The 271,879-nt window shown below is 47.3% G+C and overlaps 13 protein-coding genes, 1 long non-coding RNA gene and 1 pseudogene across 28 annotated transcripts; 10 read left to right on the top strand and 5 right to left on the bottom strand.

Annotated features, from left to right (window-relative positions):
- The first annotated feature begins 6,155 nt into the window (after positions 1–6,155).
- Positions 6,156–7,597, top strand: MRPL17 (mitochondrial ribosomal protein L17). Its single transcript, XM_036889789.2, has 3 exons — positions 6,156–6,378; positions 6,688–6,756; positions 7,077–7,597. The coding sequence occupies exons 1-3, from the start codon at positions 6,205–6,207 to the stop codon at positions 7,350–7,352; spliced, it is 519 nt and encodes a 172-aa protein (XP_036745684.1). The 5' UTR covers positions 6,156–6,204; the 3' UTR covers positions 7,353–7,597.
- Positions 7,598–29,405: 21,808 nt separating this feature from the next.
- On the top strand, positions 29,406–63,295 carry DCHS1 (dachsous cadherin-related 1). Of its 3 annotated transcripts, none has more exons than XM_057507293.1 (21): positions 29,406–30,016; positions 42,861–44,762; positions 50,284–50,472; positions 50,569–50,800; positions 50,939–51,175; positions 51,517–52,542; positions 52,768–52,961; positions 53,170–53,266; positions 53,364–53,521; positions 53,730–54,594; positions 54,701–54,940; positions 55,032–55,157; positions 55,802–56,011; positions 57,010–57,888; positions 58,010–58,123; positions 58,253–58,464; positions 58,552–58,706; positions 58,868–58,998; positions 59,118–59,401; positions 59,757–59,895; positions 60,221–63,295. In XM_057507293.1, the coding sequence occupies exons 2-21, from the start codon at positions 42,981–42,983 to the stop codon at positions 62,830–62,832; spliced, it is 9,882 nt and encodes a 3,293-aa protein (XP_057363276.1). In that variant the 5' UTR covers positions 29,406–30,016; positions 42,861–42,980; the 3' UTR covers positions 62,833–63,295. The 3 variants fall into 3 exon arrangements, with proteins under 3 accessions (XP_057363276.1, XP_057363275.1, XP_057363277.1); XM_057507292.1 differs by lacking the exon at positions 29,406–30,016 and adding an exon at positions 40,026–40,166; XM_057507294.1 differs by lacking the exons at positions 29,406–30,016; positions 42,861–44,762 and adding an exon at positions 44,823–44,974.
- Positions 63,296–64,089: 794 nt separating this feature from the next.
- On the top strand, positions 64,090–69,167 carry TPP1 (tripeptidyl peptidase 1). The gene is made up of 13 exons (XM_036889822.2): positions 64,090–64,149; positions 64,266–64,337; positions 64,613–64,752; positions 65,901–66,051; positions 66,260–66,387; positions 66,535–66,713; positions 66,901–67,099; positions 67,247–67,435; positions 67,667–67,736; positions 68,163–68,283; positions 68,372–68,530; positions 68,707–68,832; positions 69,010–69,167. The coding sequence occupies exons 1-13, from the start codon at positions 64,106–64,108 to the stop codon at positions 69,148–69,150; spliced, it is 1,719 nt and encodes a 572-aa protein (XP_036745717.2). The 5' UTR covers positions 64,090–64,105; the 3' UTR covers positions 69,151–69,167.
- A 1,973-nt stretch (positions 69,168–71,140) lies between these two features.
- Positions 71,141–72,558, top strand: TAF10 (TATA-box binding protein associated factor 10). Its single transcript, XM_036889858.2, has 5 exons — positions 71,141–71,422; positions 71,558–71,712; positions 71,945–72,009; positions 72,092–72,206; positions 72,393–72,558. The coding sequence occupies exons 1-5, from the start codon at positions 71,194–71,196 to the stop codon at positions 72,480–72,482; spliced, it is 654 nt and encodes a 217-aa protein (XP_036745753.1). The 5' UTR covers positions 71,141–71,193; the 3' UTR covers positions 72,483–72,558.
- ILK (integrin linked kinase) lies at positions 72,526–79,017 on the bottom strand. The gene is made up of 13 exons (XM_036889851.2): positions 78,886–79,017; positions 78,322–78,505; positions 75,131–75,296; positions 74,890–74,985; positions 74,594–74,690; positions 74,412–74,495; positions 74,226–74,311; positions 73,984–74,093; positions 73,749–73,876; positions 73,544–73,665; positions 73,345–73,444; positions 73,107–73,237; positions 72,526–72,940 (listed from the first exon to the last, which is right to left on the bottom strand). The coding sequence occupies exons 2-13, from the start codon at positions 78,408–78,410 to the stop codon at positions 72,791–72,793; spliced, it is 1,359 nt and encodes a 452-aa protein (XP_036745746.1). The 5' UTR covers positions 78,411–78,505; positions 78,886–79,017; the 3' UTR covers positions 72,526–72,790.
- A 46-nt stretch (positions 79,018–79,063) lies between these two features.
- Positions 79,064–83,250, top strand: RRP8 (ribosomal RNA processing 8). The gene is made up of 7 exons (XM_036889842.2): positions 79,064–79,293; positions 80,443–80,812; positions 81,048–81,501; positions 81,592–81,721; positions 81,885–81,991; positions 82,076–82,172; positions 82,370–83,250. Exons 1-7 carry the CDS (start codon positions 79,195–79,197, stop codon positions 82,487–82,489), a joined length of 1,377 nt encoding a protein of 458 aa, XP_036745737.2. The 5' UTR covers positions 79,064–79,194; the 3' UTR covers positions 82,490–83,250.
- Positions 83,251–83,390: 140 nt separating this feature from the next.
- LOC118914720 (FGFR1 oncogene partner 2 homolog) lies at positions 83,391–87,164 on the top strand (annotated as a pseudogene).
- A 23,949-nt stretch (positions 87,165–111,113) lies between these two features.
- DNHD1 (dynein heavy chain domain 1) lies at positions 111,114–183,991 on the bottom strand. Its single transcript, XM_057508203.1, is given in 45 exon segments — positions 111,114–111,864; positions 112,045–112,850; positions 113,073–113,222; positions 113,388–113,479; positions 114,271–114,472; positions 114,568–114,690; positions 114,896–115,082; positions 115,282–116,241; positions 116,373–116,551; positions 116,698–116,850; positions 117,092–117,397; positions 124,115–124,586; positions 124,802–125,233; positions 125,362–125,544; positions 125,740–125,889; positions 128,171–128,273; positions 128,353–128,557; positions 128,758–128,963; positions 129,153–130,746; positions 139,779–140,067; positions 140,309–140,501; positions 140,665–140,842; positions 141,034–143,920; positions 144,034–144,131; positions 144,450–144,575; positions 145,967–146,174; positions 146,691–146,785; positions 147,209–147,407; positions 147,508–147,635; positions 151,976–152,313; positions 152,315–152,466; positions 152,961–153,118; positions 156,882–157,125; positions 157,214–157,479; positions 163,887–163,938; positions 164,071–164,208; positions 164,318–164,572; positions 171,387–171,543; positions 173,085–173,195; positions 173,275–173,478; positions 178,022–178,195; positions 181,489–182,350; positions 182,778–182,853; positions 183,137–183,286; positions 183,983–183,991. Coding segments are annotated over 45 exon segments (14,607 nt in total). The 3' UTR covers positions 111,114–111,507.
- Positions 178,069–192,790, bottom strand: TIMM10B (translocase of inner mitochondrial membrane 10B). Of its 2 annotated transcripts, XR_005025746.2 has the most exons (4): positions 192,637–192,790; positions 192,346–192,441; positions 191,893–192,157; positions 178,069–178,195 (listed from the first exon to the last, which is right to left on the bottom strand). XR_005025746.2 is itself a non-coding variant. In XM_036889961.2 (3 exons), exons 1-3 carry the CDS (start codon positions 192,670–192,672, stop codon positions 191,981–191,983), a joined length of 309 nt encoding a protein of 102 aa, XP_036745856.1. In that variant the 5' UTR covers positions 192,673–192,790; the 3' UTR covers positions 188,945–191,980. The 2 variants fall into 2 exon arrangements, 1 of the variants encoding a protein (XP_036745856.1); XM_036889961.2 differs by lacking the exon at positions 178,069–178,195 and having other exon boundaries at positions 188,945–192,157.
- A 36-nt stretch (positions 192,791–192,826) lies between these two features.
- ARFIP2 (ADP ribosylation factor interacting protein 2) lies at positions 192,827–197,685 on the top strand. 7 transcript variants are annotated; one of them, XM_057507289.1, is made up of 8 exons: positions 192,827–192,966; positions 193,789–193,889; positions 194,144–194,240; positions 194,950–195,068; positions 195,246–195,467; positions 196,000–196,157; positions 196,307–196,481; positions 196,923–197,685. In XM_057507289.1, exons 2-8 carry the CDS (start codon positions 193,791–193,793, stop codon positions 197,076–197,078), a joined length of 1,026 nt encoding a protein of 341 aa, XP_057363272.1. In that variant the 5' UTR covers positions 192,827–192,966; positions 193,789–193,790; the 3' UTR covers positions 197,079–197,685. The 7 variants fall into 7 exon arrangements, with proteins under 7 accessions (XP_057363272.1, XP_057363269.1, XP_057363273.1 ...); XM_057507286.1 differs by having other exon boundaries at positions 193,749–193,889; XM_057507290.1 differs by having other exon boundaries at positions 192,837–192,966; positions 193,810–193,889.
- A 2,261-nt stretch (positions 197,686–199,946) lies between these two features.
- On the top strand, positions 199,947–223,638 carry TRIM3 (tripartite motif containing 3). 2 transcript variants are annotated; one of them, XM_036889976.2, is made up of 12 exons: positions 199,948–200,132; positions 207,699–207,862; positions 213,503–213,734; positions 213,958–214,109; positions 214,350–214,530; positions 214,798–215,530; positions 215,629–215,732; positions 220,909–221,076; positions 221,257–221,425; positions 221,699–221,769; positions 222,799–222,939; positions 223,070–223,638. In XM_036889976.2, exons 2-12 carry the CDS (start codon positions 207,732–207,734, stop codon positions 223,220–223,222), a joined length of 2,235 nt encoding a protein of 744 aa, XP_036745871.1. In that variant the 5' UTR covers positions 199,948–200,132; positions 207,699–207,731; the 3' UTR covers positions 223,223–223,638. The 2 variants fall into 2 exon arrangements, with proteins under 2 accessions (XP_036745880.1, XP_036745871.1); XM_036889985.2 differs by lacking the exon at positions 207,699–207,862 and having other exon boundaries at positions 199,947–200,132.
- Positions 223,639–230,420: 6,782 nt separating this feature from the next.
- On the top strand, positions 230,421–238,789 carry HPX (hemopexin). Its single transcript, XM_036890009.2, has 10 exons — positions 230,421–230,574; positions 230,725–230,789; positions 230,891–230,962; positions 231,141–231,262; positions 232,838–232,991; positions 233,670–233,882; positions 234,139–234,270; positions 237,939–238,069; positions 238,150–238,312; positions 238,450–238,789. The coding sequence occupies exons 1-10, from the start codon at positions 230,492–230,494 to the stop codon at positions 238,707–238,709; spliced, it is 1,395 nt and encodes a 464-aa protein (XP_036745904.2). The 5' UTR covers positions 230,421–230,491; the 3' UTR covers positions 238,710–238,789.
- A 7,249-nt stretch (positions 238,790–246,038) lies between these two features.
- Positions 246,039–266,601, top strand: APBB1 (amyloid beta precursor protein binding family B member 1). Of its 4 annotated transcripts, XM_036890023.2 has the most exons (14): positions 246,039–246,179; positions 252,939–253,670; positions 258,787–258,962; positions 259,063–259,119; positions 259,206–259,291; positions 259,395–259,458; positions 259,909–260,058; positions 260,429–260,556; positions 260,947–261,061; positions 261,205–261,289; positions 261,574–261,657; positions 265,541–265,656; positions 265,785–265,961; positions 266,044–266,601. In XM_036890023.2, the coding sequence occupies exons 2-14, from the start codon at positions 252,953–252,955 to the stop codon at positions 266,209–266,211; spliced, it is 2,124 nt and encodes a 707-aa protein (XP_036745918.2). In that variant the 5' UTR covers positions 246,039–246,179; positions 252,939–252,952; the 3' UTR covers positions 266,212–266,601. The 4 variants fall into 4 exon arrangements, with proteins under 4 accessions (XP_036745918.2, XP_057363267.1, XP_057363268.1 ...); XM_057507284.1 differs by lacking the exon at positions 252,939–253,670 and having other exon boundaries at positions 246,058–246,179; XM_057507285.1 differs by lacking the exons at positions 246,039–246,179; positions 252,939–253,670 and adding an exon at positions 257,278–257,299.
- Positions 262,180–265,803, bottom strand: LOC118914825 (uncharacterized). The gene is made up of 2 exons (XR_005025776.2): positions 265,505–265,803; positions 262,180–263,993 (listed from the first exon to the last, which is right to left on the bottom strand). It is a non-coding gene; the product is annotated as an uncharacterized LOC118914825 (long non-coding RNA).
- A 134-nt stretch (positions 266,602–266,735) lies between the features above and the next one.
- Positions 266,736–271,522, bottom strand: SMPD1 (sphingomyelin phosphodiesterase 1). Of its 2 annotated transcripts, none has more exons than XM_036890055.2 (6): positions 270,714–271,517; positions 269,047–269,819; positions 268,330–268,501; positions 267,986–268,062; positions 267,652–267,797; positions 266,736–267,524 (listed from the first exon to the last, which is right to left on the bottom strand). In XM_036890055.2, the coding sequence occupies exons 1-6, from the start codon at positions 271,014–271,016 to the stop codon at positions 267,115–267,117; spliced, it is 1,881 nt and encodes a 626-aa protein (XP_036745950.2). In that variant the 5' UTR covers positions 271,017–271,517; the 3' UTR covers positions 266,736–267,114. The 2 variants fall into 2 exon arrangements, with proteins under 2 accessions (XP_036745950.2, XP_036745954.2); XM_036890059.2 differs by having other exon boundaries at positions 267,285–267,544; positions 270,714–271,522.
- Between the last annotated feature and the right edge of the window lie 357 nt (positions 271,523–271,879).

Genomic DNA, 271,879 nt, shown 5'->3' with positions numbered 1-271,879 from the left:
TGAACTTGGATTGGAAAAAAATAGGCTTTTATTTTCACTGACCTATTACTTAAATGTACCATTTTCTTCAATTTGTATGTAGGCAGCAAACCATCATAGTACTAGTAGACATCACAGATATTTTTGTATCACATTACAATTGTAAATACCTCAAAATATCATTTATGTTCACTGCTCCTTTGAAAAATTACAGTACTTATTAAACTTATCACCATATCTTGTTCTTTAATATATTAGTTAAAAAGCACAGATTACCATGTCACCAATTTGGAGCATTTAAAAAATATTTTTGTGTGTTTCAGTATAATTGGTTTCTTTTGTAATCCTTTGTAATTTATTTTGCACATTTAAAAACATTATTTCAGAAGGATAGGATCTGTCAGTCTTGATCAAAAAGGCACATAGAAGGTTAAGAACCCTTGGACTTGATAATCAGCAAGGTTCCTTTCAAATGGATCATGTTTACAGCTGATGTGTCTATTGTCCAACTTTTATCTGGTTCAAGGGTTTCTAATATAGGTAGGTAGAAAATAAAAGGAAGAACCAATTCCTAGTAGTAAAGAAAGATGTCAACTAGGGTGGGAGAAAAGGCTCAAAACAAAAGCAAGTCAGATGCTCTGCAAACAGTAGTCAGTGGCGTATCTGAGCTTAGGTTCACAAGAAGTGAGCTGGAGAAATCTTTTTAGTTATTTAGACTTGGTAGTGAAAAATCACAGAGAAAGGAACATATTGTGCAGAGGTACAATGAGTGACATATTTGGTGTTGAGGTGTGATGAAAGATAGCTAACAAGTGTTAAAAACAAACAAGAGGGCCAAAACGGAGTCATTTGCGATAAAGCCCTGTGATTGCCTCTCCTCCAAAACCAAATGCAATGGGTTGTTTTTTTTCCCTACATATAATAATAATAATGTTATACACAGCAGTAATAGTCATATAACTCCTTTCAGGTTCCCAGACCCAATTTCAATGTGTGTAAGTATGTGGGAGGGCGTCTTCCCACACATACTACCACCAAGCTTATTCTCAAATAGCAGGGTATCTGAGAACTCAGCTCAGTTCTGATGCTATCTGCCCAGGGATAGCATCAGATTCCTCAGACTAAGGGCTCCATCCTAGAAGACTGGCTTCCACCCCCCCACTCCAGATACTGGTCGTGAGCCCCAGGCAGTTCCCTGTGCTTCAGACCTACTGGCTACAGATTGGAGGTTCCTTCAACTTCCCCCTTAGGTTCAATTGATTTACTAAAGCAGCTTGCAGAACTCAGGAAAACACAGTTATCAGTTTAATAAAGGATACAAGTTAACAGCCAGAGGAAGAGAGAGGGCAAGGTCCCAAATAAAGGAGCTTCTACCCTCGTGAAGCTTGGGGCCTGTCTCCGTGGAACGTGGAGGCATTCTGGCTCGCCAAGCACAGAAACTCTCTCCCACAGAAACACAGAATCCAACCAAGCAGAGCAGAGAGAGAACTAAGTTCTTCTCAGGGGGTTTTGTGAGGGCTTCACTGATAGTCATGATTGACTAAATTATTGGCCATTGGCTGATAGAGCCTCCAGCCCCTGCCCTTGGGTGCGGGGGTCCAAAAGTCTCTCATTAACATGGCAAAACACCCATTTCATCTTTAAGACTCTGTAGTGTTTTCATGAACTGTGGATGAAGACCAAATATACCTGGGAAATAAATATTTGGTCATACAAATAAAAACTCCATGGAGAGGAAATTTCAGGGCAAAATACCTCTGAAACTAAAATCAGTCAAAGGGAGAAATTAAGTTTAAAACCCATTTATTGCTTACAAACTGCAGTTTGGGGCCAGCTCTTTCCTGCTCCAGCAGAAGCAAACAAGACCTCCCCTAACCTCTCTGGTTCAGATAAACCCTAGCTCACCCAGGTAATTACCCATTGATATGGAGATGAACTTGTCTCCACCCCTGAGGAATGCCTGTTGATATGCAGATGCCCTAAAGCCAGGCAAGATATTCTGGAAATATTACAATTTTACTCTCATATATATTTCATTATATCACAAGCCCCAACAAGAGTTAATAATACTAACCTAAGTGTCAGCCTCTCCCAGGAGTGGCATTTTAAACCAATTAATCTGGAAATTTCCTGGTCAGCACTAGTAAGGTAATCTACCTGAAAGACCCCCTGCCTTCACTTAAGGGAGGGTAAACCTGAAATAATCCACTCTTTTTGACTTTCTTGTCCAACCCTCTTCTGCCTATACAAACCTTCCATTTTGTACAACTCCTTGGGCGCAACTCTCTCTTTTCTAGGTGAGATGCTGCCCAATTCATGAATTACTGAATAGTAAATTCTCAAGTATCTATCAAACGAAAGAGGAGAAGAAGGATAAACAATTGTTCTAAGAAAAGGTGAAATCATCAAGGAACACAAAAAATAAGTTCTCTTTTCTACAGATTTAATTGCAAGCTTTTAGGGGGAAAAAAACATTAGTAAGTTGAAGGTGGAAGAGAAAGAAAGGAGGTGGGATGCATGAGTCAGAGTTCTTCTCTGACCTTGAAGGACCTAACAATCTCAACAGCAGGCATCTCACCAATAATACAAGGAAACGAAGCAGGGAGGGGAAGGAATGCCACAAGAAAAGAGTAAGCCAAATTGGAAACAGCTAGTCATTTCCAAAGGGAAACATCACCATAGAGGGTTAGCTGATTTCTATGCAAACTCCATATCCTTCTATAGCTATGAACCATTTTAACTTTAGTTGTAAATGTATCAGGAATTTATTTCCTAAATTCAACTGCTTATAAGGTGTCTTGACAATGGGTTTCAGCCCTGGGCAAGTTCATTATGAATTCAGTGAGCGGGAGGAATGACAGTGGAACATTCTTGGGGTAAAAGGGTTTATTACCCAACTTGTTCTCCTGGCATTCGGTGAAGCACTAGAATTACATCTGCAGCCGGCAGTCTGCAGTACTGTAATCCTCCTCCATCTCTGTCTCCACCCAGAGCACTGGGCAGAGCTCTTTGTATAGTGAGTCAGCCAGTAATAGCTTATTGCCTAGGGTGTGGAAGCAGTAGCCTAGCAGCAGGCCAGTTACATCAAGTAGTTTAGGTTCAGGTGAGGATCCTGACCATATGAACTTCAGTTTTCCCCACATAAGGTTTCTTGTTTCCATTTGGGATGCCTTTGATTTCTTGTTACCTTCAATATTCTAATGATTTTAATTGTGGCAAACTCATTTTAACTGAGCCTTACATGATCACAATTCCATATAATACCAGAGACAGGCTCTTTGGCCCATCCTCCTGTGGATAAAGTGAAGGTTCCTATGGCCAGGATTCTCACCTGGCCCTGGTTGGCTGGCTCACTACACAGGTGTGGGCAATACATCATTACTTTCTCTATATAAAGAACTCTGCCCAGCGGTCTGGGCATCACTGTACCATGGCTTCAAGGCTGTAGGAGAGCAGAGACAAGACTGGAGTGGTGGCAGTGCTGAGCACAGAGACTGAGATGGCTGCAGGGGTAGAGAGGCCCAGAGGCAGAGACTGGCTTACTGCATGTAGACTTGCTCTGAGTGTGCAGGATTCTAGTGACTCACATGCCACCTAGGGAATAAAGTTGGATAAAAACCCTTTCACCCCAAGAATATTCCATTGTCATTCCTCAGTCTCACTGAATCCATAGTGAATTTGCCGGGGGCTGAAACCCATTGGCAAGACACCTCCCCACAAGACTGGATCTGGAGAGGAGTTAAGATCCTGACCTGACAGTAAAAAAAAAAAAAGTTCCTCTGACACAAAAGTATCTGCAAACAGCCATAATATGCCTTTAACAACATAACAGTGAAACACCAAGGTTAAAAGTATTCTTTGACCTGGTAACAGCACACAGAAATCATGGGGAAAGTCATTATGCAACAACAAAAAAAAGTAAAGAAACTGACAGAGAAAAAAATAATCACATTTTGAAAACTGCCAGAAGAGAGAATATATGATGATCTTATGTGGCCAAAAAAGGAGGGGAAGGACAATGTTTGACGCTGCACATCTTCACCAAGTGTACATTCCTTCTAAAGCAATGGACCAAATAATGTCAGTATCAGCGTTCATTTTCTCTGACTTTGCAGAAGAAAATCCTCATAAATTTTTACCAATAGAAATTTATAATGAATTTTCAATTGTAGAGATCATTTAAAGTGTTAGGTAGAAAGATAAATGTGAGCAGCCAGGAAAGGGGAAGACAGGTTCAAGGGATAAAAACAGCCAGTTAGGGGATCCGACTTGAAGACAACACAGGCTTTGCAAGGAGATAACTTCGTTGCCTATCACAACACAGGCACAATGGAACAAACTAAGAGCCACTCAAACCACACCTCATCCTAATCTCATTAAAATAAAATTGTGGTTTTGCCCTCCCCCCCTCATCCGCCCCCCTGCTTTTCCGTGTGCATTTTGGAAAGACAAGCGCTCCAAGAGGAATGGGTGTATAACTAGAGCTGTCAATCAAATGATCTCAAAGGAATCCTGTCAATCAAAGGAAGTCCCTCCCGGCTAGGACAGGATAAATAGACCCTTCCCTAAAAGAACAGGACCTTTGTCTACCTTGAAGCTGGCCGACTCCTACCCTGGAGCGTATTCAAATAAAACATTTTCTCTGCTTTGCCCTTGTGTCCCTTTGCTGTTGTGTCCCTGCCTTTCAATTCTTTGTTTCGGTGGGGATGAGAACAGGAGAACAAACTCAACCCATAACAAAAGCTGTAAAAATTGATCCCAAAGAAACAAGACACAGACAGTATCATAATTTCAGGAATTTAATGTGAAATGTGATTTGTATAAATCTCTGCCAACGTATCCGTACATATCCTTATATTTAAGACTTTTCCTAACTATACATCTATTGCTCCTAATACAACTTTTCAAAATTAAAATTAACAAGAAGTGTTCTCTGGCCACTTAGAGTGAAGACAGAATGACAAATCTAAGTATGCTATTTATTAAATATGAGTATGTGAAGACAAGTGTATTAGTTTCCTGGGGCTTCCACAAGAAAGTGTCACAAACTGAGCAACTTACAAAAAGAAGTTTATTGTCTCACAGTTCCAAAATCAACGTGTCTACTGGGTCATGAATTCTTTGAAGGATCTATAGAAGAATCTGGTCCACACCTTTCTCTTAGTTTCTGGTGTTTCACAAATCCTTGGCAATCTTGGCTTGCAAATGCATAACTCCAATCTCTCTTCTTGGTCACCGGGTTTCTTCTGCGTATCTTTTGTCTTCACGTGGTTATCCACTCCAAGTGTCTTTCTCTCCGGTGTGTTATTTTTATAAGGACACCAGGCATTTGGATTGGATGCCCACCGTATTCCAGTATGACCTTATCCTAATTAATTGCATCTACAATGACTCTATTTCCAAATAAGGTCGTATTTTAAGGTACAGTGGAAGAGGTTGGGAGGGGTTAGGACTACATATATTTTGGCAGGAGGATGGAATTCAACCCAAAACAAGGAGTTTTGACAAAAGTCGTTGCAGACTTGCAGATATTAAGGCTCAAAAACAGAAACTATAATGTTATTCACATTACTTTAACTTAAATGCGCTGGTATGTTTTTTCCCTTCTTAAAAAATACATTATGTAATTACAAAGTATTAATCCATTGAATGCTGTAATTTTTCTTCAACTGGGATGATTATATATACTTCAACAAAAGAAAACTTTATCTGGGGGTCTTTTCTGAGCATCACTGTTACTCGTTCATTTCACCGTTACTACGATAAATGATACTGGTGAAAAGTGAGGCGCCCAGGCTGGCAGATACCCCGGCTCGCCACCGCTCAGGGCAGCCCAGGGCCTGCAGTACGCGACCCCTCCAGGCGCCTTTCCCCTCAGATACTCACTTGCCCAGCAGGCTCCGCGGCGGAGATTCCCATCGTCCTACAGGACACAAGACAACTGACGCAGCACCAGAGAAACCGGAAGGGCGGCTCGTCGCACACTAGGGGGCGCCTAGTTCCCTGGACCGATGGGCAAGCGCTCGCATTCCTCCTCTGGTGGAGGTCAACATCCCCTCTCCGCCCTCCCCCGGGGTGCCAACGAGGCAGGCTCCCACGCTCATGCGCAAACACGTTCACCACGCACCTTGGTACAGCGCATGCGTCCTCTCGAACCCGCCTCTCCGCCGGGTCTCCCCTAAAGCTTCCGGTTCCGGCCCCACAGTGGTGGGGAGAAGCGTGAAAATGCGGGTTTCCGTCGCTGTCGCCATCTCCCATGGCCGCATATTCCGCCGCCTGGGCCTCGGTCCAGAGTCCCGCATCCACCTGTTGCGGAACTTGCTTACGGGACTAGTGCGACACGAACGCATCGAGGCCTCATGGGCACGCGTGGATGAGATGAGGGGCTACGCCGAGAAGGTGAGGGCGGGACCCTCTGGTCCACCACGCAGGCCTGGCCTGAGCGGGAGGGATGCTGCTGGACGTGGGGAAGAAGTGGGCCCTCCCTGGTCACTCGGAATGCCCAAAGTTGAACTTCCCATAACCTGAGCTGAGCTCATTATTTCCTCTCCTCAAATTAAGACTGGTTAGGGCTGCGAAATTAGGGGTGGCCTTCCAGGAGGAAGATGCTTTGCTAGTGGAATGAATGGATTGCAGTACGGCATTGGAGAAATATGATTGAAGCCTCCTTTCTTGCTCGGATTTATCAGTGATTTTATGCCCTCACAGCTCATTGACTATGGGAAGATGGGAGACACCAATGAACGAGCCATGCGCATGGCCGACTTCTGGCTCACGGTGAGTGCATACATTCTGCCTCCCAAATCTCATACCTGGGGAATAGGACCTTAAAGGAAAGCGGCCTGGGCAGAATTAAGCCAAGATACTCACTTATGGACAAAAGTTATGAACTAAGAAACGTGTGTCTTAAGTTAGATGAATTTAGTGTGAATCTGAATTTGCACAACCACTTGTAACTGACTCCTGTGTAACTCTGGCTCTACCACATCAGTGGCTGTGTGTATTTGGACTTTACCTTTGTGAGTGCTGAAAGAAAGTTAAATGTCTCTGCAGTGGTGCCTGACTCTGCTCTCTCCTGGATAACTCTCTCCCTCTAGGAGAAAGACTTGATCCCAAAGCTGTTTCAAGTTCTGGCCCCTCGGTACCAAGGTCAGAATGGGGGCTACACGAGAATGCTGCAGATACCAAATCGGAATAAGCAGGATCGGGCCAAGATGGCAGTGATCGAGTATAAAGGGAACTGCCTACCACCCCTGCCCCTGCCTCGCAGAGACAGCAACCTTACACTCCTAAACCAGCTGCTTCAGGGGCTGCAGCAGGACCAGGAAGCAAACATCCACAGCTCCCACACAGCTCAAACACCAAAGATTTAACTGGAGCTCAAGGGTGTATGGCCCTCATCAGTGCCCATGATCCCAGGCCTTTGGAGCTCTTTTAATCTCTAGGAAGAACTGGAGCTAGAGTTGTAAAATGGACAAGCTTACTGGAGTACAGAACTTTCTGGGGAGCCAGATAACCATTTCTTTGCACTATAGATAAAATTCCTTGTATGAATACATGTAAATTGATTTTTTTTCCCCTCTGCTTGTTATTTCTGAACAATGAGAATTATCCAAGTGCTCAGTCTCCTTGGGATGGTAAATTCATGGTGTATGTTTCTGTTTATAGATGTGAGCTGTTTGGTTAGCACTGTTTTGTTTCTTTTAATGCCAGTTTATATGGGGCATGTATCCTATAATTCCAGACTGACCCCAGAGTTTTGATATCTAGCATAGAGACTGAACTCCTGGGATTTCTTAGAGAAAGAGTACTTCCTGGAACGGTGGGAGAGTGAACATCTAGAAATGAACCTTTGGTAATAATCTGGTACCCTAACAACCTTCAAGGAACACTACAGCCATTCCTCTGCTTCTAGACAGGATCATACATTACTCTCCTGTGCTCCCCTCAAGCCCTGAAAGGGCCTCCAAGGAGAGGACCTGAACACACAGATGTGCCGCCATCCTGGCCAAGGGGCTGAAATCATTCAGCAGAGGATGTTGGACTCCAGGATAAGCTCCTTCCTCTTGGGGTGGGGGTGAGTGGTTGTGAAGGAGAGGGTTGAAGTGGGAGGAGGATTAGGAAGTTAAATCTGCTGGGAATTTCCTGGAAATTTTTATTGTCAAATCTGGGTCATTGTGGGAACTAAGAGAAGGGAAATCCGGCTTCAGAGTGGCCAGGGCGTATGAGAAGTAGGAGCTCCTTTATATGCACTCATTACTATGAAGCCAGACTTGGCCTAGCCAGGCTGCCCATCCCTCAGCCTCAGAGGCTTGACTAGGGAGGACTTGGAGCTGTCGTCCTGCCTGAACACTTGATAGCAGGTCCTGACAGTTCCCATATCCCTAGTACAGTGGGAAAAGGCGATTATATCTTAGGCTGGCTTTCAGAGGGTATTTGGTCCACTGAATTAACCCATCCATTACCTGAGATAGTAACGGGGAAAGTGGAGGGGTCGCTGGTCTAGCAGATAGACACTAGCCTCTGTGACAGAGCTACTTTGATGCTGTTTGACTACAGCTGCTCTAGTCTGAAACTCACCTGCTCCCGACAGGGTTCTCCATCTCTTTACCTTTATTCCAACTTGTCCTTCACATTATTGTCAGAAAGCTCTTTCTGATACATTTTGAGTGACATAGTAGACATTCAAAGCATTTATGAGTAAATGTACAATTATGCATGATTCTCCCCCCAGATTCAACCCTTTTCTATCCTCTTGGCATGAACATTCACTTGAGATATTTTGGAATCATCCCAAGAGAAAGCACTACTCCTTAAAATACATCTTTAAGTATTGATAATAGGTGGGTTATGGCTGAACTTCTACAGCTTTTCCTCTTAGCCCCCAGAAATATACCTTCCTTTGGGGCTTTCAGCAGTTGGTAAGTGCTTATTAAGCATCTGCTAGTACCAGCATAATTCTGGGTACTAGGGATACAATCCTTAGCAAGTGTCTGCCATATGTCGGGCCCTAGGCTAGGTACTCGGGGTATAGAGATGAGAAGAAACAGCTTGTGCCATCAAGGAGCCCACAATCTAATGGGCCACTCCCCCTGCCACAGTGGTGTCAAGGGATGCTGCATCTGGTTTAATATTTTAGCCCACAGAGTACAAGACTCCTAGAACACTTAACTAAAGGCTCAGGGATAACACAAGGGAAATAATAATGTATTCGTTTTTGTAATCTGGTTATAAGTGATAACTTTTTTCCTCAGTGGAATATGCCTTCGAGTCCATCTAGGCAGCTCATTAATAAATTCCAAACCCCCAAGGGATGGGCCCAGATACACTGGAATTCCCTGTCTTTCAAAGGTTCTCTGTCTCAGGCTCCAGTTCTTAACTGCAAGGTTGACAGTTATGCCCACTCGCTTCAAAAATGAACCTACTCTAGCCTTAGCAGATCAATGACATAGAAGCCTGATATCCAGAAAAGACAACTACAAAAGCCAGGGACTGTTCCCTTATAAAAGTCTTTACATGTAGTCAATAAGTCATGTTTTTATTTCCATGTTTCTCAAATCTGCAGTCACCTCTCCTCAGTCTGAAATTCAAGACATCTGTATCCTGGATTACTGCAACAGCCTCCTCGTTTGCCTCCCTCCGTACTGCAGACAGTGATAGAAATCTTGTATCTTTAATTCTCTGATACAATCAGTGGTTCCTCCTTTCCTATGGGGAAGGATTCTAGGTTCCTTACTACAACTGCTTGGTGACTAGCCATCTGCTTAGTACTCTAGCTACTTACCTTCCCTCTCATTTCACACTCCAGAAGCATGAGAGTCCTTATTTTGAATGATTCCCTATGCACAACTCCCTTCACCACCTTTTGTTTATACAGTCTCTACCACCCAGAGAAACCTCCCCCTTTTATGTACCTAACTTGAACACAAACTTTTGGCATCTCCTGGGCGGCTCCTCTGACCATCCCCACACCTAAGTTCATTTCTTTGTGAACCTAGGTGCCAATACAGTATTTCCATTACGCAGTGAATGACCACCTTGCGTTACCATTCCCTGCACTGGGTTGGTTCCTAAACATCCACCCCAGAGTTGTCTAAGGCAGTTATACTATTTCCATCCCCTTGCTACCAATGGGTTCAGGGATGGACAGGCCTACTCTAATTTGCATTAAGAATCTAGTCTGCTCTGCTGGATAAGAGTAAGGTAGCATGTTAGTCTTAGTGCACAGGGGGCTGGCTTTAGACTAAAGATAACACCAGGAACGGCAGGCCAGACAACTAAAACTATATAGTAATAATTTTCTTAAGTGATTATTCCTATTTGAGCTGGGTGTTTGGTTTTTTGTTAATTGCTACTAAAAGTAATCAGATATATTAATTTGTAATGAATAAGTTTCTCAAAATTTTTTTTACTATGGCTCAGCTCAAAAAAATCTACATCAGAAAACAGTATTTATATATATAATTGAACCAAAACATCACAAAAGATTATTTACCTTTAGAAATATGCACACTAATACTGTCTACTCTTCTAGTTCACTTTTTTAAAAAAGCTGGTCCCAATTCAATATACCTGTTTTAAAACTCACTAATGGATTATAACCTATTATTTGAAATATACTGATCTTAACCAGCATTACAGTGACTCACCATTGCCTTTGCTGGATAAAATCCAGATTTGTATCATGACACAAAGGCTTATGGCCTGGCTCAGCCACCTCTCAGCCTCTTTTCCTGCCATTATTTGCTGCCACCCTTCATAGGAAACTACTTATTTTTCTCTAATACATCATTCCTTTGTGTATGATGTTGCCTCTACTATAATGCTTTGCCCTGTTTCAAGTTACCTCCTACCTGTCATTTAAATCTGCTCAGAGGTCACGTTTTTTAGGCCCTCTGCAAACTCCACATCCCCCTCCAAACACAGCTATGTCCCTTCCTGGTGTGCAGTACAGTGCTCTGGGCATACACCTATCAAAGCATTCATCACACTTAATACAATAACTTGTCTACTTGACTGACTCCTTCACTCAGTAGATCTCCCAAAGCCAAGCGCTAGAACTCATTCTCCTGGATAACTTCCTACCATAGGACCTGACAGATGCTCAACATACGTTTATTAAAGAATGAGTAAGCTACATGTTGTCCATGAAATTCAACTCTCCAGCTGAGCTTTACAAAACAAGGTACTACTGTGTTCAGGTTTAGTGATGAGCTACACTGCTGAGTATACTAAGGCTAAAGAAATGGGCTCCTTCCTCTCCAGGGATTTACATACTCACAGTGACTGTCAAGAATGTGTGTTTAATGCATTTCCCACACATTTCATATTCCAATTTCCTGAAATATTTCTAAGCAGTCTACAGACACAAAACACCTATGTATTTCCCAAGACAGCCAAAAGCTGAAATGATGCCTCTTTTGCAAAGTATTCACTGAATTCCTCAAGCAAAGCTAGGCACTTTTCTGGTGGTCATTTTCACACTGTATATCCATTGTGGCACAGTTACACTGTTCAGCACCCATTACTTGACAGTGAACTCCTTCAGAGTAGGGGACATACCTAATTCAATCTTGGGCCACCCAGTAGAGAACATGGGACAAAATGGGCATCTGTAAGTGTCTATTGGCTGAATCAATGTGTTCTACTAAGTTCTGCCTAGTTCTGCATTTTGGGCTCACTAACTCCTCCCTTCCTGGGTTTCCTCCTACTTCATCAGAAAAAGAACTTCCTGCATAGCTAACTACCCATTGTTCACTATTGGGTAATGTCTGTACCTTTAAGGCTTTCCTCTCTGTGCTCTGAAATGAATGAGCATATTCTAGCTCTCTGATTCTAGGACATGAATTTGGTAAAGTGGAGATTCCCAAAAACAGAACTGGTCTGTGTGCTTGTATTCTTTTTTTTTGGTATCATTAATCTACAATTACATGAAGGACATTATGTTTACTAGGCTCCCCCCTTCACCAGGTCCCCCCCACATCCCCGTTCATAGTCACTGTCCATCAACATAGTAAGATGCTGTAAAATCACTACTTGTCACCAAGTTCTGTGTGCTTGTATTCTGAGGAAAGAAATTTAGTTTTCTGACAGTTTTGCAATCTGTTCCACAATATATCTATTTTGTTGTTGTTATCATTAATCTACAATTACATGAAGAACATTATGTTTTCTAGGCTCCCCCCTTCACCAAGTCACCCCCCAAACCCCTTTACAGTCACTGTCCATCAGCGTAGTAAGATGCTATAGAATCACTGCTTTTCTTCTCTGTATTGCACAGCCCTCCCTGTGCCCCCACACACATTGTACATGCTAATCATAATGCCCCCTTTTTCCCTGCCCTTATCCCTTCTTTCCCACCCATCCTCCCCAGTCCCTTTCCCTTTGGTAACTGTTAGTCCATTCTTGGATTCTGTGATTCTGCTGATGTTTTGTTCCTTCAGTTTTTCTTTGTTCTTATACTCCACAGATGACGCAAATCATTTGGTACTTGTTTTTCTCCACCTGGCTTACTTCACTGAGCATAATACCCTCTAGCTCCATCCATGTTGTTGCAAATGGTAGGATTTGTTTTCTTCTTATGGCTGAGTAATATTCCATTGTGTATATGTACCACATCTTCTTTATCCATTCATCTACTGATGGACACTTAGGTTGCTTCCATTTCTTGGCTATTGTAAATAGTGCTGTAATAAACATAGGGGTGCATCTGTCTTTTTCAAACTGGGCTGCTGCATTCTTAGGGTAAATTCCTAAAAGTGAAATTCCTGGGTCAAATGGTATTTCTATTTTGAGCTTTTTGAGGAACCTCCATACTGCTTTCCACAATGGTTTAACTGTCTAACCCCATACACAAAAGTAAGTTCGAAATGGATCAAAGACCTGAATGTAATTCATGAAACCATAAAACTCTTAGAAAAAAACATAGGCAAAAATCTCATGGACATAAACATGAGCGACTTCTTCATGAACATATCTCCCCGGGCAAGGGAAACAAAAGCAAAAATGAACAAGTGGGACTATATCAAGCTGAAAAGCTTCTGTACAGCAAAGGACACCATCAATAGAACAAAAAGGTACCCTACAGTATGGGAGAATATATTCATAAATGACAGATCTGATAAAGGGTTGACATCCAAAATATATAAAGAGCTCACACACCTCAACAAACAAAAAGCAAATAACCCAATGAAAAAATGGGCAGAGGAGCTGAACAGACAGTTCTCCAAAGAAGAAATTCAGATGGCCAACAGACACATGAAAAGATGCTCCACATCGCTAATCATCAGAGAAAAGCAAATTAAAAACACAATGAGATATCACCTCACACCAATAAGGATGGCCACCATCCAAAAGACAAACAACAACAAATGTTGGCGAGGTTGTGGAGAAAGGGGAACCCTCCTACACTGCTGGTGGGAATGTAAATTTGCACAATATATCTATTTGATATAAAAATGTTTTTAGTTCTTACAAGTTAAATATTGTGCATTATACACACAAGCTTCTATCAAAATTGATGCTTTAACATGAGCCTTGTTTACATTGTAGCTTCACATACACCTTGACACACCACTGTGTAGCCAAGCATTAAAGGAGTTTTGCTGCTATTCACTTCAAGAAGATGAAAATACAAAAGCTTTTCCTAGGGATGTCACTGAAAACTTAATGCCATTGTCCTGATTTAATTTCAGACTACTTTTCCTTAAAACAGTATCCAAATCTTTCCTATATTTATCTTTTCCTTTTATCCCAGGAGGAAAAATAGTTCAGTTTTGTATATGCTGAGTTTGAAATGCCTGGGAGCATTTGGAGCTTGGAAAGGAGTTCTTCCTTGGGAGAAAAGATTTGGGAGTTGTGGACAATTAAAGATAAGGAAATGGATGGGGTGACTCAAGAGCATTTATGTAGAGGAAAAGGAGGTGAGGTCAGACATTAGGGGACAGACAGGATACAGAACCTATGAAGAAGGCTGAGAAATTGCCTTTAAGAAAAGAAAGATAACCTGCAAAATTCATCACAGTACTTAGTACAGTGTCTCCTGAGCAAGAGGTGCTCAAAAAATACATATCAAGTGAATCTAGCAATCATATTCCTTCTCCAGTGCTAATAGAGAGAACAGAGATACCAAACAAGTATAATTTAGCAAGATAGTGTTAAAGAGAGATACAGGCCCAGTGTGGTGTCACTGCTGCAAGGCCAAGTCACCAAACCGGATCTTAACACCTAACCTAATTGAAGTTTCAACCTCTCCCAGAAATGTAGTCAGTCCAGGAAATATCTGATCAACACTGATAAGATAATGTCACATATGTCCTTTCCATCCCCAATCCAATATGAGATAATCCACCTAATGAGACCCTTATCCTTGCCTCCTCTTCCACACATAGATAGCATCCAGCTGTATACAGCATCCTTTAGAACACTAACTAGATGTTCCATGCCACACTACTTGATGTACTGGTAAATTCCATCACCTCCTGCAGAGAAAGTATTGAATGTGTCTGCAAATGAAGAGGCTTTACAGCAGTTTATCAACAGACTGATGGACTGCTCTCAGGCCATTGTCCTCAGTAAGACTGAATGAACTCTGTCTTAAATATAACAGTTGTGTTGATTTCAGTTGACAAGTACTATGGAAGTGGTTTGCACAAGGCATCCTGGAGAAGCAAGAAAGGAGGAGGTCACTGTGTAACTAACTTTTCAGAGGAAACAATGCTAGGGCTGAATTTGAATAATTAGTAGAAATGCATCAAGCATGAGGGATAACTAAATATGTGTAATGGGAATGCCAGAAGAGAAGAAAGAAAAGCATAGGAAAAATATTTGAAGGAATAATAGCTGAGAATTTTCTCAAATTAATAACAGACAGCAAATCACAGATACAGAAAGCTCAGAGAACATGAAACAACAAATGCTGACAAAATATACACCTATGTAGATAACTGCAACTATTCAAATTACAGAGAATACTCAAGCCACAAAAAAATCAGACAAAGAGAAAACCTTGAAAGAAGCCAGAGAAAAAAATACACAAATGGCCAATAAGCATATAAAAAGATGCTGCACATTGTTAATCATTAGAGAAATGCAAATGAAAACCACAAGGATATACCACTCCACACCCACTAGGATGATTATAATAAAAAGATGAGCAATAATAACAAGGTGAGAATATAGAGAAACTGGAACCCTTTAACATTACTGGTAAAAATATATGGTGCAGTGACTATAGGTAACATTTCCTCAAGTATTTTCTCAAAATGTTAAACATAATTTATAATATGTAATTACAATATGTAAAATTTCAGCAATTCCATGCCTATGTATAACCAAGAGAACTGCAATGATATGTTTACATAAAAACTTGTATACAAATGTTCACAGAAGTATTATCATAATTCCTAATAGCCAAAAAGTGGGAAAAATTCAAATGCCCATCAACTGATGAATGAATAAACAAAATGTGAATATATCCATCAACAGAATAGTATTCACCCATAAAAAAGAATGAAGTATTGATTTATGCTACAACACAGATGAACCTCAAAAATATGCTAAATGAAACAAAGCCCATCACAAAAGGCTACATACTGTATGCTGCCATTTACATGAAATACCCAGAATAGGCAAATCCACAGAGACAGAAAATAGATTGGTTGCAAGATGCTCAGGAGAGAGGGAATGGGGAGTAACTGCTAGTGGGTATGGAGTTGCTTTTGGTGCCATTAAAATATTCTGGAATTTAAATATACTAAACTTTGAATATACTAAAACCACTGTGAACTGTACACTTTAAAAAGATGAATTTTATGGAATATAGATTGTATCTCAATAAAACTTATTTAAACAAATAAAAATGAAATCAAAGCAAAATCTTAACTATTTAGAAGTAGTAACAACTACAAAATCAAGGATAAGAATAAGCAGAAATCTTCCTAAAGTACAGTCTTTCTATTGTGATATGAATGGAACTGGTAGAAAGTCTACAAATGGTTCTTAGAGGTCACTGTGGAAGGAGGTCCATTTATCAGAGGTCATCATGATAGCTTAAAACAATTATCTTGAACTAATGATTTATAATAGGATCTATATAATTAATTTTATCACTTACTGTAATAATATTAATACTATTTACTAATGAGTATGGCATTTGAAATGCATAACAAATGCAGAAAAATAGTTTTTAAAAAGGCAAATAACTGGATTGAAAAATGTTCTGGAAAAGAACCTCCCCCGCCATGATGTTTATAAAATCTTTCACATTTGAGTCATTGCACAACACTTGTAGAGCAAAATACACAAGAAATTCTCATTCCCAAAAGTCATAGATTCAAAGTAAGGAAAAACTTAGAATACACTGAACTTTGGCCAGCCATGGCAAAATGACTTCATTGAAACAGCTGCAAATAAATTAAAAATAAAACTAAAGCTAAACTTAAAATTAGTCAACTGATACTTTGTAGAAATCTTCAAAAGTAGTTAAAATCTGCCCAGTCATGCAAATCGTTGTAAACTTTACACATAATTAAAAGAAACTAAATTTTGGTAAACTGACAAAATTGGTAAATTTCAGCAAATTGATCACTGTGATTTGAAATTCAGAGAACTGGCATTCTTTACTTCCCGTCCCAGAGGATAAGAGTCCTTCCTCTTCTCCACATTTAATCCCTCCACCTGTGTTCTAGATCCCATCCCCTGCTGCTTTCTCTGGCTCTTGCTCTGTGGGAGAGAACCAGGAGTTTCCTTTTCTCTTAGAGTTTCTACAGGGAATTGAGTCTTTCAGAGCCTGGAAAACATACTTGCTCTTGGAAGATCTCAACTCATCCAGTGCTGGATGCTGGCCATTTTTAACACTCCTGCTCATTTTCTCCAGGGCTGGGCTCTACCCCAATAGCTTTAATGACTGTGACTGAGCATTTGAGCAGGGGACTAAGGCTCACAGCAGCCTGACACCAAGCACTCGTGCTATCCCAATGCCTCTCTTCCTGAACTAAGAAGGAACAAATCAGTAACAGAACCAGTGAGAACTGTCAGCATCTCATCCTGTCATTCAGGATCATTGCTTGCAAGGTAAGCCTCTGGGTCATCTCTCTCTTCCCATTTAGTCATTCCCACACTGAGCTTCCTTGCCTTGCCTCTGCTTAATTTGCCCTTTCACTGCTTCCCTGCCTTTAGCCCTTCCCTTTGTGGACCCATCTCTAAGTCTTTCTTGTTCAGACCCTCCATTTCATAGTGACTAACCCCTAAATTTTCAGTCCCTTTATATACTTGGAGCTTCCAATTCCTGTGTAAGAGGCTGGCTTTGCTTAAGTACTTTTGCACATTCTCCCACACATCTGGGCAGGAGAGAGAAGGGGTCTCCACTCTAGGGGCTCCCCAAGGCCCAAATGCAGACTACTACTACTACACACACACCCTGACCTTTGAGAATCATACCATCTTGAACTACAAGCCTCTACCCTCCTCACTGTTGTCATGAAATTACTTCCCCTCCTTCCCATCAAGAACTTTCATCAAGAACACAAGCCTAGATCCTTTGTTCCCTTACCAGCATCCTCAACTCCTCTGTCCTTTAGGCCTATAAGGCCACCAGCCATCATTCCTCTTGTCTCCAATCCTTTAACACTTTCCTCAGGATCCTTAACATATCACCTCCTTCCTGCCCCATTTTTCACAAAATTTCAACTCTTCTCCAGAGAGAATGAGATCACCAAGTATGATGGCCTCAGATTCCTGCCCTTCCTCCCTATTGCCATCATACCCTCCCACATGCACTTCTCTGCATCCTCACCCATCTTCCCTTTCCATCGAGGAGGTACCTCTTTTCTGTTAAAGACCAGTTCCTTCTTGCAGTCATGGTTAATTATTCAGCCCCTCCTCTCTCCACTGGGACCTGGCCCCACTAGCCATTGCTTCTCCATTAGCTCTTTACCTACTTTGTTAACCATGGTCCTGCTGCTTTCTTCCAAGCAACTGTCCCTCAACCTTTCCCACCCCTACTCCTCCTCCCAGCCTCCCATTACCTATCCTCTCTTTCCTCACTGCACTCTCTGAGGAGTGGTCCTAGAATATGCTTTATTGGTAACTTCTCTTAACTCTGGAATGGCAGCCCATTCATGTCAGTCATTCACTTAACAAATATTGATTGAACATCATCTATATGCAAGCACAGCATGTATATACTACAATGGCAAACAAACCAGATTTACACAGTACATAGACATTTAATCAAATATTCACATACCAGAAACTTCCAACTGTGGTAACTACCACAAATGAGAAGTACCAGGCACTAATGAGAGCCCATCATATGGGGATTTAACCTAGTCAGAGAGGTCGGGGAAGATATCTATGATGAAGTGATACTTCAGCTGAGATCTGAAGATTAAATGAGAAGGTTCCTTAACAAAGGGAAAGACCAATGCATGCCCTGGACAAAAGGACAAGTTTATGGCAAAGCATTTTATTTTTTATTTTATTTTATTTTTGCTATCATTAATCTACAATTACATGAAGAACACTATGTTTACCAGGCTTCCCCACACACACCCCACTACAGTCACTGTCCATCAGCGTAGCAAGATGCTGTATAATCACCACCTATCTTCTCTTTGTTGTACAGCCCTCCCCGTCCCCCCCTCAACACTATACATGCTAATTGTAAGGCCCCCTTTCTTTTTCCCCCGACCTTATCCCTCCCTTCCCACCCATCATCCCCAGTCCCTTTCCTTTGGTAACTGTTAGTCCATTCTTGGATTCTGTGATTCTGCTGATGTTTTGTTCCTTCAGTTTTTCTTTGTTCTTATACTCCACATATGAGTGAAATCATTTGGTACTTGTCTGTCTCCCCCTGGCTTATTTCACTGAGCATAATGCCCTCTAGCTCCATCCATGTTGTTGCAAATGGTAGGATTTGTTTTCTTCTTATGGCTGAATAATATTCCATTGTGTATATGTACCACATCTTCTTTATCCATTCATCTACTGATGGACATTTAGGTTGCTTCCATTTCTTGACTATTGTAAATAGTGCTGTGATAAACATAGGGGTGCATCTGTCTTTTTCAAACTGGGCTGCTGCATTCTTAGGGTAAATTCCTAGAAGTGGAATTCCTGGGTCAAATGGTATTTCTATTTTGAGCATTTTGAGGAACCTCCATACTGCTTTCCACTATGGTTGAACTAATTTACATTCCCACCAGCAGTGAAGGAGGGTTCCCCTTTCTCCGCAACCTCGCCAACATTTGTTGTTGTTTGTCTTTTGGATGGTAGCCATCCTTACTGGTGTGAGGTGATATCTCATTGTGGTTTTAATTTGCATTTCTCTGATGACAAGTGATGTGGAGCATCTTTTCATGTGTCTGTTGGCCATCTGAATTTCTTCTTTAGAGAACTGTCTATTCAGCTCCTCTGCCCATTTTTTAATTGGATTATTTGCTTTTTGTTTGTTGAGGTGTGTGAGCTCTTTATATATTTTAGATGTCAACTCTTTATTGGATCTGTCATTTATGAATATATTCTCCCATACTGTAGGATACCTTTTTGTTCTATTGATGGTGTCCTTTGCTGTACAGAAGCTTTTCAGCTTGATATAGTCCCACTTGTTCATTTTTGCTTTTGTTTCCCTTGCCCAGGGAGATATGTTCAAGAAAAGGTCACTCAAGTTTATGTCTAAGAGATTTTTACCTATGTTTTTTTCTAAGAGTTTTATGGTTTCATGACTTCCATCCAAGTCTTTGATACATTTCGAATTTACTTTTGTGTATGGGGTTAGACAGTGATCCAGTTTTGGCAAAGCATTTTTAACTGTCAGTCTGAAAGGGCTCCCCTCCTTTTAAGTGATCTTGCCCTCAGCTCCTAAAGTTGATCTGGTTGGGCACAGGGATCAACCCAGGACATCTGGAGTCTTTCCTCAGGATATCTTTGTTGAATCTGGTTTTGTTATAAAGCTTATAGAGCTATTTTTTTAAACTAAGTATTTATATAATATTAAGTTTTAAATTAGTTTAAAACATCAGGAGGGAGAAAAAACCAAATCTTCCAAAAAGGAAAAATTCAAATAATATGCTACATATTATATATTACCCCCTCCAGGAAGCAGAGCTTAATTTTCCCCTCCCTGAGCTTGGGACTTAGTAATTTATGTCCAAAGAACAGAATATGAAAAGAGAAAAAAAAAGTAGCTTTGCAGTGGAAAGACCTTGAAGATATAACCTTAACCAAGTGACCAAAGCTAACATCACTGGTGGTGATTCATGTCATCATCACGCCCCCGCTGAGCCGATGCATTGGGAAGGGCACGCCACCTCTGAGGCACTCCCCATTCCCAGTCCAATCACAAGGAAAGCATCAGAGAGATCCAAATGGAGGGACATTCTACAAAACACCTGGCCCATCATCTTTCAAAGTTCCAAGGTCCTGAAACAACAAGAAACGACTGTAACTGTCACAGGCCCAAGGAGACAAGGAAACATGAAGACAATGTCATGTGGTATCCTGGGATGGATCCTGAAATAGGAAAAGGGCTTCAGTGAAAAGCTTGTGAAATCAGAACAAAGTCTGGAGTTTATTTAATAGTGATGTACCAATGTTAACCTCTTATTTTTGACCAATGTATTATAATTACTTAAGATGTTATCATTACAGGAAACTAGGTAAAGGATATATGCGAACTCTTAGTAGTATCTTTGCACCTTTTCTACAAATCAAAAATTACTCCAAAAAGATGTTTTTTAGGACAAAATAAAGCAAAATAAAATAAGATAAAAACAGACACTAGAGGCACAGAGAAAGTCTTAATGGTATTTGGGTTTCTGGTTCCATTTGCAAGGTATCTCCCAGGTTTGGTAACCGGGGCCAGTATATCTACCCTTCTTTCCTTAGCTAATCCAGTTGGGCTTTTTTCACATGCCACTAAATTTTCACTCTTTACACACTGTCACTACTGTTTTAGCTCCACTCCCTTATCTCCTTGTGGCTTGGTTTCTTTCCCCTCTCCTCTCTATTTCTCTTAGCAAATTTCATTTATACAATACAATATTATCAAATATAATCACCATGATACATGTTAGGTCATCAGACCTTATTCATCTTATAACTGAAAGTTTGTACCCTTTTACCAACCTCTCCCCATTTCTCCCATTCCTTACCTTCTGGCCATCACTCCTAAGAGTCTGACTTTTTTTTTTTAAGATTGTGTAAGTGATACAGTGCAGTACTTGTCTTTCTCCGTCTGCCTTATTTCAACTTAGCACAATGTTCTCCAAATTCATCCATGTTATCCTAAATGTCAGGGTTTCTTTCATTTTTAAAGCCAAATAATATTCTGGTGTGTGTGTGTGTGTGTGTGTGTGTGTGACATTTTCTTTACCCATTCATCTGTTGATGAGCACCTTGTTGTTTCCATGTCTTGTCTGTTGTGAACAATGCTATAATGAACATGGGGGAGCAGATATCTCTTCAAGATAATGATGTCATTTCCTCCGGATATATACCCAGAAGTAGGATTCTGGATGATGTGGTAGTTCTATTTTTAATTTCTTGAGGAACCTGCATGCTGTTTTCCATAGTGGCTGCACCAGTTTATATTCCCACCAGGAGTGTACAAGGTCTCACTGTTCCTCCACATCCTAACCATCTTTTTTATCTCGTGTTTGTTTTGATAATAGACATCAGGTATGAGAAAATATCTCATTCTGCTTTTGATTTACATTTCTGTGATGATTAATAATATTGAGCACCTTTTCATGAACCTATTGGTCATTTGCAGATCTCCTTCAGAAAAATTTCTCTTAGGGTCTTTTGCCCATATTTTAATTAGGTTATTGGTTTGTTTGTTTTTGCTATTGAGTTTTATGAGTTTCCTATGTATCCCTTATCAGATACGTGGTTTGCAAATATTTTCTCCCATTCTGTAGGCTGTCCTTTCATTTTGTTGATGGTTTCCTTTGCTGTGCAGCAGCTTTTTAGTTTGATATAGTCCCACTTATTTATTTATGCTATTATTGCCCTAGCTTTTGGTGTCAAATCCAGAAGATCATTACCAAGATGTCAAGGAGATTAACCCCCGTGTTGAAGTTCTTCTCCGAGTTTATGGTTTCAGGTCTTATATTCAAATCTTGAATCCATTTCAAGTTGATGTTTGTGTATGGTGTAATATAGGGGCCAGTTGCATTCTTTTGCATGTGGATATCCAGTTTTCCCAATCTTGAAGATACTATCCTTTCTCCATTGTGTATTCTTTTTTTTTTTTTTTTTTTTTTTTATTAGATAATTATTTTTTATTGAAGGGTAGTTGACACACAGTATTACATTACATTAGTTTCAGGTGTACAACACAGTGATTCAACATTTATATACATGATAATTCTAAGTACCAGCTATCACCATACCAAGTTGTTACAATATTTTGACTATATTCCTTATGCTATACATTACATCCCGGTTGCTTATTTATTTTACAATTGGAAGTGTGTACTTTTTCTTGGTTGTTGTTGTTAGGGCATCTCTCATATTTATTGATCAAATGGTTGTTAACAACAATAAAATTCTGTATAGGGGAGTCAATGCTCAATGCACAATCATTAATCCACCCCAAGCCTAATTTTCGTCAGTCTCCAATCTTCTGAAGCATAACGAACAAGTTCTTACATGGAGAACAAATTCTTACATAGTGAATAAGTTACATGGTGAACAGTACAAGGGCAGTCATCACAGAAACTTTTGGTTTTGCTCATGCATTATGAACTATAAACAGTCAGTTCAAATATGGATACACATTTGATTTTTATACTTGATTTATATGTGGATACCACATTTCTCTCTTTATTATTTTTAATAAGATGCTGAAGTGGTAGGTAGATACAACATAAAGGTAGAAAACATAGTTTAGTGTTGTAAGAGAGCAAATGTAGATGATCAGGTGTGTGCCTGTAGACTATGTGTTAATCCAAGCTAGACAAGGGCAATAAAACATCCACATATGCAGAAGATTTCTCTCAGAACAGGGGGGGTGAGGTTCTAAGCCTCACCTCTGTTGATCCCCAATTTCTCACCTGATGACCCCCCTGCGACTGTGCCTGTCTTAGGTTGTTCCTCCCTTGAGGAATCTTACCCGTCTCTGGCTAACCAGTCATCTTCCGGGGCCATACAGGGAAATGTTAAGTTGGTAAGTGAGAGAGAAGCCTTATTGTTTGAAATGGTTAGCTTTTTATTTCTTTGCATATTTATGCCCTGTGGCTTCTATGTCCAGCATTTGTCTTGAGGTATCTTTACCACTTGGAGGAGTTATGATACTCGGTAAATTTGATATGAGGCACGAATTCTATTTAAGAATTCGTTGTAATTAGGAAGAAAGAAGAAAAGCTATAGAAGTAGCAGGCGGGAGAAAACATGGGAAGATTGATTATTTCTTTGACATATCTTCTTGTAGAGTAACTTCAGCATGTATAGATTTTAAGCTACTACTTAAATTGCGCACACACATTAACGTAATAGGAGTATAGTTACATAACCAAAGCATACCTGTAATTACCAGCCATCTCCAGTGAAACCAAGAAAACCAGTTAGGCACCCTAGGCATTTGTGAAAACTTATCAATGATATGATGGTTATTATCTAACTGAATTTGAGTAGTTTGAGAAAAATCAGACAAATTAAAACAACCCATTCCTGGGCACTGTTCACATCCCATATGTTCTTTTAACAGTAAATAGTCTGTAGTTGTAAGATTTTGGAGCGCTACAATTTGCACTTCTCCTAATTCTTGGTTGAGTTCCAACAGTATTGATCCAGTCAAATTTGTTGTTTTACTGTATGCACAGGCCAGCTTAGATATCTCCTTCATTCCCATGGCAAGTCCAGGAGCTGGTGGGATGAGTGCATCTACAGCTGTAGCAGTGCGTGGATCTTTGTTGGGGTTTTTTGATGATCATCTTCTGGCATGAGTCTTCCCGAGAGTGCTGATGTTGGAAGTTCTCTTTCATATCGTTTCTTAGTTCATTTTCGGGGTAGCCAAATTAGGCTTTGATCCTCTGTATAAACACAAACAGACCCTTTGCCTACCCTTTTATATGTCCTTTATATCATTGTGTAGAACTCATTAGAGGTCACCACATAGGAACTGCATTTTTTTTTTTTAATCATTAATCTACACTTACATGACGAATACTTTGTTTACTAGGCTCTCCCCTATACCAGGTCCCCCCTATATACTCCTTTACAGTCACTGTCCATCAGCGTAGCAACCTGTTGTAGAATCACTACTTGTCTTCTCTGTGTTGTACAGCCCTCCCCTTTCTCCCACCCCGCTATGGATGCTAATCTTAATACCCCCCTACTTCTCCCCCCCTTATCCCTCCCTACCCACCCATCCTCCCCAGTCCCTTTCCCTTTGGTACCTGTTAGTCCATTCTTGAGTTCTGTGATTCTGCTGCTGTTTTGTTCCTTCAGTTTTTCCTTTGTTCTTATATTCCACAGATGAGTGAAATCATTTGGTATTTCTCTTTCTCTGCTTGGCTTGTTTCACTGAGCAAAATACCCTCCAGCTCCATCCATGTTGCTGCAAATGGTTGGATTTGCCCTTTTCTTATGGCTGAGTAGTATTCCATTGTGTATATGTACCACATCTTCTTTATCCATTCATCTATCGATGGACATTTAGGTTGCTTCCAATTCTTGGCTATTGTAAATAGTGCTGCGATAAACATAGGGGTGCACTGATCTTTCTCATACTTGATTGCTGCATTCTTAGGGTAAATTCCTAGGAGTGCAATTCCTGGGTCAAATGGTAAGTCTGTTTTGAGCATTTTGATGTACCTCCATACTGCTTTCCACAATGGTTGAACAAGTTTACATTCCCACCAGCAGTGTAGGAGGGTTCCCCTTTCTCCACAGCCTCGCCAACATTTGTTGTTGTTTGTCTTTTGGATGGCAGCCATCCTTACTGGTGTGAGGTGATACCTCATTGTAGTTTTAATTTGCATTTCTCTGATAATTAGTGATGTGGAGCATCTTTTCATGTGTCTGTTGGCCATCTGTATTTCTTTTTTGGAGAACGGTCTGTTCAGTTCCTTTGCCCATTTTTTAATTGGGTTATTTGTTTTTTGTTTGTTGAGGCATTGTGTATTCTTGATAGCTTTGTTGAAAATTAATTGACCATATACACATGGGGTTATTTCTGGGCTCTCTATTCTGTTCCACTGATCTGTGTGTCTGTTTTATGCCATTACTATACTATTTTAATTGCTATAACTTTATAATATAGTTCAAAATCAGGAAGCATGATGCCTCCAGCTTTGTTGTTCTTCCGCTCCTTTTTTTTTTGACCACTGAGATGTTCAGCTATCTCCTAATCCCAAAATATAATGGAGACCTGTCAGACCTCCTCTTATTGTGGCACTTTTACCCTGTTAACACTCTTCTTCTTGTAGCTCTCTCCTTGCTTGGCTTCTGTGATACACATTGAACACTACTCTCTCTGCAGTTCTTACCTTGTTGGCTGCTTCTTCCCAATCTTCTTTACAGCTCTTCTTTTGTTATCTACTCCTTAAATGCTTCCCAGATCCTCTTCTGATTACATGTTCTCCATAGGTGACAGCATCCATTCTCATAGTTCCACTTAGCCACTTATAGACTGATGGGTCTGTAATATCTATCCTCTACTCAAGTATCTCTTCTGAGTCCCAAATTTTACACTCAAATCAACTACTAGGTATCATCATTTGGATATCTCACATACATCTCAAACTTGTCATGTCCAAAACCAAATTCAATATTTTATCACTCTCCTTACAAACCTGCTCTTTATTTCCCAACTTCATGAGCAATAATACCACATGGAAGACATCTTAGAATCCTTCTGTGCTACCACTCTTCACTCCTAGTCAGCCACTGAATATTGTTCCTCTAAGTATAATTCTTCTCATATCTTACTCCTCTTTTCTAATCCTATTACCAACTTAGTTTAGACCCTCATTATAAGCCAGGTGATTAAAATTAGTCTCCTTTGATTCCCGGTATTACAGCCAAAATGATGTGGATTTCACATAACCTGATCACTTTATTTCCCTTTTAAAATAAATCTTTCAATGGCTCCTCAGAGCCTAGACCCTTTGCATGACATTTATCCTCCATGATTTGGCCCCATTTATCTTTCCTGCTTTCTCCTTTCACATTAGCGTATATATCCTACACTTCCAGGCAAGTCAATTTACTTAGGACCACCACCACTACCGCCTATACACCAACCTCCATGTCCAGAAGCTTTTCTTCATATCCTTGTGATTCTGAACCTAGTGCTGCTCTTTATTCTGTCTGAAAGTCCTTTCTTCAACTTCCCCCTCTGCTATGCTTCTACTCATCCCTCAAGATCCAGTTCAGGCAGCATCTTTGTGACACCATTTGCTACCACCCCAGCCCTGCACTGGATTAGGAAATTCCTCTATGCCCCAAATCCCCTGCTTTCCTCTATCATTTTACTTCTCAGTGCTAATTTGCAGATCTGTCTTCACAGCTTACTGTGACCCCCTTAGTCATATCTTAACTGTATATTGTAAGTATAAAGCTGGCACATAGTGGGCTCTTGTGTTTTCAGTAAATAAAACAAAAAAATATATTTAGGTTGTGCTATTTGAAAAACTCTATGGCCCCCTAAAATAGCTGTCCCCTCTCACCCTGCCATAGATCTCTAGGTCCTTCCCTGCAGTTAAGCCTCTTTAAAGAACAGGTCTACCCCAGGTCCACATTCCCCACCCTTCACTCCTTTCCTGAGTGCTGATTAGTTTCCATGCCTGCCACTCCACCCACCCATTGTCCCCAAGGTCACAGTAGCCTCCCTTTGGTCAAATCCAGTGGACACTTTTCAGTACTTACCTCCCTGGCCTCCTCTGTGTCATTCAACACTGACGACCACTCCCTGTTTTGTCCCTTCTTTCTTGGCCTTTTCTTTAGCTTCAGCTGCACTTGTTCTCCTCTCTCTCTGGCCACTCCTTTTCACTTTTCTTGGGAAGCCTCCTCCTCTTTTCCTCAACCTTTAAATGCTGGAGCTTCTCAGGGTCTGTTCCAGACCTCCTTATCTTTCCAATGTACATGCTTTCCCTGAGCAATCTTACTCTTAACTTCACTTACCATTTGTCACATTTACTATATAAGGCAACCCAAACCGAAGGTGATTCCCCATTTTCCCAATGAGAAAATCCAAAAGCTTTTTGACCAACCTGAAAATTTATACCTTTACAGATAAGGATGAAACAGTCAAAAGTCTACTTCTATTAGTTAACAGACTTTTTAATGCATATGTTTAAATTCATTATTTAAAATAATATATTGATTTGTAAATACTGCTTTTTTTCCATTCTCATAATTCAGTAAACAATTTTATGTATATCCTTAACATGTATCTGCAAAGTAGTATCTTTCTCATTATTAGGGTCACTTTTTCAGCTGTCTTACCCATTTTCCAAGAACAAATGACCTTCTCTTCAGTCTAAAAGTTGGGACAGGACACAGCACAATTTGAATCCACATATGGTGCAGTCACTGGAAACTGTATCCCAAGTCACAAGTCCCATTGCATCACACTAGAGCAGTTGGCTTTTGGCATTCATCCTGCAAGAGTATATTCATGACCTCTAAAAATCACTTAATGTATCATCCTTTTTAAATACTTCTCAATTTTTTTTACTTAAGTCTAACTGTCATACATAAAAGAGCATAAACCATAAGTGTTCAGCTCAATGAATTGTCACAAAGTGAAACACCCATATAACCTCACTCTGGTCAAGAAATAGAATGTTTCCAGCATCCCAGAAGCCCCTCCTAAGTACTACTGTATGACTTTTAAAGCAGTCTTTGAAAAGCATAGTTAGAGACATCCAACACATGTAGTTGTGAGGTCATACTACCAGGAATAGTTACCAAAGCTGTGTTAAATTTCTCTATGGATTCTGTGGCAAATGACCTATACAAGCATCCAGAACAGCATTGTTGAGGACATGTCAGGTCTCTTGCCCAAACAGTAAAAATAGTTAGCATTTATTGAGCACTTACTATGTGCCAGGTACATACTACTTTACAATATATTAAATAATTTAATCCTTACCCCCTCTTTAGAGATGAGAAAACTGAGGCAGAGAGACAAGTTAAATGATTTTCCAAAAGCCACACAGCTTGTAAATGGCAGTTTGGACCCCAAGCCAGGCAGTCAGGCTCTGAAGTCCACAAGCTTAGTCACCATATCATAGTACCCTATCCAGTGGTTTGCTGCTCAAAATAAAGAGGCAAACCCTGTAATATGAGAGACTTTGTAAGGGCTCAAATATAAGGTCACTCCCTTTTTCCTGAGGGATGATTTTGGAAAAACAAGAAAGCAAAAACCTCACCTTATATTCAAGCTTTTACAGTATTTGCAAATGACTCCCAAATACTTACGTCCATCCCCCATCGCTTTTCTAAGCTACAGACCTACCTACCCAGCAGGCACTTCAGTCAGCAGCCCAAATCAAAAGCCATGATTTTCTACTAACCCCCTACAAGGTACTGCTGCGCCTTTTGTCCAGTACAGTGAATGTCACGTTCATCCACCCAGCTGCCCAAGCCAGAAATGTGAATGTTATCAAGGACTCCAGCCTCTCCTCCACTCCTCTTTCAAAATGATGCTCCCTTTTCTGCTCTAACCAAAACTTTGTTTTCTCTTCCCAGAAGTCCCTGGTTTCTTTGTACCACTTATACACACCTCAAGTCCAGAATACCTTTGGATTCACAACCTACCCATGGTCATAAGCAAGGACAGAAGGCGAGGGTGGCCCAAAACATTTCTAGTTCATTAATACTCTCCACCTCTGTCTGATTCCACTTCTTCCCATTCTCTCTCTCAAGTTGGCCCCTCAAGCCCTTTCCCACCTGCGTGCCCAGTCTCCGTCTCACTTTCCTTTTCTGGGAACTACACCACCATCCCCAAATCTGTCCATTCCAGTACCCTCCAACCTCTAACCTCAAATTTAGGATCGAAGAGGTAGGGAGGGAAAGAGAGCTAGGTGATGAAGAAAAGGAATAAAGAGCATGAAGAAAAAGGGATGAGCAGAAGTGACTACGAGGAAGAATGAAGAGATTAACATGGAAGAAGAGAATGGGGAAGGAGGTTAGGGAAAAGAGGGATGACAGGGAATGGGAGGAAGGGAGGAAAATGGGGGTAAAGAGGAGGATACAGAGAGAAGGGGACGTGGAGAAGAGGTTGGGTAAAAGAAGAGATGGGAGAAGGGGATGGGGAGGCCGGGAAGGAAGAAGGGCAGGGAAAGGAGATGGGGAGAACCCGATGTGCAGAAGAGGCCAGGGGGAGAGAACCGAGGGGACGGGATGGGGAGAAGCGGGTGAAGAGAACAGAATGGGGAGAAGGGGGTAGAGGAAGGCGTGGAGAGAAAGGGAGAGGAGAACGGGAGAGAAAGGGGTGGGAGGGAGAAGAGGGGACGGCGGGGGAAGAGCGGGTCGGGAGGACGATGGAAGAGGAGGGCGAGGAGGGGACGCGGAGAGAGGGCGCAGCGAACGGGATGGGAGGAGGGCACCGGGCGAAGCGGCCGGGAGACGGGAGGAGCACGGGGACGGGGCCGGACCCGGCGCCGGGGCTGGAGCCGGGAAGTGGAGGAGCGGAGGGAGGGCGGCTGCGCCGGGGGGCGCGGCGTGGAGCGCGGGTGGGGGCGGGGCGGGGGCTCCGCGGGCGGAGGGGCGGGGGCTCGGGTTACCGCGCGGAGGGCGGGGGAGGGGAGGGGAGGGGGCGCGGGGCCGCCGCGACGAATCTCGCATCCTCCTCGGGTTGCTGTGGAGGCGGCGCCCCGGCGGCGGCGGCGGCGGCGGACGGACGGACCGACGGCCAGGGGTGCGCGGACCGACGGCTGGCTGTCCGAAGCTGACCGCGGGCCCGGAGACAGCGGCGGCAGACGATGCGCGGCCCCAGGCCCCGCGCGGGCGGGCGCTGCCCGGGGGGCTGACCGCGGCCGGACGGCGCCCCAGGACCGGGCGAAGGAGCCCGCGCCGCGCCGAGGTCAGTGCCGCGGTGCCCGGCCCGTCCGGCCGCGCCCGCCCGGCCCGCCGGCCTCTCATGAGCGGCGGCGGCGGCGGCGGCGGCGCCGGGGGCTTTGTTCTGAGCCGGAGACAATGGGGGAGGGGGGGCCGGGGCCTGCGAGATGAGGGCGAGCGTGAACGTGAGCGTGGGGGCAGGGCCTGGGGGTCTTTGTATGCGTGTGTCATCGAGTTGGGTGTGTGGCAGCGTGAAGTGTGCAGGGGGTGCGGGGTGCGGGCAGGGTATGTGTGTGCTACTCCGAGAATGAGTGCACCGCTGAGTGTGAGTCAGTGCGTGTCACTGCGAGGTTGTGGATCTGTGTGGATCTGTCTGGCCGTGTGTGTGTTCGTGTCACTGCAGGGGTGTGTGGGTCAGAAGGAGTGTGTGTCATAGGGAGCCAGTCCCTGTGAGAGAGAGACGTGTGTGTGTGTTGTGGGAGCCATGTGTCAGAATGTTGAGCATGGGTGTGTGACAGAGACAAACTGAGACAGAGACAAAGAAACTGAAGAGGGAGAAGTAAAGAGAGACAGGAGAGACAAGCAAAGCCTAAAGTGGAGGTGGATCATGCCAAATGGCGTTGAGTCTGTGTCTAGGATGCCTAGATCAGAATCCTGTGCAGGGGACGGAGGAAGGTCACTACAGGCCTGAACCCACGTGGAGCGGGTGGGGAGAGGGAGGTCTAGAAGCACAATGAACTCAGTGTGGCGTGGACTGGGCCGGCAGCCATGGGGTCAGAGGCCAGAAAAACATTGTTGCTTATGTCAACTCCTTGAATACCCACAGGGGACACAGTCATAGCCCTACTCAACCCACAGGGGACACAGTCCACGAGATACGTCTTCACAACCATTATATACCCCCAGGAAGCACAGTGAGAGCCAGCACACACGGCTACAAAAGATGCTTTCAGGACAACTCACACACACGACAGAAATGGTACAGCCAACACATTCCCACAGGATCTTTGTCAAGGCCAACACACATGGGAGGCACTATTACCACTGGAACCTCTCTGGAGACACTGTCACAGCCAACCCATCATCTAGGTTATGTTTCATCAGAGCTGCCCCTACATAGCAGGTGTCCCAGAGACCGGACATGAAAACAGGAAGCTGTGTTTCAGTCACCCTTAGGAGACAGGTGACATCCACATACACCACAGAGTAAGTCGTCCCAACTGATAAAGATGTTCCCATTAACTTGTATCCTTCTTGTTCCCTGAAAACTTGGGGACCTGGATCAGTCTCCATTTCCCTATATCCTGCTCATGGTACTAAGTGTCCCTCCAACACTCCAGCCTCAGAATTTCTTGAGCTCCTTAGCTCCAAAGACCACTCTGTAGAACTGGTCCATCTCTAAAATTCTAAACTCCTACATTCCACTCTCTGCCCAGAGCCTTCTACATCCTTCCATCTCTTGGATGCTCTCACTCTCATTACACCTACTTTTCAACCTCATAATGACCTCTTGCCCTTGACCTCTTTGCTTTCTCCTACTCTGCCCTCTCTTTGCTTTATGCTCTCCTTCCATTTTTATGCTCAAGACCATCACTTCAATCACTCCTTGACTGCTCTGTTCCATTGTCCTTGAGCCCACCTGACCCACAGTTTCAACCCTAGCTGGAATGATTTCTCAACTACACCAATTGATGCTTCTATAAATTCAACCTCAGCTGAGCCCTCCATAAATGAGTAAACAGACGAAGATTTTTCTATTTTCTGAATACCCCTTAATCTCACATCCCTCACCTCATTGTTTTCAGCAGATATTAGTCAATCCACTGGTTCATTTATTTATTCAGCAAACATGTATTAAGCACATATTCTGTGCCAGGCAGTGTGGTAGCTGCTAGCATTATAAGGGTGAACAAAATGAATATGGTCCTTGCCCTTCTGGAGTTTACAGGCTGTGGACTGAGTGCTATAACTTGGCAGCCCATAGTATGGAAACCTAGGCCAGTGTAGGGAGGTCAGAAGAGGCTTTCTGGAGGAAGTGACATTTAAGCTTAAGCTTGATGGATAAAAAGGGAGTCAAAGAAAGGAGAGGTGGAGGTGAGGTGGTGTGTGAGGAATATTCCAAGCCAAGGAAGCAAGCAGCACGGCAAAGCCCACGTGCAAGAAAGTATTTGTTTGAAGGACAAAGCTATCCAGTGAACTTGGCACTAATAGTATGACCTGAGGAGAGGTGAGAGAGTCTGGGTGAGGTAGATGGAGGGTTAGTTAGTTACATCATACAGTTCTTGTAGGTCGTGTGAACAGTAATGAAAAGTCACCAAATAATTTGAAGCTGTGGTGTAATATGATCAGACCTGTTTTTAGAAATACCACTCCAACACTTGGAGACTGGAGGGAGGAGTCTGAACAGAAGGAGGGCGCTTGGCTGTTGCAGGACCCAGGAAGGGATAATGCTGGCCCGAACTTGGGTAGCGGCAGTAGAAAGGGGGGAAGTAGGTGGTTTCAAGAGTTCTTTAGGCAGTGGTCAGCAGGGCTCAGTCTCAGAATGAATGTGGAGGTTGAAGGTGAGGGAGGCAGTAAAAGTAGACAACCTGGTCTGTTTGCTCACTGAGAAAACTGAGACCATCCAGTTTGAATTCTCTCAGCTTTCTGCCTCCTCCCTCAAATTTTATCTGGATCCTCCTTAACCTTTTCTCCTTTCCTAGAATAATACAGAAGTGTCTCTTCTGCGTAAGACCACTCCTCCCCCCCATCCCATCCGCCTCCAGGGGAACCTCTCTCGAATGATTATTCTATGTCTTATCCACATCTCCACTTCTCCCTCTGTACCGCTTCCTCCTGGGAGCACAGGCAGAACTTTTGGGTTCCCCTGCCTCCCTTAACCCTGTGATACCTGATGAGCTAAGAGGCTCTCACTCTGTTCACTGACTCATTTTGTGAAATGGTCTTCTGCACAGACGGTTCCCATCTCCTCACATCCCATTTACTCCTGCCCCTCCAGTGTGACTGCTGTCCCACAGAAAAAGTAACCTCTCACCTGCCAAATCTAAGGGCTCTTTTCAAAAGTCCCTCAACTGCTTTGACCTCTGGGCAGGGTCTGACATTGTTGACCATTCTATTCTCTGAATCATTCTTGTCTTATGGCTTCTGAGCTACTATTTTATTCTGTCAACATTTAACAAGCTCTCATATGCCAGCCACACTGCTAGGTGATGGGACTAATAAGATAGACACTATTCCTGCCCTTGGGAAGTTTAAATCTCAGGGGAGACAGGCAAAGAAACAGATGACTGCAGTGTGGTGGGGTCTGTGCATCTCTTTCAGAGCTCCTCCTCGCTCTTCCTTTGTCTGCTTTGGGGGCTTCTTTGGGTAGCCCCTAAATGTTACTGTAACTTAGGGTTCTGGCTTGAACCTTCTTGTCACCTCCCTGTATACACCCCTCTAGGGCCATAGCTGATGCCTGGGAGACCTGGGCAGGGCAGGGTGAGGGCGCTGGGTGGTGGTGATGGGCAGCAAGGGCCTGGTCCTAAGTCTAACCCTGACTCTGAGAGTCCAAGCTGCAGAGGAGGCCAGGGAGGCAGGAGCTGCCAGTGAAGCTGGAGCCACACCAACCCAGAAGTGTTGAGAGGGAAGAACTAGTTTGGGGCAGTGGGAGGTTGAGGGGTGGAAGAGCGCAGAAGAGGGACTGAGTTGTTGCAGTAAATTAATTAAGTTAAAACTTAACTAAGTTAAGAGTTGAACACGTAAGAGTTGTTTTCTCTCTTGATCCTCAAAACAACTCTCCTAATGTTACCTCCATTTTCACCGGAGGAAAGGGAAACTCAGAGAGGCTACGGTCACCCAGGTGGCAATGGTGCCCAGACAGTCTGGGAGGTCTGAGGTATAGCTCCCCGCTCCTTCCTCCTCCTCCGCCTTCCCTTCCTCACCAGCCCCACAGCACATGCATACTAGGCTCTAACAGATAACAACTCCATCCATCAAGCCACTTAGAGAGAGAAACAAAAAAGGGCATTCTCGTGTGCTAAGCAAACATGGAAGGGCGTCCTGACTCAGCCCTGAGGGTTCCAGAAGCACCCCTGGGAGGAGGTGCCCTCTTACCAGGGGGCACAGGAACTGAGTATCCCTCCCAAGTGGCAGTGGTTGAAAATGCCTGGGAATCAGAGGGTTACCCAGGAAACATGGACACTGGAGCTGAGGGAAGAAGCAGGCAGCAGGAAGCCAGGAAAACGATGGGGTCCAACAGCATGAACCCAGGGAGGGGCTTTGCTTGCAGGTACCCGGGCATCAGAGAGTCCAGTGTTGTTCCTGTTACCACTGATGGGCAGGAGAAGGAAGAAGAGGAGGACACAAGTATAGGGAGGACACAAGCAGAGGCCACGGTGCCAGGAGATAGAAGGCTCAGAGCTGGGTTTGTGAGGGAGGCATCAGCCTATGGCACCCCAGGCAAGGGGGCCTGGAGGAGTAGAGCGATGGCAAGGCACTGCAGTGCCTGTGACCTGGCGGTGGGTCACAGCTGCCTCACCTTCCACTCTCTCCAAGAACCACAATAGTCACTTTGCCCAACAGGTTTGGATCTGCACATTTCTGGGGCTCCTTAAATGTTTGCTAGCTGAATGAAAGAGGAATAAAGTACAGAAAGGAGAGAGGAAGAGGATCTGGGAAAAGAGAAGTCCAGGTAAAAGGGAAAGAAGAGGAGAAAGCATAGGGTGGGGAGGATGAGTTGTAGGGAGGGAAGTGGAAATGTCCCCAGTGGGATCAGTGGGTATGGGTGAGCAGCTGAAAACAGTATGAGTCTTCTGAATGAGAGATGTTTTGTGTAGTGCCTCATTTTTTCATTTGTTTATTGCCAAGCATCTATAGAGGGACCCTGGGGCCATGAAGATGAAAAATATGCAACCTTTCCATCAAGGAGACTCCAGCCCAGTCAGAGAGACAGAACAGGGAAGAAGAAATGACAACAGTGAGACAAGCGGATCCCAAGCCTGCCTGGTGGAGTCAGAAAGGCAGGGTTTGAGATTAGATCTGAGGATGGGAATGGGTTCGCCAAGAGAAGAAGGGAGTGAAGGGCTTCTGGGGTCAAGGGCCAGAAGCACGGTAGAATGCAGTGTCTTCGGGAACTACAAAGAATTCAATATGGCTGGAACTCACAAGGTGAGGGAGCCAGGGAAAGGGGACAGGTGATGAGGCTGGGAGGCTGCAGGGAGTCACTCGATCTGTCCAAGTCACTGCTTTACTTACTGCTTAGTATGACTTGGACACATGATAGGTCTTCAAGAGAATAAACCTATTAATGAATCATTTTACACACCCTGGGCATTACTCACCCCATTTTTTTCCTTTGCCTCCTGGAGACCTCCAGGCATCCTCTGGTCCTTTCCCTTGTCTCACCACCTGACTCTATTACATGCCCACTTGACCCTCTACCTGGAGTGGCCATTGCCCCATCACTTATCTCTTCCTTTAACCCACCTGTGCACCCCGCCAGAGATACTCTCCTACAGCAGAACTTTGCTCATTCTCCCTCCCTGTTCAGTTGCCCGGCCAGTTACAATGATCCCTTACAGGACATTCTAAGTCCTCCAGCAGAGAAGCAATATGGGCTAACAGAAACCACCAACTTTGGAGACTGTCAGAGCTGCATTCCAGCTCTGCTGTCTTCTGTGAGCCTCAGTTTCCTCATCTGTGAAATAACCCTTACGCTAGGGTTATTCTGTGTGTCTGGCACACAGCACTAACAGCTGATATTTATTGAGCCTTTCTTGTGTGCCAGACATTGTGCTAAATTTTTTGTAGCATTCTTTTATTTAACTCTTATATCAACTATAAAAAGTAGATGTTTTAATCCTCATATGACAGAAGAAGAAAGTAAGGCTTAGAAAGTTTGAACAACTTGCCCACGGTTATGCCATAAATAACAGGGCAGAACTTGAACTCATGTCTCTCTTATAGCAGAACCCATGTTCTTAACTGTGCTTGATGCATACTGTGTGCCAGACACTGTTCGAACTGCAAAGTGTGGAAAGTAGTATTGTTGTCCCTATTTTATATGAGGAAATGGAGACACTGTGAAATTAAGTGGTTTGCCCAGGGTCACACAGCTAGCAAGGATGCAGCTGGGCGAAATTCCCATAGGTTTGGCCCCAGGGTCCGTGTCTTCACCATTGTCCTGTCCTGCCCACTGTGACGTATTGCCTCCCTATTCCAGGAGTACAGTTGGTGTATGCTGAGGAAGGAGTCTGTGCTGGCCTTGGGCCTAAGGCTATTTGTTAGTCGATTCATTCTCTATCATTTCCCACCACAGGCGGTTTCTACCCTTAGGAATCTCCTGAAACTATTCTCACTAAGATCACTAGTGAACAACTTACTGCTGAAAGCAGTGGCCACTTCTCAGCCCTCACCTTACTCGAACTCTCAGCAGCATTGGACACTGTCGACTCCTCCCTCCTTGTTGAAGTGTTTCCTCCCTTAACATCTATGATGCTGCCTCCTTCCTTTTCCCCTCCAAGAGGAATAAAGCTCTTCTCAGTCTGCCCCTTAACTGTGACCGTTCCTCAGAATTCCAACCTAGACTCTTTTCTCGGTATGTCCTGTCTGAGGGGTCTCCACACCCCTGGCTTTCAGTTGCCCCTTGCTCTAATTCCATATTTCCATCCCAGCTCTCTTTCCTAAGCTCCAGACCTGCAAATCTCACTGTGCTAGGACATCTCCACGTGAGGATCCCAACGGGCCCCTGAAAATGTCTCCTCTATGGAATCATAATGATACCACTTTACCAGAGTAACCGGAGCAGACCCCTGGGAGTCAGTCTAGAGCCCTTTCATTCCCTCACCCTTCCTGAAGAGTCTTGTCAACTTGACCTCCTCACATCTTAGCTGTGTCCTTTCAGTCCCACTGCTACTGGCCTGGGCCATTACTGACACCTCATACCCAGTCTCCCTCTTCCCACAGTTTCTCTTCTTCAGGCCTCCACGGGCTTGCTAGGACTTCTCTCCCTGCAGCTCCCCTGTAATTTCTTCCTCTCTCCATCTTTCTCTTCTCCCAGGAGCCCAGGCAGCATGGAGTGCATAGTCCTGGGATCAAATAGAGGCTGTGTTAACTCTGGAAAGTTGTTTCACTCTGAGCCTCAGTGGAAGGTGGGACACCTTTCTCACAGGTTGTTTTGATGATTAAATGAGATACTGTCTGTGAATTGCCTGGTAGAGGACACACCATAAAATCTCAGAAAATAGACTTTCCCTCTGCCTGCTCTGCTGACATCCATCCCCAGCCTCTCCCTGAGGTGCCTTCTGGGAACGAATGTTTGGAAGGGATAGAGCCAGGCCCCTGGCACTGCCTTGGCCACTGACTATGAGGTTGTCCCAGTAATATCCAGGGAAGCCAGCTTGTTGTCCTCCACCTCTCTCCTCCCCTCCTCATGCCCCCTCTCCTCTCTGCCTGCTGCCTCTGTTTACCTCCCCCCACCTCCCATCTGGCTCTTCCTGTCTCTGACTTGCCTCCCCTCCCTCTGTTAACAGCACTGGCTCTTGCCTTTGCCACACACACTCATGCCCCTTCAGCCTTGCTCCCAGGTGTCCCCTCCACCAGCATTTTGGCCTTTCTTCCTCTCTCCTCTATGCCTGGCCCTCCCTTTGCTCAGTGAGGCTACCCTCATCTTCTTCCACTTCTGTGCCAATCTGCCTTTACCCCCCTCCTCACCCTGTTGTCTTTCTGGTCCCTGCCCCTCCCTGGCCCTGGGACAGGAAGTTAAGGGAGGAGGCCTGGGTGGTGCCAGCGCCCCAGCCTGCTTCCCCTTCTGTACCTCGGGCCACTCATTTACTTCCTCCTGGAGCAGCCCCTTCCCTCTGGTCCCCCTGCTCCTCCCCCCAACCCACCTCTCTTTCCTCTCCCATGTTCCCCCTACTCCCAGGTCCTATAGACAACACAGGCTGCGGGTGGGGGGAGGATTGACATCACATTGCAGGCCCCAATGAACAGTCTCGCCCCTCCCCCTCTTAATGAGAACCAGCTGTGGTTCCAGAGGCCCAGATGTGGGGCTGGGCGGGGGGAGCAGTATGGAGCCAGAGGACAGAGTAGCAGGACCCGGACAGAGAAAGGGCATGCAGCAAGGCAGAACTGGGTGGGAGAGGAGTTGGGACAGATGTGGGGGAGGAAAGAAGACAGACCTGGGCAGAAGGCAGGACAGACTGGAAAATGGGGCAAGATGGATGGTGTGGGCCAGACCTGGGGAAAGGGATGGGAAAGACCTAGAGAGGGAAAGAGACAGGAACTGGGAGGAGGAGCAAGCCTTGGGGAAGAAGCAGTGAGAAACACTGGACAGATGGGGGAGATGGTGCTGAGAAGAGAGCTGGAGAGAGGATGAGACGGTCTCGGGAGAGAGTCTGGAGTTCGAGTTTGGAACTGGAAGCTCTGGAGCAGGAAGTGATGAGGCACAGTCCAGACAGAGGCCCCAGGGACCTAGAGGTCACAGCTGCAGCCGCAGAGCTGACCACGAGTGCCCCGGCAGCATGTGTGAGAGCAGGCCTACGTGTGGGTGGGTCTGCTATGTGCACACATGAGCCTGCCTGAGTGAGTCCATGCACACATTAAAGTGGGCCTGTCTGTGCATGTGGGAGGGAGGGTGTGTGTTTATGTATGTGTGTAGGGGGACAGTATCTGAATGTGCCTGTCCATGTGAGCCCGGTGAGAGAGGGTCTTTCTGTGTGTGTCTGTGTATATAGAAGCATGTCTGTATTTCTATATGTGTGCCTGCGTGTGTGTGTATGTCGGGGGGGCAAGTTCCATTTGAATGAATATGCCCATCTTTTTGTGTGAAAACATGCTTCTCTGTATCTGTGTATGTACTCTGGCTGTGTGTATGTTCAAGTAGCCCTGTCCAGATGTGTATGAGCATGTGGAGTGTGCCTGTCTGCCTGTGAGGCCATGTGTCTGTGTGCCTGGCTGTGTGTGGGTCTGTGACTTTGTGAGCATACACCTTTGTGTGTCTGCTGTGAGAGTATACTGGGAGTCTGCCCTGGACAAGGCCCCAGGTTGGGTAATGAGGAGGGTACTGGGATCTGTGCAGGCTTGGAGAGGGACATCTGCCTGGGTCTGAATCCCTCCTCATCAAGGCTGATCATTCACCTGAGCTTTTATCACATACCATGCATGCATCCTTTCATTCAGAAAATGTGTTTAATTGTGTACTGTGTGCCATGCTCTGTGCTCCACACAGAGGGGAGTAAGATACAGTCTGGCCTTCAAATAGCTCACATTTTGTCTCTGGATGGGAAGACAGAATTGTAGTACAGAATGTAATAACTGCATTGACCTCACTGTCCATTATCTTCTCTCCCCACCTACCAGGATGCTTTCTCTCCACTGACTGATTAAAGGAATACAAACAACTATTAACCCTTGGCATCTAACCCAGTCTCTAGGCCTGTATCCCTAACCTGGGCCCCTGGGCCATCTCTGTACACTCAGCCTCTCCCTTCTTTGAGTCATGCCTGTGCTCACTCTGACCTCCTTGTTCCAAACTTCTCTGACCTGTTACTCCATGTGGCAGCTCATGGGCTCCTTAGACTTAAGCCCCAGGGAGACAAATCTTGGTGCACACATAGAACTCTGAAGCCAGGATGAAGGGCCCCATCAGGGATGGTGTTGGGAACTTATGAGAGAGCATCTACCAAGTGCCCAAGCTCTTGCACTCCTTGCTTCCATTACCTCTAATTCTCACAAAGCCCCACAGGGTAAGCATTACCATGACCATTAGAGTGATTAGGAAATAAGCACTCAAACTCCAGAACCCCTGCTCTTTTAACTGCCTTATACAGATGGGAGAAATGGGGTTTGGGAGTATAAATGGGGGAGAGGGGGTCAGAAACTCTCCTCCCTTAGGAAGACAGGAAGTCCTAGAGCAGAGCAAATCTATAAAGACCCAAGGACATACTTCTGTAACCACAGGACTGACCGTGGTGCCTCGGGGGTACAGACTCACATGTATTTGCATATGTCATCTGAGTTGGCACGTGTATGGGTGTTTCTCTCTTGTGTCAGTGCATGACTGTGGTGGTGTGGAATTATGAGGCTCTGACTGTTCATTCAGCACTGATAGCCTGCTCAAGCTATAACTGTCCTAAATGCTGGAGAATCAGAGACAAATTGAGACCCTCAAGTTGCTGCCCTTGAGGAACCTTCAGGTCAGTGCAACAATGCAGGGAGAGCAGACACGTGAACAAATCAGGGCTGCTGTGCACTTCATTGTCAGTGTGCACCAAGAGCAGCAGGAGCCCGGGAGAGGGTATAAGTAGGCTCTGCAGATGGGTGAGGGAGATGTAGAATATTCTACAGAAGACAGGACATTTGAGCCGGAGTTTGAGTAGGAAATAACCACTTGGAGAGGATCTGTAGTGGACATCTCAGGATGAGAGAATAGTGTCCACAAGGCAAGGAGTTGGGTAGCAGAAGCTAGTGGGTTTAGTGTTGGAATGCAGGGTGTGGTGGGGGACAGCAAAGTTGGGGCACACGAGAGAGGTTGGCAGGGCTCATCAGGAAGGTCTGTTAAGGAGGCTGGACTTTATCTTGTGGGTCACCAGTTCTACACCTAGTGTCCATGAACCCCTTGAAACTAGACACACGTGTGTTTATGTGTATGCATTTTTTTCCATAGAGGGGAAGTGTATTTCTGCCAGTAGTAATGGGGAACCAGTGGAAGGCTTTTGTCAGGAATGTTTTGGTGAGAGCTGCATGTATACCTGTGGTCAGGCAGAGGTGAATCAGAGCATTCAAGCTGAGAGGCAGGGGAACCAGTGAGGAACTGTTGCAGGAGTGAAAAGGAGAGATGACAGTACTCTTACTGGGGCAGCAGCAGTGTGAAAAAAGAGGAAAGGGCAGACATGTCTAGGTGAGATGATCAAGTTTGGAAGACTAATTGGAAATCAGACTGAAGCAAAAGAAGGAAGCATGGAGAGCTTCTGGATTTCTGGCTTGAACACCTGGATGAGTGTTCACAGGAAAAGGAATAGAGGAAGAAAATATGCTTGAGGTGAAGTTTGGGATATGTTGTGAAGGAAGTCCAGTGTATGGCTGGACTTGTGTCTCCAGAGAGCTCCAGAACTGGAGGTGAAAACTGGAAAGTCACCAGCACATAGATGGTACATAGGGATGATTGATTCATTTGAGTTGAAGGCATGGGAATGGATGAGGTCACCCCAGGACAGTGTGGAGAGTGGGAAAAGATGTGGCCTAGGATTGAGTCTTGAAGAGTACCCATTTTTCAAGGATGGGCAGAGGAAGAAGGCCTTGCAAAGGAGGAGCATACCAAGAAGTGCAGTGGAAGCAAGCCATGGGGTGTCACTGTGTGAAGCCAAGAGTATGCTTTAAGAAGCCAATGATCAGTGATCCAGCATTCTAGAATAATCTAATACAAGGGGGATAAAAAAAGTCCATTAGATGTAGAGCATAGAGGTAACTGGAATCTCCATGAGCAATGTTATGGAGAAGCCTCACTACGTAGAGGAAGGAGGGTGTAAGAAGTGAGAAGTGGGGGTAATGAACCAACCTTTCACAGAGCGCAGCCTCTCCACTGATTCTGTTCTCACTCAATCGCTAAAGGCCTTCATGGGGGTTAGGCCTCCTCCTTCTTGAGCTTTTCTCTCTCTCTCTCTCTCTCTCTCTCTGGCTAGTTAAGGATGCTTTGTACACCTGATGGTTCTGACTAGACATTTGCCCATTATCCTTGATCTCTCCCATACCTGCCTTCTCTGCCTTCAAGGAGTCATCAAGCCCTGCCTCTTTTACCTCCTAAACCTCTTGCAGACCTACCCAGTTCTCCCCGTTTTCATTGCTAACATTCATCTAAGTCACCATCAAAGCACTGCACTTTCTGGGACTCCCAAAAGTCTAGGGGCTCTTCTGATCCAAAGCCTGGGATCAAGCTGGATTCAGAGCCTGGCCTGGAGCTGGAGCCCCAGCTCTTCTAAAATAACTGTCCTTTCTGTATGCCCCTTGTTTTCCAAAGGGCGGTGGTAGTGATTGTCACAAAATTTAAGTCATATTGTGGCTTCCGTTTGCCCTTAGGTTAAATTCAAATCATCAGTATGACTTAGGAGTCCCTGCCCCATTTCAAACCTTCTGTCCCGGGCACTCTACACCTCACACACATTATTCTACGCCCACCCCTAAACACCCTCAGCAAGCTCTCCCTGACTCCCTGACCTTGGTAAAGCCCCTCTTATGTGTCCCCATAGCTTCCTGTATTTCTCACAGCCCTTATCACACTTGTAATTACTTGTCCAATTTCTGAACTGTCAGCCCCACGTAGCCAGGGCCTATTTCCTTTATTCACTGATGTGTCATCAATGCCTCTACATAGTGGATGCTCAGTCTCTCATTGAATGGAGAGGAAAGTGGGGCTAAGGGAATACATATATAAAATAGGAGAAAGGGGTTTGGGAATAGGTGAAAAAAATCAAATAAAATAGGTGAGCCTTCAGCATTTGAATGCTGACAGAAGGCTCCAAGAGAAAGGAAAAGGCTGATGAGGTGAGGTTACCAAAAGCACATTAGTCCCAGATGAGAAAGAATCAGCCATATTTTTAAGTTTGGAGATCGAAGGGAGTCCAAGGGCATTCAGACCTGAACAATAGGAACAAAACAATCTGCTGAGAGAGTAGGGTGAGGATGAGCTGGGGACCTACCAAGGAGAGGCTGGATGGGTCCTGAGGAGTCTGAAGCAGGAGCTTCCTGGGCCTGAGATGGTTGTGAGGCAGCACAGGACCCTGCTATTGGCTGGGCATACCTGAGTGTTAGTGTGGCCAAGATCTTAGTCCCCAGGATCTGCTGATCGCCTCCCTGCCCACTGCCTCATGACCTTTCTCCTGCTTTTCTTCCAGGTCAGGGATCCTGAGCTGGAGCCAAGGCCTGAGTTGGACCTGATCCAAAGCCTGGGATCAAGCTGGATTCAGAGCCTGGCCTGGAGCTGGAGCCCCAGCCACAACCGGACGTGTCCTGTCATGCGGGAGTCAGGCATTGTGCCTTCCTGCTCTGCCAGGCCGAGCACCAGTCCCTGTCCCCTGCTACCACTGCTGCTGCTGCTGGGGACCTGGGGGCCTGGTGCCTGGGGTCAGGCTGGGAGCTTGGACCTGCAGATTGATGAGGAGCAGCCGGCGGGCACACTGATTGGGGACATCAGTGCAGGGCTTCCAGCAGGCACAGCAGCGCCTCCCATGTACTTCATCTCCGCCCAGGAGGGCAGTGGCGTTGGCACAGACCTGGCCATCGACGAACGTAGCGGGGTGGTCCGTACAGCCCGTGTCTTGGACCGTGAGCGGCGAGACCGCTATCGTTTCACTGCTGTCACTCCTGATGGTGCCACCGTGGAAGTTACTGTGCGAGTGGCTGACATCAATGACCATGCTCCAGCTTTCCCACAGGCTCAGGCTGCCCTGCAGATACCTGAGCATACAGCTCTTGGCACCCGCTACCCACTGGAGCCTGCTCGTGATGCAGACGCTGGCCGCTTAGGAACCCAGGGCTATGCATTGTCTGGTGATGGGGCTGGAGAGACCTTCCAGCTGGAGACACGCCCTGGTCCAGATGGAGCCCCAGTGCCAGAGCTGGTAATTACTGGGGAGCTGGACCGAGAGAACCGCTCACACTACATGCTGCAATTAGAGGCCTATGATGGTGGCTCACCCCCCCGGAGGGCTCAGGCCCTGCTGGACATGACACTGCTGGACATCAATGACCATGCTCCAGTTTTCAATCAGAGCCGATATCACTCTGTGGTATCTGAGAGCCTCACCCCCAGCAGTCCTGTCTTGCAGGTGTATGCATCTGATGCCGATGCTGGTGCCAACGGGGCTGTGACTTATGAGATCAACCGGAGGCAGAGCGAGGGTGATGAACCCTTCTCCATAGATGCACACACAGGGCTGCTGCGGTTGGAGCGGCCACTGGACTTTGAGCAGCGGCGGGTCCATGAACTGGTGGTGCAGGCACGGGATGGTGGGGCACACCCTGAGCTGGGCTCAGCTTTTGTGACTGTGCATGTGCGAGATGCCAATGACAATCAGCCCTCCATGACTGTCATCTTCCTCAGTGCAGATGGCTCCCCCCGAGTCTCTGAGGCTGCCCCACCTGGCCAGCTTGTTGCTCGCATCTCTGTGTCAGACCCAGATGATGGTGACTTTGCTCATGTCAATGTATCCCTGGAGGGTGGAGAGGGCCACTTTGCCCTAAGCACCCAGGATAGTGTCATCTACCTGGTGTGCGTGGCTCGGCAGCTAGATCGGGAGGAGCGGGACGCCTACAACTTGCGAGTTACTGCCACCGACTCAGGCTCACCCCCACTGCGAGCTGAGGCTGCCTTTGTGCTGCATGTCACCGATGTCAATGACAATGCTCCTGCTTTTGACCGCCAGCTCTACCGACCTGAGCCCCTGCCTGAGGTTGCACTGCCTGGCAGCTTTGTGGTGCGGGTGATGGCCCAGGATCCTGACCAGGGCACCAATGGTCAGGTCACCTATAGCCTGGCCCCTGGCGCCCACACCCACTCGTTCTCCATTGACTCCACCTCTGGCATCATCACAACAGCTGCTTCGCTGGACTATGAGCTGGAACCTCAGCCACAGGTGATTGTGGTAGCTACAGATGGGGGCTTGCCGCCTCTCATCTCCTCTGCCACAGTTAGCGTGGCCCTGCAAGATGTGAATGACAATGAGCCCCAGTTCCAGAGGACTTTCTACAATGCCTCATTGCCTGAAGGCACCCAGCCTGGAACCTGCTTCCTGCAGGTGGGTAAGCCCTGCACACAGGGTTGCTGCTGTGGGCAGGAGAGGATCAGAGGGTGTCAGGGGACTTCAGAACAGGAACCAAGCCTCACAGGTGCATCTGTTTATGGTGACTTATGTCAAAGGGTTTGGTCCTACTTGGTGAGCTCCAAAGTCTCTGAAGAGGGTGAGGATTAATGAGAAGACGAGAAAGCAGAGTGCAAGAGCTGGGCCAGGTAATCTTGGCAGTTGAAGGAATTAAGATTGGATCTAGAGAAAAAGTGTCTTGCAGTGTCAGGAAGTGAGAGAGACTGTAAAATCTCAAGCTGTTCTGCAGGGCAGATATGGAGATTCTGTACATCCGTGTGCCTCCTGTTCCCCAAGGAGGATGCCAGCATTTACAAAACCCTCCAAGCCTTGTCCAGGGCTGGTCTGTGCTGGCAGAAACCCCCATCCCTTCCCTGGGATCTGAGCCTTGATGGGACACGTGGGCTCAGGCACAAGAATGAGAGATTATAAGAACTACCCAGTGAGATCCTGATATCCAGAGAAGGAACACCCCTCAGAGGAAGAGGCAGCAATTCTGGACAGGTTCTGGGAACCACAGAGTGCCTGCAAGTCAGGCCTGGAGGAGATGGAGGGGGCATCAAACTGGAGTGGCAGGCAAGGCCAGATTGCAGAAGTCCTTGGACACCAAGCCTTGAGGGGTTAGGACTTTACTTGGAAGGCAAAGGAGGCCACTGAACTTCATTGAACCAGCGAAGAGCATGATCAGATTGTTTTGCTTTTTGTTTTTGTTTTCTTAAAGACTACATGTGTTGGAGCAGTTTTAGATTCACAGCAAAATTGAGTGGAAGGTAGAGATTTCCTATATACCCGCCTGACCCCATCATGCACAGCCTCCCTCATCATCAATATCCCACACCAGCATGGTACATTTGTTACAATTAATGAACCTACATTGATACCTCATTATCACCCAAAGTCCATAGTTTACATTAGGGTTCACATGCAGCATCGTACATTTGATGGGTTTGGACAAATATGTAATGTCACGTATAATGGACATAGATGACACACATTATAATATACAGAGTAGTCTCACCATCATAAAAATCCTCTGTGCTCCACCTATTTTTGCCCCCTCCCTAAAGACTGACTTTTTAGGAAGGTGACTTGCTATAAGGGTGAAGGTGGGATTAGATCATCAGGTAAGCAATATATTCAAGAATTAACTAAAAAGCCTGGAACTGAAAACACTGAAAAGCACTAAAAACATGGAAAGCCTGGCACTGTGTTGGCCCTGGGAACAAGAAAGACGAGTCTTGTCTAGACAGATCCCAGTCTAGACGGGGAGACACACCAGTGGCGTGTGCTGTGATAGGCAGCAGGTAAGGTGCTGTGGAAGCCCAGACACAGCCCCAGCCTACAGAACACCGGGATGTGTCCATGCAGCTACACGGTGCAGGTTGGCCTCAGCTGTGTTGGTGAGGAAGACCTGGGCAGAGATGAGACAAAATAATAGACAGGCACCAGATTATAAGCTTTGACTTTATTTTAAAACTCATAGGAAACCACAGAGAGGCTCTAGGCAAAGCTGATAAGTCTTTTGGCAAGATTGCTTTGGTTACACCATGGGGGATGGATGCAGGAGAGGAGACTGGAGGCAGAGAGGCCTCTTAGGAGACTAGTGCTTGAGGTCTTTAGGTCTCAGAAGTCCATCAGACCCTTGAGCATCTTCTCAGGGACTACCTGTGGGCCTAGACTTCCAGGCCAGTGCTTGGGCCTGGCTGATCCCTGTCTTCAGGCCACACTTCGGGAATTTGCTTGCCTGCTGCTGTCCAGCTCCTGCCCCCTCTCGCATGTGTTTATTCTCCCTCTTGGCCCAGTTCCACTGGGCTACAGCTTCCAAACTTCTTCCTCCTTATCAATGCCTGAAGCAACAGGGTAACTTTCCAGGTGGTTTCCTGGAGTGTTTACTATTAGTAACCATAGGGAAGCAACGGTAAAAATAACCATTGGGTATTCATAACTGTTACAAGCAGTCTTAATATTTGATTCATTCAGGATACATTTTCAAGTTATCTACCATGTGCCAATCATTGTATTAGGGACACAGAATATACAGTAATGAGTCATCCTCCCTACTTCAGGGAGTTTCTAGTCTAAAAGGGAGATTCATGTGCAAAGAAACAATTTTACTTCAAATAAGGAAACTTCCATGATGAGGATATATGTGAGGTATGGAGAAGCAGTACAAATGTTTTCCCAAAGGAAGGGAACCTTGAGCTGAGACTTAAAGGATGAGCAAGAATTTTTGAGGGGACCAGACAGAGGAGGGGTTTCAAGCACCAGTGACATGCACAGAGCACTGGGAGGAGCCTAACGTGTTCAAAGCCTACAGGTGGCTCACTATCTTTGGAGTTTTTAAGATGTCAGATGGACAAGTGGGACATGAGACTGTGCAGGTAGGCCGGAGAGTGAGGACTCAAGCCAAGCCAAGGAGTTTAGCATTTTTCTTTAGGAAAGATTGAAGATTTTTGAGTGGACGATTAATACAATCCTATTTGTTTTCTCAACAGATGCCTTGGTAGTCAGTGTAGAGCAGCAGTTCACAACTGTTGTGTGCCCTCTGGAGGGGACATTTGGCAATGTCTGGAGACATTTTGTATTCTCACAACTTGTGGGATGCTGCTGCTATCCAGTGGGTAGGGGCTAGGGATGCGGTCAAACATCCTATCATGCACATGACAGCACCACAGCAAAGAATTATCTGGTCTAAAATGTCAATAGGGCCAAGGTTGAGAAATCCTGATGGAGAGGATGGATTGGAAGGTCAGACATCTGTGAAAAGGGAATACAACAATCCAGCAGAGAGATGACAGTGATAAGTCAGGACAGAAATAATGGTGATGGAGAGGAGTAGACAAATAGGAGAGATAATGAGGATTTATTTAGTCCCTGGTTGATTGATATACCAGGAGAGGAAAAGGAAAGAACAGATTTCTGGCTTGAGCAGCTGTGTGGACGGAAGAGTCATTAGAGAGGGGTTTGGAATGATCATGAGTTTAGTTTTGGACAGGTTGGACTTAAGGTGCCTGTGGGACATCCAAGTGGGGATGTTTTGCAGGCATCTGAATGTACAAGTTTGGAGCTCAAAGGGGTGGTCTGGGTCAAAGTAAAGGCGAATGTCAAAGCCAGGGACATGGAAAAGAAGGGCCTGTGGGAGTGTGTACAGTGAGAAGAGGCCAAGGAGAGATTCCAGAGAACAACAATGTGTTAAGAACAGGCAAAGTACGGGGAGATGGAAAGAGGCTGTGGGGTGGGGAAGCAGTGGAAAGAGAAGCAGGAGAGCATAGTGTCAAGAAGTTAAAGTAGGAGAGACACCCGGAAGGAGGTCAGGATGTGGCGGATGCAGTAAGTTTGTGGTCTGGTAGGAGTTTTAGAGAGTTCACAGATAAAGACCTTTATTTTTACCTTGAAAAAGTGCATTCGATGTAACCTAGGGGTGGGGTGAGGACAAAAGGAAAGAGAGAAGGTTAGTTAGTGCCTTTGGGCAGAGTGGGAGAGGGAGCCGACCAAGGTTGGACTGTGAAGCAGGGCAGAGTGCCTGCGGAAAATGGAGGCTGCATTTGCAGTGAAACCTCTAAGCAGGGGCTGCACAGGCCAGGAAATTCACTTCTGCCTTGGTCATTTCCAGTCAACAGCCCCTGTGCCTTTTGGGGTCACTTCCTGACAACTTCCCCTGACCACTATTTATTGCTTTCTTCCTGAAGTAAGTCAGAGGGCAAAGGTCTTTAACAGCTTCTGGAGATGGTGCTGCAGCTGTGCTGCAGCCCGTCTGGATTGCTGCAGGAGGAAGTTTGTCTCCTGGGATATCCAGGCCTACAGCCACAGTAAAGAGTTGGAGCAGGAGCTGTTTCCAGGGCTCAGCAGTGGCAGGGCCTTAGTGTCTCTCAGGAGGGTAAACAACGCCACAAATCACTTCTGCCAAGGGCTTGGGCAATAATCAGAAGTCCTTGGCTAGCCTTCTCTCTGAGCAACACTTTTTAATCTTAAGAAAGAGGAGCTCTCCAGCTTCTTCCTACAGCATAGCAAGGCACTGAGGCCTGTATCCACAGAGCGCTCTGTCACAGGCTACCACAGAGGCACCAGCCAACACACTATTGAGGGCCTCATGTGCACCCAATATATAAAACTTAGTTTGAAAGAAGTTTTTGTTGTAAGGCAGGACAAGCAGAATGTCTGTTCACTCAATGAACAAATATACATAGAGTACCTACTGTGTGCCTGACCCCATCCTGGGCTCTGAAGCTTTCAGAATGGTGTCCCCTGCTGATCTGGCTCTGAAATGTTCAGTGGCTCCTGCCATTGGTGTCCAATCATTCACCTTTTCCTGAGCCAGTCTGGGAGATGCATGAGAACTAACCAGGAAAGCCTTCCCCTACAGCTTAGTTTTGGGGCACCCCCAGGACTTAATGACCTCAGTATTGTCCCATAGACTTGCAATTCTCCCCCTCTAGCTTCCAAAGAGGTTGGCTGGAGAGACGAAGGGCTGCTATAGATATATTATACATCAATAAGTCCATAGAGCAGACCCTCATCACGGCAGTGATCAGATCCCAGTGTCAATCAGATCCCGCTCTATAATGATCAAACTAAATACAAAGCAGGACTATGATATCACTCTCAATAATTCTGTTGATCAGCCAGTCCTCTGCTTGGAGTGATTATGGGACTTGGTGATGGTTATTAACTCCCTGTGATCTAACTGGAATTTTCAGTCACAGCCATTAGCACTCTTCTTTGTTAGCACAGGTGGTCCTCATCATTTGCAGATTATATATTTGTGAGTTTGCCAACTCTCTAAAATTTATTTGTAACCCCAAAATCAGTACTCATGGAGCTTTTGCAGTCATTCCCAGACATGTACAGAATGGTAAAGAATTCAAGTTGTCCATTACTCACATTCCCAGATGAGGCAATGCTGTGCCTTCACGTTTCAGCTCTTATACTATAAACAAGGGTGCTTTTTGTGGTGTATTTAGTGTCACGTTTTTTGCATTTTTGTGCTTTTTGTTTGGTGGTTTGCTGTTTAAAATGGTCCCCAAGCATAGTGCTGAGGGGCTGTCTAGTGTTCCCAAGCAGAGGAAGGCTGTGATGTGCCTTATGGAGAAAATACGTGTATTAGATAAGCTTCATTCAGATATGAATTATGGTGCTGTGGCCCATGAGTGCAATGTTAATGAATCAACTATATATATTAAATAAGGTGTCTTTAAAAAGAAACACACATAACACATGATTATGTATTGAGTTGACAAAAATGTTGGGATCGGAGGCTCACAGGAACTTAACCCAGGTGATGAGATCTGGGCTGGTGTTGGGTTTTGGCCCATGTCCTACTAGTCAGTCCCCTGTGTGTGTCCACCATCCAGAGGCTCTGGGCACCAGCTGGCCCAGGGCCTGCTCCCTCTAACTGCCACTTGGCTCTGACTTTTCTGGCTGAAAAGATGGGGCATCACTCACCCCAGCCTCTCTCTAGGTGACAGCCACAGATGCAGACAGTGGCCCATTTGGCCTTCTCTCCTATTCCTTGGGTGCTGGACTTGGGGCCTCAGGGTCCCCCCCATTCCGCATCGATGTGCACAGTGGTGATGTGTGTACAACTCGGACCCTGGACCGTGACCAGGGGCCCTCAAGCTTCGACTTCACAGTGACAGCTGTGGATGGGGTGAGTGGGAAGATGGGGGCAGGTTGGGGGGCTGTGGTAGGGCGTTTGGCCAGACCAAACAAGGCACACCTGACTGACAGCTGCATGTCTCACCAGGGAGGCCTCAAGTCCATGGTGTATGTGAAGGTGTTTGTGTCGGATGAGAATGACAACCCACCTCAGTTTTATCCACGGGAGTATGCTGCCAGTCTGAGTGCCCAGAGCACACCAGGCACAGCCGTGCTGGGGGTGCATGCCCATGACCCTGACCAGGGGCCTCATGGGCGACTCTCCTACCACATCCTGGCTGGCAACAGCCCTCCGCTCTTTGCCTTGGATGAGCACTCAGGTGAGGGTTCTCCCATTCCCGCAGCTTGCCCCCAGACCCTTGCTCCCCACTTGCCTAAATGAAGTACTCTCCCCCTTTCCATAACCCTTCAGCTCCATTCTGTTTCCTTATACCTCTCTGCTTCTATTCGTCCTCTAGGGCTGTTGACAGTAGCCTGGCCCTTGGCCAGACGGGCCAACTCTGTGGTGCAGCTGGAGATTGGGGCTCAGGATGGAGGGGGCCTGCAGGCAGAGCCCAGTGCCCGAGTCAATGTCAGCATTGTGCCCGGAACCCCCATACCACCTATATTTCAGCAACTGCAATATGTCTTCTCTGTGCCAGAGGATGTGGCACCAGGCACCAGTGTGGGCATAGTCCAGGCACACAACCCACCAGGTATCATTTATCATCATACACCCTTGGTGCCTGATATACCCAGGCACCCCAACACAGCCCTCAGACGTCAACTCAAGATACCCTAGAGTATCACACTGCAGATAGCCCCAGCACAGAACACTCTGGTTCCAATCCCTAATACTTCTTGGATATGCTACAGGCACTCTGCTTCATCCCCAGGCATATGAATACCACCCTAGTGCCACCAGCTTCTCTGCCAACACCTGCACCTTCCCCCTAATATTTTGAAAGGCACAGATATGGGCACTGTCTAGCCCTTTTTGGGATCAGAGTCTGGGCCCCACCTCAGTAGGTGCCTAACCCCTCTCTCCTCTCCCTAGGTCGCTTGGGGCCTGTGACCCTTGCCCTATCAGGTGGGGATCCCCAAGGACTCTTCTCTCTAGATGGGACCTCAGGGCTGTTACAAACACTTCGCCCCCTGGACCGGGAGCTGCTGGGACCAATGCTGGAGCTGGAGGTGCGGGCGGGCAGTGGAGTACCCCCAGCTTTTGCTGTGGCTCGGGTGCGTGTGCTGCTGGGTGATGTGAATGACAACTCCCCTGCCTTCCCTGCACATGAAGACACAGTGTTGCTGCCACCAAGCACTGCCCCAGGAACCTCTATCTATACACTGCGGGCTCTGGACCCTGACTCGGGCATTAACAGTCAAGTCACCTTTACCCTGCTTGCTGGGGGTGGTGGGGCTTTCACCGTAGACCCCACCACGGGCCACATACGGCTCATGGGACCTCTGGGGCCCCCTGGGGGACCAGCCCATGAGCTGGAGCTGGAGGCCCGGGATGGGGGCTCCCCACCCCGCACCAGCCACTTTCGACTAAGGGTGGTGGTACAGGACTTGGGGACCCGTGGGCTGGCTCCCCACTTCAACAGCCCTACCTACCGTGTGGACCTGCCCTCAGGCACCACTCCTGGAACTCAGGTCCTGCAAGTGCAGGCTCGAGCACCGGATGGGGGCCCTGTGACCTACCACCTTGCAGCAGATGGGTCAAGTAGCGCATTTGGCCTGGAACCACAGAGTGGGTGGCTATGGGTGCGGGCAGCCCTAGACCGTGAGGCCCAGCAGTTGTACACACTGAAGGTAATGGCAGTGTCTGGGTCCAAAACTGAGTTGGGGCAGCAGACAGGCACAGCTACTGTGAGGGTCACCATCCTCAACCAAAATGACCACAGTCCCCGCTTGTCTGAGGAGCCCACCTTCCTGGCTGTGGCTGAGAACCAGCCCCCAGGGACCAGCGTGGGCCGGGTCTTTGCCACTGACCGAGACTCGGGACCAAATGGACGTCTGACCTACAGCCTGCGACAGCTGTCAGAAGACAGCAAGGCCTTCCACATCCACCCCCAGACAGGTGAGCACTGGGACCCAAATTATGAGACCTTATAGCCAGCCTCATCCTCAGACTGGTGAACACCCGGACAGGATCCCCATACCCAAGCCATGAGGACCAGGACTCCGCCTGCAGTTTCACCTGAGCATTCCCTCCCAGAGTCCCTAAATCCCAGCTTCTTAGTCACAGGCCGCAGGCTCTACATTCCTAACTATCTAATACATCATGTCTATCCTGCACTCCCAGGAGAAGTGACCACACTCCAAACCCTGGACCGTGAGCGGCAGAGCAGCTTCCAGCTCCTGGTGCAAGTGCAGGATGGGGGAAGCCCTCCCCGCAGTACCACAGGCACCGTGCACATCGCAGTTCTCGACCTTAATGACAACAGCCCCACCTTCCTACAGGCTTCAGGGGCTGCTGGTGGGGGCCTCCCTGTACAGGTATGTGAAGTGGCAGTATGCTGCCCTGAAGAAGTGTGAGAGGGAATGGGGTCTCCCCACAGAGCTGTAGGTGTAGGTAAGAGACTTTCTCTTGGGAGAAGTGTAAGAGCAGATAAGGGGCTCTGCCTGAATACAGGTGAGGGTAACTTGATCCTAAGTTTCTCAAGAACAAGAAGGAGACAACTGTAGGTGAGTTGTGTCCCCACAGGTACCAGATCGTGTGCCTCCAGGAACACTGGTGACAACTCTGCAGGCCAAGGATCCAGATGAGGGGGAGAATGGGACCATCCTGTACACATTAACAGGTATAGGGCTGGAGAGAAGGATGCTGGTGGGTCATGCCCTCATGGACCTGCTCAGCTCTGGGACCCAAGACCTCACCCTTGCTCTGCCTGTCCCCAGGTCCTGGCTCAGAGCTCTTCTCTCTGCACCCTCACTCAGGGGAGCTGCTCACTGCAGCACCCCTAATCCGAGCAGAGCGGCCCCACTATGTGCTGACTCTGAGTGCTCACGACCAAGGCAGCCCCCCTCGGAGCTCCAGCCTCCAGCTGCTGCTGCAGGTATGGCTACCCGCCCTTCAGTCTGTCCACTTACTGTGGACACCTGCTGTGGGCCCCCCTCCAAGAGGTCCACCTACATTAATGGGGTCCTTGAGCCCTTTTGTCAGGCTGCTGTGACCACCGTTCCTGCTACCCAGTTGGCCAGTCCAATCGCCCCCCCTTTACACGGGTCTCACTGATTCCATACCCCCTCCTTGACCCACAACAGGTGCTTCCCTCAGCTCAGTCAGCTGAGCCTCCACCGGACCCCTCAGAGCCAGACCCGGCCACACCCGTGCCTGTGGTGCTGACCGTGACAGCAGGAGAGGGGATGCAGCCCGGCTCCCTATTGGGCTCGGTGGCGCCTCCAGAGCCGACGGCGGTGGGCACACTCACCTACACACTCGTTGGCGGGGTGGACCCGGACGGCACCTTCGCGCTGGACGCGGCCTCAGGGCGCTTGTACCTGGCGCGGCCCCTGGACTTCGAGGCGGGCCCAGCGTGGCGCGCGCTCACAGTGCGCGCCGAGGGGCCGGGAGGTGCAGGGGCGCGGCTGCTGCGGGTGCAGGTCCTCGTGCAGGACGAGAACGAGCATGCGCCGGCCTTCGCGCGCGACCCCCTAGCTCTGGCGCTGCCCGAGAATCCGGAGCCCGGCGCGGCGCTGTACACTTTTCGCGCGTCAGACGCCGACGGCCCGGGCCCCAACAGCGACGTGCGCTACCGTCTGCTGCGCCAGGAACCGCCCGTGCCGGCGCTTCGCCTGGACGCGCGCACTGGGGCGCTCAGCGCACCGCGAGGCCTGGACCGGGAGACCACACCAGCTCTGCTGCTGCTCGTGGAGGCCACCGACCGGCCCGCCAACGCCAGCCACCGCCGCACAGCGCGCGTTTCCGCGCGGGTCTTTGTCACGGATGACAATGACAACGCTCCCGTCTTCACCTCACCTTCACGTGTGCGTCTTCCAGAGGATCAGCCGCCTGGGCCCGTGGCGCTGCACGTGGTAGCCCGAGACCCAGATCTGGGCGAGGCCGCACGCGTGTCCTATCGCCTGGCGGCTGGCGGGGACGGCTGCTTCCGGCTACACGCCAGCACCGGTGAGCTGGGCCCCGCGCGGCAGGAGGCGGGCAGTGGAGGTGCGGAGGGTGCTGATACGGAGGGAGTGTTGAGGTTTCCTTCCAACCGGTCCTGCCGCTGACCTAGGAGCGCTGTCTGTGGTGCGGGCACTGGACCGTGAACAGCGAGCTGAACATGTACTGACTGTGGTGGCCTCGGACCACGGCTCGCCACCCCGCTCAGCCACGCAGCTCCTGACTGTCAGCGTGGCTGACATCAACGACGAGGCACCCACTTTCCAGCAGCAGGAATACAGCGTCCTTTTGCGTGAAAACAGCCCACCTGGCACATCTCTGCTCACGCTGTGGGCAACCGACCCGGACCTGGGTATGTTGGAGGATGAGTTGAGAAAGGGGTGGATTGGGGCAAGAAAAGGTTTATTTACCCTCCGATCTCCCTCCGTGCTACCCCTCCTCAGGGGCCAATGGGCAAGTGACTTATGGAGGCATCTCTGGTGAAAGCTTCTCCCTGGACCCAGACACTGGAGTTCTCTCAACTCTTCGGACCCTGGATCGGGAGGAGCAGGAGGAGATCAACCTGACAGGTACACTGGCAGAACATCAAAATCTTAAAGTGTTGTAAACACCAGTGTAACACGGGCAGAACCCTGACATGCCTTCCAGAAACTTCCATCTATTACAGCACAGCTTCTGTTGTATTTTTGGATCCCTGTGGGGAGTGAGGAGTTTGGCAGAGTGCAAGATGAACTGACTTCTAGGCTGTCACCACTGTGATCACACAGACTCATGCATGTCACAGCTATGCCCTTTAGGATTTTCTCAGATTATACTGCAGCAATTTACTGCAGAGGAGCATATTGATACTGAATACCAGAGAAGCTAAATGACTTACTCACTCAAGCTAAAACAGCTTGGGAGTGGCAGAGCTGGGACTGGAACCCACATCTTTTGATAACTTATTTAGTGCCTTTCCTATTGCACCACCACTAACCCAAGATACATCTTGCATGCACCAAGCATGGGAGGTGGGCAAAAGAAAATATCTTCTGATACATGGATATTTATGTGTACGTGTACACAGGTAGGCATCTGTGTGGTTTTGAGGTGTGAAGAGATAGACATTTTCTGGTTTGTGTGTACACCTGGTGAAAGTGTGTGAACAGTACATGGTGTGGTTTTCTCCATGGATGGGAGCAAGCTAGATCTCACTGATTTTGTTTCCCCACAGTGTATGCCCGGGACAGGGGTTCACCCCCACTACTGACGTATGTCACAGTGCGAGTGGCTGTGGAGGATGAGAATGACCATGCCCCAACCTTTGGGAGTGCCCATCTCTCCCTGGAGGTGCCAGAGGCCCAGGAACCCCAAACTCTTACCTTGCTGCGGGCCTCTGACCCAGATGAGGGAGCCAATGGGCAGCTGCAGTACCGAATCCTGGGTGAGAACTGTCCCACACCCACTAACCCATCACCCCCTTGCCCAGTTCTACTCCTTGTTGGCCTGTGTCAGACTCAGTGGGTTTGGGTCTCCTTTCCCTTCTTTTTACGTCTTCCACTTTTTCTTTCATGCATACATCTGTATCTCTGTGTGTCTCTCTGCCTCTCCAGCTTTTCATCTCCCTTTATGTCTCTGTTTTTATCTTCTTGTTTCTTTTCTCTTTCTTTCTTATCTCTCCCTCTGGACTAGTTCTTCTCAAACTTTGTTTCAGAACCCTTAACATTCGTAATTTTTTAAAACCCTAACAAGTTTTTGTTTATGACATCAATACTTATTGACGTAATAATATGATATTACATTATAATAAATATGTAATGTATACAATATATAGTTTGCTATGTCAGATATTAAAGCTGAGGAAATTTTAAAATATCATTGCAAAACAAGCCAAGGAAGTATACTGCTTGCTGAATTTCTGCACAGACACAAGGAAATTATTAGGGTTTCAATAACAATTTGTTGGACAATAATGAGACCATGAAAATTATAGCAGGTATAACTGAAGGTAAGCCAGCAAAAACTGAATGAACCTCTGAAAACACACATATGTGTGCTCTAAACTTCCCACCTAGAGTATTCTAGAAAATAAAAGAATACATAAGCACAGATTCCATTAACTATCCAAGTGATGATGTCATCACATGTCCTGTAGCATCTGGACCCCACTCTACATTTGTAAGATAATGAAAATGAAAAAGTCATACAGTGTCTTACATTGCTATGAAAGTAGTGTTGATCTTATGTACTGGAAGGGTCTCAGGAGACTCCCAGGAGATCCAGACTGCACCCTGAGAATAGCTGCTTTACACTACCTTTTTTGATTTCTCTGCCTTCCTCCCAGTTTCTCTTTCTTTCTCATTCTTTGCTATGGCCTGTAAACTACCCCCACTCTGATGGGCTGACACATGTACATTTGTGTATGCACACCCTTCTCTGTAGATGGAGACCCATCAGGAGCCTTTGTCCTAGACCTAGCTTCTGGGGAGTTTGGCACCATGAGGCCACTGGACCGGGAAGTGGAACCAGCATTTCAGCTGCGAATAGAGGCCCAGGATAGAGGCCAGCCAGCTCTCAGTGCCATTCTGCTTGTGACAGTGACAGTTCTGGATGCCAACGACCATGCCCCAGCCTTCCCTTTGCCTGCCTACTCTGTGGAGGTGCCTGAAGATGTGCCTGCAGGAACCCTGCTGCTGCAGCTACAGGCTCATGACCCTGATGCAGGGGCCAATGGCCGTGTGACCTACTACCTGGGTGCAGGTGCAGCAGGCGCCTTCCTGCTAGAGCCCGGCTCCGGGGAATTGCGCACAGCTGCAGCCCTAGACAGAGAGCAGTGTTCCAGCTATGCCTTTTCTGTGAGTGCAGTGGATGGTGCAGCTGCCGGGCACCTGAGCACCACAGTACCTGTCACCATCTCGGTGCGTGACGTCAATGACCACGCACCCACCTTCCCTACCAGTCCCCTGAGGCTGCGCCTGCCCCGCCCAAGCCCCAGCCTCAGCACCCCGACCCTAGCTCTGGCCACTCTGCGAGCTGAAGACCGTGATGCTGGTGCCAATGCCTCCATCCTATACCGGCTGGCAGGCGCACCACCTCCTGGCACCACTGTGGACTCTTACACTGGTGAAATCCGTGTGGCCCGCTCCCCTGTAGCCCTGGGCCCCCGGGATCGTGTCCTCTTCATCGTGGCTACTGACCTTGGCCGTCCGGCTCGCTCTGCCACCGGTGTGGTCATTGTTGGGCTGCAGGGGGAGTCTGAGCGTGGACCCCGCTTTCCCCGGGCTAGTAGCGAAGCTACGCTCCGTGAGAATGCGCCCCCAGGTGGGTCCTCAACCATGTCTCCTAGGTTTGTATCCTTGGATGGGCTGGGGTTACTCACTAGAAATGTCCCCATAACTTCCTTAGTCTTATATTTACAGACCAAATACCATCCACTTTGCAGGGACTCTCATTGTCTCCCCCAAGGCTGTTCATGCAGGGGGCTCAAATGGACCAATCACCTACAGCATCCTCAGTGGGAATGAGAGGGGGACATTTGCCATCCAGCCTAGTACAGGTAAAGGGCAGGGGCCTCTGTGAGCTGACAGGCTCCTGGGGGAGCTCGGGTTGGGGAGGGGCTGCCTTGAGTAAGGGGTCTCCAGGGCAAGCGAGAAGGCTGTCAGTGGTGCATTCTGTGTCTCCCCAGGAGCCATCACAGTTCGCTCAGCAGAGGGCCTGGACTTTGAGGCAAGCCCACGGCTGCGACTGGTGCTGCAGGCAGAGAGTGGAGGAGCCTTTGCCTTCTCTGTGCTGACCCTCACCCTGCAGGATGCCAATGACAATGCTCCCCGCTTCCTGCGGCCCCATTACGTGGCCTTCCTGCCCGAGTCCAGGCCCTTGGAGGGACCTCTACTACAGGTGTGGGGTGTGATAGGAAGTGGGGGACAGGGCTAGTTGGATTTGTCTGTGGCCAGCCAGGTGCCGGCAACCTTCTGCTCCCACCAGGTGGAGGCAGATGACCTGGACCAAGGCTCCAGTGGGCAGATCTCCTATAGTCTGGCTGCATCCCAGCCAGCCCGGGGATTGTTTCACGTAGACCCAGTCACAGGCATTATCACCACCACAGCCATCCTGGACCGTGAGATCTGGGCTGAGACTCGGTGAGGCCTGCCTCCCTAGACCCTGAAACCCCATCTTAGGTCCATCCAGTTTCAACCCCTGCCTTGAATTTTCCTCAATCCCTAGTCCCCCAACCTCCTAGTCCTGCCTGGGGTTCTCCTTTATCCCCAGGCCCCACGCCCTGACTGTGCTCTATGTCCAGGCTGGTACTGATGGCTACAGACAGAGGAAGCCCATCCCTGGTGGGCTCAGCTACCCTGACGGTGATGGTCATCGACACTAATGACAATCGCCCCACCATCCCCCAGCCCTGGGAGCTCCGAGTGTCAGAAGGTGAGAAGAAGCTGGGTAAAGTGAGATGTACCAAGGGTGATATAGTTGCACTATTCCCTGCTCTGGGTCTCCAGGGGCATTTGAGACCATGCCAAACACACTTGTCCTGTGTATTTCAGATGCACTATTGGGCTCAGAGATTGCACAGGTAACAGGGAATGACGTGGACTCAGGACCGGTGTTGTGGTATGTGCTGAGCCCATCTGGGCCCCAGGATCCCTTCAGCATAGGCCGCTATGGAGGCCGCCTCTCTCTCACGGGTCCCCTGGACTTTGAGCAGCATGACTGCTACCACCTGCAGCTGCTGGCACATGACGGGCCTCATGAGGGCCATGCCAACCTCACAGTGCTTGTGGAGGATGTCAATGACAATGCACCTGCCTTCTCGCAAAGCCTCTACCAGGTACCAGTGCCCCTACGTCCCCAAATTTGGGCCTGGGTTGTTCACTCTGGAGGGAAGTGGTGAGGCTAGAATTGTCTGGGGTGGGCTGGGTGTTAGAACTGACCTGTGGATGGAGCTCTGGGGATGGGAGGGTCCCATCTCAAACCAACCCTCTAATTCCTGGGAACTGTGTCTGGGTTCTTCATCCTGTGCCTGGAAATAGGGGAAGGCAGGCAATTCAAATACTAAGTAGTATGGGCTGCAAGCTGTAATGGATGCCAAGCAGGTCCCATGGGGCCAAGTTCCAGAACATAGCCTGAATGTACAGCAGGGCAGCTGGGAAGCTCTGCCATAAACACTTGTCCTCACACCTCAGGTGATGCTGCTTGAGCACACGCCCCCAGGCAGGGCCATTCTCTCCGTCTCTGCCACTGACCAGGACTCAGGTGCCAATGGTCACATCTCCTACCATCTGACTTCTCCTGCTGAGGGCTTCAGTGTTGACCCCAACAATGGTATGTCCTTCCCAGGATCTGACCCCTTATCTTTGACTATATTGGGCCATACTTTAACCTCATTCCTAGAATTTCTTGCCTGAACTCTAAAACTCCTGGATCTCTGATCCAGGGAGGACATTTTTCCCCCTTTGTCTCCATTTTAAGCCCTGTCCTGACTGCATGTCTGGAAGCTGCTCCCTGAATCCTGCAGGCTATTCCATAATGTCCTAGCACACAGGACTCTGATGATGAGAGCCATTTCCTAGGCACTGAAGGGTCACTCCTCTGCTCACCCATAGCCTCTGCTGATTGCATGTTTCTCTCCATTCTCTTCTCCTTTCAGGGACTTTGTTCACAACAGTGGGAACAATGACCTTGGGCCATGACGGGCCAGAAGTGGTAGATGTGGTGCTAGAAGCACGAGATCATGGGATGCCAGGCCGGGCAGCACAAGCCACAGTGCATGTGCAGCTACAGGACCAGAATGACCACCCCCCGAGCTTCACGTTGCCACACTACCGTGTGGCTGTGACTGAGGATCTGCCCCCTGGCTCCACCCTTCTCACCCTGGAGGCCACAGATGCTGACAGAAGCCGCGCCCATGCCACCGTGGACTACAGTATCGTTAGTGGCAACAGGGGCCGAGTCTTCCAGCTGGAACCCCGGCTGGCGGAGGCTGGGGAAGGTGGTGGACTAGGACCCCGGGTGCTTGGCTGCCTGGTGTTGCTTGAACCTCTAGACTTTGAAAGCCTAACCCAGTATAATCTAACTGTGGCTGCAGCTGACCGGGGCCAGCCACCTCGCAGCTCAGCTGTGCCAGTCACCGTCACTGTGCTGGATGTCAATGATAACCCACCTGTCTTCACCCAAGCATCCTACCGCATGGCAGTCCCCGAGGACACACCTATTGGAGCTGAGCTGCTGCACATGGAGGCCTCTGACGCTGACCCGGGCCCTCATGGTCTTGTGCATTTCACCCTCCGCTCGGGCGACCCTTCAGGGCTCTTTGAGCTAGATGAGAGCTCAGGAGCCTTGCGACTGGCCCACCCATTGGACTGTGAGACCCAGGCTCGACATCAGCTTGTAGTGCAGGCTGCGGACCCGACTGGGGCACACTTTGCTCTGGCACCAGTGACCATCGAGGTCCAAGATGTGAATGATCATGGCCCAGCCTTCCCCCTGAGCTTGCTCAGCACCAGTCTGGCAGAGAACCAGCCTCCAGGCACTCTTGTGACCACTCTGCATGCAATTGATGGGGATGCTGGGGCTTTCGGGAGGCTCCACTACAGCCTGTTGGAGGCTGGTCCAGGGCCTGAGGGCCGTGAGGCATTTGCACTGAACAGCTCCACAGGGGAGTTGCGGGCTCGGATGGCCTTTGACTATGAGCACGCAGGAAGCTTCCAGCTGCTGGTGGGTGCTGCAGATGCTGGGAATCTGTCCGCCTCTGTCACTGTGTCGGTGCTGGTGACTGGCGAGGATGAATATGACCCGGTGTTCCTGGCACCAGCTTTCCACTTCCAAGTGCCAGAAGGTGCCCGGCGTGGCCACAGCCTGGGTCACGTGCAGGCCACAGATGAGGATGGCGGTGCCGATGGCCTGGTACTCTATTCCCTTGCCACCTCTTCTCCCTATTTTGGTATCAACCAGACTACAGGTGCCCTGTACCTGCGGGTGGACAGCCAGGCCCCAGGTAGTGGAACAGGCACCTCTGGGGGTGGGGGCCGTACCCGACGTGAGGCACCACGGGAGCTGAGGCTGGAGGTGGTGGCACGGGGGCCTCTGCCTGGTTCCCGAAGTGCCACAGTGCCTGTGACTGTGGATATCACCCACACTGCACTGGGCCTGGCACCTGACCTCAACTTGCTATTGGTGGGGGCTGTGGCTGCCTCCCTGGGAGTTGTGGTGGTGCTTGCACTAGCAGCCCTGGTCCTTGGGTTGGTGCGGGCCCGGAGCCATAAGGCTGAGGCAGCACCTGGCCCAATGTCGCAGACAGCACCTCTGGCCAGTGGCTCCCTGCAGAAGCTGGGCCGAGAGCCACCCAGCCCACCACCCTCAGAGCACCTGTATCACCAGACTCTCCCCAGCTATGGTGGACCAGGAGCTGGAGGACCCTACCCCCGTGGTGGCTCCCTGGACCCTTCACACTCAAGCGGCCGGGGATCAGCAGAAGCTGCAGAGGATGATGAGATCCGCATGATCAACGAGTTCCCCCGTGTGGCCAGTGTGGCTTCCTCCCTGGCTGCCCGTGGTCCTGACTCAGGCATCCAGCAGGATGCAGATGGACTGAGTGACACATCCTGCGAGCCACCTGCCCCTGACACCTGGTATAAGGGCCGCAAGGCAGGGCTGCTGCTACCGGGTGCAGGAGCCACTCTGTATCGAGAAGAGGGCCCCCCAGCCACTGCCACGGCCTTCCTGGGGGGCTGTGGCCTGAGCCCCGCACCCACTGGAGACTATGGCTTCCCAGCAGATGGCAAGCCATGTGTGGCAGGTGCTCTGACGGCCATTGTGGCTGGCGAAGAGGAGCTCCGTGGCAGCTATAACTGGGACTACCTGCTGAGCTGGTGCCCTCAGTTCCAGCCACTGGCCAGTGTCTTCACAGAGATCGCCCGGCTCAAGGATGAAGCTCGGCCATGTCTCCCAGCTCCCCGTATTGACCCACCACCCCTCATCACTGCCGTGGCCCACCCAGGAGCCAAATCAGTGCCCCCCAAACCAGCCAGCACAGCTGCAACCCGGGCCATCTTCCCACCAGCCTCTCACCGCTCCCCCATCAGCCATGAAGGTTCCCTGTCCTCAGCTGCCATGTCCCCCAGCTTCTCACCCTCACTGTCTCCTCTGGCTGCTCGCTCACCTGTTGTCTCGCCATTTGGGGTGGCCCAGGGCCCCTCCGCCTCAGCACTCAGCGCAGAGTCTGGCCTGGAGCCACCTGATGACACAGAGCTGCACATCTAGCTGTGGCCCAGGCTGGGCCCCGACCTGGGATGCGCACAGTGTCCCCAATGCAGGCCCCCTCTGAGCCTGCCCTGGGCAGCCTCAGACCATGATTGGCCATAGGGGAGGCCAGCTCCCCATCCCAAACTCCTCCAGTGGGGGCACGTCCCACAACTCCCCCTTCCCTGTCAGAGCACCAGCACCACAGAGGCCCTACTGGGCACAGCCCTGCAGCCAGGTCCAATGTGGGGTGAAATACCAAGGAGGCAGCAGCCCTGGGCTCTCTTCAGTGAGGGCTTCCTGCCCTGCACCAGCACCCTGATGGAGCTGAGACTTTATTTATTGGGGGGTAGGGGGAATGGGGAAGGTCCCTCCAACCTGTTTGGGCCCTGCTCCTTTGGGTTCCATTGACACCCCTGCCCCTGCCCAGAACCAAGTGCCAATTCTCACTCTGGAGCCTTAATAAACTGCAGTTTGTATCCAGTGTCTGGCTCTGTTCTGTGGGGGCCACAGGAGTGAGGAGATGATTGGAAGTCACCTGAGGCGGCAACCTCAGGAGGCACAGAGGATGGGGGACTTTGGTGTGTCTAGGGTGGGGATGGTACTGGGAGCCCAGGCCTGGCCTGAGGCTGACATCACATCTCTCTGCAGATGACCTTTCCCTCTAACATGGGCTAGAGACCAGGGAGAGGGCAGACAGCAAGGGCTTGCTTGCGGCAGTGGCCTAGAAAAGGATTGACTGGGTGGGGAGAGATCTTAGGGATGACCAGCTCTGGGCCTAAGGGTCTTCAAGGAGGTGGGGATGGATACAGGAGCAGCCAAATGGTTTTATTTGGTTTTGGGGTATATATATATTACATGTGCGTATATATATATATATATATATATACGCACATGTAATAAAAGCTCACGTTTGTTGAGCCTTTGCCATGTCAGGCTCTGTGCTGAGCAATCTGCCCATATTATCTCTAAGTTTTCAGTGCAACCATATGAGGCTGAGTACTTTTAATATAATACTCTACATATTTTAAATGAAGAAACCTAGGCTCCAAGAGTTAGGTAACTTTCCTGATACGATACATTTAGAAAGAACCGAATCTGTAGGTCTGTGGACCTCCAGAGGCCCTTTCTCAAGAAGTGCCTATACACCCACACCCTGTGGTGAGTGGCAGCCCAACCGGTCCCCAGCATTCAGGACCACCCCTTCAAGGGAGGAGCCAGCACGGCACTAATTCACGGGCAGAGGGGTGGGGGCTGGGGGGAAATGGAATAAAAGGCTCATGTGATCTGTCACATGACAGCGGATCTGCAAAAAGGCCGAATGGAGCTCCGACACTGGTGAGAAATTAGGGGGCCCTGGAAGAAAAGGATCACGTTGGAGGGAGTACGTGTTGGAGGGCTGGGAACACAATAGCAGTCCAACTCCCACTGAAACCCACCTGCTGCCCCTGCAGCCTCCTAGGGCTCCTTGCCCTCTTCGTCACCGGCAAATGCAGTTACAGCCCGGAGCCTGATCAGCGGACGACGTGAGTAGACTTAGCACTGACTACCCCCTTCTCCGTATCCTGTCCTGCACCCATTGTCCTAGTCCTAGCCTCCCTCACGCCTTACCAGCCCTTCGTACCCACTCCATATTCTCATCCCCAGGTGTTCAGGTTCAGTCCCCAAACACCCATCCACCTCCTGTGGGCCACATCTGCTTCTGGGATACTACCCGAAGTCTCAGTCTCCCTAATCCTGAGCCCAATATTTCCCATCCCCACTCTAACGAAGCTCATGTTCCTGACCCCCGACCCTGCAGGTTTCCCCCAGGCTGGGTGTCCTTGGGTCGTGTGGACTCTGAGGAAGAATTGAGTCTGACCTTTGCCTTGAGGCAGCAGAACCTGGAAAGACTGCTGGAGCTGGTGCAGGCTGTGTCGGATCCCAGTTCTCCTCGATATGGTGCCTGTGGGGACTGGGGGCCTGTGGGATGCAGTGGAGGGACACAGGGCTGGGCTGAGCCTGGGATGGTACAGATCACAACAGGGTCATGCACTTGGTACCTGTCTAGGGGGTGATACAGGGCAGATGAATGTCAGTGACTCTCACTGAACTTTTTGAATGAAAAAGTGACCTGGAACCAAACAATCCAAAACTAACTCACATTCTTTCCCCCAATACTTTTCACCTGTCTTCATCAGGCTGTAAACCTGAAAGTAGATAAGATTAATTTGGATTCAAATTCTGATTCTACTGCTACAGCTACCAAGACAAATGGGGAACTAGCATCTGGTACAGATAGGTGCTCATCAACTCAAATCCCCTCCCCTAAATCCACTCCCATTTCCTCCTCCATTCAGACACTAGGGCTGCCAGTTCCAACTCTGAAAGAGCCTTTGATGATGTCCACATCTCACCATCTCTGGCTGCTACCAACCCAGCTGTTTATTCTTTCACTCAAACCACTGCCTGGCCCCACTGACTGGTCTGCAATCTCTTCACCTTTACCCACTCCCCCCTCTGCTCCCAAACAGTCAATGTTTTGCTCCAGTGGTCAAGCTGGATTGTATCCTTGCCCTGCTTGAAGCCCCACATGGGTAGGGTGGATGGGAGGGACCATCTTAGACAAACCCAGGAGGTGTGTGCATGGCTCCCTGCAGGAAAACAGTGACTCACCATGGTAAGCGTAAAATCAAGTATGAAGGTTCCAGTTAAATTAGATGTTATCTAATTTAACTGGCTCTGAATGTTTTGAAAACTTTTATTGGATATAAACTTAAATTTTAATGTATTACTCATTTGCTTTTCACGATCATGGCATTGTATGCTTTGGTGCAGTATGTGCTGACCTTCAGGATAAATAACCTACTGACCTTTAGGATAGATGCATATTGCTGGCCATGACACTCCAGGTCCCCCCAGCCTTTTCTTCCTGTGGCCCCAAATATATCCTGTACCTGCATATAACCCGTTTTGCTAAAAAATTCCCACTCATCCCTCAAGCCCCTGCTCCAGGTTGCCTGGAAAGTACCAATATCTTTTTGAGGCCCCAAAAGGGCAACTTGGAAAAGCAATGAATGGAGGCAAGAGCCTCTACTGAATCCCTGCAGGAAAATACCTGACCCTAGAGGATGTGGCTGAGCTGGTCCAGCCATCACCACTGACCCTCCTCATGGTCCAGAAATGGCTCTCGGCAACTGGAGTCCAGAACTGCCACACAGTGACCACACAGGACTTTCTGACTTGCTGGCTGAGTGTCCGGTGAGAGGGAATGATTGCCCCATGGGGGTACCAATCATCCATCAGGGAGACTAGCCACCCCAGTGGGAGAGAGCCAACAGCTTGCTGGGGGCTTGTGGGTGAAAGCTAACACATGGGGAGACAACAACTACCTGCCCAAGGATGCTCAGGCAGTCTCCTCTGCTCTGGTTTGTGCTCTCACCTCTGTTCTCTTATCTCTGATTTCCAGCCAGGCAGAACTGCTGCTACCTGGGTCTGAGTTTCATCGCTATGTAGGGGGACCTTCAGAGATCCATGTTATAAGATCCCCACGTTCCTACCGGCTCCCAAGGGTCTTGGCCCCCCACGTGGACTTTGGTAATACCGAGTAGGGTTGCTGGTTATTGGAGCAGGCAGACTGGGAGTTGGAGAAGTTAGATGCTGTGGGGGACTTGGGGTGGGATCAGTAGTAAAATGAGGGTGAAGTGTAAAAGACTTCTACTTAAGCCTGACCTCTCCCCACAGTGGGGGGGCTGCACCGCTTCCCCCCCACATCATCCCTGAGGCAACGCCCAGAGCCACAGGTGGCAGGAACTGTTGGCCTGCACCTGGGGGTGACCCCATCCGTGATCCGGGAGCGATACAACTTGACAGCACAAGATGTGGGCTCTGGCACAACCAACAACAGCCAAGCCTGTGCCCAGGTGAGTCACGCAGAGAGCCCCAGGGTCCTCGCAGCCTCCCCAAGGTGCCTGCCCAGCCTGGGGTCTGCTCTCTGACTTAACTGCTGAGCTTTCACTACTTATCCTGTAATCTGAAACAGTATCCTCTGCCCTTACCTTTGGGGGTGCAAACTCTAAATCATGATATCTTCTCTGACTTCCTCCATAGTTCCTGGAGCAGTATTTCCATGACTCAGACCTGGCTGAGTTCATGCGCCTTTTTGGTGGGAAATTTGCACACCAGGCATCAGTAGCCCATGTGGTGGGACAACAGGGCCGGGGCCGGGCTGGGATCGAGGCGAGTCTAGATGTGGAGTACCTGATGAGCGCTGGTGCCAACATCTCCACCTGGGTCTACAGTAGCCCTGGTACTGCCAAGGGGACTGGTTGGTGGGGAGAGGGATGAGGGTGAGTGTTGACCCCTGTTCCCACAAGGGAATCCCGTGAGCTAGAAGGAGATCTTGACAGCCTCCCAAATAACTACCCTTGTTCGCCTTATCACCCCAAAACTCCAGGCCGGCATGAGTCACAGGAGCCCTTCCTGCAATGGCTTCTGCTGCTCAGTAATGAGTCAGCCCTGCCACATGTGCATACTGTGAGCTACGGAGACGATGAGGATTCCCTCAGCAGCGTCTACATCCAGCGGGTCAATACTGAGCTCATGAAGGCTGCTGCTCGGGGTCTTACCCTGCTCTTTGCCTCAGGTGACCTCCTGTTCTAAACTTAGACCCCCCTACCTCACCCAACCTGGGAGTTTTGACCCATAGTGATCCTGAATCTTATCTCCGATTCATAATCTGAACTCAACAGGGACTGCTGACCTGACCTATGACCTCTTGCAGTAATGCCTAACACTTGAATTTCCTCTCTGACATCTGAACCAAATACCAAGCTCTGACCAATTAATCTGAGTGCTAAACTTGTCTATCTCCCAGGTGACAGTGGGGCTGGGTGCTGGTCTGTCTCTGGAAGACATAAGTTCCGTCCCAGCTTCCCTGCCTCCAGGTAAGCTCACTACGTACTTGTGACCAGCCTTTCATCTGTGATCTCATGATCTGGAACCTCTGCCTTGACCGCGCCAGGTGCTCCTGTGGCTCAGCCCTCAGCTTTACTTGTTCTGGTTGCAGCATTCCCCTCCTCTTCCTTAGGGCCAGGCCCCACATCTCCTGAATAGGACATAGCTCCCAGGATTCCTTCTCCTCAGTCCCCAGGCATTTTAATGGAAAATTTAATGAATGTTCTGTAGAGAAGAGTGTGCACAGTCATCTCAGTCATGGCTTGAGGGCTCAAAACCTCTTAGTCATCCCCATGTACATGCTTCCCCACAGAGTCCAGCCCCTCTGGCAAGACCCAGGCCATACTCACCCATCCCCACACATTTTGGAGGCCCCTCTGGGACCCTACAGTCTCAGTGCTGTCTTCTCCTTTCAGCCCCTACGTTACCACCGTGGGAGGCACAGCCTTCCAGAATCCTTTCCGAGTCACAGATGAGATCGTTGACTATATCAGTGGTGGTGGCTTCAGCAATGTGTTCCCGCGGCCTTCATACCAAGTACGTGTATGTTTGTGAGAATGAATGGGTGGTTTGGGGTTGGGGTGGGGTGTCCAGTAGACAATTCTAACTCCAAAATGCCTTTCAGGAGGAAGCTGTAGCCCAGTTCCTGAGCTCCAGCCCCCACTTACCACCATCCAGTTACTTCAATGCCAGTGGTCGTGCCTATCCAGATGTGGCTGCACTCTCTGATGGCTACTGGGTGGTCAGCAACAGCATGCCCATTCCATGGGTGTCTGGAACCTCGGTGAGAATCAGCCTGGCTCCAAGCCCGCACTCAGGAACTACCCTTACCCTCTACCCTCAAGGCCTTGTACCCAAAATCCCTGACTTCCCAGAAACCTCTGATCCTTCCATATATCCCTCCCCCAAAGTCCCATCACTCTGGACCCCTAACCTCTACTTGCACCCTCATCCTTGCAGGCCTCTACTCCAGTGTTTGGGGGGCTTGTATCCTTGATAAATGAACACAGAATACTCAGCGGCCGCCACCCTCTTGGCTTTCTCAACCCAAGACTCTACCAGCAGCATGGGGCAGGACTCTTTGATGTGAGTGTGGAAGGGGAGAATGTGGACATTTTCGTGAGTATTGGGAGTGCTAAGATGAACCTGTGGGCAGTTCTGATTTGGTAGGATAGCCTCTGGGATGTGAACACAGGATAACAGGGTGTGATCTGTTAGTGCTGGTACCAGTAGGCCCAGATCTGATGCTCCGCTTCTCCCTAGGTAACCCGTGGCTGCCATGCGTCCTGCCTGAATGAAGAGGTGCAGGGTCAGGGTTTCTGCTCTGGCCCTGGCTGGGATCCTGTAACAGGCTGGGGGACACCCAACTTCCCAGCTCTGCTGAAGACACTGATTAACCCCTGACCCTTTCCTGCCAGGAGAGTGGGTCTATCTCCTGCCCCACAGTTGGTGGCTTGGTCCCTTTTTCTGCACTGATGAAAGACCTACTGGACCTTCAACTATTGGCTACCGCAGAGAGCTTATCTCCCTAATTCTGAAATGCTTTGAGCTTGACTTGACTCCTAACCCTACCCTGCTCCATCATTCTCAGGGCTCTCTACTCCTGCCTCAGGATCCTCTACAGATGCTATAACCAGTACCGTTTGGGAGCCTCCACCCCGCCCCCTCCCCACACACACCTCCCTCTCATTCTCTCTCTTTTCAACTAGGCTTTTCCATTTCATATTCACTCTTCAGTTCATTGCAATTAGATCTCTGCTCTTCCTTTTTGACTCTTTCCTCCCCTGATCCTGAGAAACAGTGGCCTCCCTGTTATTTCAGCCAGTGCATACTTCCCAATCCTTGCTTTATGAGCCCTCCATCATAGTTGCCCACCCACTCCTTCCTAGTTTCCAGGGCTTCTCTGACCATTCCTTCTTCCTCATTCTCTTTCTCTGCTTCCTCATTGAGTGTTGGTGTGCTCCATTGCTCCATCCTTAGTCTTTTGTTCTTTTCACTCTACTCATTGTCCACTGGAACAAATCAGTCACTGGTATCCACAACCATTACTGTCTCACTAAATCAGATTTTCTGTCCAGTAATGATTGCTACCTCACATGCAAGATGTATGTTACTTGATAGTTCATTATCTTCCTTCCCAATCCCAGACTGTTCTTTTGTTTCTTCTTGGTAAATGATACCATACTCTTCTAACCAAGCCAGAAAACTAAATGTTATCCTACACACCCGTCTTCACCTATGTCCAGCACCACCTTCAATCAACAAGTCCTACTGACTTAACATCTTAAATATATCTTTGTTGGTCCACAAGTACTGACAATTATATTTCCTGAGTATGTCTAGAACTCATCTGCTTCTCTCCATCTCTAATGCTACTACATTAGCTTAGAGCCATATTCCCTTTCCTCTGAATTGTAGGAGGCCCTTGACAAGTGTCCTTACTTCCTGCGCTTCCCTAAACCATCTTCCTGAGTGAAATGCAAATCCCATCTGCTCATTTACTTAAGACCCTTCAGAGATTGAAGTTCAGGCTTTTTATCATTTTGATTTTTGATTCTGATACATACTAGGAGAGAACCTTAGGCAAGAAAGTTCATCTGCCTTAGTTTTTTCATTTAAGGGGGGTATTAATACCTGTCTCTCACAATAAGCAGGGAATAGTTAAATGGAAAAAAGTTGATGGCGTGTTGACACAAAGTAGGCAGCAACTGTTCCCTTCCTTGCACTGCACACTAGTGACTATCTCTAGTACTTTAACTCCCACATAGTATTGAAAGTGCCAGTTTACCTGTTTGCCTCCTTTTCCAAGATCATTGGTGCTTGGAGGACTAGAATCTTGCCCTACTTGACTGTGTATTCCCAGGCCCTAGTTCAAGATTGGCAAACAGGAATTAAATGATTGCTACATTGAAATCCCAAGCTTTCACTTGCTGTGATTTTGCGTATGTTCTTTATTCAGGCTATAATACCTCTGTCCCTAGTTACAGAAGCACTGTGTGCGCTCTCCTGCTGCCCTGATTTGTCCGGGCAGCTGGGCGAGATGGGGCTTTCCAATTTACATTATAAACCCTTAAAAGGCTGAATAAGGGAACTAGAAAGGATGCATTCTGGCAGGCAATCTGTGGTCGACGGATGTCGGGCCAATGAATCCCAAAGCAAGGTCTTCAGGCGTCAGGCTGAATGAAGGGGTCCCCAAGCCGCAGAAGAGAGTCCCCAACACCGAAGGGGTGGAACGTCCGCAGCCGGCGCTCTTCTCCAAGTCCAGGTCTCCACCCTTCGGTTATTGTCATCTATCGGGTCCACAGGGAACGAGGAGGCGGGAGGCCTACGGAAAACGGAACAGAGCATGGGAGGGGCGAGTCGCGAGGCGTGTGACGCAAACCTGGCGTGTGCGTAACGCGAGCGGAAGCGGAAGCGGCTCTGTTCGCCAACTCTCCCACCGGCCGGATGAGCTGCAGCGGCTCCGGCGCGGACCCCGAGGCGGCGCCGGGCTCCGCCACCTCGGCCCCGGGCCCGGCGCCCGCGGTGTCGGCTCCTGCCGCGCTACCAGCCGGCACCCCTGCGGAGAACAAGGCCAGCCCCGCGGGGACAACAGGGGGGCCTGGGACTGGAGCCGCGGCAGGGGGCACAGGACCCGTGGCGGCGCGGGCCGGGGAACCTGAGCGGCGCGGCGCAGGTGAGGGCCGGGCCGGCTGAGGGCAGCAGCTCCTTGGGCCGGGCCAAGTGCCGCGTGAGAGCAGGGGATCTAAAGCAGATCTAGCTGGGGCTCTGCGCCTCCCACCTCCCCGTCTGTTTGCCAATTTTCCTGCAGCTCCGGTGTCGGCGGGCGGCGCGGCGCCCCCGGAGGGGGCCATGTCTAACGGGGTTTACGTGCTGCCGAGCGCGGCCAACGGAGATGTGAAGCCGGTGGTCTCCAGCACACCTCTGGTGGACTTTCTGATGCAGCTGGAGGATTACACGCCTACGGTGCGCAGCCTGCCTGAACTAGGCTATTGGCGTGCCGTTACACCACCTTTAGGCCCCACCGCCTGGATTTCCAGCGCCTTGTATTTGCTTCCCTATTAGTCCTTGTGATTTACCTCTCTGCTTGCCCAAACCGAGCTTCCTGACAGCCAGGCCTGCCCTCCGTTTCTCTCCCCTAACATACTGTTAGTGGTACACGCCGCCAACACTGACAGTCCTCTAATTGATTTCTCAGATCCCAGATGCAGTGACTGGTTACTACCTGAACCGTGCTGGCTTTGAGGCCTCTGACCCACGCATGTGAGTAAACTGTGCAGATTAGAGTCTTGGGGGTTTGTGTGGAATTTGTTCTCCATCTCCTTATACCAGTTTTTCTCTCTAGAATTCGGCTCATCTCCCTAGCTGCCCAGAAGTTCATCTCAGATATTGCCAACGATGCCCTACAGCACTGCAAAATGAAGGGTACAGCCTCTGGCAGCTCCCGAAGCAAGAGCAAGGTGTGAGGGGAAGCCCAATGAATCAGTAATTATCTCCTACAGCAGCAGAGGCTTAATTTACCTTGAAGCCCCTTTGGGGAAACTAAGCCCTAGGGGAGGTGAAAGACCTACTCAGGGTCACCCACCTGGGATTGAAACCTGGGATTCCTCTGCTCACTCAGCTGGTGCTCTTCCCTCTTCCCCCAGGACCGCAAGTATACTCTAACCATGGAGGACTTGACCCCTGCCCTCAGCGAGTATGGCATCAATGTGAAGAAGCCGCACTACTTCACCTAAGCCAACCAACCTAATGTACTTGTCTCCTTGTCCCCACACCAGCCTGTTTCCATAATAAACTTTATTGTGACAGGCAGGGCTGGTCCCTCCCATGCTGGGAGACACCGTGTGGCAAGTGACAAAGCTCTGAGCCTGGCCCCTTTTGGGGCCACAGTGGTAGGGATTGGGGCAGGGAATGGGCCCCATGGCTGGGGTAGTACCATGACTGGAGGCAGGGGAGGCAACACCAGAGGCCTGGTGCTTTGGGGAAGCACACTCCCCTAACCGTGTCCTGACATCTCTAGAGTTCAGACCAGGACTTCTCAGCCCTACTTGTCCTGCATCTTCTCCAGGATAGGCACAATCATATCAAACTTAGGGCGCTTAGCAGGGTCTTCATTCATGCAGATCTTCATGAGCTTACACACATGAGGGGAAATGCCTGGTGGGATAGTAGGCCGAAGGCCTTCCAGGGCCACCTGCAAATACAGGGAAGAATAAGGTGGGTCTCAGAACTTAAGTCTCATGGGGGGAGAGGCCAAATGCCCACAGGAGAGGATTACTATATATTTTTGGCAAACGTGGGAAGAGCCCAGCCTCACGCCAACCATCCCCCAACACAAGTGTATACAGTTGTGTTCTCACCTTCATTCCAATCTCCATGTTGGAGAGGTCAGCAAAGGGTACCTCCCGTGTCACTAGTTCCCACAGAAGCACTGCAAAACTCCACATGTCTGCTGAGCGTCTGTTTGTGTCTTCAGGCTTCTTCTGCAGAGCTGGAGGGACAGGACTTAACCTGTTCAGTGTCCTGTCCTCTGTCTGCCCCCTTCTATGACTACTGAGCTGGCCCTTCTCTACCTCCTAACACGATGCCATCACTCACCTTCAGGGGCCACCCAGGCAGGGGCATACATGCGCCCAGGGCATTGGAAAGAGAACTTGACATCAGCCATGCTGATCCGGGCAGTCATGTCCTCATCAATCTGAGGAGGAGAAAATAGATGTGTGGAAGGAGGTAAATCCTATTATAGTTGGGAAAGAGCTTCTGGGGTCCTGGGCCAGGACTGAAGTTGAGACCTCACCATTACGCTACGGCTATTGAGTGCATGTCGTGGGATGAGGGGTTCTAGGGTGTGTAGGAAGGCCATGCCCCTTGCCATGTCCAGTGCAAATTTCACAGCCTGGCTTTGGTCCACGACAAAATCTAGAAGAGGCAAGATTCAAGTAGTTTAAAGAGGCTTGTGCACCCTCTCCCACCTCCAGTGAGATTTGGCATCCCCTACTCACTGGTGCCTTCGTGTAGTACATTATACAGGGATCCATATGGCATCCAGTGTGTGATGAGGGTGGGGTGAGGAGCAGGTGGAGACTGACAGGCACCTAGCACTGGGAGCACATTCGGATGCGAGAAAATCCTGGGAGAGAATGAGAGCATCCCCGGCTGAGCACCACATAAAAGACCTCCCTGGGGTGCCCTTCAGGGTTCCTTGGAACCAGCAGCTTCCAGGTTAGACTGCCCCACCTGAGCCGGGGACACTCCTCATTGAAGTCCCTGCTCTTTCTCGTACTCCAGTCTCGAACCTTCAGCACCTTCACAACGATGTCATTGCCCTGCCAGCGGCCCTTCCATAGCTAAGGGACAGGTAAGAGGATGCTTTAACTGAGGCCATCACATTGTTGCCCACTAACTGGAGAAAAGACTTAAAACACAGCAGGTAATTTATGAGGGGTTGGGAAGGGAGGGGCAAGAAGGGCAGGGGTCACCTCTCCAGAGTGATTCTCGTTGAGCTTCGCCAGGAGGTTGAGCTGGTTGAAGTCAATACCGGAGTGTTTATTCAGAGTCCCATTTCCTGAGAGTGTGGACAGGTCAGGTACCCAGCTTCCCCCTAACCCAGCCCCAGGAGCCCAGGATTATTTCCTGTTACCACCCTCCCCTCACAACTGACTCACGGGGCCGAGTGCGGGTGGTCCCCTTCCAGAATGTGTCTTTGTATGGAATACGGTTAAGATTCTGGCCCATCTTCTCTGCCCGCTCTGGATAAGGAAGAGAGACAATCTTGGCCTTGGCTATAGTGGAGGGATGTGGTAGACAGGGACAAGACGAGCATACAAACTGGGGGCTGGGGGCAGACCTCGGAGAAGCTCTCTCAGGGGTGCCTTGGCTTTGTCTACAGGCATCTCTCCGTACTTGTTACAGATGCTAACAAGGGCTCCATTAGCCACTAGGTCCTGGAATGAGAAAGTGGTTGTGATGAGGGCCCTTGCTGTCACCACTGGGACTCCCTGGCAGTCACGACCGCCATGAACAAACAGTACAAACCCTGTGCCACAGACTCAGCAGTACTCAGGATTGCTTGAGGGTTCCAGAATCTCCCACTCAGGCTGACTGCTACTCACCCATCCCAGGGCTCAGGACCAGACTACTCACCTCTGCCACCTGATCTTGGCCCCAAAAACAGGCATAGTGCAGGGGGACATTCCCATGCTCATTCACTGCATTGATGTCAGCTTTGTACTGCAGCAACTGGTCCCCACAGTCAGAGGCAGAAGGGAAAATCAGTCCCAAATGAGAGACAGGTGTTGAAACATGCAAACAGGGAGAGGAGTACATGTTAGAGTGTCTGTGACTGACTTTTAGGCAGGTATGTGATGGAGGGGTTCATACGTACCTTCTGTACAATATCTCGGTGTCCGTGACTGGCTGCCAGGTGCAAGGGGGTGTCATCACCACGGTTCATTACATTGATTCGTGCCCCCCGCATGATCAGCATCTCAACCACAGCGGACCGGCCCTCTCGGCAGGCCCAGTGCAAGGGGGAGAAGCCATGATCATCCCTTTGAGGAAGGGGCAATGGTCATTGATCGGGAGGTAGGATGGGGGCAAAGGCTTTGATACAGGGAAAATTGATAATCTCTCTGCATACTCTCAGAGAAAACCTTATCTCTCCGGGGCTTTGATTCTCATTCATGCCAGCAACTCCCAAAACTGTCTAACTCAGACCTTCCTCTGAGCTTTCAACCCAACCACCCACCTGCCTAAAATCCCAATACGTGCCATTGTCTTCACCACCATCTCACCTAAGCTGTTCTTTCCTGGCATGCCGTATCTCATTAAATGGTACCATTCTTCACCTCATTTCCTCTGCACCCCTTTGCAACATCTGTTGGTCCTTTGCATTTCCACTGCATCTCCTACATCTGCCAACTATACTGCTTTTCACACTAGGTTGTAAAAATCTGTTAATTGGCTCTCTTGTCTATTAGACTGTAAGCTGTTTGAGAGAATGGATTGACAGTATGTGTTCAGTGCATGTTAAGGGAAGGGTGAGGTGTCTTGGAAGGAGACAATTTGGGAGAGGGAGAAGCTCAGTGATTGGCTCTGGTACTGAAACTAAAATCTAAAAATGGGATGCAATTAATGTTTTGGAAGGGTTTTTAATAAAAAGCAGAAATGCTTTTGATCAGTCATTATTGATGAGGCAGACATCAAACCACTGGTAAAACAATCCTCTACTCAAGCAATCCTGGGCACAGAAAACAAGAAAAGAAGAATGGCTTCTTTAGAAGAGAACTGGACCTGACTTAATTTTTTCCCAAGGACGTGTGTTTTATAAAGTAAAAGAAGTGTACAAAAAAACCCCAAAACCACTGGGTGGGAGCTCTGCCTGCCTGATAGTCTGGGGCCATAAAAGGAAATTCCCTCTAGTCCCGGGCTGCGGATCCAAGGGGCGGGGCAGGGGGCAGTCTGTAGTCTGGGCCGGCAGCCTCCGGATGCCTTAGTGCTGTGGTCATTTCCCGTGTAGGGGCTCTAGGCGGAGCCTGGATCTGAACAAGGGTCTGGCCACTGCAGGCCAGATACCCCCAGGGCTGTTGCGGGAGGAGCAGGAGAGGCGTGGCTTTTAAGGAGGATTTCCTTCCACAGCTGCCTTCATCTGTACACTCAGAGATAGCCAAAAGCTTTCCTAGGAGTTGGGTATCCCCCTCTCCTTCCCCATCTCCATAGCAATTACCACCCCCTGCTTATCAGTCAGTTTTGCTCCCCAGTTCTTTAATTGGGGCCCGCTTATCAGCTTCCCACTGCCTGTGGCCCCAGAGCAGGCCAGAGCCTGAGAGCAAAAGTATGCGCCCTGGGGTTCTGCTCACTCTCAGGCTGCCTGTCAAGCCTATCCCCACAAACCAGCACCAAAGCCTTCCAGTTTCACCTTCACCTTGGGCAGGAAAGTCTGCCTGGAAGCCAGGCCCGCTGGACAACTTCACCTAAGCCCTTATAACCCGACTAACAAAATAGTAACAGAGCTCACTGTCTGTCAGAGCATGCTTTAAAGAATTTTACAAAAAATGGAACAAGTGACTGCAAATTATGGAGAAATAGTGTAGAGCCTAATGGGAACTCAGTGAAGCCTGGGTGGAGATGACAGGTGATCCTTACCTCTCAAACCTAAAAGCTAAACTCTCCCAACCTTAAAAAATAAAAATTTTAAATAAAAAAATTAAAATCTACCATTCCGAATCAACATCACTATATCTTTTCTGGCCTTCCTGTCTCAGCCACAAGAACTTGTCTACATTCATTTTCTCTTCTCATCTTCCATTCAACCTGCCACAAGGCCATTGCCTAGAAGGCACACATGTCTGATTCAGGGCCTCTGGCACAAGAGGTGCTCAGTACAATTCCTTAAATGAGGGAATCCAGCGTAATCTGGTTTCTTCATCTGTTTTCCTCTCAAGACAGGCCCTCACAGCAGCCATCAAATACAACCACCATTAGTATAACCTTTAAGTGTAATTGACCACATTAAAGTGGTTACTTTAAAGTGCTTAAGTTCTTTGACCTCTCAGCAGCATATACTACTGTCCACTGCGTCCCCTTGGTTGAAACATTCACTTCTCTAAGCTTTACTAACATATTTTCCTGTTTCTCCTTCAGCCTCCAGTTGGTCCTTTTTGGTCTTGGAGGCTTCTCATCCTCTCCCGTACAACCATCTTCAGTTATCATCTATATGGTAATATCCACCAGATCTGTGTCTCCAAGTCAAATCTCTCCTCAAATCCAAATCTGCATAACCAACAGCCTACTCAACATTTCCACTTCAGTGTACTGTTAACATGTCCAGAGTGGAACTCATCATCATTCAGTCTTACCCAGCCCAGTGAAAGAACCGCCATCTACCCAAGTGTCCAATCCAGAGCCCTGGTCATCAATGACTCTCCTCACTTCCCGTGCCAAGTCTCAACCAATTTCTTATTCTAAAGATTTCAGGAATCTGCTCACTTCTTTCTTTTTCACCTGCTCCCATTCTAGTCCAAGCCATCACCACTTCGGGGATGAACTAGGCAATTACCTCTCTTCACATAGCACCCAAGACAACACTTAACAAAGGGACAATGTCATCATATCACTACACACCTTGTTCTTAGAATAAAAACCTTATTATATACTAAATATTCTTACATGTTCTGGCTGGTGCAGACCTTCCCAATCTTTATCTCCTGTCATTCTCCACTTGCAGCCAGTGCTTCAGCCCACAAAAGCCCAGAAGTCTTTTATCCTCCAGCCATATGGAACTCTAGACAATTTCCAGGCACACTCTGATCCCTGTCTTGCCTCCTAGCTCTTGTCCATGTAGTTCACTGAGGCTGGAAAGGTCTCTGCAGCCTCCGCCTGTGAAACTCACTCATCAGTCAAGATTCAGCTCAAACACGGCTTCCTCTGTGGAGGAGGCCCTCTGCCCCCCACAGGCTGTGCTTAGCACTCATCACACGGGATAGGAAAGTCAGCCGCCCCCACCAGACGTGAACACACACATCCTGCAGAGGAGCATGTCTTTACCCTTCTCACCCACCAGCCACCTCAGCTCACCCCTGATTTAGGTCGTTCTCGGTGTTGTCCAGCCACAGGCGAACGGCAACCGCGTTACCCTCCCGGCACTGAGTGAAAATGTCGTCCATAGCAGCGCCCCAGCGCAAAGACCCCTAGATTGAAGAAGCCTGGGGACGGGCCGTGGAGGGCTCCAGGGAAAGGGTGAGAGCCCAAGCTTTGTTTCCTGCAGGAGATAAGTGTTTGTGTTGGGGATGAGGGTCAAGGCGCTGCGTCCCGGGCCGGTGGAGGTCTGAGGAGTTCGGGGCAGCGGGATGATCCCCAACTGTATCCCCCGGGAGCGAGGGAAAGGCGGATCCAAGCGAGCTGGTGATTAGGAGACAGTACCTCCCGAAGGGATGTCAGCGAGCAGGCTCAGAGACCCTACCCGCGAACAGAGCCGGGGGGGAGGAGGAAGTCAGGCGCCCTAAACCCTGGGGGAGGCCTGGGGGGTGGTCCTTTCCGGGGGTGGCCCACGTTCCCTACTCGGAACTCGGGCAGGGTGAGGGGCGAAGCGTTGGCAGGCCTCAAGCCCTGGGGAGGGGGCACGGGTGCTCCCGCACTCACCGGGACTCGGGCTGGCGCAGCCTTCTCGGGGGATCTCCCGTCCGGCCGCGCCCGCCGCCCGGCCCCGCCCCTGACCCTCTCCGGCCAGCGCGGGCCGCCTTCCCTCCCTCCCTTCCTCCGCCTCCCTTCTCCACCTTGCCCTTCTAGCCTAGCACTGTCTAAACTCGATAGTGTTCAGCGCCGCGCCGGCCACTCTAGCCACTCTGGCAGTTACTCGTTGGTTCCCGGCTCCGCTGTCTGTTGTTCCTGGAGACACGCTCTGCACGTGGAGAGACTCGTGGACCCCGCGACTTCGCCCTCCCCACCCACATGTTCGAGGAGCCAGAGTGGGCCGCGGAGGCCACAGAAGCCGCGGGCCTCGGGCCTGTAGCCTCACGGCCTCGGCCCGCAGCCACCTCGCAAGTCAAGGTGAGTGGCCCCGCAGGGGTACCGAGAGCTTTCTGGCCACGAAGCTGACAGCCTCTGTTGGTTCCCAGCGCTCGGGCAAGGCCGTGTGTCTGGCGGGGGTAGGGGGGCGCCTGCAGCCGAGGGAAGATCTGGGAGCTTCCAAAGGAAAATGATGTTGGAACTTAAGAGTTGATGAGTAGAAGTTAGTAAAGTGAAGAGGGTTTCTTAGGGAAAGCACGTGCAAAGGCCCTGGGGCCAGAGATATGTTCTGTCAGGGTCACATGCATATGAAATAATCCGTGTGGCTGGAGCACCGAGAATGGGAGGGGTTGCCATTTAAGTGGGCGAGGTAGATTTGAAGTTTTACATATTTGAAGGACAGAAAGAAGACTTTTTAGTGGAGTGATTTCTTCAGATTTGCATTTTCAAAGGTCACTGGTTTCTGTGTGGATAGAGCTAGAGTGAATGACAGTGAAGGGCCGTCACTACTACCATTCAAAAGGAGGTGGAATGGAGGCGGTACTGAGAATCTCCAAGTTCAGTCCCTGAGCTAGGGCCACCCAGAGGACAACACAGAAGGACTCCCAGACAACAGATCCTCTCCTCTAAGCCTTTGCAGATAAGTACATCTGCTGTACTTCCTTAAACTTTTCCTATCTTTCAGTCAGCTTCCAACATGGAATGTCTGCTTTATCCCTCAACCCATTGCTCTAATCCAGGCACTGGCCTCTGTCTGCAGCTAGTCCCCTTCAGTTTGTTCTGTACACTGCAACTGGAGTGTTTAAATACAGACGTGTGATCTTGTCACTCTTTGTTCTCAGAAACCTCTGTGCCTCTTGCAGAAAGATGTCACCTGGAGTAGAGAACTGGAGGTTGGGAGTTGGAGCTCCTGATCTCGGCCTTGGCCATGTTGTTTGTGGCCTTACCTTCCTCTGGGGACTCCCATTAAGTGGGGTGGGTGCTTTCTATGTCCTCCAGCCTCCCATAGGTCGGGATGGCAACTTGAAGGTTCATCAGAGTCTGGCAGTCTTCATGACAATCTAGTTAAAGTTGACTGGGAGTATTCCATATGCCTCTGCCAGCGTCTGAATCAGGTCCCAATCTTCCTTCTAATTCTCCAGACCCCAAACATTCTCCTCGCCCCAGCACTCACATCTTGTTTTCTCCCAGGGCTCCAAGCGCCGCCAGCTCTTGGCCACATTACGGGCCCTGGAGGCAGCATCTCTTCCCCAGCAACCCCCCAGCCTGCCAGGCAGTGACTCTGAGGAGGAGGAGGAGGTGGTGAAAAGGAAGAAAAAACGCCCGAAAAAGGCCTCATCTGCTAGTGTTTCTACTGAAGTAGAGGTGATAAGGAAGAAGAAATGTCAAAAACAGGGCCCACATGGCAGGGACTCTGAGGAAAGGGAAGAAGAAAGCGAGAATTACTGGAAAGGGGATCTTGTTGGCAATGAGGCAGTTACAGAAGAGAAAAGAAAGAGGAAATGGCAGCAACAGGCCTCTTCAAAACCTGCCCAGCACCCAGGCAGTGTTGACTACAAAGGTACCATTGGATGTGTGTGGCAGAGGCTGGGGGTGGGGGGCTTGGGAGGGGCACCAGCTGATCCTGCATCAGGCAGAAGTTACCTGCCACCATTAGGTTTGGGGCTAGGCAATGAGAAGTACCTCCACTGAGGCCAGTCTATCTCAAGGACAGGGGTACAGCCAGGGTGATTTGTCAAGGCTCTGAATTCAGGGGATCTTGCCCCAAATATGCCTTCCCATCTGCCTCCCTGCAGGTCCCAAAGCTTCAAAGAGTAGTCCTATAAATGACCCACCCAAGCCAAACCCTGAGACCACTTCCCCTAACCTGTCTCATACCCTGAGTCGAAAGCAGTGGCGGAACCGGCAGAAGAACAAACGGAGACACAAGAACAAGTTTCGGCCGCCTCAGCCTCCAGACCAGGCTCCAGCCACAGCCCCCATAGAGGAGACAGAGATGCCTCCTGCCCCCAGTCCAGACAGCCTTGAGGCTCGGGCAGAGGCTCTGCGAGCCCGCATGGCACAGCGGCTAGATGGCGCCCGCTTTCGCTACCTCAATGAACAGCTGTATTCAGGGCCCAGCAGTGCTGCACAACTCCTCTTCCAGGAAGACCCTGAGGCCTTTCTCCTCTACCACCGTGGCTTCCAGAGCCAAGTCAAGAAGTGGCCACTGCAGCCTGTGGACCGCATTGCCAGGGATCTCCGCCAACAGTGAGTGGCGGGTGGGCACTCTGAGAAGCCATGTGGGTCAGTCATGGGCTCAAACTAGACCAGTGAGTGATCTCTCCCCTCCACCCCCAGGCCCGCATCCCTGGTGGTAGCTGACTTTGGCTGCGGGGACTGCCGCCTGGCTTCAAGTATCCGGAACCCTGTGCACTGTTTTGACTTGGCCTCCCTGGACCCCAGGGTCACTGTATGTGACATGGCCCAGGTAAAGCCCTCTCTCCCTCTCTGAATCTGGCCTGTGCTGTTGGCCCAACCTCCGTTGCTAATCTCAACACCCCCGCCCCATCCTAGTGTCCAGCCCTGGCACTTGGTGTTGTCTTTCTCTTCTCTCTATTGTGGGCTTCATACAACACTCCCATTTCCCACAGGTGCCTCTGGAGGATGAGTCTGTGGATGTGGCTGTGTTCTGCCTTTCACTGATGGGAACGAACATCAGGGACTTTCTACAGGAGGCAAATCGCGTGCTGAAGCCAGGGTAGGAGCCCCTAGGACACAGACGTGTGTATATGTGCATGTGTTTGTGGCTGTGCATTTACACAGAGCTTTGCATCCTTCTCAGGGGTCTCCTGAAAGTAGCTGAGGTCAGCAGCCGCTTTGAAGATGTACGGACTTTTCTGGGGGCTGTGACCAAACTGGGTTTCAAGGTCATCTGCAAGGTAAGGGCCTGCATTTTTGTCTCATGTGGCCCTTTCAGGGTAATGGTATTCAAGAAGGAGGCCATAGGCACTGGCAGACATTTGCTTCTTAAAGGCATGACTTACAGGAAGCTTTCTGAGCAGGGGTGAGACAGATGGAGGGGTTTTGAGGAGCCAGAATGAGGATTTGTAACTTACTCGGTCTTTTCTGCCCCTAGGACCTGACCAACAGCCACTTCTTCTTGTTTGACTTTCAAAAGACTGGCCCCCCTCAAGTAGGGCCCAAGGCTCAGCTCTCAGGCCTAAAGCTTCAGCCATGTCTCTACAAGCGCAGGTGACCTCGAAAGAGGAGGCAAGTTTCAAATTCCAGGCTCAGAACTCTGAGGACTGTCTCCAGCCAGGCTGTGATGCAAGACCTGGTACCCCTCTCCCTCTGTCCCAAGAACAAAGAGTGATGAAACCCCTGGCTTAACCCTGCTCTGATGAAGCCTTCTTGGTTGCAAGAAGCAAGAAGTCATTTGGGTTAGCTAAGAATAAGCAGTTTATTATGAGAACACAGGTGTCTGGGAATTACTGCTTCCCTAGAAGTCATGGAAGTTCAAGGCCTCTCTGGGTTCGGCTCCTCTTTCCATATCTCTGTCCCAGCATCTCCACTCTTTTCTCTTGATGTGTCTGCAGACCAGCTCCGCCTGCTCACCCTTAGCTTCTCTTTCAGTTTCAGTCTACTCAGGCCTTCAAGGCCTCAGACAGGCAGGTATTCCTTCTTGGCTCAGGGACAACCAACATCCTGACTGAACACATGAATCTGGGCTTCTGGGTCAAGACTATTTGATTGTCCCTGTTGTTTCCCTTCTGTCCTCATCTCCATTTTTGGAGCCATGTGGCCCAAACGATTCCCAGCACCTATTGTCTTCTGGGGCCCTGGTGTGTGTGTGACTGAGAACACAGATTTGGGAATCAGTGTAATCTCTAAATGTCACATCCCTCTTTTGGAACATGGTAGGATTCCAGTCTCACATGATTGTTGTGTGGGTTCATTGAGGAAACCTTGTTGCCAAGGCTGGGTACATAAGAGGTGCTCAATAAAGTGTAGCTATGACTATTATGTGTTATAAATCTTATGTTCCCTAAGGACCTTCCCTAGATTGGGTTGGCGGTTTGAAAGGCAAACAGTGGATTTGTTGCCTGAGGGAGAGCTCAAGATAGGCCTTTCGGCAACCACATTTCATAGGATATTTAGAGATTCTTAACATATTCTGAGATGTCTTTGGAGAAAGTTGTGAGGAATCCAGATCTCTGCATAAATAACAACTGTTCAATGCCATGTTGGGGGGGATTGGGCTGTTCACTGGCAAAAGGGTCTGTCCGTTTCTCCTTCACAGGGGGCCCAGATCAGCACATCCTAGGAAAGCTATGGGCAAGGAAAGCTCATGCTGGGACAAGATGTACTGGAATGAGTTCCTTGGCCTCTCCCAGAAGGCATCTGCCATGGGCTCACACATAAACATATAGACTCTTCTGTCTATTTCCAAGAACAAGAACTGAGAATAACCACCAGAGTACAGGTTCCAGGGCTGTGAGCCAGTTGGATGCTTCCAGTGAGGGGATGGAGGTTTTGAGGCAGGCTGTCAGTCAGAGGCCACGTGTGAAGGCTAGGCCATGAACCCTTCAGTAGGTGTCACGCAATGCCTCTGCATGTGCTATGTGGTCTGCTAACTACTCATCTGACTCACAAAGTCCTACTAAGCCTTCCAAACAGTCTGCTGGTTTCCTACTTCACCACTCGCGAAGCAGAATTAATTCTTCATCTGTACCCCGTAAGTGTTATGTGAAGAGTGCAATGTCAGCTCAAATACTGCATTGTGAGTGCTCTGTGCATTAGGCTGCAATCTTCTTGTTACATTTATCTCGGTATTTCTAGAGCTTAGTCTCTTGAGATTCACCTAAGGAGGTACTAAGGAATGACAGGGTCCAGTTGAGTGGGACTGAGAGCAGGGGTGTTCAGGAACGCAGGTTCAGGGACAAGATGAGAGCACTGTGGACTAGTGAAGGTGGCAGACAGGAGAACTTCAGTAGGTAGGACTTGGGGAATGTTGAGTGTTGGTAAGAGAAAGGAATCTCAAGTAAGTTTCTGGTTTCTGGCTTGAGAAACTGGTTGGGCTGGTGATGCCATTCAGAAAGTTGAGTTTTAGGTGTCTGTTAGATGTTCATTTGGAGGGGGATATAAAAGTCTCAGGAGAGGTCTGTGCTAGGGATTTGGGAATCACAGCCTAGAGGTGGTAATGAAAGTCATAGAAATCAAAAAGAGATCCATAGTAAGATAATGAGAAGAGACACTGGCTCAGAACAGAAGTGAGGAGCATTTATTAGGTGGGTTAAGGAAAATGAACCAGTAAAAGTAACAAGATGAGGCATGGCCATAGATGGAAGAGTAAAACCAGGAAAGTAGATATTTTAATGTGGAAGGATTAGGGAGTTGTCAGCTCTCAAATGCTGCTGAATGGTCTGTTAAAATGAAAGAAGTCAGAGGGCTGGCAGGAGGCCATCCGGGCAGATTACCCCGGGCAAGGGACGGGGCTGATCCCCGTTGACCCGCAGCCATCACTACGCTGACTATCCCTGCTGGCTTCTGCGTCTGCTCACTGAAGAAGCTGAACAGGCAAGAGGAGTCTTTTCTCTTGGGTGCATAGGTCCCCATTGGCAGAGACTTTGAGTCCTAGTCGCCACAGCCGTTGGCTGCGCGGATTGAGACCAGAGTATTCCTTTAGGAATGAGTTGTACAAATGACAAGGCACTTGCTGATGCTAAAGCTCTTGTTGAGAGATCACGATGATGCCGCAGAGTCTCTCATCGAGCAAACCACAGCTCTCAACAAGCGAGTAGAAGCAATGAAGCAGTATCAGGAAGAAATTCAAGAACTTAATGAAGTTGCAAGACATCGGCCACAGTCCACGTTAGTTATGGGAATCCAGCAAGAAAACAGACAAATCAGAGAACTGCAACAAGAGAACTAAGAGTTATGTACCTCCCTGGAAGAACATCAGTCTGCCTTGGAACTTATAATGAGCAAGTATCGAGAGCAAATGTTCAGATTGCTAATGGCTAGCAAAAAAGATGATCCGGGGATGATAATGAAGTTAAAAGAGCAGCACTCTAAGGAATTATAGGCATATGATGACCAGGTAACAGAAATGGCAGCAGTAATGAGGAAAGCCATTGAAATTGATGACCAACAGGGTTGTGAAGAACAGGAACGAATACTTCAACTTGAACAAGAAAACAAGGGCTTGAGAGAGATCCTTCAGATTACTCGAGAATCATTTTTGAACCTTAGGAAAGATGATGTGTCCAAAAGTTCATCTTTGTCAGCTTTAGTGACCAACAGTGACCTGAGTCTGAGGAAGAGCTAAAGAGCTTCTCGGTCTCAGAGCTTCTTACAAGGCTCCAGACTTTGGTCACTGGGACTGGCCTACTGCAGTGAATGAGTGAACGGGAAAATCAGTCTCAAGCTACCTTTTGTTTTATTTTTTTTCTATGATATGTACAGTGCACTGGCAATGTCATTTTTAAGAGATAGCAACAAAAAAATGAATGGTTAATGGTCAATAAACTTTATTCCATGATAAAATTGAAAAGCAGAAACTCAGCCTTTGTTAAGTGGTAAAGATTCTCACGGTGACTGCTGAGTGTATCAAGAGGTTTCAGCAGTGCTGTCAGCCTTCTGGATGCCGGTGGGATCAACAAGGATATTCCCATAAATGTTTGAGAATTCATAAAATGATCCAGTTGGTCACGGTTTTGTGAATGGAGAATTGTCATACTGTTGTCCTCCCTGTTTGGTGTCCAAGTTAGCAAATAGCTTATATACCATGAGACTTCAGTTTTTAATGATTGTCTGTCTACCTCCCCATTAATTTTTAATTTTTTTCCAAGAAAATTCAGTTCGAAAGGTTGCAGGAATGTTGACATGAACCATAAACAATGGAAGAAATTTAATTTTAGCTAATTTACCATAATTAATACTCACTAACAATTGTCAACAACTTGCTTAAGGATATATGAAATACCATTTCAGGAATGAAGGAGAAGGAATACTACTTTCTAAGAAAGAAGATCTTATAAGAGACTTATTAGTAGGTTAAACTATTCCTTTGAAAGAATAAGTTTGGGTTTAAATCAACAATAAAGATGAGATTTTTCTCTTCTCTGGTTGATCTTTAAGGATATTATGTAGCTCATTTAGCTAGCGAAGGTGAAACGTTGATAGAGCAAGCTAGGTATGGTAACTTCAAAGTAAATTGGGAATTCTTCTGCCTCATACAACCCTTTTTAAAAAGTAAATACTCTTAAATTAAAAAAAAATTTTTTTGATCTTTTCTTAAGCTCCATCCAGTCCATATAACCTGTAAGATTTTTCTTATAATCCTTCAGTTAATGGGGATAAAAATCTATGGGTTTAGAAGTATTTGTTTTGTTTTTTACAGAAAATGTAGTATATAAATTTTTTAAAACAAATCTTAAGTTTGGGTAAATGGGGTTGATTGAATAGGAAAAGGGCAAACGGCCCAGACATTAAATAGATTTCTTTTCTCATTCAGAGGCCTTAATTGATATTTTATAAATAAATGATATTTTTTATTTTTAAACTTTTCTATTGGGTTTTTGGAAAGTATCCCTTAATTGATGGCACATTCAATCATACAGTTTTTATCCCAAGTCAGAATTAAAGAAACTACACAGTTAAAACTAAGTCTGAGGTAATCCATTGAGGCAGCTCTATTATAAAAAATCACTTCATAAATAATTATTTTTATAAAAAGTAAGTTGAGTTAATTTACTCTTGGTTGTCTTACATGGGTATAATTTTTAAGATTCTGGTGTTTAAAGATATTTACTTTGTTACATAGTTAAGTTTTCCATCCTATACTCTTTTTTTTTTGTATCAGAACCTTAAATTTGTGTCTGAGAATAACTACTGCATAAGAACCTATTTTATCAATAAAGATGAGTGATTAAAAAAATATGAGAGAAGTCAAATTGCAGTGGGATGAGGATTGTTAAGGGCCTGTTTGATTTTATATGGTATTATTCATGAATTTGTAGTTAATACCAGTCAGCCCAGTGATTGGTGTGGCTCTCTCTGCCTACTCAGGAATCTAGGTGTAGCTGTGGAAAATGAGTTCTCAGGGATCATCCAGAGTTGGAACCTTGCCATGCAATTAAAATGAAAGTGAGCAAAGGAGTTTCAGACCATTTCTAAATATGTGGTTGCTAGGCTGAACTATGGAGCTTCATAGAGGTAGTAGAGAGAAGACAGGAGCAGGTTGTTGCACAAGCAGTAATTGAATGATTGCTGGGGAATGAGAGGCTGTGGTCAGAAATTGGCATGCTTGAATTCTTAATACAGGAAGCAGAATAGCTCTAGGGGATGGCAAAGCCTAGAGTGTAGCTCCAAGCGTGAGCACCAGAGATGCATGCAAGGGAGGCTGCCTATAGACTGGTCAGTGGATTGAGGGTTCAGGTGTTACGGGGAGAGGTTGTCTGCATGGACTTTGAAGTTCTTCAGGATGATGGTAAAAATTGGTAGGAATGGGTGCCACCCTTTTGAGGGAGGGAATGGATCCAGGAGATCTACAGACAAGGGAAGAAGAGGCTAGATGGCATGAATTTCAGAAGTGCACAAGGTTCACACAGCCTAGGGGCTGGGGAAACTTCCATTCTGGGGGTGATGTGAGGCTTGTAAGTGGAGCTGGCTGCCAGGCAGCCAAGAGAAAATACCCAGACAGTCCTCTTCAGCTTGTCAGGATTCACTGGGGGTTACTGGGGAGATGACTACTGTGGCAGGTTCATGGGGCAGGAGCCTCCTGGGATAACAGAGGCAAGCCACAAATTCCAAGGGAAGTGTTGGAGTAGCAGAGCGTCTCACTATAGGACACACATCACCTTTTATAGCTCCTTGTCTGTGTTCTTTCCCAAATGTTATTTAGATTCCTAGATCTTGATTAATTTTTTCATTTTCTTATCATACTCAGCAGGACAGCTGGGGTCTGCCCTCCTCCCTCTTTTGCTTTCCTCCCTTATTTATAGTATGGATTCTTCCTTTGCCTGTTCTGGCTCCAGCGCACCTAAGTAAATATCTCTCTAGGTCTGGCTCAGGCCCCGGCTCCCCCAAACTCAGTGGCTCGGACAAACTCAGCTTCAGGACAAGCTCTTGTTCAAGTGATGCCTGAACTTTAGTGTCTAATGTTGAGAGTGTAGACTGAAGAGGAAACAATGTATATTCCCTTAAGAAATAACAGCATGAACCATAATGTTGTTCAAGTAATTGTACATTAATGATATCAAAATAAAAAAAAAAGAACAGCATGACAGCTGCTTCAGGAACAACTTGAGAACAGATTGGAGAAGCGGCAAGAGTAGTAAGAGGTAAGTGGGAGTCGGGGAGAGTGGGAGTTGCTCGACTGTGAAAGCCTCCTCATGTTAGAATTACCTGAAGGCATGTTAGAATGCAGATTACTAAGCCCTTCCCCGGTTTCTGATTCAGAAAATTAGAGTAGGGTTTGAGAAGTTCTTCCTTTGTTGCTTTGATTTTTCTCAGTGAAGCAGGAAGCAGACTTAAGGGTTGACAGCGAGAATAGGGGGAAAGTGGTTGGAATTTTGAGACAAGGAGAATGAGCATCATTTAAAGAGAGTGAAAGAGGGAATGAATGAATAAGGGATATTAGTGTGCTTGCTGGTAGTATAATAGCACATTTAAGGTTCAAGGTCAGAAAGCAGACAGGGTGGGAAGAGACCAGGCAAGGCTGCCTTGTGGAGAGCTTGTTACTGTGAAACAGACTACAGCTGGGCTGTCAAACCCACCTCTCCTTTGCGGGGGCTGGTTTCTGCCGTCTCCCTCCAGTCTAACTGGGGATCCAGTGGGACCATTTGGGAGACTCGAAGTATTTATTCCTGCAGCCAAGAAATGCTGAGCCTGGAAGCTGACTCCTGCCCTGGAAATGAAGCGGGCAAGCAGAGGCTCACGGTTCTGGTGGCGGCCCCAGGGAAGTGCTACTGCTCTGCACTGGCCTGGCCTGCATCCCCAGCTGTGCAGGAGTGTGCCCTGTGCGCCTTTTGGAAGAGGGAAGCATGGGGTGGTCTTGGGTCATGTCCCACAGGACTGTTTGAAGAGGCAAGGAGAGCTCAGCCCAAAGAAGCTAGAAGCATACCACATGGGCTGAGGAGGGAGTTTCCAGAGGCCACCCTGAATAAAGCACCCCCAGAGTCAAGGAAGCTGCAGAAAGGGACAGTAGGGATGCCCCCCTGCAGGGCCTGTGAGGCACAGAACTGCCCAGCCAAGCAAGAACTGTCCCATTCCCTTACTTCTCTGCAGTTAGGCCCCTGGCCCCCTCAGCTGTGAGGGGGAGACAGAGCAGAGCAGGCAATCATTCTGCCTCCCCGCTGCAGGCCACTTGACTTAACTAGAGACAGAACTGGGAGGGGAAATAGTGAAAGCTGTGGTGGTACAGATTATTTACTGATAAATAGAACTAGACATTCTAATTACTCATGATTATGTTTGTACCTTAAACTGATCATAAGACTATGAACTAAGAATGAGCTGAAGTCACAGGCTTGCTACAGCTTTTCTCCACAGCAGGGCAAGAGTACCACCAAAAGAAAAAAGTGTGGGGAGGTGGTGAGGACCAAGAATAAGATTGGGTTTGGATAGCAGCCTGGGCCTCGCGATTGCTGAGCATCCCTTCACGAGGTTATTGCCTCTGCACTCGTCTGTGTGCTTCAGCTTTTGTTCCTGTGACGCAGCCCTAAGGGGACACAGGTCCCAAAGAAACAACACCATCTTGACAGAGACACAGCTCAGCTCCAGACTCTCAGCCATTTATGTAATTGCACAAAGCCCTTTCACAGCTTTTCACAGACACCTGTAATTAGAGGTTTTTATCCCCAGGTCATCCTCTTTCCCAGGTGTCTTCTCAGACTGGCCACCTGGTTCTGGGATATTCAACTACTTGCAGTAACCACCTTACTGGGCTAATTGCTTCCGCTCCTGTCCCCAAAGGCGATTTATTTTCCCTGCAGCCAAGTGATCTTTTTAAAATGTAAATCAGATAGGTCGCTTCTCTGCTTAAAATCCTTCAGTGAATTCTCACTGCTCTGAGAACAAAAAACGGCCCTGTGTGCTCTTGCCAGGTCTCCCTCCAACTGCATCTTAACCCACTCCTTCCTTGAGAAGCTCTAGCCACACAGCTTTCCTTTCGTTCCTCACTAGCCCAAGCCATTGCTACTTCTGGGTCTTTTTACCTGCTGCTCCATCTCCCTAGAATACTCTTCCCTGATGAGCTCATTTTCATCTTCCAGATCTTTACACTAACACCTTTTTTTCTGTGGAAGAAACTTTCTAGATGCTCACCAAAATGTCCTTTTCCTAGACACACAGTTAAACTACATTTGCCAGCTCCTTACAGCAAGGCAGGCAGTTAGTGGTCCTCACCAGTGGGAAGTGGGTGGAGGCGATGACTCACCACCAGACCAAGCAGTTATGTGTTATGTGTAGATGCGCCGTCTCCCTATTCTCCCACCCACTCCTGCCCTCCACGATGACCTTGAAGCACATATTTTGAAAATGGTGGAGTCAAAGCATCAAAGAAGTCTAGATACCTGAGTGACTGCTTAAAGGAAAGCTGCTTTACCAAGAACATCCACATTGGACTTTGAACAAGTAATAAACCTCTATTGCATTAAGGTAGCAAGCTTTGGAAATAGCAGTTAGCATTATATACTCTGACTAATATATCTTCTCTGGGCCTCCTGTCCACATTACTCTTGATCACTAAACCCCTTTTGTTTCCTTCAGGGTGCGTCAAGCATTTCATTATCTTAGCAGATGTAGGTCAACACTTGCCACCTGTCCCATGACTTTGAAGCTTAATTGAGGGAAAAATGCTCACATGAGGAAGTTGAGATACTCATTTTATCAGTTACATTTTGATAGAAAAATAATTGGATGTCTTAAGACACTCAAGAATGTCTTAAACAAATTAGATTCTTCTTTTCATATCACTAGAAAGTAGGTGGCTGTTTGTACTGGTTCAGAAACTCAAGATATTAGCAATTGAGTCTCTGTGATTCTTTTAGTCTCTTAATTTTCTTGGTCACAAGATGATGTGTTCTTGAATAAGCAGGGACAACTATTTACTATTACACTTTCTTGGAGTCTTGCTGATTGCTGCAGCCCCTGTCTTACTGGCCCCACTTGAAGGGTCCTCCTACATTGTTAATACTCTGGTGAAGATATGTCCTGTGATTCCCTATAACACACCTGAGACCAAACTAAAATATTAACACTTAAAGTATATTCTTTGCTTCCCTTCCCACACCTCAGTGGGATGTCAGCAACTCATCCAATTCAAAGCTGTTCTTCCAGCTCCCGGGGTAGAGGAACATGGTCTGTTTCTTCCACTCATTCTTTACCTCCTCTCTAACTTCCAGGGTTGGGGTAAGGAGAGGGGGTATTAGAGAAAAAAGGCTAAACTTTACTGTAGCTCCTTCAATGTGCTCCACTAAGAGGAGTTTAAATGTTGGCTGTTGTGTGGGGTTTGGGGGCTCTTTGGAGCCCCCCCATGGGGACTTGTGCACTAACAGGCTCTGGTTCCTTTCTTATGATACCCAGCACACTCCCCCTCTGCTCCACAGCTTCCCGGTCCCCAGCCCTGTCAGTGTATCCACAGCCTCCTAGTGCTGACATCTCACCCTCGCAGGTGGCCCTCATGTGAGAGGTCCTAACAAACCCCTCTAGACCTGTTACCTTTCAAGGAGCCCAGGGGAGTCATTCATGTCTCTCCTGCCTTACAGTGGAGGTGCAGCCCCACCAGCAGCTGACCGCTTTCCCCTTGCCCTGCCCCGGTCAGCCCAACCTAGACTTCTCCACCTGAGAAGTAAGCACCCGTCTATACATATATGGCTCCAAACCCCACAAGTTATTCTCCCAAGAAGCCTCTGCTTCATACTCCACCCCAGTGGCTATGTGGCCCTGGATCTCTAGGTTCCTGAGCATTGCAAGCCCCTAGCCAGAGAATGTAACCTAAATGAATATAACATCTCTCCCTCTCATGGGAACTCAGAAAGACCAGAAATGGTTCTGTTGGAGCCTTCCTCGCTGAATTTAGGATGGAGGGAACAGCACTGCTCTTCCTTTCAGGGAGGAGTTCTCTTTATTCCTAAAAATTCCCATCAGTGAACTAACTGCATGTACAACAGAAAGGTTGGTGGTCTCTGGATCAGCTTTACTATCGTATGTGGATCTATCTAGCACCTTTATTTAGAATGTGTTGGTACCTGTTACTTATTGTCTTCAGTTTTGGTGTATTATCCAAAGATCTTAGACAACTGAAAAGCTCATTTAACATCCTCTTACTTTTATAAGTATTTTTGTATAATGCGAACTGTTCATTCGTGCATGCTCGCACTTATTTATGTAGAGTATTGTTGACAAATCTTGTATTATTTCTTACTTTTTTACCCTCACTTGCTCAACTGTGTTTTTAATACCCATCCGTATATCAGGTAGGACCCCGTCAGGAGAAGAGAAACCACACTAAGCATTTCAAGTAGAGGGTGTTTAATGCAGAGAATTGATCACAAATGTTTGAAGGCTGAAAGAGTAGAAACTGCTGATGTAATTCAAAACCTAATAACTAGAGAAATCAAGTAACATCCCAAGGCCTGGGGAAACAAAGGGGAAGTGGTGTGATTACCAGAAACTAGGAGCTCAGAGAAGGGGCTCCTTTTGATGATAACTCGGAACTTTGTGAGGGGAACTCCCTGCACATCCTGGTGTCTGGACCTCTGAGGAGGGTGCGACTACCTGCTGCTGCTAAAAATCTCTGGCAAGTGTGGCAGAGCAGTGGTTAGAGTAATAGAACAGCAAGTGGACAACAGGAATGAAAACCCTCTTCCCATCCTTCACTTTCAGTTTCCCTTGAGGACGTCCCATGAGCAGAACTGAGTGGGGAACCAGCTGGCCGTGGATTCCGGGAAATGTACTTTGCAGGGTCCCAGCTGCAGCAGTGTGACCAGTGTGCGTGTGTGTGTGTGCGCGCATGTGGTACAGGGAAGGCGGTTGGAGTGGGAGGTTACATTCTCAGGGGAGATACGGAGAGGCTAGGAGCCAAAAGAAAATAGGTGAATGAGCAGCATGGCATCCAGTTTGTTGCCTCTCAGCCGGGGAGTATCCATAGTTTGCAGCCACCATAGGAAACGTATCACTTTACCTGGTGCTCAAATTCTTCACTACCTGGAGAAGTTCAAATTCTTGCTGCTAGGGTTCTGAGTACAGAGTAAGTCCCACCAGTTCCATGTGCTCATTTGAGATCTGAGAGGTCAAGGTCACCTTCCTGCTGCCTGGCTGTGGCTGTTGCTGCAGGAAAGCCGGTTTTTGTAGATGTTGGGCTTTCTGCATCAGCATCCCCACAGAAGCCAAGGACAAATGAGGATGCCTACTGTAATGGCCAAAGTTCAACATAAGGACTGAAGATTCAACAGGTAAAATACATCTACTTTGTGACAGTACAGGTTTGGCTATAATAAACCGTGATTAAGAAGAAAAATTATTGGAAAGATAGAAACAAGAAACTCACAGAACTCAGGGAAACCCAGAGGATGAGGCTTAGAAAACTGGGACTGAGGGAGGAAGAACAGCTGCAGAAACTAAGGTTGCACTTTAGAGTCGGTCTAGTTAGGATGGCACTTCTGGCACCATGGCTGCTGGACTTCCCGCTCTTTCATTGGTACACAGATTGATGCTAAGAATTGACTTGATTCTTCTCCTAAATTCACAGCACTATAATAGGAGTGGTCCATGAAAGGCGCTTCTGCTCTGTTATTTTGTTTCCTTTGTTCCTGATTTTCTCTTCTGTTCCTCTTATACCCCCCAGTGTGTTTGCTGTGTATTCCTCGACACGTGTGTATCTTTCACAGAATATATGGTGGTTGTGCAGAGACGTGCTAGCTGTTCCTCACATTTTCTTCCTGGAAATCAGCTGGGCTCATTCCCAGCCAGCTTCATTATACTTACGTGTGGCCATGTGATTGTATCTAACCAATTGGATAATAGTGGAACTAATGTGTGCCATTACTTCCAGACATGGGTTCTTATTTGTCCCATGCATAGTTCCACATGTCATTTCTACTTTGGCCAACTTGATGCATTTGTTGCATGAGACCTTGAAAGTTACACGTTGAAGATGATGGAATAAAAAAATGGAGGGATCCTAGATCCTGAACATCACTTAGAGGAGAGCCACCCACCAGTAGGAACACCTGTTTTGGACTTCATGTGAGTGAGAAATAAATCTCCATATTACAAACATTATATATTTGAGCGTTTGTTGTTATAGCAATGAATAATCTTTTTATATCCCTTTTAATTGAGCAAATTAAAAAAGTAATATACACATCCATACAAACGAGTAAAACAAAAATGTTCAGTCCGGTGGTTTATCATAAGGCCAATACCCATCTAATTACCACCCCAATTAAGAAACAAAAAGCCATCTGCATCTAAAAGCCTCTGTTATGCCACCTCCTAAACATTAACAATGCCCTCTACAAAGTTACTGTCACCCTGACTTTCCTGACATTAATTTCCTTGCTTTTCTTTATAGTCTTACTAGTTAAGCATTGTGATACTGTGAGTTATACTAAAAAAATTGTAAGTCATCCTATTTCTAGCACAGAGCTTCAAAAACCCTTGGAATTCCCTAAGTAATGAGAGCCATCAGGTCAATGTTAATGAGATCACTTTTGAAATGTTGCTAGGTCACCTAAGGATAGGGGCTTGGCAAATTAATTGAACCCAAGGAGGAGGTCTTGGGACCTTTGATCTGTAGTCAGTTGGTCAGAAGCCCAGGTAACAACCTGGACTTGTGGCAGGCAGGCTTCTGCTGTGAGGGAGGGGGGCAGTCCTGTAGTATTGAACCCTTAACCTGTGGAATCTGATGCTATCTCTGGGTGATGGTTTCGGAATTGAGTTGTAGGACTCCCAGATGCTGTCTTCAGAGAATAGCTTATTGTTGGTGTGGGGAACCCTCCTCCCCCACTATGGAATTGGGTGCTCAGAGACCCCTTTTCAAGCACCCACACCTAAATAATAGATATTTCCATGTGTCTGGCTTTATTCACACAACTTCAGGTGTATGGTATTCATCCATGTTGTTGAGTACAGCTGAATTTCATTCATTTTTATTACTGTAGAAATATCCCATTCTGTGAATAAACCCAGTTTTTTAATTGATTCAGTTGTTGATGAACATTTGAGTCATATATCAATGAAAATGGGCTGGGTCATGCAACAGGAAATAAAAATCCAAAATATTAGTGGCATAACCCCACAAAAGGTTAACTTTTACTATTGTTATAGAATGGCAGGGACTCTGCTCATAGTCACTCAAGGACCCAAGCTAGTGAACCTCCACTGAAATACATGCTTCCATGACCACTAGGCTGGAAAAGGGAGCAAGGCTGATTACCCCTTTGCACCAAAAGTCAGCCCAGAGGTGACACATGTCTTTTTATCCCTTGTGTAATAGACCAAACCCAGTTTCATTGCCCCGTATAACTCCATCAATAGTAAGAAAATACATGGTAGTGTACCCAGAAGGAAGAGGAACAGAATGGTTGTGAACTGCCTAATGACCAGTTTGTGATTCCTACAAATAATGCTGCTGCAAACAGTTTTGCAAATGGCCTTTGTGCATGGGCACATGTTCCTGGAGGGAATGTTACTAGGAGAAGAATTGTTTGGTTGTAAAGTATGTATATCCTCAACTTTAGTAGACAATGCCAGACTTTCCAAATTTTTCAATTTCTACTCCCTTCACCAGGGATATGAGAATTCACATGGTACCTCACTTTACTCTATATCTTCAGTCTGGCATTTCTCTGGTGTATGTGTAATGCTGTCATTTGTCTCTACTTTGCACTTCCCTGATTACTAATGGATTGACATTTTCCTGAGTCTGCTGGCTATTTGAAAATACTCTTCTATAACGTGTCTGTTCAAGTCTCTTGCCTATTTTTCCTATTGAATTATCTTTTTCATACTGATTTTTGGACTTCTTTATATATATACTGGATATAACTCCTTTTGGTTATATGTGTTGTATCCGCTCCCATCCTGTGGTTTGCCTTTTCACTTTTTCAAAGGATGTTTATTAATGAATAGTTCTTAATTTTAATATAGTCTAGTGAATCAGTCATTCCTTGATGGTTAATGTTGTGTATACCTAGTTAAGAAGTCATTTCTAACCCCAGTGAAGATACTCTACTAAATTATCTCCTGCAAGTGTTAGTATTTTGCTTTTCATAATTCTACAACCCATGTGCAACTGATTTTTACATATGGTTGAAATAAGAGCCAAGTTTAATGCTATCTCCATCTAGGTACTCAATTAATTTAAAACTGTTCATTGAAAAAAAAATTTTCTCATTACTCTACAGTGCCAAACTTCCATATTTTTCTATATATCTGTGAGTCTCTTTCTGGGCATCCTAACTCATTCCTTGGTCTATGGGTCTATCTTTGTACCAATTCCTCACTGTCTTAATTATAATAACTTTCTACTAAGGCTTAGTATGTGGTACAGCAAGTTCCACACATTTTTCTTCTCTAAAAGGACTGTTGTTTGCTCTTCATTTCCATGATTGTCAAGTTCCCCAAACACCTTGACAGGATTTCCTTATGCTAGATCAGTTTGGGGCAAATTGATATATTTGCAATACTGAGTCTTCCAATTCTGTGGCCTGCCTCTATGCTCCATTTCTTTAACTGCTGTCAATAATGGTTTATAGATTTATGTACAAGGTCTTCCTGCACATCTTTTATTAGATTTATTCCTGGGCATTTACTGGTGTGTGTGTTTTTTAATGACTTGCAACTGGGATCTTTTAAATTTTCATTTTCTGCTTGCTTGTATATAGAATTACAACCAATTGTTGTGTGTTGACCATAGATCAGCACTCTTGCTAAATAACCTGATTCTGATAATTTATCTGTATTCTTTTTTATTTTCTATGTATGTACTCATATCATCTCTGAATATTTTATCAGCTTTATTCTCATCCTTTCCAATTCTATATCATTTATTTTGTTTCCTTGCTTTACCCCACTAGCCAAGAGATCAGTTATGTTCAAGAGAAGCGGTGTTGGTGGAAGTCCTTATCTCATTCTCAGATTCAAAGGAAAAGCTTTCAGTATTTCATTATTGGGTATATTTGCAGTAATTTTCTGATTCATGGTTGTCAGATTAATGATGTGCCTTTCTATTTGCTATTATTTTTATCATGGATTGGATTTCTAATTCTTTCAAATGCTGCTTCTGAATTGAAATGATCATATATTTTGTTTTTATTCTGTCAATTTAGCAAGTAATAGATTCATTTTCATATGTGAAATTAACCTTCAGTTTTTGGAATAAATTAGCTTAGTTGATTGTTATCCTTTTTACACATTGATGAAATCAGTTTGATAATGTTTTGTATAGGACATTTGCATCTATGCTCATGAGTGAACAAAAATGATATTTTCCTATAAATCTTTCTTTTATCATTCAACATGATGCTTTTAATTTATATTCATGTTGCTGTATATACCTATAACTTACTTTTCCCTCATTTTCAAATGTTCTGGCTTCCCATATCACTCATAATATAGTCCAGAGTTCTTACCCTAGCCTATAAGGCCCTGTGTTATCTGGATTCCAGGTCTCTCTCTAACACACACCCTCTTCATTCACACCTTTCCAGTACCTTTCCAAAGTACTCCCTACCTTGCTATTTATTGAATATACTAGGCATGCTCCTGCCTCAGAGCCATTGTACTTATGCCATCTGCCTGGAATATTATTTCCACAGATGTCTACATGACTCCACTACCATACTTTATTCAGGTCTCTGTTCAAATGTCAATTTATCAGGTAGTCCCCTTCCCTAGCCATTACTCTCTACTGTCTTTCCATGCTTTTTCTTCAAGGAAAAAAATACTTTATCACCACTTCTAAAATTGTGTATTTATTTATTTGATTATTATATCCCTAGGATCTAGTACATACTTGCATCTTATGTCTCCATTTAGTGTTCCAGCATGTCTACTTAGAAAACATTTAACATAGCCATTTCCCTAGTTAAGGACACTTAGATTATGCAAATCCTTGTGTCACAAGAAATTGGGGGAAGTATTATATACCATGGCCAACTGGAGTTTATTCCAGGAATGCAAAGGCTGGCTCAATAATAGAAAATCAATCAACATAATCCACCACATCTATTTGTTTGTCTGTTTATTTATTTATTTACGTTATCATTGAGTTACAATCTTATGAAGGTTTCACATTTCACATGAACAGCATTGTCATAATACAACATATTTAAAGGCTAAGGAAGAAAATTCATAGGATTACATCAGTTCACACAGAAAAAGTGACAAAACACCTATTCACGATAAAAACTCAGAAAACTAGGAATAGAGGATGACTTCAACTTCATAAATAACATCCATTTCTTTGAAAATCTACAGCTAGCATTATTCTTTTTGTTTTTATTTTATTTTGGTATCATTAATCTACAATTACATGAAGGACATTATGTTCACTAGGCTCCCCCCTTCACCAAGTCCCCCCACATACCCGTTCACAGTCACTGTCCATCAACATAGTAAGATGCTGTAAAATCACTACTTGTCTTCTCTGTGTTGCACAGCCCTTCGCATGCCCCCCCACACTATACATGTTAATCATAATGCCCCCTTCCTTTTTTCCCACCCTTGTCCCTCCCTTCCCAACCATCCTCCCCAGTCCCTTTCCCTTTGGTAACTGTTAGTAATTTCTTGGGTTCTGTGCTTCTGCTGCTGTTTTGTTCCTTCAGTTTTCTTTTGTTCTTATACACCACATATTAGTAAAATCATTTGGTACTTGTCTTTCTCCACCTGGCTTATTTCACTGAGCATAATACCCTCCAGCTCCATCCATGTTGTTGCGAGTGGTAGGATTTGTTTTCTTCTTATGGCTGAGTAATATTCCATTGTGTATATGTACCACATCTTCTTTATCCATTCATCGACTGATGGACACTTAGGATGCTTCCATTTCTTGGCTATTGTAAATAGTGCTGCGATAAACATAGGGGTGCATCTGTCTTTTTCAAACTGGGCTGCTGCATTCTTAGGGTAAATTCCTAGAAGTGGAATTCCTGGGTCAAATGGTATTTCTATTTTGAGCATTCTGAGGAACCTCCATACTGCTTTCCACAATGGTTGAACTAATTTACATTCCCACCAGCAGTGTAGGAGGGTTCCCCTTTCCCCACAACCACGCCAACATTTGTTGTTGTTTGTCTTTTGGATGGTAGCCATCCTTACTGGTGTGAGATGATATCTCATTGTGGTTTTAATTTGCATTTCTCTGATGACAAGCGATGTGGAGCATCTTTTCATGTGTCTGTTGGCCATCTAAATTTCTTCTTTAGAGAACTGTCTGCTTAGCTCCTCTGCCCATTTTTTAATTGGATTATTTGCTTTTTGTTTGTTGAGGTGTGTGAGCTCTTTATATATTTTGGATGTCAATCCTTTATCGGATCTGTCATTTATGAATATATTCTCCCATACTGTAGGATGCCTTTTTGTTCTATTGATGGTGTCCTTTGCTGTACAGAAGCTTTTCAGCTTGATATAGTCCCATTTGTTCATTTTTGCTTTTGTTTCCCTTGCCCAGGGAGATATGTTCAAGAAGAGGTCACTCATGTTTATGTCTAAGAGATTTTTGCCTATGTTTTTTTCTAAGAGTTTTATGGTTTCATGACTTACATTCAAGTCTTTGATCCATTTCAAATTTATGTTTGTGTGTGGGGTTAGACAGTGATCCAGTTTTATTCTCTTACATGTAGCTGTCCAGTTTTGCCAGCACCATCTGTTGAAGAGACTGTCATTTCCCCATTGTATGTCCATGGCCCCTTTATCAAATATTAGTTGACCATATATGTTTGGGTTAATGTTTGGAGTCTCTATTCTGTTCCATTGGTCTGTGGCTCTGTTCTTGTGCCAGTACCAAATTGTCTTGATTACTGTGGCTTTGTAGTAGAGCTTGAGGTTGGGGAGTGAGATACCCCCCCTACTTTATTCTTCCTTCTCAGGATTGCTTTAGCTATTCAGGGTCTTTGGTGTTTCCATATGAATTTTTGAACTATTTGTTCCAGTTCATTGAAGAATGCTGTTGGTAGTTTGATAGGGATTGCATCGAATCTGTATATTGCTTTGGGCAGGATGGCCATTTTGATGATATTAATTCTTCCTAGTCAGGAGCATGGGATGAGTTTCCATTTGTTAGTGACCTCTTTAATTTCTCTTAAGAGTGTCTTATAGTTTTCAGGGTATAAGTCTTTCACTTCCTTGTTTAGGTTTGTTCCTAGGTATTTTATTCTTTTTGATGCTATTGTGAATGGAATTTTCTTCCTGATTTCTCTTTCTATTAGTTTATTGTTAGTGTATAGGAAAGCCACAGATTTCTGTGTGTTAATTTTGTATCCTGCAACTTTGCTGAATTCCAATATTAGCTCTATTAGTTTCGGAGTGGAGTCTTTAGGGTTTTTTATGTACAATATCATGTCATCTGCAAATAGTGACAGTTTAACTTCTTCTTTACCAATCTGGATTCCTTGTATTTCTTTGTTTTGTCTAATTGCCATGGCTAGGACCTCCAGTACTATGTTGAATAACAGTGGGGAAAGTGGGCATCCCTGTCTTGTTCCCTATCGCAGAGGAAAAGCTTTCAGCTTCTCGCTGTTCAGTATGATGTCGGCTGTGGGTTTATCATATATGGCCTTTATTCTGTTGAGGTACTTGCCCTCTATACACATTTTGTTGAGAGTTTTTATCATGAATGGATGTTGAATTTTGTCGAATGCTTTTTCAGCATCTATGGAGATAATCATGTGGTTTTTGTCCTTCTTTTTGTTGATGTGGTGGATGATGTTGATGGATTTTCAAATGTTGTACCATCCTTGCATCCCTGGGATGAATTGCACTTTGTCATGGTGTATGATCCTTTTGATGTATTTTTGAATTCGGTTTGCTAATATTTTGTTGAGTATTTTTGCATCTACGTTCATCAGGGATACTGGTCTGTAGTTTTCTTTTTTGGTGGGGTCTTTGCCTGGTTTTGGCATTAGGGTGATGTTGGCTTCATAGAATGAGTTTGGGAGTATTCCCTCCTCTTCTATTCTTTGGAAAACTTTAAGGAGAATGGGTATTATGTCTTCTCTGTATGTCTGATAAAATTCCGAGGTAAATCCATTTGGCCCGGGGTTTTTGTTCTTTGGTAGTTTTTTCATTACCGCTTCAATTTCGTTGCTGGTAATTGGTCTGTTTAGATTTTCTGTTTCTTTCTGGGTCAGTCTTGGAAGGTTGTTGTATTTTTCTAGGAAGTTGTCCATTTCTCCTAGGTTTCCCAGCTTGTTAGCATATAGGTTTTCATAGCATTCTCTAATAATTCTTTGTATTTCTGTGGGGTCCGTCGTGATTTTTCCTTTCTCGTTTCTGATTCTGTTGATGTGTGTTGACTCTCTTTTCCTCTTAATAAGTCTGGCTAGAGACTTATCTATTTTGTTTATTTTCTCAAAGAACCAGCTCTTGGTTTCATTGATTTTTGCTATTGTTTTATTCTTCTCTATTATGTTTATTTCTTCTCTGATCTTTACTATGTCCCTCCTTCTGCTGACCTTAGGCCTCAATTGTTCTTCTTTTTCCAATTTCGATAATTGTGACATTAGACCATTCATTTGGGATTGTTCTTCCTTCTTTAAATATGCCTGGATTGCTATATATTTTCCTCTTAAGACTGCTTTTGCTGTGTCCCACAGTAATTGGGGCTTTGTGTTGTTGTCATTTGTTTCCATATATTGCTGGATCTCCATTTTAATTTGGTCATTGATCCGTTGATTATTTAGGAGCATGTTGTTAAACCTCCATGTGTTTGTGAGCCTTTTTGCTTTCTTTGTACAATTTATTTCTAGTTTTATACCTTTGTGGTCTGAAAAGTTGGTTGGTAGGATTTCAATCTTTTGGAATTTACTGAGGCTCTTTTTGTGGCCTAGTATGTGGTCTATTCTGGAGAATGTTCCATGTGCAGTTGAGAAGAAAGTGTATCCTGTTGCTTTTAGATGTAGAGTTCTATAGATGTCTAATAGGTCCATCTGTTCTGCTGTGTTGTTCAGTGCCTCTGTGTCCTTACTTATTTTCTGTCTGGTGGATCTGTCCTTTGGAGTGAGTGGTGTGTTGAAGTCTCCCAGAATGAATGCATTGCATTCTATTTCCTCCTTTAGTTCTGTTAATATTTGTTTCAGGTATGTTGGTGCTCCTGTATTGGGTGCATATATATTTATAATGGTTATATCCTCTTGATGGACTGAGCCCTTTATCATTATGTAATGTCCTTCTTTGTCTTTTGTTACTTTCTTTATTTTGAAGTCTGTTTTGTCTGATACCAGAATTGCCACACCTGCTTTCTTCTCTCTGTTGTTTGCTTGAAATATCTTTTTCCAACCCTTGACTTTAAGTCTGTGCGTGTCTTTGGGTTTGAGGTGAGTCTCTTGTAAGCAGCATATGGATGGATCTTGCTTTTTTATCCATTCTATTACTCTGTGTCTTTTGATTGGTGCACTCAGTCCATTTACATTTAGGGTGATTATTGAAAGGTATGAATTTATTGCCATTGCAGGCTTTAAGTTTGTGGTTACCAAAGGTTTAGGGTTAGCTTCTTTACTATCTTACTGTCTAACTTAACTCGCTTGTTGAGCTATTATAAACACGGTCTGATGATTCTTTATTTCTCTCCCTTCTTATTCCTCCTCCTCCCTTCTTCATATGTTGGGTGTTTTGTTGTGTGCTCTTTTTAGGAGTGCTCCCATCTAGAGCAGTCCCTGTAAGATGCCCTATAGAGGTGGTTTGTGGGAGGCAAATTCCCTCAACTTTTGCTTGTCTGGGAATTCTTTAATCCCTCCTTCATATTTAAATGATAATCATGCTGGATACAGTAGTCTTGGTTTGAGACCCTTCTGTTTCATTGCATTAAGTATATCATGCCATTCTCTTCTGGCCTGTAGGGTTTCTGTTGAGGAGTCTGATGATAGCCTGATGGGTTTTCCTTTGTAGGTGACCTTTTTTCTGTCTCTGGCTGCCTTTAATAGTCTGTCCTTGTCTTTGATCTTTGCCATTTTAAGTATTATGTGTCTTGGTGTTGCCCTCCTTGGATCCCTTGTCATGGGAGTTCTGTGTACCTCTGTGGTCTGAGAGGCCATTTCCTCCCCTAGTTCGGGGAAGTTTTCAACAATTATTTCTTCAAAGACACTTTCTATCCCTTTTTCTCTCTCTTCTTCTTCTGGTACCCCTATAATGTGGATATTCTTCTGTTTCGATTGGTCACTCAGTTCTCTTAATATTCTTTCATTCTTGCAGTTCCTTTTATCTCTCTGCATCCACTTCTCTGCATTCCTGTTCTCTGTTTTCTAGTCCATTAATGGTCTCTTGCATCTCATCCATTCTGCTTTGAAGTCCTTCCAGAGATTGTTTCATTTTTGTATTCTCCCTCCTTAGTTCTTGCATGTTTCTCTGCAAGTCCATCAGCATGGTTATGAGTTTTGTTTTGAATTCAGGAAGACTGGTTAAATCTATCTCCCCAGGTTCCTTCTCAGGGGAAGATGTAGAAGATGTCGAAGCTGTTTGGGTTAGTCTTGTCTGGATCAAATTTTTTTGCCTTTTCATGTTGATAGGTGCTGTGGTATGCTACTGATGCGTCTGTCAGCTGGGAGAGCCTAGACTTTTTCCACTAGCTTCTGGCCTTTCTTTACTGGGACAACTGAGACACCTAGTGGCTTGTGTTGGGCAATTGTGTGTAGACTGGGTCTCTGTGTCTTGCCCGGCCAGTATGGAGGAAGCTCCCTTAATGTGGGCGTGGCCAGGCTCAGGCTGCTGCTATGCTATGGCGGGGCCCCGGAGGGGTAATGGACGGGGGCTGTTTGGCTGTTTACCGCCTTGAGGGGTCTCAGAGCTGTTGCCCAGGGGGTTAGTGCGCCTGGAGTTCCCTGGAATTTCTAGCTGCTGAACTGTGACCCAGGATGCTTCCGTCCAGTTGTGGGGTCCCTGTCCCTTTAAGACTTTCAAAAAGCACTCACTTTTCTTTGTCCCAGAGGTGCCGGCTGCAGGACCCGCTCACAGGTCTTACTGTCCTCCTTCCCTAGTTTCCAGCACCCCACGCATGCACTGTGTGTCTGCGCTCTGGTGTGGATGGCTGGGGCTGGGTGTTTAGCAGTCCTGGGCTCCCTCTCCCTCCTGCTCTGACTCCTCTTCTCCCGCCAGGAGCTGGTGTGAGGGGCCTCGGGTCCCGCCAGGCTGCAGCTTGTATCTTACCCCTTTCACCAGGCACTGGGTTCTCGCAGGTGTGGATGTAGTCTGGCTGTTGTCCTGTGTCTTCTGGTCTCTCTTTTAGGGATAGTTGTATTTGTTGTATTTTTAAAAATATATATGTTTTTGGGAGGAGATTCCCACTGTTCTGCTCATGCTGCTATCTTGGCTCTGCCTCTAGCATTATTCTTAATGGTGAAAAAAAATGCAGTACTCCCCACCTAAGATAGAAAAGAATAAAGTATTTTCCACTCTTACCACTCTATTCAACATAGTGTTAGAAGTTCTAGCTAATGAAATAAGGTAAGAAGAAATAAAAGACATGCAAATTAGCGAGGAAGAATTAAACTGTCCCTACTTACAAATGACATGTTTATCTGCACAGAACATCCCAAGAAATCTACAAAGAATTCCTAGAGTAAGTGAAGTTCAGTAAGGTTACAAGATATAAGATAAACACACAAAAATTAATTATATTTCTGTACACTAGAAATGAACATAAATACACTGAAATTAAAGATACCATTACTCTTGCTTAAATACTTAGCTGTAAACCTAACACTATGCTTTGCTAAAAACTATACATTGCTGATGAATGAATTGAAAGATCTAAGTAAATGGAGAGACATACCATGTTCACAGATTGCAAAACTTAACATAGTAAAAATGTCATTTGTGTACCCACATGGATACAGAGGTTTAACACAGTTCCTGTGAAAATCCCAGCATGATTTTTTGTAGACATAGACCAGATTATTCTAAAAAGAAGAATATAGTAGGAGGAATCAGTTTACCCAGTTTTGAGATTTACTCTATATCTACAGACATCAAGACTGTGTGGTGTGTTATTGGTGGAGGGAGGGATAGATAACATAAATCCAAAGATAAGAATAGAGAAACCAGTAACAACCACACAACTATGCCCAACTGATTTTTGACAGAGATGCAAAAGCAATTCAATAGGGGAAAGATAGCCCTTTCAATAAATGGAGCTAGAGAACTTGGATGAAAAAAATGAACCTTGACCTAGTCTCATACCTTACACAAAAATGAACTCAAAATGGATCATGGATGTAAATGTAAAATATAAAACCTTTAGAAAGGAAACAGAAGAAAATCTTTGGTAGGTAAGGTATCTAGGGTGAGGCAGAGTCTTACACTTAACATCAAAAGCATGAACCATGAAAGAAAAAAAATGATAAATTGGAGTTGATCAAAATTAAAATCTTTTGCTCTTTGAAAGACCCTGTTAAGAAGAAGGTACAGACTGGGAGAAATATTTGGAAACCACATATCTGACAAAGGATTACTATCTAGATTATATAAAGAACTCTCACAACTCAAGAGTAGAAGTTCTGATAGCCTTGTATCTATGAAAGGAATTGAATTTTTAATTAAATCTTCTCCCACAAAAACAAAACAAAAAACTCCAGTCCCAGATGGCTTTACTGGCAAATTTAACCATTTAAGGAAAAAGGAAATAATATCAATCCAACACAAACTCTTGTAGAAAGTAGAGCAGGAGAGAACACTTCCGAGTGTGTGCCCATCTGAGACATAAACCAGGGAGTGGAATTGCTAGAACATAGTATACTTAATTTCTCCAAGAGCTGCCAGATTGTTCCCCAGAATAACTGCACCAGTGTACCCATCCAAACCAAGAGTGTAAACCCACACCAGCAGTTTGAGGATTCTTGTTTTCCCTACCTCCCCAACATTTGTTACAACAGAGGCAATAGGATGCTGTAGAGAGAACAGATTCTGGAAATAAATGCCCAGATTCAAAAACTGGCTATACCATTTTCTAACTTCGTGAACTTGGAGGATTTATGGAATCTGTGTCTTTGTTTCCTTCTCTGTAAAATGGAATAATAATAGTATCTATCTTATAAATACCAGGGCTTCTTGGGCATTAGAGGGTGAAACTGCCACCATTAAAAAATCTATTTCAGACATTTCCCCTAATTTATCTTATTTCTGAATGAGGATTTTAAATTAGACTGAAAATGGGCAAAAGTAAATGTGTTTCAGGTGAGCTACAGAGTACTTAGTCAATGAGATTTCTGGTATTTTTATTTTATTTTCATGTGTATAGTGTATGGGGTGGATCATAAATTTCCTTACAAATTTGGATATACAAATAAAATTTAGCTTTCTTTCTCAATTATTGATCTGATTCCTTCACAAGTCTAACTCCCATCCTCCATTACACTGGTTAATGGAAGAGGCTAGAAAGAAATCTGGTTCATGCTCTTCAGGTTTCATTAATTTACTTTGAAATAAATGCTCAGAATTCCAAATTCTCAGCATTCTGACTCTGCTCCTCTCCAAGTGGCATCTGGGTAGTGGGGGGGTTGGGTGGGATTGGCTTATGTGGAGTTTTGATGCAGAAGGAAGAGGTCCCCTGGCCTAATGCTTGTTCTTGGGTGTGCACATGCTGGAATCCTCTGGGTATGGTTGGCCCAGTTCCACACCTGGGGATTCTGCCAACATTTGCTTATGAAGCTCATGAACTTGTGGTCTTGTCTTTTTCAGCTGTCAGGGCTTTGTGTGCCTCCCTGCCAATTCCTCCTCCTCTCAACAGCTCCAGGGCTGCAGACCCCAGGGATGCTCTGCCTCATACTCCATCAAGCCTAACAGGTCTCTGTTCAGTGTCCACACCATGTAGGGATCAAGGGACACTTCCTGACTATGCCATTCTGCCCTCTGAATTGTTCTGGGGCCACAGTAAGTCCATGCTGCAGAGCAGTTTCCTTCTGAAGTTCCCAGTAGAGAAAAGGGCAAAAGCCTCTTTGTCCTTGGTCCCTCAGTTTACTTCTCTATCCCCAAGTCCTGGATCAGGTTGGTTTTGCCACACTCTTCCCTCTTGTCTCTGCTCTCATCCTTCCCTGTGCATGAGGACAGAATGTGACATGATTCTTCTTTTTGTCATGTGTCTTACTCTTGATTCTTTTCCTTGTTTGGGACTTTAATTTTACTAGGGGGGATTTTAATTTATATGGTAGACAATTTCAATAGTGAAATTGTCAAATCTGGACATCTTTACACAGCAGTCACTGTACTTGGGCTATGCTGCCATATGGTACTTATTTTATAATTGCTGAGTATAATTCAAGGATGAATTTCAGTCAAATGTTGCTCAATAAAACTGAAAATTAATTAAAAAAAGAAAATCCTGGATCACAGAGAAAAGTAATGAATTTTGGTCTAGCGAATGGTGTGTTTGTTATAGAAAATATTCTGTACTGTCTGAATTATTCTGAATTAGTCTGCACTAATTTCAGATGGTTTCGTAGGTATCTCACAATTGCTCCATGCTCTCACTGGAGGATAAATACTAGTGATGGTAAACATGAATAGAGGGTTCATTTATCCAAAAGGATTTCAATACTCTGCTGATCTCTTCTCCTGAAGGAACACCCATGCCCCATTGACCATGGGGAACAAAAGGAAGAAGTAAAACTGTCAATATTTGCAAACATGATACTATATATAGAAAACCCTAAAATTCCACCAAAAAGCTATTAGACTAATAACTGGATTCAGCAAAATTGCAGGATACAAAATCAATACATAGGATCTGTTACATTCCTGTATATTAACAACAAACTAGCAGAAAGAGAAATCAGGAAAACAATCCATTTATAATTGTATCAAGACAAAAAAAATATTTAGGAGTAAATCTAACCAAGGAAGTGAAAGACCTATACTCTGAAAACCACAAGATACTGATGAGAGAAGTTAAAAAAGATACAAATAAATGCAAATCTATCCCATGTGCATGACAGGAAGAATTAATATAGTCAAATGGCCATCCTGCCCAAAGCAGTTTACAGATTCAATGCAATCCCTGTCAAAATATCAACATCATTTTTCAATGAACTAGAGCAAGTAATCCTAAAATTCATATGGAACCACAGAAGACCCCAAATAGCCAAAGCAATCCTGAGGAAGAAGAACAAAGCTTGGCATATTATGCTCCCTGACTTCAAGCAGTGCTACAAAGCTATAGTAATCAGAACAGTACAGTACTGGCACAAGAACAGACCCATAGATCAATGGAACAAAATAGAGAGCCCAGAAACAAACCCACACATGTATGGTCAACTAACAAATGATTAGTTTGAATCATTTATATATACGATTCAAATTCATATTATATACATAATCATTCAATCATGAATATACAATGGGGAAAAGACAATCTCTTCAATAACTGGTGTTGGGAAAACTGGACAACTACATGTAAGAGAATGAAATTGGATTACTGTCTAACTCCATACACAAAAGTAAACTTGAAATGGATTAAAGACCTAAAAGACATGAAACCATAATTCTTAGAAGAAAACACAGGCAAAAATCTCTTGAACATAAGTATGAGCAGTTTTTTTCCTGGATACATCTCCTCAGGCAAGGGAAACAAAATAACAAATGAACAAATGGGACTGCATCAAACTAAAAAACTTCTGTACAGCAAAGGCCACCATCAACAAAACAAAAAGGCAACCTACAATATGGGAGGCTATATTTGTAAATGATTCATCTGATAAGGGATTGATATATAAAAAGAACTCATGTGACTCAACACCAAAAAAACAACCCAATTAAAAAATGGGCAGTGGACCTGAACAGACATTTTTCCAAAGAAATACAGATGTCCAACAGGCACATAAAAAGGTGCTCCACATCACTAATTATCAGGGAAATTCAAATCAAAACCAGTGAGATACCTCACACCAGTTAGAATGGCCACTATTCAAAAGACAAGAAATAACAAGTGTTGGAGAAAAGAGAACCCTACTACACTGTGAGTGGGAACATAAATTGGTGCAGCCACTATGGAAAGCTGTATGGAGGTTCCTCAAAAATCCAAAAATAGGAATACCTGATGACCCAGTAATTGCAATTCTAGAAATTTACCAGAAGAAAACAAATCTCTGAATCAAAAAGATATCTGCACCCCTATGTTTATTGCTGCATTTTTACAATAGCCAAGATATGGAAGCAACCAAAGTGTCCATCAAGAGATGAATGGATAAAGAAGAGGTACACATATACCATGGAATATTATTCAGCCATAAAAAGAGGAAATCCTGCCATTTGCAACAGTATGGATGGACCTAGAAGGTATTATGCTCAGTGAAATAAGCCAGGTGGAGAAAGACAAATACCATATCAATTGACTTACATGTGGAATCTAAAAACAAAACAAAATGAACAAAACAGCAGAAGACTTACAGAAACTGAGAAGTGACTGGTGGTTACCATGGGGGAGGGGCTGGGGTGGAGTGGAGGAGGGGAGTAAAGGGGCACAAAAATCATAATATAAGTTGGTCATGGTATGAAAGTGCAGCATGGAGAATATAGTCAGTCCTTCTGTAACATCTTTGTGTTGACAGTAACTACACTAGCTGGGGAGAGGATTTAATAATGGGTATAGCTGCTGAATCACTGTGTTATATACTTGAAACCAATATGATATTGTGTATCAACTACAATTTTTAAAAAAGGAAGGGTTTCTGAGGAAAGTGGAAGAAGCTTTTGACTCTCAGCTCAGCCTTTTGTTGAAGGCCGTCCGTTACAACAGTCAGCACTGATGGGGTGGTGACTGTGAAGAGGTGCACCGGCGCTCACTATACACTGCCGGTTGCATTTCCTCCCACCATGTAGCTCATACTTAGCCATACAGTGAGGGAAGTAAGTTATGCCTAGTAAGCTTTGATGCTTGGGAACAAGGAGAGGAGCCTATGTAGGCTGACGGCTCTAACCCAACTTTCCTCAGAGAGGTTTGCCCTGGGATAGCATGGTAGCATGGGACAACTAATAATGACAATATATCAAAGCAGAACTGATTCCCTACCCGCAACCCTGGATTTTCTTCCACCAATCCACCATAGAACAGCCAGAGTGATCTTTGCAAATTTTATCATCTCCACCTAATGCTCTCCAATTGATTCCTTCTTAGGCTTTTAAGAAACATAAGCTCATTATGAAATTAGTCTGTGTGATCCACCCCTTTCCATACCTTTCCATCATTCTGAGCACTCTGCCCCCTCATTCACCATATGCTAGCTACATGTCCTGTTCCTTGAACTCCCCAAGGTTGTTCCTGCCTCAAGATCTTTGCACCTCCTGAGGGCTCTGCCGAAAGCACTCCTCTTAGATCTTCAAACAGCTCCCTTTCAGATACTCAGCAACCCTTCCCTGACCACCCAAACCTCATTAGCTGCTTCTCTCTAGTCATTCTCTAACATATGCTTACTTTATTTTCTTTATAGCTCTTAAAAATCATCAAACTTAACTTATTCATATGTTGACCTTTTCTCATCCGTCTCCCTGCTTTAGAACAACCTTATCAGTGCCTGGAAGAGCACCTGGTTCAGAGGAGTGCTCAGCAAATATCTGTTGAATGAATATGGGACCTTGTATCTTGTTTTTCTTTCTTCTTTTTTTTTATGTGTATGACCCAAAGAACCCATCATAGGGGAGGGGATGACTGGTAGGGCAGGATTGGAGCATTCCCAATAATACCACTAAATGCTGTAAGAAACCATTTTGAAGTCTAACTTCTCCCTTTAAAAGTATCCCTTGTGGATTTACGCAAGTACTGAGACCACAGTAGACGGCGGGCAAAGATTTGGGATCCTGTGTGTTCGCCAACCCTGGATCTGCCTAACCCCTTGGGTCCATGACTAACACCAGGCCCATCTCCCCACGGTGTACCCAGGTGCACTCCCCACTTGCCAGAGCACACAGACTCTTCTACTTTAAGTGTGAGCACACCTCCCCTCTACTCAGTCGTGTGCACTGTGCTTCCCCTCAGTGTATTATACTTTTGGTGTGCACACACCATACACTCCTAAGTCTTGGAAATCTTTGATCCAATCACTCCAACTTTATTCTGTTGGGGGCTCAGGGCAGGGGTGGGCTGCACACATGAACTCTCCGCTGGGCACAGATAGCAGGACTGAGCTTTGTGGGCAGCAGCAGGTGCATTAGGATGTTCCTGCTCTGGAGCCTGGTGGTGCCGAGGGGCCCTTCCATGTACACAGGACAGGAGTACACAGACAGGCCAGCCGGGGGTGGTAGGTCATTGGCACACGGGGCCTGGACGCCGGCGCTGATGCTGACTGGAGGCAGAGGGCTGGGCTGGCTGGAGGTACTGTCCTGCAAGGCCCCTGCTAGCGGGTCCCACGCGGCGTTCCGGAGCTGTAGCCCAATCAGCAGCAGCCCCATCTCTGGAACCTTGGGGTTTGGGCCGTTCATCACCTGGGGGCGCCAGAAGCTGGTCAAGCATGGCTAAGATGTTAAAGGGTCTTGGAGCGGCACCAGAGAAGTAGACGGGGCTACAGCGGGGGCAAGATCTCGAAGAGGCAAGGTGGGGTAGTTGAGAGGTGACCAGGAATTTGAAGGAGTGGAATTGGAAACGAAGGGGCAGCACGACAATACCTGGAGATGCAGAGGGTTGCTGTTCAGCTCCTGACGTTTAGGAGGGAGCTGATTGGAGTTAGAGCCTTGGCAACCAGGGGGATTCGAGCAAGGCCCGTCCTGGCTCGGGGCGACCACTGAAAAGGCAGCCTCCCAACGCAGTGACAGTAGAAGGCGGCGCGGGTGGCAGAAGGCTGATAGGTGAAAGATGCGCTCTGGCACTTCGGTGCCCACGCCCAGGTAGCGAACCAACAGCTGCCCACGGCGCGACAGCTGTCGCAACCAGTGCCAGGGCGGCTGAGACCCGGCAGGCGCATGGGGTCGCCAAGGCGGGGGCAGGCGGCCAGTCCAGAGAGCGTGGGCCACCAAGGTACAGCGCGGAGAGGCGCACGGGGGTGCGCCCTTCAACTGCTGCAACAGGCAGTCAAGATCCTGTTGCAGCGTGCCCGCCAGCTGTCTCAGTTCCAGCACCTCCGTCCGGAGGAAGCCCTCCAGAGGTCGCTGCGCGTTCAGCACCAGCTGCCTCTCGACGCCAGGCTCAGCTTGGCGCGCGGTCTCCGTCAGCAGAGCCTGCAACGACTCCAGTCTCCGCTTGGCTTGCACTAGGCGTTGCCGCAGCCTCCTTTCGGTTCGCTGACAGCCTCCGCGAGCAGCAGGAACCCAAGTGGATGAACTCTGCCGCAGCGCTCTCGAGAGAGCGCGACTCTGGCGTCGCAACAGCCAGGCCTGGGGGCCAGCACTCAGCCCGCAGATCTGGGGTTCAGGTGGCGTGGCCAGTAGGCGCATCTGGGCCTTGCATTCTGCCATAGCATCCAGCTGCCCTAGCTCTGGGAGGTGGAGGTGAGGGGTGAGGGACAAGGTGGACTCTCTCCACCCCAGACCCAAGGGAGTGGGGCCTTCCTCTGACACCTGAAGCCATCATCCTATAACTATGTTAATACTGTCCCCTCCCGCATGTTTATTGGTGCTGCTGTTCACAACCCCGTGAGGGTGGCATTACAACTGCCCCCATTCTCCACTCCAGCGCAGATAACCTGACTGGATCTTACCTGACCTGGACATCAGAGTGGCTAGCAGATGCTGGGGTGTGTGTGGTTGGGCCCAGCTCTGGCTGCTGGGGCTCAGGCAGGCTTGTGTGAGGCTAATCAGGGCCTCTCTGTCCTTGTCGTCTCCCACAGGACCCCCATAGAAAACTGAAGCTGAGGATAAGGTCAGAGCCCCTCAGTTTCAGTCCCTCCAGTTTCCAGCACCTCACAAACCAAAGTCGCAAGTTATGTCCTTGCCACAGTACTCCCACCCCCACCCCTTCCTGGGCTCTCCAGGGGTTTGGTGACTGCATGCATGGCCCACAGGAAGGGTCTCACCGGCCAGCTCCTGCATGGCAGCCCTGGGATTGCTAAGGCTGGACCACAGCTGCTCTTGGATCTGAAGGACCAGGGTCAGGGTCACTTGACTCCTGGAGAAGGGAAGCAGGGAGTAGGGTTTCAAAGCCGTCACAGGCTGAGGACTTTCACAACTTTCTCTCCTGCCCAGACCTCTCTCCTGAGCTCCAGACTCATGAGGGCTCACTAGTCATTGCCACTTGGCACCTCAAATACAGCTTGCGTTCAGCTGAAGTCATCATCCCCTCCAATACTAGCCACCCAATTGTCCAAGGCAGAACTCTGGGGGCCATCCTTGACCTTGCCTCCTCATGCCACATGTACTCTATCCCTACTGTGAGTACCCTAGTTCTTACTACCCACACTGGGACCTTGTCCCTCAAGACTGCCTGAGCCCCTTAAGACTGTTCTGCTTGCCTCCAGCCCTGCCCTGTCTGGTCCATTCTCATTGCCGCCAGAGTGATCTTTCAACAGTCAAATAGGATCACATTTTTTTCTCCTACTTAAAACTCTTCAGTGGCTTCCCACCATCCTCAGGATAAAGTCAGCCTCCTTGCCTCTATCACGAGCCTTACCTCCCCACTCAATCCCCAGCATGTCCACTCAGCCACACTGAAGTCTTCTCCCTCCTGCTGAGCTAAGTTCCTTCTACTCAGAAAGGTTCCATCTACACCTCATCTGCCTCTACTTTCAAGACTCAATTCAGAGCAAAATGCTGAAGTCCTTAGAGAAGCCTTCCTTGAGTTCCCTGTGCCCTCATACTTGGGAGCTTCCAGAGATGAGTTAGTCATACTTATGCCAGCATGTGGAAAAAACTCAGTGTTTGCTGAGTGACTGACTGAGCAGGATGGGTGGGGTCCCTCACCAGCACCCCCTGTGTGCCTGCAGCTTCATTCCATAGAGCTGCCGGTGCAGCAGGAGGCCATGGAGGAGGAGCAGAGGCAAGGCCCTGGCTGGGGATTGCACATAGACTCCTTGCTGGGCTAGCTCCACACTGTCGATCAAGACGTGGCTCAGATCCAGGGACTGGTCCCAGAAAACAGGCATGGAGTGCTGAGTCAGCACAGCTGGGGGAGGGGAGGAGGAAGGACAGTGCTGAGTCAGCGCAGCATAGTTGCTGTCCCCCTTTCCATCTGAGGGCCTATAGGGGGAAGCTCCCCACCTGGTAAGGAAGCAATAGCTTCTGCAGACACAATAAGCCAAAGACGGAAATCTCTGTGGACAGTAGTCACATTGCTGCTTGAAGATTGCACTAAAAGCAGTTCTAACTCCAGGTCTGAAGCCACTAGGGATCAGACATGGGGCTAAGATTAATCGCTGGGTAAAGGATAAGTTGTAATTGTAGGGGTCAAACTTGAGGCTAGGGGTCAGAAGTCAGATACAAGGGGACAGACTTGGTGCTAGGAAATCAGTCATGAGGCCTGAGAGTCCAAGCTCAGGCCCAAGTGTAGGATAAGGTCCTAGAAGCCATCTCTAGGCAGCACACTCACCCTTGGCTCTGTCCAACAGCACCAGCAAGGGCTGTAGCAGCTCACGTGGCCAGTGAGGCATCAGATGACAGTTCTCCAACACTAGCCAGTGCCCTTTCTGCATAGCTTGGCCTAGAATACTGACCACAGCCGAGACTGGGTCCCAGGCCTCAGAGCCCAGGGCTATCACCTCCAGATGCCTCTGCCCCTGAAGGCCAATGGGGAGATGGCAAAGTAACTAAAAGTGACCCCAGGGTGACCCAAGGGACCCAGAGTAATGCCACAAATAACCCCAAATGTCCCCGCATAATCCATAAAGATCTCTGAGAATGTTGGGAAGGGGCCCTCACGACCCAGCCCAGCCCATAGGAGACTGGCTTTTGGTGTCCAAGAGGCTTGGCACAAACCTGCCCATGCATGGCAGCCAGTTTCTGGATGACAGTCAGCGGATGCAGGGTGGCTGTTGGGTGGCCAGGGGGTGGCAATAAGATCAGCATGGGCCGAGTAGCCTGACTGTGTTCAAAGGGTATGTTGGAGGTGCTCAGATTTTCATCCAGGGGCCGCCCCAGGAGGCTGGTGGTGAAGTCTGCCAGGGCACCTGCCAAGCCCTCAGGTCGCAGAACCCGCCACAGGATCAACTTCTGGAGAAGGCTGAGTGGCTCAGGTCCAGGGCCAGGTGCAGGACCCAGCACTGTGGATGACAGTGACAGGTAACCCTGCCAAACATCGGAGTGGCCTGCCAGGGACGCACGCAACCCAGCAAATGGGGGCAGCAGCTCTAACACCCCACATTCGTGCCAGGCTCTCAGCCCCAGCCAGGATGGTCGAGCCACACCTGGGACTGGCTGTCTACAGCCTGTGCTGGGAGAGGCTGCCAGTCCCGGCCAGAGTGCAAATCTCTCCAGGTTTGGTGCCTTCCCTGCCACTTGTAGCAGAGCCAAAGCACCCAAGGCACCCACCAAGGGCACTTGGGTGGGGCCCAGGGCAGCCACAGTGCTGCTCAGCAGCTGACGAGTCAGCTGTGCTCTCAGCTGCAGCAGATGGCTGGGCAGGTCCTCCCCGTGATGACTCTCGCATTGCTTCATACTGTTCAGGGCCTCCTTGGTGGCTGCCAGCAAGCTCTCTGGGCTCATACGGAAGAGTGGCAGCAGGTTCTGTAGTGAGCTAAGGGCCTTTATAATGGTCATTCCATGCCAGACCACATGCTGATAGGGTGCCCACAGTGCCACCTCCTGCAGCCTCAGGTCTTCTAGCTCCTTGAAGTTGGCACGCAGCTGACATAGCTCTGCCTGGGCCCTCACCATGTCCTGCAGGAACCTGGCTGGTTTCTGATGCTTTGGATTCTGGAGCAGCAGCAGCAGCTGCCCCTGCAGACATCACTCGTTGCATATACATCTGGCCCTTTCCTATACCACCCCCAATCCTCCACCCTCATCTCCACCCCCATGCCCAGGCCCCTCTAAGCTCATCCCAACCCATAGACTGTGGCCCCGAGCACCTCAGCAGCTTCCACAGCCTCACGTATGTCCAGGGCTCTGATCTTTAGATCCTGCCAGCGGCTCTCCAGATCAGGGCGCTCTATTTGCAAAATTTCATGCAGCATCTGCTCTTCTAGGATTTCCATGTTCAGGCCCAGATCCAGCACATTCAGCCCCTTCAGGAGTTCACAGCCTAGTACTTGGGGTTACATGGGACATTCTCAGCCCTTCCCCCTTGGCAGGGGTGGTGTACACAGGGAGTATGGCTCCCTACCACAGTCCCAAGCCTACTGGGGCCTACTGCGTCCACAAAGCTGTGCTGGTAACTGACCCACTGGGCCTCACCTTTCTCCAAGGCGCTGAGTGGGAGGGTCGTGCTCAGATAGAGACAGAAGCCAGGCTGCACCCGGGGTGGGCTCAGCTGCTCCCGCTGCAGTAGCCATTGCAGTTCTTGGCACTCCAGGCCCAGCTCCATGTTGGTCAGTAGCACAGGCAGGCCTGTGGGGCAGGCAAGGACACCATAACCACCATGCCAGCTCCTCAGGGCCCCCAGGCACCACATCTGTCTCTGACCTGCTCCCTGCTGACTGATAGTGGGGGTTCCCTCAGGGCTCTTCCACAGAGTTAGTGCTGGGTTAAGGATGGGAGCTGAGGTCAGACTGGGGTGTGGGAGGCCTGTGGGGCCACAGAGTTGAGGGAGGGCAGCAAGATGATGTGGTGGGCGGGGCCCAGTTCTCACCCCTGGCTGCTGCCTCCTGGAGCTGAGGACCCAGCTCTGGGTCAGTGCCTGAGAGCACAGTAAGGTAGGGAAGGGGTGGGTGCTGAGTCTCAGAGGCTGGCCGTGACTCCTGACCCTCTGTCTCCTCTTCCTCCTCTTTCTCTTGTCCCTCTTCCTTCTCTTCCTCCTCATTTGCCCTTTCCTCTGTCTTCTGCTCTGGTGTCTTGTCCTTGGCCTTGTCACGCTTGTCACAATCATCCTCTTCCTCTTCTGTGTCCTCTGTACACTCTTTTTCTTGATTTCTCTGTGAAGGGTTGAAGCCTTTCCCTGTGGCAGAAAGATGCAGAGGAGCTCTGCTCAGGGGAGGAATCAGGCTCCTGTGCAGCACCGTTTATCCAAGGGTTCCATCTCATGAGGGATGGTCGGCAGGAAGACACCTTAGGGAAGTTGCTGCTGTGATTTATTTTCCTTATCTGCAGAATGGAGCTGATCCTGGTGAGTACCTCATAGGGTTTCAGTGAAGACAGCATGGAATCGTACACAAAAAAACTCAGCTGGCACCTAGCAAGCACTTGATAAATGCTGTCTATCATGGTAATACTTGAAAATTCCAGAAAGAGGCTCTCATCATCCCTGAAATCAGCTCCATTTCTGCCTTCCTGTAGGTTGGTTACAAGAGTGAATGCATTTCCCTTTTTGCCTAAGCCAATTTTATCTCTAACAACTAAGAGTCATCACTAATACAAAAATCAGTGCCTGGTAGTAGCGACTTGTAAGTGAAAGCCATAAATTACAGAATTAGCCAAGTCACGGATGGTGGACACTGCTGGCTAACAAACAACCATCTCCAACGCCTTCTCTTCTGCCACTTCTATTGCAGGGACTGGAAAAGATACTTTTTAAGTATTATGAATTTATAAAAGTGGGCAAGAGGAAGATGGTTTCACTACTGAATTTTATCAAACATTTAGTGAAGACCTAATACCCATCCTCCTTTAAGCTTTCCAAAAAGTAGAAGAGGAGGGAATACTCCCAAACTCATTCTATGAGGCCAGCATCACTCTAATACCAAAACCAGGCAAAGACACCACAAAAAAAGAAAATTACATACAAATATTCCTGATGAACATAGATGCAAAAATACTCAACAAAATATTAGCAAACCGAATTCAAAAATACATCAAAAAGATCATCCATCATGACCAACTAGGATTTATTCCAGGGATGCAAGGATGGTACAACATTTGAAAATCTGTCAACATCATCCACCACATCAACAAAAAGAAGGACAAAAACCACATGATCATCTCCATAGATGCTGAAAAAGCATTCAAGAAAATTCAACATCCATTCATGATAAAAACTCTCAACAAAATGGGTATACAGGGCAAGTACCTCAACATAAGAAAGGCTATATATGATAAACCCACAGCCAACATTATATTTAACAGCAAGAAGTTGAAAGCTTTTCCTTTAAGATGAGGAACAAGACAAGAATGCCCACTCTCCCCACTTTTATTCAACATAGTTCTGGAGGTCCTAGCCATGGCAATCAGACAAAACAAAGAAATAAAAGGCACCCAGATTGGCAAGAAAGAAGTTAAACTGTCCCTGTTTGCAGATGACATGATATTGTACATAAAAAACCCTAAAGGATCCACTCCAAACTATTAGACCTAAATCTGAATTCAGCAAAGCTGCAAGATACAAAATTAATACACAGAAATCTGTTGCATTCCTATACACTAACGATGAATGAGCAGAAAGAGAAATCAGGAAAACAATTCCATTCACAGTTGCATCAAACAGAATAAAATACCTAGGAATAAACCTAACCAAGGAAGTGAAAGACCTATACTCTGAAAACTACAAGACACTCATGAGAGAAATTAAAGAAGATACCAATAAATGGAAACACATCTTGTGCTCATGGATAAGAAGAATTAATATTGTCAAAATGGCCATCCTGCCTAAAGCAATCTAGAGATTCAATGCAATCCTTATCAAAATACCAACAGCATTCTTCAGTGCACTAGAGCAAATAGTTCTAAAATTCATATGGAACCACAAAAGACCCCAAATAGCCAAAGCATCCTGAGAAGGAAGAATAAAGCAGGGGGAATTATGCTCCCTGACTTCAAGCTCTACTAAAGCCACAATAATAAAGACAATTTGGTACTGGCACAAGAATAGAGCCACAGACCAGTGGAACAGAATAGAGAGTCCAGATATTAACCCAACATATATGGTCAATTAATATATGATAAAGGAGCCATGGATATACAATGGGGAAATGACAGCCTCTTCAATAACTGGTGTTGGCAAAACTAGACAGCTACATGTAAGAGAATGAAACTGGATTATTGTACCTATACACAAAAGTACATTTGAAATGGATCAAAGACTTGAATGTAAGTCATGAAACCATAAAACTCTTAGAAGAAAACAGGCAAAAATCTCTTGAATATAAACATGGGCAACTTTTTCCTGAACATATCTCCTTGGGCAAGGGAAACAAAATCAGAAATGAACAAATGGGATTACATCATGCTAAAAAGCTTCTATACAGCAAAGGACACCATCAGTAAAACAAAAAGGCATCCTACACTATGGGGGAATATATTTGTAAATGACATATCCAACAAGGGGTTAACATCCAAAATATATAAAGAACTCACATGCCTCAACACCCAAAAAGCAATAACCCTATTAAAAAATGGGCAGAGGATATGAACAGACACTTCTCCAAAGAAGAAAATTCAGATGGCCAACAAGCACATGAAAAGATGGTCTATATCACTAATTATCAGAGAAATGCAAATTAAAATGACAATGAGATATCACCTCACACCACTTAGGATGACCAACATAGAAAAGACTAGGAACAACAAATGCTGGCAAGGATGCAGAGAAAGGGGAACCCTTGTACACTGCTGATGGGAATGTAAACTAGTTCAACCATTGTGGAAAGCAGTATGGAGGTTCCTCAAAAAATTAAAAATAGAAATACCATTTGACCCAGGAATTCCACTCCTAGGAATTTACCCTAAGAATGCAGGAGCCCAGTTTGGAAAAGACATATGCACCCCTATGTTTATTGCAGCACGATTTACAATAGCCAAGAAATGGCAGCAACCTAAGTATCCATCAGTAGATGAATGGATAAAGAAGATGTGGTACATATACACAATGGAATATTATTCAGCCATAAGAAGTAAACAAATCCTACCATTTGCAACAACATGGATGGAGCTAGAGGGTATTATGCTCAGTGAAATAAGCCAGGCAGAGAAAGACAAGTACCACATGCTTTCACTCATCTGTGGAGCATAAGAACAAAGCAAAAACTAAAGGAAGAAAACAGCAGCAGAATCACAGAACCCAAGAATGGACTAACAGTTACCAAAGGGAAAGGGACTGGGGGTCGGGTGGGAAGGGAGGGAGAAGGGGAATAAGGGGCATTACAATTAGCACACATAATGTAGTGGGGGGGCACGGGGAAGGCAGTATAGCACAGAGAAGATAAGTAGTGACTCCATAGCATCTTACTACACTGATGGACAATGACTGTAATGGGGAGTGCGGTGGGGACTTGATAATGGGGGGAATCTAGTAACCACAGTGTTGCTCATGTGATTGTCTATTAATGATACAAAAAAAAAGTGGGCAAGAGGAGATTGCCATATCCATAGCTTAGTGTATTCATTTCCTATTGTTTAACAAATGACCACAAATTTAGCAGCTTAAAGCAACACCCATTGATTCTCTCTCAGTTTGGTAGGTTAGAAGCCCAGTACAGCGTGACTGGCTGCTCTGCTCAGGGTTATGCTCGGCTAAATCAAGACATCAGGTGGGACTGCAGCTCTCATCTGGGATTTGGGTCCTCTTCCAGTTCACTGCTTATGTCTCACACTTTCCCTGTATCCCACTCCATCTTCAAGCCAGCAACAGTTCATTGGATCTTTTTTGTGTTCCATATCTTCGTCTCTTCTTACCTTTTTTTTTTAAGGGCACACATGATCACATGATTACACTGGACCCACCCAGATAATCCAGGATAATATCTCTATGTTATGGTAAATGATTAGTAACCTTAATTACATCTGCAAAGTTTCTCTTGCCATGTAACATAATTACAGGAGTAACACAAGAAAACAACTATAATGGAGGCCAAGACTCTGTCTACCACATTTAGCTATCCAGACTCTGGAAGATCTTTGGTTTTCCTGATAAAAGGGACAGAATGGCTAGTAGCAACTCTGACATGAAGCTTGGAAGTATGGCAGCCAGTTTAGTAACAAATTACCACAAATATGGTGGCTTGAAACAACAGAAACTTATTCTCTTACAGTTCTGGAGGCCAGAAGTCCACAATCAAGGGGTCAGCAAGGCTAAACTCCCTCTGAAGGCTTTAAGGGAGATTCCTTCCTTGTTCCTCCTGCCTCTGGTGGTTCTAGGAGTCCTTGGCTTGTGGCTACATAACTCCACTGTCTCCATCTTCACATGGACTTCCTTCTGTCTCTTATAAAGACACTTGTCACTGGATTTAGGGCAAACCCAGAAAATCTAAGGTGATCTCATTTCAAGGTCCCTAACTTCATTACATCCTCAAAGACTCTTTTTCTAAATAAGGTCACATTCATAGGTTCCAGGGGTTACAATGTGTTATTATCTTTTGGCGGGCCACCATTCTACCCACTACAATGTGGAAAACCAACATGCTAAGGATTGTAGAGCAGAAGGATGGAAGAATCTAGTTGCTTGAAGGCCACACTGAAGCCCTGAGCCTGCTTATCTCAGTTCTTCTTATAATGTGAAATAAATAAATCCCTGTTTGTTTAAGCCATGGTAAGATGGGTTTTTGCTGCTGGTAGTGACAGCATTCCTAACTGACACAGAAGCTGGGAGGGCAATGAGGATTTTCTTTTCTCTACTGGAAGTGTGGTAAGAAGTTGACTTATCTCATGGGACTTGGACCATGAGCTCACTGAACTTTAATGAACTTAATGGAAATTATTAGAACATGCTGATTGCTTCTCTACTTAGAGGAGAGAATCAACCTCTAGAAAAATCTTTAAGGGAATTCCTTTCTGCTCATATCAAACAGTTTCAGACCACAAATGATCAGATACTCATGCACCTTGGTGATTTGTAAAAATGATTCTCTACCTCATGCTGCATGGACTAGGACATTATGGGACATTGGGGGAGCCAGAAAAATCAAAGAAGCCTGGTTCTCAAGATCCATCCCAAGCCCTTTTCTCTCTGGATTCCCTGCTTGACAAAGGTAACAGTATCCCTCTGCCTTTTGATTTCTCTGCCTTCTGCCTTTTGAATACAGCCCAAAATAATAGAGACTATATTCCATGGCCTAAGCTCACTACTCAAACTATTTCTTATTATATATTTAATGTGAAGACTGGGGTTTAGATGGATGGCAACTGCACTGAGGCTTAGTGGAACTGACGGAGCCCCCAGAACCAATGTTAGGAGACAGAAACCAGAGGTAGGGTTTAGATTTAAGAACAAGAATGTACTAAGATTTCTGGCATTGGTTAATAGCTAATAAGAGTCCTTACAAGTGAAACCTGCGGGAAAAAGATGAGAGACATAAGGGGATTAGCCAGAAAATCCCCCATCTTCTAACAAGTGATCTGTGTTTGCTTAATTTTAAGGCAAATCCTAAACCCCTACACCCATTCCAATAGAAGTGGACATTTAAGGCAAATCAGCTATAAACAGGGTACTATTGCCCAACGTTCCTTTCACAGCTAGCCTGGGGACAATGGGCATGGAAATTTATACTGTTTGTCAGAACCCAGGACAGATGAACTGGCTGTCCAAGAACACACTCCATAGTCAGAGAAACGATGTTAATCATATGCCTTAGTATTTCTGTCTGGCATTATATGGTACATGCTACAGACAAATATACAGTGTGTGTTTCTTACTCCTAGAAAATTTCTAAACAGGAACTTTTTTGTAGTTGTCTTAATTTGACTTTGTTTCACTTTGCATATCAAGTGTATGGGTATAGTGAGATTTAGCATGTAATATATCATAGGCTACATAATCATGAAGAGCCACATGCAGATCCGATCAAGAGCATGATCATCATTCAGAGTTCCTGGATTCAGAATTGGATGCAGGAGCCAGATGTTTCTTCAGGGTGTCTCTATCAGAGAGGGAGTGAATTCACTTATAGGTACATATGTGATAGTTGTATAACGGGCATTTCTGCAGTGGTGCATGAGCACAGTGGAAAGTCGTGCTGGACAGCCAAGGGGTTGACTGTAATAAAGGTAGCAATAATATATCAGTAGTAACAATGACAAATATATTTGAGAACCTATTATATATCAGGCACTGTGTGAGTCCCTTTTATGTGAATTATCTTAATACTCACAACACTTTATGAAATGGGTATAATTAGGACTCTTTACTAGCAAATAAACTTAGGCTTAGAGAGATTTAGCACCTGGCGTTAGGTTACACAGCTAGAAGAGGACAGATATCTGACCCAGATAGTCTGATTATAGAGCCCATGTTATGGACCACTTTATGATAGTTCCATTGTAGATGTCTATTATTCTCACCAGTGCAATGCTTAACCCCTTCTTCTAGGAAATAAACACTCTCACTTCCTTCCCTTAGGAAATGCTCCTTCTGACACTCCACCCAGATGAGTCCCAGATCCAAGCAGAGCCAATAGAAATATTTCCCTAGAATTCCTGAACATGGAATAAACTTGGGTAGTAAAGCTTTGAGGCCAAGTTTCCAGTAGTGCTAAGCAGACCAGAGAAATGGGAGATCATGGACTGGCCAGCCATGGAGATTCAGAATCATTTCAATATGGTCCAAAAATGTAGGTAAATTTCTGTAGACAGTCCTAATTTGTTAATATCATGTAGGCTGATGAACTCTGGAATACCCTGGCCACAAAAAGTTAGTGTCTACATTATGAAAGGGAAATTCACACATGACTTAGAGTGTTGGGCAGTTCAGACACCCACAAAGCACTGTGTTTATCATCCCTGGCTTTACCTCTGCCCTCGGTGGGCCCTGGGGCCAAGTATCTAGAGTCTTCCAGAGGCAGTGGGTTCAGCCAGATGAGGGCCTGGTTGTTCGGGTCAAGCAGCAGAGGCCAACGGCAGCTGAAGTAGTGGCTGCGACTTCGCAGAAGCAGGCCTGCCAGGCGGGCTGTCTTTGCCTGGGGCTTCAGGTCTCGGTCCCACTGGAACTGTTCGGATTCAGAGCTCAGCAAGGACAGAAGGCTGAAGGGAGAGCATATGGAGAGCAGGGGGCTCTTGGGCAGCACTGCGACAGATTTCTCCGTCTGCCTCAGTGCCCTTGCCACATCATCTGGGCCCAGGGGCTCCTGAAAGCCCCTGCACAGAGCCAGCCACTTGTCCAGTAGCTCCTGGCGCCGCAGTGCTGGGAAGGGACCCAGGTAGGTGATGGCAGCTGAACACAGGATGGCATCTCCAAACACAGTCGTACAGTGCACTTTCAAGTTCTGGTGTGGAAGGGAAAACCAGAGGGCCTCATTCTATAGGCCAGCGAGGATGGTACAGGCAGAGAGGGAGCAAGCCAGGGTATGGAGGAATGCATAGAAGGACAGAGTGGGAAGAGGGAAGCAGTGAGGCCACAAAAGCAGAGGCATGGCAGCTGAAGAGGCATGGGCAGTGGTGCAGAAAAGGACTTGGAGGGAATCTGGCAGGGGCTGGTTACCTGGAGCTCTGCAGTCCAGGAATGCATGGGCATGAGCAGTGCAGCCTTCATGGGCCACTTGTTGTACTGGCCACACTGAGCCTGGCTGAGATCCTCTACCACCAGGTTATGGGAAGCCTGTGCATCTTCCAGCTTATTGGTCAGGGTCAAATTGTGCTCTAGGATCTCCTGTGTGTGGAACTGGTGGTGGCCCAGGCGGGCCTGCTCCCGAGCCAGCGTGGCCTCTACTTGCCGCAGCAGCAGGCCCGTGGGCCGTGCTCGGCGCTGTGCTGCCCCGTGGTACAGAATGGCCCAGAGCCAGGCTGCCAGGCTTGCTGCAGGAATGCTCACTGCCCGCAAGGTGGCATCGCTCATACCTGGAGCCTGCAGAGCTAGGTTTAACCTCAGCATCTCTGAGTCCGTCATCCTCTCCTTGTGGAAGAATACCAGGTCCTGGGGGAGTGTGTTAGGAAGGGTGGGGGAAGACACAGATGTTCTGAGCCTCACCCCAACATCCTCGCCCTGCCAAGTCCCCCCTGATGCCTCCACTCTTCCCCTCCATTGTGTCCGACATTCCCTACCTGATAAAAGTCCTCAGTGCATAACAGCTGCTTGGCACTGGCCCAGCCTGTTTCACGGTGGAACAAGTCACACAGGGCATTGGTCACCTGGACCACAGAATCTGGTGGTGCCCGGTAGCTCCGTAGCTCCTCAAAGTCAGCCATCTGAAGCTGGCTCAGGGGCCCCAGAAATGCTTTGCCCATCTAAACAAGGAGAGATGCATTCCTGAAGTGGGCTTCAGAAATGTCCTTTCTTCAAGGTGAGCCAGGAGGGATCATCTCCTCCTAGGAGTCTCTGTGAGGGACCATTCCCCAAGCCATCCTATTACCTTTGCTCCCTCCCCCAGGAGACTCCATGACTGGTCACCCCATCCTCCCCTCTGGGCACAAAGAGCCCACCTGCTCCAGGAAAGCCTCATACTGAGCCCGCAGGGCATCCCGCTGCTTGGTCAGTTTCTCAATGAGGTTCTCCTGCTTCCGACACTCTGCCAGCTGCTGCTTGTACAGGAGCTTGCCTTGCTCTAGCTGCTGCTGAAGTGTGCTGAGGGTCTGCGAACAGGGATGCGGGCTCTGTAGCTCCAGATGCTGGGCCAGGTGACAGTACTCTAAGGGAAGACCCCGCAGGCCTGGGACTCTAGCATCCTCCTCACTTGACTTGATAGGGTGACCCAGTTGAACTCCAAAAAGGCCACAGATACAGACTGAGCTCTGGGACTGTCACTCACCACAGTCTGTGAGTCATACATCTAGTAATGTAGCCACAGGTGTGTGGTGCTTTTCCTGACCTGCCATGCAAGCCCAGGTAATCTGAAATCCAAAGCCTATGCTATGCTCTTTATTTCACTTGACCGATCAGTGGCATTTGTCAGAGAAGACAGTTCTCTCCCTCTTGAAACATTCTTCCCCCTTGACTTTCAGGATACCAGGTTCTCCTTTGATTTTCTCCCACTTCCGTGGCTGCTCTTTCATAATCTCTTCCTCTGCCAACCCTTAAACAGTCCTCAGCAATTTTTTCAGGGCCCCCTTCTCTTCTCATTCTATACTTCTATGGCCTCTCCTTAATCTCACGGCTTTGACTACATTTATATTTTAACAATTTCCAAATCCCTACCTCTAGTTAGATTCTTCCACAAGCCCCACACCCACATGTCTATATGCTTAGTGGAAATCTCTTCTTCAGTGTCTCATAGGTCCCTCAGACTCTACATGTCCGAAAATGAATGTATTGGCTATGCCCCCTTGTATCTCCTGCCATCTTACTGGTCTCATGTGTTCTTTTTCTCAGAGAAGTGGCAAAATACACCCAAGTTTCCTAAGGAAGAAACCCAATTGTTGCCTTGACTCCATCTCCTTTATTCTCCCAAATCCAACCCACTTCAGATCTTTCAGTTCTACCACGTAAATGTCTCTCATGTGGACTCCCATTCCCACTGCCCATTGCTCATGCCTATGCTCTTTCATGCCTGACCTTCTGCACAGGCTTCCTAACTGGTGTCTTAGCTTCCACTCTTCTTCCCCCTCCTGCAGTCCCCTCTCCATGCTGCAACCAGACTGGTTTTCTAAAACCCACATATCATCATCATAATGTCCCTTAACACTGGCCACTCTTTCATTTGATTTACAATGCCTCCATGACCCCATGGCCTCTGCTCATCTTTCCAACCTCATCTCTTTCCTCTCCCAGCACTCTCCTGTCCAGATTTTCCTGACTTAGAGTTCCTCCAGTGTGGCACACTCTTGCCTCTGGACCTTTGTACATGCTGTTACTTTAGCCCATGATATTCTTCCTCCCCACTCCCTTCTGTGCCAAATCTCACCTAACCTTCAAGTATCAACTTTGATAGACTTCACTTGTTTACATATTTAAGGTAATTTCTTAGTGCACACCATGTTCTACACATGGTTCTGTGCTACATACTGTGGCACTAGGCTTTCTTTAGAAAGTCTTTCCTGATATTTCACATACCCTGAACTTTCTGTCATAATACACTATTTTGTAATTGCCTCAGTGAGTTTATACCTTCCAGTAAACTAGGTACCAGGAAGGCAAGGTCTCTTTCTCAGACAACTCATATGTCTTATCTCTCTTATTAGGAGACAATCTAATTTAGTATTAATAGGAGCTAACATTTATTGAGCTCTTACTATATGCCAGTAAAACCACAGTAAGTCACCTTTAAGTTTAAGCTTTACATATAAGAGCTCACTTAATCCTCATTCTAAACTCTCTGTAAGATGAGAAAAAGGACAGCTACCTTGAAAAGTTATGACAAGTATTCTATCTATCCATCTGTCTATCTAAGTGTAAACATAGATGTAGATGTAGACACAGACATAAATATTAATGAGTGGAGAAAAATGTGGAGTTCAATTAATTTTTGTTGAGTAGAGTAATAAATAAATGAACAAATTGAGAAGAGATGGAGGGATCCAGAATGATTCCTGGGATTTGGTTTAGATGACTAAGGGGAGGATAAGACAGAGAGGTGATTGTTGGAATGTAATGCCTGCCCTGTTCCCAGTGGATATCAATAGAGGCCTTGGGGAGCATACTGAACTTCACACAATCCAGGTACTAGGGACAATCAAATGCAGGAAACCAGGTAGGCTTCCTAAATTTAAAAGAATCAGCCTGGTCTCAGTTACACCATGGGGAACTTTGAGCCTGGGCTCTAGAGGGGAGGCAGCAGGGAGTAGAGAGATCCCCTGGGGGAAGAGGACTCTCAGGAGACAGAAACTAAGGTTCAGTGTGATTGGCTCCTCTCCAGTTCCCTTTTGGGCTCCTGCTGTGACCCCGCTGTGCATGCCTTGTAATTCATTTCCCCCTTACCCTGAGGGAGGCTTTCAGCTGCTGTTCCAAGTTGAGGACCAGTTTGGAGTGGGCATTGTGCTGCTCACTCAGCATTCTCAGATTCCCCAGGGCATTCTGGATCCTGGAGACACAAAGGGCCAGTGAGTGGACCCAAGGAAGCAGGGGGCGGGGATGCAGTGCAGGGCACAGGGGCCACTCACCGCTGGGCCTTGTTCTTTATCTGCAGAGTCATCTGTTGCTGCAGCAGCACAAAGGTGTCCAGGAAGTCTAGGAAGGTCTTGGGAGTGACGAGTGGCAATTCAGGGCACAGGTGCCCATGGTAGCTGGCAGCCGAAAGGTGGATGAGAGCCATGGCTTTGGCCACATTGAGAACTGACGCTTGGAGGTCTGGGCACTTCAAGGTGTCTGCAACAGGCATGGCTTTAGCCTGAATTTGTGAGCTTGTAGGAGAATAGGAAAGGAAAGGGACCCTCTCCTGGCTAGGAGTGAGGGCAGGAAAGGGGAAGGGGGCTCACTATGTTCTAGAGAGAGAACGCGTGGCCTCAGTAATAATCTTCATTAGGACCAGCTGAGATGAGTAGTGAGGTCAAGTAAAAAGGGCTCACCATCGAGAGGCAGACTCTGAACACCCTCCAGGTGGTGCTGGACCACACTGACCAGGGAGTCTTGGTCCCAGGGTTCATAATGGTCAATGCTAGCGAGGGCCAATTGAAGAAGCCTCAGGAAAAGGGTGGAAGGCATCTGTTTGTGGGCTTGGCTGTCTCCGATCAGGATGAACATGTGCAGGTGGCTGCATACTTGCTGGTAAAATCTGTGGGCCAGGGGTTCACATACTGTCCTCCCCTTTATCCCTGGTTGCCCACCCCAGGCTCCAGTCCCAACCCTTGTCCCTTAGCTCTGATCATCTGAGCCCTCACAGCAGCTCCTACATTTCTTTTTGCCCTTTGGCCAGGATAGAGCAAGAGAAAAGCAGCCCCTGGTGTAGGGTTCTTGGCCTCACCTCTGCAACAGTGTTTCCTTCTTGATGCTCTGCTTGACACTAAGGTTCTCCCTGAGGAGATGTTCTTCAATGTTCTCCAGATCTGCTTCTGTGTACTGGCCAGGGAAACTGCCCAAGGTCGCCAAGGCCAGCAGACGATGAAGGGTAATAAGAGCCACACCTTTGGGCACCAGCAGGGCCACTGGCTGGCCTGACACGCCAGCATGCCAGCAGGCATCCCGCAGACACTGGAGGATGGCCTCCTCGGACCCAGTTGGCAGATGGAAGAGGCGGGCCTCACAAATACCAGCTGCCAGAGTGATGGCAGTACGGCGCCCAGTACCTGGACCCTTTGAGAGCAGTAGGCCGTGCTGGCAGGGTCTGGCCAGGACCCGGACCAGGCGGGCCACGTGTTGGGCCATGAAGTGACACTGGGCAAGGTGGGGACTCAGCTTCAGCTGAGCGGCTGTGGAGGCCAGCTGCTCCATCAGGTTCTCCCACTGCCTTTCCAGGTACAAGCTGGGGTTCTCTGAGTTGGACCCTCGTAACAGCTCCTGACTGAAGACCAGATCTGAGGGCTTTTCCTGGGGACAGAGTAGTAGCCCTGGTAACAACAGGGGTGAGACGAGGTCCGTCTGGGATGTTTTCTGCCCCCAGCTCTTGGACCTCTTGTAGCTGGAGGCCCTTGTACCTTCCTCCTGGGTTACCTTCTCTCTTACGCTCTCTGCTGTCTCCCGCTTTACTGGTGCTGTGGAAGGGGCTAGACCTAAATTCCTAGGGGGTGAGCCGGTGGTGCCTGGAAGGCCAAAGGGGCCCTCTTCCTCCTCTGTCTCACTGCCGCTGTTACTGAAGTCCTCCCACTGGGCCAACTCCCCTTCAGATTCCACTTCAGGCACCCTCTCCTCCTCCTCCCCCTCCTCCTCATAACCCTTGCCCAAGTTCTGGGGCAGCGGCCTGGAGCAGAAGACACTCTGAGCTACTTCTAGGAGCAGCTTGGCACAATAGAAGCGTTCTCTAGGGCTGTCTAACCGGTCACAAAAAGTTCGCTGTGCCTCATGCAACCAAAGACGCACCACATTGCGCGTGGTCATCATAATTGTCAGGTGGGTGCCATGCAAGCCTGACACCCGGCGCAAGTGCTCCTTGTGGTTGGGATAGTCCAGAAAACTTCGGGAGCCCATTCTGGTTGGCAGTAGCTGCAGGGTGCCCAGTAGTTGGCTCACAGAATGCAGGGAAAAGCGGTAGTGTGGGTGGAGGGGTGAAGGCATAAAGCAGTTGCCCACAACCTCCCAGGCCTCCACTGAGGCCTGGACCAGGGCTCTCGCTAGAACCTCCTCCCGCTCCACAGAAGGTAAGCGCTCAAGCCAGGCCTGGGTGCTAGGCGTGTGCCTGCTCAGCAGCATGGCCTGGGTCACGCTGCCCAGGGCCAGCACTGTGAAGAGTCGAAAGAGGCGTGGGCACAGTGGGCGCTCACAGAAGCCTGGCACTGTGGCAGTGGCAAGGAAATTGACTACAGGCTGCAGAGTCTGCAGTTCCAGCGTGTTGTGGGCATACATGGTGCCATCCATGGCCTGGCGCAGAGTCTCCAGCACTGGCTGACAGCTCTTCTCTGGGTCTGTGGGACATGACGAATAATAGCGAGGACGTGCATGAGTCCACATGAGCATCACCCTGTTCCTTGTATCCCTGCCTTGCTGGGTTTACTTCCAGCACACACAGGGTTCTAAAGGAATTTTGTGCATCTAATGCGTCAGGACTCAGTGATGTCTAGTAAGTAGTTTTTTCTCCCCTACATTCTCCCTAAGCCTGGGTAATTTCTTCTCTCTTCTCCTGCCAAATCCTACCTCTTTGACCAATTATTCATTAGAAAGGTTTAGAAGCTGAGACAGATGGAAACCTGATCTGACCACAATAGAAGGAAAAGTGTAATCATCACAGTCAGAGAGAGCAGAGTTAATATCACATGCACACATTCATACAATTTTACTCAGACCATTTATATAAAATGTATGTTAAATGTATAGCTCAATGAGATTTGACAAATGTATACATGTCTACACATCATTCCAGTGATATTTAGAACATTTTTATCACTCCATGAAGTTCCCTCAGGCCCTTTTGCTGTCAGTCCTACATACTGTCCCAGGAATTTCTATCTGATCTGATTTTTGTCACTATAGATTGGCTTTGCCTGTTCTAGAACTTCATATACAGGGAATCATACAGTATGTAGTTTACCCTGCCCGGCTTCTTTCACAGCGCATGGTCCTGAGATTCATCTGTGCTTTGTGTATAACAGTAGTTTGTTCAGTTTTATCGTGGAGAAGTATTCCATTAGGAAAATACCACAATATGTAGATCCATTCACACATTGATGGACATAAACGTTTCCAGGTTTAACTATTCAGAATAATGCTGTTATGAACATTCATGTATATGTTTGAGAAGATACATGTGCTTTCATTTCACTTGGGTAAACACCTACAAATAGAATTGCTGGGTCATATGGTAAGTATATACTTAACTTGAAGAAACTGCCACACATTTTTTTATTCACAGTGGTTATATGATTTTATATTCCCACCAGTAAAGTATGAGAGTTTCGGTTGCCCTACATTTCACAAATACTTGTTATTATTGGTCTTTCTAATCATAATCTAATAGGTGTGAAGTACTATCTCATGGTGATTTTAATTTGCAGTTCACTGATGCCCAGTAATATCAAGCATCTTTTCATGCATGTTTCTTTTGACAAGTATCTGTTCTTTTGTCCATTTTTTTTTAAATAAAGTTTTTTCTTATTGAGTTGTAAGAGCTTTTTGCATATTCTGATGTAAGTCCTTTGTCAGATATATGTATCATGAATATTTTCTGTTTATGGATTATTTTTTCATTTTCTTAACAGTGTCTTTTGAAGGGCATAGGTTTTAATTTTGGTAAAATTAAATTTTTGTGTCCTAATAAATCATTTCCTCTAACTAAGGTCACAAAAATTTTTCTGCAACTTAACTTAAAAAAAATATGGTTTTATAGTTTTAGCTTTTAAATTAAGGTCTGTAGCCCATTTATACTTGACTTTTTTGTATGTCATGAGGTAGAATTGAAGTTTCATTTTTCCCCCAACAAAGATTTGCAGTTGTTCCCACCCCATTCATTGAAAAGACTATCCTTCTCCCATTGAATTATCTTGGCATATTTTTCGAAAACCAATTGGACATATATGACTGTATATCAGATTCTCTCTTATGTTCCATCAGACTGTATCCATGTTCTTACACTAAGACCACACTCTCTTCGTTATTGTAACTTCATAGTAAGTCTTTAAATCACTACTGTAAGCCCTTCAAGTTTATTCTTTTTCAAGGCTGTTTTGGCTCTTCTAGGTTTTTTCCATTTCCATATAAGTGTCAGAATGAGCCTGACAGTTTCTACCAAAAGAAACAAAAACAAAAACATGCTCAGTTCAGATTGACACTGCAATGAATCTTTAGATCAATTCAGGGAGAATAAGCACCTTAAAGATATTGACATCTCTGATCCATGGACATGGTATGTCTCTCCATTTATTTGTTTCCTTTATCTTAGGAATATTAAGTAATTTTCAGTGTATATCTTTCATTAATCTTAATCCTAAATACTTAAGCTTTTATATACATTTATATGATTTTTAAGATTTTTTATTTCCAGTTATTACTAGGATATAGAAATACTAATGATTTCAATAGATTGACTTTGTATCCTGTGACCCTGCTAAATTCACTTATTTATTCCAGTAATTTTGTAGGTTTTGTTTTGTTTTATTTTTGTTTTTTTTAGATTATCTTAGGATATTCTTTGTAGTGTTATATGCCAGTAGAAACAGTATTACTTTGTCTTTTCCAATATTAAAGGCTTTTATTTCTTTTTCTTATAGCATTAATGTGGGTCTTTGGTGCAATATTGAATAGAAGCAGTAAGAGTGGACATTCTTTATGACTGATCTTTGGGAGAAAGTATTCAATATTTCACCATTAAGTATGTAATTAATTATAGGTTTTATTAGATGCTCTTCATCAAATTGAGAAAGTTTCCTTCTACTCCCAGTTTGCTGGGAGTTACCATGAATGTGTTGAATTTTTTTTTTTTAACCAGGATTGTCCAGTACTTTTTTTTTTTTTTTACATGAAGAACATTATGTTTACTAGGCTTCCCCCTTCACCAAGTCCCCCCACACATCCCATTACACTCACTGTCCATCAGCATAGTAAGATGCTGTAGAATCACTACTTGTCTTCTCTGTGTTGCACAGCCCTCCCCATGCCCCCTCCACATTATACATGCTAATCGTAATGCCCCCTTTCTTTTTCCCTGCCCTTATCCCTCCCTTCCCACCCATCCTCCCCAGTCCCTTTCCCTTTGGTAACTGTTAGTCCATTCTTGGGTTCTGTGCTTCTGCTGTTTTGTTCTTTCAGTTTTTCTTTGTTCTTATACTCCACATATGAGTGAAATCATTTGGTACTTGTGTTTCTCCACCTGGCTTATTTCACTGAGCATAATACCCTCTAGCTCCATCCATGTTGTTGCAAATGGTAGGATCTGTTTTTTTGTTATGGCTGAGTAATATTCCATTGTGTATATGTACCACATCTTCTTTATCCATTCATCGACTGATGGACATTTAGGTTGCTTCCATTTCTTGGCTATTGTAAACAGTGCAGCGATAAACATAGGGGTGCATCTGTCTTTTTCAAACTGGAGTGCTGCATTCTTAGGGTAAATTCCTAGAAGTGGAATTCCTGGGTCAAATGGTATTTCTATTTTGAGGAACCTACATACTGCTTTCCACAATGGTTGAACTAATTTGCATTCTCACCAGCAGTGTAGGAGGGTTTCCCTTTCTCCACAACCTCGCCCACATTTGTTGTTGTTTGTCTTTAGGATGGTAGCCATTGTTACTGGTGTGAGATGATATCTCATTGTGGTTTTAATTTGCATTTCTCTAATGACAAGTGACGTCGAGCATCTTTTCATGTGTCTGTTGGCCATCTGAATTTCTTCTTTAGAGAACTGTCTGTTCAGCTCCTCTGCCCATTTTTTCATTGGATTATTTGCTTTTTGTTTGTTGAGGTGTGTAAGCTCTCTATACATTCTGGATGTCAACCCTTTATTGGATCTGTCATTTATGAATATATTCTCCCATACTGTAGGGTACCTTTTTGTTCTTTTGATGGTGTTCTTTGTTGTACAAAAGCTTTTCGGCTTGATATAGTTCCACTTGTTCATTTTTGCTTTTGTTTCCCTTGCCCGGGGAGATATGTTCATGAAGAAGTTGCTCATGTTTATGTCCAAGAGATTTTTGCCTATGTTTTTTTCTAAGAGTTTTATGGTTTCATGACTTACATTCAAGTCTTTGATCCATTTCAAATGTACTTTTGTGTATGGGGTTAGAGAGTGATCCCGTTTCATTCTCTTACATGTAGCTGTCCAGTTTCGCCAGCACCATCTGTTGAAGAGACTGTCATTTCCCCATTGTATGTCCATGGCTCCTTTATTGTATATTAATTGACCATATATGTTTGGTTTAATGTCTGGAGTCTCTATTCTGTTCCACTGGTCTGTGGCTCTGTTCTTCTGCCAATACCAAATTGTCTTGATTACTGTGGGTTTGTAGTAGTGCTTGAGGTTGGGGAGTGAGATTCCCCCCACTTTATTCTTCCTTCTCAGGATTGCTTTGGCTATTCGGGGTCTTTGGTGTTTCCATATGAATTTTTGAACTATTTGTTCCAGTTCATTGAAGAATGTTGTTGGTAATTTGATAGGGATTGCATCAAATCTGTATATTGCTTTGGGCAGGATGGCCATTTTGACTATATTAATTCTTCCTAGCCAGGAGCATGGGATGAGTTTCCATTTGTTAGTGTCCTCTTTAATTTCTCCTAAGAGTGTCTTGTAGTTTTCAGGGTATAGGTCTTTCACTTCCTTGTTTAGGTTTATTCCTAGGTATTTTATTCTTTTTGATGCAATTGTGAATGGAATTGTTTTCCTGATTTCTCTTTCTATTAGTTCATTGTTAGTGTATAGGAAAGCTACAGATTTCTGTGTGTTAATTTTGTATCCTGCAACTTTGCTGTATTCCAATATCAGTTCTAGTAGTTTTGGAGTGGAGTCTTTAGGGTTTTTTATCTATAATATCATGTCATCTGCAAATAGTGACTGTTTGACTTCTTCTTTACCAATTTGGATTCCTTGTATTTCTTTGTTTTGTCTGATTGCCATGGCTAGGACCTCCAGTACTATGTTGAATAGCAGTGGGGAGAGTGGGCATCCCTGTCTTGTTCCTGATCTCAGAGGAAAAGCTTTCAGCTTCTTGCTGTTCAGTATGATGTTGGCTGTGGGTTTATCATATATGGCCTTTATTATGTTGAGGTACTTGCCCTTTATACCCATTTTGCTGAGAGTTTTTATCATGAATGGATGTTGAATTTTCTTGAATGCTTTTTCAGCATCTATGGAGATGATCATGTGGTTTTTGCCCTTCTTTTTGTTGATGTGGTGGATGATGTTGACAGATTTTCAAATGTTGTACGATCCTTGCATCCCTGGGATGAATCCCACTTGGTCATGGTGTATGATCCTTTTGATGTATTTTTTAATTCGGTTTGCTAATATTTTGTTGAGTATTTTTGCATCTACGTTCATCAGGGATATTGGTCTGTAATTTTCTTTTTTGGGAATATGTTGAATTTTATGAAGTGATTTTTATTTATCTATTGAGATTATCTTACACATTTCCTCATTTAGTCTGTTAATGTCATGAATTGCACTGATTTTTGAATGTTTAGTCAACTTTGCATTTCTGGGATATACCCCATTTGATCATAATGCACTGTTTTAACTACATCCCACAAATATTTATATATTTTGTTTTCATTATTATTCAGTTCAAAATATTTTCCAATTTCCCTTGTAGTTTCTTCTTTGATGCATGCATTATTTAGAAGTGTGATCAAAGAATTTGGGAATGTTATAAGTATCTTGTTGTTACTGATTTTTAGTGCTTTAGTAAGAGAAAATATCCCAAAAATTGTAATCCTTTGAAATGTTTTGAGACTTATTTTATACCCCAGCATATAGTCTACCTTGGTGAATGCTCCATGTACACTTGAAAAGAAAGTGCATTTTGAAGTTGGTGCATATGATGTTCTGTAAATGTCAGTATGGTTGACAGTGTTATTTAAATCTATATCCTTGTTTTCTTTTCTTGATTATCAATTATTAAGAGTAACATTAAGTCTCCTACTTTGTAATCAAAGGATTACAATTTATAGAATATTTTCTCTTACTAATGCAATGAAAATCAGTAACAACAAGATACTTATAACATTCTCAAATTCTTTGATCACACTTCTAAACAACTTATGCATCAAGGAAGAAACTATTATGATCTCCTACTATGATTTTGGACTTGATATTTTTCTCCCTAATTTCCATTTATTTGTTTTTTCTTCTTTACCTATTTTGAAGCTCTGTTTCAGGTGCATAGACATTTAGGAGTTTTATGTCTGATTGACTATTTTTATTAAAATATGCCCAGGTCTCCATTTCTGGTAATGCCCTTTGTCTTGATAGGCTTTGGTATTAATATTGCCACACCAACTTTCTTATGCACACTATTTTTTATAGCAAATATTTTACTTTAAAAAATATTTTTGTGTGTGTTTTTATATTTAAAGTACATATTTAGATAGCATATACCTAGGTCTTACTTTTTCATCTAGTCTGACAATGTTGGCCTTTTCTCTGGAGTGCTTAGTCCATTTACATATAATGTAATTACTGATATGGTTAGTTTAAGTCCATCACATTCTTATTTGTCTTCTATTTGTTTTATTTTTTAATTCCTCTTGTTGCTCATTTCCTGCTTTTTACATAACATATACTTTTAATATCCCACTGTATTTCCTTCATTGAATTTTTAACTATTATCTTTGTTATTACTTAGTGATTTTTCAGGGCTAACAATATGCCTCCTTAACTTATTAATGCTTGGAAGTAATATTGTGCCACTTCCTACTTCATACATGACCTTTCTCACTTCCTATTTCACCTTCTTATTTTACATTTCATAAATATAAGAATCTTACAAAAATATAATTCATTTTACTCATTGTTTCCACCCTATCCTTTTACTATTGTTCCAATTTCTTTTTTACTTCTACCTATATTCCCAACTCCATCTAAAAATGTCATTTTTTTGTTTTAAACTATAGGCTGTCTTTTAAGGAAATTAAGAGATGAAAAGATATTTATTTATATGTACTCACGTTTACCATTTCTGATGCTCTTCATTCTTTTCTATAAACCTGACTTCCTGTATGATACTATTTCCCTTCTGCCTGAAGTACATCTTTTAGCACTTCTTACAGTGCAGTTCTGGCAGCAGTGAATTTTGTTAGCTTTCATTTATCTGAAATCCCTTTATTTCATCCTCATTTATAAAGGGTATCTTTACTGGATAGAGAATTCTACAATGAGAGGTTTTTTTTTTCTCCTTGCAGTCTTTAAAGATGTTGTTCCACTAGCCTCTGGACTCTTGTTTCTGTTGAGAAGTTAACCATCATTCTGAATGTTATTCATCTGTACATAATGTGTCTTTTCTTTGACTACTTTCAAAGTTTTTTGATTTCCAGCACTTTGACTAGATATGCCTAGGTGTGTTTTTCTTTTCATCATTTTATTTGGGGATAACTGAGTTTTCTATATCTGAAAGTCAGTATTTTCCAAGAAATTTGGGAAGGTTTTGGTCATTATTTCCTCAAAGATCTTTTCTGCCCTATTCTCACTCTCCTTTTCTTTTGGAACTCCAATTATATGTGTCTGACTGAAGCTCTAGTCATAGCCAATATTTTTCCATTCCTCAGGGTTTACTGTCTCTGTTTTTGCCAACTCCAGTCTGCTATTAAGCTATGCAGTTAATTTTTCACTTCAGTTATTGTATTTCTTTGCTGCAATTATATGTTCACTCATTAAGATGATATTTTCCTTTAAGTATGTAAATCCTTCTGTAATAGCTGCTGTAAAGTATTTGTCTGCTAAATTCAGGAACAGTTTTTATTGTTTCTCTTGACAGTGGATCATGGTTTTTTGTTTCATTGTATATCTATTAAGTTTTTATTTTATACTGGATGTTTTGGTGGCTGTCACCCAAGGACATCTTTTACACTACCAGCTGTAATATACTTCATTCTACAATGTTGCTTGCAATGTTTTCAACCTTCCTGTTGAAATCTCTTCTCAGTTGTCATTCACAGATCTGAATTTACCCTTTCTATTATTCCTGACATCCTGATTATTTGTGCAAATTCATTGAGAAAGCCAAATAATAAGTTGGAAAAAATTGCATGTTTTGGTGCTGACAGACTTATATTTTAATCTTGGTTGCGACACTTACTTGCTAGATGCAAGTGTTAAAATCTCTCTGTTTCTTAATCTTTAAAATAATCATAACAAATCTCCATCTTAACAGGCTTTTATGAACACTAAAGATGACATAGATAGAGCATGTATCATATAGTACTCAGTAAATTGTACCTCCTATTAAGTACTTACACTACTCGGTTCAAATTTTCTACAACACATAAGGAATTTCCATGTCTAATGGGACAATTCATCTAATGCATTTAGCACATTGACTTCCTTGACTCCACCATTCTGCCCCTATACAGCATTTCTTCCCATTCCCATGACCCTATTCTGAACCTGTCATCATCTAAGGGCATATCACTTTGGAAACTTTAAAGTTCAATATCCTCAGCTTTCATCACAGTGTCTTTCTCCCCTCTTATCTTTAACAAACTCTTACTGAGCACTTACTTCCTGTGAAGTTACCAAATTAATGACAGAAATCTCTATTCTCATGAAGCTAAGAGTATAGTGGAAGGGACTGACAAGTAATCATACAATTAAAGGATCATGATTATCACAGAATTTTGTACAGAGCACTGGATGAAGATCTAACCTAGTCTGGAGGACATATTGTCTGAGAAGACAGCAATCCCAGAGGACAGAAACCTGACTTATTGGACACCTGTAGAACACAGAATGTAAGAGGCTAGAGAAGAAAGCTCTATCACAAGGAACTTTGCAACTTTTGCCAAAGTTCCAGGTAATGACAGTCTGAACCAAGGAAGATGGAAAAGTGGACAGATTTGAGAGATATTTAGGAGGCAAAATTGAGAGACATGGTTACTGGACACTGATGAGATGGGGGGATGTCAACAAGCTTTCTGATATAAGTGACTGAATGAATGGTAATATCAGTTATTAAGAGGACACACAGAAGCAGGTTTGTGGGGGAGATGAGTGTGGAGGGGGGATCTGGGGTGCCAATGAGACAACAAGGTAGAGACATACAGTGGGTAGCTGGATAAACAGGTCTGGTGCTTGGAAGAGACGCCTGGGTTGGAGGTAAAGATTTAGCAGTCAAAGCACAGAGATGGGTAAGACTGTTCAGGCAGCAAATGAGAAATATTAAGAATGAGAAAATATTAAGAATACAACACTGAGGTTTGGTCTGTAGGTGTGTATATGAAAGCCAGTACTTATTGCTAGGGATTTTACTGTCTCAAAGGATGACGACTCCTTCCTTCCCTTCTCCCAGTGCCTCACCAGAAGAAGCCAGGTGCAGATCCTCCAGCAGGAAGAGGAGGGAGCCTTTAGAATTCAGGTGCCGCCCAGGCCACGGGCTGGCTTGTGTTTGGCCCTGGACCCCTCGGCTCAGCAGAAGGCGAAGGTGGGAGGTGCTGAAGGCAGGATGGATGGGGCTGTACATGTAAGGGTGATGTGGCTCCACTAGCACCTCCACGAAGGCTGACTTCCCTGTTGCTGCCTCTCCAGCCAGGAGCACTGGGTGTCCCTCTGACAGAAGTAGGTCCACCACATACAAGAGGCGTTCGGTCTGCAGGACAAGAGCTGGGCTTACTATGGAAGCTCCGGTTTAGGACACTGATCTAGCTGAGAGTAAAGGTCTAGGGATCTAGTCTTAGAGCTGCATTTGCAGAACACTTCATGTGATGTTGTGGTTGTGAAAACATATCAAAGAACAGGAGCAGGGGGGCCTCAGCTGGGCCTAGAACATGGATTCCCCCAGGGTATCTCCTTGAACCTCAATGCCAGCTACTGCCCTACTGTGTTCACACCTGAGGAGAAGGGCTAAAGGTGCCTGAAGTCCCATTGATGCGGCTGCACAGGTACTCGCCAGTGAAGGGCACCAGGGTCCCTTCCTCAGGGCATACATGTAGATCAAACACCAAGGCTGAGGGTAATGGCTCAGGGTAGTTGGAGAGGCAACTAATAGCATCCCTCAAGAAGGTATCAAAGAGGGGCCAGAGCCTGCTCACATGAACATACAAGCAAAAATGTAGACAGTTACAATAGTTCCATTTGCAACATACACATACTCCACCCTCCCCAACAGTGATGTCACCTGGGTTTGGACTCCCAGGGTCAGTCCATCTCAGCCCTCTATACCCCCGACCCCCACTGCTGTAGATACCTGGAGGGAAGGTGGGCTCCAAAGCCCCAGATCAAGGCAAAAAGGAAGCTGCTGACAGCCTGCAAGTGCTCCCTGTGCTGATTAGGCACATCGTCGCTGTTAACCTGGGGCCGGTTCAGAGAGCTCCTTTTTGAGGACTTGAAGCTTTGGGCTATGGAATCACTACAGTTGAGGTCCTCTGCAAAGTTCACCATGGCCAGGATAGAAGCCCCAGTAGAAAAAACACGGGTGGCAGTGGAGGAGAATACAGGTTGGCTCTATCATTTCTCCCTTTTAGTCCCCAGGCCCAAGTCGACAAAAGAATCCACGTCCCAGGCTCCAACTATATCCCAGCCCTCAAACCAGCCCTGTCCTTTCCCTTCCCTTCACCTGGGTCATGTGCCTTCTCCTCCTTCTCTATGCGCAGGCGGGTGTCAAGCAGACAATGCAAGATGCGGGCAAGGCTGGTGACTTCAGCCACACCTGGGCAAACAGCCCGCTGCCCGTGTGCCTGAAGCAGTGAGCTGGCCCCCTGGCGGCTGAGGAACCCGAAGGCTGCAGGCACCAGCACTTCAGCCAGGTGGTTGAGCTCAGTGACTGTCTGCTGCTGCAGGTGGTACTCACGGGGCAGGGCTGTCATCAGGCTTCTAAGCACTGCCTGCCAAGTCTGCTGACCCCCACACCAGACCAGGGCACAGTGGCCCACCGCCGTGGGGGACATGCCTGCTGCATCTCCGACCTCCATCATGAGGAAAGTACCGGGGGGGCGTGCAATTTGCTGCCCATTGGGAAGGCTCAGCTGGGGGGGATCACCCAGGAGGCAAGTGATGGAGTCCAGCCAAGCAGCACCGGGGGCTCCGTCACATATTATCCAGTGTTGGGTCCCCACCGATCCATGCACCTGCCCCTCTGGGCCCACCGTCTTACACCAACTGACTGCACGAAGCAGCTTGGGGAAGATGCCATGGTGCCAGCAGGGGCCCTCTAGCCAGCCCAGGAACTCCTGGGGGCTGAGGACACTGGGATACAGGTGAGTAATTTCCACAGGCTGGCAGCCCTGGGTAGAGGTGTCCTCCATGGCTGCCAGCTGATTCTGGATCTTGAATAAGCTGCGCCAGCAAGTGGTCTTGCCACTGCCTGCAGGGCCCATGAGCAAAACACCCGAGGCCCGGCCCAGGGCCTGGCTCAGCTGCTCCAAGGACCCCAAAATGTCAGAGTTGGGCTGCAGGCCTACCTGCCGCAATTTCTTCACCAGCAGCGGCTTGCTCAGGTAGGAGGTTTTGGGCTCTGCCAGCACCTGCCTGGCACTAGGGAACAGCCCACAGAGCAGCTCTTGAAGGTTGTGCAGGTGGGCCCCATCTGGGATGCTAAACAGTGGTGAGCGAAGCAGGGCACGCAGTAGGGCAGCCTCCTCAATGGCAGCTAGGCTGTGGGGCTGCTGGGACCTGGCTTCCTTTTTGGTCACATTTAGATCCTGTATCATGTCTTCCAGTACCTGCTTGAGCAGTGGCAAGCGGCAGGGAAGTGGCCCAGACACCAGCTCACACTCTAGGGAGAAGAATTTGGATAGGCAGGTAGCCATACGACAGGCATCCTGTATCCCTGCACCCAGCAGGGTCAGCTCTGCCACTTGCTCCAGGTCAGGCAGTGCCAGTGCCACAGGCCGTAGCAGCAGGTGCAGGTTGGCGGGCACAGCAGGGCTCAGGGCACGCAGGGTCAGGAGACAGCCATAGCCGAGGCGCATGTCCACGTGATGTTTCTCAAAGAAGCCACTGCCAAGCAGCTGGGGGTGGGTGGGGTCAATGGTACTGCTGTTTTGGGAAGCCTTCTGGTACAGTGGGGCATAGAGGTGCTGCAGTTTGGCCAGGCGCTGTCCCAGGGCAGAGAGCAAGCCGAGTGGAAGATGCTGAGCTGCCTCCAGCAGCAGCCAGGCACCACCCTGTAGGGCCCCATTCAGGTAGTTGCTCAGGCTTTGGGCCTCCATCTGAGGCAAGCAGGACACCACCACCAGCTGGCGTCCCAGGGCCTGTGCCAGGCTCTTCACTGTGGCTGTTTTGCCTATACCACTGGGGCCCAGTAGGACCCCACAGGCCACCTCCTCCAGGGCCAATAATAGTACCAGGGCTGGCCGCTCAGGTAGCAGGTTGGGTAGAGACCCCAATCTGGGACCTAGGTATTCATAATTGTACAGGAAGGACTTGCCCAGCACTTCTATCCAGCATGCAGCTGGTGATGGAGAAGTCTCAGTAGATGCAACAGCCTTGAGACTCTGCAGGGGATTCTGGGGCAAGGTGTGGGGTGAACCCAGGTGGTACTTGAGCTGGCGAGCCCAGTGGAAATCTGTCAGTTCACTGACCTGGTGCTCCTGTAGCAGCTGTGCTGTATCCCGGTGAGTGACCGCCATGACCAGCAGGGCACTGAGCAGGCTGGTCTGGCGAACAGAGGGCAGAGGCTGCCCACCCTGGGAGGCCCTCTGGGCCTGTACAAAATGTACCAGTACCTCAAGCTTGCACACGTGCATGGCAACCATGGCCGGGGCCCTCCCCTCAAGCAGAGCCTCCTCCATCTCAGCCCTCCATACCACCTCCTCTGCCACCAGCACACACTGCCATGGGAAGGCCTGGACTAAATCCAGCCAGTGGTGGACATACAGTTGCAGGGGCAACTGGCTTTGCTGGGGCAGCTGCTTGAAGGCCTTGTCTAGGGATGGACACAGAGCAAGACGGGCAGTCACACAGTCCTGCAGCATGTGCACCAGGGACAAACGCAGACCCTTCTCCAGAGAGGCCAGCCACTTGGGGAGATCAGGATGCAGAGGAAGGGGTCCCTGCAGCTTCATCTCCTCCCCACCTGCACCTAGCACTGCAAGCGCCTCTGCCTGAGTCTGTGAGCTTGGGCTTGACTCCTGGTCACCCATGTTTTTATCAGTTGGGCTGGACTTGAAGCTCACAGCATGCACATGAGGAAAGCAGCGTCGTGCCCAGAGCTGGGCCTCACATGACTCCAGTGGGGCAGCCAGCAGGGCCACCAGCTCACTGTCACTGAGGAAGAAGAGGCGGGGGAAGTGAGCGCACACCCCATAGAGCACGCTCTCCAGACCCATGATGATACCCTCCAACTCCATGGAGCCTGCATGCAGCTGTTGTTGCAACTGGTGGCCTTGGAAGTGAGGGCTCCGCTTGCCACTGGGCACTATAAGTGACAGAACCAGGGGATCAGCTACAGAGATTCGCATCAGGGTCCGATACTGATCATCCATGGCCTTAAAACGGAAGTCCTGCAGGGCGGGAGAGTAAAAGTGAGGGCAGATGTGAAGGCATAGCTTCCCCTCCCACCCTGAGCCTGCTATTCAGTAGCCCTGGTCTACCCTGCCTCGCCTCACTTCCCTACCAGGTCAGAACTAGAAAACTGGATCTTCATCTCATGCAGAACTTTATTCAGAAAAATCCACTTCTGCTGGAAAGTCACCCACACCTCCAGCAAGGCACCTGTGTGAACAGCCAGAGGAATCATGGAGGGAGGCTTGGGTTCTAGCCTCTGCAAGGGTCCCCAGCCTGCTTCTGACCTCTTGGGATGCCCCATCCCAAAATACTCTGCTCAGCAGGACCCAGAGACCTTGCTTGGAGGAGATAAAACTTCCACTCTGAATAAAGACCTGGTCACCTCAGTCCAAGAAGTATCCCTAAAGGAGGTCCTCACTCTGTCTTTCCAATCTTCCCCCATCTAACCCCCACCTCTCACCCCATCCCTTCAGGCCATCCCACCTCAGGTCCCATCCATCAGCCCAGCTAGAGGCCTGTACTCACTCAGGCCATGCATGATGGTCACCCACTCCAAAGCTATTTTGTGTAAGTCTCCCGACTTTTGAACGGCTAGGATCTTGAACAACACCTGAAGACTTTCCTGGATAGAATCCTGCAGGCTGCTGTAATCTAAGGAAGAGTGGGCTCCAGTTGAGCTGAACTGAGCTGGCAGTCAGATGGGGCAAGGGGCAATTAGCTGACTAATACCCACAGTACATTAAAACTCGCAGATCTCAAACTCTTCTCTAGAAGCCCCATTTTTTCTTCCACTAGTTGAACTGTATGCTCACCAGGAGTCAGTGTGTGTTTGCAAACCCAATTATGTACTATTAAATTATAGTACAGAATTTAATCTAATATTATGTTAACCACTGAAATATGGGTGGGAAAAGAGTTGCTGTCTGTGGAAATCATGGAAGTCTTCAGTAAAGATGAGTTGATAACAACATGACATTAAATTAGGGATAGAAATGTCAGCTTTTAAAGATTGGGAAATTAAAATCTAGAAAATTTCTGGACTCAGGTAACTTCACAAGTGTTTTCATGTAATTGCTCAACTTTACAGACACTGAAAGTGGAGATAGTAGATAATGCATGAATTCAGGAAAGGCAGTGAGGAACTTCTATCAGTTGACTGCAAATCAAAGAAAAGCTTGTCCTTAGATTAAAAGATTAGTAAATAAATATACATTTATATGTTTTAAGCTAAAATAAAAGTCTTATGCCATATGTGCATTGTATCTTATGATTTCCCCATTTAACTAACTTTTTAATTCACCAGTTGGGTTTCAATAATGTTGGATAAGAGAATTTCTCCTTTACTGGCAATTCCCTAACTATACCATCTTGAGTGCCTATACATATTTTGTTCCCTCTGCCTGGCATGTCCTTCTCTCCTTGCAAGTTTGGCAAACTCCTACACCTTTAGAAGTCAGCATCAGGCCTTTGCCTAAGGGAAGGGAAGACAGAATGTCTCTTCTGGTTCTGTGAAGCTGGTCCTCTTTCTGAGATCCTCCTACCCTCAGTTAGGTGCTCCATCATGTACTTATCTCTATTCTATTGCCCCTCTCTCACTGGACTGGGAGCTTCTGAGGGATAGGACTTCTGTCTATAAATCTCAGGGTTTCCTGTGTTTGGCCTAGAGGAGCCAGGTGAGTTTGATGAGAGAGTGAAAAATGAAATGAATAGGTGGGGCAAAAGATCAGACATCAGGGAGCAAGTTAGAGGACAGAGTAACAAAAGGTGGAGAGGTGTGACCCTGAGGAGTCTCTTAGTATACCCAGAAAGGGAAGCACCTTTGCTAAAGAGGCCAGGCATTAGGCAGGAGGGAGGGGGCAGAGGGATCCCAACGCTAAGACTGTGTGGGAGCTACATGGAAGATAGTGTCTCAGAACAGACTGCTGTCTCAGGCTGTCCAGTAAGGATGGGGCCCTGGCTAGAGAAGCCAGAGCCAGCAGGGCTTGGTGGATGTGGTCGATGCATATGGTCTGCCACAGAGGGCCCCAGGGGCTGCGTCTCACCTGAAAGGATGAAGGTGCCAGTATCCTTGTCCACTACCTCCCACTGGGGGCTGTGGAGAATTTGCCTCTTCGAGCACTCCAAGGCTGGGGGTTCATAGGGCACATGCAGAATGAAGTTGAGCAGTCGCAGCTGGCGTGCTTCCCAGTCCTGCTGCAGTTGCTGTAGGGTCTCTTGGGCATGAATTCGTTCATTTTCACACTGCCAGATCTGGAGAAGCTGGGTCTCAGGAACCAGGACTGGGTAATGACCCAGGGATAGCCTTGGAGCTGGGACTCAAGGCCAGGGTTTGGGGGAGTGGAGGTCTCAGAGATGGAGAGTGGGATCATCAGGCTTCAAAGATAGGCCGCCAGCAGCATACTTTGACCTAGAGCTGCCACCTTGAAACCCACTCTTTTGCAAGGCTCCAGCTGAGCAGACAGTACCTCAATCAGCTCATGTTTTCTGGGAACAGGGTAAGTGCTGGGAGACAGCTGCCATTCTGTGTCCATAACTTTGGGGCTGCCACCCACTTCCTTCCCCAGGGCAGAATACTCAGTCAGAGTCTGAAACCACCCACCAGATCCCCATACCCTCCAGGCAGGCCAGCAAGCTCTCCTCCCCCACCCAACCCACAAGTATCTGTTGCCCTTTGTCTCAAGGGCTGCTGGGCCTTAACTGGCTCTGTTAGAGCTTCGTAAACAGGTCCTGGGCTTGTACCACTTCCCTTCCTCTGGTGGGCCGCACCTGGTTCATTTGATCTGCAAACTCCACCAAGGGACAATTGAGCAGCTGGCCCAGCGTTAGAAGTTCTGTGTTGTATAGACTGCCCAGCCCTAAGGCTGCAGATAGAGGGGACAACAAGTCAGAACAACACCCAGTATATGGTGGAGTCCAGCCCATATCCCACAGCCCACATCCAGGACACAGAGCCCAGTCCAGCCCAGCCCAGCCCAGCTCCCAGGCAGCAGATCTCAAAGCACAACAGAGCCAAGAGCCTAGAATCTCAGGTCCAGAGCACAATGCAGAGCCCAGAGCTAAGACTCCAGCTCTGCTGCCCAGCCCAAGTCAGCAGAGAGGAATCATATCAGTGTGGAAAGTCAGAAATATTTTCCCTGTGGGGAAAAGGAGGGTACAGTACAGTATGTGGGGCAAGGCAAGGAGCAACCTAGGGAGGAAAAGGAGCAGCAGGGGACTGAGTTGTTGCACTGCTCTAACCCCTATGTCCTTCCCTTCGCCTCCCCTCTGACTCTACCCAAACATACCTCGCAGGATGGCATGGAAATAGGGGCTCTGCAGTTGCAGGCTGCCCAGTTTGGTGAGCAATGGCAAGTAGCTGCGAAACTCCTCCAGCACGCGCATGCAGCACTGCAGAACTGGGCTGTGCAGCCCCAGGGATGCACTCATCTGGGCTGCCTCGGTCAGCCAGCCATCTATCTTCTCCTGAGCCATAGCCAGGCTGAACTGCAGGGAGACAGGTTCCCTGTCAGTGGGAGACCCTTCCCTCCCCTCCCCTGCAGATTCTCCACTCCCAGGCAGGAGCTCCAAGAAACGGGGTCAGCACCTTGGCAAAAACCATGCACTTCCATTCACTGATGTTTTCAGAGATGGCTCGGTACAGGTGCCAGATGCGCTGCTGCTGCACAATAGGGCGGGTCCCACAGACCGGCATGGGCACAGGACTCTCATCCCCTGTGGGACAGGGCTGGCTGAGGCCTGGGCTGTGCACGGGGTGGGGCAGGGGGCATGATAGGGAATGCTCATTCAAAAGCCCATAGGACAGAAGCAATGGTGGGGGGGTCCAAAGTTTTTCAGTATTCTGGAGGTGTACACAATCCAAGGAAAGACTATCTGGGAAAATGTATGGCGGTGAAAGGGAAGGTCCCCTTGTCTTTATTCTGCTCACTCCACACTGGCCACACCAGACTCTTTACTGTGACTCAGATACATCAGTCATGCTCCCTCCTGCTATAGGCCTTTGACTAGCACTTCATTCCTTCCAGAGCACTCTTCCCTCAGAGAACCACATGGCTCACTCCCTCACCAAACTCAATTATCACCTACTAAATGAAGCCTACTACAGCTCACCCATAAAAACTGCTGTCTACCCTCCCAAGCATTCTCAACTCCTCTTACCTGCTCTATTTTTTTTCTATACCACTTATCACTTTCTAGTATATTCCATAATTTGGTTATATTTTATGTTTACTACTTATTGTCTTTCTCTCCCAACTAGAATGTTGGGTCCATGAAGGCAGGGAGGGGGTTTTGTCGTTTGTTCATTGGTATACCTCAAGCATAGTGCATGGTAGGCATTCAACAAATATGTGTTGAATAAATGAATGAGTTCAGTGAGATGCATGTGAAAAAACATCTGGGCCACAGAGAAGATCCTAAGGGACAAATGGTGACGCTCCCTCTTGTGTTTGCCTCTGGCCATTATTCCCTCTCTCCATCTCACAAGCCATTGCATAAATTCCTAATCAATAATTTATATTCAGTTGCGAGATGTGGGTCAAAAATAATTTGCAATTAATGATAGTACAGAAGCTTGCAATTTACTTAAAAGACATCAGCCTAGATTCAAGGATATTGCAATAAAATTGTCATTCTCATTCATTTGAATTCCAGTGTACTTTCCTGAGTAAGAGAAAAAGTGATAAAGTTACACCCAAATGCTGGGAATCATTCATCTTACATGTGTAAGCATTATCCATCATGGAAACCTCAGATATTGAATGGCTGAGAATCAGTAGTCTATCAGAGCTCTGCTATGACCCTCCCCACCAAAAAAGACATAAATTTAAACTCTTCCAATCTTCCTTTGTCCGAACTCAAAAGATCCAGCTAGAGATCCATGTAATCTTTGATAACAGTTGTCTCAACATCAAATTTTGGACAAGTAAAAGAACTTCCTCTCAGAGGGAGCACACATTTCCAGATACTTGAGGAGATAAACTTGAGATACTTGTAGTAACTACTCATTAAATTCCATTGCATTTTACAACTTTTTATTTCAGAATTTTTTAAAGTGGGAGAAAAACAGTAAAAAGAGTACCTGTGTATCTTTTATCTAACTTCACTTTTTGCTAACATTTTACCCATTTTCTTTTTGTATTTACATGTTCTGTGTGCATAATGGGTATGTGCATACACACAAAAAACACATAATTATTTTCTGAACTATTTAAAGTTACATATAGCATGAACTTTTACTCCCAAAAACTCAAGGGTGTGTTGCCTAATAGGGATATTCTCTTATATAACTGCAGTACAATTATTAACTCCATATATTACATGGGTGTGATATTTTTATCATCTACCATATTCCAATTTTGTCAGTTGATCTAATTACGTCCTGTATAGCGGGTATTTTTTCCCCTCAAGTGCGGCATCCAGTCTAGGGTCAAGTACCACACCTGTCCCATCTCTTCAACTTCCTTTAATCTGGAACATTCTCCACAACCTCTGTTTTTTGTAACATAGACATTTTTGGTATATAGTCTCCTTTCTCCCTTTTTTGTTAACAGAAAGTTGTTTGTATGATTTCTTTCATGACTGAGGTTATTCATTCTCAGCTGGACTATTGAAAAGGTAATGTATTCTCTGGGTATCATGTCTAGAGGCACATGATGTCCATCTGTCCATCATTGGTGATGTTAATTTTGATCATTGGTTCAAACTGTTGCCGATTTTCTCTACTATATAATTTCTGGAGTTTTTTCCCTCCTTTGCAATTAATAAGTCAGTCCTTGGGAAGAATCAGTGCAAATACTGTGCTCCTCACCAAATTTGCCCCCAAATTTGGCACCCATTGATGATCCTTACCTGATCCAATACTTACCGTGATGGCTGCAAAATGGTGGCTTTCCCTGTCCAGATTTTCTCCCTCCACATTAATCAGTCAGCTCTTGGCAGTAGCACAAGTCCTCATTTCTCCCTCATTGATTTATCTACTTATTATTAGTGTAGATAATAAGGTCCTATTTTTCCAATAGTTTATGTTGGTGCTCAAATTGTCCCAGATTTGGTCAGTGGCTTCCCTTCCGTGTCTTTGTAATAGCCTCCCATCACTTTTTCAAAGAATTTAACACCTCCTTATTTTCTGGCTTAAAAAGATATTCCAGGTTCATCTTGTACCTTACCCTATAACAGCCTGGACTCACCCATTCTCTTAGGAGCCCTGATTCCTTTCAGTGGGGAAAGGTATTAGAAACTAAGATCTAGGTACAGTGTGGCTCCTCGCTATTGGTGTATCTTTGCTTCTTGACCTCTTCAGTAGACAGAGCTAGGGAATATATTCATGTACATATATATACATATACATACATTTACATACATATACATGTGCACATAACCATGCATACACATGCAATATGTGTGTGAATAGTTTAAAATGTAATGGAACCATAATAAAAAAAATTAAAAATAAATAAATGAATAAATAAAATGCAATGGAAATTACAGAGTAGATACCACAGCTTACCAGATAAGCTCATGATATTTCCCCAGAATTTAGAAAAAAAGAATAAAGGAATGACTGATGATGGAGAAGGTAGAAAAAGTGGGGGAGAGATCCAGAAAATCCAGTATACAAATAAGAATTCTAGAAGAAGACCAGAGCAATTATAAGAGCCATTTATAAAATAAGTGAATAAATAGATTACCAAGAAGGAAAAAAAAAATCAGGTTCATATAAGATTTGTCCACAATGCTAAATGTCAGAGATAATAAGGCAATATCTAAGTTTGGAGAACAAATTTGATGACTTCAGAATTCAATATTTAGCCAAACTGTGATATAAGGACATTATAAGTCATTCTCAACATAAAAACTTAGAAATTTTAACACCTCTAACCCCTTTCTTAGAAAAAAGAAATGCACAAAGAAATATTGTAGCCATTCAAGGAAAGAATGAAAATAATGAAAAGATGTGGTATTTTTAAAAATGGTAATGGGTAAACAAAAACCAGTAAACCTTAAGTGTCAAAATAGGTGTTAACATGGTTATAAAACAAAGCAAATGTCAGAAGTAATGAGTGAAACAAAAGATACATAATGGAAAATAAAGAGTAATGTTAATTTAGATCTAAGATCTTAGATTATTTTAACAGAAACTGTGAGTCTGGTGAGGAGATGGGAATGCAAGAAAGAAGTGAAAGCAATGCTATAGGGTTTCCTGGGCCCAGCACCACAAGGCCTGAGTCCCATTCTCTGTTTTGTCAAACTTCCCCAATCCTAGCAGGAAATGCCAAGGTTTGTGGTCTATGTTCCAGTATGGGATGAGGGTCTCTTGATACTTGGCCAGAGAAAAAGTCCCTTGCTTGTGGATGGCCCCAGAGTGTGCTCCAGCACACATTTGACCAACCAGCCCTGGGGGTGGGGATGCCCACACACAGACGCTAATAGTTGGTGGTTGGCCAAGAAGCAACTCAGAGGCAATGTGCCCTTCCAAGGGATATAACTGACCAATAGAAGTGACTGCATCCGAGAAAAAAACTTGAGCCCACAAAGTTCTTTACATGCAGAGAAGAACCAGCCTGGCCGTACTACGTACAGAAGGGCTGACCAATAGTTCAGTCCTGGTCTCCTGTGGGCCTCAGCAGCTGCCTCTCTATACTGCTTTGTCTGGAAGCAGTGGCTATGGAGCATCAAGACCTATTGGGCCTGCAGCCTGGTGCAGGACTGGGTTGAAAAGGGTTACACTAAGGCTAAGTACTACACTGAGGACACATTTTTATTTCTCCTGCACAGGCATTTAACCCTCTAACCTCATCACATTCTAATGGAACATTCACCTATCTGCCTTCCCTGGGAACCAGACTTGAGTGCCCCATCTCCCCACCCTAAGCACAATGCTTGACATAGCCATTGTATGAAGATTGTGCCCTGCAATTTTCACTTATAAAAGAGACTAAAATGAAGGCTTGTGATTCCCAAGACCTGCTTGGGGCCACCCAGGACACAGGACCCTTATCTCAGCTGGAGGATCTATCACGGGGTGGCAGTGGAGGGGTGGGGAGCCACAGTACCAGTGAAGGTGGCATAGGCATGGTGCAGTTCACTGAGATGGCTGACTGTGCTCTGGAACTGATGCTCCAGAGCAATGAGCTGGTGCTCAGTGCTCCTCTGCTCCTGTGTGGGGTCCATGAAAGGGCCAGACAGGGCCTTCTCAAGCAAGCCTTCCAGCTCGGTCAGTGCTGCTGCCATCAGCTGCTGCAGCTTGGGCACAATGGCATGCTGCTTGCTGAGAAGGAGCTCTGAGGCCTGGCTTTTCTCAAACTGAAATGCCTCCCACACATCCAGGAACTGTGAAGCAAGCAGAGGGCAGTCAGGTAGATGTGGGTGTGGGGTAGGGGACTGGGAGGGATGGGGACTCTTGGAACTGCCTTCTCACCGATATGTCCAGCGCCTCATTCTCTGCACTGAAGAGGCTGAAGTGGTTGTGGATGAGTTCATAGAGTGACCGTATGTATTCCACTTGCTCTTCCAGTTCGGTGTACCGCTCATTGGCCTCGTTCAACTGCAAGGGCTATAGCATTAGCCCAGCACACCCACAATCTTGTGCACCAGTTTGGACCCACCCTTGAGGGATACTCCTACTTTCTAGAGGCTCCAGACCCCAACAGCTGCCTTTCAACTAACTGGGCTCAGGAACACTCTGGGATCAGATCCCCATCTCACCCAGCTTTCTCTGAAGATAGCATGGTTCCTCCCCTACCAACTCATTACTCTGATGGCAGGGCAATAGTTCCCTATCTGACTGTCACAGAGAGCAGAATTATGTCTGCAAAAGCAGGATTGTGACTCTCTCATCATACCAGGGCCTCCTAGACATGAGGAAACCAAGGGCTATGTGAACAGGGTGAAAATTAGCAAGGGCAGAGCATGTATGTGAACACAATTTAAGAGCATCAAGCCCCATTGGGAGCTTAGCTGAGCCCTAAGGAGAGCATGCTGAGCATTTGAGCATGTTGGGCCCTGCCTAAGCTGGGAAAGAAGGCTGGGGAGGCCCACCTTCTGGGAGCACTGTGCAATGGTGTGAAAGTCTGAGCTGATGGTTTGGAAGACCTCCATGAAACCTGAGAGCTCTGTTATTAGTTGCTGACTGCGGCTCCAGAACTCGTTCTGCACTTGAGCAAGAATGTCCTTCCTGATGCTCGCCAGCTTGGACTCTGAAGACAGGAGAGGGTTTGGTGTTAGGCAGTGCATGAGAAAGAAGGGGAACTGTGAGAGTGCTAGGGGTCCAGTGTAGGAGTGAGGCTGAAGGGGAAGCTATACCATCAATTCATGCTCTGGCTTACTGAACCATCCCAAGGTCCCATCAGCTGCTACACACTGGGGCTTGTGCTGGGCACTGGTAGACAAGGGTGAGTGAGTGAAGACAGAAAGTGTTCCCACCTTCCCAGTATGGCAGCAGAGACAGACATACAAATGGACAATCACATATTAGTACGATGAATCAATGAATGCTCTGTCGTGCCCAGGAGCCCTCAGTACGGCAGAGGGAAAGGACAGGAGGCCTGAGGAGGCTGGGAAAGGCCTGCTCAGTGAGGGGGACATTGGAGTACAATGTGCTGAGCAGTTAATGCAGCAAGAGGCAAAGAAAGGCATACTGAGCAGATGAAATAGCATGTGCAGAGGAATGACATGTCCATGGACAGCAGAATGCCCCATCAGAGAACAAAGTGCTCTGACTGGGGAGTCTTACTGCCTCTGCTCTAGGAGAAGAGGGGCCAAGAGGAGCGTACAACCAGCCTTTTGTTTTTAAGGATTAAAGAAAAGAAGCTATCAGGTGGAATAGGGCTGGAAGATAATCTTGGAAGCTTCCTTTGGTGATATGAACAACTCCATTGTTGCTGAGGGCAGGAATAATGCCAATACGATACCTTATCAAATCTAAGATACCACTGATTATAAGAAGTACTGTTATTTTACATACCACAAAAAAAGTGAAAATCAACACCATCTAAACTCTGACATGCCATCAATCATAACATACCTCTTTAATTCAAAGAGGTCAAAATATGCAGAGAACAGCAAAATACAATAAAGAAATATGGTATAGTACCATGAAATACAGTATAGGATGCTTACCACATGCATTCTACTATGCCAACTACTTTACTTGTATTAACCCATTTCATCCTCACAAAAATCTTTTGAAGCAGATACTATTATATTGTCCCAACTTTACAGATAAGCAAACTGAGGTTCAGAGAGGTTAAATAACTTTACCAACATTGAACTGTGGTAGGGCAAGAATTCAAACTCAGGCAGACTGGACTGGCTCTAATATGTTATATTTTATGTTTTGATAGGTGAAAAGTAAATTGATTTATCCTCTATGGCATCTCTACAGCTGGAAAGTGGGATAACAAGTCGCAGAGGCAGATGATTGAGACATACCCGGTGGGCCCTTTTGGAGATTAACAGGATGTAAACAATAGGACTTAGCACCAAGAGCTGAGATGGAGAAAACCAAGAAAAAGAGAGCCTTTTGAGGGGCACCTAAGGTTGAACAGAAAATAAAGAAGTGCACTTACCTTTTTTCAAACTGTCCCTATTGACAGTGGCTTGGCTGTTGCAATAGTGCTGCTTTTGGACCCACAGCTTCAGGCAGGTGAAGGGAGGGAGGAGCTCAACAGCCTCCCTTATAACATACAAATTATAACATACCAATACCGTATGGTATAAGGGAGCGGTGGGCTCGTGAAATCCCAGGGCTCCCCCAGGGTTAGAGGTAAGGGATGGATGTGAAAACAGATTTGAGAGATACTTAGGACGCAGAAGAATGGAAAGGATTTGGTGACAGGCTGGATGTGGTGGAGTTAGGGAGTGGGAAGAGTAAAGGGTGAACCAACTCACAAGAGCGGATAATTAGGTTATTCACCATTCAAGGGGGCCCATGTAGAAGAGGAAAGAGTTGGCAGATATGAAGATAAAATTAGATCAGCAAGGAGGATGAAGTACTAGACACAAGGGGATAAGGTGAAATGACAAAATTAGGTCCCTACTGCATGCCATACCCAATGCTAGGAAAACTGCAAATAATACCTCATTTAATTCTCCTTGCCATAACCCTGTGACTGACTGATTACATCCATGTTAAAAATGCAACAAATGAAGCTCAGTGATCAGAGGTCACACAAACTAGTGAAAAACAGAGCCAGGATTCTGAAGCCATGCTTTTTCTCCCTCCATCTGCTCCTGTTGAAGAGGCTAGTTGATCCTGAACTCAGGATCAAGAAGCCAACAAACTAGAAAGACACAGACTTCCTGAGCAACCCATGGAGCAAAGTCTGCCCTTAATAGGGTCAGAAAGAAAGCAGACAATCACAGGCTCTCCCTGTCCCTGCCTGGCCAGCCTATACCCCCTGTACACTTTGAAAGGGAGAAGAGAGGGGAATATTTGTGGTGGGTAAAATAGATCCCTAATGAGGCATGTGTTTTCACCTGATGAAAATCAAAGACAGGGAGCACTAGGCAGGTTAAGCACGAGTTCAAGCAAACCTCCAGAACCCAGTTCCAAGGCCTCCCACCTTCAATTCACAAAGAAAGCAGGTCAGGAAAGTGATGGGTCTGACAGCAGCTAGTCTGTGCAAGGAGCAGACACCACTGATAACTGCCATCCTTGGTGGTTAGGTGAGGAAACAGAACAACCCCCATGTTTTCTGAAAGAACACATCACTGTCTCCCCAATCTACCCCACTGTGAGCCCCTCCAAGGCCAGCTTCTAGGGAGAGGCATTTAGCTAGCCAAAAATAGATGAGTCCTCCCTCCTGTGGGAAGGGAAGAAGAGGAAAAAGAAAAAAGATGAGTCTTAAACCAGATTTCTCAGAAACCCGGGAAGGTCAACAGTGGGGCCTTGGCCTAGTGGTGGGTAGGCAGAGGCAAGAGGAAGTAAACTGAGATGGGCTGAGGAGGAAGCAGACAGCAGAGTGGGCTTGCTCCTCTTTCCAGGTGGAACTGTGGGAAGACACCACTGTGCAGGGTGCCCTTGTGCTCATCTGAGAGTCATAGCAGAGTAGAAATCATGGTGTCACGTGTTGTGGCAGAGGAGGGCCAAACAGAATGCTCCCAAGTCCCCCACAGCTCCAAACAATAGGGGATGTGGAAGACAGAGAATTGATAGCCTTGGGCCCAGACTGCGTTCCTGCACTAAGGGGTGAGGGAGGCTATAAGAGTAGCCAGTCTAAGACAAGGACTGGGCAGAGGATTCACTAAAACCCCAGGCTGTGCAATGCCAGCAGGAGCCAGAAGGAGGGTAAAGAGCAGGCAGGGCTGCACTGCATCTCAGCGAGGTCCGACAGAAGCCGGCAGCCCAGCAGCCCTCTCCAGTGCCAGATACCGCCCTGGGGAGGAAAAGGAGCAGAGAACACTTGAGAATAAAACAACCCGGAAATACAGTTTTGAATTTTGAATTGACCAAATACCCAAACAGAATGAATTAGACCAAATGTGCTGCTTTAAATGAAAAAGTGCTTTCACTTTCAACTGGACTATATTCTTGTTTTCCCATCTGCAGATGTCAGGAATACAGAGTAAGACGAGACCCCTTAGACTTTTATACATACTCTGACTCTGCTACATGTGGAGAGGGGGCACCCTTAATTACTGAGAATCTCTAAGAACCTGAGCTCACTAGCCTAAGGAGCAGGCTTCTCCCAGTCACATTTGGTTTGAAGTACTTCCAGACTGTAAGAACAGAAAGTGGCAGATGGCAGGAAGATGATTCCTAAGGAGTGTGGGGAATCAGCACAGCCAAAGCAGAGACACTGTCCTAGGTAATGATCAGACCTTTAACTGCAAAGGGAAAGGCTGAACCTGGGGCTTTGAGAGGCTCTACAGGTCCAATGAGGGGCCTGGAGGATGTTCTGCACCCAAGGCAGACCATGTGGATGAGTTAGGGAAGGTGGGAGGATAAGCAGTACTCACCCATCTCTACCTGTACTTTATGACCGCTCAGCAGGAGCAACCTGCCTTTTGTGATCACCTGGACAGGTGTATTGGAGACATAGGCCTGCCAAACATTCAGGTGGCTCACCAACATCACATAGCTCTTGATGGGACAGCCTCTCATAGACTCCAGCTTCTGAGGCCCCCAGGCTTGCAGGAACTCGTAAATGTCCATCAGCCAGTGATGTTTCCCGCAGAATTCCTCCACCTCCTTCAGTGTGCCCTATGTGCAAACAAGATGCTTAGGGCAGAGGTGGAGGGCATGATGGGAGTCAGTGGGCACCATCCAGCCCTTAAACCTCTGTTCTCACCTGCAGCAGGGTCTGTTGTATCGTCAGTGCCTGCAGGATTTGAGGGTTGTTGTCCAGGTCCTCTTGCAGCTGCTTATAATTGGGGGGCAAGAACTGACCCTGCAGACGGTGCCCACGGACCTCCAGGGCTTTGGTAATTGTGCAAGACTTCCAGGGCCACACCAATCCAATATTTGGGCCACAGAAGATGCCCACAGCATCACTGGGCTGGCCCTGGAATTTGGGCATCATGAATTCCGTGTTTGAGTCCTCCTCTTCATCTTCTTCTAATGGAGAACATGCCATAATTGTCCATGAGTGCCTTCCAGGGTCCCACACAACTTCCCCATCCTGAGTGTGTATACACACAACAGACATGCACACACACACACACACACACACACACACACACCTCTGCACCTGAGTAAGTTTACACACACATCTACATCACAAACAAGGTGCGCCACACTCACTGGGAGAATTATTCATTAGGGTTCAGGCTCAGAGAATAGAATTTATTCCACCTAGTATAAGAAGGGAGGGAATTATTATGGAATATTAAGTGAAGTGCAAATAATTGGAACAGCCTGAAAAAAAAGATCTAGGCTGAGTGTCTCGGGCTCTGTGCTGCCTGGCAAAATGGATGTCACTGCCATCCCCACAGCTACAAATGCACATTGACTCTGTCATGCTCCCCTCCAGCAGAAGGAATGGCAGATGCCCTGCCTTTCTCCACAACCTACCTCATTTCTGAATTGAAGTCTCCTGTGGATCTAAATCAAATATGACACCTAGCCACAAGGGGGACTGGGAAGTGTAGTTTGTAGCATCCCAGCCTCTACAGAACAGAGGAGGAGCCAGGAAAGGATGTGGAACATGCCAATTCTCAGTATCTATTGTAAGGAATATCCTTGAACCTGTCCTCCCCTTTAACTTTTTGGAAACTTGTTAATTCCCAATTCAGTGTTTGTGTTAAAACTTTGTACAAAAAGGAGGAAAAAAGCATCAAATGTTCAGAAATTAGATCCACACTAACAACACACTAACAACACTATAGGGCTCCCAAGGCTCAGTCCTCAGATCCTGTCTCTTCTCCATCTGTACTCACATTCTGGGGGAAGTCATCCAGCTTCATGCTTTCAAATACCATCTATTTGCTCTCAGATTTATGTCTGGCTCATATCTCTCCCTGAATCCAAATCCCATTTAAACAACTGCCTATTCTACATCTCTACTTGGATGTCTAATATGCACCTCAAACTTCTAACAGGGCCAAAATGAGTTCTGACTGCACCCCCCAAACTGCTCCTCCTATAGGCTTCCCACTTGAGTAAGTGGGAATCCCATTCTTCCAGTTGTTCTAGCCAAAAACTTTCAAGCCATCTTTGACTCTTCTCTCACACACAACACACGAGACATCACAAAATCCCATTAGGCCTACATTCAAAATACCTCCAGAATCCAACCAGTTCTCATCACCTCCACCTCAGCCCGTTTGCCTCTCCCAGCCCAACTCACCATTAAATCTCACTGCACTATTGCAACACCCTTCTAACTCATCTTCCTGCATTGGCCCTAGCCTTCGACATCTTATAGTCTCTGTCCCACATATCATCAGAATGGTCCTTTCAAAATAATGTTAGAGGGGATTCTGGGAAAATGGTGGAAGAGCAGCACAGTTCTGAAATCTCTCCCAAAGAAAAATATCTTTAGAGATAAGGAAAACATGTCAAGAAAACAAATCAAAACAAACTCATTTCAAATAAGGCAAAAGATTTTGAGGAACATTTCCTAAGTTATAAAAGAAGAACACATATCAGAATTAGAAAAACTCAGAAATTATGTGATAGAACTTCATAAAGAATTAGAAATAAAAGAAAAAAATCACTTCAGAATGGAAAATTAACTTTAAAAAGGGATATAAGAGCAAATAAACATAACAGACAGATAATGCCTTAAGATAAAAACAGAAGGCCAAAAAAAGGATAACTATAAAATAAAAAAGAAATAAGGATTTTTAAAAAAGGTTTCAAGAGAAAAGGACAAATATTTGGAATAGGCAATAAAGACCTAAAATACATGTAACAGGAGTCCCTGAAGAAAAACCCAAAGCAAGGAAAGAGAATACTAAAAACTTTAATTCAAGAAAATTTCCCTGAAACAAAGACTTAAAGCTACATTCTGAAAGAGCATACCTGAGAATATCGTCTCAGAATTTTAATACTAAAAGATATTCTACTAAAATTATTGAATTTTAAGAAAAAAAAAGAAACAAATGCATTAGGCATCTAGGAAAAAAGAGCAGGTGATTTATAGGGAAATAAAATAGTATTATTATGAGACTTTTTGATAGCAACTCTTAGTACCAGAAGAGAATGGAGTAACATCTTTAAGATATACAAAGGAAAAATATATGAGTCAACTATTTTATATCCAATAATACTTTCAAAAGGTACAAACTGTTACTGACATTAAAGAACTTAAGAATTTTGTTCCCACAAGCCCATCCAGACAAATATAAATAGAGAAAGAGCTTTACACAAACAAAATTACTGGGAGACAGCAACGTAAGGACTACTGGTGAGCTTCAATATATCGTTACTGGCAGAACCACAATTAAATGAGGCTTTATTAAATAATGGAATTATTAGAAGGGAAAGAATATAGTATGAAAGGACAATGTAGAGAATGCTGGTGATTCTCTTGCTCACCAGGTGGAAAGAGCCTGAAATAGAACCTTGGAATGCATATTGGTTAACTACCTGAGAGGAATATAGCTATTCCCCTCTCCCTTCTTCTGTGGTAGTGGAGCCCATCTTCTGCGAGAAACCAGAAATGCCAGCAATTTGTTTTCCCTGCCTTTCTTGCAGCTGGAGTTAGCCACATGACCTAGATTTTATACACTAAGATGTAAAAATGAGTCTGCTGGGGAGTTTCTGGAAAAGATTTCCTTTCTGGTTCGCATGTGAGAGTCAAGCAAGGAGAGCTCCCTCTCTAAACTTGCCTCTGACTGCGTGCGCTTCAGAAGGGGGTGCTTGGAGCTGCAGCTTGTCTTGCTACTATGAGGCAATAACCTGAAGATGAAAAAACATTTTTGACAGCAGCCTCCTTTACCACATACACCCTTCTAAGATGATCTGCACATCTTTATGGGTAAACCCAGAAAGAAGTAGGGGAAGGATATAGAAAGCCTGGTACTTGATGACACTTCTGAGCCACTGAACCAATTCTGGAAGCACCTATCTCAAGACTTCTTTTAGGTAAGAACACTGTTTTTGTTGCTTAGGCCATTCTTAGGTCTTCTGTTACTTCCAGTTGACTTCAGCTAAGCATGAATCCAGCTGCATCCATGAATCTGTTAGGGAAGCTAATAAATTCTCCTTTTTGTTTATCTACTTTTGAGTTAAGATTATGTAATCCAAGCCAATTTGCACATTCAGGCCTGTATGATAGATGTTGATAGCAACTACAAGCATAACTGAAGACTGGAGCTTCCTTCACCATACACACCCCTTTAAGAGGATCTGCTCCTAACCTATAACCTAAAACTAAAATTCATTTGTACCAGGACCCATTCCCCCTGACAGAGCTTATGGGTAGGTGATTCTCTCTATTGGATAGCTGAATCAATCATATTCTTTGTCTTGAAATGTGAACTAAGCCAATTACACATACAGGAACACTTACGTGAAAGATCATATAGAGTCAAGGATGGAATTGGTGCCATGGAAAGTCTAAGTTATTTGGAAGCAATAGTTACAAAGGAGCAGCGGAAAGTTCAAAGGAAGCAGAGACAGCTAGTTTTAGGAGAGAATCAGGGGGAATTGGGTGGAAGCACAGAGAGATGTAGAGATGAAAGGAGAAATAACAATTGAGAGATAGGGGCTCTTTTCCTGACTTTCTAGTTCCAGTTTCTGTGAAGCTTGGTGTTGCCACACCTCTTCTGCATTTGAATTTGGTAACTTCCTGTTTTATGAACTCCAAGACACAAAGTAAGGTTGAAGAACTATGATTCAAGGTGCCAAGACTCAGGAGAGTGCTCAAGCAATATGGTCCTACAGTCACTTCATGTGTGACTTAGAGCAACAGAAAGAAAAGGGGGAGTATTTTTAATGCAATTTGGAGAATGCAATATCCCAACAAAACAAAACCAAAATCATTAATAATTTCATAGCCAAGGCAAGAGTGAAATAAAGTTTGCTTATGATAAGAAATCTGATATTAACAAAATTTTTTTAAAGTTACCTGTCATTACTGAGGGATTCAAGGTTCAATTTTAAATATATATGTATAGGCATAATACATATAAGTGAACATGGAGCTTCATTTTTAAACACCAATCCAACTCTGAAAGATCTAAATAATACAGATCTTTACTGTAGGTTTCCTTGAATGTGTGACTCAGACATTTCACACAAGGCAAAGCTTCTTATTAAACATATTTAAACCATTTTTCATCTCTTCAAAATTTCTTATAGAATGGCAAGAAAGAAAACCTCTCTTTCTCTTGATGGTTACTGTTCATACCTCACACTCTCAAGAGACCCTCCCTGCCACATGCAACCCCCGGCAGAAAATACAGTAATGACAGTTTCACTGTTTGCATTACGTCTCTAAGCTAACTTCAACATTACCCCAACCAAAATGTACATCAAGAGATCTTATAATAAAAATAAAGCAATCCTTGTCCCTTTTCAGTGTAACAGATGTATCTTATCACAAATATAAAGAAGACATTCTGATCTTGGTAGGATATTGTCAAAGCAAAGTTAATGTAAGAACTTAGTTAATAGTTTATGAGCTCAACACTTGCCAGATGCGAAAAATGATGATCTGATTGGATTTTCTTAGTTTTAAGTGCAGAAAACTCCTGATAAGACTGTAGAAGCATCAGATAGTAATATTAATAATCTCTTTTTGGCTTCAGTATGTTCCAGTACTAAGACTGTCCTCTGGAAACTGCTGGACAATGCAGCTTAAGACTGGAGGCTATTTGCAACTGTTCGGTCAATATAATACACTGGGTTTTCTTTTAGGGACTATAATCTAGTCGATGTATAAGTTTCTATCATAGGAGTTTTATTTTTTTCATATTTCTATGTATAAGTAGATGTACTGAAATAGTTTTGTAATTTGGTTTACACTACATACAAATTTTGCCTCATTTAAGTAAGAGCTTTCTCAGATGGATGTATGTTTCTTAAAGACTACTAGTAGTGTTTTAACTGCTACATATTTACTTTTATTGAATATTACTCTAATTTTCACAAAGAACTTAAGGAAAATCCTAAATTAGAACTTTGGCTTGGGTTCCTCCATGATATTAATTGGATTTTCCATGCTGATCTTTTTTCCTCAAACATGTAGAAAAGTTTAAAGGTGCTATATAACCCTGTATCCATCCACTTAGATTCAACAATTATTAACATTTTGCTGCATTGCTTAACTTGTTTGTCTTCCTACCTTTCCCTAAACCATTTAAAAGTAAGATAAGAGCATGGGAACATTTCATCCCTAAATACATCAGTTCATGCTGATCTCTAAAAAGTGGAAGGGACAACCCAAGACATTGCAGGTGAATATTTTCACTTTCATTAGAATTTAGGATAAAAGTGTAAGGTTTTTTGTTTTGACATTCAAAGGAAAAAACTACAGTATATTCATAATATAAATTAGTACAACATGAGAAAATACTGTGAAATATCTGATTTATCTAAGTCTTTAGTACTAATAATATTAAGATGATACTATCTGAAGCATGTATTACTATGTGCTGAGCACTATACTAGACATATTACCTCTTTTATTCTTCAAAATAATGTTTCAATTTAGATATTTTTGTTATTCCTGTTTTACAGATTAGTAAGTTAATATGTCTCTTTCCACTGTGTATGTAAAACAAATATCAATAGTCTCTATAAATTAACCTAGATTCATTTGAGAAAAAATATACCCCACTGATATGATTTGTAAGACATGAGTTCCTTTCAAAGAACCTTTTTCTTCCTTGTGACCTATTTCTTAAAATTAACTTCATGTCTTTAAATCATGTTTTAACGAAAACATACTAGTTGAAATGGGAAAATGAAAAAGCATCTACGTGTTAGATGTGACAGAGTGCATTTAGTGACGGTATTTGTGAGAGCATTAGTATTCCAAATAAAGGAAATTTCCTCCCTGATGATTAACAGGTTTGAGGATTGATAACCAATGATTGACAACCAATGGTAATTATAAAAATAGCTCAACAATACTAATGAATTATTCTATATGAAGTGAAAAAGAGCAGTATGAAATAAAGCAAATATTGAACAAGCAGTTTTTCAAACAAGTTCAAATTAACTTAACAATGAAATTCAACAGAAAGCAAAACATCATTATGACCTTAGAGGAAAACCTCATGGAGTTTGGACAAACCAGAGGAAAGACTATGTACTCATTTACATTCTTTCATACACCTCTCATTATACTCAGGTGCATGCACACACATACACATAAGCACATGCATGTGTGAGCACACACATGCTCCTACCCTTCTACCTGACTCCCCTTCCACCGCACATGCATATAGTATCCAGATTACAGCTGCTCCATCCATACCACAGGCCTAACTCTATGGCTATGCCATTAGCATGCTGAGTGTGTTCCTGCTCCTTCCACCCTTTCTACCCCCTCTCCAAGTGTCGTTAAATACCTTCGGAATACAGGGAATCCCAGGAGGTCTTCAGGTCTGTAGACTGCATTACCTTCAAGCCAAAGTATGGAGAAAGGGAGGAAATGGAAAATAACAACTGTTCAGACAAGGCTAAGAGCTTCTGACTACACAGAGAACAGGAACTGAGAATTTCTACAGCCAGCTCCTACCCAATCCAGAATACCTTCAGGGCAGAAGCCTTGACAGACTGTAGACCTCCAGTTAGAATCTCGATCATATTTTCAATACAGGGCTCTGGAGTCAGCTGGCCACAACTGTCAAAGACCAGCTGTGCTGAGAGAAAGGGTTTTTGCCTTGGGGCCTGTAGAGAAGGATCAGGAAATTTCGTGGGGATAGATATGAACACCTGTTCCCAGCCATCTGGCCCTTGACTGCCCACCCGCCTCCATACATGCCACCCACCAACTCACTTGCAGAATGTTGGCCACAAAAGAAGTCATCTCCTTCTCTATGATAGACACCAGGCTCTGGCAGATCATGTAGCCTACCAGGCGGGCCAGCAGCCCCAGCTGCAGCGACCAGGCCTCCACCTGCCTCAGCTTCCGCTCCAGCTGCCGGCACTGTACCTTCTGAAGGTATACAGAGCTTTGGTTTGTCCTGATCCTCTTGCAGTTTTTCACTTGCTCCTGCAGGCCCTGTTGCATGTGATATGTATCCTCGTGAATCTGTCACCATAGAGTAGAGAACTCACTGGAGAAAGAGGGGATGGTGAGCAAACCAGCCACCCACCGGTCTGTGCAAAACTCTTAGGGCTTGGAGCCTAAAATCTAGAACCTAGATATATATGTGGAGGGCTGCTTTTTAGTAGAGATTAGCCCCAGAAATCTTTTAAGTGACCAGGAAGAGGTGAAATGGAGAACACATATTAAGGGACCACATGTGCCAGGTCTGTCAACTAAAAGTCCCAGGGTAGAACTCAAATAGAAAATTTGTGCACATATAGAGAGGTTCACAATGCACATATTAGACAAAGAAAGAGAAAAATTGGATAAGCATGGCTCAGCAGTGATTCCAGGATGGGACTCCCATGAGCAGGCCCAGGTGATGCCTAGCATAATACTGCCTTATATGATAGTAGAAGCTGTCTCTGGGCACTGACACAGACTTTCTGGGAGGGCACAGAGAATGTGGCATACAAGTCTTGGAGCCTCTTTGTGGGTTCTTCTCTCATCTGGGAGGTTCAGCAGCCTACAAATGCCACTGACGGTTGCCACTTCTCTGGGCACCAGAAAGATACACTTGGCCAAATGGACCTTTTGTCCCTGCTGCTCTCCTTTTTGATGCTCACAGAGCTTGTGATTAGAACTAACTGGTGTCTGTGAACTGTACTCTGCTAACCCTGAGCTCAATTACCCGGGTTCTGAGACCTAAACATGAGGCAGATGAGGCCTAACTAAGCTAGGTGTCTCATACACAAATGTGACCTCAGACTTGGCAAGATGTTCTCCTCCATGCTTTAGCAACACCCTCCCTACTAGTGCCCCACTTCATTGCCCTTAGTCCTATGCACCATCATTACTGAGTCACCTCTGTGGTTCATCCACTAAGGGTTCATCACCACTGTGGTTCATAACACTAGAAAGGTAGTTTCACAGAAAATGTTTGTAAAAGGAATGTATTGCCTCACACTGAAAGGGCTTACCGAGTGCCAATTAGGATAATACCACACAAACAACAACAATTCCTACAACATAACAGCATACACTTTTAAACCCTCACCACTAAGGGGCAATATCTTCAAAGTTCTGAAGAAATATTTTCACCTGAGATTCTGTATCTAGTTACAGTTATCACTGAAGTAGAGGATGAACAAAGATATTTTTAGATACACAAAACTCCAAAATATTTACCATCCTCAGATTCTCTGTGGAAAAAAACAAACAGTAGTATATTTCTGACAGAGGAAAATGAATATAAGAAGATTAAGTGGTATATAAGGACCTCTGGTGAGCAAAAAAATTTGTGAAACATATTTTTAATTCTAAATGGGTAGGCTGTAAACTAAGAATTTTCATAATGATGCAGAATTAAAATTTAATATATCAATAACAAGCATAATAGGAAGGGTGAAGGGTGGAGAGTGGAGAGAGGTAGAGGGGAGAGAAAGGAAATTAGGAGAGGTTCTTATTCTGCCTGGGAGAAAGATATGAATACAAATTCACATTGGGCATTCCTTCACTCAACAAATATTCACTGAGCCCTGCTATATGGCATACCTATAATAAACATTAGAGATCTATTAGTGAATGAAACAGATAAAAATCCCTATCCTCTGGAGGGGGAGATAAATACAATAAATATAACCAATAAGTATTTTATATTGCATATAAAAAGGTAGTAAGTGTATGGAAAAAACCACAGAGCAAGGAGAGGGATCAGAAGTGCTGGTGATAATGGGGGGTTGCAATTTTAAATAGGATGACCAGAGAAAGCCTCTCCGAGAAGATGCTTTTAGAAAAAGACATCAGAGACATTTTTATAAAAATAAAAGTTGAACAGCTAACCGTTGGGCAGGTGGATAAATGTCTTACATATGTATTCATCTGCAAGTAAAAGAAAACTATAAAAAGTGGATCTTAAGCAAGTAAAATATTTACTTATTTAATGCAGTATGAAACCCCTGAAGAGCATATTGGCTCAAGAACACCAATCAGAACAAAGCTCCTTCTATCTATCTCCTCCATCTTTAATATGACTTTCTCCCTTATGCTAAGATAGCTTCTCCGTCACCAGAAATTTCATCTAAGAGTCAGGCAAGAAGACTGGAGTAAGGTCCAAAAAGACATCCCAGTTTGATCTGCCTCTTTTAAAAAGTTTTCCTAGTGACTTTGACTTACAATTCATTGCCCAGAACTGAGTTACATGAACTTCCTCTGGAGGAAGTTGAAAAGAAATGCCTAGGAGTCTGTAAAAAGAAACAAAATCAAGATTCTAACACTCAGAAAGATGAGTAGTAGGCCTGGAGCAGTTCCTGGGAAACCATGAGAAGAATAAAATGTGTAACATCCAATGCATTAGAGGACAATAACAGCAACAAAAATGTCAACAATCCAACAAAAGACAAGAAACACAAGGAAGAATTAAATAGAAATCACATGAAATAGAAATCACCAAACCAAGAAGGGAAAAATAAGTCCAAACCTATCAATAATAATAATAAATGAGATAAACCCATTGCAAGATACAGACTCTCATACTAAATGTTTTCCAGCTCTTTATAAGAGATATGCATAAAACAACAAAGGTTGAAAACAAAGGGATAGAAAAAGATAAGTCAAGTAAATACTTGATGCCATTAATATCAGGCAAAAAATAACTTTAGTAAAAAAGTAGTAGCATGAATGAAGACCTTTGCACATGAATAAAGTCATAAAGAAATATTGTTAGGAACCTTTATGCAGATAACATGATTTTGAAATACGTGTTACAAATGAAGGACATTGAGGAGAAACAAGTCAAAAAAGGGGATTTTTAATATATATCTCTTAGAAACTAAAGGATAAAGTGGATAAGAATAATTATGGCTATGAAATATTTGAATGAAACAGTAAATGAGTTTGGTCTTATATATATTTTCTTAGGTTGGGTTCCCTAGAAGCAGAATCTGAGATTTAGAATTTGAAGAAATGGAAATTACTGAAGGAATGATCTTCAGGAAAGAAATCTCTAAGGGAAAGAGGGAAGCAAAACAGGGAAGGGGAAAGTGCCAATGAAGATCTCAGCTAAGGTTGTTCTTGGTCTGATCTGGAGGTGGAGGCAACTTTGGAATGTACATCATACTGTAGAGCTGTTCTTCTGAGGGGCAAAGAGCAAAAAAAAAACCCCCCAAAAACCAACCAACCAACCAATAAAAGGTAGAGGAACTGCTCCATATGAAAGAGATTAAAGAGAAATGACCACTAAACACAGTGCATGAGTCTGGACTGGATCCTGAAGCAGGAAAAAAATACGGTAATAAAGGACATTATTAGGATAACTAGAAATTTATAATAATGATTGGGGGTTAAATAACAGAACTGTATCAAAGTAAAATTTCCTAATTTTTGATAATCATACTCAGCTATGAAAGAAAATATCTTTTTGTTCTTAGGAAAATACACAGTGGCATATTTAGGGGTAAAGGGACTTGATGTCTGCAACTTTCAAACAGTTCAGGCAAATAATATATATATATATACATAGAGAAAGAAAAAGATCATGGATGATTAAGTAAATGGAACAATGTAGCAATCTGAGTAAAGGGTAGATGAGAGTTTATTATACTATCCTTGCAGCTCTCTTATCAAATTTTATATAAAAAATGTTACACGAAGAAATAGGAGAGGAAAGAAAAAAATGGCTTTTTCCTAGTAATGCAAATGTGGTCTAACACTGACAATTCACCATAACAAAAGACTAAAGCAAAAAAAATCCCACAATCATCTAAACAGAAACAGAAAAAAAAATTCACTGGACAAAATTGGACACCCATTCATGATAAAGTCTCTTAGCCAACTAGGACTTGATGGAAACTTCCTTAAAAACTGGCAAAGGGTATCTACCAAACACTCACACTGAATATCATTATTTATTTAACATTTCAAATCTATTTTAGTTATTCAGTAATGCTACAGTTTAATGGGAAGCAGCATGCTTTTATTTGGCACAGATTTCAAACAATCCTGTTACCAGCTGTGATAAGCACTGATCCTCCCCATTGGGGTGACTGCCCTCAGGGCTGGGTTCCACTCCGTTCTATGTGGCAGCACAGAAAACGGCTCCACGTGTTGCACTGGCCCATCTTTTCATTCTTTTTATGGTGTTTTTAAAAAGCTAATTTTAACATAGACAAATTTGTTGATTTTTTATGGTTTACAAGTTTTATATTTTAATAAACCCTAAAATAATAAAAATACTTTAAGTTATCTTCTGAAAACTTTCATATCTTTTATCTAACATAAATTAGTTTTTATATATGATGTAGCAACTATTAGAAAACTATGATGTTTTAAAACACCATTTATAATAGTAACAAAAAAACACCAATACAGGAACAACCTCGACAGGAAACCTATAAAACATTAAGAGAAGTTAAAGAAATCAGAATAAATGAAGAGGTCCATATTTATGGATTAGGAAATGAAATATTGTTAAGATATCAATTCTCTCCCAAACTAAACTATATATTCAAAGCAAGCCATTAAAAAAATCCCAGTAAACTATTTTGTAGAAATTAACAAGCTGACTCTAAACTTTATGTGGAAATTCCAAGAACCTAAAATAGCAAGGGAAATCTTGAGTAACAAAAAGTTGTAAGACTTACAATACCAAATATGAAGACTTGTAAAGCTACAGTAACTAAAACACTGTGACAAATACAATAATGGAACAAAAGAGAGTTCAGAAAAGGACTCACACACATGCAACCACCTGACTTAAGACAAGGACACTTTTATAATGAAGTGGGGAAAAGACAGTCTTTTCAATAAACGGGAAACATTAAATGACTCTTACCTTACACCATACATAAAAATTAATTTGAAATGGACCATAGACTTAACTGTGATTTTTAGAAAAAGGATAATGAAATTTCAAGAAAATGTAGGAGAATATCTACATGACTTTGGGATCGGCAAAGATTTCCTAAACCAGGACTCATAAGGCACTAACCAAAAAAGACTGGTAAAGAGAACTTTAAGAAAATTAAGAACTTCTGTTATTCAAAGCACCATTAAAATAGTAAAAAGGTAAGCCGCAGATTGGGAGGAAATATCTACAATACATATATTTGATACAGGAGTCATATCCAGGATAAATAAAAAACTACAAGTTAAAAGGAAAAACCAGACAACCCAATTAAAAATGAGCAACAGAGTTAGACACTTCACCGAATAGGGTACCAAGATGACCAATAAACATATGAAAAGATGTTCAACATTACTGGTAGTCATAGAAACACAAATTACAGCCACAGTGAGATACCACTGTATATCCACCAGTTTGGCTAAAATAAAAAACTCTGACAATATCAAGTGTTAATGAGAACATAGGACAACTGGAAGTCTCATACAGTGTTGGTGGGAATATAAACTGGTACAACCACTCCAGAAGACTGTTTGGCACTGCAAAACATACATATACACTATCCCAGCAATTCCACCTCTGGAATATAAAGCCCAAACAAATGAGTACTTATGTCCACCAAATGACATGTACAAGAATCTTTATAACAGCATTATTCATAAATTAGAACCAACCCAAATGTCCATTAATAGAAGAATTAACAAATAAGTTGTGGGTAAATTCACACAGAGAAATAGTATATAGCATACAAAAGAGTGAACCACTGTTACCCAGGGCATTTTGGATAAATCTCACCAACATTATGTTGAGTGAAAAAAAAAGCCAAACAAAAAGAGCACATGCTGTCTGATTCCATTTATATGAAATTCAAAATCAGACAAAATTAATCTGTGGGAATGGAGGTCAGAGTTGTGGTCATCTGTGTGGCAATCCTGAAAAGAGAGGAAACAGGGAGCTTGCTGAGGTGCTGGAAATGTTCTGTATCTTAAGCTAGAAGGTGGTTATATGGATGTACATATGCAAATATTTTAACAAAAAGTACACTTAAAATTTGTTTATTTTGCTGCACGCAAATTATACCTAAATGGAAGAAGATAAGTCACCGACTGTAAAAAAATTACAACTATTAAAACAAAGGTGACATGTAGTAGCTGGGAAGTAGAGAAAGGCTATGGAGCAGCTCATCCCCACCTTCTGCCCTATTCAGCCTCAAGCAACGTTGAGCCCAGCAGTCATCTGGAGGCTAACAGCCACTTCACTGTATGAATGTACCAAGGGCCTCCCCTTCACAAAATTCCTCATTTTCATAAAGTCTGGGTGGGTACCCTCTCAGAACTGGACTATCTACAGATGGTGATTAGCCAGAGAACTATGTGAATATCCACTCTCTCCTGACAGACAACAACCTGTGATGACAGATCACAGGCAACAAACAAGTACACAGCAGGAACTCCCAAAGCTCTAGGCAGGGGGCATATACCACAGATGCAAAGTAGGCATAATTAGGAAAAACTCCACTATTGGGTGCTTCTGCCAGCCACAGTGGCCTGCCAAAGGTTTGAGATAGGTACAGACACAAGCCCAGCAGTGTGAAACATCAGGATTCCACCTCTCAAATTCTCCACTGTCCCAGGAACAAACAACTGAAAAAAACAGACATTGTTATGTTCCTTCCTCTCCCTGCTCAAGGCCAGGACCAACCCATAGGGAAAGGCTGCGTCCAGGCCTCTGCCCACCTGTTATTGATCCATCCATCCCAGAGAGGAGACTGCTATTGCTGAGCAGGACAATGGCTCTGAGCCAACTGCAGAGTCCAGGCCTCACAGGGGATCCCGGGAGAAGCTTAAGCCAAGAAGAGGCTGGAACTCTGCCGAGCTCAGCTGGAGAAAAGGTTCATGATAAACTGGGGCCTCCTACCAGCTGCAGGGTGGATGTGCAGAGGCGCAGGCAGCGATGCAGCAGCCGCAGAGCCTTGTGGTTCTCCCTGGCAAGAGCCCGCTGCAGGTCCAGCAGCCCGTAGCTCTGATCTGGCTCCTGGGGGAGCCAGCACACACAATGCAGCTCCTGCAGAAGCCTGGAATAGAGGGCTCTGCTGGTCAGAGCCGGCCTCTCAGCCCTCTTTCCTTAGACACCCTTGACCTCTCCCCAGTCCAGCTCACCTCAGAATGAGCAAAGGTTTAGAAAGATTATAATATTCCCAGTGACCAAACAGTAGCAGCTTCCTCCTGAGAGTTCTTTGGAAAAATTCAAGCCCAGGAAGTTGCTTGCTGGGGAATTCTTTATGAAAGCCTGGGGTATGTGCAAATGTTTACACCCATTTTGCTAGGACAGAGGGTCAAAAAGATCTCAAGGTCTGACTTAGAAGGAGAGAGTACAGAGGCTTCTTTCTTGGAAAAAGGGAAGCTGAGGGGCCTAAAAGTCTAGCTGGACAGGTGAGTTTTAGGGTCAAAGATGATGGACCTTCAACTTCCCTGTGGGCCGATCATTCCTGAGGAAACCCACTTCTGTTATCCACTTCCCCACCACCCACCTGAGAACTCTATGTCTCTCACATCCTTGAAAAAGATTAAAGACCCCCAATAAGCAGAGGATAGTCATCATGCGTGTCATTTGTTCAGCACCTATTAAGTATACTGAATTCCCAGTCTCATTTAATTCTCAGTACAGCTGTGAGAATTATCTTTAACCTTACTTTTCAGATTAGGAAACTGAGGTTCAAAGAGTAAAGGTCCTTCCTAGTATTCAGGATTTAAATTCAGACCAGGCCAGCCTCCAAGCCCTTATGCTTTTCATTACACCATGATGATTGGGCTAGACTGGAGGATGCCTAGAGAAGAGGTTGCAAACTGGTAGCCCATAGGCCAAAATCAGCCTGAAAAGGTTTTCATATGTAGCCAGCACAGTGTTTTAATAAAAATTTGAACTAACCAGGTAAAAATAAGAAATTTTACACTAAAATGTGGGTTCCCAGTAAATCTGAAAAATAATGTGGTTGACACACTGGACCAATAATCTCAATGGCACACTTGGAACTGAGCAGTGACTGTCCTCTTTGGACGCAGTCTCCAGAATGCAGGCCCATACTCCCTAATGTCTTGCACCTAAGCCACTGCATTTCTTTCATAGCTCCTGCGTGGGCTCCATAGGTGTTTGAGTTTGCAATTCCTATCACAGAACAGGACTGGAGTGGCTGAGGAGTGCATAGAAAGCAAGAAAGTATTGAAAACAGGAATAACTAAGCTTTTCCAAACAAGAATCCAAGTAATACCATGGAAAGTGCAGAGAGTTTGGAGTCAAACACCTGAGTTAGAACCCCAGATTTGATATTTAGTAATTGTGTGATTGGGGGCAAGACAGTGTAGGAATACATAATTACATGGAGATATATTCAGAATATATTATTCAGAGAAAAAAACTGGTTACTGAGCAATATGTAAAGTATGATCATATTTGTATATATTATAAAAAAAAGACTAGGATATGCAAAAAATGTTAAAAAGATTTTTTTCCTTTGTGCATTTTTGCATTTTCCAAATTTTTTACAAGGAACAACATATTACTTTTTGAAAAAATAATTACCAAAACTCTACTGAAGTTGTGTTTTGAAGACCTCACCTGCTAATATGGAGCAGTCCAGCTCCAAAGTGCGGCACAGCAAAGAGTAGATGTTTCCCTAGGAAAGCCCGGCACCGAAGCAGCACCTGCAGCTTCACACTCTTCTGCCAACTGCAGATGAGAGGGCAGTGGCACATGCTATTGCTCTCAGCAACACCTCCTCCCAAATCCCATACCCACCATCACCTACCAGGTGAAAGCCTTGCGTAAGAGGCAATACTTGAAGAATGGAATGACCTGGAGCTGTTCCCAGAGGACAGAGTGGCGGTGCCAGGTGCCCAGTGTCATTGTCTCACTGCCCTCCACAGGATGTACATGCAGGACTCCAAACGGAGAGAAGATGTAGTACTCAGGATTCACCTTGTTTGGTGGCACTAGCACCAGACTGTAGGGCCTTTAAAAAAGAGGTCTGACCAGTAGGAGACAGGAACTTGTGAAGACTTCAGGAAGGGACAAAAGAAGGAAAGAGAGGCTGGAAAAAAAAAAAGAAGAAGAAGAAGAAGGCAGGAAGGAAGGCAGAAGAAAGTGGAAAGAGAAGGAAGACAGCAGAATGATCTTCAAACTAGAAAGGTGGAACAAATATTAAGAAGAAACAGAAGCCAATGATAGGAAGAAAGAAAAAAATACCTACCAGTTCCAACATGTTCATATCTCCAAACCCAGATACCTTACATCCCATCAAATCTAAGATACCATCAGTTGTAAGCTGCATTTTTAAAATGATAAATTAAAATAAAAAATGCTGTCAATATGGTACTCCATCAACTTATAAGATGCATCACAATTTCAAAAGTGTTGAAATATAAAAAAAATTGGCATATTAGAAATGACAAAACACACATATCTCTAGCTATTGAAAGAACATGCAGAGATATTTGGGGAATACTGCTTGGAAACTGAGAATGGGGAAGAGAAGGGAGTGATCTGAAGATGAGACACAGGAAAATAAAGAGGGAAACTACAGCCTAGCGGACAAGACAAGTACCTCCAGAGCCATCTTAAAATCCTACTTCAGCAAATTGTTTATTATTTCAGCAAAATGCATACCTCCCACATTAAATACAATTGAGATGTAGTCATATAATAGCTGTTGCATATAATCGAGTTGCAGTAGACTACTTAGCCTAATGCCATGTTTGGGCACATTTAACAAAGGATTTTTTATTAATTTTTATTTTGCAGTTTCCTTTTCATTAACTTAAAACCAGTAATATCTTTAAGCATTTAATATATTTTAAAGTCCTTTAAAAAGGTGTATGTTATAGGTCCAGTGCCTATAATGCCTAAGAGATAAAATGGCCTTCCTCTCTTAACTTTCTAGAATACAGTATCAAGCAAATGACTTAAGAGCATTTATTTTAGATAGATACCAGAATGGACTCATAAAAACTTTATTTCATTTCTGATAAAGATCTTCTTCACTAAGATCTGCTTAAGTACTATTTTCCCCAAGATACAGATGAGAAAACTGAAACAGAGAAGTTGTAATTTGCCCAAGGCAATTAAGGTAAGATTACAGATTTAAAAACAAATCTGCCTGGCTCAAGCCCCCTTTATTAACCTCCACTCCATTTAGCTCCCACAGGATAGCTTCCTGTTCTAACTGAGTCCTGGCTCTCCCAGGGCTCTATGACCTTCTTAACGGAGGCTGATCTTCCTGTATAGGGTCAGGAGGTAGCAAGTCCTCACCTCACTCCTCATGGTCACTGCTCCTCTGGGGCATATTCACTCATCCTACAAATGTTTATTAAGCCAAGCACTGTATCAGGCACTCAGGACATAGACATAAACAAGAAAAATCCAGCCCCTGACTTCATGGAACTTAGTTAAACTATTTATCAAGTTCCCCTTCTGCCCAATACTGTGATAGGAGATGAGGACATAAAGATAACTACTACATACTCCTTGCCCTCAAAGGGCTCAGATCAATTGGAGTATTAAATGATGCTAGAGAGTAAATGGGGCAAGTCAAGAACTTACTGAGCTCCAGACCTATATATCAACTGCTTCTAAAACATCTCAAACTCTACATGTCTTGCACATACCTGAAGCACAGCAAGTTCTACACTGAACTAATCATCTACTGCTTCCAAATCTGTTCCTGCTCTGGGTAATTCATGCATTCATTCAACAAATGTTACTGAGTTATGCCAAACCGTTCTAATCCCTGAGGACACAAGGGCAAATACAACGAACAAAAATCCTTGCCCTGATAGAACTCTCATTCTACTGCAGAAGAAAGACTATAAACATAACAAATGAGAGGGGGAAGAAAAGTGCAGAAAAAAGGTCATCAGCAGTGCCAGGAGAGGAGGAAGTGCATTTTTAAAGGGGAGGTGAGAGTTGAGCAAAGACTCTAGGGAAGTGAAGGAATAAATTCTAAGTAGGAAAAAAAGTCTAGAACAAACATAAGAAAAATATGATAAATTCAAACTCTGAAAAAAAACCCTGTGACATGGAAAAAAAAACAAAATGAAACAACAGATGCCAGGGTTCTACTTTCACTAATGATGCACCAGAAATTTGGAATACTCCCACTTCAGAACAACTAGAAAAACTGGGCAAAATAACTGGATAAATACGAAAATCACCTAAGTGAACACATCAGAGAACCACAGATTAAATACCCCTGGCTCTGGGCTGGCACCCTGGTTACAACACAGGTTGAACCAGAAAACACCTGCTCCCTTGGTGTGGGACCCCAATTGCAATCTCCGCTCTTCAGGTCTCTGTGTCTGTTGAATGCTCAGCTCCTCTTCTGGGTCTCTCAGGAGCACATAGTAAAACTCACACACAATTACCACCACTGGAATCAACAGGCACCTCCTCTGTTTGGGGAAAAGCATCACCAAATGCCAACCTTACTTCACAGGGTGTCTTTGACAGATGCCAGCCATGTAATTATTCACCGTCTTTTCAGCTCTCTTGCTCAGTTTCTCGTCTATGTGCCTAATTATCTTTGATTGTGCCGTTTCTCTGATTATGACTGAGCTGATAGTTTAAAGCCCTAAGCTTGTTATTTTCTTTCTGGAAGCTCTCCACCATGGTCAGGAGGCATCCCATCCCACATTGCTACTGTTACTGCCGTTTCTGCCAGACAGCATAGCAGCCACTAGGTGTCAGTAGGCAGTTCATCACATTGAACCACAACAGATAGTTTCATTAATTGTGGTGCTACTTCATGTCACGAATTACTAGTATCCTCTTTTCATCAGCAAGGAGCAACACTGTTCAAGGCCAAGGACATTACCAAACCATTGTTAGAATCCCATACTTGAGGATTATTTCTTGGGACAGCTTATAATACCAAGTACCATATCAATCAGGTTTCACTCAGGAAAACAGACACTACACTAAGTATTTCAACAAAGTGAATTTAATAGAGCAAATGTGTTTTTTAGGAAGTGTCAAGGGAACACTACAATAGCACAGAGATTATAACTGCAGAAAATGGATGCCAGCTCTAGAATTAGAGGGACAAAGAGGAGAGGTTTTGGTTCTTAGAAGCTGTGAGCTTGGAAGAGGGGCTTACAGAGTGGGGACTTGGATTTCTAAGGAGATGTTGCCCGGCTACTACTGGTATCCAAGGAGTTTGAAGGACAGGCCTTGTAGAGTCAAGACTCAGAACTCTGATGGGAATGTGCCACCCAGCTGGTGCCTGTACCTCTCAGGATCACGAAGAGGCTTGTCAGAAAGTGCCTGCTGCTGCCGGGGTGAAGGGCCATTTCACGGACAATGCTGAGAGGATCAAGCCAGGGAAAGAGAAAGTCCTTTCTCCTCCTACCCTGCTGCCTGTCTCCTTCTAGTATGCCCCATTAATCAAACCTAACAGGAGGCCAGCTGAAAAAGGAGAAATGCAGTTTGCAGAGTCTCAACCAAGCATCACAAAGTAGAGAGAGAAGAATAGAATTATAACCAAGAGACAACTCCTTAGTAACTGGCACAATGCTCTCAGTGAAAGTTTGTTAAATGACATGATCAGTAAATGAATGGATGATACAGACCATTAGTGCTACCTCAGTTCAGGAAAAAGAGATCAGTGTATGCAGAAAATGAGACTCTCTGGGAGAGAGTATGAGATACTGCTTAAGAGCATAACCTTTTGAGTTAAGACAGTCCTAGGTTTAAGTCTGGTTCCACCACTTACTTTGTGACTTTGGAAAGATTACTTACCCTTTCTGTGCATCAGTCTACTCACCTCTTCTATGGAAATAATAATAGCACCTACCTGGGAGATGAAGATTGAATAACACACGTCATGTGTTTATTAGCACAATATCTAGTATATGAAAAGCTTGATTAATGGTAATTATTACTATTATTTCTGGGACGAGATGGGACTTGAATAGGGCTTTGAAAAATATGTAAGATTTGGCTGTAACAGAAGAAAGTGAATGAATGCCTCTGAGTCAGGTGGAAGCAGGAGGCTTGTTTTTATAGCCCCAGAGATAAACCTAGGATCAGGATGTGGAAGACAGAAGAAAGTAGATTTTGGTTTAGTCTAAGGAACAGGATGCCTTAGGAAACACAGAGCTTCCCTAACACTAAAGATTTAAGCAAACACCTGATTCTTGCATTGGAGTTGGAATGGAAACATCATTAAAAGGAATAACCATTAAACTCCCATCTGAGGCTATGGCCAAATGTTTCTATCATTCCAGGACAGAATAAAGAAGACAGAGGAAAAAAGTAGAAAAGGATGACTAAGACAAAAGGCTGTGAGACCAACAGGGACAAAGAAGAGGTTGAGAGTAGAGAGGAGGCTGAGGAGAAGGGAAGGAGGAGGGAGGGTGGGAAATGGGAAACAGGAGAAATGAGAGGGCAGAGTTGAGAGGACAGGAGGGGAGTGGGTATGGAGAGGGGGAGGGGGGAGATGGTGAGGGGGGTAATCAGGGAGAGGGAGGAGCAGGGGAAGGGGTCCGGACAGAGGCTCTGACCTGAAGTACCGGCTGGGAGCCACATTGAGATACAGGAAGTGGATCTTCTTCAGATATTTCTCTGTCTTCAGGATGGTCATCACCTGGCTACCCAGGAGGGAAGTCTGAGGTAAGGAGCCAGTGCTTCTCTTTTGGAAAGTCTTCTCCCCAGGAACATCAGAGTCAAGCTGAGACCTGTATGATAAAAAATCAGGAGAGAGAAGAGGGAGAGCAAAGAGGCCAGGTTCGCACTGTTGGTGTGGCCAGTGAAAACAGGAGCTAGATCAGGTGCCTGAGGGGACCTGATGTGGTTTTCGTCAGACCCTGTTTACCACCTATATCAAAGGCATTCACATACTAAATAAATACAGCCCATGTCACAACACAGGCAGCTCTATTCACACAGACCTGCTCATGATCAACTCTTTCCTTTCTGATAAAGGAAATCATTCTGGATTGAGAGTAATTACTATAAAGTCAGTATTACATAATATTGAGTAAAAGTAATGGGAAAACTTTGTTATCCCAACTCATCACCTTGCAAGCCCACATTCTGGATTTCTCTTCTCTGGTGACCTGCCTCACCTTCTGGATCTCTTGTCTTGCTTCCATTATACCTGCTTTCCAAATATGCGGGATTTCCATGCCTGTGACTCTTTCTTGCTCTTCCCCCATCATCACCCAGATTCTAGCTTCACATCCTTTCTTTTCTAGCCAGGACCCAATGGTGCATCCTTCAACCCGCTCAAACCTTCACCAGTCCTGTCAATCTTCTCACCCTTATACCACACTGGTCAACAAAGCCAATATGAAGATTAAATTGTCCAAGAATCCAAAAGCTAATTAATTACCTGAACTAATAATTTTGGTTGGAATGACCTCAGACCACACAAAAAACACCTCTGAATAAACAGACTTAACCAAAGTATACTAGTGTCATTAATTGACCCAAACCTAGATCAAAAGAACAAGTTATCCCAGGGGTATCAGTGCAACCCTATTCTAAAGTTCATACAAATAATAGTGTCTATGACCTTGATATTTGATAGGGACATCTTAATGATGTAACAGCTATTAAGGGTTCATTTCTCAGAAATTTAAATCTACAGGATCTAAGTTGGTTCAGAAAATCTCAGAACCAGGTATATCAGCTCCTCTATAGATTTCTGGTGTCTAATCTCAACTGTGGGCTCTCCTGCTCTGATGTCTTAGTACAAGTCCTTAGGCAGCTCTCTCTTTCAGTCTCTTCAGCTGCTATTCCAAGCCTCCACCTAACTCCCCCAGGCCCTGCCCTGACAAGACCCCAGGCCCATCCCCTTCTCTGCTTCTTTCATTGCCCAGAGAAAATTGAGGCTCTCAGTCATGAACTAACTTCCTCAAGTTCAGTTGTCTTTCCACACATCTATCTACACGTACTCCCGTCCTAATTTTGTCCCCAGTGTGAAAGGAAAGTGTGTCCTTCTCTGCAAGGCTAATTCCTCCTTTTGTACTTGGGATCCCTTATCCCTGACTTTGTGGTTTATTTTCAGTCTCCTCCTCTTCTTAGCCTACATTTATCCTTTCACTCTACAAACATTTATTGAACACCCACTTCTCAAGCACTGTCTTAAGGGCCATGAACATTTCTCTACCTTAAAAAAGAAAGAAAAAAAGAATCCTACCAATATATCACTATTCTTTCAGTCTGTAATCCTATTATTTCTCTCTTCCTTTCAAGCCAAGCTTCATGAAACACAATTAGTAAAACATGATTTCCACTTCTTCATCTCCCACTCACTCCTGAAGGCACTAAAATCTGGCTTCCTCTTCACAAAACTCCACTGAATCTGCTCTCACCAACCTCCTCCTTTTTGCTAAATTCAATGAACATTTTTCAGATTTTTCTTACTTGTTTCAGTAGCACTTAACATTTCTGATGGCTTCCTCCCCCTTTAAATTCTTCCTTAACTTCACCTTCTAACTTGCAAGACGTCTTGTTAACTATAATCTAAATCCAGACTCCTTTGACATGCTTTCCCCAACTGTCTACATGCACACATAAGCACACCATCACCCCCTCTACACACACACACACACACACACACACACACACACACACACACACACACACACACTCACACACCAGAGGAGCAGCCAGGGGAAAGGCAGTATTCTTTGATTATCACAATTTTAGCACTTATCACAATTTTTAAGTACATCTTACTTGTATCAACTTATTTAACATCTATCTCCCTAAATAAACTGTAAAGCCTCAAAAGAAGGGATTGAGTCTGTCTTGTTCACTTCTGTATCCTCATCATTTAGCAGTTCCTGGTATATAGCAGGTATCCAATAATATGTACTGAATGAATGAATGTCTGAGAGGCCAGTCCTGGAAAACTTCATGCAAATTAAGCCACATTAGATAGGCCTCAAAGGTTTACCTCTGGTACAAGGAGAGGGCAGAGAACTTGATCCCTTTCCAATATTCCTTTCCATTCTCACTTCAGTTAAGTTTCCCCAGGAAAGGAAACTTATTTTCAGGGCACATCTTTAAAAAAGCAGTCTGCTGGAGTTATTGAGGGCATAACTATGGGCACTGGCCACCTTTCGTCAGGAGACTGCCTATCTGTCCACCATTAGGGCTCTAAGCCTTCAGAAAAAATTTGACCGAGCCATAAAGCAGTAAAAGTAGATAAAAAACTCAGGAAGCTCAACTTGATTAGAGGTAAAACTATCCTTCCTCCCAGACTTGAATGTGTCACAGAAAAGCTGCAAAGCCTTAGAAAATCAGGCCAGATGACAGAGAGAAATTTCAAGACTACAGAGCTAGAGAATTCTCATAAGAGGAGGTTGCTGTAGGCATTCTGAAGTCCTGAAGAGAGCAACGAGAGCCATATTTGGAGGAGGGGGGGTGGAATTAATCACTCAAGGGTCCAGGATACCCACACCATCAAGGCAGGAAGAAGAGTCCAGAAAGGTCAGAATGAAGGTCCCATCCAGCACTGCTGCCAGTGTTCATCTGCCTTGGAGCTGGCTTAGCTCACACAGATATGGGCAGGAAGGCCCCTCAGATGAGCACTCACCTAGGAGCATCTGAGGTTAGGACCTGTCCCCAGCATTCCCCACCCAGCACTTGCTAGGCCTAGAGGTAAAGTTCAGGGACTATGGATGAGTGATAAAGAGAACTAAGGAGGCTTCCAGCACCATCTGAGAAGGAAGTCTGGAAGCTGGAAACTCAAGTTCTTTTCTGAAGCTTTGGCTTCCTCATGGCTGACTTTTGATTTTCATGAATTTCTGCATTTCCTTATGGGGATTACTACTAAGACCACTGGGTTTATTTGCAGACAAAAAGGGAGAGAGGAGTAGCCTCACACTAGTGTGCTTTGGGGTCAGGCTAATCCCTAAAACCAACAGGGAACTGGCTCTAGACATCCAGGTGACCCTAGAGGCTCCCATAAACTGGCTTCTTCCTCTGCTCAAAGCCCTACACTGGGTTGCTCACTTACCTAGTCTCTCTGCTTCCAACAGGCTCCTCCTCAGCATTGCCAGTGTCACTGCTCTCGTGCTGTACAGAGATGTCTGTGGCTAGTGCCAAGGGCAGGAGGTTAAGGCCATCTAGCCAACAGGCCTCTTCCAGAGCCACCTCAGCACCAACGATACCTAGGCTACGCTGTAGCTCAGGCAGCGTCAAGGGTCGCAGCCATGTGGCCAGCTCCTCCTCTGCTTGCTGCCCACCCCTTTGGGCCTGCAGAAAAGGGCAGGCTGGGCGCGGGGGTCCATGGTGGAGTCTCTGCTTCTGGGGACAGCAGTCCATGTGGGAGGCACTCTCTAACAAAGTGCTGTCTGGGGGAAAGGCCTGGTCTACTGCATCTAGCAAGTCGAGCTGAAGCTGAGATTGGACCCAGGGTGCCCAGCGGTACAGCTGCTCCAGCAAAGGCAACAAACCAAGCTGGCCAGCAAACAGCACACGATATGGAGGCAGCAGGCCCAGCACCGCATGCAGATAGTGCCAAGCAGCGGAGCTGCAGTCCTGCAGGACAGCTGAGAACAGAGTCTGGAGCTCAGCTACCAGGAGCTCCACCAGCACCGTTGGCCACTCTGCCTCCGGGAACTGCCTCTGTTTCCCTGGTGAGGCCCAGGGCTGCTCTTCTTTGTGTAGGACACATATGGAGTGCCGAGATTCAAGGGCTTCAGATGATGGCTCTTCAGGAGACAAGCCTACCCCCCTTTCTGATTTCAAGAGAAGCTGGGCATTCAACTGCTGTCGAACTGAGCTTGCCCACTGCTCAGGCTCCAACTGCCAGTTCCAGGCTCCTGGTTCCTGGGCTTCACCTGTAAGGCCCAGTGCAGAAGGGCAAGACAAGGGGCCTTAGAATTTGGGCAGGAGATGGCCAAGGGTCAAAGGGGTTGGGAGAAAGGGGAAGGGACGGACTTAGGACAGGGAAATGCAGGGCAGAGCCAGACCAGCAGAGGGTCTTTTCTGAGACCCTCAAATGCCACCCACCACACACTTTCCCCAAAGACTCTGATAAGAAGCAGGCCCAGATGGAGGGGTGACCCTCCCTATAAGACTTTCTTCCCACCACCCAGGATACTGTCCCCTTCACCTGGCTTGAGGGGGACAGGAGGCGAGGGAAGAGGAGAGAGACAGGTGTGCTGATGAGGTTTCATGCCAGAGTGCCTGATGGAGAAAGGGATGAACAGACTTGGGTCCTAGGCACAGGCATGTCCTACGCAGAAGCCGCCCATACACAGCCAGCCTGCCACACACGTATAATCACTTGTAGAGGCCAACCTGACAGCCACAGGAAGGTCTGTTCAGAGAACCACTCAACAAGGAGGCGGCACTGGTTGTAGAGCCTGGCGACGGCCTGAAGCAGAAGAAAAGGGCATCATTCAGAGGCAGCAAAGCCCCAGGCCTGCCCGCCCATGCGCTGAAGGGGTGTTGACAAAAAGGGAGAGGAGTGGGTAACAGAGAACTACATGGTTGGGATGAGGGAGCGGGGCGAGGATTGAGGAGAAAAGAGCAAAGAATGGGGATGGGAGAAGGGGGAAGAGGAGGGGCTCCACGGGAGTGTGGGAGCAGGGGACCTTCCTAGGGGCAGCGGCGAGTGGTCCCGGCGCAAAGGCAGCGGATCCGTGCGGTGGACTCACCCGCAGCTCTTTGCGCTCCCAGCGGTTAGAACCGTTACAGGATTCCTGAGGTCCGACGCTCCGGGAGCCAGAGGGGAGGGGCTGGGGGCGGGGGCGCGGGGGGTGGGGGGCGCCAACCTGCCGGCTGAAGCCTTGGGAATGGGGGTCTGGCTGGGTGTGAGAAGGAAAGACATGGTTGATTTGGGGAAGAAGCCATCGTGAGGGCGTCGTGGATAAGTGTAATCCATGTACCGGTTTACCCATTCACTGAGCCTCTAAGATAGCGCCAGGCACCAACAACTGTGTCTTCAGAATCGCCACCCGTCAACACACTCTCGCACACATCCACCTTCCCCACCCTCACCACCTCCATCCCCAATCAAAAAAGGAAAAAAAAAAAGACAAAATCCTTGATTCCATGGAGCTCACAATGGGGAGGTGGAATGGGGGAGGTGGAGAAGCTGAATGTTTTTTTTAATTGAAATTAAGCATATGATATAATCCATTTCTGCTCTGAAATCCAGATATGTATATCCATCTGCCTATCTAATGTCTCCACTTGGTATCTGTCTAAGTATCTCAAACTTAAAATGTCTAAAACTAGACTCCTAACTGCCTCCCCTCACAAAAGAAACCTGTTTCTTTCGCTGTTTTCTGCATTTCAGTAAGGAGCGAGTCAAGTTTTTCCAGTTGCTGGGGTCAAAACCTTGGGGTCACCTTTGACTTCTCTCTCTCCCTCCCTCATTTTCCCCGCTTCCCATCACATGTCTAATCTGTTGACTATAGTTTCAAAATATACCCAGACTCCAACTACTTTTCACCACCTTAAGTGCTGTAACCTCAGTCTAAACCACTATCATCACTCACCTGGATCATGCCAGGGCCTTCCAATTGGTCTCCCTGCTTCTATATTTGCCTCTGGAACCTGCTCTTTTCAGAGTAGCCAGAGACCCTTTACAAATATAGGCAGATTCTGTCACTCCTCTACTCGAAAGTCACTAATGCCTTATCATCTCATTCCCTCAGGTGAAAGCCGAAATCGTACATGGCCTACCAGTTGCTATCCAATCAGCCACCTGCTACCTCCATGATCTTTACTACTCTCTCTCCCTATCACTCCACTCCTGCTGTGCCTGGATCACATCAAGCATGCTCCCACCTCAGAGCTCACATAGATCTCTGCTTTGTATCAGGAGACAGACAAGTTTTCTGTGGCTATGTGACAAACTACCACAAACTAAGCAGCTTAAAAGCAACACCCACCCATGCAGTATCTCACAGCTCTGTAGACTGATGTCCAGCACGGCTTGGCTAGGTTTCTGCCCAGGGTATCATAAGCCTAACATCAAGGTGTTGGCTGGGCTGAGTTCTTGTGTGGAGGCTCTGGGGGAAAAGCCTCTTCCAAGCTCATACTTCTCGTTAGTAGGATTCAGTTCCTTGCTGTTGCAGGACTGAAGTCCCTATTCCTTCCTGGCTTTTAGCTGGGGACCACTCTCAGGTCCTAGGGCCACCTGTCTCCCTTGCCATATGGGCCCTCCATTTTCAGGCTGGCAACAGCACCTCAAAACCTTCTCATACTTGGAATCTTTCTGGTACCTTCTTCTGCAACAAGGCAGAGAAAACTCCCTGCTTTTAAAAAGTTCATGTGGTTCACTCAGGCCCACTCAGATAATCTTCCTTTCTTACAGTCAAGTATGCTATATTAATAAAACTTAATCATGGAAGTAAAACCTATCATGTTCATAATTCTAGGAATTACACAGAACATGTAGACAGAGCAGGAATCTTGGGAACCATCTTAAAATTCTGCCTACCACACATAGAAGATAGTAACAAAAAGACCCAAAATGACAAGGGCTTAAACACGATAGTTTATTTTGTTCTCTCCCATAACTGTCCAAGTACTCCAGGGCTGATATGGCACCTTTAATTTGTTTTGCTGTTTCCAAGGCTGTGGTCCTTGTCTAGGTCCCATCCTAACTGGTGAGATGTAGGGGGAAGAGCAGAAGGTCCACCCTTACTTTTAAGGGTACAGACTGACAATGCACACATCACTCAGTCACAAGGAAACACCTAACTACAAGGAAACCTGCAAAATCGAGTTTTTATTTTCAGTGGCCATGTGCTCAATTAAAAGTCAGGGGTTCTCTAAAGAGGACAATGGACACTGAGAGAACTGTAGGCTTATACCAAAATAGACACTCTTCTTCCAAATGTCCACAAGGCTTACTCCTTCAAGTGTCTGCTCAAAGCAACCTTATTAGTGAGTTCTTCTCTGACCACCCAATATACAATAGCAACACTCTCCCCATCTTCCTTACCCTGCATTATTTTTCTCCATAGCATTTATTACTATCTCATATAAATACTTGTATAATTGCTTGTTGCCTGTTTCCCAACTAGAAACAAAAACTCATGGTGGCAGAGATGCTGACTGCTCTCTGCTCTATCCCCAGCCCCTAGTGCTACCCCAGGAGTGGTGATGAGAAAATATTTATGGAACAAATGCATAAATGTATAGTAATCTTCATTAGTGACTAAGAGGAGAGACCTGGAGTCAGACTGCCTGGATTGAAAGAAAACCTGACCCCACCACTTACTTGACATGGATATTTTACCTCAGTTTCGTTGTTTGTGAAATGAAGACAATAGTAGTATCTTATCTACCTTATAGGGTTGCTATGAGGATTAAGTGAGTTAATGCATATAAAATGCTTAGAATAGCGCCTAGTATATAAGCACTTGGTATAATTGATGTGTAAGTTATGTTTTTGTTGTTCACAGCACTCTGCTAAGTGCTGTTGACATAATGGTGAACAAGACACACTAGGGATCAGTGAGGGTGTGAATAATGGCATGGGCAGTCCTTCCCGGGAAGGGCAACGGAGTTAGAGTCACAGGCTTTAAAGTTTAAGGCCTTAAAAACAAGGGTTTTCTAGACTTACAAGAACAAGGAAAATCTGTTCATAACCTCTACTAAGCCCTCAACACTGCCTACAATCTAATTATGCTTCTTTGGTCAGTTCACTCTATCTTTCTGAGCCAAAACTAGTTCAAACCTTCTGCACTCTTCCATTTTCTTCTGCTTTACTCTCTAATAACTTCACCTATCTAAAAAAAAATGCTGTATTAATCAGAGTTCTTCAGAGAAACAGAATTAATAGGATACATGTATATATAAAGAGATTTATTTTAAGGAATTGGCTCACAGGATTGTGGGGGCTGGCAAGTTCAAAATCTGTAGGGTAGGTCAGTCTGTTGGCAATTCAGGCAGGAGTTAGTGCTGCAGTCTTGAGGCAGAATTTCTTCTCCAGGAAATGTTTTTGCTCTTAAGGCTTTCAACTGATTGGATGAAGCCTACCCACATTATAGAGGATAATTTCTGTTACTTAAAGTCAACTGATTGTAGATGTTAACCACATCCATCAAATACCTTCACAGCAACACCTAGATTACTGGGTGATGTAACCTACCCAAGTTGACACATAAAATGAACCAGCACACCTGTTATTTAAAAGGAATGCTCTCAATCTCCCAAAAGAAAACCAAAAAAACTACTTAGATCTGTTCCTGTCCATTCCTCCTTTCTTTCTATTACGAATAAGTTGGTCCTCCTTTCTCTAAAGTCAAACTCTTGACCTTTGCTCTGGACCTATTCTCTCTTGCCTTCATTCCCTCAACAAATATTTATTGAGCATCATCTGTGTCAGGCACTATATCACGTGTTTGGCTACATCAGTGTACAAAACAATAACATTGACAAAATTCTGGATTTATGGAGCTAACATTCTAGTTAGGGACACAAATAATAAACAAAAAAAGCACCTTCACCCATTTCACAAAATGGGAGAAAGGGGGTCAAAAGGTAAAAAATAAATTAAAGAGAGCCTTGGTAGAATATAATCATGAATCACAGGACAGGCCAACACACAGGATTTAATTTAAAACTCTAAAGTTTCACAGACTGACATTAGTCTTCACCCTCTCCAGTATAATCACATTTAGAGAATTTTTATCACTAGTTTTGGGGGAAGTATCTGGAATCTGGAGGAAGAGAATTACCTGCAAAAGCCCTATATAGGTTTCCATCCTAACTTGGTTCCTTTTTAGATGAGATAATAAAACAAACCTATTGTAAAAGTCTACACTATTTACTGTTAGGAGAGGTAACAGACCGAAACAGGATTACCAAAAAAAAAAAGAAAAAAAAAAACAGGAAAAAAAACCCAAAACCAAAACTGCAATTAGTAGTTTAAAAATCTACAGAGAACAATGCCAATAAAAACAATTTTGTATATTCATGACAGTATATGCAACAAATTTTATTAGAATCTTGATCTAGAATTAAAAAAAAAAAGCAGGAAAAAGGGGACCAGGAATGTCTCAGAAGATAGGCTGCAATTTTAAACAGGGTAATCACAGTAAGCCTTAATGGAAAGGTGACATCTGGGCAAAGACATGAAGGAACAGAGTCTTTTGCCTGGCTAATTATAATCCATCCTTCAGATCTCAGCTTCAAAATCACTTCCTCGGGGAAGCTCTCCTTCACTCCTATACAGGCAAGTTAGTGCTACTGCATGTTCTCATCACAATACATATTTCTTCTTTATAAGATTCATCACAGTTGTCATTACTTGTTCTATATTGACTTTCACCATACCTATGTTAAGTTCCAAGAGAACAAGGATTGCCATCTCTTTCATTTACCTCTTTATCTGCAGGGTCTAACAGTTTTGGTAAAAGTAGCCACTCAAGTATTCGTAAAATATGTGAATATATGCGTGAATATCAGGCATGCCCAGAAAAAGCAAAACAGAATCCAGAATTAGCATGATGTGTCTGAACACCACTAATAAAAATGAACCTTTAGAACCAATAATAAGAGAATAAAAAACTGAGGAAAGGCAGTTAATGAAGCCAGAGGTCATCTGCGACATAATCAGAGAAAGCCTCAGTTGCATTGCTAAGGAGTCCAAAGTATCAGAAGGTGTTAAGTAGATGAATACCGTGGTTAAATTTGTTTTACATGAATATCTTGGCTAGTACAGAAAATGGATTTGCAGGTGTCTCCCAATAGCCATTCCCCTCTTCTTCCTTAGTTAACACAGCCCTCAATTTTTAACTGGTAAGAATAAAAATGACATTTCCCAGCCTCCTTTGTAATAGGATCTGACCACATGACCAATTTCTGATGTGCAACTTCCAGGATGTCCTTAACGGGAAGAAGGTATGTATGCCCTACCCCCTTCATTGCCACTCCCTGCCAAAGTTTGCCCCTTGGTGGAATGTCTACGTGATGAATAAAGCTCCACCTTGGGTGACAAGGATGAAGGTCATACCCTAGACACAGCACGCAGAAGCTGTTCAACAGTTTGGTTTTCAGTTGACTGTGATGACACCACACCAATTTTTGACTAGATTTTTACTTGAAAAAGAAGTTTGCAACTCACTGTTATTTTGAGTCTCTGTTACATGGACCTTAGCTAAATTCTAACTAAAGAGTCATCCAGATTCAAGAAAGAAGCTGCTAGGTGACTACTGCTGTAATATTTATAAGAGCTGATGAAAATTTGATTAAGTTGGTGACAATGGTAGAAAAGAAAGGGCTCAATAATTATTTAAGCAGAACTACAGTAGTTAGAAATTGGGTGGAAACTAGAATAAGAGAGAATGATTTGCTCCAAATGGAAGCTTCCAGGTATTGTCTGATCTGTGAATATTAATGGCAGAATACATCAAATAGTGATATTTTAAATGAAAAGACTTCTAAATCATTGGCAAAAGGTAAAAGGTTGAACACAGATTCACTTGAGCCGGGAGGAGACTGAACAATGTTCATTCAACAGATATTTATTAAGCACATATTATATGCCAGACAACACTGTGATAAGGATACAGTGAACAATACAGACACGGACTCTGACTTCATTAGGTATATAATGACCAACTGTTAGAAGTGCCAAAAATATGGGAAATTATGGGAGCTGGAGTCTGGGAAGAGTTGAGGAAATAGTATTTGAAATAAGTACTCAAGAATGAGGTAAAGTAAGGGGGAAAGCAAGCAAGCCAAGAAACAGGTACAAAGGCCCCGACATGGCATAGTGTATGGCAAGTTAGAGGAGCTGAAAGACAAGTTTGGTTAGAGAACAGAGGGAGTGAGTAAGGTGTGGCTCAATCCAATTCAATCCAACAAACAGTACTTATAGTTCAGTATTTGACAGTCACTGATAAGATAAAGCTGAGGTAGGCAGGGATAGATTTTGCAGGACCTTATAGGTTATGTGTAGGATGTCAGTTTTTATCCTAGTAAGAATGGGAATCTAGTGCAAAGTTTTAGGCACCAGTTTGTTTTCTGGCAGGTGAATGGAGAACAGATTGGAGGGGTACAAACGTAGATATAGGGTAAAGCAACAATTGCAATAATCCTGGTGGAAAACTATGAAGATGGAGAGAAGCAGAAAGAACCAAAGGGTATTTAGAAATGTAAACGGATAGGATTTGACAACTGAATGAAGGGATGAGTGAGGTTTCTAGCTTCTCTAACTGCATGAGTGGTAGGCACAGGAGGAAAGTTTATGAAGAAATATGTTGAGTTGGAGATGTTTTTGAGACACATAAGTGGAATATCAGTCATGTAGCTCAGTGGAAAGACCTGGGAGTCATCAGTAACTAAAGCTCAAAGTAGGGACAAAACAATCCTAGGAAAATTAGACCAAGAAACACAGGACCCAGAGAAACTTTGAGATTTAAAGGATGGAGGCATGTGAGTATGCGAAGGAGGCTAAGAAGCTTCAAGGGTATTAGTAGTAAAACCCTATGTGGAATCACAGGCAACAGTGAAAGACTGTCTATGATGAGGAAATAGTCAAAGGCATCAGATGCTACTGAGAAGTGAAGTAAGCTGACTAGGAATTAACCACTGGATTCAGGGATATGAAAATCACCTGGTGAACTAGGGTGACTGCTGTACAAACTATTTCAATAGGAAACGTGATGTTTGTAGAAGTCAAACTTCTACAAATGTAAAGGTTGTAGAAGTCAAAACAGACTGGGAGGAGGAATGGGAATGGAGAGGGCCAAAGTATCCAGCTATTTTGAGAAGTTCAGCTGTGGAAAAAAAAATAGGATGGCAGCTGGAGGGGAAATGAGGCAGAGTGGTTTATCCTAACAGGGGAGCCTTTAGCATTTTTAAAACACTGGTAAGAATTTAAAGTTGGGCAAATGTCAGAGATTTACAAATAAGGAAGGACTAGAAGAACTGAGAGCACAGGAAGACACTGACCCCAGAGGGATGCTTGCTGTGTTTAGGCAGGAGGGAAAGAGGAGAAAATGATGCATATGTAGATGGGTTACCAAGTCTGGCTGTGAAGTATTATGGAAGCTCCCAACTGGTAGCTTCTACTTTTGCCTATGAAGAAATAAGGTCACCTGCAGAAAGTGAAGAGAATGGTGGGGTAATAAAAAGCCTGAGAATATTGGTTTGAAATACTCATTGCAGGGAACAGGAAGGACTACCAGAAAAATCTAGTGTGACTACAAGGGCTGAGACTCTATTTGAAGTTGGTAACCATGGATTCATAAAATATAAACCTACTCCATAATAATTTCTTTGGGTGGCTTTTAGATGTCCAAATGTAGGCACTAATGTTTCATTTTATCTAAGAGTCTAACAAAGAGATGAGAGACAAGGAAATTTAGCCTATTCCAAGATAATGATTAGAATTTAAGCTGGATAGGAATCTAAAGACAGGAAGGTATTAATGGAGAGAAGATAGAAGCAATGGCCTGAAAGCTCCAATAAAACCAAAGAACGGTAGTGAAGGAATGGTTCAATAAACAAAGCAGAAGGAATATGATCAGTAAATAAGATGCAAAAATGGAGAAAGAATGGACTGGAATTAGAAATAACAAAACAGGCTCAGCGGGAATAATGTGGGGTAGAGAATGAAAAAGCTGGAATTAGAAGGTTATAGACAAGCAGTGAGACATCAAGAGTAACATTACAGAAGTCCAAAGATTTTTCCTGATACCTGTTTTCCATAATCACCACCATCTACTGCTCCCTTTGGTTTCTCTCCCTCAAGTCTGACTACTGCAGAATATGGACCCCCAATTTTTCCCAACTGTCCCTGAAACAAGCATACATACTTTCTTTTTTTAAAGAATTTACTGCTTATCCTGGGAAGACAGAAAATAGTAAGATAGTAACAACTTGGGGAAATGGTTGAAGTTCCAGAGTATCCCAGAATTCCTACAGGTTTCATCTCTGGGACTACTGATTTTCTAGGAAATGGCGTCAAAAAGCCCTGTGATTTCTTGATCTGTTGTAGGTATCTCCTCCTTCCCTTAAATGACAGAACCTCCTCCTTGTAAAACACAGTCCATGAAAGAATACTTATGAATGAAAGCATACCTGGCTCACAAGTGAGCTACATAAGTCAGATTTAAGCAAAGGACAGCTAGACAGAGCCCCCATTTTCTCTGTCACCTGGGCAGGAAACAACTTCCTGTTGCTATTACCAAACTTAAAATTGTACCCACCGACCTTGCTTTAATCAGTTGCCTAGGAGTGCTGAGGTGTTCCTTCTACACATATAAGGCAATTTCTCCACTGTCAGGATTAAAGCCAGGAAATGCACTAAATGACAAGATAAAGGATAGAGCCAGTAAGATGGGCAAAGCTTCCCTGCCCAGAATATACACCAAACTGAATAAAAGCGGGTTTTAATGGCTCCAGAAAAAGGAGCAACAGTACCCTGCTCTCAAGCAACCCTTACTTTCTACAGGCTGCACGCAGCTCAAGGTCCCCGGGCTCCTTCAATCTGAGGGTCCATCCGGGGCCTCCCTTCCTGGGGCTGGGTATGGCTAGCTGCCTGGTGCCGAAGTTCCAGTCTGTTCAGCAGTAACACCTGGGCCGGCGGAGGCAGCCTCGTAATCTGCGATGCGGCGGTGTACCAGGGCAGGCATGAGCTGCACGTAAGCGGCCATGAGGCGGTGGTTGGAATGGATCAGTTTCCCAGCGCAGCTATGCAGACAGGCCTCCTGGAAGGACGACAGGGTGGAAGCAGAGGCCAAAGGCATCCTGTCGTGTCCGTCTCCTTCCTTCCCGTCCCCACCCAGGGCCGAGGGTCGCGGAAAGGCCAGGGCCGGGGACAGGGCAGTGGTAGGAGGGAAGCGGTCTGCGGCTGACTGCGGATCAAGGGTAGAGCCCTACCAGTCCCCCAGCTGACCTCCTCAGCATCCAGAGCTCGGTGGAGCAGGCTGGGCACGCAGCGTTGGAAACAGAGTTCCGTCATCCGATTGTAGACCAACAGGAAGTCCCGCAACTGGAGACAAGGGGACAAAGGACTCAGCGGTAAGGCGGCCCACCTCTCAACTCGAGGCCGCGCCACCGGTTTCCCAGGACGGCGCACCCCGGCCGGAAGTTCCCAGCCCTCGGTCCCTGGCTATCTGGGGTTCCCTCCCAGCTGACAGAGGCGCTCTTGAACGCAGGGTCCTGAAGCCACCCGGCTCCCACTCACGTTCCTCAGCTGCTGGTGCGGTTGCTGGGCCTCCATTCCGCCACCGGCGCGCGCTTACGTCACTTCCGCTGCTACGGCTTCTTGGTACCACCCCGGAAGTAATTTCGCTCCCCCGGGACTGAGGGGTTGGCTCGAGGATTGCCCTTCCCCCGCTGCTATCGTCACCTCCGCCCTTATAATCTGCGACGTGGCCGGCTTCTTCTGCCCTGGAGAGGACGTCACTTCCGCCGAGTCCCTGACCTGCTGCTAGGATCGCGACGGGAACTGGAGCCCGAGGTCCCCGCACGGCCCGGGCCTGGCGCCCTGAGGGGAAGAGCTGCCCGGCCCGAGGTGAGAGGGACATACTTGAGCGAGGGGAAGTTGAACGCAAGACCTGCCTTGAAGGCAAGATGCCTCTGAGCCATGGGGAAGGATGAGGACACACCTGATGCCCAGGTGTGAGGGGGGGGCGGGGACTCACACACCTGGGGAGACATAACTGACTTTGGAAGGGATTACCTATGTCCTGGGAAAAAGAGGCTTTTCCCAGATGTTGGGAACATACACTAACTGATTCAACTAAGGCCCTGTGGGGAGGGCCCGAGGAAGAGGAGGTGCATGGGATGGAGAGGGGAAGAACACTTGAAAGAAAAGGGAAGGAACACTAAAAGAGTGTGAAAGGAGGAGCAATGGAGATCATCTCTAAGTGAGGGGTAGGCACCTGAGCCCTGGGAAGGGGTTCATCTCCTGATGGGGGAAACACCTGCATGGAGACAAGCCTCAAGAGAGCACAGACTTTCTCCTGTACACTGTTTTATTTCCATTGCCTTAAATAGTGTATGACACATAGTAGGTGCTCATTAAATGTCTGTTAAATGATTGAATGCATGAATGATCATGGGAGACCTGGTGGGGTTGGCAAGTCATGAGAAGACATCTGAGGCCCCAGTGGGCATGTGTAAAAACAGGCACCTTGGAGAGGACAAATACATATACCTAAGGAAAGGAGTGGTGGCTGAACCCCAAAACACTCAAGCCCTGGCACAACCTCAAGTACCTCTAAAATGGCAGGGAGACCTTCCTCTTCTGGAGTACTGGCCAGTTTCCAGAACTGTCTGCGTTGGGCTTTGCAGGGCGCTGGGGTGGAGACTTTGACACCAGTCCCTTCCCCAGCCATGACTGACGGGATCCTAGGGAAGGCAGCTACAATGGAGATCCCCATCCACGGAAACGGAGAAGCTGGGCAGCTTCCTGAGGATGATGGACTGGAGCAGGTGCTTCTGTTTGATTCTTCTCTGTATTGCTTCAATTTAGGAATCCCAACTTTTGAGCCTTGGGCTCTCACCCCTAGTCCACTAGCCTTCTCCTACTTACTTAACTCCCTTCAATCTTTTTACAAATCTTCACTCTGATTCTGTGCAGACTTCCCTTGTGTGCTCTATGATGCTTCAATCCAAGCTTACTCTCACCCCCAAAATGCTTCAGCTGCCTCTATGTTCCTGAAGCCCCCCTCTTCTCTGGCCTATAGGACCTCCAGCAGGTGATGGTGTCAGGACCCAACCTCAATGAAACCAGCATTGTGTCTGGTGGCTATGGGGGCTCTGGTGATGGACTCATCCCCACAGGTATGAATGATCAGGACAGGAAGCTTGAGTGGAGAGGGGGCAAGGAATAGTTCTGGGGAGCATAAGATAGATATGTCTAAGGAAGCTTCAGTTGTGTCTGGAGGTCTTGAGAACCTCTGCTAGTATGAACCCTATGGATGCTCCATGGCCCTAGCCCATTCCCAGGTTGTCCAACTGTTCCTACTTGCCATTTAACCCCTGAGATATGCCCATTTGTCCTTTCTCTGCTGCCACCACCTGAATCAAGTTAAGAACTCTGTTTCACAAGAGATCCCCTGCTCTGGAGCTTGAGGTTTTTGGAACTCCATGATGAAGCTTCTTAGAGTTTTACTTGAGACTGTAAAGTTTAGAGGAACAAACAGCCCTGAATCTCACACTGACTAGGATTTCACATGGGACTGTCAACCACCTGCCACCCCATACTCAGAGAATTTTCTTTAGTTTCCTCTGCTCCTGTATACCAGCAACTCCCCACCCTCCCCCTCCAATTCTTAACCCGACCTCAGAAGGAGGCCAGATGGATATTGGGATTTGGGTCTCAGGGCATAAGGTATGAGTTCTGTCTACTGAGTAGGAGACTCTAACTGACTTTAGCTTCTGCTCCTTCAGGGAAGTCATTGTCATGTGCTGGGAGGGAAGTATGGGTGGAGCCACAGAGGTGTCTGGTTGTAGCTTAGAGAGGCTGGTGTCAGAGAACTTGGTCCTTTAGGGTCTGGCCGCCATCCACCTCACAGTGCCACTCCTGCTGGCCCCGGAGATGAGATAGCTCGGGGCATCGCTGGAGAGAAGTTTGACATCGTCAAGAAGTGGGGCATCAACACATATAAGGTAGGATTCAAGCACTTCTCTTTTCCCAAGCACTCCCCCTGAGTACCATTCCCCGTTCTTCCAGATCCTAAAATCCCATCTGCAGCTGAAACTATAAGCCTGGGGATGCTGGGGGTAGATACCTGTTTGGAGAGCGGGGTGCTAGGGGTCTGACTTATTCCCCTACTTCCCAATCAGTGCACAAAGCAGCTGTTATCAGAGCGATTTGGCCGAGGCTCCCGGACGGTGGACCTGGAACTAGAGCTGCAGATTGAGTTGCTGCGTGAGACGAAGCGCAAGTATGAGAGTGTCCTGCAGCTGGGCCGGGCACTGACAGCCCACCTCTACAGCCTGCTGCAGACCCAACATGCACTAGGTGACGCCTTTGCTGACCTCAGCCAGAAGTCCCCAGAGCTTCAGGTGCCTCCACCAGGCCAAAGAGAGTGGGGGGGACTGGGCCCAGGCCCTCCCAGGCAGTCATCCCTCAGCCTCCCTCCCTCCCTCCCTCCTGCAGCCCAGAGGGACAACCCCTCCAGGGTGGGCCCAGCCCTGCCCCCAGCAGCACTCACCTATGGAGGCAGCCTAAGGGTTTGTACAGAGATTCAGAAGTTGGAGGGCATGGGGAAGGTGGCACACTAGAAGCCTCACAAGTAACCCTTCTCTGCATTGCCAAGAATGCCTTTGGTGCTCAGCCTGACTGGAGCCCCTCCCTTGCCTGCTGCACTAGCTTTCCCTATTCTAGTCCCATGACCTTATCTGAGAACCCTATTCCCACATTCCTACCTGGGGTGGCCCACTAACTTTCTGGCTAAGAGAGCCTTGCTGGAGGCAGTCTGTGGTTTTTCCAGTTTGATGACTGTTTCCTCCCTGGGGAGGAGGGGAATGAAGGGCCCTACAGCTCCAGTTAGGTAGGGACTGTAACTCAAGGCCTGTCTCTCCCTTCTGCCATTAGGAGGAATTTGGCTATAATGCAGAGACGCAGAAGCTATTGTGCAAGAATGGAGAGACACTGCTAGGAGCTGTGAATTTCTTTGTCTCTAGCATCAATACATTGGTCACCAAGACAATGGAAGACACATTGATGACTGTCAAACAGTATGAGGCTGCCAGGTGTGGGCACTGGCAGGGCCTAGGGTTTTGGGAGTTGGCTGGTATGGGTGGAAGTTTGAGCTTTAAGGGGCTTAGAAACTGAGGAAGAAAAGAGAGTATGTGTTAGAGGACAAAGGGGTGGAGACCAGCCTGTATCACCTCCTCCCCAGGCTGGAATATGATGCCTACCGAACAGACTTAGAGGAGCTGAGCCTAGGTCCCCGGGATGCAGGCACGCGTGGTCGACTCGAAAGTGCTCAGGCCACTTTCCAGGCCCATCGGGACAAATATGAGAAGCTGCGGGGAGATGTGGCCATCAAGCTCAAGTTTCTGGAAGAAAACAAGGTGCCCACCCTACCCCTTTGACCCAGCCAACCTTCCCATCTGTAACACCGACCTTTCCCTCAGACCAGCTTCATCATTGGGTGGGGAAATGCAGCCTGGCTGGGCATGGGGTCTTCCTTCAGCCCCTCAGTCCCTGGGCCTTTCTGATCGACCCTCCCTCTGATCCCTGGTCCTCTTTTGTCAGAGGATTTGCCTGCTGATCCCAGGGATATAACTGGGAAAAATCACCCCTTGAGCTGGCATGCCAGCACCTTAGGCCTAGCAAATCAAATCAGGTTTCTCACATCAGATTGATCCTTATCCTTTGACTCCCTCAGTAGAGTTCAGCCCCTAAAAACACCATGAAAGCAGAGTCCACATACCCCTGGTCTGGGCTCAGGCTCATAGCCCCTCAAGAAAGGTGTCTGAGTCCAGTGTCAGCTGACTCTGCTGGGCCCCCAGATCAAGGTGATGCACAAGCAGCTGCTGCTCTTCCACAATGCCGTGTCAGCCTACTTTGCTGGGAACCAGAAACAGCTGGAGCAGACCCTGCAGCAGTTCAACATCAAGCTTCGGCCTCCAGGAGCTGAGAAGCCCTCCTGGCTAGAGGAGCAGTGAGCTGCTCCCAGCCCAACCTGGCTATCAAGAAGGACATTGGGAGGGGCAGTCCCAGGGTGGGGGAGATTGGACATGGGACATCCCTTGCCAACTGCCCTCTGGCTTGGGTTCCTTTTCCTGGCTGGGGTCTGACACCAGTTTTGCCCCAACTGCTATAGGTAGGGAGGGGGCCTGCAGGCTCAGCAGCTGCTGCCCTGTCCTTTATCTTCCTGGCCACTGGGCTTCATGTCCAGGTCTTTTTCTTCCACTTGACAGCCAAAGGCTATGATAAAAACACTCCCTGGCCAATGGCATAACTCCTCAGGCATATCCCCAGCTGAGGTGTGCCCTGACAATGACAGAGCCTCAAAGGGTCCTGTCAGCCAATGGCAGCTCTTCTTGGGCTCCCCTGGGCCAATGATGTTGCCTCCAATACCCTTTGTCCCTCCTCTATGTGCACCCATTGTAGAGAAGGGGGCTGGGACCAAACGGGTGGGAATAGTGGGGAGCCCCACTTCTGGCCCTGAATCTGATGGGCTTCCCCTTACCTACCCACCCAGTTTAATTGTGCTTAGAGCCCTGAAAGATTGGGACCTAGCACTAGGAATAAACCTTTCATAAAAGCAGACCCAGTGAGGTCAGTTTGTTGACTATAGGAGGGTGGGCAGGGTGGAGAAATGCTCATTCTAAATCATACATCAAAATCCTGTCAAGTGCTGGGGCCACACAGCTGAAGTCAGGTTTCAGTAATAGCCTGAGGGCCCACTCTAGCCCCAGTTGGAGCCAAAGCTTTATTTGCCTTTCAGGCCAGCACCATGATAGCTAAGGGATCCTAGGAACATAGGGCCGGAGTGGGTGGGGTCACTGACTTCCCTCATCCATTCATTCATACAGCAAATATTTACTGAGTGCTTTTTATTTGCCAGGCACAGCGCTAGACTCTGGGGAAATATCAGTGAATAAAACATGGTCCCTGCCCACAGTGCTTATGGTCTAGTGGGGGATAGAGACAAGTAACCAGGCAACTACAGTATGGTGATAAGTACTAAGATACAGAAGTATGAGGAGCTGTGGGAGCACAGGGGAGGGGCATGTCACCTAGACAGGTGGAGCTGTGGATGTCAGCTTGAAAGAGACCAGAAGGGTGCTGTGAAAAGAGTAGGTGGAAGAATCCTAGGTAGAGAGGCCAATGTATGTGAAGGCCCTGAGTAGGACTTGGAAATTCAGTTCAGAATGAAAAATGAAGGGGTAGTGGCTAGAGGATGACTACAGAGGTAAGGCCGTAAGGGTCATGCTCAGCCTTTTCAGGCAGATGAAGGACTTTTGCCCTTTGGATAAAGGGAGTTGTGAAGCCTTTTCAGCAGAGGTTTAATGGCATGGGAGAAGTCTAGTTTGAGGAAAATAGTCCTTGTGGGTCTTAAAGTAGTGTCATACAGACCTGGTTCCCCTTGTATTGGGTAGTCTAGTAGCCCTGGCCCAAAACTCCAAAGCAACCATAAACTCTGAGGTTGATATGTAAACACGAGCTGCTGTGCTGGGTACCGGAGCTCAGGTAGAGGAAGCAGTTAAGGCAGTCCCCAGGGCCCCTGCTACTCCTAGGGTGTTGAGCCCAAATCTGAATCTGTGTGAGGCAAGCAAGCTACCCAACAGCACTTTGATTTAGTTAAGGACCCAGGTACCATCACTTCGATGCTCTGTCAAAGAGAGTGCCAGAATTTTTCAACATTGTGGATGACTGTAGGAAGGGGACAGCCCAGTCCCCAGTTTGTTATGACAGGATCCACACAGCCCAGTTTTGCTCTTTGTCACAGATTCTGCAGTGACCAGGCAGGTTTCCTGGGCTTAGACAGCCTGCAGTCATCTGACTGGAGCTTGATTATCAGATGGGTGTGTGGATCATCAGGTCCACATACAAGCCCACTGTGTGGGCCACTGGAGATTTTTAACATGAAAGGTACTCAGTCTCCATGTGACTGGAGGCAGGACCTAAAAGCAGAGCTCAAACCTTGGTTACAACACTTTGTAGCTGAGTGATCAGGGTTAACATCTGGGAGCCAATCTTCCGTTGTAGAACACTGCTAATAGAAGAAGCTACCTATTAAGATTATGAGTATTAAAGGAGATAACATACGTAAAGTATTCCTTATGTGTTTGGCACATAATAAGCACTCAGTCCCTGTTAACTGTTAGTATAATTTTTATGATTTTTCTACTGGGGCTGCTTTTCCACAGTGCGATGATCTGAGAATTGCTCTGGTCTTTGGAGTGTGGAAGGGAGTCGCTGGATGGTCTGAATCATAATTGCCTCCTGAGGGGGCTCCTGAGGGACAGGCAGGCACCCAGAACCAATTAAGTCCCCCACCTTTTTACCCCGTCAGCCCCTTCTCCCAGAGCTCTGGGTACTGCGCTTCCCGCTTGGAGCCCTTCCGCCGCCCAGAGATCCTGCGGAGGTACAGACGATCCCCGTCTCCCCCTGTTCAGCAGAGACCACACTAGCATATTCTGTAGGAGCACCCAAGAAAGCCGGGAAGGGCACCTCCAGGAGGCAGCCCGGGCCAGCTCCCAGAATCCCAAATCCCTGCTGCCCAGCTAGCTGCCTTTTCTTGAAGGAACCTCAGCCCAGCTGCTGAGCCCGGCTGCGCGGCGCTTCGGAGGAGCCAGGGAAGCCAGAGGGAGCTGGCCGGGATCGGGGAGTGAGGAGGACCCGGGATCCGACTCCCCGGCTCCCAAGCCCGACTCCGGAGGCAACCCCAGCAGGAGCCCGGCGGAGCGGGGCGGGCGGGGTCTCCGCGGCGGCGGGCGGGGCCTCCGCGGCGGCGGGCGGTCCGTGGGTGGGTCTTCAGTGCTCGGGCCGCCCCCTCCCCCGGCCGGTCCGCAGCCCCGCCCCGGCCCCTCCCTCCGGCCTGTGCGGCGGGTCCGGCGGCGGCGCCAGCGCGGGGACAGGAGGAGGCGCGGGACGTGGGGCGGCGCCGCGGGCAGGGCCGGGCCGACGGGCGCTGGCAGCGGGGGCAGCGGTACGGGCCCCTCGGAGCGGCCGCAGTCCGGACCTTGGCCCTCCCATCCTGCTCCGCCGCGGTGAGTGGGACGGGCGGCCCCCAGGAGTGGGTTCGTATCCCTGTCTGTCCGGCTCCGGGTCCGAGCGGCGGCGTGCCGGTCCGGGTGTCTGTGGGTGGGGGCGCAGATGCTTTTCAAAAGCCGTGCCTGTCTCTGTCCACGTGAGGCGTGTCCAGGTCCGTGAGAGCGGTGGGGGGATTCTTCGGGCTGTGGCTGCTCACGTGAGGTCCGTGTTTGAGGGGGGGTGGCGCGGGTGGATGGGTGATGGTTTCTTGGAGGAGCGCGGGGTTTGGAAGCTTGTGTATGTTGGCGGAGGGTGTCGACCGCTGCAGTCGAGGGTGGTGGTGGGGCGGGTGGGGTTGCAGAATGGGACTGTGGAATCTTGTGGGCCGGCTTGTCTGAAGGGTTCCTTTCTCCCTGGTGCAGACACTTCCATCCCTTGCGCCCCCCTCCATCCTCCTCACGCACTTAGAGGCCCACCAGCCAGGATGGAGGACTCTTTTCTCCTCTAGCACTGCTCTCTGGACAGGAAGCCTTATCTGAAGGCTGTTTCTTGTAGGAAAGGACCCCTCTGATTTTCCTGCAGCCTGGGCCCTGCCTGGTGGACCCCAGGCCCCTCCTGGTTCTGGCCTCCTTCCTTCTGGACTTGGCTTCAGATCCTGGGCTGCAAACCTGCAGGGACAGATGGCTGCAGGTTGGAGGGACAGGCTGCATCTCAGGGAGACTAGTCCTGCTGAAGGCAGGCCATGGGTTCGGTCCTGGTGTGAGGGTCTCTGATGTGAACAGCAGAAACCCAGGACTGGCCCCAGTAGGTAGATGATATCTGGGAGGTTGAAGGAAATGTAAAGGTCTTTTTCACAGGTCTCTGCCGCCTTGTCTGTCCAGCCCAGCTCACCAGTGCCCATTCCTCCCCCCTAAGCAGGGCTCTGGTTTGCTGCAGAATTGGAATCAGAGCTGCAGGCCTCACAGGTGCTCTGCCTCTCTTGGCTTGCATGCCTCCAAGTGACAGAGCACTTACTACCCTGCTGTGGGAAAGCTTCTTTATGTTAAGTGGAGGGCTTTTTCCTTGGAACTTCATTCACTTGTCTTATTATTGCCTTTGCTTTGGCCTCTCTGTTGAGAGAGAACTGCAGTGATTTAACATGGCTCTCCTGTCACCAACATGTACTGAGCACCCTCTGTGTGCCAGGTGCTGTCTCAGCCACTTAGGGGACAATGGCATTCTTGCTGAGAGAAGAGCTTGAGCAAGGGCCTGTAGTTGTGATAGTACAGCCTGTGTTCAGAAAAACAGAGCAAAACCATTTGGCTAGAGTAGCGGGAGCTCAAGGGAGTGTCATGGGTGCCCTAAACTCCACATTTATTTTGGGAGGTTGGGCAACTGCAACCACCCCCTAATATGCCTACTCTTATTGTAAAAACCAGAAATCAAATCCTCAAGATAGTACAACATGGGATTTAATCATGGACACATATTACAATCTGTAGGGACCTTTGGATGGAAAGAGAACCTTGGGAATTTCAGATTTGGGGAACAAAAAGACCCCCCTCTCCCATTTTACAAGTAAGGGGATAGAGTGGCAACTTGCCCACTTACTTTGCAATAGTGAAATTAATGACAAACTCAGGACTAGCTCCTATATGTCCGGACTTTTAACCTAGACACATTTTAGAAGCATAATCAAGGTTATAGTCATAGCTTATAACCTTGATTCCACTTCTAAAGGCAGAGGAAGAGGAGGACTTGAGAAGGCTCCCAGGGTTCTGACTGGTGTGGCTAGGTGGATGCTGGTGCCTTTTACTGAGATAAGAAATGCAGCAGGAAGGGTAGGTTAGGGGAAAATGAATTCAGTTTTAGACTAGTCTCTATGCATCATCCATGTAGAAGTGTCCAAGATACAGTTAGATAAACAGGTCTGAGGTTCCAGAAGGTTTTCTGCACAGGAAGTAACTCTTTGGCAGTTATTAGCAAGTGGACAGGTAACTAAAACCATGGGAGATGATGAGATTTCCCAAGCCAAATATGAAAGGGAGAGAAGAGGCCCTAGAACAAAGCTCTGTGGAACTAAACATTTAAGGAATGGGCAGTGAAGGAGCAGCCAGAGAGGCTAGTGGAGAACTCACATTGAGTGGATTGTGAAAGTCTTGAGTACAGCCTCTGCCCTTTTGAGTCTTGCGCTCTTTTGTAACCAGTCCATCTTTCCTGATTTTTCATGCTTCTCTTCCTTTACTTACTGTTTTCCCAATGTACCTGTCAAACTCCTATTTGTCTCTCAAGAGCCAGCCCATACAGCCTTTCCTCTGGAAGCCTTCTTTATTCTCCTCCACCACCTTCATAACACTTTGAATTTGTCAATATCATGACACTTAACACATTGTAGTTACCTCTGTCCATGTCTGTTTCCCAGTCAGTCTGAGAACTTGTGAAGGACAGGAAGAACATCTGTTTCAGCTTTGTGTCTCCAGTTCCAGGTCCTGGACCAGAGTGTGCCCACGGAAGTTTGTTTGATAAGTTGATCAACTGATTGGATGGTTCATTCACCTACTCAGTCTGGCAGCAGTGGGGGAGATGGTACTGTGAATTTCATCACTTCCTTGCCAATCTGCCTGAAAGATTCCTTGGCTTTACCTCCTCCAAGGTTTCATCTGTTCTGGAGAAACCCTCAAAGACTAACGTATAGTCACCTGTCATCTTACTGAGGCCTCCATGATCAAATACACTTGAAGGCTCGTGAACAGGAGTGGGTCATTTTAGGAAGCAAGTGAGCCTAACTGACCTCTTGCATCAACATTTTAACAATGCCTCAGTCATCTATCTCCACTCACAGCTGGGTAAATCATGTATGCAGGGACTCTTGTGAGGTGGTAGGAGGAAGTCATACAGGAAATAAGATGCTGTTTTAGGAATTTGGAGAAACTGAAAAGCCTTGAAACACATCCTTTGCAGATGGCAGAGATCTAGTGGAGTCGGTGCTATCTGTCTTCATGTGCTCACAATCAACTTCCTCCTCAGCTCCATGGATCTGGCTTTCTGTCCTCCAGCCCCTAGAAACCACACCCCCTGAAGTTACTCACAGCTTCTTTGGGCTTTAGATCAATCTCTGCAGCGTTTCCCAATGAAAATCATTCCCTTATGCTGCAGCTGTCTTCTCCCTGGGCCTTCACGCTGTCCCTCTTTCCTGCTTCTCCTGCCCCTCTGGCCCCACCTTTTCAATTTATTTGCAGGCTTTGTTTGCTGGGCCTTTTCCTTAAATGCGTAGGTTTCTTGGGGGCATAGTCACAGGTTCTCCTTGCTCACCTTCTGCCCTCTCTGGGTGATGTCATCCACTTCCATGGCTTCAGGCACCATCTCCACACCAATGACTCCCAAATTCCTATCTCCAGGCCACACCTCTTTCCTTGGCTTCAGCTTCTTTCTAACTGCTAGCTGAATCTCTCCACTCGAAAAGCCCATAGGTACATCAGATTCATCTTACTAAACACTGAACTTACCATCCAAACTGCTCCTCTTCCAAAGTTTCCAAGCCAGAAAATTAGGAATCATCTCTAATTCTTTCTTCTCTCTCTATTCTTGACATCAAACCAACCAGGTACAAGTTCTCTTGATTCCTCCCTATGAAGTCCATATCTCTCAACTTCCTCTTTGCCCCACCCCTAGTCAAGGCGTCCTTCATCTCTAGTCTGGAGTATCTCCAACCATGACCCCTCTATTTTCCATGCACCAGTCAAAAATTTACTCTTATCACTCTACCACTTTATATTAAACCCTCTCCACTCCTGACCCACAAAGACTTCCTTGGCTCTTGTATAAAGTCTCAATCTTTAGCAAGGAAGGGTAACATCTAAACTCCTTCATAAGGCCAACAAAGCATGTGATCTAGCCCCTGCCTACCATTCCATCCTGTTTCTTAGGCCTCCCCTGTCACAGTATATAGTTCAGTCTCCTGGCACAGAAGGCACCAGGCTCTCTGTATATGGAGTGCTCAGTGTGAATGGCATCTTCTTCCCTTGACCTCCAACTGCCAGTCACCCTCCAGCCCCACCCCAGATATAGTTTAGGTGCTCCTGGTGCCATCTGTGCTGCCCCATCACAGCCCTCCATGTTACAGTACAGTAATCGGTTTATTCGACTGTGAAACCCATGAAGGCTGAGCTGCTGCTGTTTATCTTTGTATCTCCAGGCCTAGCAGAGGTGTTGAGTGAATGCTAAATGTGAATATGAGGTACCTTTAGAACGGAGACATAAAAGATGGGTCCTATAAGGAATGCAGGATGGCAGTAGTCAGCTCTGAGGAAGGAGGGGGAAATCTGAGGTCTGAGTTCAAGATCCACCAAGTGTCTGCTATGATAAACAGCCCACTTAAAACATGGCCTATAGGACCTTGGGGACAGATCTTTAGGGCGCAGTGGGATGAGAGCAGTGGGAGAGGAGCCCAGGAGAGGAAAGGAAACTTAGTGATTCAGGCTAGGGTAAGGCCTCAGCGGCTGCATGCCCCACAAGTCTGGGTGGGAAACTGAAGCAGGAAGGGGAAGGGAGGGAGGAGCTGTGAGTCCTTGGATGTAGCCCAGTCCCCGCCCCTGTATGACAGGCTGATAGCCCCTTGGGCTTGGAGGGAGGCGGAGCCTTACTTCCAGCTGCGCCCGCCGGGCCCAGTAGACCACGCCTACTCTTCCTCCCCGCCCTCCCCTGCACCAGACAGAAGCTTCAGCTTGGCTCTAGCCTCTTGTTTCTTCCGCCAACCCTCAATCTGTCTTCCTCCTGCGATGTTATCCTGGTATAAGTCTCTCTGGAAGGAGAACCTCAAAATCCCAGTGCCCACAAGCAGGAAAAGATGCTCTCAGGGAGGCCCTTACTGTAGCCATGCCTGCCCTCACACAAACACAAGCCTCAGACCTGGAGAGGGCTCGGGACTGGCCCCACTGCATGCACACGTACATTCATTCACTCAGTGTCTTAAGAGAGGTCCATGGTGCATCTAGCTGGGAACAGATAGTGGTGACCTGATTCTAGTCATTGTCTGTTTTGAATTCGTCCAGCTAGCTTTCTGCCTCCCTGGCCAAATTTCTCTTGTGGATTGTCTACATCTTCTCTTGTGGATTGTCTACATCTGCTATGTTAATTTCTTCATCACCATTCATTCTTCAGTCATTCAAACCCAGCTTCTGCCTCTACCACCGTACCACAGCCAAATCTACTGGGCACTCTTTGGCATTCATCTTATTTCACCATTCCTCCTTTCTCGAATCAGTCTCTTCCCTTAATTTCCACAGTCCCACACTCTCTCGGTTTTCCTCCCACCCCTCTGGGTTCTCCTTCACGCTCTCTGTCCCTAGGTAGTCTCATCTACTCCCGTTCCTTTAAGTGCCATTAATATGCCACTGCTTCCAAAACAATAACCAGCCCAGATTCTATTCTAATCAGCCTGTATTCTGTTCCTGACTTGACATCTCTAGCTGGATATCATGCAGGCACCTCACACTTGGCATGCCTAAAACAGAATGCCCCAATCAGCTCCTCAGCTTTCGGCTCTCTCTGGGCATGGCTGACCATGTGTTGAAGTGAGAAACCTGGGAGTTGTTATTGACATCCCGTTTCCCTCTCACTTCCAGTCCATTGTGATGTCCTTTTGATTTAACCTCATGAGAACTTCTCACATCAGTTCATTTTGCCTATAGCTCTGCTGATACCTAACATCATATTACCTGAAGAACTGGGGAAGTCTCCTAACTAGTCTCGCTACTTCTAATCTGGTTCCTCTTCAATCCCCATAGCTGTCAGAGTAGCCTTTTAATTTATTGGGTTTTGTAAGTTGCATCATCTTTCCCCCACCCCAATTTAGGATAAAATCCAAATTCTTCACATCAACGTCTTTTGTAATCTCATTTCAGCCTACCTTCCCAAACTTACCTCTTGCCTTACATTCACTTTGCACTAACCACATGATCCTTTTGTGTTTTCAATGGGCCTTCTGCCTAAGAACTTTCATTCATGCTATTCCTTCAGCCTAGAATGATTTCCCTCCTTCACTCTCTGATGTCCCCACCTTCATCTCTACCATTTTCCTTCCCTTCCTCAGAGCTCTGCTTGAAAGAGACCTCCCCGGATCACCCAAAAAAAAAAATTATTCTTTCTCATTGCATCCTTTTCTTCTTGATAGGACTTCCCTCCCCATATTTTGTAATAACTTTTTGTTTATTTACTTTTAAAATATCTGTCACCACCTCCCCACCACAAGGAGAGTGACCATCTCTGTTTTGCATATCACTCTATCCCCAGCACATGTGCAAAGTAGGCACTTAATAAATAATATCTGTTAAATTGCTGAATTAATTAAATAAACACAGATCAATCCATGTGTCAGGCTCTGTGCTAAGTGGTAGGAATAAAAAAATGAAATACAATGTCTGCCCCTAAGAACTCTGCATATAGTGGAGGAAGCAGAGAAGTTATAAGAAAATTATAGATTAGCGAATAACTGCTAGGATGGAGGGTACAGAGGGACACAAAGGTAAAGTACTCAACAGGTTAAGTACTCAACCCAGACTTCAGGAAATCAGGGAAGGCCTTCTGGAGGAAGTGACATTTGCATGGAGACCTGAAAGCTAAGTGGGAGTCAGCCAGGCAAAGTGGGGCTTATAAGAGGATCTCAGGCAGAGGGAACAGAATGTGTGACTGCTCAGAAGCAAAAAAGAACAAGTTTTCCAGGAGTTGAAAAGACACCAGTGTGACTGATCATAACATCATGAGACATGCGGTTGTAGAGGGAGGTATGGGCCAGACAAAGCTAAGCCTTATCGGCCAATTAAAGGAGTTTGGACTTTGTCCTCTGGAGGACACTGGTAGATTTTAACAGGGAGTTAGTGACAAGATGGAAGCTGTGTTTTAGAAGCCTCATTCTAGCTGTGAGGGTGATGCATGGGAAGGGCAAGTGAGGAGACAAGGTACCAGTCAGGAGCTTGCTGCATCATGGGGCAGTGGTGGTGCAGTTGGAGGAAAGGGAATAAGGTATTTGGGAGGCAGAATCCACAAGGCCAAGATACTGATTGGATGTGGAGAGAATGGCGTCTGGGGCTGCTGGGCTGAGAGGTAGGTTGGAGCATGGATAGAAAGGCTGCAGGTAGTTAGAGGAAAGACCATCCATCAGGAAGGCCTCCTGGAGGAGGATTTGGACGAGCAGAGGAGGTGAAGGATGGATGTGTCAGTGAAAGTGGGCACCCCCTACCATACACTCCACACATGCTATTGCAAATTCATCAAACTGTCGTTTGACATAGGGATTATTCCACAACTGCAGATTTGGAAACCAGGCTTACAGAGGTTATAGGAATTGTCCAAGGTCATACAGCTGGTAAGAAGCCGCGCTGGGTTTAAAATGTAATCTAACCCAAAATTTGTGCTCTTAACCAGCACACCATGCTCATGGATCATTCGGCCCACCAATTTCACCCTGCTCCTTCCAGATCACTGCCTGTCCTGACACTGGCATGGAAAGAAATGGGGCTAGTTCTCTTCAGGGGATTTGAGAGGTGAGGATAGGTGGGGAGAGCAAGTGCTGGCTTCCCTGGTGTTGACCATCTCTCCATACACAGGCTGTGTACGTGGCAGAGCCATCTGTGGTTGCCATGGCGAAGAGGGAGGACAGCCCTGGCCCAGAGGTCCAGCCGATGGACAAGCAGTTCCTGGTGTGCAGCATCTGCCTGGATCGGTACCGGTGCCCCAAAGTCCTGCCTTGCCTGCATACCTTTTGTGAGAGGTGAGGATGTGTGTGTACTAGGCAGGGGTGAGGATCTTGCAGGCCCCCTGAGGGAGAGTGGCATGTGTAAACCTGTAAGAGGTGAGGGGAATGTGTGCACACAAGGAGGAGAGCAGATGAACCCCTACTTGTAGGAGATGAGAGTTGTTGCAAAAATGTATAAGAGGATTGGAAGCTTCTAACACTGAACCACAGTCCCTGCCCTAAAGAGGGTCTCCTCTGCCCCTTTGCAAAGCCCAAGGCAGCCTCCAGCACCACCACAGAAACGAGATAGAGCTGAGACTCCCTACTAGTTCTGGCATCAGAAAAGTTGGTGACCAGTAGGAGGATAGTAGGAGCTCTGTCTGCCCTTCACTGCCCGTCCTCATTGTTGTCCTGCGGCACTGAGTGAAAGGCAACCCCTCCAGCCTCTAGGCATCTATTTGTTATTCATTCAGCAAACACTTATTTATCAAGCAACTACTATGTGCCAGACCTGTCCCCACAAAAAAGATGTGCTTGCTCTTAAAGAGCTTCCAGTATAATGAAGGAGAAAGATGGCAATCAATCCTACAGCCAGACTACAGATAAATGTAATATTGTACCCTTAAGACTGCAAATAAAGCATTGAGCCATGAGAGCCTGGAAGGGATCTGTTAGAGACTAGAGAATCAGGGCATCTGCCCCGCAGTGTGCTCTGGAAGATGAACTGGAGTTAACTAAGTGAAGGGAGTGATGTGAGCCTTCTGGACAGAAGGAGGAATGTGGGAAAAGGCCATGTGGCATGGGGAAATGTGTCAGATAAGAGAACCGAGAGGAAGCCTGGGGGGTCTGGAGCAGAGCGGGTGTGATTGATTATGGTGTGGAATGATACTAGAGAGGTAGATGGAGACCAGACCCCTTGAGGTTTGGTAGACCTGTTAGGGAATTTTGCCTTTACCCTGAGAGCCACATGGAGCCTTTGCAGGGTTTAATACATGATCACATCAGTATTTTGATGATACTCTCTCCCTGGCCTTCAATATTCATTGCTCTGTCTTAAGTGGCTTGGTCCCTGCCCTGATCTTCTCACCACTGCCTCCACCCAAGCCTTCCCTCTGCCTCCTGCCTTCACTGAAACCTGGCTCCGCCCCAGGGACACTGCTTCCCTTCCAGTCCTGCTCTCTGAGATTTCAGCTTTCCTGCTCTCTCCCCATCATCAGCTGGAAAGAGTCTCAGCCTTCCTGCCTATTGCAAGTTTCCTGTCAACCTTGGTGACCTCACTACCCACTTATGCCTCTTGGTTCTTGGCTTTTTCTCCAGGGCCATCCTCCATGCCACCTCAGTCATACTGTCTCCCAGCCATGGCCTGGGCCTTGCCATCACCCAGAATGATATCACTTCTGTGGTCATAAACTCCACTACCCTACTCCTGGCTCCCGTTACCCCATTCCACCATACCAGCTTTGCATATAAACATTCAGCCTACTTGACTGCTCCCTCTCCTCCCAGCCACCAGCTCCATCCTGGCTGGCCTCCCTTTCTTCCTGCTCATCCTGGATCTGATGGCTTAACATCTGACTGGTGCCACAATTCCCTCAGTCCTGTTTTAAACCCATGCATCAGAAGCTCAATCCTGGATCAGAGCTGTAATTGGCTGTCTGTACCTCTGTGCCCAGATCACCAAGTGCTCCTGGAGAAAATCAGTGCCTTAAAAATGATAAATAGCAGCAGCTACCATGTATTGATTGCTTACTATTTGCCAGGGACTGGCTAAGTGATTTACATGTATTGATTCACTTAATACTTACAACAGGTACTTTGTTAACCCCATTTTAGAGAGGAGGACACTAGGGTGCAGAGCCTTTAAGTAATTAAGAAATGTTTCTGAAGCTCCACAGCAAGTAAATAGCTGAGGTCTGAATCCAGGTTTGCCTGCATAGCCTTCATGCTTAACTACTACTCATTTATCCCTTGATCCCTGCCCTCAAAGAGCTTATACTCTCATAGTTGGTCACTGAGAGTAAGCAAGCAAATAATCAAACAGGAGAGTTGCAGCTTGGGCTAAATGTTCTGCAGGAAATAAAGGGGGAGTGAGTGGGGGAGGTTGGGTCAGGGGCTAGTCTAACTAGTCTACATAGAGTCATCAGGGAAGGCTTCCTTGAGGATGTGACATTTGACCTAAGGATGAGGAGTCAGATATGTGCAGGTTGTTCCAGACATTGGGAAAAACAAATGCAAAGGCCTTCAGGAAGGAGTAGATGGGGCATGTTCAGAGACTAAAAGAAGCCAGTGTGGCTGAGTGAGGAGGAAAGGAAGATGAAGTGAAGTCTGAAAGAGGACAGTTCATGGGGAGTTCGGCAGTTTTAGGAAAGTGGATTGTATTCTAAATGCAATGGGAAACCATTGGAGGATTTTTTTTTTATACAGGGAAATATTGTGACATAGGCTAGATTTTTTAAACCTCATTCTACCTGCTGTATGGAGAATGGCTTACAGAGGAGCAAGAGGAGACACAGAAAACCAGTTAGGAAACTATTGTAAGCCAGGCATACTCAACACACAGGAAGGTCTTGATGAATTCCCAAGTAGTCTGCAGGGGAAGCCCCAGATTCAGTGCGCCAGGGGAAGGTTGAAATGGAGATTTCAGGTTGATGCAGGCCTAAGAAGCAAGAGGCAGCAGAGCCTGGGAGTGGACAGATGAGGTGAGATGGAGGGAAGGGTCACTGGCTGAGAGGCAGGGAATTAAGAAGGCCCAGTGGTGGATGGGTCACCCTGTGGGTGTCAGAGCCTCTGAGAATGATGGCGGGAGTGTGTGTGGGGGGGTGTGGTGGGGAGTGGCAGAAGAAGAGAGTGAGCCAGAAGAAAGACTGCAGTGAATGGGGTAGCAGTCTTATGCCAACGGAGAAGTAACAGGAAGGGTGATGTAGACCAAAGGCATGAGCCCCAAGTAGCTGAGGAAGAATAAAACGTTCCAGGTGGAGGTGGGGAGGACAGCCTCACCTGCCTTAGGGAATGTGGAGTATGAGACAAAAACCACTCTCTGAGGACTGCAGGGGAAACTAGATGGCAAATAAGTTAATAACTGCAGAGCACTTAGACTTGTACATGGCACATAGTGTTTGGTAAAAGTAATAAAAATTAGTTAATTGAGATCCAGAAGTATAGAGAACATTAAGAGAAGAGATCCAGGCCGTAGGAAAGTTTACACTCTGCAGACCTTGCCTCCACAAATGTGTGGTCCCCCAGCACTGGCCTGCTGTCAGTCGGTTTCTAGTAAGCTTCCTCTCTTCCTCCCTTCAGGGCCCAGTGCCTACCCTCACCTCCTCTGGAACCCCTGCCGTCATGCTCAGCAGCTGGGCTTGCCTCGGGCAGGGTAGGCTGCACTCTGCCTTTGCCCCTGTGCTCTATACAGCCACCTCTTTCCCCTCCCTCTGCAGAGGATGGGGTCTCCTCTCAGGCCACCTGAGCCATCACCCCTTCCCAAAAACCTTGTCTCCTCTTGTCTCTTTGACCTCTCCTTCTCTACTGGCTTATCAATTTATAAATATGCTCTCATTACAGATAAGAACTCTCCTTGGTCCCTTTGTCCCCTGTTAGCTGCCATCTAATCTTTCACCCCCTTTCTCATTCAAAATACCAACCTCCTGTTCACTCTTCAACTGGCAACTGTTAAGCCTTCTCATACTGGCCAAATTCAGTGGACATTTTCTAGTCCTCACCTTCTTGGACTTCTCAGCTGCTTTTGATACTGATTATTACTCATTCCCTCCTTCTGGAAATGCAGTGCACCACTCTGCTGCCTTGATGGTGTCTCCCCCTACCTGTCTGCCCATTCCTCCTGGCTCTCCTCATTCAGTATTTGCTGGGTTCTTGGTCCTTCTCTTGTCATTGTATACCCCTTCTTGGCTGATTTCATGCTCTCCCATTCCTAGAGAAACCACCTAAATTTTGATGCATCCCCACCTCTATCTCTAGTAGATACCTCTGCCTTCTTCCCACCTGTCTACTGGTCTGTCTACCTTGATATCCTGCTGTTAGAGTGAACTCAACCAGGTCAAGTTTGAACTTCCCTACAGGCCGCTCCTCCATCTGTGGTTCTCATCTTAGTGAATGTCACCACTGTCCACTCGATCATCTAAGCTAGGAATCTGAGAGTCAACCAAGACTCATCTCTCACTCCCCATATCTAATCAGATGACACCTCCTGCTGGTTATACTTCTTAAATACCTCTCACATTTGTCCCACCTCATAACCTATATTGCTACTGCCTAATTCCAGCCCTTTCTCATCTGTTGCAAGATCTCTTACAAGATTATTGCAAGAGGATCTTGGTTAAGCACATGTTTTCCCTTGGATTGAATCCAGGCTCCAGTTCTTCTTACCAGCTTTGTTATGCTGCACCACCTCCCCTTTCTGAGTCCACTAATAAAACAAAGTGCAAAGCACAGCACAGGGCTCACAGTGCTTGATAAAAGGTGATAACAATGAGAATGGCATCGTACTGTGTCTGCTGTCTTGTCACAAATTCACCCTCCAACAGAGGCAGTGAAGAGATGCTTGACAAAATGTAAGCCGTATATCTGCTCCTGTAGCTCCGTTACTGCTGGGATAACTTCTAAACTCCTTCATGTGGCCCAAGAGGCCCCAGGAGCCGGTTCCTGCCTGCCTCTTGCCATTCCTTGCCTTGGACTTGGTCTCCAGCCACCTCGCACCGCTTTTAGTTCCCTACTACACTGTGAGTTTCTGGCTGCCTTCTGTGTCTGGAACAACTTTCCTCCTTTCCCTGCATTGTTTAGTCAGGCTAACAACTACTCATCCACAAAAATTTAACTTGTATCACCTCCTCTGAAGCCTTTCCTGGCTATCTTCTCCACCCACCCAGGCTGGATGCCCCTTTTATGCATTTCCTTATCACTGCCTCTACTGTATTCTTTCTATTACTGATTCCTTCTAATAATGCTGGTAGCCTATAGTATATAGTGCTTTCTCTGAGTCAGGCATGTAGGCACTTTACATTTAATCCCCCAATGCCCTATGCAGTCTGTCCTGTCTCCATCTTACAAAGGAAGGATCCTTGGCTCATAAAAGTTAAGTAACTTGTCAGGAGTCCCACAGTATAATAGATGACTGACTTGGGAACTGAATATAAGCAGCCTAGCTCCAGGACCCATGCCTTTAATCATTATACTGTTAACTTGATGAATTCTATTTCTGTGACTTTCTTTTTCCTCTGTAGACTAGAAGTATTTTAGAGGTAGGCACTGGGCTGTATCTTTTCATTCCCAAACCTTGGCACAAATTTGGCAAGAGTAAGCAGTCAGTAAATGTTTAATGAGTTGATGAAGAGAGGGGTAGGTAGGTTTGTAGAGGCACATTTTCTATGACCAGTGTTTGTGAACATCTATGAAAGATGAACCCATGTTTGTGCACACTGTGAGGAATGTGGACATGTCTGCTCTTCTAAGAGAGGTCAGGGATGTGTTTCTACTCATTTGTGAGAGGTAAGGCCTTTTACACCTGTTGGTGGGACAAGATGGGTGTGCTCACAAGGGAGGTTTCAAGTCAAAGTGTAGTGGCACAGATGTGAGGAGAGGGATTGGCCCCCATGGCACGTGTGAGGAGGGGTCACTGATGCTGCCCTATCCCCTCTCCTTTGCCTCCCCCTCCTCCCTTTCCAGATGCCTCCAGAACTACATCCCTGCCCAGAGCCTGACGCTGTCCTGTCCCGTGTGTCGGCAGACATCCATCCTCCCTGAGCAGGGCGTCTCAGCCCTGCAGAACAATTTCTTCATCAGCAGCCTTATGGAGGCAATGCAGCAGGCACCTGATGGGTCCCACGACCCCGAGGACCCCCACCCCCTCAGTGCAGTGGCTGGCCGCCCCCTCTCCTGCCCCAACCATGAAGGCAAGGTGGGCCCAAGCAGGCCCAGTGAGGCCAGGACTTGGGGTGGAGGGGGAGGAGAGGCTGGGTGGGGGGCCAAGTGGCTGTGGGTGAGAGGGTGTTTCTCTGGATAAGTGGTCCAGGTAGACGGTGCACCTAGAAGGCGAGGGGCAAAGAGGGCAGAGGGTTAGGGGAAGAGGCAAAGAAGTTTGGTATCTAGCCCTTACCTGACTGGAGTCCTTATGCCACCAGACTATGGAGTTTTACTGTGAGGCCTGTGAGACGGCCATGTGCGGCGAGTGCCGTGCAGGGGAGCATCGGGAACACGGCACGGTGCTGCTGCGTGACGTAGTGGAGCAGCACAAGGCGGCTCTTCAGCGCCAGCTCGAGGCTGTGCGCGGCCGGTAGGCGCCTGCTGGGAAGCTGGGCTGGGGCGCCATCCCGGGTGTGGTGTCTCAATAGGGGCAGGGATGTCTCAATAGGGGCAGGGAAGAACCGCCTGGGGGGTTGAGGTAGAATTCCTAGGGAGGGCAGGGAATTGCAGGTGGGGGATCTGGAGGGCAGCAATAGTGTCCCCATGGAGAAGAATGGTTTGGTGGGGGCACCCTCAAGCAATCCCGGTATGAGCTGTCTCCCATCCCCAGCCTGCCACAGCTGTCCGCAGCTATCGCCTTAGTCGGGGGCATCAGCCAGCAGCTACAGGAGCGCAAGGCAGAGGCCCTGGCCCAGATCAGCGCAGCCTTTGAGGACTTGGAGCAAGCGCTGCAGCAGCGCAAGCAGGCTCTGGTCAGCGACCTGGAGGCCATTTGTGGGGCCAAGCAGAAGGTGCGTCCCATCACCCTTCCCTACCACTGCCCCTCATGAGATGGCTTTATTGCCTCCATGCATCCCGTTTCCCACACCTGCACACCCCTGTCCTTAGTCTCTACTTTCGGCTTCCTGACATGACCCCACAGGTGCTGTGGCATCTATGTCCCTTGTCCACACTCACCCTCTTGTATTTCTTTCATGCTGCCATATTACAAGCTCAGCAGGAATCACAGAGGCCCCCTCTGCCAATCTGCTCAACCTCCCCTCCCCTCACCTCATCAGGTGTTGCAGACCCAGTTAGACACACTGCGCCAGGGTCAGGAACACATCGGCAGTAGCTGCAGCTTCGCAGAGCAGGCCTTGCGCCTGGGCTCGGCCCCAGAGGTGTTGCTAGTGCGCAAGCACATGCGGGAGCGGCTGGCTGCGCTGGCAGCGCAGGCCTTCCCAGAGCGGCCACATGAGAACGCGCAGCTGGAACTGGTCCTCGAAGTTGATGGGCTGCGGCGATCGGTGCTCAATCTGGGCGCACTGCTCACTACAAGTGCCACTGCACACGAGACAGTGGCCACGGGAGAGGGCCTGCGTCAGGCCCTTGTGGGCCAGCCCGCCTCACTCACGGTCACTACCAAAGACAAGGATGGGCGGCTGGTGCGTACAGGCAGCGCCGAGCTGCGTGCCGATATCACAGGTCCTGACGGCACGCGCCTTCCTGTGCCCGTGGTAGACCACAAGAACGGCACGTACGAGCTGGTGTACACGGCGCGCACGGAAGGTGAGCTGCTCCTGTCGGTGCTGCTCTACGGACAGCCAGTACGTGGCAGCCCCTTCCGTGTGCGTGCCCTGCGCCCTGGCGACCTGCCACCGTCCCCGGACGACGTCAAGCGCCGCGTCAAGTCCCCGGGTGGCCCAGGAAGTCACGTGCGCCAGAAAGCAGTGCGCAGGCCCAGCTCCATGTACAGCACAGGCGGCAAGCGGAAGGACAACCCCATCGAGGACGAGCTTGTCTTCCGTGTCGGTACAGTGGCCAGGGTGGAGCCGGGCGGGTGGACAGAGGGCGGCCCCAAGTGACCTCAGAGTGAAGCCTTTTGTTTCCCCCCCGATGCCCGCCCGCAGGCAGCCGGGGAAGAGAGAAGGGTGAATTCACCAACTTGCAGGGCGTGTCCGCGGCAGGCAGCGGCCGCATTGTGGTCGCAGATAGCAACAATCAGTGCATCCAGGTGAGCGCCTTGCGGCCCCACACGGAGTGGGGGCTCCCGAGGGCCACCGTCCCCAAGGGAACTGTGCACAGGCTACCACCTGGAAGATAAAACCCCACAGGAAGTACTGTCCCTGAAAAAGTTTGAACCGCGCACCACTGCTCACCCGCCCCAGCCGGGCACAGGAACCTGCACCTTCAGTCAGGGAGGCCCCAGGCTTTATGAGCTTGCAGCCGCTACCTCCCAGGCTGTGGTCCAGGCCAGACCAGCGCCTAGACCCCAAAAGATCTGGCTCATTCTTCCTTCCCCTCTCTCTACCTGGCTAGCTACCTTTCTCCCGCTTTCTCCACGTGGTCAGGATGCAGGCTTAGGCCTTCCCTGGTAGCTTCCAATAAGCCTGCCTGGCTCCAAAATGTATCTTGTTTGCCCCAGGCTCTGCAAATATCGGTTTGGTTAGACAGTCAAGTGGGAGTAACTTATGAAAAGGGGTGCCTTCCAGTGGCTAGACTGGAAGATCCCGTCACAGACCCAGCTCTGCCAAAGGTCTGTCACCTCAATGTCAGCTCAGGTGGTCCTGCCTCGGCCCTCCCAGGCCCTCCCACACCTGATTAAAACATTCACCACACAATGGACATGGCCTCCGCTGCACATCCAGCTCCTTAAAGCCAGGAAGCGTGGTTTTCTCTATTTCTTGCAGTGAGCCCAGAGCCTCCTGGTAGGTGCTGTGGGAGACACAGTGGAGCAGTTCAAAGCTCAAGCTCTGAAACCAGACACCTGGGCTTGAAGCCTAGCTCTGCCACTTACTGACAAGTCATGTGACCTCTCTGAGCTTCAGTTAACTCATGTGTAAAATTAGGAAAAGATACCTCATAGGGTTGCTGGGAGCATTAAATGACATGATGTTCTGTGCCTGACACCTAGTGAACCCCCTCTAATGCTAGCTACTGTTAAAAATATCATTGTCCAGGTAGAGGCTGTAAACAAAAGTCAGGAGGTGGGAAAGTGCTGGGAGTGGGTGTTCAGGGAACTGAAAGGATCCCAGCAGGGCTGGAGGTAGATTGCTGTTTGGAACCCAGTAGCTGAGGTCACACTATAAATGGTTTTGGAGAGGCTGTAGAATTTTGATTTTATCCTGTACCAAATTGTTTGTAACAATCACACACTTCAGTTCTTGGAAACATTTTATGAGGTAGCAGGAAGTTTTCCTTGAAGATCATTACAACATCTATACATTTTTTTAATTAAAAAAAATTTCTTTATTAAGGTATCATTGATATACTGATATACAATCCTACAAAGGTTTCACATGAGCAATATTGTGGTTACTACATTCACCCATATTATCACATCCCCCAACACACCCCATTGCAGTCACTGTCCATCAGCGTAGTAAGATGCTATAGAGTCAATACTTGTCTTCTCTCTACAACACCTATAAATTTACACTTCCTCCTGACCCTGCCTGAGTAGCCGGTTACAGATCCAGCTCTGCCAAAGGTCTGTCACCTCAATGTCAGCTCCTCCCTGGCCCCTGCTTTCCACCAAGCAGGCTGAAGGTGCCAGGTACTCTTCATGACATCTTCCCAATCCTGTCTAGCCTGCCTTTATTTCTACCCTATTCCCAAGAGCAGAGGAAGAGAGAAGCCCAGGTCAGCACAGGAAGGTGCTTGGGTCCAGATTGAGGGTGAGGAGGGGATGGGGGTGGGTAGGACTGGTACTGCGGCCCTGCTTAGTCACACCCTCCACCCTCCAATTCCTTTCCTGTTCTTTATGCCAGAGATGCTTCTATCACCAAAGTCAAGATATGAGAAACCTTCCCTGTTGTGCACATATGTCAGTGTTCATGTGCACAGAAAGATGTGTGCTACTTTGTCTCTCCAGTGATGGGCTCTGTTTGCCCATGCATTTGGGGTGGGGGTGGGGGTGGGGGGGATGGAGAGGAGTGCCTTGTGCAGTCCCTCTCCTGTCTACTACACCTGTTGCTCCTACATCAACCCTTCTCGTTGCTCCGGCTCCCCCTACACCCCAACCTCATAGCTGTAAAGAGCTGGCTGTCTGATTTCAAAGCTGAGTTTCTGCTTTTCTTACTCTGGGGTCCTCAGGCCTGATATGGGCTGGGCCCGCATCCCCCCACCTTGAGTTTATGAGGATTGGGGTCTCATGAAATTCTCCTCCTCTGGACCTATGGTGGCAACCGAGGCAAATCCCCTCACTGTGCTGAATCAGCATTAGCTGATAGAAAAAATTTTGTGATTTTGAATTAAGAATTTATATAAATTATATCCTTGTGTAATTGTCTTAGTCTAGCTCTTCTGTGAAGATTTCCTCATTTCCTTCAGGCAGAATATTCATCACATTCTCCTCAGCAACCTCAGCTTTTGGCTATAGGCTTTCCTATTTCACCAGAATCACAGGCTTGTTTTGTTTATGTTGTTTTAGTCTCTCTCTCCCCAACTAGACTCAGAACCTGAAGTTACTTAAGGCTACCGTGATATGGAATAGAGATGTTAAGGACCCAGCTAGGACACCAGCAGATTCCAGAGATGATCAGGGACAAATACGGCAGGTTTTGATGAGCCATCAGATGTCAAGGGAGAGGGAAAGGTCAGGAGTGGTAGGTCTTGGTGCCCTGGGGAGGGGTTCTTGCTGCTCAGGGCAGGCCTGGGTTATATATTGGTGAGTCCCCTTTTGTAGGTTTTGTGTGTGAGATAACTGCACACTCACATGGAGACATCCAGTTCTGGTGTGAGACTGAGCTGAGAAATGTATTCATTTGCTGAATGTCTGTTCCAAGCCAGGTGCTATACCAGTGCTGCAAATATAGCAGCAAACAAAGCAGATGTGGTCCCTTGTCCCTGCCCTAGTGGGGCTTACATCCTTAGAAGGGGAGAAGGATTTAGCATGTAGTTACAGAAGTAACAGTTGTAATGAAGAGCTGTAACGTGTACATCATCAGGACCTAACTTTATGTGTATATTGATGCAGAGGGTACAGTTGATCGTTCAAACTTCCCTGAAAAAGTGGCCCTAGAAATTCTGGGGGTCAGATGAGTACGAGTTGGCCAGGTGTAAGGATGGGGATGGGATAGGATGGGAAGAGCGAGGTCCCCCAAAGCTGCAGTGATGAGCTGGGAACTGAGCTGCTCAGACTGGAGGGGGCAGAGGCACTGCTAACTGCTAATCTGGTAATAACCTTTTAGTTGTTCTCACCTTGGCTCCTCAGCCCACGGGTTCTCCTTTCTGTGTTGGCACGTGCTAGCCCACTGGTAGGGACCAAAGCAGAATCCAGCGGCTGTGCGGGTCAGCCAGTTGAGGGCAGGGTGGAAGTCAGCATCAGGAGAGAGTGATGTCTATTGGTGGGACCAATTCAGACAGCCTTGCAGGACTACGAGATGGGGATGGGACAGGGGGCTCAGTCCACTAAAGAGGGATCAGGTCTGGAGGGAAGAGCAAGGCTAAAACCCAGAACTTGAGTATCCTAAGGCTGCTTATGGCTCTGATCCATCTTGTGTCCCTAGAGCCTGTAACAAACCAAGCATGTAGGAGACCTGTGCAGTGAGTGGTATTTCTGTTGTGAAGGAGAAGCAGGAAGACTTAGCTGTAGAGAGAAGGAGCATTAAAGGAGTGCTTCCAGGATGGGGAGATGAACATGTTGGGCAGCTAAGGTGGAGGAGGTAGAAGAGGGTGAGAGGTTGAATATTCCCTGTCAGGAAGGAAGGTTACCTCGTTAGCCCCATAGCCTGAATGGACTTATCCTTGCCCATCCCAACCTTACCCCTTTCTTGTCTGCTACCAATCTTACTTAGTCCTGCTCCTATATGTCTCTTGAGTCCATCTGCTTCTCTCCAGCAAGTACCGTGGTCCAAGCCATCATTGTGTTCACCTGGACTACTGCAGCATCCTGGACAGGTTGTCTCACTTCCAGTCGACTCCTTCCTACAGCTGGAGTGCTTTCTTTCAAAAGCTCCCCCGTGTTTTTCTCCAACACCACCCAGCAGTTCTCCAGTTCTCAGTGGACACTGAGGTGTCCTACAGATTTAACTCAATTCTGACACTGTCTACCTGGAGACAGCATCACATCCCACAGGTTAAGGGTTTAGCCTCACAAAACTGCTCCCACTTTGGAGGCCAGTTGCAAGTCCAGGTTGTCACCTATGCTTTTGACTGACCAGCTATAAACTGGAGGTTCCTACAACCCTCTCTTTAGGTTCAATTAATTTGCTAGAGTATCTCACAGAACTCACAGAAACATTTAATTACGTTTACCAGCTTACTACAAAGATGTTATAAAAGATACATATGAACAGCCAGATGAAATGGTACAAAGGGCACAGTCTGGAATGGTCCTTCATGACGGAGCTCCAGTCTCTATGGAACTGGGGTGCTGTCTTCCCAGCAACAACCCAAAGGGTCATCGAATCTTACTCAGGAATTTTGATAGAGCTTAATCTGTGTCCCCACTCCTTCCTTCTCAGAGGTTGGAGGATAAGGCTGACAGTTTCAACCTTTGAATCCCTCAATCTCTTTCTGGTGACCAGCCCCATCCTGAGGCTATCTAGGCGTCCCAGCCTAAGTCACCTCATTAGTGGAAGCTCCAGAGGGGCTCTTTATAAATGATAAGATACTCCTTATTAATGAGGAGAGTCCAAGGGTTTGAGGGTCTCTGTGCCAAGAACCAGGGTGAAAGACCAAATGTATTTCTTATTTTATACCACAAAAGCAAATCTCATCTTGTCACTCCGCTGCCCAGAAATTTTCCATGAATCCGCATTACACCCAGGATGGAGCCTTACTCCTGCCTTTCAGGGGAGAGCTCCCGGGAGTCCAGCCGCACTGCACAAGCAGTGCCCAGACTGGACTCTGTCTTTTGCATGCTGCTTTCTCCTTTTCTGGCTAACTTAGGTCCATCTCAGCATCCTTACTAGGTGGTTCACTGAGATAGCCCTTTCACTTGGAGTCTTTCTCTACCACTTTTCTCACCCCTTTCATAGTCTTACAACTCTGTTCACACCTCTGCTGCATGTCCCCCAAGGTCTTCGGCCATGTCTGATTTTTCTCTGTACCCCCAGCACGGTGTCAGTAAATCCCTGATAAATGACTGAATGAATGGGGGTCTTCTCCCTCAGGATCCTGCTCCCTTCCCTCTGCCCATGGTCTCTCCCTTCCTCCCTGCTCCCTCCCTTGCTCCTCTGCCCCAGGTTTTCTCCAATGAAGGCCAGTTCAAGTTCCGCTTCGGGGTCCGAGGGCGCTCACCTGGGCAGCTGCAGCGCCCCACAGGTGTGGCAGTGGACACCAATGGAGATATCATCGTGGCAGACTATGACAACCGTTGGGTCAGCATCTTTTCTCCTGAGGGCAAGTTCAAGGTGAGGCCTACTGTTACTGCACCTCACCCCAGTGGCCAGCTTGAGGGGACCATTCTAGTACCTGCTCGTGGTCAGGGCCTGGACTGGCCCATCCCTAGTCCAAGGTTCTGCTTTGGTCCCAGACAGATTATTCTCCCCACCTGGCAGGATAAAGCCCCTAACGGTATCCTTTTCCTACAGACCAAGATTGGAGCTGGCCGCCTCATGGGTCCCAAGGGAGTGGCCATAGACCGGAATGGACATATTATCGTGGTCGACAATAAGTCTTGCTGCGTCTTTACTTTCCAGCCCAATGGGAAGCTGGTTGGCCGTTTTGGGGGCCGTGGGGCCACTGACCGCCACTTTGCAGGTATTGGGGGACAAGTCAGAAATTTAGTCTTATATCCCAGTCCTAGAGAATTCCCCTGGATACCCCAACTCTAAAGAGCCCTCCTCCTATATCTTGGCCCTAGAAGACCCCCTCCCCTCACTGTATCCTAGCACCATCATCTCAGAGACCACCTATCTCTGCCCCAGAGACCCCACCCCTCTTCTAACACACCAGCACTATTATCCCAGATGTTCTTCCCCATTCCACTCAGCACCCCCGCTTACTGCCCTAGAGACCACTTTGTATTTTCAGGGCCCCATTTTGTGGCTGTGAACAACAAGAATGAGATTGTTGTGACGGACTTCCATAACCATTCAGTGAAGGTCAGTGTCTTCCTTCCCTCTCTGACCACTTTTCCAACATCCTTTCCTCTTCTGCAAGACTCCTTAATCCCTCACCTCTTTTTTACCCCCTTGAGATCATTCATTTGAACAATAAACATTTATGTCGCAGCAACTCTGTCCCAGGCACTGTGCTAGAAGCAGAGGGTACACTGATGAATAAAGCAAATATGTCCCTTTCTTCGTGGTTACGGTCTAGCAGGGAAGAGAAGAAGATAGCCAGTGTATTGCAGGATGAAGCAATAGGTCCCGTGGTAGGGCAGTGTGGGGGCCTGTGTGAGGGCATAGCATGAGCATTTGATTCAGGCGGGACTGAGAATGACCTAAAGCGCCAGCAAGAATTAGCCAGAGGTAGAGGAGGAGAAGCCAAGAACTGGAGGTGGGAACCCCTCAGTTTATGAAGAAACCACAGTTGTTCAGGCTGGGCTGAAGAAGGAAGTGGTTCAAGTGAGGCTGAGGCTTGTGTGTCCTGTTAAGGGCTTGCCGCCATCCTAAGAGCTATGGGGAGACATGGAAAGATGGCAGGAAGCAAGGTGATACAGTCCTGTGCACCTTAGGAAGATCACTCTGGTTGGGGCAAGACTAGAGTCAGGAAGGTCAGTCTTCTGCAGTAATCCAGATGAGAAACGATGAGCACCATTGCTGTGGCAATGTATACCATAGGGTACAGGTGTGAGATAGAAGTGGTGGGTTGTGGTGGTTGATTGGCTGTCAAGGAGAGTGGAAGATGGAGTCGAGAATGACTCATGTCAAATGAGTGTTGCCAGTCCCTGAAAAAGAGAATGCAGAAGATGTGCCTTCCCAGGGAAGATTGGCTGTTAGATTTGATATGTCCGAGGGACATCAGCTGGAGCTGTTCAGCAGGCAGTGGATGCATGAATGTGAACCTGGGAAGAACCGGGCTGTAGCCGCAGATCTGGGGGCCTTAGCCCTGGGGTGTGATCCTGTCCTCTATGGCCCTGCCCCCTGCCTAAGGCTGAGCCCGCAGTCCCCAGCCCTTTCCCCTGTCAGGTATACAGTGCCGATGGAGAGTTCCTCTTCAAGTTTGGTTCCCACGGAGAGGGCAATGGGCAGTTCAATGCCCCCACGGGCGTGGCTGTGGACTCCAATGGGAATATCATCGTGGCTGACTGGGGCAACAGCCGCATCCAGGTAAGTAAGGCCCAGCGATGGCATGAGGGGGAGGTTTCCTGCTGCTCCCTGCGCACACCCCACTAATTCCCACAAATACCTCTCAGCTGCCTGAGCTTACCTTTCCTTCCATTGTCTACTCGTTCTGTAGGTATTCGACAGCTCTGGCTCCTTCCTGTCCTATATCAACACGTCTGCAGAGCCACTGTATGGCCCGCAGGGCCTGGCACTGACCTCAGATGGACACGTGGTGGTGGCTGATGCTGGCAACCACTGCTTTAAGGCGTATCGCTACCTCCAGTAGCTGCACAGGGGCTCTGTCTGGCTCATGGAGGGACAGACATAGGAGGGATTGGACAAGGGGGTCTGGCAAGGAGGTGGGCCGGACCTGGCAGCACTGAATGTGGGCTGTGGGCGTGGGCGTGCCCGGTGCCCTCCCTCTTTCCCTCTCCCAACTCCACGGTTGCACTTTATTTATTCGGTTCTTGCTTTGGTGACTGGTGGGCCTGGACCTGTGGTCCCAAGGATGTGTGCAGAGCTTCACCCTATCCCCCACTTCCTTCTCCTGTCCCCTCAGTCTGCTCCCACCCCCCAGCCTGGAGCCTGAAAAGCCTCTTCCTCCAGGGAAAAAGTCCCTCCAGTTGTCTCCCTGCCACTCCATACACACTGACAGAGACAGCAATACCCCACCCCCATATTAAATAAATGTGTTCGTCAAGGTGGTTTGGTTGCTTTCTCATGGGATGGAGCTGTGAGGGGGTGGGAGTGTGGGGCTGGTTTTGAACTAAAAGGTGGACAAGCAGGCAAGCAGGGGACCCAGATTCCCAAACAAGCCCTGTTTTGAAGCTTCAGGAGAGGAGAGCAAGAGAGGATGAAGCCCTGGGACTCTGAGACACCTGCCAAATCCCTATCCCCAGGCCCACGTCTCCTGCAGAAACAGTAAGTCCTTTGGCTCTCTGCCCTGGGGCTGAGTAGGAGCTTGGGGAGATGGCCCTTGCCCAGAACGCAGCCAGCAGCTGCAGGGAGAACACTTCCAGCTATGAGGGCAGCCCTTGACACGGGGTTAGGGACCTGGAGCCAGCCCAGGTGGAAGCGTGGCCAGTTTTAGAGCTTGGTGCTGAAGCCCGAGAGCCTTGCCTCATCCTCCTGCTCCCTGTTCCAGGATTGCTGCCCTTTCCCAGCAGCAGTAGTAATGGAGTGAGGGTCCCAGCACCCCCTCCCAACCTCTAGTCTGCCAGGGTTTGGCTGCCAATCTGGAAACAATTGGAAGCAGAACTCAGTGATTCAGGAGGTAGGGACTATGATTTCTCCCTTTCTACCGAAGACCAAGGCTCAGAAAACTGGGCATATTGCTGATGAAGAGCAGAGATCGGACTCGAATCTGTAGCCCTCATACTCCTAACTGCGAAGTTGTAGCTCCTTACTCATTCTTGCACCCCTTCACCTGGCATGATAACTGGCAGAGAAGGCATTCAGCAATTTGGGGAATGATGGATCTGGGAAGGTTGGTTATGAGAGGTGGTGGGAAAGCTCAAGACATTGTCCTGGAGTGGCATGGTTCCTGGAACTAGGATGGGAGGCCCTTTCCATGGACCTGTGGAAGACCATGGGGGCACCACGTGGACCCTGTGGACATCGCCATTGTGTCCACCTCCCTGGTCCTGTCTTCTCACTGGCTGAGAGACCTGGTAGGTGGAGGCACAGATGAACTCCCTGAAGGTTCTAGGGCAAGTGTTCTTATGGGGCCTGCATTTCTAGCTCTCATAATGATAAGTAGGATTGCCTGAGGCCATGCCCTGGCTGGTAGAGATGGTATGCTCAATCATCAGTCACTCAGCACCAGGGGGTCCTCCCTGCGAGCTCTCAGGTGATAGCTTATTCCTCCCCTGCACTCCAATCTTAAGCAAAGAACTGGCTACGACATGCAAGATGAAAGCTTGAAGTTCCCAGCTCTCAACCTCTCACATGTTTACATTTGAGACACCTAAAGGTAGCAGGGTAATAATATGGCAATCAAAGTGACCTTCCTTGGGTGGGAAGCCCCAGATGACTACCCTACCAGCCTCTATTGACCACTAGAGCTTATTTCCATAGATAACAAATTGAATAGTCTGCCTAAGCCATGCATGAGATGTCCCAAGTTGGGTCACTCCCTCCCTCCTAGTGGGTATTTTTCTCCCAGTTCAGGCCTTGGGCCCAGAAGTAGGTGGACTAATGCCTGGCAGTAGGGGCTATGTGTTAACTTAGTTGGCATGTCTTAAATGATCTTTACAAACTTGGGGATTGCGACAGGGCAGAAAGTCATTTTCCTGCAAGGACTCACACAGCTTACATAGAGCTGTGTCTGGTGATCAGAGCAGCCCTATGGTCATATGTGGCCTGCAGGGTCATTTATTCATTCAACAAGTACTTCTGTTCACTTACTATTGGTCAGACAGAGTGGTGAGCTCTGAGAATACAGTCAAATGTTCTTACGGAGTTTTGGGTTTGCTGGGGGAAGAAGGAAAATAAGTATGCACAAGGAACTAAATGTGTAATTATAGTTTGTGTTAAAGCTGAGACAGAAACAAATAGAATGCAGTAAATAAAAGAGCTAGTTAAATGGGGTGGGCAAGGAGGGCTTCCTCAAGCAGCAGCCTGCAGGTTTAGGGGTAGGGGTAGGGAACCAGCTGTGCTAAGAAGAGAAGGTAGAGATTTCCAGACAAAGGAAAAGCAGGTACAAAATTCCTGAGGGGTCAAGATCTTGATGTGTTGGAGGGCCTGAAAGAAGGCCAGGCTGATGGGAGAGGAAGGAGGGAGGAGGGAGAGGAAAGGAACAAGTTTAGAGAGTCAGGCCCAAGTTGGGTCTTGTAACTTAAGTACAGAATTTGAATCGATTTGAAATATAATAGTAAACCATGGAAAAGTTTAAGTGATAGGGATGAAAGGATGCCTTATGGGATGAACTGGAGCTGGACAGTGATTCTGCTAGGTGGGGAGAAACAATGAAAAATAGAAGAAAATTCAACATCTCTAACCTGCTCCTCTTGAAGACCATGGATACCTTAAAACCACCTATAATTTTCTAGTGCTAGGAATATTTTCTAAGAAAATAATTGGGCAAAGGCACAAAGAGGTGTGTGCACCAATGTTCATTACAACTTTATTTATAAGAGAAAAAATAATCCCAGGAATGTCCATTAGCAGAGAGTGCTTATATAAAGTTTTGCTTAAACATATAATGCAATTATATGCATCCTTCAAAAATGCTGATGTCTGAGAGAGACTGCTAAGGAAAAAAAGTTTTATAAAATCATATCTTCATTTTAAAAAGGGTGAGGTAGGAATAGAAAAAGGCTGGAAGAAGTTAAATGTAGTGGTGTTCTTTGGTTAAAATTAAAACTGATTTTTCTCTTCAAGAAAAAAAACTTAAGCAGGAGCGTAAGGTGGTCTCAGATACACCTTTGAAGATTACTCTGGTTGCTACATAGACAATATTGTAGAGAGGCAGGAGAAGCAGAGAAGGAGGGGCTATTTTGGTGGTCAGAAAAGAAATGATGGTATTTGTACTGTGAGGGAGGCAGAGAGGAGTGAACAGGTTTTAGGTCTCATTTGGAAGTAGGAACAACTGGATTCAATATTTATTAAGCACATATAGTGTTTCAGGGACTGCTCTAAGTGCTGAAGTTATAGCAGGGAATAAGGTAGATAAAATCCTTGTCCTGTCCATTAAGACAGTGTGGTGGACAGTGGGGTGCTGGAGCTGGAGTGGGGTTCATAGTGGCTTACAAGAGCTCATTGTCAAATTTTCAGGAATTTTGATGGCTGGTTGTTGAAACACAGTCATTATTAAAAGTTAAATTATGCAAACTTAAAATTAAATACCTTTTATTAGAATCAAAGGTACTAGACACTAGAAACTCATCACTTCCTAATTATTTTATTGCATTTTACTGTTACCTGTGTTCTTGAGGTTATTTACAGCTATCATATCTGCATGGTAGAAATACTATATAGTTAAGTAGTAGGTTATTGGGCATTTCTTCCCAACTCCACTTTGATGATGTCTTGTTGGTAGCTTGAAACTGGTCATGATAGAGCATTTATAATGCAGAAATGAACAAATGCTATAAATCAGGGCTTTCCCCTCTGCACAACTGGCTGTTAAGCATGTACCAGCACACCCCTTGATAGTGTAAGGGGCACACCCTGAGCAGCCAGAGCTCAATCATTCCTCTGTTTGCAAACAGTGGAATTTGTCTTAGACACCTAATACCAGTTTCCTCACTTGTAAAATGGTATCATATACATGGTTTAATGAAATAATCCATATCAAGTGATAGGAACAGTGCCAGGCACATAGATATGAGCAAATTATTATTGTAACCATTTATTCATACAGAAGAAAGAGCAGACGTGCAGGAAGACCCCTTGTAGATGAAGCAAGAGAAAATGTGCCTGTTGGGAGCAGCAAGCTCTTTTTTATGCCTGGAGCTTTATTGCAAGCCTTTTTAGGCAGAGAGAGAATGCAGTCTCTGCTCCTTGGAGGGCACAGCCACAGGCAAGAGGCATAGCACACCCAGCACTGTGGAACCCAGGAGAAATGACTGAGATCAGAAAACTCCCAGCAGTGGTGGGGCAGGCGGGACATAGCCATTCCAAGAGACCAGGTCAGCATCTAGCCCAGTCATGGTCCTGGCAGTGCCAGGGAAACTCTGACAATGAAGACATTTGCAAGCCCACGTTGCAACTCTCTTTGGGGAAGCTAGAAATCTGATGGTTAGGAGGATGGAGAAGAACATAAGCAAAAGAAAATAGTTGGCTTTTCTGGGCTTGAATTCCCCAGGAATTCAAGCAAGAGGCTGAGTTCCCCAAACCAGCTCTGGGCAGCAGAGGTTTGCTGAGGAAGGGGATGCAAACTAAGGCCCACTACTGAGAGGAGCGACAGAGAAAGGCTGTGGAGAGCCAGTTGTGCAGGGAGGAAAAATGACTCTAGCCTGTGTTGACAAGTGGGAGTGCAGTGCACTGATTCCTGTGGACCCCAGGGGGCGCGCAGGCCCAAGTATGAACCAGCGCTTTCTCCTCAGCCCACCAAAGGGCTGGGAAGGACTCAGGACCAGCACAAATGGCTGTCTCAAGTGAGAAGAGAAGCATGACCAGTCCTATCTTGGATCCCCTGCAAAGAGTTGCCTTGTGCCCTGTGGCCAGCACCAGCATGGCCAACAAACATATCCACAACCTGGGGTCCCAAATGGATGCAGTCCTCTGCCTCTCGGCTCTTGCTCAGAACTTGAGCTTCAACTCTAGCTGCCTGCCATGCAAGACGCTGCTGGCCTATTCCCAGGAAGGAGGGACAAGAGGGAGGAGAGGGAAGAGGAAGGCTCCCGCAATGGTATCTAAACCTCCTTAGGGTCGACAAGTGAATTAGGAAACAGTGAGAAAGCTCCACAAATCACTCTTCTGCTCTACATCCAGGGTGCAAAGAAGGGTCCAGAGCTGCGAGGGGAAGAAGAGGCCAAGCTGCAAAGCCATCAGGCAGTGCCTGTGCTATCTCTCCTCGAAGGGTCCTGTCAGGCCAGCATCCAGACTGCTCCCCTGGACTATAGGCCCATGCAGGTCCTTCATAATACAACCATTGAGGACCCTCATTATGAGAGGTGATCATGACTCAGTGTGAAAGCTTTCATCTTCCAGACAGGCTCAGGGCAATCTGTGGGGCACACAGACACACCTCTGGAGCGAGGGGGCTGCTTCTGAAAGGTCACTCAGGAGGGAGAGTTCCAGGAAGGTTACATAAGGATTTAACTGACAGGAAAAGAAAAGGTGGGGGGTGGTCTGGGAGTAGCAGTTCCCAGTGCCCAGCAGCTGGGGTTGCGAAGAGCAGGTCCAGCCAGGGACAGCCTAGGTGGGGAGAAGGTGGGTGGCAGGCATCTGCCATAAGGGTTGTGGCATTGCCCGTGCTGACAAGGGCTTGGGGAGCCCAGCTTTGCCCAAGTCAGGAGAGGACCTTGAGCCTGATGGCAGAGGCCCAGTGACGTGTTGTCCCAGAAGCCCCAGAACTCTTTGTTTTCCTGTTGGGAGGAAGCTTTGCAAAGTAGAAAAGGGATCTGAGACTTTTGCTAAGGGGGGATGTCAGGGGCATAGAGCCATCTGAGAGGGATTAGGACCCTCTCAGCCTGGGCTAGAGAACAGGGGGCCTAGAACCTCAGCCTGGCCCATAGCTGACTGTGCATGCTTGTCTTCTGACTCCACAGCCAAGTCTCAGATAGAAATGGGCAGGCTTTGGGAGTGGCTGCAGTGAATACTGAAGACAGCAAGTGCTAGACATAGTGGGTGAGGTCCCAGGGCTAGAGGAGAGGAATGTGGGATGGGACACTGAGAGAGGAACAAGACCATAAGATGAAGGGCAGTGATAAGGGGATCAATGATTGCCCCATCACAATATGCCCCCCATCATGACACACCCTCAATTCCTGATATTTCCCTTCCCTCAAAAGGAAGAAATTGTCAGAAATTTGGTTACAGCTACTTAGTACTGATATCCTTTTCTTTCATTCGACAAATATTTATTGAGCACCTATTATATGGTAGCAACTATTTTAGGTGGAGCGAATATAATGGTAAACAAGAAGGCAGAAGAGAACAAAGATAAAACAACAATAAATAAATAGACAGGTGAAATAATTTCCAGTTTTAATAAGGGATATACAAGAAACAAGCAAATACCTGAAATGGCTAGATAAGGTGGTCAAAAAAGGCTTCACTGAAAAGAGCGTTTAAGCAAGAATCACCTGTAAATATTGTGAAACCCAGTTACAGTTCTGTTTATTCTGTAATGTGTAAATAAAGCACATTACCTTTAAAGTGAAACTACCAAGAAAGACAAACTATTCCGTAGTGGTCTCTGGGAGAGAGACACCTCTTCCTGCCCATGCTTGTCAGCCCTTCACTCCAGGGGATTTTTGCAAAGCTCTTTGCCAGTGGGGCTAGGCTGGGGGTAGGAATTGGACATTTCGCAACAGTGAAATATTATTGACCCATCAGGGCAAATCAGAAGAGGCTTGGGAATGTCCCAGAAAGGCCCTTGATGGAGCTTGGAAACTGTTCTCTGAGAATTTCTAAGCATGTTTGTATGTATGTATAGTTACTAAGTATATGTAAGTATCAGTGTCTTTAGCTGTTTTTAGAACAGGGCTTGACATTTAGTTCACAGAAATGTTAGTTTCCTCTTCTTTCCTCCCTCGTTGTAGAGATAAATCTAACCACAGAAAGGTGATCCTCAATCTACCCCCTTGCCTGACCTTATGGGCGCCCAGACCCATCATCAAGGTGAAGAGAGTCACAGCTGGACATCAATGACATGAGCTAGTGACTGCTCAGAAGCCACTGAAGGGGGATGGGCCGCTTGCCTGGAAGAGTTAGACTTGGACTCAGATTTCTGTCCAGACCCTGACCTTATTTACACTGATGTAATCAGTCAATACTGGCATAGTCCCAATTCTTAGCAGGCTTGGAGAAGGGGGGTGTTCTGCCATCTCTATATAGGGAGTTCGGCCTGGTGCCCAGAGCTGTCCTGTGGCTCATCCAGCTCAGCATGGCTCGGGCACTGGAAGCACTGGTTGCCCTGGGATGGTTGGGCCTGTGCTGCTCCCTGGCTATTGCCTACCCTCTTGCTCCGTGAGTCAAGCTGGGGCTGGGAAAGGAGGACTGGGACCTGGCTAGAGTGGTCTAGGGCCAGTTCTTAGCCCTGGTGCCAGCTTTGGATCTGGAGCTAAGGGACAGGGATTGGGCCCAGGGAATCCAGACATCTGTCTGTCTTCTCTCTAGGGCTAGTGACTCTGGAAACAGAACTGAAGGTGGGAGTGGGACCAAGCTGGTCCCAGACTTGACTGGTGAGGCCCCGATTCCCTGAGTCTGTCTGTCTGTCTGGCTGTGTCTCTGCACCGTATTATCTGACTGGCCTTTTGCTTGCCATCTCCCCCTTCCACCCCAGAACTCTGCTTGGATGGCTGGAGCTTTGATGCTACCACCCTGGATGAACATGGGGCCATGCTGTTTTTTAAAGGTAGGAGGGGCTGGGGTTGGGGCATTTGGGACTCCAGACTTAGTTCCATTCACTGAGGGTATTTATCCATCTGTGGGAGATCTTAAGAAATGTCTGAGTGTATCACCTACAGCTTCTTTTTAAGTACTCCAGTAGGCCAAAAGTTCATGCTCAGCCTTTTAATAACTGCATTTTTCAGGGGAGTTTGTGTGGAAGAGTCACCGATGGAGCCGGGAGTTGATCTCAGAGAGGTGGACGGATGTCCCCATCCCTGTGGATGCTGCGTTCCGCCTTGGTCGCGACAGTGTCTTCCTGATCAAGGTACTCCTGGGCCAAGGTCAGGACTTGGCCAGGAAGGGCTAAAACCAACTGAGACCCTCCCCTGCAAGTGGCCCTGGCGTGGAGCCCTTGCCAACAGATTCCAGGTTTCCTCCCCCTGTGTCTTCCTTTCCTGAAAAAGCCTCGGCTGAGGGAATGTGGGTGCATGGGGTCCTGGCAGGCAAGGCGTCCAGTGGCTGTTCTTCAGCCCTATTCTTCATCCAGATCTCTGCTCCTCCTCACACTGTCGGCATTTCTTCCCTTGGCTTCCATGACCCTGCATCAGGTCCTCTCCATATGCTAGCCAGGTTGCTCACTACACCATGGCATCTGGCCGAAGGGGTAAGTGGAGGATGAAACCCAACCTACTTGTGCTCACCCAGGCCCTCCCCTGGCCTCTGAGTGCCTGCTTACCCTCTTGGAACTTACACGAAGGTGCCATGTGGTTGGGGTGGCCCTCACTGCCAGCTTTGTCTTCCCTCCTACCTCTTTTCCTGCCCTTCTCAGGCTTCTCATCTTCAGCCAGTCCCCACATATTCCTCCAGGGATCCATCCCAGCCCTTCCATACACTCTCCCTGGGTGATCTCAACTGCTGCCATGGCTCCGATACGCTATGGACACCAGACCTGTATTTCTCCCAGGAGCTCCAGACATCTCTTTCCAATTTCCTGGCAGACAACTTTGATGAGATGTTCTGTGGGCACCTCAAATTCAGCATCCCCCAAACTGAACTTAGTCTCTTTCATACAAATCCACCCCTCCTCCTGTGTTCAATATTTCAGTGAACAGCACCACAGCATGCCAGCTCCTGCAAGCCAGGTGCACGTGGGTCTCAAGATCTGGCCCTTGGTCGTCTTTTCAGGTTTATCTCCTCCCCGCCACATTCGCTGTGCACCAGAACATTTAGTTCTCTGAGCATATTCTGTACATGCTGCTCCCTCTGCTGGTAACACTATTTACACACTTGTCCTTCTGGAAAATTTCTGCTCTTTTCAACTCTTGGCCCAAATGTTCCCTCCTCTGTGAAGCCTTCCAGGAATTCTCTAGGTAGACTTAGGACTTCCCCTATATTCCCAGTTCCCTGCATATGCTTCCACCTTGGGGGTTGCATGGCTAGGATTGTAGGGTCCTTTCTGCTTTTGTACAGTGAACTCCTTGGCAGCAGAGGCATCCTGTCATCTCTATCTAGTGTATAGTAGCCATTCAGAAACTGTATCTTGAATAAATGAATGAATAAACAGATAAATGAACAAAGGAATGTATGAATGGCTGGATGATTGCAAGATGACTGTGGATGTGTTTGCCAAGACTAATGGTGTTGCAGATAAGTGTGCCGTGGAAGCATGGTTGTATATAACCAGATGTGTGTGCGTTATAGCAATAGAGGTGGGTTTTGCAGAGTCCAGTTGAGGGTATGCATTTGTGCAAGGGCACAGCAGTTGTGCACAAGCAGGTTAAGAGTGTGTGGGGCTGCAAGAGGATGATGTATAATTGCAATAGGTCAAAGATGTTGCATGTGAATGCAGATTGGCAATATGTGGGGTGCATTGTTAAATACAGAGTGTTTTTATATGCAGGGGGACAAAGTCTGGTTCCACTCTTCTGAGAAGAAGGAGAAAGAATATCCAAAGTTGCTCCAAGATGAGTTTCCTGGAATCCCATCCCCACTGGATGCAGCTGTGGAATGTCACCGTGGAGAATGCCAAGATGAGGGCATCCTCTTCTTCCAAGGTCAGTCTGGGCTGCAATAAGAGAGGCTGGAGTAGTGATAGGATGGTGGTGATGGAGGTATCGGTAAGGATGGTAGTGGTGGACCCACTACATGGCTTCCCCAGAAAGGGAACAAATAGCAAAGACAGTTATGGTCTAGAGGTCAAGTAAGAGAAAGAGAAGAAGTCATCCTGGAGAAGGTAACTGGGTGTAATCCTGCCAGAAGTTCCTTATTGGTCCCCATGACCATTAGGACAAGTCTATGTTCCTTAGTCTTACATACAAGGTTTCTCTGTGACCAAGCCCATGTTGGCCCTCCAGCCTCAATGCCCATCACTCTCACCTTGAGTATGAAACTCCAGGAATTCTATGCTGTTCTCTATACATCCAGTTTGCTTCATGCTTCAGATTTTCTCTCTGGAGTTCCATCTCTCCCTCTTGTCTGCCTTGTAACTTCAGATATTAGTTTAAGTATCACCTTTTCTGGGAAGTTTTCCCTGACTCTGCCACCATTACTGAGCTGGTCATGTGTACTCTGCTGCTGAATTTTATTGTATGGTCACTTTCCTCAACTGTTTCCCTGATGAACTGTGACTTCCATGTAATCAAGACCACACCTGGTCCATCCTGGAGCCAGTGCAAGCATATGGGAGGGAAGAGCCTGGCCTCATTGAATGCTTGTTGATTGATTGGACAAAGGTAACCACACGTGGTTCTGGGACTTGGCTACAAAAACCAAAAAGGAGCGGTCCTGGCCGAATGTTGGGAACTGCTCCTCTGCCATGCGATGGCTCAGCCGCTACTACTGCTTCCGAGGTAACCAATTCCTGCGCTTCGACCCCATCACGGGATTCGTGCTTCCAAAGTACCCTCTGGATGTCCGAGACTACTTCATACCCTGCCCTGGCAGAGGTGAGAAAGCCCCAGGCCTTAGGACCCACAGGAATTTGTCTACCTTCCTTGAGTTTTCAGACTCCATATGCCCCAGCTCCCACCTCAGCTCTGTGGTATAACACCTTGGTCCTTGCCCTTTGCCCCATTTCCATCCTGGCTTTTCCCAGTTGTCCCTGTATGGGGGAAGCCTACACTTGCATTAACCCCAGCCATCTTTTCTACTCTAGACCTTATTTTGACCTCTGTGTTGCCCCTTGCTTATTTCTCCCCCCAGGCCATGGACACAGGAATGGGACCAGCCGTGGGAATGGGACCCACCATGGCCGTGAGGATATGCGCTGTAACCCAGAACTAGTTTTGTCTGCGCTGTTGGCTGATAATCATGGTGCCATTTATGCCTTCAGCGGTGAGAGATGCCACCAGCTTTTCCATCTCTGGCCTTCATACCTCCCATCTCTTCACCGTGTCTCTCATCTTTGATACATTTCCTCCATTTTCATCACTGTGTCCCATATTTTGTCCTCTTGGCCCCCATCCTTAGCATCCTTAGAATGCCCCTTTTCATCCATCTTCTCCTTTGATGCATATTGTCAAATCTCATCTCTCATTGCCCAGGCCTCTAACTTCATCCACCTGTCTGCTTCCCAGTGCCATCTGCTCCCTGGTCATGCCCTCTCTGGACCTCTCTGGGTCCCTGTGATTCCTCAGAGTCCCTCTGCTCTTGCATGTCTTGCCAGATCCTCTGGCTCATCCTGAACCTATCCTCAGGAGCTCGATCTTTTTCCAGGTATCTGGTTCTATGTCAAGGCACTCTGGGCCCAGCATTACCTGGGGATGAGAACCAGACAAGAAGTGTTGGGTCCCTTAGGCCTTTTTGAGGTAGCTCCACCAGTCCAAGGAGGTTTCCAGTCTGAGTGACCAGTGGAGACACCTCTCCCGAACCTTGACTAATTAGTAAAAACATTAATTGGCAAAAGTCTCCCACTGATAAAAAGCCGTTCTCCTGATGCTTAGGGATGCTCTGGGGTTAGGTAGGCAGGCAGTGATGAGTGTTGGCCACCCGTGAAAACAGCTCCAAGGGGAGGGGCGAACAACAACATCAACTCAGCCTATGTGTGTGTGATCAAAGACAAATGTAAAATCATGGTGTGAACACAGAACAGTGAAAATCCTTTTTTACTCCCAACCTCTGGAAAAATCTGATCAGATATGACTACCAGGCTCTAATGAGAAATACACAGTCACAAGGAGAACCTATTATTCCCACAACAGGAATGCATGCTGTAATGAGAACATGTCTGTGTGATGAAACATACACCTGTAGTGAAAGTACAGACCCATATCCTGAGAGTATATACTACACTAAGAACACAGAACTACCGGGAGAACATGCAGCTACAGGGAGAACATGAGCCCATCGAAAGGACACGCAGGCCAAGTGAGACACAGATGATACAGACCGATAGGTGATAGATGGAGAGAGAGACTGAGAAAACAGGGCTACAAGGACCACACAGAGATGTACAGAGAATATCCAGCTGTGAAGAGATCACAAAACCTCAAGGTTACATGGTCATGAATAGAAGGTAGCTGAGTGAACTCCTAAACTGAAAGTATCAGATATATTGCGTAGTGATGAGAGTGCACCCAGGCAGGGAGAGAACACTGCTATGTCACACATCCGTGGCTGGAGGAAATACCAGTGTGAACCAGCTGCTCAGCACAGGGCTGGTCCTCTCTCTTGGATTCATCTTTCTCTTTTTTTCTACCTCAGCTTCTTATCCATCCTTTCTGTTTTTTCACAACTTTGGCTTTCAAGTGTCCTCTGCATTCTCCTTTTTCATGATTTTCAGCCTCAGCTGCCTCAGTTGCTCTCTTCTTTCTAGCCCGACTGCTGGAGAAGGAATCTGACAGCCCAGCCCACATTTTTATTTCAGACCACATTAAAGTGGTTGCTGATCAGCCTATGCATTGGCTATTGATGGACTGGGGGCCCATTCCTTATTTCCTCCACACAAAGAGCAGCACGGCTCTGATTCTCAACATAGAGATGGTGAGTAGGGTACTTTCAGCAGGAGGGGAAGGGGGATATGTTGTCACCAGGACATACCCGGTAAACAGCCAGAAAGAGAATTTGCAACTGTGGTGAGAATACAAGCTGTGTATTCAACAAATATCTATTGAGCATTGATAGGCACTGGGACACAGTAGTCAGCATGGCAGATGAGGCACTTGACCTCAAAAAGTCTGCTAGAGGGAGAGAGAACAAAGAGAGGAAAGGAAAGAATACTTGCAGGTAATATTAATAGCTGTAAAGTGTTGTGGGAACATTAGAATAGTTCCTATTCTCAAATACCATTTGAAAATAGTATAAATGGATTTAAAAGTTGTTAAAATTCTTAAATATAAAATTTAAAAATGTTCGATGTCCAAAAAAAAAATCCGTGAAGAAAATAAGACAAGATAATGGGATAGAAGTGAGGAGAATGAGAGGCCTCTTCTATGAAGAGATGATTTTTGTGCTGAGATTTCAGTGGTAGAAAGGTTTAGCCACATACAGCAAGCACTTTAGGAAAGGTGGACAGAAAATACTTTGAGAAATCAGGATAGAAGTCTAGTGTGGCTAGAGCACAGTGAAAGAGCAGGTAAGTGGCTTGAAAAGAGGGAGACAGAGGCCAGATTTCATGGGCCTGTTAAAGACTTCCAACTATGAAAGGAAGCCAGGAGGGGTTCTTGAGCAGGGCCGTGATATTTTCTGACATTTTTTTTAAAGATCATCCTGGCTTCTTGTGGAGCATGTCATAGAGATACAATCATGTAAGTGGGAAATCCAGCTAGTAGTTCTTGCAGTTGTCTGGATTAGAGGTAAAACAGCTTGGACTAGGATAATGGCAGCAGAGGTGGTGAGGAGTCATGATATAAATTAGAGGTCAAGCTGACAGCATTAACCAATGGATTGGATATTGGTCAGAATGGGGAAGGGAAAAGTGAGGTTTTAAGAATGACTTAGGTTTTCTGGATTGGGAACCAGGTGACTAGGAAAGACTAGGGAAGGAGGAGGAGCAGATATCTGTGTGTGTGTGTGTGTGTGTGTGTGTGTTAGGGACACAAATCAGTTTGGACATGTTAGGTTTCAGGTGCCTTATGGCCCCAAACGGGCACATCAGGTAGGCCATTCAGTTTGCACCTGACACTCAAAGGGGAGTTCCTTCAGAGCTGAGAAGAACAGATCAAAAGTCATTATCATGTAGATGATGTTAAAAGCCCTGGACTAGGTGAAATCACCAAGAGAGTGAGTGTAGATAGAGAAGAGGCCCAAACTAGAGGATTCCAATATTAACAATCAGGCTGAGGATATGAGTAGGCAGAAAGGTAAGAGAACACTAGAAGGGTTTGGTGGCAGGAGCCAAGATCCAAAAAAAGATATTTAAAAAGGGAGTTGTAAGCAGTCAAATGCTGCTGAGAGGTAAGTAAGATGAAGACAGAGAATTGACTATGAGATTTGGCAAGGCAGAGGGTAGTGGTGACCTTGAAAAGAACAATTGCAATAGAGAAGTGTAAGTGAAGTGGGTGAGGAAGAAAGATAAATGGGAGCTTAGACAATTCCTTTCAGAAGCTGTTATGAAAATGGGAGAAGGACATTAAGGCACTGGTCCTGCTGCTCCCTCACTCCCCTGCCACCTCCAAGGACAGCTAGAGTGAGACCCCTTTGCGGGAGCTTACTGGTGTGATTCCCCCTTAACTTCTGGCCTCGATGTCTCATTGTCTACAGCATCTCTGCACACGGACATCTGAGCTGCATAGGGGCCCCCACCAAACCCCGTGGTGTTAGCCTTACCTGACAACTTGGCTACTGTTCTCCATGCTTGCCCTTCTGACTCCAGGTCCAGTCAGGTCCCAATGCCCAATTTGCTGATCAAGTCCTGTTCTACTCCCTCTTATCTGACCTCTTCTCTCTTGGCCTCTGGATACATTCTCTCTTCCACCACAGGACTCATCCCTGCATCTGTCACTTGCCTCTTCTCTGCCTGGCCTTTTGCTGCCAGTGCCAGAGGTACCTCTGATACACCACAGGGTCCCACTACTGGCGTCTGGACACCAGCCGGGATGGGTGGCATAGCTGGCCCATTGAACATCAGTGGCCTCAGGGTCCTTCGACAGTGGATGCTGCCTTTTCCTGGGACAATAAACTCTATCTGATCCAGGTATGTTTCAGAAAAGAGGCTTCAGGTAGAGACTGGGAGAATATCCAGCTCTATGCTGATTAATGTCCTTTGTCCTCCAGGGCACTCAGGTATATATATTCCTAACAAAGGGAGGCTATACTTTAGTGGATAATTATCCGAAGCGGCTGGAGAAGGAACTCGGGAACCCTCACGGGATCAGCCTTGAGACTGTGGATGCAGCCTTTACTTGTCCCGGGTCTTCTCGGCTCTACATCATGGCAGGTGAGGGGCATCGGGGACTAAGGAGCGGCTTGTTTTGTTACTTCTCCATGGCATAGATCCCCACCAGGGAATGAGAAGGCCTAGGTCAGGATCTCCATGATGTGGAAGGCATGTTATATCTGGTGCCTTCTTCCCAGGACGGCGGTTGTGGTGGCTGGACCTGAATTTAGGAGCTCAAGCCACGTGGATGGAGCTCCCTTGGCCCCATGAGAAGGTGGATGCAGCCCTGTGTGTGGACAAGTCCCTCGGCCCCAACTCATGCTCTGTCAATGGTCTCGGCTTGTACCTCATCCATGGCCCCAATCTGTACTGCTACAGTGATGTGGACAAACTGAATGCGGCCAAGACCCTTCCCGAGCCCCAAAAAGTGTACAGCCTCCTGGGCTGCCATCACTGAGGGGGCTCCTGGAGGGAGTCTGGCCCAGCCCCTTCTCTTCATTTTCCTTAAAATAAAGCCAGAGTGCTTCCTCACTTGAATTTAGAGGCCCTGGTTGTGGAATGATCTCACTTCTTTCTTTGTATTGAGAAGATAGTGACATCTTGTTTGAGGCTTGCCAGCTCAAATGAGGCTTTGGGAGGCAAGGGAGGGGAGAGCTGAGGGATAAGCCTCAACTCCACACAGCTGATTCCTAAATCACCAACTGCCTTCTTCCAGACTATCTGCACATGGAGGGAAACAGAGGACCAAACATAAGAAAAGGAACCTCCATGTTCACACAGCAGCTAAGAGGCAGAGCAGGAATTCTGACCTAGCCTGCTAATACCTGACTACAGCTTGGCCCCAAGGCATTAGGAAAATGGGAGGATGGGCAGCTGTGCACATGTAAAGTGGACTGGCTCAGAGCTGCCATGGAGGGCCATGGGGACCCTCAGATTGTGCTTCCAGGTGATCAGGCACCACACCAGAAGATGAGGTTTTGGTTGCCATGAACTAGGCATAACGAGTGGAATGAAGTTAAGGTGGTGAGAGAATCACCTCTGTGTTTCAAAGGCAAGCTGGGGAAAGGGGAGAGAGAATGAATCAGAGACTTTGCACCATGAAACACATTTGTAGAACACAGTCCCTGGGGGTGCCTGCTGACTACCCTTCAGTTCCCTGGGTATCCACACCATCTTGGCCAGTGAATATCTTGGTGGAGACTGAAGTGGTTGGTCATTTTTTGGTTATAAACTGACCAAGGCTTTAGGCTCCAAATTTACAACCATTTGCATGGGGATTGGGCCTGGGCTACAGGCAACTGGGTCTCAGGTGAGACCCCTTTCCTCCTCTATCTTTCTACCTCCTCTCCATCTGAGGTTGGAAGTTTGTTTCAGGCTCAAAAAATAGCCACAGACTCTATCTGGGGGCCCTCACTCTGAGCTTCCATATTGTAGCCTCAATGGCCTCATCCATAAAATGGGTACCACAGTACCCACCTCCCACTGACAATGAATATGGACTCAAACCCAGCCCTTGGATTTAGAAGGGGCCCTGGAAGTAGAGCCACACTCACAGCCTCATCTGGCTTAGGGTTGATGCATCCTGACCTGGTGGCTCCTTGCTTTGTGAGGCTTTGGTGGGTAGAATAGTAGACTGATGTGGATAAAATGAGAGTTCCTGTGGCCAGGATTCTCACCTGGCTGGCCCTGGTTGACTAGCCCACTGCACACCTGAGGCCAATGTGACTCTATAAAAAAAGCTCCGCCCAGTGCTCTGGGCGCAACTCGGTGGCAGGGCTGCAAGGCTGCAGGAGAGCAGAGCAGAGGCTGGAGTGGTGGCAGCGCCAAGGACAGAGGCCCAGAGGACGGCTGTGTGGGACACCTGTGCAGAGAGGCCTAGAGGATGACTGTGTGGACAGAGGGGCCCAGAAGCAGAGCCCGGCTTGCTGCATGCAGACTCTCTCTGAGTGAATGGGATTTTAGTGACTGACCTGCCACCCTGAGAATAAAGTTGCGTATAACCCTTTCACCCCAAGAACGTTTTGCTGTCATTTTCTTTGGTCACATTGAATCCATAGTGAACTTGCCTGGAGCTGAAATGCATTGGCAAGATAAATGACAAGCTCCAACTGCCACAGGGGGCTGTGCACTGGGGGGCCAGGCCCTAGAGTGGCTTCTGACAAGCACCAGGCCGCTATGGTTCAGGAGAACTGCCTAAGGTCTCTTCACCACCTCCATGGCTAGGATGGGGGTCAGGAAATGAATCTGGGCCCCTTAGATCTGGGTCTACCAGAACTTGGGGTTGGCTGGGGCTGGGAACAGTGGTTAGGGGTGAGGCCCTTGGGGTCTACTTCCAAGAGTATCTTGAGCATTTCCCTCCATCCCTGATGGTGTCTGGATGATTCTCCTAATAGGACTGGCTGCCCCTCCTTCAGTCTGAAGGGCGAGGACAAGGCCAGAGTATCAGGTCTGGGCCTTATTCAGACTATGTGCTACATCTGGGGCAATCAGCACCATGCTGGGGAGCCTAGAGGTGTCTACACAGGTATCCAGCAACTCTGGTACTCAAGGTTAATGTTCTCCTTGCTATTGAAAGAGGAGTGCTGTCTCCGTTTTGTTCTCTTCTCCCACCTGCTCTGTTGCAGGGAAGCCCCAACTTGTTTCTGGGAGCACCCGGAAAACTCCAACTCATGCTTCTTTCATCCACTCCCTTAGCACCTCCTATGTGCAGAGAAGTGTGTCAGATGATGGAGTATCATGATGAATCAGGCAGTCCCTGACCTCAGGAATCTGCCATCCTATCACAGTTGCGAAGGGCACACAAAGCATCAGATAAATGCAGTAAAGAGAGAAAGTAAGATGGGAGAGTGTATATGCAAAGAACAGCAAAGCCAGCAAACCTGGGATGGAGAAGAGGTTAGAAAGGCTTCATGTGTGATGTAACACTTGAGCTGAACTTTAAAAGATGAGTAGAATATATGCAATTCTTTTAGCAAATATATATTCACTACCAGGGAGCATTACAGGCAGAGGAGGCAACTGAGCAAAGAAAGCCAGGACAAAAGAGATAGCCTGGGGTGGGAATCACAGCTGCTCAGCAGGGCTAGCTGAGTTCAAGGGATGAATGAGGAGCTGGGGGGGAGATGAGGCTGGAGGAGGAGGCAGGGGCTTCTCAGCTCACATCAGGCTAGGAAACGTGGATTTGGCCTATGTATGGGGCAATGGAAACCTGAAGAACTTTAGACAAGTGAGATGCTGAGGTGTGCATTTTAGAAAGATTACTCTGACTTGCAGAGTGGGTGTTGGGTGAAAGGAAACCAGAGTGGATATGAGGAGGCCACTGAAGAGGCTGGTTGTGGCCCAGATGGCAAATCATGGAGACCTGAATACTGGCTGGCAAAGAAGATGAAGAGAAGCAGGCAGATTAAAAAAGATGTAGAAGAGAGCCCATAGCATTTGCTTACAGATTGGACAGGAAGGTGAGGGAGAGTGAGGAACCTCCCCTCTAAACTCCTCCATGGCCCCTTTCTCTGTCCATCACTGTACCTCTTCTTCCCAAACTTCCATGGTGCCCCCTTAAATTCACACTCTGGCTAATAAGCCTCTCTATATTCTTTGCACACTCCATTCTCAGGTAGGCTTCTTCTTCCTGGTGGCAAGATATCCACCAGGCTTACATTCTACTAGCACCTTTTGCCCAATTGTTGCAGGAAAATCCCTTGATCTGACTCTCACTGCTCAAATTTCTTCATGTGCCCATCTCTGAATCAATCCCTTTTACCTGATCATGGGTTAGGAGCCCAGCACTGAGGTAGGTGTGGAACTAGGATGATTCCCATCTGAACAACGTAGACTTAGACTGGGGAGAGGAGGAGTCTTCAAAGAAAACTGATGTGCTTGTTACCAATAAAAGGGGGAATGGATGCTGCACAGATGACATCAAAGGCAGCAACATGTTTGGGACAGGATACTACTTACCTGCAAATGTTTCTTGTTCTCTGTCTAACCCTCCTTCCCTTCTTCAGCTAAAGACTGAAAATATGGATATCACTAGGCATGAAATTCCTCAGCCTCCTTCCTGCTCCCACTTTATTAGTTATCCTACCTACACACTTGTCCTCACCCCTGTCCCTTCAACCTATGAAGTTAAGCCATCCAATTTTTCTACATGATCCCTTGATCCCACCTCCTCTCAATGGCCTCATCTCACTCCATCTCTCATTTTTTTTTTTTTACTTCTTAAGTTCATCTTCTTTACTGGTATCTTTTTGTAGTTAGTACCCATGTTCAAGCCTACCATCTTATATTTTTAAGAAGGCAGCCAGAATCTTTAACTTTATATCAATTTTCAGCTGTCTATTCTTTCTTCCAAATTTCTTGAAAGGGGGTTCTGCATGTACTTATTCATCTTCCTCATTTCGGTGGCTCAATTCATTGCACTGTAGCTTCCACCTCCTTTTCCGGCTGATACAAATCATATCATGGGGATCCATGACCTCTATGCTGCCGTATTCAAAGGATACTTTCTTCCCCTTGACTTTATTGGAAATCTTTGCTGCATTTAATGCTGTTGGCCACTTCTTCCTCCTTGAAAGTCTCTCTTCCTGTGGATTTCTTCCATGACATCACTCTCTCCTGATTCTTCTTACTGTCTGTTCTCGGCTTTCTTCTGAGCCTTCTATTCCTCTGCTGGCTCCCCAGATGCTGGCATCTCCAGAGTTCAGTCCTCAATGCTTTTCTCTTTGCACCCTATATGCTTATCCTGGGAATGAATGAGAACAGGCCTGTACAAGAAGGGGGTTGCAAAAGTCCTTGCCAGGCCTGGCATCTGACTTATAAATTCCACTCCACATAATATGCAGGAAGATTTTACTTCTTAGAGATTTTCCAAATGCTAACAACCAACCAGAAGAAAGAGGGTCAACTATAAGAAAAGTTAAAGTATTAAAGCAATACTTAACATGTAGTGGTAGAGAGTTGCCTTTGCTCCATTAAGTGTCTCTTCTGCTAATAGAGATGAAAACTTTATTTTTCCATATAGATGACTTGGGTGCCAACTGCCTGGTAATGCTAACTGGCTGATCTATTAAATCAAATAGCATAAAGCCAGTACTCTTGGTAGCTCTGGATGTATTTGCTTCTAATTCATTTTTCCTGATAGGTCTAAGGTAATCATTTTCAAAGATCGCTGCCTCAGGGAACTACATTGGTCAGAACCACACACAGCATTTGAGGCAGCTCATAGGCTACTGGTTGCTCCTAGGCCATGGAGAGCATCGGAAGGGGAAAGGGAACAGTAGAGAAAGGATGGATGAAGGTTGACTCTCCATTGAACAGAAGGCTTTGCAGATGTAGGAGGAGAACAGAATTCAAGAAGACTGTGTGGGAGTCAGACTGTACTGTGTGTGAACTGTAGTTTTTCCTTTTTGCATCTCAACTAATCAGACTCTTCTCCCCACCCACACCATCCTATCTGTGTGCTTTTTTGATTACCTGAAGAGATTTCCCTGGGTACTGCAGGCATCCTGCTCAATGGGATTGGGAAGACAAATAGTCTGGGAGGCTGTTTGTAAATGGGAGATATTTCTGTGTTTTTTTCACTTGTTTAAGCAGAAATATGAAGTCATCCTTTTCTTTTACATTCATAGCCATCACACGATCACTAATTTCTGTGAATTCTACCTCCTGAATATTTATTAAACCTATGCAATTTTCTCCATCCCTAACCCTACAACTATAGTCATCTTCCACCTAGACTGTATCAACTGCTCCCTGATTCCCACACTGTCAATTTTGCCCTCCTATCTATTCTCCACTTAGCAGCTGGAAGTGATCTTCTGAAATGCAAGGATGAACAAACATGCCATTCCCCTGCCTCAAACCCTCTGATGATTTTCCATTGCCCTCTCAATCAAGTCCAAAACCTTTAGCCTAACATACAAGGCCTTCCTTAGTGGTACCTACTCACCTTTTCAGGTTATCTTATGCTATTCTTCTATTTCACCCATACTAGCCTTCTTGTACTTAACCTTTGGACTGGAATAGTTTTCTTCTGGCTGACCTTTACCTCCTTCATCCCTTCCCCTCATAAAAGTGTCACTTCCTTATGAAAGCCATCCCAAATCTCACCAGGCCAAATTCAGTCCACTGACATGGCATTCTGTGCCTCTCCTTCAAGACACTCATCACATTCCTAATCACATATTTAATGTTTCTTTCTCCTTATTCTGGATTCATGAAGGCATGCACTGAATCTTGTTTCTTTATGTGTTTCTAGCACCATGGACAGTGCCTCACACATTAATATATAATTATTTGTTGGAAAGAATGAATGAATGAATGAATGAATGAGGATAGCTTTCTTCTTCTGGTTAACTCTTTTTCATCTTTCAAGGACCAAGGTCAGATGTTATATCCTCCAGGTTGGATTACATGCAAATCTGATTCATCTTTGGACCACTAGCCCAGGACCTGGTATATAGTTCATATGTCATAAATGTTTGTCAAATCATAATAAACTCTTCACCAGGAGTTAACTGTTGAGCTGAGTGATAGATATGAGGGTCCATTATACTGTTCTCTTTTGTACATGTGAAATTTTCCATAATAAAAAGTTAAAACATTTATATGCAACTGAGGTCAAATGAAAGTGTAGTCAAAGATGATCTTGAGGCCTCTGGCTTGAGCCAGTCATTGACTGGACTGGATCAAGTGGAGCGGCATCCAGTCTAGTGTGTGTGTGTGTGTGTGTGTGTGTGTGTGTGTGTGTGTGTGTGATGAGGACTCTTTTTCACCCCAGTGAAACTCCTTAGAAGGCCAATAAAGGGGGTGAGGTAATGAATTATATTTGAACACCTTCAGCTTTAGGTACCTTGAGGGCATGTCAGTCAGTCACTCCTTGGTTAGCAGGCACAATAAAATTGAAACCTCTTCCTTAGAGGAATGAACCATTTCATGGGATGGTTTCTGCATGGTAACATTCCCCCTCATTTTCCTTGATAGCCTCTGGGTGACTGATGTGAGCACTGGGAATCTGCCGAATATTGTTCCCCAGCATTCCTTCCTCACACCTTTCATTCTCGTTCTCCCATTCTTCCTTTCCTCTTAAGAATTTCTACTGGGGAGCGATTTCGTCTTGACATCTTCGAGGGCTTGGTGTCACTGCATTATGTTCAGCAGCAAGGGGTAGGGTGTAAAGAAATATCTGGGCTCTAGTCTGATTTCACCACTTTTAACTGCAGGCAACTCGCTTTCTCATTGTGAATCTCAGCACCTGCCTCTGAAAAATGAGGATAATAGTAGTGGCGACTTCCCAGGGCTTGACTTCGGGATGAATGCATGTAAGGGGTTTAACACAGAGTCTGGCACAGCGTAAGCGGTAAGTAGGGCCTATTATTATCACCGGCGCTGCGTCCCTGTTGCCTCTCCACCAGGACGTCTGGCAGTGTGGACGCCGGAGCAGAGCGGGCTGCTCCTCCGAGGCCCTCCGCGCGCGCCCGCGTCCCGAGCCGGTCGGTGCGTCGCCTCGCGGACGTGGGGGCCAGGGTCCCGCGGGACGTGCAGGGGGAGTCCGGGGCCTCGCAGCGCAGGGCGGCGCGGGGCCGGGGGCTGCGGCCGAGCTCTGGGAACCCGGGAACCGGCTGCAGAGACGGCGCCTGGCGAAGGGGCTTGGGCCGTGGGGCTCCCGGGGCCCGAGGGTCTTGCGGGGTGGGACTCCCGGCTCAGCCGCCGCAGGGCCACCGCGAGGGGACCGTCCGCCGCGGCCCGCGCCCGGCCCAAGATGGCCGCCCCCCCACCCCGCCCCGCGCGCGCCCCCGCCGCTCGGGGCGCGGCCCCGCGGCCCGCGCGCTCCTGGGCGGGGGATGTTGTGATGGAGAAGCCGCCGCGGAGCCCGAGCCCCGCAGCCTGAGCCACCGCCGCCACCTGGGCCTGGAGCCTCCCCGCGCAGGTAGGCGCCGCCCAGCCCGGCGGCCAGACCCTGACGCCCGGCGGCCGGCGGACCCCGCAGCCCTTACCCCGCGGCGGCCCGGGTCCCCGGCCGGGCCCCATCCCCGCGGGCGGTCCTCCCGCCGCGCGCACTCCGAACGCCCTCCTGTCTTCTTGTGGGCTCCATCTCGGTCCTCTTACCGCCTCCTCCCCGACCTTCAGCAACTGCCCCTCGGGCACGAATAGGGGGCGAGCAGAGGGGACGCGAAGCGAGGGGCTGTGGGGGATGGGGGTGGGGGGAGGGGAGGTCAAGGGCTGGGAGGGGGATGTGCGGTGAGGGAGCAGAGGCTGCGCGGATTCCTGCTGGGTCCCAGGCCTGGAATCTGTCAAGCCGCATTCTGTTGCCTTCAGCGGCCGAGGGGTGTGCCCCGGGGCTGGCTGGGTCCCCAGCCCCACCAGGAGGCCTAGCACTCGCTGGAGCACTCATTTGGAGTTTTCCCTTCTCCAATTCAGAGGTTATCCTGAGCCTCTTTTGAACCTGCCTGTGCATTTCTTGCATTCCCAGCCCCTCCAGCATAGTCCCCCTCTTTAAAGCCAAAACCGAGTCTGCGCTTGCTGTCTTCATTTCCTCACTTCCCATTCATTCTTAAAACCACTTCACTCGGTTCTCTGACACCCACTGAAACTGCTCAAGGCAAGGTCACTGGAGACCTACATGTGGCCAACTCCAGTGGACGCTTTCCCCTTACCCCCCTTTACCTTTTAGTACTAGTGTTCAGTGGTGTGTGTCAACTCTCCTTGAACCATTTTCCTGGTTTCTCTCTGATGGTATTGTCTGCTCCTTTTCAATCTCATTTGCAGCCTGCTCCTCCCTTTAGATGTTGGTGAGGCTCTTGGTCCTGTCCTGAGCTGTCTTCTCGCATTGTGCTTGAGTTATTTTATTCACTCCCCAAGGCTTCAAATTTCACATACATATGCTGCTGATACCCAAATTTATGTATCTGGCCCAGACCTCTTTCCTGAACTCCAGACTCAATATCCAACTGCTTTTTTGACATCTCCTTGGAAGTCCAACAGGAATTCCAAACCTACAAATTCCAAGCTGAATTTATGTTGCCTCTGTACCCCTCTTCCAAATCTATTCTTCCTTCAACGCAGAAAGAAATGACTACTTTCCAACCAGTTACCCAAGCAGGAATTCCGGACAGCACTGTAGATTAACCTCTCTCCCTCACCCTCTACATCTAATGTCATCAAGTTCTATCCCATCCACTACCTAAATATTTTTCAAATCCATTCATTTCACTCCATCCCTACTGCTGCTAAACTAAATCTAGGCCATAACCCCTTTATTTCCCCCTTGACTGCTCTTACAGCATACCCTCTTGCCTACATCCCCTTAACTACACTCAGTACAATGTGATGTGATCCTTTAAAAAAATGCATCTAGCTGATCACTTACTCATTCAACAAATATGCTTTGAGCACCTATAAATACCAGTACTGTGTTAGGCACTGAAGACATAATTATGAGCAAATTTAACCAGGACATTGTCCCCATCCTGCTGACAGTCGGGGTGGGGGAGGGGGATCAGATAAGAATAAAATAACAAATGTAATAAATATCATGAAGAAAAGGTGGATGGTGCCTTGAAAACAGTCAAGAGCACAAGTTAAACTGATCTGGGAATAGGGAGAGAGAGTCAAGGAAGGCTTCTCCTTGACATTTGAACTAAGTTGGAAAGGACAAGTAGTAGTTAGGCTGAGAGGGTAGGGGAGGAAGGTTCCAGGCAGCAAGGATATCACATGCAAGCACCATGTGGAGGGAGAGAGAATGATGTCTGGAATCAAAAGAAGCTAGTGAGGCTGAAGAGCTGAGTGCCAAAGCTAGAGAAGAAGGTTGGGGCCAGACTGAGCAGGACAGTTTGTCCATGTTAAGAATTCTGATCTTAAGGTCTTTGTCCTTGGTGTGGACTGTTGATAGTAGTGGGTATGCAGAGCAGATGAAGTCCAGAAATTTTTCTCAGAAGAAAATTGTCAGTACCTGGGGATGGATTGAATTGGAGAGTGGGGGAGAGGGTGGTGTCAAGGATGGTACCCCTACTCTGGTTTGCACAACAGGATGGGTGGTCATATCATTCCAAGAGCCAGGATCCTGAAGAGGACCAGTTAGGATGTGGAGAGAGAAACACGAGGGGGCATGTTAGTTTGAGAGGCCTTTGAGATATCCAAGTGGAGGCCTTGAGTAGAAAGCTGGATGTACATGTCAAGCTCAGATGAGGGCTCTGATGTGGAGATGTAAATTTGGAAATCATCAGTGTGTAGGTGGTAACTGAAGCTAACGGAATGAATGAATACCTGTATTGAATATCAAGCAAGAAGGAGTGAAGGGCATAAAAACAGCTGGGAGAAACTCCAGCATGTAACAGCTGGCAGAGAAAGATGAACCAGCAAAATGTAAGAAGCCACTGGACAATAACTGGAGTGTAGGAAGAAAACTGGGAGATGTGGTATGTGGAAGCCATGGATGAAAGTTGGGTGACTGGTGTCCAGTGCTGCTGAGAATACAGCCAAGGTGAGGATTGCAAGTGTCTGCTGGGTTAACTGACACAGGTTCATGTTCATCATGATGACTTTGGTAGGAACTGTTGCTGAGAGCATAATTGGAAATGGTTGGGAAGTGACTATGCGGTGGGGAAATGGCAACAGTGAGTGACAGCAACTCTTTAAAGATGCTTGCCTGAGCGAGGGAAAGAAGAGAGAAGCAAGTGGTGCAGGAGGAGTGTCAGGTCAAGAAAGATTCTGTGTAAGTGTTGGGAGATAATGGATCCCATTGAGAAAGGGAGGTTGATTATATAGATGAGAAAATGGAGAAGTAACAGTATAAAATTCCTGGAAAGGAATGAAAGGAAGGAGCCATATGGTAGGTGAAACAGTTGGTTTTAGGAAGAGGGAGAGAAAGAGACAGGTGCTGAGGTCAGGGAGTTTACACGTTGCAAAATGGTCCCCAACTGATGGCTTCCCCCTCCTCTGTGAGTTAGGAATAGGAGGTCATCCTCTGAGAGGGAGGGGTGGTGCAGGTGCTCGTCTGAGGAGAGTTGTGTTATTGTCTCAGCTTAGAAACCCCTTCCTCCAGAAGGTCTTTGCTGATGTCTGGGCTAGAGTAAACCTCAGGCTCCTGAACTGCCCAGTTCTCCCCCATCACTGCAATCATCTATTCAACAAATAGGAATCTGCAATCATCTATTCAACAAATAGGAAGTGCTTGTTGGTGCCAGGTACTGTTCTAGACGCCAATACTACACTGCATTGAAATGAGCTAGCTGTTCAGTGACTGTTTCTCCACTGGATTGTGAGTGCCACTGGGGGGAACCACTTCTTTATTGTTCATCACTCTCCCTGCTGCTTAGCCCAGTGCCTGGCATATGGTAAGCTGTCAGGTTAGAAGACCCTTGACCTTGAGCAGACTCCCCCCCTCCTCTACGGTCTGATATCAGCTCCTTCAGGCTTAGTGGACACTCTTTTAGTTCCTGTCCTGATGGCCTTGCCCAGCTCCCTGCCTTGGGCCACAGTCCATTTGGCTTTTTCTATCCTCTGAAAGGCTCCTTGTATGGGTACCCCCAATGACAGGGGAGAGGTAAGGTTGTGCCCCTCCTTGAAGATATTGGGCAGCTGGTCATCGTTCGAGCTCAGAAGGTGAGGTGACAGTGACCACACTGCCTTGAGCTAGGTGCTCAGGCTCCAGCACTTACAGCAGAGCTTCCCTGTTTCTCCTCCAGTACTTTCCACCCTGGTGACCAGATGGGCAGGGCTGCCTTGACGTCAGCCCGGCTCTTCACTGTTTCAGCTTCACAGTATATGTGCCCTTCCTAGATCACACCTCCAAGTGCTAAGGAGGTGGGTCCCAGCCTGACCTCTGAGAAACCTGGCTCCTTTGGCCAGTGGAAGCTCATCATCCCATGGACCTTTTGAGCTTGGAAGACTTCCAAGGTCTTCCATATCCTGAAACTCATGGAGAAACCATTATTGAACAGCCTTCAAGCCAGGATGTCGGTTTAAGCTAACTCCCTCTCCCCCTTTTTCCCTAGATCTCAGCCCTCACCTGTCCGGGGCCCCTGGCCGGTCTTACTTCCTTCTCAGGGACCCTTCATTATTCTCCAGCACCCTCCCTAACACTCCTGTTGTCCAGTCATAGCCCATGAAGCCACACAAGCCTGTGTTAGTGTCTGTTCCCAACTAGTTCTTAATTCCTGTCACCCCATAGTGAGAGGAATGTCCCTTCTGCTCACACCAAAGGTCCACTCTGTGACAGATGCACAGTACACGCTACTTAGTAATGGGAGTGTGAAGTTGAATAAGACAGTCTCAGATGTTCTGATGGAATGCAGTACTAGGTATTCTGAGACACAAGGAGGGAATGGTCACTTGAGGATGGGGAGAGAGGACTGAACAGGAAAGACTGCTTAGGAGCTGTGACCACTGAGCCAGGTTTTGAAACATGAGCAGAGGTACTCACAAAGGGAGACAGGATTCCAAACCAAGCGAGCAGTGTAAACAAAGAGCCAGCGCTGTGCGAGTGTGGCACATTCTAGAACCCGCCACACTCATGAAGCTGGAGTGTAAGGTATGAAGGAGGTAGGGAGTGTGCTCGGGGAGGCCTGAGAGGCCATAGGGATTGGCTCAAGGAGGCTCTTGCTGTCCTGCTAATGAGCACAGATGTTACTCTGATGGCAGTGGTGAGCCATCTAACTTTTTAACAGGAGTGACACAATCTGGTTTCCATTTTTGGAAGATTACTATGGTTCTGGGTAGAGACAGAGCTGTTTATTTTTCTCATTTATTCCAGTGTCCACAAGTTTTCTCATTGCCTGGGTGGAGGCACACTGAATAGCCCAGCAGCTACACATGAGACAGACACATGGACAGGAACCTTTGTTCATTTATTTCACAGACATGCACAGAGCGTAGTGCTAGGGGCTGAGGAGCTAAAATGACAGAAAGGTGAGCACCGGACACTGCACCAAGAGAGGGCAGAGCCTTGCTGCGGCAGCCTAAAACGCCTCGCCGGCCACCTGTGCTCAGTGCTACCCCTTGGTGGGGAGTGGGGGAGAGAACTCTCAGATGAAATCAAGGAGAAAGAACTGTGCAGTGAGAGTCAGAGGGAAAGGTGTGCCCTGGGCAGTCAGTGAGGACAGGTGTGTGTTGTGGGGAAAGGTCAGATGGGAGGAGAGTCATCTGAGGGAGGGTACCAAGGGAGGGCAATATGCCAGGGGCTGTCAAGGAGGGTCAGGATGGGAGAGAACGGGGTCATGGCTGGCTGGGGAGCACACACTGTGCAGTGGGCAGCCAGCAAGGGTCCAGGGAGTGAGCACTCACAGTGGGGGTTGGGGGCAGGGAGGAGAGTAGCAGAGCAGTGGAGGGTCAGGAAGAGTGAAGGGGCCTTGAGGGAGGGTCACTGAGGCAGTGGGGTTAGAAGGAGAGGTAGGTGGAGCTGGTGATCCAAGAAGGGCTTGTGGGGAGGGAGGAGGCGGCCAAGGGGACAGTGGGGGTGGGCTGTTCTGTGGGCTAGAGATCCCGTACCTGGAGGGCAGGTGGGGTTTGGCTGGGGCAGCATGAGCCGTGGTTGAGACAGTAACAGGGCCAAAGTGTGTTTTCTGAAACTGGAAGATGAGATGCTAAATGGGGCCTGGAGGAGAAGGGAGGGCAGATTCGTATATTAAATGAGGCAATATTTGTTGAGTTCCTGTTCTGTGCTAGGACTGTGTTAAGCTCTGGGAATACTGTGCTGAAAAAAAGACAAAATCCTCACCACCATGGAACTGAAATTATAGTCATAAGGAGATAATCATTAAACAAAGCAATAATAATAGTGATGATGATAAAAATAGCTTGTCAGATGGTGCTAGGTGGTAGGTAAGACTTAGGTATTACTGGGAGAGGGCATGGAGTTTTAAAAATGGTATTCAGGGAAAGCCTCACTGAAAAGGTGACATTGGGGTAAAAACCTGAAGGGTTTAGAAGGTCCAGGTCAAAGGCTCCTGCAGTGACCCAGGCATGGGGGCTGGCAGAGGGCCTGGTGCCCGAGGTGAGATACTTCACAGAAAGTCACCAAAATGGAGCTTCCACTGGCCAAAGGAGCCATGAATTGGAGCTAAAGGCCCTTCTTTTGTGACCTGCCTCCGCAGGGCCTTGTCCTTGAGGGCTGAATCTGCAGCTCGTTCTCTTCTGTTCTCACAGCACCTAGTAAGGAGTGGGCTTGGGAACTGCTTACACAGTGATTTAAGATGATCGGAACACAGCCTGGGAGTGTGATGGGCTGTGGCTAGCAGTGTGGCAGGAGGAAGGGGGTAGTCAGTGTCCAGTGTCCAACACACACGAGCCAGTCCCACGCCAGCTGTGTTCCTGGCACAGTAAGCCCCGGCCGGATGAGCTGGGGGTGGGATGCACAGAGAGCCATTGTGTGCGAGCTCTGCTGTCGGGAGTGAGGGCCAAGTAGGGACTGGCTGTGCCATCCCAGGGTGGTCAGGGCTGGGGACTGGGAGCTGCAGTGGACTTCAGGCTGGGCTGGGCCTGTGATGGGGAGGGCAGTTGAGGGGCTGGTGGTGGTGGGGGACAGGAGTTAAGCCCAGTCATTCCCATGGGAAGATAGCTCACTGGACACAGAGCAGTGTGTGCTGAGTGTAAGGGAGGTGAGGAGGTGCAGGGAGCCACCCTGGGGCAGGAGAGAGGTGCTCCTCTCCTGACCTTGAGGCTCAGCTTGGTGTTCCCTTCTCACCCACAGGCTCTGCCAAGGCCATGTCTGTTCCGTCGTCACTGAGCCAGTTGGCCATTAATGCCAACAGCCACGGTGGCCCTGCCCTGAGCCTGCCTTTGCCCCTGCACGCTGCCCACAACCAGCTGCTCAACACCAAGCTGCAGGCCACGGCTGTGGGCCCCAAGGACCTGCGCAGCGCCATGGGGGAGGGCGGTGGGCCCGAGCCAGGCCCTGCCAATGCCAAGTGGCTAAAGGAGGGCCAGAACCAGCTCCGGCGGGCAGCCACGGCCCACCGTGACCAGAACCGCAATGTGACCCTAACCCTGGCGGAGGAGGCTGGCCAGGAGCCTGAGACGGCACCCTTGGGCCCCAAAGGCCTGATGCATCTGTACTCTGAGTTGGAGCTCTCTGCCCACAATGCGGCCAACCGAGGGCTCCGAGGACCCGGCCTGATCATCAGCACCCAAGAGCAGGGCCCGGATGAGGGTGAAGAGAAGGCAGCAGGGGAGGCTGAGGAGGAGGAAGAAGAGGAGGAAGAGGAGGAGGAGGAGGACTTGTCTTCTCCCCCAGGGCTGCCTGAGCCCCTGGAGATTACGGAGGCTCCGCCTAGGCCTCAGGCCCTTGCAGATGCCCCCCGAGAGCACAGCAAGAGTGCCAGCCTCCTGTTTGGCATGCGGAACAGTGCAGCCAGTGACGAGGACTCAAGCTGGGCTACCTTATCCCAGGGCAGCCCCTCCTATGGCTCCCCGGAGGACACAGGTACCTTGTGGAGCTTGACGTGGAGAATTGGGAGGGCAAGAGGGCGGAGATCGTTCCTCTCCAAATAGAGGTCAGGGCCAGTCTGGGTGTGAGTCACTCAGTACACGTCCTCAGTCCTCAGCAGGCCATGTCCAGGTTTTCCTGAAGGAAACCATCCCTACTTTCAGAGAATCTTGAACAAGTTGACAGACCCGTCCATCATGCACACCTTGATGGTTCCATTCAAGGGGCCATTATCAGGTACTGCAGTGCTCAGAACTGTCGTATTTATAATAATGTGGTGAAGTAGATAGTTTTATTATGCTCATATGACAGATGACTGAAAAAGAGGCCTGGAGAGGTTTGGTAGCTTCCCCAAGTCACAGACAGTCTAAGATCACAGTAAAACTGAGATCCAAACCAGGGCTGAGTCTAACCCCAAGCTGCTGGCCCTGCGTCACCCTGCTGCCAGATGCGGAACCAGGCATGGACAGGCCAGGTCTGCAGAGTGCAACAGCTCCTCCTGAGGTCTATGTGGAAAAACTGGGGTTGTTGTGTGCAGAGCACCACACGGGGCAGGCAAGGATTCCATTCTGTATCCTTTTTATCAGGAATGGGATATTGGCAGAAAGTTAGGACACAAAGAATAAACATAAGCTGCTTTGTCAGGGCAGAGAAAAGATATTGGGACTCTGAGAGCCAGGGCAATACACCATCCCTTTTTAAAAAGCTATTCTGGACATTTTTAAACATACAGTAAAGTAGAGAAAAATAGAATAATGAGCTTGGTTTACCCATGACCCAGTTTCAACAATTATCAGCCCATGGCTAACCATGCTGCATCTATACCTTAGCTACTCCCGGGCCCCAAACCTAGGTCACTGAAACAACTATATCCATAATTGTTTGCCCATGTTTTTCTAAAAAGATAAAATCCTTTTTTAAAACTCCACAATACCATTATCATGCCTACAAAAAGTTAGCTATAATTCCTTAATATCATCAAATATCCAGTCAATGTTTACATTTTCCCAGTTGTCTAAGAAATGTCCCCCCACACCGGCCTTTTAATAAGGTTTTCATTGTTTGAGTCCATACCCAAATAGGCCAGACCTTTCAATGGCTAATATGTCTCTTAAAGTTTCTTTTGATCTATGTTTTTCCTCCATGCCTGTCTATTTCTGCTTGCAGATTTTTTGGGTTTTGTTTAATTGAAAACACTTATTTGTCTGTGTTTCCCATAGTCTGGATTTGCAAACTATCTCTCAATGGTGGTGTTGAGCATATTTTCCCTCTGGATTTCCTGTACATGGGTAGTGAGTTCTAGAGCCTTGATCAAATTCAGATTTGACAGTTTTTTTGCATTTTCTTTTTGCAAGAACACTCCATAAGTGGTATTGAGTACTTCTTTCAAAGGTAAAGTCTGATCTTATCTCTCTTTTTTGTGTCAGTGCCTTCCATGGTCATTGCCTAGACCCCCTTTAAGGGAATAGCTACTACTCCACTCCAGCTGGTTATTTACAGGGTTGCATGGGGAGAATGTAGATGAAATGGAGCCAATCATGTCACTTTTCAAGGGAAACAGAAAACTATAGACATTGAATGAAATATCCTAATTTCTAGATGCTAACACTGTGTCTGCTCTTTAAAAAGCAGTGTGCAGGCCACACAAAATCAATTTGAGGCTTACGTGGGTCTGTAGGTTGCTAGTTTGCAACCTCTGCCCTGGGGGACGTGAGTCAGAAGCCAAATAATGGAGGACCTGGTTGCTCAGGGGTTTTTGGGAAGGTCAATGTGGGGACCACACCTATGAGCCTTCTGGGAGTAGCAGGATAGAACTGGTGAAGAACTGGGAAGGCTATGCTGTGTCCTGGCAGCAGCCTGAGCCAGGGCATCAGCATGGTGGGAGAATGGCCCGGGATGGTTCTCTGGAGGAGGCCATGGAAATTGAGGGTAGTGGTGTAGGGCCAGCCTAGCGGGGGAGTCGAGTCACTGCTTACTCCTTTGTGATTGTTTCACTATAACATGAAGGCCACAGGAAGTGTGCACTGCTGTAGTAATGGGATAGAACTGAGCAAATACTGTTTTCTCCTTCCCACTCTAAGGTCTTCACAAAGTTGTTGATTGAATGTGTAAGTTCATGATTGAATGATGAATGAATGAACTTTACTACCTGCTTTGGGTTCATACTTGGTACCAGATCTTGTCCTAAATGCAGAGAATGCATACCACAGGGGACAGATGTTCCTGCCCTCGTGGCACTCACAGTCTCTGGGGAGACAGAAATAAACAGGCAGTTATGATCAGTGTCCTGAGCCCCGGAATGGGGGTACCGGAGGGACCCCTAACCCTGCCTGTGTGTGTGGTGGGAAGAGAGGTGGGTCAGTTCTGAGAAGTGACCCATACACTGGTGTCTGAAGGAGGAGTGAGTGATAGCGAAGTGAAGATGGAGGGGAGGGAGCCTGGAGAGGATGAGGGGCACGTCCCAAGCAGGGGGAGAGACATGATAGCTGGGGGTAGGCCGAGATAAGGCTGAGAGCTGGTTAGGGACTCACAACAGCATACACACTGGGTGGAGACATTTAGGTTCTATCCTGAGGGCCAGGAGAAAACAGTGAAGAGTGTTAATGTAGAGAGTAGTTTAGCATTTTGAAACAATCACTCCAGGAGATGGGGCTGGAGGAGGAAGAGCTCTGGTGAGGCTGTTGCAATGATCCAGGTAAAAATACCAGTTGCCTGGACTACAGTAGTGACATGGGGCTGGAGAAAAGGGGAGAGCATTACATGATTCCCTGACTCTTGAGCAAATGACTGCATCTGGCTTAGCCACAAAGGCAGACAGGGATGGATGCATGGATGGATGAGTGATACAAGAACCGTTGAATTTGTGTGTGAGTGCCTGAATGAATTGGTGCAAGAGTGAAGGTGTACATTCCTGTGGAAGCAAAGGCCCCAGGAGGCTGTGCCAGGGAGGGAGATGTGCCAGGCTCCAGAAGGGCATCCCAGATGGTCAGGTGGGGAGGACAGCCCCTCTAGGACAGAGCAGAGGATGGAGCTTTCTGAAGCAGGAGGTACAGGCTGACAGGTGGCAGATGGATTGCTGTCGGAAGATGGTAAATTGATCCCCAGATCTGAGAGGTGTATGACCCTTCACGAAGACAGGTGCAGCTGTGAGGGCAGGGCTGCCCCGGGTGCTGGTGTTCCTGGAAGGTCTGGTGGGAGAGCGCTGAGGCAATGGAGGGCCTCTGGGGAGAAGCTGGCATTCGAATTCCACAGGGCCTGAGGTGAAGTGAGGCGAAGGTGGGGGAAGAGGCGGAATGGCTACCTAGCCAGCTAGATGGGAAGAAGGGTGCCTCCTCTGTGGCCCAGCTCATCTGGAAGGCGACGGTGGTGAGGCGCCTCGCCCAGATAGCTTCCACATCAGGTGTGCAGCAGCCGTGGTGGAACCTCCTGACTCCCAGCCCCTCTGGTGCCTGGTTGCCCAGCAGCCTGGATCTGGGGACTGCCTGTCCCTCAGTGCTGCCTCTTGGACCAGTCAGGATTCCTGGTTTCCCTGGTAACGGGAAGCACGTCAGCAGGCCGGGCACTCCCAGCCGGTCCTGGTGCTGCGGTTGCCGAGGAGACGCTGCAGCCTAGCTGGGCCCCGGCAGGTGAGGGGGGTTGGTGCTGGGGAGCCCTAAGCCCAGCCTCAAGCTTGCTGGGGCCCAGCCCTCAAGGCCCACTCCTGGGCTCAGACTGCTCCGCAGGTTCTGGGCAGCGGAGGGATCCCTGGAGCCTTGAGGCCACACCCTGTTTGTGCTGAGAGCTCTAGGTTTCACAGGGCCCCAGGTGGCTGGAGTATTCTTGAGGGGCTGAGCCTCCTGATGTCCTTAAAGCTGGGCTTGACTGACACTGAGGTGACTGCTGAGGGGTGGGATGGAGATTCAGGATTGGAGGAGGGGCACTGGGATTAGAAAGAAGAGATGTGAGCAGGAAGGGCTGGGGTCTCATGAGGCCCCCATCCCCAACCCAAGGAGGTCCCCTCCTGTGGTGGTCCTGGCCCCTCCCAGTGAGCTCCAGGCGGGGGAGGCTCTTGCCTGGCAGGCGCTCTGCCCTGGTGAGAAGGGGGCGGGATGAGCTTTTCTCTGCAGCCCAGCACCAGGCTGTGAGCCCAGCTGGCTGGGCTGGAGGGGCTGTGAGGAGGGAGGGTGGCGGCAGGAGGGGCTGGGAACGAGCGCCATGTTCTCCCAGGACTTTTTCCTGGCCATCATCCTGCAGGACAGCAGCCCAGGTGAGGGGCCGCACGGGGTGGGCACAATGTGGGGCGGGGCTGGCAGGGAGAGCAGAGGCAGAGGAGGCGTGAGCCCGGGTACAGGGCCAGAGTGGCTCTGCATGGGGAGGAGGGGTGCGTGTCACAGGTGTGCAGTGCATGTGAATGTACACCAAATGTTTGTTGCCTGCATCTGTGTGTGGCCAAGGTCAGGGGTGTGTCTGTCATGTCAGCACACGTGTGGCAGAGGTTGACGTATGTTGTGTGTCTGAATGTACCTTCGCTATCTGTGTTACCCACACGTGTTGGGTGTCATTGTGGGTGTGGTCTCTGTACACATATGTGGAGGGGCTGGTCTGTATAGCTGTGTATGTGCTCACCTCTGGGTATGGTGTCTGCGTTAGTGTATGGCTGGAGTTGGTGTGTTTCCCTGGCTCATACATGTGCACCTGTATGTGACACCTGCCATCTGTGCAGGTATTTTCTGAGTGTACACACCTTATGTTTGCAGTGGCTGCACAGGTGTGTACTAGGGCTGTACATGTTGTGTGTCTGAGGGCATGTGTGTGTGTGCCTGGGATATGGATATGTATGACAGGAGGTCGGTTGGGGCCATCCAACCTCCTTCCTTCTCTCTGGCTTCCTCCTTCCCTCTGTGTGGCCACATTAGCCAGGAGCCAGGCTCAGGAGGCAACCTGAGCCATGTAGCATGCTGTGGCCCCATGCTGTGACTCCAGACTGCAGGCTGTAGGAGGAAGCAGGGACCTTGTGCTGGAGCCCTTCCCACACCCCTTCTTAACCATTGAATCTGAGGGTGGAGACTGGGCATAAGCACCCATTCTCTGCTTGTTGGGTAGGGAGACCCTCACAGAGTCTCCCACCTGGCAGATTCCTTCTGGAACCCTAACGCCTTCGAGACGGATTCCGACCTGCCAGCTGGATGGATGAGGGTCCAGGACACCTCAGGAACCTACTACTGGCACATCCCAACGGGCACCACCCAGTGGGAGCCCCCAGGCCGGGCCTCCCCCTCACAGGACAGCAGCCCCCGAGAGGAGTCCCAGGTGAGGCATATAAGCCTGCTGTTTTTAGACCAGTGGGGGAGGAGTGGTGCTGCTGGAGCCAGATGAGCCACCTGTCCATTGCTCCCATCCCTCCTCCTAGCTCACCTGGACAGGCTTTGCTCATGGAGAAGGCTTTGAGGATGGAGAATTTTGGAAGGTGAGTGAGGGGGAGGCTCCCCTTCACAATGGGGAAGCTGGAAGAGGGTATCATTTTGGTCCTGATTCCTCTCCTCACTTCCCAAGGATGAACCCAGTGAGGAGGCACCGATGGATCTGGGGCTGAAGGACCCTGAAGTGGGGACATTGCCCTTCCCGGCTCAGAGCCTCAGGTGAGTGGGAAGGTGAGACACACTGGGATGGATCTAGCTGGAAGGGGTCTTGGGACAACTCTCTGTTTGGGGGCCTGTGCCAAGTGTTAACCTCTGCCTCTAGCCCAGAGCCTTTGCCCCAGGAGGAGGAGAAGCTGCCCCTACGGAATGCCAGCCCAGGGATCAAGGTTTGCTCAAGACCAACGCCCATTCCCCAGGGCCCCCTGGTGTGCAGGAGAGCCCCCCTGTCATGTTCCAGGAAGCATCTTGGCCTCAGTACAGCTCCCCAGGTCCTGAGTTAGGAGGTCTTCTAGGCTCAGCATAGACCCTTGGGTCTGAGCCGGATGCCCCTCAGCTTCTAACTCAGCTAGCCCTATGGCCTGGCAGGCTGCCCTTCCAGGCTAGCTCACGTGCTCCCTTGTACTAGCAGGGATCTCCTCTGAGACGATCTCTCTTCCCACCAATTATATCCTGTTTGGGGAGCTTCTCAGTTTAAGCTCAGAACCCTCTTGTACCTGCCACGTTCTGAATCAGGAGCTCCTCTAGTCTCTGCAAAACCCCCTGTGTGCTGTGCAGGCGACTCTCATGTTTTAGCTGAGAACTTCTCCCTCCCATCCTCCACCCCCTGTGTCTGGCAGTGTTTCGCCGTGCGCTCCCTAGGCTGGGTGGAGATGACCGAGGAGGAGCTGGCCCCTGGACGCAGCAGCGTGGCAGTCAACAACTGCATCCGTCAGCTCTCCTACCACAAAAACAACCTGCACGACCCCATGGCCGGGGGTTGGGGGGAGGTGAGAGCCTGTGCTGCCTGGTGTACAGAGGAGAAGGGAACGGAGCTGTGAGAGATGGCTCAGCTGAGCTGCCCATCTGGGGGCTGGGGAAGGGAAGTGTTGACCCTCCCTAAGAACATCCCTGTGAGGTGGGCGGTGACCCCAAGTTGGGGCCTGGGAGATGGTTTCTAACTATCACAGGGATAATAAAAGGAGTCACACATAAGGAGCGACAGGTATGACCCCTATGAGAGTGCTGCCTGCTGGGTCGGTAGGTGGGCCAACACCCAAGGGCCACAGCTGTGGCTGACCTCCCTGGAGCTGGAGGCGGGGGGGATCAGCCACCTTCCCTGCTGGGACACCACTGAGTGCCTGCTTCCTGGGCCTGCAGGGAAAGGATCTGCTGCTACAGCTGGAGGATGAGACACTAAAGCTGGTGGAGCCGCAGAGTCAGGCCCTGCTGCATGCCCAGCCCATCGTCAGCATTCGCGTGTGGGGCGTCGGGAGGGACAGTGGAAGGTGGGAGCAGGGCGTGGGATCCTAGGGTGGGGGCTCATCCAGCAGTCAGATTGGGGCCTTCCTCCCTAACTCTGTTTTTTGCCTCTCTTGTGCTGCCGGACCCAGAGAGAGGTACTATGCCTGAGTTACGGTGACTGTTCTTCCCATACCGGGTCCCGATGCCTCCAAGCACCCACATCCTCTATTCCTGCCCACCATGCTCACCCCATTATCTCCACCTTGGCATGCCTGCCTGTCTCCCCTCCAGCCAGAAGGCAGCATCTGGGGACACTGTCCTGAGAGCAGAAGCCCTGGAGGAGCTGTGATGGCTAGGGAGGGCGTGGGTGGGGTGGGGGCGAGGCTTAGCACTTGGTGGCAGTGGGAGACACTGAGGAGCCCCTCCCCCAACAGGGACTTTGCCTACGTAGCCCGTGATAAGCTGACCCAGATGCTCAAGTGCCATGTGTTCCGCTGTGAGGCGCCTGCCAAGAACATCGCCACCAGCCTGCATGAGATCTGCTCTAAGGCACGGCCCCCTCTGCTCCCTGGACTAGCTGCCCAGTTTGCTCGACAAGGATGTGGGTGGGGCAGAGTGGGGCCGGGGGCTCTGGGGCAGCGAAGCCCTAACGGACCTCCCTCATTTCTCTGCTCCACACCTCCCTTCCTCAGATCATGGCCGAACGACGCAGTGCCCGCTGCTTGGTGAATGGACTCTCCCTGGACCACTCAAAACTTGTAGATGTCCCTTTCCAAGGTCAGTGTCACAACCCCAGCGGGTCCAGCTCAGCTTTGTTGGCAAAGGTAGCATGATGGGCCAGGAAGAGGCACTAGCTACTGTAGAAACATGATAGGAGGATGGACACATGGGGACTAAATTCTTTGGATCAAATAAGCAGAGGGTCTTCAGTGAAAGGAAGGCAGGGAGAAGGAGTGGAGGTGGGGCGGGGCTGGGTACATGTCCCACTTCTGCCATGGTGGTGGGGACTGGGAGTGAGCAAGATCTGCTACCATGACTGATCTTCCCCTTCTTTCCCACAGTGGAATTCCCAGCGCCCAAGAATGAGTTGGTACAAAAGTTCCAAGTCTATTACCTGGGGAATGTGCCTGTTGCTAAACCTGTTGGTATGTGTGTCCCTCTTCACCCAGGGACCATGACCTTTATCCCAGAGCTCTGCCCCACTATCTGCCTCCAGTGCATTTTTTACCAGACCTTTCTCCTGCTTGACGTTACCCCGCCCTTCAAAATGCATCCTGCCTCCTGTACCTCGGTCCCAGCTGCTCTCTCTTCCACCTGTACCAGCAGTTGGCATGCTTTCACTGAGTGTGAACCAGTAGACCAGGCACACAGAGAGACCCACTCTTGAATCTCATGAGAGAAGCTTTGATTGGGTTGGGAGGCAGGTCTTAGATGGCTGGGAACACCAGGCAGCAGATGGGAGCTGGGTTTGGTATTACGGCACCATGTTCACTTAGCAAATACCTATGAGGTCTACCATGTGCCAGGTCCTGGGAGAACAATGGCCACAGTCCTGCTTACATGGAGGTTATAGTAGAAAGAGTGGGAATTAATCAAATGGGCACACAAATAAATGTATAATTACAAATTGAGTCATTAAAAGAAAGAAAGAAGGTGCTTTGAAACTATTTAACAGAGGAACATCATTTAGTTTAAGGAGTCAGAACTAAGACATTCTTGAGGAAGTGACATTGAATTGAGATAAAAAGTGAGTAGGAGCTAATATGGTAAAGTGGGATGGAGATAAGAGTACAGTAGGGAAGGATCTTTCCAGGCAGAGTGAATGGTGTGTGTGAGGAGGGTGGAAGGCACTTCGGAACTTCAAAGGCATTAAGAAAAGGCTAGGCAGGTCGGATGCAGCTGGGAGCCAGGCAGTACTCAGACCCCAGGGACCTCATAGGCTATGTTAACAAATCTGTTTTTCATCCTAAGAGCCTCACGGAGCTACTGAAGAGTTTGCAGGAGAGCACTTGTGTAATCAGACAGGAATTTTGTACAGCTCACTTTGCTGTATCCTGGAGAAAGGTGGTCAGTGGGTGGAGGTAGGTGTGAGGAGCTCAGGTAGAAGGATCTTGTGGCAGTTGTAGCCATTAGTGAGTATCTTGGACCGTGGTGCAGCTGAAGAGGAGCATGTAGATTCAAGAGTTATTGAGACAATTAAAATCCACAGGCCTTGGTGATTGATTGACTGGGATGAGGGACAGAGGCATTAAGGTTGCCTCCTGGTTCCTGGCTTTTGGAACGAACCAGATAGTGGAGCTGTTCTCTAAAGGTAGCAGAGACTAGAAGAGGCCAGTATGGAGACTGGAGCTCAGTTTTGGACATGCCATGTCTGAGGCAAACTACTTTGGCAGTTGGATTCACAGAGGAGAGGTTTGGACTGGAGATACAAATGTGGGCAGCACAGAGTCATAGAGGTCATCAAAACTGTGAGTGTGGAGAAGCATGACCCACCAAGTGGGCAGCTACAAGGAGAAGGGAAGAAAAGCAAGGCCCCCGTCCCTTTTCCCTCCTCCCTCTCACCCTCAGCTGCTAAACCCTGTCACCTCCCAGTTATCACACTGACTCCCAAATCCACCTGCTGCCTTACAGAGCATCTCACTACACTAAGGCAACCGTATGCAGCCCTTGACTGCCTCTCCCCCTCGCTGCCCATCAACTCTGTGGGTCTGCTTTGTTGAAGCTGCAGCTTTCACACCACTAGTCCCTAAACTCACTTGCTGCTTGATCCAGTACTCCCTTTTTAACATCCAGGAGTTTACCATTGGCCTCTCCTGAGGCTGCAGCAGTCACTCATTAATCACCCACTCACTCAACATGACTAGGGAGTGCCTCATTTGTGCCCGGCACTATTTTAGGTTTTTGGTGTATATTAATGAACAAAGCCGACAAAGATCCCTGCCTTCAAGTAGCTGACATTCTAGCCAGGAGAGATAGACAATAAAATGAATAAATTATATAGTGTGTTAGAAGGCAACAATTGATATGGAAAAAAAAGGACAGCAAGATAAGGACTGGGAATCAGTATAGGTTTTAGTCCTGAGTCATTAACAGATATGGCAGACTTTTTTCAGGCCATTTTGTTCTGCTTTCCCCACCTCCATGGACATGGCCTCCCACACAGAGGCCAGGCTTCGCCCCACAGCACCGGCTGCTTATTACCGGATTGGTATCTCATCCACACGTGATCTTCCACTGGCTGGTGTCAGTGTCTGAACATCACAGCTGGGTGCAATCTGACCCGAGCCACCGCTCCTGCTGCACCGCCACCCTTCTGTGGGCTCCTGGGCTACTCGGTTGTACCAGTTTGGGTGCGTTTGCCCATGTTGCCTCGAGGGTGACTTGCTCAAGCATCTGGAATTCCTTTAGTAGATGAGCCCAGTGTCAGGACTGGGGACACAGATGGACTACGCTTGGTTTCTGTCCTTGAGATGGCCACAGCCTGGTGTGGAAAAAGTTTTTCCAGCGGTTATAGGAAGTGCTACAAGTTTGTCCCTGCAACATCTCTGCGGGGCAACAGGGATGGCTTCCTGAGCCCTGCTTCTCATACCCTGGAGGATGAGAACTGGGAGTTTCTCAGTCAGTCAGTGGGGTAGGGGCACTCCAGACGGAGGCTTTTACCTCAGTTACAGTCTGTGCCCCTTGAGGGCATCCTCTTCTCTTACTTTGTATTCCCCATCTGCCTAGTAGGGCATTTGCCAAGATTAGATGTTATTAAATGCTACGTAAATCATTGGAAGCTCAGGGAGCAGTAAAATACGAGGCTTGACAGTCCGGATGAGGCCAGTTTTTGGAGGACTTTGGAGCTTGGGAGAGGAGTTTGCACCTTCATCCAGCCAGAGGCAAGATGTGCAAGGCCAGGATGAGGGAGGACTTTTGAGGAAGACATTCATCCTCTGCCCACAAAGGGTCTGCTTCTAGTGGAACCCAGAGGGCTTCTTCAAAAGGGGCAAGAGGTCCCAGGTAGGCCATAGAGGTGCATGCTTTGCATTGGCATCGTTCACTCTAACCTCTCTGCTGCAAAGGTAGAGATACAGTGAGTGGTACAGCCAGCTCATGAGTAGTTCAGGGACCAGAACCCATGCCTCCACATGCACCTGCTACTGCTTGGGTCTCTACTGAGGGTAAGGAGAAGTGGGATGAGAAGAGTGGACATGGCCAACAGCAGTTTGAGGTGGAGGAAACCATTGTGTTCTAAGAGAAAGCTGATTGTTCTATAAGCCCGGAGCCTTGGGTTCCTTGGCCTTTGAGCACATTACAGAAATTACTGAGTGCAACTAGGATCCTGACAGTTCTTCTAGTTCTGAAAACTGGAAATTTAGAGAAGGGGCAGGGAAAGGCCTGGGTGAAAGAGAAGCCAGGCTCTGCAGTCAGAATGCCTGTTTTCATATCCCCATTCCTTAGTGTGACCTAAGGTTTACTACCTGATTTCTGTAAGCTTCCATTTCCGTATCTGTAAAATGGTGATAAAAGAATATTGTGAGATTATTGTAAGGTATAAGTGAGATAGTGCACTATAGTGACTGAGCACAAGGTGACACAAGAGTAAACACCCCGCAAATGGGTATCTTACAGAATACAAAGTCTGGGTCTTGGGAGAGGACTGGCCTGCGGGGCTGATTTGGGAGTGATTGTTGTGGTGTGAAGCAGTGCAATGACTGAATGTGAATGAACATGGAGGGCAAGATAGAGGGGAGGTCAGAGCTTTGGGAACTGGGTGGGGAGGTCAGTCCTAGGAAGCTGGAGGAAGAGGTAGAGTCAAACCAAGCCTAGGGTTCAGGATGGAAGAAACCAGAAATGTGGCAAGTCATTGAAGCCAAGGGGGAGAGCACCAAAGGATACCTGTGCAGCACTATCTAGGGCTGCAGGCTGGTGTGGAGATGGAGCAGAGGCCCTGGGCTTGGCTGGGCAGAGCTGGGAAGTCTAGGGTAGAGATGGGATAGCCTCTCTCACCCCAGTTGGTGCCATGTTCACGTCCGTATCTTCCAGGAGTAGATGTGATAAATGGGGCCTTGGAGTCAGTCCTGTCCTCCAGTAGCCGTGAGCAGTGGACTCCAAGCCATGTCAGTGTGGCCCCCGCTACCCTCACCATCTTGCACCAGCAGGTAAAGATGTGGCAGGCATGGCTGTGCCTTTCCATGGAAGGGAGATCGGGGTGGGGATCGGGGGGTGGTTAGATGCCAGTGGAACAGAGGGTCATGCTGTTCCTTGAAACTGGGTTCTCTCCCTCCAGACGGAAGCAGTGCTCGGGGAGTGTCGCGTGCGCTTCCTCTCCTTCCTGGCTGTGGGCAGAGACGTCCACACGTTTGCATTCATCATGGCTGCCGGCCCAGCCTCCTTCTGCTGCCACATGTTCTGGTGCGAGCCCAATGCTGCGAGCCTCTCTGAGGCTGTGCAGGCTGCGTGCATGGTAAGTGGTAGGGTGGCGGAGTGGTGACACCAGCTCCGTGGGCACAGGCCGGAGAGTGACCGCCAAACTTGCCTCTCTACAGCTCCGCTACCAGAAATGTCTGGATGCCCGCTCCCAGGCCTCCACCTCCTGCCTCCCGGCACCCCCTGCCGAGTCCGTTGCCCGGCGTGTAGGGTGGACTGTCCGCAGGGGTGTTCAGTCGCTGTGGGGCTCTCTCAAGCCCAAACGGCTGGGGGCCCATACCCCCTGAAGCCCTCAGTCCTCCCTCCACTTGCTTGCGTTGGGCCCCAGGGAATTCAAAGGTATGGGGCAGGGAGGAGCCCTAGAGGCCTTGCTCCCCCATCCCTAAGCTGCCCCTCCCAGGCAGCTTGGGTTCCCTGCTAAGGGGCTGGGGAAGGAGAGATCTAATCCATGCAAGGACAAGACAGTAGGATTGATAACGAAAGGATCAGGAAGCAAGGCCAGCCCCGGGCCCTCTATCCCCACATTTCAGGTGGAGCAGGAGGAACTGGTCTAGGCCAGGCCCCATCTTTATAAGTTCTGGCAGGGGCAGGAGACCAGTCCAGGCATGGGTCCCCCATCCCCTGCTCCGTGGACACCTCTCTATACTGATATCACTAATAAAGTCTGTCTACCCTGCTGAGCTGTGTACCTTCTGTGCCTGCACCATACTGTCACCCCCATTCCCTGATCCCTCAGTTGGGGTCTTGTTTCCAAGGCCCTCTTACCCCACCTGCCTCAAAAAGAATAAAGTGGGACAATCACAGAGGGGTCTGGAGTCCAAAACTCTTATCTTTATTTTAACAGCCAAAATTTATTTTGGCAGCAGCACAGGATTCCTGGCTGGCCAGCACAGGCCTGGGGTGACAGCTCCTGTCTGGTCTGCCTGGGGCGTGCCAGTTTAGACCTCTGCTCCACGGCCATAAAAGAACAGCAGCCCTAGGGCAGCCTAGATACTGGCCACAGGCAGAGCAGCCCCCCTACCCCTGTATCTTGCCAAACCAGCTTCAGGAAAGGAGAAGGTCCTGTTTCCCCAGTGGGATTGGGGCCTGGGACTAGGGTCTTCCACCAGATGTTCTTACCACAGGGGTCCTCTGGGGTTTTTGCTCCTTTCCTAAGATGGGCGCTTTCCCAACTCCAGGCCCTGGGAATGTTAGCACCATGCCGGCTGCGGCTGCAGAAACCAGACAGCAGGGAGACTTGCATCCGGCACCAGGTGGCGACACAGGGCAGGGCTGTCAGAGCGGGCGGAGAGCAGGGCGCACAGAGTGGTGAGGCGGCAGGGCATGCCGCAGGGCCCTGAGGGCGGGTGCCCCTTATGGTAGAGAAACCAGAAGGTCTGGAATAGCTGTGCATCGCTCCGCATGCGGTAGACCAGGTGGTGCCAGGCAGCAGGCAGCGCGTTGGGCAGTCCGTAGGTTTCCCGAGCCCTGTAGAGGAGCTGCCAGTGTGGGGAAGCTCTGGGCTGATTCGCCTGTGTCAGGTTCAGAATGTAGGTCTCGTGGTCCAGGACCACATGAGAGCTCCCTGCGTAGTCACCATCTATTTGGTAGACCCGGTAACCTGCAAGGAAAGAGGGTCGACTAAACAGGCAAGGAGACAAAAGCAGCGCCAGGGAAGCGCCATCAGTCCTGCCTACGCCTTGCCTGCCTTGGCTCCCCCCATCCCACCTCCCTCCCTCCTCACTCACCAGGGTTAAGGCTGATGTATGTGGTGGCACTGGGCGCCAGGAAGGCTACGGAGAGTGGCCGGCTCAGGGTCTCCTCATCGTAGAAGACCTCAAACTCATCCATGTGGGTGTGGCCAAAGAACTGACCAGCCAAGGTGTTCTCATACCTGGCCAGAAGACACTAATTATATTCAGAAGGCTCTAGGGAATGGGAGATTTGGTGAGATAGGTTTTCACCCTCCATCCTGTTGAAGTAAGTAGCCTCGCCACCCAGTGGGGCAGGAGGGACGGGATGGCGAGATGCTCAAGGGAATTTCCCACCTTTACACTCTTCATCCCCCAACCCCCATGCTACCTGGCTACAATTCGATAGTAATTCCAGCTCCAGCTCTTCAGGCAGTGCCCTGGGGGAATGTGGCCAATTATATGCACCTGCAGGGAGAGTTAAGGAAGGTTATCAGGGCAAGGAGGGATCCTGAATCCTGGCCAGGTCCTCATCTGGGTGGGAGTAGTGAATGTAAGGACTTCTAAGAGGGATGAGAAGAACCCCACAGGGAACACTGCTGTTGGGAGCACCAGAAAGTCAAGCTTCTCTGTTCACAGGTGCTCTCGCTCTAGATGGGGGGTCTGTGTGTGTGGCCTGCTTCTCTCCCTGCCCAGCAGCATGTACTCCACCATGCTCCTGCCACTCTGGCCCACCTTGTCTCCTCGATCCTCTGCGGTCTGAAGCTCCCCCACCAGCCACTGGAGCTGTCCAGCAGGATCTGTGGAGTTGATCATGAGCCAGAAGTTCTCACGGGAACAAAAGTTCATATTAAGAGAGATGAGGCGGAGGCCAGGGCGTGGGGAAAGGGCATAGAACCCCCCAATTCTGAAACAAAGTGAACATGAGGGGTCAACACTCATTCATAATCCTGGTCCTTCATGCCTAGTTCCGTGTTAGGCACTGGGTAGAGGGCAGGGGCATACAAGATATCATCCCTAACCTCAGGATGTTCACGTTCTAGCTGGACACCAAGCAGCATGGATTATATAGGACCCAAGTGACTGGGAATGGCTTAGAGTGTTTAGGGCTCTAGGAGTTTGGGGGAGAGATGCAAATTACCTAGAGTGGGAAGCAAAGGCCATTCATTCAGAGGGAGGTAACCAGGGCCTGGGTAAGGTGAGAAAAGTAGAGATGTTAAAGAGGAGGGAAGGCATTTTAGAGCAGGCCCAGACCAGCATGGGGAGGTGCCAGCCCTGTGAAGGAGGGTAGCTGGACATGGGATGGAAGTGGAAGGTGGGGTCTGATCAGGGAGGGCCAGTGAGGAGAGCTGGGGACTCATGCTAGAGAAGCCACAGGTAATGCCAGAGTCCCTGCTCCCTTCATTTTCATTTTCATCCCCCTTTCTTTTCCCTTCTTGGGTTTCCAAGTACCTGAGGGTGTGAAGGGCTTCGGCAGGCAGCCAGGGCTCCCACGCCTTGGCCATCGCCTCATAGAGCCAGCGGGAGGAGTGGTTGCCCTCGATGAAGGGCGGGGGGAAGCCGTTGACAGGCGTGCTCTCGTGGTTGCCCACGGCAGGGTACACGGGCACCGGCCCCAGGAACTTCTTCACCAGGGCTGTGATGGTGGTCAGGGCCCGCAGCTGGTCCTGACGGGACTGGTGCCAGACGTTGTGAGCAGGGATGTCTCCCGTCCAGTACACCATGTCAAAGGGGCCGGCAGGGCCCAGCCCACTCAGCAGGCTCTCCAGGGTCCGCAGGGGCAGGTCACACTTGCTGTACTCACCCCAGTAACCAGCACCTTGGCGCGAGGTGGGTGGCAGGCCAGAATCCCGGCGGCAGCACAGAGGGTTCTCACAGTCGGGGTCTGTGCCCTCCAGGTAGTCATGATCCCAGTGCAGGTCAGTGAGGAAGAGGACGCGGCTGACAGGGGCTCCTGGGGCTGGGGGGTTGGGCGGCTGGGGTGGCGGCTTTGGAATGTCCGGCAAAGAGATGTTCCAAGATTCGAAGATGTCCCAGTGCCCACAGGTGGAGCCCAGGAGCAGACCACAGGCCTCAGATGGGCTCAGCACTGAGCGTGTCCACACCTCCACCATGTCGTCCTCAAAGAGCTGGACAGCTGACTGGCACACGGCAGGCGGAGCTATCTTCAGTTGCTTGCACAGGTTGGTAGCTACAGAGCCCACCCACGCCACACTGGTCTCCCTCTGTGGTGGGAAGAACCAGTGGTAGAGGTCATAGACCAGGCCAAACTCTGACCATCACCTTTTTGACCTCTGTATCCAAACCGGGACTGGGCTGGACACAGTGCCACATGGCAAAGAAACCTCAGTGCATCCCCTGCCTCCCACAGATATTTCCCCATGATTCGAAAGGCCATACCAGGTCAGTACTTCCCCTTCAGCCCAGTGGCCAGGGGCATTTCAGGTCTTTGCCTGGCCAGCTTTCTCAGGCACTGTCTGAAATGTGGGCTGGGCAGAATGACAGACTGTCCAGGGTTTGGGGACACACACAGGGATAGGACTGTTTCCTGGGGAGCCCCACCAAGCACACCTATCAAACAGCACTCCTCATAACCCCATTAGGATCAAGGCAGCCCCATCCAGTTCCACACCCCTGAATATAATTCAAGTCCTCAAAATTAGTTCTGAGTACCTAGTACCAGGCACTGTGCTCAGGGCTGGAGATGTCAAGGGTAAGGCACAGGGGCTTCAAAGTCAGGCCAACCAGGATGGGAATCCCAGCACTGCCTCTCACCAGCTCTGTGCCCTTGGGCAAGCGACTTCACCACTCCTGGATTCTACTCAATTGTAAAATGGAAAAAACAGCTGTAATGAAACCACCTTGCAGGCTTGATTTAACCTGTATAAAATGGCTAGCACAATGCCCAGTATACAACAGGCAGCTTTTTGTAATTCACAAGGTCACAATGGAGGTACTGAGGTGTAGCCAGGGTGTCTGTATATCAAATTCGGTTAAGGCTTGTAGATGTCAGCCTCTCCATAAGGATGCTCTTCAGGACCCAGGGGCACCATCATTAGCTCGGCCCCTGACAAGTGCTCCCCTTCAGCCTGCTCCACCGCGACCCGTTTAGCACTCACCTTCAGCCCAAAGTCGATGGCGGAGAACAGAGCTTTGCAGACTGGGCAGGTTAGGTTCCCCCACCCAAAGGTGCCGCGCAGCTGGGGCACTAAGCGCTTGAACCTGCTGGCAGGATGGTCCCGGGAGGGAAGAGGGTGGGCCCCGGCTGGGGCCCAGAGAACCAGGGATTCGGGCAGGGCTAGCGCCACCGCCAGGCCCATCCACAAGAGCCCCAGTCTGGGGGCTCCCCAGGACCTCTCAGGGCCTGGCTGTCTGCTGGACCCGGGGTGGCCCTGGTCGGGAGACACTCCGTGGTGGGACATTGCCCGGCTTCCTAGACAGGGCTGGTTTGCCCGGCCAGCCTCCGCGGTCTAGGCCCGGCAGGCCCTAAGGGCCCGGGTGGTGCCAGGCACAGCTGATGAGTCGGGTGACTCTCCGCGGTTAGCTGCGATGCAGCTCCGCCCCTTCCTCTTCCTCTGTTTCCCGCTGTTACCCGCCCAGCGGGCCCGACCGCAGAGGCGGGGTGGGCGGGGCGCGCCGGGACCCCGCTCCCGGTCCCCCGGAGGCCTGACCCGCGCCGCGGACCGCGCGGGCTGCTGGAAGCGCGGGGCCGTCACAGGGCGCGGGCGCGGAGGGGCGGCGGCGTTGGGGCAGCTGCAGCCAGCCCACGCTCCTGCTTCGGAGCCGATCAAAAGGTGGAAGGCCGGTCGGAGGCCCCTAGTAGCGCCTGCTCTCTCCAAATCTGCCCTCAGATTCCTGGAGTGGCTGGCTGCCAAGCCCACCTACTACTCAACTCGGGAAGGGAGGCCGGGGCGAGCGCGGCGGCAGGGCTTCTCACACTGAGTGTGTTTACCTCTGCCCAGGGGCGCCTCCGCTCGAGTTCCCACGTTCTCCTACTGGCCAGCACCCTTGAGTCACCCTGAGAATTTGAGTCATACTACTCCGACTTCTTGACTGGCAGGGACCTTGAGATCATGTAGGGATTCTTTCATTTCATGGGTGAAGAAACAGGCTCAGAGATGCTGAAGTGACTGAGAAGGGGTGCAGGCCAAACAGCAGGGAGGGACACGGACATGGACCAGAACTTGGTGTCCTGCTGTCAGGTAGAAAGATAGACATGAACAGCCGGAGAAGGGGAAGATAAGGTTCAAGGAAAAAACTGAACCAACTGCCCAGATAGGGGGTC

This window comes from Manis pentadactyla, chromosome 9, assembly GCF_030020395.1.
Source record: "Manis pentadactyla isolate mManPen7 chromosome 9, mManPen7.hap1, whole genome shotgun sequence".
Classification (NCBI taxonomy): Eukaryota; Metazoa; Chordata; class Mammalia; order Pholidota; family Manidae; genus Manis; species Manis pentadactyla.
Note: the sequence above shows the minus strand (reverse complement) of the source record. Positions and strands in the feature narration are given on the sequence as shown.

Bases quoted from the DNA above. Each gene is read 5' to 3' on its own strand.
- MRPL17 (XM_036889789.2), top strand. From the start codon at position 6,205: ATGCGGGTTTCCGTCGCTGTCGCCATCTCCCATGGCCGCATATTCCGC. The intron at 6,379-6,687 runs GTGAGGGCGGGA...ATGCCCTCACAG, and splicing joins TGAGGGGCTACGCCGAGAAG to CTCATTGACTATGGGAAGAT. The intron at 6,757-7,076 runs GTGAGTGCATAC...CTCTCCCTCTAG, and splicing joins TGGCCGACTTCTGGCTCACG to GAGAAAGACTTGATCCCAAA.
- DCHS1 (XM_057507292.1), top strand. From the start codon at position 40,107: ATGCTGGAGAATCAGAGACAAATTGAGACCCTCAAGTTGCTGCCCTTG. The intron at 50,473-50,568 runs GTGAGTGGGAAG...ATGTCTCACCAG, and splicing joins CAGTGACAGCTGTGGATGGG to GGAGGCCTCAAGTCCATGGT. The intron at 58,707-58,867 runs GTGAGGCCTGCC...CTCTATGTCCAG, and splicing joins GAGATCTGGGCTGAGACTCG to GCTGGTACTGATGGCTACAG.
- TPP1 (XM_036889822.2), top strand. From the start codon at position 64,106: ATGACAGCGGATCTGCAAAAAGGCCGAATGGAGCTCCGACACTG. The intron at 67,100-67,246 runs GTACTGCCAAGG...CCAAAACTCCAG, and splicing joins CTGGGTCTACAGTAGCCCTG to GCCGGCATGAGTCACAGGAG. The intron at 68,833-69,009 runs GTGAGTGTGGAA...GCTTCTCCCTAG, and splicing joins ATGGGGCAGGACTCTTTGAT to GTAACCCGTGGCTGCCATGC.
- TAF10 (XM_036889858.2), top strand. From the start codon at position 71,194: ATGAGCTGCAGCGGCTCCGGCGCGGACCCCGAGGCGGCGCCGGGCTCC. The intron at 71,423-71,557 runs GTGAGGGCCGGG...ATTTTCCTGCAG, and splicing joins ACCTGAGCGGCGCGGCGCAG to CTCCGGTGTCGGCGGGCGGC. The intron at 71,713-71,944 runs GTGCGCAGCCTG...TTGATTTCTCAG, and splicing joins TGGAGGATTACACGCCTACG to ATCCCAGATGCAGTGACTGG.
- ILK (XM_036889851.2), bottom strand. From the start codon at position 78,410: ATGGACGACATTTTCACTCAGTGCCGGGAGGGTAACGCGGTTGCCGTT. The intron at 75,297-78,321 runs GTGAGCTGAGGT...CCTTCCTCAAAG, and splicing joins GAGAACGACCTAAATCAGGG to GGATGATCATGGCTTCTCCC. The intron at 73,877-73,983 runs GTGGGGCAGTCT...ATTCTCTCCCAG, and splicing joins GAGGAGTGTCCCCGGCTCAG to GATTTTCTCGCATCCGAATG.
- RRP8 (XM_036889842.2), top strand. From the start codon at position 79,195: ATGTTCGAGGAGCCAGAGTGGGCCGCGGAGGCCACAGAAGCCGCGGGC. The intron at 81,722-81,884 runs GTAAAGCCCTCT...CATTTCCCACAG, and splicing joins CTGTATGTGACATGGCCCAG to GTGCCTCTGGAGGATGAGTC. The intron at 82,173-82,369 runs GTAAGGGCCTGC...TTCTGCCCCTAG, and splicing joins GTTTCAAGGTCATCTGCAAG to GACCTGACCAACAGCCACTT.
- TIMM10B (XM_036889961.2), bottom strand. From the start codon at position 192,672: ATGGAGGCCCAGCAACCGCACCAGCAGCTGAGGAAC. The intron at 192,442-192,636 runs GTGAGTGGGAGC...CCTTGTCTCCAG, and splicing joins CGCACCAGCAGCTGAGGAAC to TTGCGGGACTTCCTGTTGGT. The intron at 192,158-192,345 runs GTCAGCTGGGGG...TCGTCCTTCCAG, and splicing joins GAGCTCTGGATGCTGAGGAG to GAGGCCTGTCTGCATAGCTG.
- ARFIP2 (XM_036889916.2), top strand. From the start codon at position 193,039: ATGGGGAAGGATGAGGACACACCTGATGCCCAG. The intron at 195,468-195,999 runs GTGCCTCCACCA...TTCTGCCATTAG, and splicing joins AGAAGTCCCCAGAGCTTCAG to GAGGAATTTGGCTATAATGC. The intron at 196,482-196,922 runs GTGCCCACCCTA...CTGGGCCCCCAG, and splicing joins AGTTTCTGGAAGAAAACAAG to ATCAAGGTGATGCACAAGCA.
- TRIM3 (XM_036889976.2), top strand. From the start codon at position 207,732: ATGGCGAAGAGGGAGGACAGCCCTGGCCCAGAGGTCCAGCCGATGGAC. The intron at 215,531-215,628 runs GTACAGTGGCCA...GCCCGCCCGCAG, and splicing joins CGAGCTTGTCTTCCGTGTCG to GCAGCCGGGGAAGAGAGAAG. The intron at 222,940-223,069 runs GTAAGTAAGGCC...CTCGTTCTGTAG, and splicing joins GGGGCAACAGCCGCATCCAG to GTATTCGACAGCTCTGGCTC.
- HPX (XM_036890009.2), top strand. From the start codon at position 230,492: ATGGCTCGGGCACTGGAAGCACTGGTTGCCCTGGGATGGTTGGGCCTG. The intron at 230,963-231,140 runs GTAGGAGGGGCT...TGCATTTTTCAG, and splicing joins GGCCATGCTGTTTTTTAAAG to GGGAGTTTGTGTGGAAGAGT. The intron at 231,263-232,837 runs GTACTCCTGGGC...TTTTATATGCAG, and splicing joins ACAGTGTCTTCCTGATCAAG to GGGGACAAAGTCTGGTTCCA.
- APBB1 (XM_036890023.2), top strand. From the start codon at position 252,953: ATGTCTGTTCCGTCGTCACTGAGCCAGTTGGCCATTAATGCCAACAGC. The intron at 259,459-259,908 runs GTTTGCTCAAGA...TGTGTCTGGCAG, and splicing joins ATGCCAGCCCAGGGATCAAG to TGTTTCGCCGTGCGCTCCCT. The intron at 265,657-265,784 runs GTAAAGATGTGG...CTCTCCCTCCAG, and splicing joins TCACCATCTTGCACCAGCAG to ACGGAAGCAGTGCTCGGGGA.
- SMPD1 (XM_036890055.2), bottom strand. From the start codon at position 271,016: ATGTCCCACCACGGAGTGTCTCCCGACCAGGGCCACCCCGGGTCCAGC. The intron at 268,063-268,329 runs GTGGGCCAGAGT...CTCTCCCTGCAG, and splicing joins CAGAGGATCGAGGAGACAAG to GTGCATATAATTGGCCACAT. The intron at 267,525-267,651 runs GTGAGTGAGGAG...CTTTCCTTGCAG, and splicing joins ATACATCAGCCTTAACCCTG to GTTACCGGGTCTACCAAATA.